Source organism: Myotis yumanensis, unplaced genomic scaffold (genome assembly GCF_028538775.1).
Source record: "Myotis yumanensis isolate MYYU_CA2020_CCGP unplaced genomic scaffold, mMyoYum1.0.hap1 SCAF_20, whole genome shotgun sequence".
NCBI classification, from domain to species: Eukaryota; Metazoa; Chordata; class Mammalia; order Chiroptera; family Vespertilionidae; genus Myotis; species Myotis yumanensis.
Window position 1 is genome coordinate 7,316,664 of NW_027223771.1, and position 245,837 is coordinate 7,562,500.

At 53.7% G+C, this 245,837-nt stretch overlaps 7 protein-coding genes across 10 annotated transcripts; 3 read left to right on the forward strand and 4 right to left on the reverse strand.

The window, feature by feature from the left end:
• Positions 1-7,154: 7,154 nt before the first annotated feature.
• Positions 7,155-15,107, reverse strand: MRPL46 (mitochondrial ribosomal protein L46). The gene is made up of 4 exons (XM_070400768.1): positions 14,884-15,107; positions 13,010-13,196; positions 11,442-11,615; positions 7,155-7,537 (listed from the first exon to the last, which is right to left on the reverse strand). The coding sequence occupies exons 1-4, from the start codon at positions 15,103-15,105 to the stop codon at positions 7,287-7,289; spliced, it is 834 nt and encodes a 277-aa protein (XP_070256869.1). The 5' UTR covers positions 15,106-15,107; the 3' UTR covers positions 7,155-7,286.
• A 215-nt stretch (positions 15,108-15,322) lies between these two features.
• Positions 15,323-24,055, forward strand: MRPS11 (mitochondrial ribosomal protein S11). Its single transcript, XM_070400503.1, has 6 exons — positions 15,323-15,501; positions 15,628-15,771; positions 21,033-21,131; positions 21,877-22,006; positions 22,935-23,000; positions 23,687-24,055. The coding sequence occupies exons 1-6, from the start codon at positions 15,437-15,439 to the stop codon at positions 23,792-23,794; spliced, it is 612 nt and encodes a 203-aa protein (XP_070256604.1). The 5' UTR covers positions 15,323-15,436; the 3' UTR covers positions 23,795-24,055.
• Positions 24,056-39,104: 15,049 nt separating this feature from the next.
• On the reverse strand, positions 39,105-76,648 carry DET1 (DET1 partner of COP1 E3 ubiquitin ligase). 3 transcript variants are annotated; one of them, XM_070400766.1, is made up of 5 exons: positions 76,577-76,648; positions 47,747-48,839; positions 44,286-44,473; positions 42,751-42,942; positions 39,105-39,736 (listed from the first exon to the last, which is right to left on the reverse strand). In XM_070400766.1, exons 2-5 carry the CDS (start codon positions 48,827-48,829, stop codon positions 39,547-39,549), a joined length of 1,653 nt encoding a protein of 550 aa, XP_070256867.1. In that variant the 5' UTR covers positions 48,830-48,839; positions 76,577-76,648; the 3' UTR covers positions 39,105-39,546. The 3 variants fall into 3 exon arrangements, with proteins under 3 accessions (XP_070256867.1, XP_070256865.1, XP_070256864.1); XM_070400764.1 differs by lacking the exon at positions 76,577-76,648 and adding an exon at positions 50,405-50,515; XM_070400763.1 differs by lacking the exon at positions 76,577-76,648 and adding an exon at positions 49,358-49,408.
• Positions 74,115-79,053, forward strand: AEN (apoptosis enhancing nuclease). The gene is made up of 4 exons (XM_070400767.1): positions 74,115-74,169; positions 75,565-76,168; positions 77,038-77,238; positions 77,656-79,053. The coding sequence occupies exons 2-4, from the start codon at positions 75,629-75,631 to the stop codon at positions 77,887-77,889; spliced, it is 975 nt and encodes a 324-aa protein (XP_070256868.1). The 5' UTR covers positions 74,115-74,169; positions 75,565-75,628; the 3' UTR covers positions 77,890-79,053.
• A 4,300-nt stretch (positions 79,054-83,353) lies between these two features.
• LOC138998553 (protein FAM169B-like) lies at positions 83,354-106,655 on the reverse strand. Its single transcript, XM_070400704.1, has 7 exons — positions 106,628-106,655; positions 97,992-98,122; positions 96,824-96,923; positions 90,013-90,098; positions 88,151-88,328; positions 85,487-85,669; positions 83,354-84,055 (listed from the first exon to the last, which is right to left on the reverse strand). Exons 1-7 carry the CDS (start codon positions 106,653-106,655, stop codon positions 83,910-83,912), a joined length of 852 nt encoding a protein of 283 aa, XP_070256805.1. The 3' UTR covers positions 83,354-83,909.
• A 4,435-nt stretch (positions 106,656-111,090) lies between these two features.
• On the forward strand, positions 111,091-118,370 carry PGPEP1L (pyroglutamyl-peptidase I like). The gene is made up of 6 exons (XM_070400705.1): positions 111,091-111,124; positions 112,979-113,031; positions 113,712-113,834; positions 115,189-115,415; positions 116,207-116,355; positions 118,186-118,370. Exons 1-6 carry the CDS (start codon positions 111,091-111,093, stop codon positions 118,233-118,235), a joined length of 636 nt encoding a protein of 211 aa, XP_070256806.1. The 3' UTR covers positions 118,236-118,370.
• Positions 118,371-119,400: 1,030 nt separating this feature from the next.
• Positions 119,401-242,524, reverse strand: IGF1R (insulin like growth factor 1 receptor). 2 transcript variants are annotated; one of them, XM_070400601.1, is made up of 23 exons: positions 241,486-242,524; positions 218,734-219,279; positions 148,752-149,064; positions 147,761-147,909; positions 146,907-147,051; positions 145,467-145,681; positions 144,757-144,883; positions 144,009-144,247; positions 143,163-143,330; positions 142,816-143,020; positions 141,957-142,240; positions 140,732-140,868; positions 139,836-139,995; positions 138,720-138,822; positions 137,378-137,442; positions 136,439-136,668; positions 135,996-136,106; positions 133,783-133,923; positions 132,007-132,166; positions 130,077-130,206; positions 129,495-129,629; positions 126,654-127,192; positions 119,401-126,118 (listed from the first exon to the last, which is right to left on the reverse strand). In XM_070400601.1, the coding sequence occupies exons 1-22, from the start codon at positions 241,577-241,579 to the stop codon at positions 126,655-126,657; spliced, it is 4,395 nt and encodes a 1,464-aa protein (XP_070256702.1). In that variant the 5' UTR covers positions 241,580-242,524; the 3' UTR covers positions 119,401-126,118; position 126,654. The 2 variants fall into 2 exon arrangements, with proteins under 2 accessions (XP_070256702.1, XP_070256703.1); XM_070400602.1 differs by lacking the exon at positions 133,783-133,923.
• Between the last annotated feature and the right edge of the window lie 3,313 nt (positions 242,525-245,837).

Genomic DNA, 245,837 nt, shown 5'->3' on the forward strand with positions numbered 1-245,837 from the left:
CCTCTCCCTTGTTCAGGCGACTTCTCCAGGGGGCGGGAGACCTTTGCATCTGATCTTGAGACAAACCTCCCTCCCACCTCCCCACCCCAGCACTGTGCCTAATGATGCCTTCTAAAATGCAAGGCTGCATTTTCATTCCAAAGCCAGACGGACCATCCTATCGGTAATGAATGGGTTTCCACCTCCCTGCTCAGGCTGCAGCTGCCCAGCCTTGCCCTGCCTTTCCCTCTGGGGCCCTGGGGGCAGAAACCCCTCGAGGCCCCTTGGAAAATCCTGGCCTGGCAGGAGCCACAAAGAGCACGGCCAGCCCTGGCCCCAGCCCTGCTCGGGGGCAGAGGCCTCTGGGGGGTCCTGGCTACAGCGCCAAGAGCAGATGGCCAGGGAGGGACCAGGGAGGGACCGCAAGGCGATTTCCACATAATCCATAAACTTGGATGAGCTGACGTTCCTTCACATGCCTTACCTTGTAATCCGGGAAAGCCGTGCTGAGCAGAGCTGGCTCTCCCGGCCCCACACGCCCCCGTGAGCTGGGTTGGGAGGGCCAAGCAGAGGCTGTCAGCAGGGCCGTGCCGGCTCTGATATTAGTGAGCAGGAAGGAAGGCCCGTAAGATCCCAGAGACTTCCAGAAAGCACCAGTTCTCACCAGGCGAACTGCATGTGGCAAAAGCCAGTGGCTGGGAGTCAGGACTCCCAGGGTCTCCTGCCTTTGCCTCTGGTTCCGTGTGAGGCCTGAGACTAGAGACCTCCTCTCTGGGCCTCTTTGCCCCAGATGCAGAGGACGTGCAAGCACCGGGGACTTGAGGAGCCCACCTGCTTGCCTGGCACGTGTCCGGTGCTGCTCGCCAGATAAGATCACCCAAGGCCACCCTGCGGCAGGTGCCCGCCCTGCTGACAGTTTCCGGTACGCAGGCGTGTCCTTCCTGGCTCATTAGGCCTGGACTGAAGTCCCAGCTCTGCCGCTTACGAGGTGTGTGACCAGGACGAGGCCACTTCACTCCCCCAGCTCTTGGCTCCCCTTGTCTGTCCATTAGGGACACTGCCGCCACCCTGCTTTCCTCGGGCACGTTAGAAAGATCACATCAATTCAAGACCCTGGACTACGGGAGACTCTAGCATCACCGGTCTGCTCAAAGTAAATAGATTAAATTGGATCAAATATGTGTGAAAATCCTTGGATGTTGGTGTTATCACTTTTTTCCTGGCCTTGTCTTCCCCGCCAAATTGCACGTCTCCTGAGCTCCCACAACCTCTTCATGACGCTGCGTAACCCTGGGAGCTCCAGCTCATGTGCTAATGACTCGGTTAGTGACTGGGGCCGCCATGCACGGCACACAGGGAGGCTCTGGGGTCAGGAACCTGGGCTTTCTGACTCCTGGGGCAGCACAGCTTCTGGCCGGCAGTTCCCGGGCGGGAATGCATGTGTGTGGTGCCTCCCTGGGACCCACCCTGATCACAGACCCACCGCAGCCCTCACTGGCACTGCTGAGGAAACCGAGGCCCACGTGGGACACACTACTTGTCCAGAACAAACAGCTCCTTAGACAAACAGAAATAAATGGCGGGTGACAGTCCCCCATGACTCTATAAGCACGAACACTGAGACAAAGAACAGCATGTCCAAGTCCATTTCAGAGCTAGATGTGGGGGCCGGTGTTCAGACCACAGGTGCCCCCGAATCTTTAGGGAAAGAGAGACCCCCATTCTTTCCTGTTAATCTCGGGCTCTGCGAGTCTCCTTGCTTCTGAAACCACTTCTGGCTACTGAGGCTCCGTGACAGTCTCCCCGACTCCGGGGAGGCCGCTCACTCTCCACTGCCCAGTGGCTCTGGCAGGGTGACCTGGCCCTCCCCAAGGCTGGGCTCACTGTTGTCATTGTGACCCATCCAGAGGGGGCGGGAGATGCCCCCCGAGCCACCCAGCTCAGGGATACAGCAAGCTCTGCCCCAGGAAAATCCCGGAACAGCGAGGGGGGGCACTGTCATCATTCATTCCACAAACACTGAACGAACAGCTACTCTGCGCCAGGACTGGAGCCAGCGGAGATGCCAGCAGCTGGAGGGAAGCGCCGGTCTGGGAGGAGAATATTCCGAGCAGCAGCCAGGGTCCAGTTAGGGAAAAGTCCCCGTGCCAGGCAGTTCAGAAGAGGGAGCTTAGACACAGGGAACTGGCTGCAAAAAGTATTGAAAAGACCGAAACACAAAAACAGGGGGTGGGGAAGCCACCCCGAGATTAGCAGGGGTAGGAGCTACCACCACCCCTGGAGCTGAAGGGGCAGAGGGAGGAGGCGGTGCTGCCAGGAGCCTGACCACTGGTGGGAACTGGCATCATGAAGAAGCCTGGCAGCGGGGGGGGGGGGGGGGGGGGTGCAACAGGACCACAGAAAGGGGTGCTGGGAATGCCACCAAAGCCAAGAAGGAGGAGAAATACCCCGCTTCTCCCTTCGTCCTCCCCTCTCTCACCAGTACCTCCTACTGACCAAACCCAAGTGGAATCCAGTGGCAAGAAAGCTTGGGAAAAGGTAATTTTCAGGGCTCAGCACCCCCCTCAACACACGTGCGCACGCAGGCACACACACACTGCAGAGCTGAGCGGGGAGGGGAGGGTGCGGATCTGAGAGCAACAGGCAAATGACCTGAACCGTGCGTGAGGGGAATATTCAAGCTTCTGTGTGACGTGAATGCTCAAGGATGTTCGGTGTGGCAGGGCATCAGTGTCGAAGGGTGTGTGTGTGTGTGTGTGTGTGTGTGTAGAATGTGCAGGTGTGTGTGTTAGCGTACGTATGTATCAGATGCATTTCCAGGGCCTGTATAAATGTGTGGAAGGAGCAAGCACTCAAGGGTGTGCGTGTATGTGATGAGAATATCTGCAGTTCTTAGTGTGTGATGTGAATATTCAAAGCCATGTGACAAGATGTTCAAGGATGTCGGGGGAGGCTGTGCGTGTGGCTGAGCGCTGGAGATCGGGGAGAAACGGGGATGGGGGTAAGGGAGCGTCCAGGGGTGCTCTCCACGGGCGTGGTGGAAAACGTAGCCGTGGGTCTGTGCTGGAGGACAGAGCCGTATAAAACACTTCTCATTCTCACACATGCACCACACGGGCTGAGAGGATGCTGTGCAGAAGGGGTGTGCATCAGGTCTGACTACATTATATTTTGAACACACATGCTTTCCCATCCCGATGAATGCCATTTGCTTCAAAGGAGTCATCTTAAAAAGTCGAACTCTTATTTTATTGAGGGTGAACGGAGTTTGTGGGCCTGCTTTCAGTCGATTTACATGCCACCCACGACAGCCACCGCCCTTACTACCAGCATCATATATTCTTAGTGGCGAAGGCCAGCATTACCCAACTTACTCACTTCATCGCTGGCTTGACTTAAGAACTTTGCCAACACCCGGCTCTCTCCCCTTTTAAAAGAAATGCTAATTTGTCACCTGTGAGGCCCAGCCGCCTTTGGGTAGATGGGTTAAAGCACCAGCTTTACTGCTTTGAGGATTAGCTGCTGCGGGTGGGAGGGTGCAGGGAGCTACGGAAACAACCGGGAACCACACAGATACCACAGTCACACCACGTGCTCACTGGACTTGGAGGAATTCCAAGTGTTATCCTGGGATTTCTACAGGTGAGACTAAGAAACTATAGGCGGGCTTTCCCTTCCACTGGGGACAAGCTCGCTGCCCCCAGGCTTCGGTGGGTACTTCCCCCAGGCAGTACACTCCGGCCCCACAGGACTACTTTCAGGCCTCTGGGGCACACGCTCCTCCCCCGGCTCACTCCCCTATTCCTCAGGCCTCAGCTCAGCCCTGACCAGCCCTCCCTGACCCCCGACCCGGGTTGGGTGCACAGCACATGTCCCTATGGCATAGTTCGCCTTTGCTGATTGGTGGGTCTGTTGTCTTGCCCCGCCATCATGAGGACTTTGGCAGGAGTATTTATTATCTTTTTTTTTTTAATTCTCTCTCAAGGTTATTTTTTCCATTGCTCTTTAGAGAGAGTGGAAGGGAAGGAGGGAGGGGGAGAGAGAGAAACATCGATGTGAGAGAGACACATCGATGGGTTGCCTCCCACACGCGCCCCCGACTGAAGCCGGGAATTGAACCTGCAACCCAGGTACATGTCCTTGACCAGGAGCCTCCGACCCTTCAGTCTGAGGGACGACACTCTAACCACTGAGCAAACTGGCCAGGGCTGGCCAGGAGTATTTTGATCACCATTTTTCCACAAATTCTTGTTGCATGGCAACTGCAACGTTTTAGAACTTCACTTTAATGCTGAATAGTCCTAAATGTCAAAGAATTCCTCCCATGTGGCAATGTCCCAGGGTTCCTCCTACTGCATTTCAAGCTATTGCCCGTCACTGACAGGAGACTGGCCAGCATGCCCTGTGTAAGATACACATTGAAGACTCCGTCTCTCGTCATTCCCGTCTCCAAATTCAGTAACTTCAGTCTCTTCGGTCTCATTGCTATCTCCTCCAAATCCTCTTCATATTCTCCCAAAATGCTCCAGCTCGGGCCTTCCTAGGGGTCCGTGACCTGCAGTAGGTTACCTGGAGGACAGGTGTACAAACTCTATGATGCAAAGGTGATCGTCCAAACAGTAGGGGGCAGTGGGTGGCTTTAGCATCACATAGCTGAGTCCAAGCCCAGGAGTCTAAATCCAGGGTCCCTTCACCTCCCTGGTCAGCACATGGCAAGAGGAAGTCTCCGCACTCCGCTGACTTGAGCATCACGGGAGGCAGAGTAAGTGGACGCGCCCCACATCTGTCCTGGCTAGTTACACATCAGCTTTGGGCTGCCCCTCCAGCCCACAGAGCAGGGCACTGGGGGCTCTTCTCCAAGGCAGTGACCTCAGGCCAGGGGCAGCGAGGCTGCGAGGGACCTGGTTGTCAGGCAGATCCTGCCACCTTGTGGCGCTCGTGCATATGAGCCCAGCCCAGCAGCCCTGAAGCCCTGCCTAACCCGCTCCACCTCCACCGGGCTTCTTAGTCCCGGGTGTCCTCTCAGAGCCCTGAAAACCCCAAGGCTCCCTAGCCGGGAGGTGTCCTCCCGAACCCCGTTCTCAAGATGTCCCCAATTTTGTCTTCCCTAATAGCGCTGGGGCTATTTTTCCAATGGAGAACCTGGAGGTCTCTCCCTCCCCTGTCCCTTCTCAGGCGCTCAGCAGCGACCTGGGGCCTGGGTAGCCAGGTTTTCAGGAATCAGTGGTGTTCCCGCACTGCCAAACCCTCCACAAGCCTGCTGCCGGCTTCTCCGGCCCATTTGAGGATGGCTTGGGGCAGAGTGGCTGCTGTGCACATGTGTGCGCACACACGCACACATGCACCTATACCTGGCTGTCCCCACCCAGGACTGGCAGGGGACCGCCCAGGGCCAGCCCCTCAGCTGCAGCGTGCCGGCTGTCTGGGCCTATCCCTGCACCTTTATAGCCACACCTGCTCTAGGCCCCTCTCCTGGGAGCAGGGGCCAGAGCAGATTCCTCCTTCGCTTCCTGTGGTGTTGGACTTTGGAGGCAAGTGGAAGGTGACTGACAGCCGAAATGACTGGCTCCAACCCAGGCTTCCAGGGAATAAAGCTGAGGAGGCGGGGGGGGGGGGGGGGGGGGGGGGGGGGGGGGGGGCGGGGGGGGGCGCTGCTGTACGGCTTCCGGCACACGGGTTTCACCGTGCTGTGTGTGCCTGTAGCTTAGCGCTCTTAGTAACTGAATTGGCAGCCTTTCTGCTGTGTCCTTTTCCCCTGCTTGTGTAACAGAATGGGTTGGCGGGTCTATTCTGGCTTCAGTGCCCCATAAGCCTGTGTTAACAGTGGCTCCGGATTTCCTGGCCCGGGGTGGGGCGGGGCTAACATGCCCAGCCCCTTGGCTGTGATGATGGGACTGCCACACAAGCATTTTGAGATTGGCTGTGGAATGAACACACTAATGTCCAAATGACCCATGTCCCTTATCAGACAAGTCAGACAGAAACTCTTGGTTAACATAAAACCTGGAAAAGGAAAGAATGGGAGATGTAAAAGCTAAAGACGATACAGCGGAATTCAGGATGTAGGAGTCTAAAGCCTCTGGATGGAGGAACCACTTAGTGTGTATAACAAGCTGTGCACAGCGCGAAGTACTTTCACATAAATTCCCACGTCCGCTGAGAAAGAGTCCCATCGTGTCTTCCAGATGAGAGGGGAAGCTAAGAATGGCTAAGAACTAGCTTTGCACACAGATCGGAGTTCATTCTGGCCCCGCTACTTGCTAGCGAGTTACCCTAAGCAAGTTAGCTAATCTCTCCGAGTCTAAGTTCTCGTCGGTGACACAGGGATGACGACGTGACGATGCCGGCCCCGCTGGTTTGAACGGAAATGTGTGGTGCCGGTATGGGCCTAGCACTCAGCGTCAGGCCACTGTTGCTAACAGTGAGAGTAGCCGTAACGGAAATGTGTGGTGCAGGTATGGGCCAAGCACTCAGCGTCAGGCCACTGTTGCTAACAGTGAGAGTAGCCGTGACCTGCTGAAGGTCCTAATTCAAACGCAGGCTTTCTGACTCCCAAGCTTCGTACTCATGGGGAAAGAAGCCAATTCAGACCCGGCTGGCGTAGCTCAGTAGTCAAGTGTCGACCCATGAATCAGGAGGTCATGAGGTCATGGTTTCCCACTCAGGGCACATGCCCGGGTTGCCGGCTCCATCCCCATTGGGGGACGTGCAGGAGGCAGCCGATCAATGATTCTCTCTCATCACTGATGTTTCTTTCTTCCTCTCCCTTTCCTTTCCTCTCTGAAATCAATAAAAAAAAAAAAACTGATAAAAAAATAAAGAGAATGAATAAAACAAGAGAAATAGAAAGTGAGAAGGAATTATTCCTTAGGCTAGATTGATACTTCCATCTATCAAGTAGAAAGGGAGGGAATAACAAAAGGGAAAATGGTTAAAAGGAAAAAAACTATACAGATTACACACACACACACACACACACACACACACGCGCGCGCGCGCGCGCGCGCCTAGAAGCTTTCACAAAACCCAAGGCTTTCACACTCATTTCCTTGTTTTCTCCCTGGCCCAGAAAGCCAGCCAATTCCCTACAGCAATGTGACACCCTCGGAGCTGGCCCTCCATTCGCAGGGGGAGAAGCCAGTCCTCCTCAAAGGACACACCAGCCAAGACCACACAACGATCAACTCATTTATTTCTCAGAACTGTTTGCTTCTTGAGATTCCCTGCGAAGATGGGGCGACCACAACACGTCCTTGGGGCCCCAGTCGCAGGCTTGTCCGAGCACCGTCCTCAGGCAGCCGAGTCCATCAGAGGTCCAGCAGGAATCTCCGCACCTGGGCCAGGTATTTGGGTTGCAAATAGTCGCCCAGCTCCTCTTTGCTGACCCACACGTGCCGGCCCTTCTCCTCGGCCTGGGAAAAGTCTCCAGTGAGGAGTAGTGCTTTGAAGAAGAAGACTTTGGCCCCGAGGCTACTTTCTGTCCGCACTGCCTGGGGGAACTTGAACTTGTAGTGGCCACAGGGTGCGTTTCCCAGGAACTTGGCTTCCATGTTGTGTTCTGAGGGAGGGGGAGAAACAGAATTGCAAGATGAGGACACACCCACCTGTGGAGTCCGGCCAAGGTCAGAGAAATCCCGGGCAGTGAGGAATCCCCGCGGTCACTCCTGAAGAGCCGATGCACGGGGTCCACTCCGTGTGCCAAGCGACTGCTTTCAGACTGAAGCCGGCAACGCAGCTCCAACACCACTGCTGCGAGCCGCGGCACTGAGCTTAGACTCAGCCCTGTCACCGCCTGCTGGTGAAGGGCCAAGTCACTCGGTATCTGGAAAGCAAAACTCGTCTGCCCTTCAAAGGAGTGTCTCACGGAAAGCATGAAAGCACCTGATTTGACTTCTGTAGGGTGGACGCACCAGAACCAGAGTTAAAAGACAAAGGTAGGAAGGTAAGTCCTGCAATGTATAACAAAGGGCTTCATAACCCCAGCCCGGTATTTCAAAGGATGGGGACATGATGGATTACTGAAAGGCATGTGGAGAACTGGCGAGCTAAACAAGAAAAATAAGGCTGGAACTCAGCCCTCAAGTCAAAAATGATACCGCACAGATAAAAGATTTAACAACAGAGACTTAAATTTTTCATCAGAATTTTATTCATTTTTGATGGTTTCATGGATATTTAATAATATTTTCTAAATGTTAACATAATTCTTAGTTTTTCATTTTAAAAAAAAGAGACCATAGAGTACTTTACTTTCTGCATCATTTTTAAGAGAGGAAGGTCTAAATAAAACACAAAATTAAAAGACATTTACATAAAAATTAAACCTTTCTTCAAGGAAAAATAAAACCATAAAAAAAAGTCAATGCCAAATGACAAACTAGAAAAAATATTTCAACACATTCAACAGAGAAATACCTGAAGGTATAAGACGTACTTAGAAATCAACGAGGAAAACAAAACAAATCTAAAAGAAAAACGAACAAAGCATATGAACAGGAAGTTCACATGGAAGTCAATTATCAAACTCATTAAAATAGGCTCAACCGCCCTAACTGGTTTGGCTCAGTGGATAAAGCGTTGGCCTGCGGACTCAAGAGTCCCAGGTTCGATTCCGGTCAAGGGCATGTACCTTGGTTGCGAACACAACCCCGGTGGGGAGTGTGCAGGAGGCGGCTGATCGATGTTTCTCTCTCATCGATGTTTCTGACTCTCTATCCCTTTCCCTTCCTCTCTGTAAAATATCAATAAAATATATTCCAAAAAAAAGTAGGCTCAATCCTATTATTAAAGAAATAGAAATTAAAACAACAACCTATTATTACTAAAGTTCAAACACTGAGCGGCACACTGCTTGTCGAGGTTAAGAAAACATGGGTACTCAGCAATGGACGTGAATGAGAACGACGGCTGTGATTGGCAAGGTATCAACTTTACTCATACAGACCCTGTGATCCAGCGGCTCTGCCTGCCCGCGTGACAAAGGGGAGTGCACAGGATGGCCACTGCCCCTTTATTTGTAAAAGCGACAGACCGGTTAAACAAACGCAGAACACGCACACGGACACAGCACGCTGGTGCTAAGTGCGAGCGATGTCTTCGTGTGCTGATACAGATGACTAAAGGCTCTACATAGGAGGAGAAAAAAGGTATGTAACTGTATAAATACGCTCTGTGTGGGTAAAAGAAGCAGATACCATATGTGCCAATGCTAAAAACAGACCAAAACTGCTGATGCCACGTGACTGCCTGAGGAGGGAAAACTACTTCTTACCCTGGGATACGTTTACTAGATGCTGTTTGATCAATTTTTCACCATCTACAGTGAACTGACATTCTCCATATTAAAAAACAACAACACTATATACAAAATGTCAACAGTGGGTGTATCTGTGAGTGGTGAGATTATCTCTGTATGTTTCTTTGTACCTTTCTGAAACGTCCACTTAATTTCTATAACCTGGTAAAATGGATTAAAAAATAATAAAATCAAGAAAATAAAAAAGAAACCGTTCATTACAAACATGAGCAAAGAATCTGAATAGGTAGCTCACGGAAGAAGAAATACAAACAGCCAATAAACATGACAGGATGGTCAATCTCACCAGCAATTTGGAAAATGCCCAACCAAAAGCAATCCTTTTTACCGACTGGAGAGGCAAAAATTGAAAAGGGATGATTGCATGTTGGTGAGCCCTGGCAAACAGGCACTGTTCACACCACTCCTGAAAATGTCCAATCTAGCTTCATTCTGCAGGACCCCTGGGCACAGCGAGGCCCCACCATCCTATCTGCCCTGCTCCCTCCCTCAGGCCACACAGGCCCCTCGAGGGAAAGGGCACTTGAGATGGGGGCAGGGCCAGTAAAGTGGTCGTGCACATATTCTGCCAAGTCCACTTTCTCAAAAACACTCGGGAGATACCTCCTCGGGCCAGATACTCGCTAAAAGCTGGGGTCATGGAGAGGAACAGACACTGCATGTACCTTCAAGGTCAGAACTCTGGCTGCGGAGGGAAACATGTCACTAAACCATCACAGGGCAATGGGAAGTGAAACAGCATCCTCCACCAGAACAGAGGCTCCAGGGAGCAGGAATGTCCTGTGAGGTCATCACAGTGACCCCCTGCCAGAACAGTGCCGGCAGATGGAAGGCGGGGTGTTTGCTATAGACACTGAGTAAGGCACATGCAGTGCTACGGAGCCACAGGGAGGAGCTCTCTCTACCCGCAGGCCTGGAGAAACTCCCACCACAGTATGTTAACCAACGAGCTGAGACTTAAACACTGAGCAGTCAGACCAGCAGGAGTAAAAGCATCCAATCGGGGACCAGCATGCGTCAAAGCAGAGGTGCATGGAAGACCACATTATTCACGGAATGCAGAAGGTGTGCTGGGTTAGAACGCAGACGGCACATTAATGAGGCGAGACAGAAGACTGATGAGCTCGCGATCAGAACAGAAAGGATTTGCAGGCCATGCTTGAAGGTCCGGACTTTTATGGGAAACCTTGTAAGGATTCTAGGGAGAGAAGCCACAGGGATGTTTGAGCAAGCCCATTCTGTCAGCACTGAAGCTGTGACACGAAAGGGGGAACGCATTCAGAATCTACTTCACCCGTCCAGTGTCGTGGTTCTCACGCATTGTGACTTCGCTCCCCAGCTATTACCTGGCAACATCTAGACGGTTTTGGCTGTCATTTTGGTTGTCGCACTACAGGGGGTGGCAATGGGTCAGTGCCGCTGGCATCTAATGCGTACAGGCCACAGGGCACATAATGTGCCCACAAAGAATACTCTGGGCCCAACACCAATGGTGCAAGGCTGAGAGACCCTGGGGGGAAGTCAAGCGTCAAAGCCAGAGCTGTGGAATGAGGAGGTACTTAGAGCAGACCGGGTAGGACTCAAGAATTGATGGACGTCGGGATGCGCTCAAGAATAGCTCTGAGGCTTCCAGTGGGTGAACAGGGAAGTGGCGGTGCCGAAGAGCACGGCTACGAAGAGACGCAGGCTGAGAGAATGGTAGGAACAGTGCTGAATGTACAGTTGATCCTTGAACAAAGTGGCACCCCCTCCAGGCAGCCAGTCTACATGTAACTTTGACTCCTCCAAAATTTAATTACAGAAGCCTTACCAATAACAGTCAATTAACACATATTCCGTGTGTGTGTATTATATACTGCATTTTTACAATGAAGTAGACTAGAGAAAACGTTATTAAGAAAACAATAATACACTTACAGTACTGTACGTACTTATTCCAGAAAATCAGCATATAAGTGAACCCGCACAGTTCAAACCCATGTTGTTCAAGAATCAATGTACTAAGTTTAAAAATCTCAGTGGGAGAAAGGAACTCCCACTTGATCTAAGGGAAATCCTTACCTTTAAACCGTGCTCAGTCGGCCTTTAAATCCTCTGGCTGAGTCCAAAGACACCTCATGGGGTTTAGAGGGTAAGGAGCACTTACCTGACAGCGTGGCCAGGGTTCGCTCAGCTGTTGCTCGGAGGGTCTCCCCCGGCTGCCACTCTGCCTGGGGCAGCACCCACACATCCTGGTCTCCAAACTTCTCTTTGACCAAGAGAACGAGGTTCTTGTCCAGCTTCCGGTGCAGTGAGGTCCGGTCGTTCTTCTCATCGGCTTCTGCAAAGAAATGGGGGTCAGAGGGGACGAGGTCACGTGATCTGCCAGAACCAAGGAGATTGGAGCTTTACAGTCTTCCTTTAAGGTAGAGCCACATGCTTGCTCTCAACAAAACCGACAGAGTCCCTCTCCACCTGTGGTTGTGCTTTCTGCCGTGACAGTTACCCGCAATCAGATCATAAATGGAAAATTCCAGAAATAAACTAGTCAAAAGCTTTACATTGCACTGCATTCTGAACAGCATGATGAAATGGGGTGCCATCTTGCTCCATCCCCCAGGACTCTGAACCACCCCTTTGTTCAGCGTCTCCAGGCTGTATACACTCCTGGCCCGCCAGTCACTCAGCCATTCCAGTTATCAGATCAACTGTCACAGTGGCTGTGTTTAAATAACCTTTATTTTACTTCATCATGACCCCAAAGTGCAAGAGTAGTAATGCTAGCCATTCAGATATGCCCAAGAGAAGCCATAAAGTGCTTCCTATACGTGAAATGGTGAGTACAACACAATAAGGTATTTTGAGAAAGACACACCACATTCACAACTTCTATTACAGTATATTGCTATAATTATCCTATTGTATTACTAGCTGTTGTTAATCCCCTACTGTGCCTAATTTATAAACTAAATTTGCCCATAGGTGTATATGTATAGGGAAAAACACAGCATATACAGGATTTGGTACTATCCGGTTTCAGGCACCCACTGGGGGGGAGGGTCCCCGAAATGTATTCCCTGAGGATAAGGGGGGATTACTCTAATTAAATTACAACCCTGACCCATCTCTCTAACTCTGGCCTCGTCCAAGGTAAAACCTCACAATCTCGAGGAAACTAAAATATAAGAAGAGGAACCCAAAAGCTGAACTTCTCCTTTGACGAGCGAACCATGAAGTACTTTCAGCCTCTGAAAGAGAGGCAATGCCCACAGTAACTCAGACCCCACACCTTCCCTGGTGTGGACCCTGTTTCTGACGTGACCAGCCCCCTTTCTCTGTGGCATTCCTCTGTGAAACAGGACAGGACTCACTCTGTGCTTTAGGGGGGTTTTCAGATAAAGCGCCAGGAGCTAGTGGAAAAGGCTTAATTTCCCCCCCTCTCAGTCCAAACTAGGAGGTAAATTCAGAAAACACTTCTAAAGTTTAACTGAGAAAGAAGGCTATCCCAACCTCCTTATCTTCTATTTAAAAATACTATAGGCCTTAAATTATATTAGGGGCAGATGTGAGGAACGGGGGGAAATTATTTTCCTCCCACCTGACAGACAGATGATTTGTCATTTGCAATTATTTGTTACTTAAAACACTGAGCAGGGTTAAGCGATTGTCTTTCGTTTGGGAACCAGGATACTCTTCTCCCCCTCTTTCCCTTTTCTCCTGAAAAAGACCACACACCTGTTATTCGAGCTCCCGGTTTGAACTGTAGGAATTTCTGCTCCCAAATTTCTTCCAAATCCTGGACCAGCAATATATTCTGTTCATCTTCATCGTCATCGAGGTCAGCTTTCCTCTTTGCCAGGCGCTGGGCTTCGTCCAAAGCACGGAGCTCGTGGTCTGAATACCGGCTTCTCTCGATCTCGATCTGGGGAAATTAAGAGGCAGAATAAAACAGAGTTACAGCACACTTGACAGACTCAGAAGTTTACCACCCAACACAACCAGACATACAATCAGACCACCACAGGGGGAAAAAAACAACAGAGAAAGAAAAAGATCACCTGCACCTGCACTGTGGGCTTGAGTTACATTTGCTAAAATGTGAGAATGTGATTGGAGGTCAAGATGGTGAACAACAGCCCGGCCAGTGTGGCTCAGTGGTTGAGTGTTGAGGTCACAGTTCGATTCCCGGTCAGGGCACAGGCCCGGGTTTCGGGCTGGATCCCCAGTGTGGGGCGTGCAGGAGGCAGCCGATCCATGGTTCTCTCTCATCATTGATGCTTCTATCTCTCTCCCTCTCCATTCCTCTCTGAATCAATAATACAGTTAAAAAAAAAAGATGGCAAGTAACAGAGGCCACGCTGCAGTCACATCATCTTGATGGGAACCTTACTCACCAGGGACTTTCAATGTTTCTCTTGAAGTTATCGTGTTTTCTTTGATTACAAAATCCGCATTGTTAACCGGTTGAGTCAATCTGCACTATAAACGTGTTAACACTTAACCTGCACTATCAGCCGGTACACCGAGCACACAGCTGTCTGACTGACTACCTGGCTCCTGCCCGCCCCCCACCAGCATGAGCGCAGGGCATTTCAGCAGCACGGTGTCTGTGCAGTGTCTGTGTGCAGTGTCTGTGCAGGGTGTGTGCGCAGTGTCTGTGTGCAGTGTCTGTGCACGGTGTCTGTGCGCAGTGTCTGTGCACCATGTCTGTGCGCAGTGAGTGTCTGTGCACAGTGTCTGTCTGTGCATGGTGTCTATGCACAGTGTCTGTGCGCAGTGTCTGTGTCTGTGCACAGTGTCTGTGCACGGTGTCTGTGCGCAGTGAGTGTCTGTGCACAGTGTCTGTCTGTGCATGGTGTCTATGCACAGTGTCTGTGCACAGTGTCTGTGTCTGTGCACAGTGTCTGTGCACGGTGTCTGTGCATGGTGTCTGTGCACAGTGTCTGTGCACAGTGTCCGTGCACAGTGTCCGTGCACAGTGAGGGCTCAGGTCTCATCTGTGACTCACGAACACCTGAGAGGGGAGGCGCACACCGAGTACAGGCTCTGAACCGGAGCCTTAGCTCCCAGCAGCGAAGACAGGGAACGTCTCCGGTTCTGGAGACACAGGCCGCCCCTCGGTCGCCATCTGCGGGCGCTGAGACCCTCGCCGCCACCACCCCGTTCCTGCCCGTCCCCTCCCCGGCCTCACACACACACGCAGCCCCGGAGGACCACGGCCGGCTCTCACGGGCACCCCACAGGCGGGCGGCCGCCTCCCCCTCACCTTCCCCACAGAGACACTCTCCGCTCCGGGCCGCCCACCATGAGAGCGACCGAGGCCGCCTCGTTTACCGCCGCTCCCGTCGGGCGCTGACCGCGAACAAAAAGGAGCGTCTCGGAAGAGCTGCCTAAGGAGACGATAAAAAGGCCGCGGGGAACACACTACCGGACGCCTACTGTGCACCAAGCCAACCACAGAGGCGGGTGCCATTTTGCGGGGTAAATGCCCTGAAGTTCCGAGTGGGGACGTAGCCGGTCCAAGGTCACACGGACTCACTGGTGCCGGAGTCGGGGCCGAACCCGAGCCCGCGCGCCTCTCTGGGTTCCCTGAGGCGCCTCAAGTCTACCTGCTGGAGCAGAGCCGCCATCTCCTCCTGCAGAGGGCTCAGCGCCTTGGAGACCACCGGCGGCCGCTGCAGGCACAGCGCGCCCCACAGGCGCCACGGGGACCCGCCGCTCGAGGGGGCGGCCGCCAGGGCCAGGCCGCGAGAACCCGGGCCGCCGGGCCAGAGCGGGCGCCGCCAGCCCCTCGCCAGCCCCAGCAGCGCGCGCGCTCCAGGCGCCGCCATCCCCGCTCTCCCGCGATGCACCGCGGCCGCGGCCCGGCCAATCCCGTGTTCCCACAAGGCAGCGCGGGGGCGGTGCGTCCGGAAGGCCCAGGATGAACCATTCCCATGCGGAGGGGGGGGCGACGGGGGGCTCCTGTTAGAATTTAGGGGAGAGGAGAGAAATCCCCAGCTGGAAACCACAGCGACGGCTACTATGGAGCACGTACACGGGGGTGAGAGGCTTTAACGGACCCGGCGAAGAGGAGTCAGGTGACTCTCCCTCGGGGCTCCCCCCACGGGCGCTCATGGTACTGGCGCCGCGGACGGGAACTCGTTGGGGTCAATTCAAGTCATGCAGGCGGTGAGGAACGCGGGGTCTCGGCTCCTGTGGTCGTGGGCTTGGCCGCCCACGAGCAGGTAAGAGTGATCGCCCCTCCGAACCCACGGCCACCTCCAGGGCACGCTCCTTCCCTGTCCCGTGAGCCATGGGGACTCCGGTGGGCGGCAGGCCGGGGGACCTCAGCGACCTGTCCGTCCCCGCAGGATAGTGGCCCGGGTGCCGGCCGCCACCATCCACACGGGCGCCCAGCAGCTGCAGGGCGCGGCGGCCAAGCAGAAGGTGGAGGAGAAGGCGGCCCCGGCTCCGGCTCCGGCGGCGACCCCGGCTCCGAGCAGCAGCAGTTCCAGGTGAGAGCGCTGCGGTCCAGCCCTCCCGAGCCCGGCACCACCCTCCAGAGCCTGGGAACCAGTGAATTCCCAACTCTGTCACTTGCCATCTGTGCCACTTTGTGAAAACTAACCTCTAAGCCTCCGTTCTCTCGACTGAAAATGGATAAAGTGCCGAGAGAGATTGTGGGAATCAGAGCAGATGAGACTTAGCACAAAGTGGATGCTTGGTGAGCCTTTGATGAGTGAGTAGATGTCAGAGGCGCCCAGGAAGATCAGTTCTCCCCCCTCAGAGGGAGCGCAGGTCGCACCGACTACGCAGACGCACAATGGGAAGAGAGGGGGCGCTACACTATGGTGTTGATTATCCTACTCTTCAGAGTTGGTCTAAGATCTGGGGAGATTCTGTGTTCGGCCCTGGGGACTGGCATCTTGCTTCCCACCACTGCCACCACCTCTGCGTGCTAGGTGTACATCACATCCATTTAGCAAACATTTACCGAGACCTACTATGTGCCACGCACCCATACAAATACAAAACATCGCTCCTACGCACAGTAGGGAGGACAAACCTGCAAACATCTTCACCAGAGTCTGATGAGTAATAGACTGGAGGTCAGAGCTGGCTGCTGGGAAGTGTGAGAGGATGCGCGTCTAACTCCTGAGTTAATCAGGTGAGACTGTAGAGAAGGGAGCGTGGGGCTGACAACTGCACCCGAATGGGAGTTCAGCTGGACAAGATGAAAGGGGTTGTTCTAGGCAAAGCTAACAGTGCATGCGTGTAAAGGCATGTGGTATGAAAGAACGTGGGATATTCAGGTGTGTGTGCGATGGCAGATGAGGTCAGCGAGACGAGGAGGAATCAGAATGCCAAGGGTGTTGTCTGTAATGGGGGCTTTTACACTGTCCCCACTGCAGACGGTGGGGGGACTCTAAAGGAGTTTTAAGTCAGGATTCTGTTCTGGTCATTCAACATTGCCAGACACTGTTCAAGGTGTTAGGGACACATTGGGGACCAAACACAGAAATCCCTGTCCCCACAGAACTTAAATTATAGTGGCTAGGGGACAGCAAATAGAAGACAAGTAAAACATGGGAGTATGACAGACGGCAGGAGTGTCTCTAGGGTTCATAAGCAGTTAAGGCCAACATGGAGTGAGGAGTAAAAATAGGAGGTGGGAGCAGAGAGGCCAGCAGTGTAGCGGGCACACAGGGCTACATGAGGTCATAGTCCGGACTTCAGCTTTTACTCTGATGAGATGGGAAGCCAGTGGAGAGAGTTGACACAATCATGCTTACAGTTTTTAAAAGAGTCCCTTCGGCTGCACATAGTAGGATCTCTGCATTTTGACAGTGCACACAGTAGGATCAAAATGCACATAGTAGGACCTCTGCATTTTGACACTGAACTGCAGGGAAGCAAGAAGTCTTCTAAGCAGTTAGACTATTGAAATAATCCAGGCAAGAGATGATGGTGACTTGGACCAGAGTGACAGCTGTGGAGGTTGTATGAATGGTTGGACTGATACATTTAGAAAGTAGAACCAATATGATCTATTAATGTAAGGTGTGAAAAAGGAGAGGAATGGAGGAACACTCTCAAATTTGGGACTTACACAACTAGAAAGATGGCGTTGTTGTTAAGATGGGGAAGACTGCAGGAGCTTGGGATTGGGTGGCTAAGTTGGAGATGCTTAATGCACATCCAGGTGGAGATACGATGTTGGCTATTAGACATGGAGTTGGGGGACAGCTCTGGGCCACACATGCATGTGGCACACGCACCAGAGACGATGATGAGACAACAAGATGATGAGACATCAAGAGAGGAAGAGAAGCTCAAGAGAAGTCCAAGGACTGAACCCTCGAGCCCTTTGACATTTAGAGATTTGGCCGATGAGGAAGAATCAGCAAGAGAGACAGAAGAGAGGTAGTGGAGGCAGCCGATCAATGATTCTCATCACTGCTGTTTCTATCTCTCTCCTCCCTTCCTCTCTGAAATCTATAAAAATATATTTAAAGAGAGAGAGGCAGTGGGGGGGGAAACCTGGAGAGATTTTATGTGTGTGTGGCTCAAGGGCAAAGGTCAGTTATGACAGGTTGATAGGCTGAAGACCGACTTGCTCCTGGCATTGTAAGTTGGTCAGTGACCTTGACTAGAGCATTTTGGTGGGGTGATGGGGCTGAGGTCTGATTCGAGTGGGTTCAAGGAGAACAGAAGATGGGAAGAAACAGGCACAGCCAGTTCCTGAAGGGGGATCTGCTGTCAGGGTCACAGAAATGGCAGTAGCTCAAGGAGGCTTGGGGATCGAGGAGTTTTTGTTTGCTTTTGGGTTGGGGGAAGGCAGCCTCTCGCTGATGGGCGTGATGCGGCCGGAGCGGAACACTGCCGGAGAGATGTCCTTGAGAGGCGAACACACAGGCGGAGCATCACAACAGGAGAGAATGCAAAGCTCGCGGGCACAGCTGTTTGGTCGGGGGAGCTGGAGGGAACTCTGATTGCTTCTATTTCTCCGTGAAGGCCATCAGCTGTCGGTGAGGAAGCAGGTTTGAGGAGACAAAAGAAGGTATAAAACCGTCCTCAGGGAGACTGGAGGGACAGTGGAGGGAGAATGTGCTGTATGATGGCCACGCAGGGCTGAGGGCCCACTTGATGTTAGAAGTCATTAAAATAAAGAATGGCTCCCGACCTGGGGCGATTTTGCCCCCGAGGGGACTTTTAGCAAGGTCTGCAGACATTTTTGATTGTCACCACTTGGGGGACATTAGGTAGTGGGGAGAGGTCACGGTATGGAGGGCAGCCCTCCACAACAATGAATTATCTTCTTCAAAATGTCAGTAGTGCTGAGGCTAAGAAACCAGTTAGCATTGCTATTTTTTTTCCAGCCAGCTGTGCACGCACAGGCTCAGAGTGGCTGGAGGATGAACCAGGGTTAGGGGTTTGCCAGGAGAGTGCCATGAACTGGGTAGGGGTCAGGGGGTGGGGATTGAGGGTGTGTGCAAGCGAGTGATTATAATGACTGGCCATACAATTGACTTGAGGTCAGGGCAGAACGGAAGGCGCCAGGGGTGTAAAGGAAAGTGAAAAGCTGGTAGGATGAGTGGAATTGAAGAGTTCCCAGTAGAGGAAGCCAGTGGGTGCGCCAGGAGGTGGTGGCCAGCGTGTGATGCTAGGAACCGAGGTTGGGATGGGGTTGCAGGTATGGTCATGACAAGGGCTAGTACCACGGGAGGAAGTAGCCAGGGTCGGATAGAGGACACAGGATCACTGGAGAAAAGGAAGTCAAGAAACAGAAGCCAAGGGTTGGAAGGCTCTTACTGAAAACATATGTAATTGTGACAGGAGTAGTGGGCCATGAGCTAGGATCTCTGCGTTTTTCTACATTTCTCTTCATTTCTAACATGTCTGTAGCCACAGTTAGAAAACAGGTTCAAGACCCTGAGGCGGGGCCTCCGCCTTTGGAGTGCAGAGCTGCAGCGTGCCCAGCGGGAGATTTCAGCGTCTGCCACGTGTGTCAGGGCCACGGGGGCTGGATTGGCCCAGGGATCAGCAAGTTCTCGTGCCTGAGGGACAGCAGCAGGAGTCAGCCAGCCTAGCGGACGCTCAGTGGGGAAAGGCGGCTGATGCCCGTCCACAGCGTGCAGAAGCGATGCCACATGTGCTGGCCCGGTCTGTGTCCATCTCAGGGTGGCTATGAAGAGAAGAGGCGGCAGTCCCGTTCCTGCTTCCGTGGGGTGAACCACTAGTTCATTTGTACATCGGTCCTGGGAGGTTTAAAGGCCGATCTTATCCATGCCTTCAATTCAATGGCTCAATTTCCAAGTCCTTCCTCCTTCACAAACCTGTCTTTCTATATAAGGCATTGCACTGGTACATTCAGACTTTAGTCAGCTTCATTTTCTTAATTTTTTCACTCCCAAGTCCATAGGGGAAACGATCAATTGGGAAGCGGTGATGTTTTAAACATTAATGTCATCTCAGCCTCATCCATGTGCACAGGCTGATAAGCCAGGAACCTGCTGAGGTGCTCAATCATCCCTTAAGATCAGGCCTAGCAGGAAAGAATACACTTGTAACTCCTGTATCACTGTGTTGTTTTGTTTTTTAAAAATATCTCTAGGGAAGGAGGTAGGGCTGAGGGGAGGACTGTTCTCAGATAAGCATGTATTTTCTAAACCTAAGTCTGTTGAATTTCATGACGGGAGCGGGTACAGACACAGACCTGATTTGCACGTACAGGCAGGGGGCAGCAGCGGGTTTACTCACATCTCAAGGGCTGAGTGACAGCTGCGTGTGTGTGAATAAAAGAGAGCACAGCGTGATGAGCAACGCTCTGAACAGAGGCCGGTCTCCCAGGCCCAAGGCCTGGCTTCCCAGCGAACCCTGTGTCCCTGTTCCTACCTCAGTTTCTCCATCTGAAAATGAAGAGTACTGACCTAGGATAGCCAGAGAACAGGCTGGGCTGAGACAGCAAAAGATCTTGAACTCCTTGCAGTGCCTGCGCCAGTGTTCCCAGCCCTGGGTTCACCTGGGATTGGCCTGGGGCCTTGTAGAGAGAGGATTCCCAGGCCTGCCCATCACAGTAACAGGTGCTTCTGCTGTTCAGAGAGAGAACCATTGGGCTAGGGTAGGGGTTGCAAACTACATTCCATGGGCCAGATCTGGCCAGTTGCAATAAAGTTTTGTTGGGACAGCCACGCCCGTTGATATACTGTTGTCTACGGCCAGCTGATTTTGCACTACAGTGCCAGCATGGCAACAGAAACCTCATGGCCAGCAAAGCCTAAAATATTTACTCTCTGGTCCTTTACAGAAAACGTCTGCTGACCTCTATTCTAAGGGATACTGGATTTTTTATAGTAATGATAAGTATTATTAAAGTTTTGTTGCCCTTTTTTTATAGAGCCAAGATGCCATCCGCAGGTGATAAAATAAGAAATAGATTTTTAACCATATTTTTAAGTTGCAGAAAGCGGATCCTACAAAGGATTGAAGTGCTGATCGGGTTACACTAGGAGGGACAGGACGGGTGGGAGGATGGGTGGCATCTCTTCTCTTCTAGCGGATCGAGTAGCTCCTGTGCCTAGTCAGAGAGGCGCTCACACAGGGCGGAGCACCAGGACTGAGAGGGGATGTCGGGGCAGCCACCTCAGGGGCCGGTTGTGGGGCTCTGTTTTCATCGAGTTTGTCTGTACTGTTGGGTTATTTTTAACTCTTGGATGGATTTCTTTGATTTTAGAAAAATATAAGGACAACTTCACATTAAATGTTCTCATTGCAGCATCTACCCTCCAGTTCCAGGCCAGGAGAGCCCCCTGAGGTGGGCAGGAAAGAAATTTGAGGAGATCCCCATCGCACACATCAAGGCGTCCTACAACAAGTGAGTGGGGAGGGGGCACCTGGGCAGGTCGAGGTGGGTTCCTTTCCCCTCCACAGGGAGGGCACGGTGGCCCTGGGCACCTGCGTGGGTGGAAGCCCCTTCCGCTTGGTGGTGCCCGTGCACGTGTTCTCCAGGCCCCACCCTCCTCTTTCTGGGAAACCAACTTCTGTCTTTACGACGTTCACTCAGATTTCATGACAATGTGGAGTGGGTTGGGCATATCCTATCGCTGAGATTTGCTTTCCTACAAAGGGGCCAGGTCTGGGTGCCAACATGGTGGGTTCTGGGGAGGGCTCTCTTCAGGGTGGCAGATGGCCGGCTTCTCGCTGTGCCCTCACAGTGGGAGGGGCGAGGGAGCACTCTGGAGTCCCTTGTATAAGGGCACTAATCCCATTCATGAGGGCACCACCCTTATGACCTAATCACCTCCTATAGGCCCCACCTCCAAACACCTTACTATTCAGGGTTAGGAATTCAACATGAATTTGGGGGACACAGACATTCAGTCCATAACAGAGCTCTCTTTAGATTAGATGACCAGTCAGTTTTCAGTGAGGTTTAGGGGATTGATTCTGACCCTCCCTGGCGCCTCCTGTAAGAGTTCAAAAAGCATTTTACTGTTTAAGTTCAGAGGAAAAGCAGCTGACTTTAGCTTTCTCGCTGGGGCTTGTAAGGACATAGACTAGCGCTCTCTAAAGTCCCTGAATAGTCCACTTTCCCTCCCGTGCCTCCCCTGCTCTCCTAGCACACAGATCCAGGTGGTCTCTGCCGCCAACCAGCCCCTTGCCCGCACCTCCTGCGGCACCGAGGGGTTCAAGAACGCCAAGAAGGGCACGGGCATCGCGGCACAGACAGCTGGCATAGCTGCCGCAGCGGTAAGTGTGTGTGGGTGGGGATGGGTGATAGTAGCCCCTGGGAAGACGTGGTGTGGTGAAAACCTCACACAGGACGCATCTGAGTGTGAACGTGGCAGACCTTCCTAGACGCAGATTGGCCGTGTGCCGCTGCTGGCATGTTTATTGAGCATCTACTATATGCCAGACACTTGACACTCATTATCTGAAGTCTTCAAAAGACGCCGGCACTGTCCATGCTTTGAGCCAGTTCACATAGAGTATGACGTGGTCGCTTTAGCTCCCTGGTGTGGTCTGGGACCACAGCTTGTGCCCTGGCTGCTGTGGCACAGGCCTCCAGAGGTTCACAGGAGTTTCCTGAAGGAAAACCCTGGCCTTCACAGCCTGCTCAGTGCCCCAGACCATTGACTGCTCTGCATTAATGATCCTCGACGTGTGCTACTGTCCACCAAGGGGCAGGTCACACCCGTGAAAGACACGTGTCAGTGGCTTCTGCTGGGCGGGTTCAGTGACATCTGCGTGTTTCCCGGGCTTTCCATCATGATGCCTTTGTAATCAGTGAGGAAAAGTGTACCTTTCACTAAAGATGTCAGATGGTAAGAGGACACTTGCTTAGTGGGTATTGAAGCTCTGCCTGCAGCCCCCGGCTCCTCATGGTCTGAGGCTCTGTGTTCACCCACCTGAGGCACATCGGAGCGATGGTTAGACACTCCACTAGGTGGCAGTGCTGTCCTGGGCGAAAAGAGTGCAGCTGACTGGCAGTCTGTGACTTGAGTGCTGTGCTTGCTGATGTGTGGCCCGCACCGAGGCATCTGTCCTGTCTTCGGCCTGTTTCCACATGGGGGTGCCTTCTCCCTGGAGCTCTCACCCTGCGGCCCCGGGGGCAGGAGCTGGAGGCGTGGACGTAGCAGCTTCCTCTGGGCACTAACCACTTGTCGCTCCTTTCCAGAAGGCCACAGCGAAGGGCGTGACCCACATCCGCGTGGTGGTGAAGGGCCTGGGGCCGGGGCGCTTGGTGAGTGAGTGATTCTCCGCACGAGTGCACGTGCTTCCGTAGACAACGGGGCTGGAGAGCAGGGGGGAGAGTGGAGGGGCCTTGTAGTGGGTTCCCATGAGGGCTGGAGATTTCTGTTGTTGTTATAACCTCCTGAGCTTCTGACACAAGCCCAGGCCTCTCAGCTGAGTTCTCAGACATTCACGGAGCGCCTGCTGTGTGCCAGGCCCGGGGACAGAAAGGTGGTCCCTGGGGACCATCGAAATGGGACGCTCAGCACAGACGAGTGGGGGCACTGGTCGAGCTTGTGCCCCAGGTGCTGGGAGCCCGTCGGGGATGATCAGGGAAGCCCCCCAAAGAGGTGACAACTCTGACTTTTCAAGAATCGCGTGGCATTGTCCAGGTGAGGGGGGCCATTCCAGGCAGAAGTGTGAGCCTAAGGTCGGAGGGTGTACAGGCAGCCTTTGTCCCGAGGGGGTGGAGCGCAGGTGGAAGCGACAGGTGTGACTCCAGTGGGCAGCACTGAACACCTGGTTAAGGGGCTTGGTTGGAGGCCTTTGTGAGCAGGTGTCAAAGCCAGGGAACCTCTCCACTCTCCCCCGCTCCCTCCCTCACCCCCACCCTCCACCTCCCTGTCCGAGCCCTGCCTGGACACTAGGCCACCACTTCCGGCACTGAGCCATCCTCCTGTTCTCTGCTCCTCCCAGTCTGCCATCCAGGGCCTGACCATGGGGGGCCTGGAAGTGATCTCCATCACAGACAACACCCCCATCCCGCACAACGGCTGCCGCCCCAGGAAGGCTCGCAGGCTCTGAGGGAAGGAACCTGGCCCTGAACCTGACCGCAAGGCCCCCTGCGGGCCTCAGCCAGCGCCCATCGGAGCTCCCCGCAGGGGCCGCTGGAGGGCTCAGCAGGAAGGGACGGCTCTGCCTCCTCGCGTGGGGCCCACTTCTGACCGGAGACCCGCGTGCCCAGAAGTGAGGCCATCTTCTCTTGGACACGAGGGGAGCTGTGGCCCAGACCCCAACAGTCAATGCTGCCCTGCCTAAAGCAATAAAAGATCTCTACCATCTGCAGTGACTGTGAGGCTTTTGCTTTCAGATTGGCAAACAGTAACCCCCACGTACTCCTGAAAGAGATTGAGATGAAACCCTCGTTTGGAGGGCTGAAATATAAACCAGACAGCACTCGGGGAGACTGGCCCCGCCACGCAAGGCTGGCCACTAAAGCGGTTCCTGTTTACCTGAAAGCCAGCTGCCGCCCCGCTGCCTCTGCCCTTCTCAGCAGCAGCCTGGGTCCCGAGAACACAGGTGGGCCATGTGCTCGCACTTCCCGCAGGCGGAGAAGAGGCAGAGCCTAGCTTCGGGCCCAAACGTTGGCACGAGCCAAGTGTTGGCACAGCTTGTGTGGCACGCTTCCTTGTTTCCTGGCAGCGGGTCTGGATTACTCCTCAGTGCATCTGCAGTTTTGCTTCTGGCGGCTCAAAGCTGGTGGCACAGGCCTGGCTGCATAAGGGGAGCCTCGCCTCCCCTCCCCTCCCCTCCCCTCCCCTCCCCTCCCCTCCACAGGCAAAAAGACAAATACAATGTCTTCCCTTTCAGCCAAGACATCACCTGACACCAGGTGCCAAAACAAGCCTGTTGAACACTGAAGTACCTGGATGCGGGCAGAATGTCCCTCGGCTTGTCAAGAGAAACCATTTCCAATCGCCCCTGCTGACACCCTGGCTGACATGTCCATTGCTCAATGGTTGAGTGTCAGCCTATGAACCAGGAGGTCACAGTTCGATTCCCCGTCAGGGCACATGTCTGGGTTACGGGCTTGATCCCCAGTAGGGGGCGTGCAGGAGGCAGCCGATCCATGATTCTCTCTCATCATTGATGTTTCTCTCCCTCTCCCTTCCTCTCTGAAATCAATAAAAATATATTTAAGAAAGAAAAAAAGCATGGATCCCTTCCCCTGGGCTCCCTTATTCTTTTCCTCTCTTCATTTTTCCTCTATTCTGGATACACACATTGCTTTTGAAGCCTGAGTGTTATCAGCCTAAGGAGATAGAGCGGTCACGGCCACAGCAGAAATTGCCCGTTCGACCAGACTGAGCAAACATGGGGGACTGAGCAAACAGGCCGGGCTCCAGGAACAAACAGCTGTGACTGTCACTACTCCCCTCAGGCCCCCGGTCGAAGGAACGAACACAAATGTGGCCGAGTCAGTGAGAGACGGTCCATGAAGGAGGCATGAGTGCTACAGGTGTTAGAGCAGTGGTTCCCAAACTTATTTGGCCTACCGCCCCCTTTCCAGAAAAAATATTACTCAGCCCCTGGAAATTAATTTTTTAAAAATTTTAATAGCAGTTACTCATCGCCCCCAAATGCACCTGTGGCCATCACCGCCCCCCTGGATCGCTGCAGCGCCCACCGGGGGGCAGTAGCGCCCACTTTGGGAATCACTGTGTTAGAGTAAAACATGCTCCCCGCGGTGGAAGGGCGAGACAACCAAATGGAACAAGGGTGTCCTTAGGGTTGGAAATGCAAACCATGCAGATGCCCGATCTTATTAGGGAATTAAAATGCATGACCATCATTCCCCAAACGATGCTAACGAAGCGAAGCCAGGGTGGGGGTGAGCTTGCTCAGGAAAAAAGCAGACAGTGAAGAAAAGAGGACCGAGTTGTAAACGCTGCAAGGACGAGACGGCCAAGGACACGGGGTGGGGCGATTACAGACTGCAGGTGCGGGGCCTCGGAAGCCAGAGGGACAAGCACTTCAAGAAGGAGGGGGCGGCCCTAGCCAGTGTGGCTCAGTGGATACAGCATCCGCCTGCGGCCTGATGGGTCTCAGGTTCGATTCCACTCAGGGCACATGCCCGGGTTGCGGGCTCAATCCCCAGTAGGGGGTGTGCAGGAGGCAGCTGATCCATGATCTTCTCTCATTGCTGTTTCTCTCTCTCCCTCTCCCTTCCTCTTTGAAATCAATAAGAATAGATTTTAAAAAAGAAGGGAGGAAGGGGCACAGTGCAGACTGCACCACGATGAGGACGAGGCAGTGCCCGCGGGATCCGGCAACATGGACGTCACTATTCACCAAAGGGAGGGGAGGTGGAGGGTGGGAAGTGAGGAGATGGAGACTGGCTGTGTCGCGGTGACAGGGAACGCAGGAGACGGCACTCTCCCCTGACAGGGCCCCCTGACAGGGTGGGCATGAGCCAGGGCGCAGAGGGCCCTGGACCTGGGGGAGGAGAGGGACGAGGCTGTGAACAAGTGGGGGAGAAGCAACTGCAGCGGCAGGGAGGTGGCGGGGGGTGGGGGCGGGGGGCAGGCCTCAGACAGACACAGCGGTGCGGGGCTCCCCGAGACAGGTGTGCCCCTTGTCCGCTGAGAACAGCGGTGTCCGCAGTGTGGGCAGCGACCACAGAAACACAACGTCCCTGCATCAGTACTCGGGGACCGCTTCTCCCCCCCCTCACCGCCCCCCCCCCCTTCCTGCCACATTCCATGTAATTGTCCTGGATTGAAAGTGCTCTCCCTGTCTGAGCTCTGCCTGGGGGACATAAACAGTGAGGGCCTCTTCACAGGGAAACCTGGCAGCTGTCCACACTCAGGACGCGCAGGCCTCTGGCTCCTGGTTCCCTCCTGGGAACGCACCCTGCAGAGCAGCGCGTCCAGCAGAACCCTGCCCCAGGGAAGCGCTCAGTCCCTGACCCCCGCACTTGAGATGAGGAACTGGACTTGCAGTTTCATTCATTCAAGTTCATTGAGACGGAAACAGCAACATGTGGCTGGCAGCTGGCAGCCTAGCTATTCTCTCCCGTGTGCAGCAAGTATGCAAAGGTGCGTATTCACTGAGAACTACGGTCAACAACTGGAACCTACATGTCCCTCAGCGGGCCTGGTTAAAGAAATTACGTCCCAACCATATAATGGAATGTTCGCCCGGACACAAGTCAGGATGTACTGCTAAGTAAAAACAGAAGGGGGGGCGGGGGGAGGGGCCTTGACTGGGTGGCTCAGTTGGTTGGCGCATCGTCCCACACACCAAAAGGTTGTGCATCCAGGAAGCGAGCGATCAATGTTTTCTCCCTCTCCCTCTGCCCCCTCCTCTCTCTCTAAAAATCAAAAGGGAAAGAAAAGATCCTTAAGTGAGGATTAAAAAAGGGAAGGGAAAAAATAAAAATGAAAAAAGGGAGGGAGGACAATGTGCGTAGGACAGTCACTAGTTTTTGCAGAAAGGACAGGATATATGTGCCTAAATGTACCTGCATGGCCCTGACCGGTTTGGCTCAGTGGATAGAGCGTCGGCCTGCGGACTGAAGGGTCCCGGGTTCGATTCCGGTCAAGGGCATGTACCTTGGTTGCAGGCACATCCCCAGTAGGGAGTGTGCAGGAGGCGGCTGATCAATGTTTCTCTCTCATCCATGTTTCTAACTCTCTATCCCTCTCCTTCCTCTCTGTAAAAAATCAATAAAATATATTAAAAAAATAAAAAATAAAAAAAAAATAAATGTACCTGCATGAAGAATCCTGAAAGACATACCCCACGTGGGAGCATTCTCTCCAGGCAGAGAAAACGAACGGGTGGGAAACAGGCAGAAAGAAGAGGTAACTTGAGCCTTTTTAACCTTCAGGGGAGGGTGCTGTGTACATGGTTGCTTAGTCAGATTATTAATGAACCACTGAAATACAATAAAAATAGAAAAAAAAAGAGCTGGCTTATAAAACTACGGAAGCTGCCGCCAGGCGTTATGTAAATTACTGAAGCGTGCACCAAGCATTGTAATAGCCATCGGACCACACGGGCCCTGTGGCATGTCCCCACCCCCCGCTGGTGGTCCACTGTTGGGGGGCAGACTCCGATTTGGCTCGGAAATTGGTCCTGGTAGTTCATCTGGCTTCTCTCCTCGCCCACCCAGGTTAAAATTAAATTGTGCACATGCTCTGCGGGTTCGCACAGCTAGTCTCGCCAGGAGAGCCAGCCTCGGTGTCACGACTGCTAGCTGGAGGAGGGGCAGACAGCGCGGGGCTGTTTCCATAGAGCCCGGTGGCGGCTTAGCCACCTTGGATTTGGGTAATCCCCCTGAACCGAAGGAAATGTCAACGGAGGGTCAGCGTGGTGGCCCGGGCCTGGCCGGCAGGACACCTGCTGTCTAGACCCAGCTGCACAGACCCGGCTCGCAGGCTGTCTCGGCCACAGTCCCCTTCCCAAACTAGACTCGATCTCCCCTCAGGACAAGGAGGTGGTTGGGTGGGATGGGGCTCTGGCACTCAGGAATGAGGGGCATACAGCTCATTCACGGCTGGGAGGACAGTCCAGGTCCTCACGTACTAGGGACTGCAGCAGGGGAGACCCTCGGGGGTGGCACAGAGGTCTGAGTGGGTGCCCTGGAAATGCAATCAGCTCTCCTCTGTGCCCTTGCCAGGCTCCCCGGCCTCCCATTCCTTCCAGTCTGCTTGGGGGTGAGGGGTGGGGTAGAGACACGGCCTGGGTTGGTACGCAGCTCTGCATCAACCTGAACTTCAACCACTTCCACTTCCACGGCCGTTGGTCATTCGTTAAGATAACTGTGTTCTCTGCTGTATACAGCTGGTGCTCATCCAGGGTGCCTCTCACACTGCTCCCTCGGGCCCCCTGTGGGATGCACACCCATCCTGCTGCTATTGTTATTGTTACTACTATTAAAAGCTCATTTTCCCTGTGATTTTAACCAGAAAATGTGATGTAGGAGCCAATCACCCATCCTCCTACATGGATTGGCCAGCCAACTGTAGATTAAGCCAGATGGTGAAAATTTGCAGCCAAAAATTAAGTTAAAAAGCCAAATGACTCAAGAATCATTCCTCGGGAGTCTTTCTCGCCTTCCTCCTTCCTCAAAAATCTATTGACACTCAAATAAAATATGTCTGAAACCTGGTAACTGCCCTGAGCATCTTCGAGGCGAATGGGGAGAGAAATTTTTTTTAAACTCCATTGGAATACCACCAGTGCTAACACAGAACAAAGGTGTGTGTGTGTGTGTGTGTGTGTGTGTGTGTGTAAGAAAAAGAGAGGGAAGGTGGTGAGAAGAGGTATCAAGGAGCACTTCCCAGAGGAGGTGACACCTGAGCTCAAAATAAGAGTAAGTGTTGAAGCAACTGTGAGGCGCAGGGCCCTGGGGGACGTTCCCAGCGAGGGGGTGGCGTGGACAAAGGGCCGATGCAGAAGCGGCACAGACGGTGCAGTGACGTGCAAACGGCACCACGTGAAGCGAGGCGGCTGTACAGGCAGGACAATGGCCCCGCAGATGTCAGACCCGAACCTGGAACCTGGACACGCCGCCATCCGTGCAGACGGGGTCTCTGCAGACGTGACAGTCAGGTCCTGAAAATGGGGGGATTATCCTGATCACCGGGGGGGACCCTAAAAGAGGTCACACTCATCCTTATGAACAGAGGCAGCAGGTCTGACCCGCTGGCAGGGGAAGGCCGTGTGAGCACCTGGGCAGAGACGAAGCGATGGAGCCACAAGCCCAGGGCGGCCCGCAGCCGCCAGAAGCTGCAGAGACATGAATAGTCCCTTCGAGATGCAGAGACGAGGGCTGAGGGGCAGGCGGAGACCAGCAGCAGCGGGACTGTGGGCAGGGCCGGTCCAAGAGAGGGTTAGGAGGCGAAACTGCTCTCTTATTTTGTTGTTGTTGTTTTTGGTTGAAACTGCTTTTCGGTTGAAGCACCGAGGCCGCCACGGGGACGTCTAACAGAAGGGACGTCACCGGCGCCCTGGCTGGGTGCGCCCTGCCTCTGGGGGCAGATGGGCCCCTTCCCGGGCTTGGCATCCGGGCCCTCAGCCGTCGCAAGGACCCACCCCGGCCATGAGGCTGTGGAGCTGAGCACAGACTGCGTCCGGGAAAGGACACACGGGATCCGGACCGCACGCCCCGGGAGCAGGCAGAAGGCGTTTTGTCCCGGTTGGGGCTGGGATAACTGGGGCGCTAACGAGAGCGCATTTCTCACCATTTTCTGTCTGATGAAAAAGGACTCGGCGGCGATTTGGAGCCCTCACACCCCCTGTCATCAGGGCTCAGACAGAGGCGGGGAACTAACTGGGTCACCACTCGGGCTCACAGCTCCCGAGACACGACGAGCAGAGGGCAGGCCGCGGCCTCCTGCGCCCCCCTGTCCGCGCAGGGCATGGGCGGCTCTGGGCGCCCCTCGGTGAGGGACAAGTTCAGGAAACACGCTGCACTGGAGCACTAACGGCATCCGACTGTATTTTTCTCCTGTCACTGCCTCGGATCAGCTGTCAGATCACCCTCTCTATCCCCCGAACCTCCATCTCAGGAAGTGTCCATGGCAGGAAACAGACGGAATGAGATGACGCCCAGAGCCCCAGATGCAGGGGGTACAGAAGCCCTGAGAGGGAAGCGCCAGGAGAACATCCAGCTGCAGGCGCGGTGCCCAGCACCCTCGTCTCACACCTTCCTTTCCAGAAGGCGGAGGTTCTCACAGCATCTGGACGGAGCTCCTGGGCCATGGGAGGTGGGAGATTCCAGAGCCTGGGGTGGCCCCGTCACCGCCCGGCCGCTGCCATGGGGACGGAGATTAACAAGCGCCAAGCTCCCAGGGCCTGGAGGCGCGAGGGGGGCCGTCAGAAGGGCGCACTGTGTGTCTCCACCCAACGGCCACTGAGGTTGCTAAGTACACCTAATCCAGCTGTCACCCGGCACCCACCTCCTCTGCAAACAACAGCTGGTCAGGCTGGCCCACGGCTGCCCATCTGCCGCCAGCCCTCCCTGGCCAGAGCTGCGCTGTCTCTGACGGCCCTTATCCCACGGACCATCTCCCCCGTTCCCGCTGGTGAGGCTCACATGGGGATTTTCCCTCCCGCCCACGTGGCCACTGCTGGCACTGAGTCCCAGATAGGCCATCTGTCCTGCTCTGTCCTGGGTCCTTCCCCGGGGCCCTCACCAGGCTGAGCGACAGGCTCTGAAGTCCGACCTGAATTCTGGCACCGGTTTGTGACCCCTGGCAGGTGAGTCTCTCTGTGCCTGAGCTCCTGCTCATGTGTCGTGTAGAAAATGGAGACAACACGGGCCGGTGACTTCCAACCTTTTTCTTCTCATGGCACACTAAATGACTAAAATTCTGCAGCAATCAAAAATATGTTTTTTTGCTGATCTGACCAAAAAAAGGGTATGATTTTGATTCACCACTGGATGCCTATTGTTTCGTTGGCCACTGTCACTTTTTATTTCACAATCTAAGGGAAAAGAGCTGTGTCCCTGATTACAGGCACGTGTTGCATGTTTCAGCCATGCTGTGGCACGCCAGGGGAAATCGCTGATCTAGGCACGGCAGAGTGGGAGAGGGTTCAGCTAGGCCACAGGCACAGAGCATGTTACAGGGTCTGGCTCACGGGCCCAAGCAACACAAGCTTTCTCGCCACCCTGCAGGCCCTCAGACCCTCCGGAGGTACCCCAGCGGCAGACCTCCCGTAACTCAAACAGGGCCTTCCCCTCTACCTGTTTGCACTCTGATAAGGAGACCAAGAAGCAGTTTTATTACGCTCTTCAGAAAGTGTCCTGTAAACTACCAACGGATCTAAGAATCTAGTGGAGCCTGGCTCGTGTGGCTCAGTGGTCGAACCAGGAGGTCACAGTTCGATTCCCAGGGTGTGTGGGAGGCAGCCAATCCATGATTCTCTCTCATCACTGATGTTTCTATCTCCCTCTCCCTTCCTCTCTGAAATCGATAAAAATATATTAAAAAAACAAACAATGCCGAAACCGGTTTGGCTCAGTGGATAGAGCGTCGGCTTGCGGACTGAAAGGTCCCAGGTTCGATTCCGGTCGAGGGCATGTACCTGGGTTGCGGGCACATCCCCAGTAGGAGATGTGCAGGAGGCGGCTGATCGATGTTTCTCTCTCATCGATGTTTCTAACTATCTCTCTCCCTTCCTCTCTGTAAAAAATCAATAAAATATATTTAAAAAAAACAAAAACAAACAAAAAAAAAAAAAACAAATAAAAAACCTCACAAAATGTAGAAACCACAAACCCAGAAAGAGGTTCGAATGCTGGGAGACTAAACAAATGACAGTGTCACTGAAGGGGATGAAAAGGAGAAGTCGGGGGTGAGCCCACGGTCACTGTTTAGGGGGACAAAGGAGTGAACTTGACACTGCGGGGAGCCTCTGACGTGGGTGGCCTCGCTGTGGTGGTGCTGCCCTGTGAGACGCCCTCGGTCCCGGCCCCCGGCCGCACCAAGTGGCCCGAGCACAGCCACACGCTGTGTTTCCGAGAGACAGTGTGGGCAGGACACGGCCTCCCCCTGCACGGGCTCGCTGTGGCCTGGTTCACACGGTGTGAAACGCACACCTAGGAGGTAGGTGTCTGCGGGCTGAGGCAGGCGGCCTCTGCCTGCACAGCGGGGACCTGAGAGGTGGTGGCTTCCCATTTTCACCTCATCGATAAGCAGCAGCTGGAAGGGGAGCCCGAGCGGGGTCTGCATACCCCATGGCCTGGCTAGAAATGGGAAAGGCAGTCCCTTCTCACCACGGAGACAGGAGATGGGCTTGAAAATGCCAGGTTAACCCTTCAAACACTCACTTGCACCTGCCCAGACCCAGGGCGAAGCCGTGTGGCCCTGAGAGAACAGATGCCGGGCCAACTGACCAGCACTTTCTACCCATGTGTCAGTCAGGGGCCAGACGTATGTGTGTGTGTGTGTGTGTGTGTGTGTGTGAGTGACATGCAGCCTGTGTGTTGTCTGTGTGTGACATGCAGCCTGTATGTGTGTTGTCTGTGTCTGTGACGTGCAGCCTGTGTGTGTGTGTGTGTGTGTGTGTGTGTGTGTGTGTACACACACACGGAGGGGAAGAGAGATAGAAACATCAACGATGAGAGAGAATCTCTGCCAGAAGCCTTCCTGGGCCCCACCGTCGGGGCAGGCGCCCTGGGCCTCTTGTGTACCGCCCGGCACCGGCTCAGTGCCTCCCAGCCTGCCTCCGTGTCCACTGCCCCATCTGGTCCATAACTGGGGACTTGCAAAGACACACCTTTCCGAAGCTCAGCCTCTGATGCTCAGAAGCACCTCAGGAGATGCCTGTGGACCGAACGAATGAGCAAATACCAGGGGCCCCTCACTCACCACTGCGGATGGACAGGGCGCAGGGGCCACACCTGAGACAGGCCGCTGGATGGGTGATGGGTGCGCAAGCCGGAGGCTCACATGCTCAGTCCAAAGGGGCCCCACGGGGGACTGGCCTCCAGACGCAACATGAAAAAGCAAGCTGTCCTACAGATCTTCAAAACTAAAACCACCACGTATGCCGAACGCAGCATGTCACTGAGCAGCCCCTCCTCTCAAACACTCCGGCCGCAGCCTCTGCAGAAACATCTGGGAAGTGGGGGGTCTGAAGTCTGGTTCCTGAGCAGCCATCGCTCAGATGCCCTGAGGATGGGCAGGTCCAGGGTAGGGCCACTGCTGACAATGCCCTTCCCTCTCCCTCTTTCCAAAGCCCTTGGAAACCCAAAGCAGTTGGCGGGCCTCTTGAAATAAGGCTTTCCTTTCCCCTGGCCCAAGCCAGAGTGGCCCAGCGGCCCCCCCACACCCTCGTTCTGAGGGGCAGGCTCTGCCTCCTGCAGGGTGAGACTCTTCCCTAGCTGCACCCCACCCCAGCGCACTTTCCTGGGCCAGGCTGCTGTCTGTGCTGCAGCTGGTGGCGTTCCTTCTGCCTGCTCTAATCATGAACTTGAAGGAGAGGGGTGGGCAAGGGCGTTCAAGGCTCCAGAGCAGTGGTTCTCAACCTTCCTAATGCCGGGACCCTTTAATACAGTTCCTCATGTTGTGGTGACCCCCAACCATAAAATTATTTCCGTTGCTACTTCATAGCTGTCATTTTGCTACTGTTATGAATCGTCATATAAATATCTGATATGCAGGATGTATTTTCATTGTTACCAATTGAACATAATTAAAGCATAGTGATTCATCACAAAAACAGTATGTAATTATATGTGTTTTCCGATGGTCTGAGGCGACCCCTGTGAAAGGGTTGTTCGACCCCCAAAGGGGTCGCGACCCACAGGTTGAGAACCGCTGCTCTAGAGGCTTCAGCACCGTGTCTGGCTTTGCAGGAGTAACCGGTTGAGATCACTCACTTCCTCTGGAAAATCAGCCCTAGACCCAGGGTCCCACACACACACACACACACACACACTCCACCCCCGAAGCTGTGACAGCAGGTGGGCCAGGCACCCCCCTTGCCTGGAGAAGCAATCAGATGTGAGTGCTGCATGTTGCTAGGAAGCAACTGGCAACAGCTGGCTGAGAAATAAGTCGTGTCCCTGGGAAAGCATGTTCCTGGCCGCTAATTAAATGTTGCCGAAGCGTCTCTTCCTTAGGGGAGCGATAGAAATGTGCCGAATTAATGCAGGCAGGAGCAGGCAGGGCGCAGCGGGTTCACCCGCCTGCTCAGGCCCCTCCTGCCTGAGCCAGGCAAGACTCGGGGGGCCGGGCTGCCATTGCTAAGCCCCCGGGAGGCTGGTAAAGTCAAAACCGTGACCTCAGACTAGTCAACTGAACGGGCCCGCAGTGTCTGCCTGCACCACCTCTACGGCTGCGGGTGAGTGCACTGGGTAACTACCTTTTAAAGCTCATTAAGGCCCACTTCTGGGTACATTTCCAAAAGCACTGAGAGGATCTCTAAGAAATATTTGCACACTCGTGTTTATAGAAACACTCGTCACAATGGTCAAGGAGTGGAAGCAACCCAGATGTCCTCTGATGAATGGAAGGGTAAACCAATGCGGTCCTACACGCAATGAAATGTGATTCTGCCTAAAAAGGAAGGGAATTCTGACACATGCGCCAACAGGGAGGACCCTGAGGGCCTTATGCTCAGTGGAATAAACTAGACAAAGAAGTCAAACGCTGTGTGACTCCACTTGTGTGAGGTACCAGGTACCCAACGTAGTCAAAGGCACGGAAACGGAAGGCAGAATGGTGGTTACCAGGGGCTGGGCGGGGAGGCAAATGGGGAATTGTTGTTTCCCGGGTATAGTTTCAGTTTTGCAGGATGAAAACGTTGCGGAGATTGCTTGCATAACAATGAGAATATACTGAACACGACTGCATGGTCATCATTGATGTTTCTCTCTCTCTCTCTCTCTCCCTCTCTGAAATCAATTAAATAAATAAATAAATAAACAAAATAAAAATGCACAGCTTCCGGGCCATCGTGAGCTCTTAATAAACGTTCACAATCAACGACGACAAGCTCTCAGCAGAGCAAGCTCCTGCCGGCCAATGCATCTGGCTATGAAAGGGTCAGGGCTGCTCAGGTTTTCTCACGCCTGGGTGTGCGGGTGGCAGAACGGCACCACCTCAGAGGCCGCCAGTCTCGGGTGGGTGAGCAGGGACTGCGCCTGGAGAGGCGCCGAGCTTATGGTGCTGGGTCACCAGGGGATGGAGAGCTGCTACGAGGGTCGTGCGCACCCTCTGTGACACTAAAGAGGCCAAGAGATCTAGAGAGAAGGAGAAGGCAGCTCGCCTTCCTCACTGTCTGGAGTCCTCGCTGTATAAAGAGCTTCCATTCATACTCACTCAATGCCCACATCAACCCTGCAAAGTAGGAGCTGTCCCTGTTTTACGAGGAGAAACTGAGTCTCAGGGAAGTCCTGAGGACACGGCTGGCAGGTGAGGGAGCCTGGGGGTGCACCAGGCTCATTGCGAGCCTGAGACGTTCCCGTAATTCCACCAGGACACCCTGGGCGAGGAACCCGCGGCCTGCTCTGCCACCTGCATCGTGTCTGCCTCAGAATCAAATGCTGCGCGATGGAGGCTTCAGAGTTTTGTTTTTGTTTTTGTTTTTTAAAATATATTTTATTGATTTTTTACAGAGAGGAAGAGAGAGGGATAGAGAGTTAGAAACATCGATGAGAGAGAAACATCGATTAGCTGCCTCCTGCACACCCCCTACTGGGGATGTGCCTGCAACCCAGGTACATGCCCTTGACCGGAATCGAACCTGGGACCTTTCAGTCCACAGGCCGACGCTCTATCCACTGAGCCAAACCGGTCAGGGCAGAGTTTTGTTTTTTTAAAAACAACAGAGAGTTATAGCTATAAAGGGTAACCACCGAGCAGATTAATGTTGTAAACAAAATTGCCCCCTGGAACATCCAAATCGCTTAATGTGCTCCGCTGCTTTCAGAGCACGCATTGCAGAGAAGCCGTTATGCTGATTAGCAATAATTATCATCTACTCATTAAGGAACATCCCAAAGGGCTTCTACAAAGGCACACTCGTGGCTGAGATGGAGTGACTCTGTGTACTTGAAAATAATGAAGCCGCCGTTCTTTTAAAAATTATCTAATTTAGGGTTTTCACTGATTTATGCCGTGCTTCTCTGCGAGGGCTCTGAATGGAAGGGCTTCTGCTAAATTTAAAGGGAACCTTTCTCTTCTCAAAGGTCCCGAGCAGCTTTGCACAGATCACTGACAAGTCAGCTCCCGGAAGAGCAGGGATGAGCGGAGAGAGGTCCAGGGAAGAATTTGCATCTGGAAGGTATAGGCCCCCAAACTTACTGCTTTTCTTAAACATTTTGGTTCCTGCCCTAACTGGTGTGGTTCAGTGGATAGAGCACTGGCCTACGGACTGAAGGGTCCCGGGTTCGATCCCAATCAAGGGCACATGCCCAGGTTGCGGGCTCAATCCCCAGTCAGGGGCCTGCAGGGGGCAGCCGATCCATGATTCTCTCTCATCATTGATGTTTCTATCTCTCTCCTTCTCCCTTCCTCTCTGAAATCAGTAAAAATATTTTTAAAAAAAACAAAAAAAACATTTTTGTTTCAAAGATCTTTTTCTCCAAAGATCCTTGAGATCCACTGGACATTTGTGGAGAGAAGACACCAGACTGACTGAGAGCAGCCTTGAATCCTTTAGAAACAACATTAATATAAGCAAACACGTAGGAGTTGAGAAGTTAACGTGGGTCAAGTACTCAATAGGCCGAGTGCTTTATCTCCCATTTTAGAGAAGCCCTTTCAGCTACAAGAAAGCTCCAGGCCAGCTCCGGTGTGGCTCCAGGGACCGTGGGAGAGGCAGGCATCTTACAGAAACCCCAGCACAGGAATCCAGCACAGGGTCTCCTGACAACTGGAACTGAACTGGTGCCGAGCCAGCAGGGACTCAGGACTGAGATTCTCCCCTGGGGGCCCTGCCTTTCTCTCTGCACCTACTGATCTGCTTTCACTGCCGGGAGCAGAAAGCCCGATTCACAATGCCTGCAACGGCAGGAAACGAAGGCAGGAAACCTACTGCTCACAGACCTGGAAATCCAGATGGCAGCCGGGCTCCCAGGTCGTGAGCTCGACACCCTTGCCATCGGTGGTCCGGGTTCTTCCCTTCATTCTGCCATCCAGAGGGTCAGCTTCACCCTAAGGCTTCCCGAGTATGATCGTAGGGTGCGGGATAGTGGAAATGGGGGGCTGTGTGCTCAGAGAAATGTTGCCCCAAAAGTCCCAGGAACCTTTACCTCGTGGTAGCACTGACCTGAATTAAGTCACGTGATTGCTAACCTAACCTCTCATGCCGGCTGGCTTTGGCCTGGCTCTAATTCTCATCACTAGCAAAGAGTACAGGACGATCATAATTGGTTTAGAGCAGTGGTTCTCAACCTTCCTAATGCCGCGACCCTTTAATACAGTTCCTCACGTTGTGGTGACCCCCAACCATAAAATTATTTTCGTGGCTACTTCATAACTGTAATGTTGCTACTGTTATGAATCGTAATGTAAGTATCTGATATGCAGGATATATTTTCATTGTTACAAATTGAACATCATTAAAGCATAGTGATTCATCACAAAAATAGTATAATTATATATGTGTTTTCCGATGGTCTTAGGCGACCCCTGTGAAAGGGTTGTTCGACCCCCAAAGGGGTCGCGACCCACAGGTTGAGAACCGCTGCTTTAGACTCTCCTCCCTCCAAGCCATCTTCCTAGACTGGCGAGTTGCCTCTGTGAAACTCCTACCCTGCCCTCCGCTGCGGAAAGCCCGAGCACGTGCACAGGCCTCTCTTCAGGCTTCAGTCCCATTCCCCTGCCCCCCACCCCAGCCCGTGCTGCAGCCGCATTCCCACCGCTTGCCACTCCACAATCTTGTCAGCCCTCTGCAGGCTTCCACGCCCTTGAACATGCTGGATCTCCTTGCAATGTCCTCCGCCCTGGCTCACACGCTGCACTCCCGTTCACCCAGGGCCGGCACCCCATCCCAGCACAGCTTTCCTCCTCGCCTCGTCCTCATCCCTCCACTGTTCCTACAGACAGTACTGGAGCTTTCACTGCTCTGCATCGTAATTCCCTTCATCCGCCTATTTCTCTCCTCAACATCTTGCCACAGCACCTACCTGACTCCTCGCAGGTGAACACAGGTGGTCAGATCCTGTGTTGAGTACTAACTAAATGACAATGATGAAATCGGCCAAAATGTTTTGATGGGGCTTAGCACCTCCTCTCCCATTCCTGTCCCCAGGGAAGTCGCTGTGGCTGCTGAAGGGCACAGGGCCAGCTGTCTGCAGCCATGGCTCCTTCCAAAGCTACTGTCACCCGGGGAGTTTGCTACATGAACAATGGGCACGTTATGGAGATGGAACGTAACAGCCTGACAAGCCCTCTGGAGGAGACAGCTGAGAATGTGACAGCCTGGGGGCCGGCAGGTGTTTGCCGGGCAGCTGTGATGGCTCAACCGTCCAGGAACAACCAGTCTGATCCCTCAAGGGACAACTGGCGCTTGCCAGCTCCCACTAGCCCAACTGCAGTACGTGCTAAACAGCGCTTGCCTCTGCTGTGGCCACAGAGCTGCTAACTCTCCCACCTGCACGGCACAGACGGCCCAGATGGGCGCGTGCTTCCACGCGAGAACATGCAATTAGGCCCAGCCCCTCCAGCTGCAGCAGCTCCCCGGGGAAACCCGAGGGAGGGAGACAGTCGTGGCAGGTGACTACCTTCCATGCTGGCACACACTTCCCTCTCCCAAGAGCAGCTGCTGGATCCGCGGCCTCTGGCGCCTTCCACAGCCCTTCCTGGAACCCGTGTATTTGAAAAGCATTTGGTGAGATCAGAACATAAGGCGGTCATCAAACAGGATATATTTCAGTAAGAAAATACCAAGGCTTTATTCTGTTTTCTTATAAAGACAGCCCTGCTTGTTGGCTAAGTAGAAAGGGTGTACACAGTTCTCGTGAGTAAACATGAGTTACCTGCTACAGGATGCAGACATAATGCCAAGGAAGGGGCCCGAAGGGGGTAATGCTCTCATCTTCATAGCAATAAAATGCAAATTAAAACAGAAATAACTGAAGCTAATTAGTGCTGGACATTCCCACAGGGAAAAAGCAAGAGGGCTCTAAAACAATCAGTAGTTTTTTGTTACACAATAAAGACTTCCGTCAGGCTGAGCCGCCCGCACTCCCCCCTCAGCCCTCCCCATCTGGGGTACACGGGCCCGTCGGGAACCCAGAGCTGCTGGTCAGGAGCGTGTGCTTTAGTCCGTGAGACAGGAAGGCCAGAGAGCCGGCTGTGGGGGGGCCCCTACGTGCAGCAGTGCCGCATGTGGAAGTTGACGACATACTCAGCATTAGTCCTCTGCACAGAAATAGCAAAGGGCTCAAAGGGGTGAAACGTAAAGGCAACAAGGCGTCGCACTGTGTGGTTGATGGGGCGGCCCAGTAAGCCTGCCTGGATCTCAAACTTGAGCAGACCAGAGTCCCGAGCATAGAACCTAAACAGAACGAGAGAGAGAGAGAGACAGAGAGGACGGTGTAGATACTCACCACCACCATGAAATGTGCACAGCAGGGAAGTCCCCTTACACCAGCCCCAGCTCATCACAAGTGCAGAATCACCCGCATCTGGTCGCTCATTTTAGGGGCAGGGAGATTACGAATCTTACTGTGTTGTCCTAAGCCAAGGGGTCACTTCTCTTTCCCAAGACAGCCCTTAGCTACAACCTTAATTACAGCCTCCCCCTTTCCCAAAGCTGTCTACCCCAAAACTGTCTAGGCGAGGGCTAGAAATGAAAGGTGAACCATGTACTAGTATGCAATTTGAAATTTCGGGTAGCCACATTAAAAAATGTTTAAGGTGAAATTAAGTTTAATAATGTATTTTATTTAATCCAATATTGACATCCAAAATATCATTTCAATCTACCGTCAATATAAAATATATTAATGAGATATTATACATTCTTTTTTGGACTAAACCTTTGAAATTTGATATGCATTTGACACTTAAGCAAACCTCCCCTGGGACTGGCCACATTTTAAGTGCTCAATAGCCACGTGTGGCTAGTGGCTACCACAGAGGACAATGCAGATCTACACTCATATTTGAATTTTTCATTTTTAAGAATAAATTCTTTTATTAAATTTACGGAGAATAGACTCTACGGGAGACTCTTCTTTTCACACACAAAAACAAAATACTAAATAGTTTTTAATTTTTTATCTAATATAGTAAGACTCAAGATACTCCCTCCATCCCAGCTCTTAAATACCCATAATGCAAAGTAAGTGCCCTGTGGTAGTGAGAACTACAGATGGTCAGCGGGGTTGAGGGTTAATTGAGGGGAGGTCTAGAAAATGAAGAGCCTGAATTAAATAACTCTATTTCCCCCTTTGGGAAGCAAATATGTAATAGACATGAATATATTCATATCCTTTGACTCAATAATTCCATTTCCAAGAATTTATGACCTCAGAATTTAAATGAAGTAAATAGTGACATGAATAGAGATGGCTACTACAGCATTAGCTCTACCGGGGAAAAAGCAAAAAGACAATAAATGCTCAGTAACAGGGGAACAGTGGAATTAAGTACGGTACATCTACCCGATGGAATAATAGGCCGTCATTACATGCCTCATGTAACTGTGAGGACCATGTAACAACATGGAAACCCATTTATAAGATAAAAGCCGACTACAAAGTATCATGCTGACCACCATTACAGCTGTGAAATACAGACATGCACGCTGGCAAAGGCTAGAACGGAATGCCCAATAAAGGTGTCCTGGCGTTACCTCTTCCTGGGCTTTTAGTATCCTCACAGTTCCCATTTTAAATTACAGGTAAATAAGAATTACAAGAAAAAACCCTTCAGTCAGGAGCAGTGGCATTTCCAGGTGTGTCTATGAGGTTAACTTTCCCAGTTGGAAAGGCGAGGCGGTCAGAAAGGAGAGGACTGTAGCTCATGCCATGTGACCACATCGAATGAGACCCACCACGTGCGTTTAGTGTGTGAGAGCACATTCCCCTCACCCACAGCGTCCCCACACACAACGGCTTATAATTTAAAGGGAGCTGTCTGAGCTTCTAAATCTAGCCATCAGTTCACAGGGAATATGGCGGAATGAGGAAGATAGTAACTACTACTCCCGGATGCAATGAGCAAAATCTAGGACGTGTGGGACATTACCGGAGGAGCAACCTGGTTTCCCCAACACTTTCGCTGCCAGGAAAATGAGAGGGAAACAGAATGTACAGAATAAAAAAGACAAAAAAATAGTGGCCACAGGCAATGTAGGCACCTTGTGTAGATCCTTATTTGGAGGAAACAAACTGTAAAAAGAATGCTCACGAGACAACAGGCTACTGTGAAATCTGATTCGATATTTGGGGTCGTCAATAAAGTGTTGCTCACTTTCTCCAGATGAAATAATGGTAATGAGGTTGTGTTTTAAGTCCCTATCTTTTAAAGATTCATACTGAAATATTTAAGAGGAAAGTGTGATGACACCTGGGGGTTATGTCAGAATCATCCAGGGTGGCAAGTCGCGAGGGGAGAAAGTAGGTGGGGGCAGGACAATGAAACAACTCTAACCACGAGCTGATAACTGCTGAATCGGGGTGATGGGTGTATGGAGGCTTATTAAACTCTTCTATTTTTTATATGTTTAAATTTTTCCATAATAAAAAAGTTTCAACTGGGCTGTGGAACTGGACTGCAACTGGGGTGATGAACTGTACAGAATTATTGTATACAAACCTCGTTTATACACATTGAATCTGCATTATGAAATACTAACTACACTGTTTCTACGTGAAAAAGGCTCACGCTCCATCTCTGGGCTCCAGGCACACACCAGCTGCCCTGAAATAGCCCCAGTGACAATGGTGACAACTCCCCCCAGCACCCTTTACAGCCCACAGAGCAACACAGGCTCCCGACGTGGAGACAGGTGGGTCTGTGAACTGGGCATCTATGCGGGAAGGGACTGGCTGTCAGAGGCGAGCTGCACCCTTCCGGCAATAATACTGAAATACTTTTACAAGTACATTTCAAATCTACATCCCCAAACTCCCAAAATGAGGACGCCTGAGTTTCTCTAAAACCTCCTGTTCCCCATATTGTCCCTGCGATCATTTCCAGTAGGTGACTGGGGGGATGCAATCACTCGAGCTGGATAAAACTTCAAAGGCTGAGCCATAAACATCATTATGAAATGGTATTAGATTACTAAATGGAAAAGTATGGTTTCCTGCCCTGGATACCTTTGAAAGGAAACACGTACCTGAAGTGGGTGCTTGGGTGAGCAGCAGAGAAGAAGGTGTTCATTATGAGACTACTGCCTATGTGATCAGAGCGCCCACCACATCACAGAAACTGCCCCCCTTCCAATTCAACCCACGAGTAGGAAGGACACATCACATGGAACGATGCCCAAGAAGAAGAGAGAGAGAAAGCGGGCAGGCCCGGCCCTGGACCACGAGCTGATAACTGCAGACGCTGTACCTGATAGGGTGGTCGCCACACGTCTTGGGCCGCTCCATGACGGACACCCACTTGTCATCGTAGCTGAAGAGCGACAGATCGAGGTAGGGGCTGCCACTGTAAGACTGGGCGCTGATGGGGAGCTGGCCGAGCAGCCGGCGCACGGCCTCGGTGTGCCCTCCGTACTTGGCGTTCACAATAGTGTCTTTAAACCTGAAAGAAAGCACCGGTGATGAAGGCTGTGTTTGCGGACACACGTTTTTTCTTAAAATGACCAACCTATGTCTAAAAACAATTCATTCTGTCAATAAAAGTCCGGATATTGACCGAAGTCAGAACTCACATATAGCACAAGCCTGGCTAGCTCCCAATACGCTCAAGAAGCAGAAAACGGAATTAGAAATGGGGAACATTACTTTAGAAAAGTTAAAAAAAAAAAAAAAGACTCTACAAACAAGTTTAAAATGCGTGTAACTGCCCGGTCGGTGTGGTTGGTGTCTGGCTGCTGGCCTGGCACCCGGGAACTTCCCTTTCCCGTCATCCTTGGCATTCTCTCTGCTGCTCTCCAGTCAAACTGTACCATTCTTTTGTGTTTATTGGTAAAATGCATTTCCAGATGCTTCCTTAGAAAAGAGGCATGGGAGGTAATTATTTGAGAGAGCATGTCTGAGTATGTCTTTGCTCCATTGATTATTGGAATTCTAAATTAGGAGTCATTTTTTTGCAGAAGTCTGAGGGCAGGATTTTCATGGCTTCAAGCTTTCAATGTTGTGACTGGTGTGTCCAATGCTATTCTGATGACTTATTTTTTTATATGTGAGATGTTTTTTTTCTGAAAATTTTTACAATTTTCTCTTTATCCCCAGGGCTTCGAAGTTTCATGATGACATGCCCTTCACTTTCCGGATTAATCCTTCTGGAATTAGCCAGATAGTGGGTCGCCTGGGCAAATCCTCTAACTTCTTTTCCATCTTTTCTCTCCCATTTTTATTCTCTTATCTTTTTACATTACTTTCTTGGAGAGTTCTTCAACTATATCTAAGAAATTTTAAATTTGTCAAGTGTCACTGTTCTAGGAATGTTCCTGTCCTTATGGCTTGAATTATTTCAGTCGCCACATGTTGTTTCTTTATTCCGTTTGTTTTAGTTTGGTCTCTATACCTTTCAAGACAAAGCTTTTTTAAATGACTCATGATCCTTGATAACTTATTTTCTCTGTAACATTTCTTCTAACCGATAATGGATCCATTTTCATTTACCTCCACCAAAAGATTTTTGAAGACTATAAAATTGAGCATTTAGAGCCATGTGTTCCCAAGAAAAAAAAAAGTTTTAATTTATATATACATTATATTTTTGATGCAGCAAAGTAGGATAAGATGATACATAAAATATTACATTAGGAGAGAATTCTATAGGGGAGATGACATAGATATAAGGAATGGAGGATAAGATTGTCGCATGGTTTTCTGAAGTAAATGACTATTGATGTCACAGCAACCAATTAAGAAAATTTAAGAGAAATTAGGCCTGTTAAGCCCGGTGGAACAGCTTACCGGCGTTGGATCTGCCTTGCAAAATTGTTGCTGGAAGCTGAGCAGGGAAACTGGACTTCGCTGTGCAGGGTAGCGTTCCGGAAGAGGTCGCAGAAGTTCTCAAAGAGCTCTAGGAGCTCGTCGGACGTGTTCTCAAACACCGCGATCACCTCTGTTGTCACCATATTGTACACCACAAAGAAAGACGCCTGCAGGGGAACAGAGAACGCTAAGGGACGGCTGAGTATAACGCCATGCCTGGCCAACATCCCTTGGCTGAGAATGCAGGCTACCCCAGGGAAACATGAACCGCCTCCGCTCCAGCACCACGGCTCCAGCATGGCTCCCCGTGTTTCTGGGAAAAGGGGGGGGCGGCCTTGGAGGGCTTTCTTAGTCAAGGCCTCGTGTGGCCAGATGTCCCACTGAATCTGCGCTGCTGAAATGATTGAATTGGCCAGCATCTAGGTATGAAAAGGCTTTCCATCTTCCATTTCCAACTGTGCAAATTCAGTATTTTTCCTTCCAAGTGTTTACTCCCTACTTGCTCCCAGCCCACCCTGAGATAGATAAAAAATGCTTTCTTAAAATGCCAGATTTCATTTCCTTCCTGCTGAGAAAGTGATTTGTGGCCTGGGGTTGCCTGTTGACAGATTATGTTCTCTTGTATACATACATCCAGCGGAAAGTTCAATTTCGGGGCATTTACTTTCCCTCTTACTATTTCCAGCATGCAGAGAGCCGCCTTAAGTGCGTTTTGCCCTAAAGCTGCCCAGGCAAGTTGAAACCAAGCAGGGCACTGCTGCTGAACAAATGAAAACTCAGAGAGGATTTTCCATTTCTGTCCTAAATGTTCTTCCAGCCCCGGCATTTGCAGATACATTTGCGATTTATAGCGAATCTTAGAGGAGGGAGCTGACAAACTCTCAAATGCCATGGGGGCAGAGCTACCGCTTTTCCTGCAGGACCCCTGGGTGAGGAGCCTCTTCCTTTAAACCTGCAGTGCTCTGCTCAGCCGACCAGGGCAGCACCGAAACCCACAGTTTTCGTCAGCGAGTGTAACAGGGCCATCCGTCCGCAAGCTTCCAATAGGCCTCCAGACGTTTCCAGAACACTGAGATTAGTAGTCCCCCTCCGATGATTAAGTTTAAATCTCCATTAACAATTTCTGGTGCCATTCGGCCCACCTGTTTGACTAGTCATTAGTCCTTCCCAGAGCTTATGTTACATGCCTTTTGTGAACCCCTGGAAATTAAATTTGGCTGCAAATGAAAGAGGCTGGGGGGTAACCTGAGACTAATGCCCCTAATATTAGCCAGGCTTTGTTTTGGATGCACTTTTTACTCATTAACCTTATTGGAACCTATCAAATTAAACTGAGGCGGAAAAGACAGCTAGGGCAGAGAGATCGGGTTTAAAGTTACAACCTCTGGGAAGCAAAGCACAGAGCCCTAGCGATGTTTCTGGCTCCAGCTTGCAGAAAGAAATAGGTCATGGTTTAGCAAAGAAAAAGTGGATACTCTCAAATGCAGCCATTACAGACATCGTATTCCCTCCAAAACAAAAAGGTCATCATAGCTCAGACCTAAACACACGTGGACTCGTGTCCTTTCTGCAGAAGGGACCACACTTCGGTCCTATCAGGGCTTCGCCAAGATCTACCGTCATTACGTGGCCGGAGAATTACACCAGCATCTCCTAAGCCTCCCTCCGGGACACTGGGAAACACGGGCAGGAGGCTGCAGAAGCCGGGGTCTCACCGCCCACCTCCCAGGACAGTAAGACCAACTGGATGCTCCCCCACGGTGGCTCCGCGGGTGCCTTCCTCACTGACGCGGAGAAAAGGAGTCCAGAACAAAACCATCTCTAACCCACAGCACTCGCCGTTTTGTAAAGAATTCCTGAACTACGACTCAGAAGAAACATGTCGGAGACATTTCACCACAGATGGCTGGTCAGGCCTTAGGGGAGAGGGCCCCGTCCAGTCTCTCTTAATGGCAGAATCAGCCGCGGGTCAAGGAGCGATACCGACGTCAGGTTTGCCCTCTGTACAGAATTTGCAAACTAGCATCTAAGGAGACAATCTGGAAACAGGAGCGTGGGGCAAAGGTACGGAACGGTGGTCTCTTACTCCGTCTACACTGACAATGGAGAGTTCTTAAAGGGAAATGCCCTTGCCCTGGCCAGTGCTGCGCACTGGTCAGTGTCGGCCCGTGCACTATAGGGTCGCAGGTTCGATTCCCGGTCAAGGGCATGTACCTGGGAGGCAGGTTCAACCTCCAGCCCTGGGTGGGGCGTGTGCAGGAGGCAACTAACCGGTGTGTCTCTCTCACATCGATGTTTCTCTCTCTCTCCCACTTCTCCTTTCCTCTCTCTCTAAAAAAAATCAACAGAAAAAATATCCTTGGGAGAAGATTAACAAAAAAAAAAAAGAGAGAGAGAGAAATGTTAAGATTACCCTGAATTTCAACACGATGTTTCAATCCAAGAATCTTAAAGGTTTCGGTGCTCTTACCAACATCTTATTCCCAGTGAGAAGTGCCTCTCTCCCCTACCAACATCTTTCACTCAAACTGAAAAAGACCTCAGGACCTGGAGTGCTGATGAATCACTTGGGGGATGGAAAATGTGGGATCCTTTTGCTCTTTTACTGCTCTACAACCCGTATCTTTCAGCGCATGGCAAGGTCAAGGTCAAGTCATAAAACTTAACTCTGTGAAATGAACGTGCCTAGCAGTTACCTTTGGAAGAAGACTTGTGAAGAAGTATACTGGCATTAACCATTTAAGCAGGAAAGAGCGGCTAGATTTTCAGAGGGTTTCCTGTCTGTGTGTGTTGGGCTCATTCTTACTGCCAGAACTAAAACAGTCAGACTAACAAGGACAGTCTTACAAAATCAAGGCAGGATTATCCACAGGCAGTCCACACGTTAACCTCGTAGCGTTCGGGCTTCCACCTCAAGGGTCCTAAAAATGCTCTGCCGTCCGGCCGGCGTGGCTCAGCGATTGAGCATCAACCTATGAACCACAGGTCACAGTTCGATTCTGGTCAGGGCACATGCCTGGGTTGCAGGCTCCATCCCCAATAGGGGATGTGCAGGAGGCAGCCAATCAATGATTCTCTCTCATCACTGATGTTTCTATCTCTCTATCCCTCTAAAATCAAGAAAAATATTTTTAAAAATAAAACAAAATAAAAATTAAAATGTTCTGCAGAAGGTAGAGGGCAATAATCACAGAGGTGACGATCTACATGTCAATGGCTTGAGACTTAACTTCCATCTATCCGAAGAATTACACGCGGGCAGAGAAAAACAGAGCGGTTTTAAGTTGGACTGAGGCCTGGGATAGCAAGTATTTAAGATTACACAGAACGTGTATTTCTGAGAGGTTGGCTATGCACAAAGAGAAAAGCCGTCACATTCTGCCAAGCAGACCGGGGCGGGGGTGGGGGCGAGCGGTCACAGGCAGGAGAGCGCCGCCTACCTGTGACGGGTCTGTGACCCGCAGGGTGACCACGTCCTCGCTCGTGTACTTGATAAACAGGTGGTTCTCGTCCAGAAGCTGCATCTTCCACATGCGCAGCTGCCGCAGCTGGTCAAAATACTGGAAGAAGCGCCGCTTGGCCATGGCGCTCCCATCCTGCTCTGCGCGGCGCCACAGGTAGACGAGCAGCCGGTGCTTGAGGGAGTTGATGAAGGGGTCCCGGAAGGGGTTGGCCATGCCCGTCTGGCTGTCCCGCTGGACCTCGGGGAAGATGGCGGAGACGGTGAGCAGGTCGTCCTCATAGCAGAAGCGGCCGATGGTCCGCACGTCGATGAACCTGCCTTCGGGCGTCACCTGGAAGACGTGGATGGTCTGCTGCTGCACCGACAGGATGGCCAGGATGTTTTTGTACAGGTACAGGCCCTGGTTGTGAGACAGGACCACTTTATCGCACTTGAAGGTGCGCGTGTCACACAGGCGGCCAGTGTGGAGGTCAATGATGTGGAGGGAGTAGTCCTCCAGGGGGGACCGCGGGTTGGGGGTCACGGACTCGCTGTTCCGGTAGACCTCATAGAAAGGGGGGTGCGGCTCGTCCGGGAGGTAGGCGGCCGAGCCCACGATGACACAGCGGCAGTCGTCGGTGAACAGGCTGCACTCCCGGTTCAGGTGCTCCCCGTTGGCCGCCACGTTGGTAATGTGCAGCAGGACAAAAAACCGCTCGAAGAGCCGCCCGCGGATGTTGACCGACCGCTGGTCATTGCCATTGGACAGGATCGCCCCCTCGTAGCCCTGCAGCAGGTCCTCGGCCGCCTGGCAGCCCTGGTACTCGTAGATCTCGAGAGACGTCTGGTCTGAGGAGAAGGCGATAAAGTAGCGCCCGTCGGGCGAGAATTTACGCAAGAAACAGGGCGGCTTTTCCACGTTGACCACGGTGAAGTTGGGGAAGACGTTCTGGTGGAACACGCGGACCTGGTGCCAGTGGGTGCCTGCCTTGCCCGAGCTGATGCGCCGGCGCTCCAAGCGGTGGATGACATTCTGGTTCTGGATTCTGCGAGGTTTGATGGTGGAAACATGATGATCCATTGTCACATCTCTACATGGAAACGTCAAGCAGAAGAAAACCAAACGGAAGTTACCAAAACCCATACAAGTCGAACAGATTCTTCCCTCCTTATACCCTGCACCCGGGAGCTCCCAAGATGCGAGGGATGAGCATTTCTCCTTCTCAGATTATAATCAGGAAGTGGTCCTGACATTTCTGAGTCTGAGAAACAGATTTGAGAGGAGGACCTAATTCAACGGGAATATCTTCAAAGCATGCTTAGCTGTTGGGAACAATCAACAGGGGGGGAAAAAACCTACATCTGCATGAAATTTGTTCAATGTAAGAGTCACATTCAATGTACATTTATTTTAAAATCTTTATTTATGTATTTATTTACATATGTAGTATTGGGCTCTTAAGATGTCCATACTACCCAATGCAATCAACAAACTCACAGAACATATCACAGAGCTAAGGTCATCAAAAAGTGTGGCACTGCCCTAACTGGTGTGGCTCAGTGGATAGAGTGAAGGGTCCCAGGTTCGATTCCAGTCAAGGGCATGTACCTTGGTTGTGGGCACATCCCCAGTGGGGGGTGTGCAGGAGGCAGCTGATGGGTGTTTCTACCTCTCTATCCCTCTCCCTTCCTCTCTGTAAAAAAAAAAAATCAATAAAATATATATATATTTTTTTAAAGTGTGTCACTGACAATAACATACCAATGGAACAGACGAGAGCCCAGAAATACAGCTTTGCAAATGTCAGCCTGAGACGTGCGAAGTTCAGAGAACCCTACACGTAGGTAACATACTAATATCCTCCCCTTCATGGCACCTGCCCTGCCTGCAACCTTCTCTCTGCACCTGACTTAAGTCTGGGGCATAGGAGAGGCGTGCGCGCCTGCGCTGTCCATGCAGATGTTGCGTCCTGTCTGCCCTGAAGGCTGGACCTGCCTCATGGCCTCAAGCCCTTTGCCAACTCAGGGCCCCTCCGCCTGGGGCTGTGCCCTCTGCCTAGGCTGTATTTCCTCCGGCCCCTGCAGCTCACGGGTCACCACCCTCAGGAAGCCCTCCCTGACCACCGACCTACACCTGGCCTCCCCTTAGATCTGTGTCTGTGTCCCCCAAAGGGACGGTCCCGGTTTGAATCTGTGCATTCGCGTGCATGGCTGTGCTTGCTGCTGGACGCCCCAGGCAGGCAACAATCGGGTCCACTTAAGTCCCCTCCGCTCTCTCGGGGCCCAGCCCTGGGGCCGGCCCCCACCGTGCCTCCCGCAGGTTGTCCACGGAACGCACGCCAGGCCGGCCGGAGCGCGCCACTGGCTCGCTCTGAGCTCCTCGGCACTCCTCCTGCCTGGGCTGGTCTCAGTTTCCCCCTGGGGGCGGGTGCACACATCCCTCAACGGCTAGTGACGGCTTCCACACCTGCCAGGATCGAGGGGCGGGCACACCCCCCACCCCAGGGGGCGCCCCCCGGAAAGAAAAGCGAGGGGCGGGGCCTCCAGGGGAAGGGCCAGCTGAGGGAAGGCGGGGGCCGCAGGGCCTCCCCGTCGGGCGGCCTCGGGGAGGGCTGGACGGGCTGGGAGGCCGGGCTGGGGAAGGAGAGGTCCTCACCTGTGGGTCCCGGCTCAGAGGGCCGGGGTTAGGGACCCCCGGCCGGCTCTGCGCGCGCCGCCCCCGGCCCCGCCCCCGCCATGCTTCGGGGACCCGGCTCCGCGACTTCAGGCCCCCGCTTCCGGTATCCACCGGAAGTGTGGGGTAGCGAGAAGCCACGTGGGGCTAGCGCGCCGTCCAGCCGGGCCTGGGAAGCGCTACAGCGCACCCTGGTGTCCGGAGGCGGGTAGAGGCCAAAGTAGCCCAGTGATGGCCAAGGAAAAAATTCACTCAGAGCTCCTAGCAGGGCACCCATGGCCATGTCTCCGCGCCTTCTGGGCACCTTTGCAAAAAACAGATATAAACGCCGGTGTGGCTAAGTGGTTGGTGTCGGCCACGCACCAAAGGGTCTCGGGTCTGATTCCCACTCAAGGGCACATTCCTGGGTTGCAGGTTTGACCCCTGGCCGTGGTCGGGGCACATGCTAGAGGCAACCAATTGACTTGTCTCTCTCACATCGATGTTTCTCTCTCTCTCTTTCTCTCTCTCTCTCTCTCTCTCTCAAAAATAAAAATTATTTTTTCGCCTTTTGATTAAATGCACCATTTCATTGGCTGAGGAACCTAAGTGACTGTGAATGCTTTTGCTCAAAAAGCAATCGAATATTTGGATTGGGCTACGCCTGAAGTCATCGCCACAAAGACAGGGACCACTTCTGTATTGCAAACTACTGATCCCAGAGGGTTGACACGGTGCCAGGCACGCGGGCACTCCAGAAGGATTTGCTGGATGCTGAGAACAGTCTTTTGTACGCACAGGGCAGAGCCTCGGTGGTGGGGTCACCTTCAAGCACCCCAGACATTCCCTTGTGTTTCCCCGGCTCCTCAGCCTGCCTCTCTCAGATGTTCCCGCGTCCAATTCCCTCCCAAAGTCCTCTCACCCTGGGAAGAACACTGCGTGCCCAACTGCCACTGCACCCCCGGCTGCTGCCTCCTTTGTCCCCCTCAGGAGTCCCCGAGTGGGATGATGGGGGACAGGGAGGGAGCTGAAGGACTTGAGAGCTTTCTCGCCACTCACTCCAGTCCTCCTGCGGCTCGTCTGCCTGGGCTTTTAACCACTCTGCCTGCGATCTGCATTAGCCATGGGGGGAGGGGGGGGCGGGGGGGGGAGCGCGGCATGAGAGGCTCTTGTTCTGTCTCCCTCTCTAGGAGAGGCTGGCAGCGCGCTCTTCACCTCTACGCGGTGGCAGGCATGTCTTGCCCTAAGTATTACACCACCCCACCCCCATCACCACCATCACCACCACCACCACCACCACCATCACCACCACCAATCCTTCAATCCAAACAATGGCACCACTGGGTACATATGGACTGTCTGCCAGACCCTATGCCAATTATTTCACCTGCATCCTCTCAGTTACTCCCTGCGCTGACGCTGTAAGTGAGGTATTATTATCCCCACTTTACAGATGCAGAAATTGAGGCTCGGTTCCACTTGATGCTACCCCCCCTCCCTTCCCCCCCCCCCCCCCCCGCGCCAATCCTATATTTGCTTTACAAGACTCACTTCATCATCATAAGCTACTTGCAGGAAACGCCCGGTTTCTGCTTGCAGTTCTTCATTCTTCAGATTTCACTCGTATCGACTGTCTGCCTTCCCTCCACGCTCTTGGCTAAATGCTCCCTGCCCAGGTCCATGTATTTCTTTCTTTTTTTTTTAATAATGTTTTCAAATATGTTTTTTTATTGAATTTAGAGAGAGAGGAAGGGAGAAGGATACAGAGATAGAAATATCAATGAGACGTGGATTGGCTGCCTCTTGCACGCCCCCTACTGGGGATCGAGCCCACAACCCGGGCATGTGCCCCGACTGGGAATCAATCCATGATCTCCTGGTTCATGGGTCGATGTTCAACCACTGAGCCAAGGCAGCTGCGCAAAACAAGTCCTTTTTGATTGTCTAGGGCAGTGGTTCTCAACCTTCCTAATGCCGTGACCCTTTAATACAGTTCCTCATGTTGTGGTGACCCCCAATTTCATTGTTACAAATTGAACACAATTAAAGCATAGTGATTCATCACAAAAACAGGATGTAATTATCTATGTGTTTTCCGATGGTCTTAGACGACCCCTGTGAAAGGGCCGTTCAACCCCCAAAGGGGTCGTGACCCACAGGTTGAGAACCGCTGGTCTAGAGCCTAGCACATATTAGAGGCCGCCTAATATGTATTTGCTGAATGAATGAATGAATGAATGGTGTCTGGTGCTCTCCTCTTTCTAGATGTGCCTGGGATGCGGGGTAGGAGGGGCGGGAGGAAGGAGCGGCAGGGAACACCCCAGCATCGTCCCTCCTGTAGCCGTAGCTGAGCCGGGTGGAGCACGTCCCGTGAGCCAGGGGTCCCAGGGCACCTCAGGGCACCACTGGTCCACCTTCCACTCTCAGGGGCAGGGTGGAGGAGAACGGCTGGAAATAGAAGGAAGAGGCTGCGGGCCGAGGAGCCCAAGCCCAGGGAACATGAAGAATCTTCGCTTCAGGGACAAGCGCTCTTCTTCCCATAAAAGCAATGAAATTAGAGGTAATTGTGAGACACCGAGATTTGATCAAACCAGGGAGGCGCTCAGGTGAGGGGGGCCGGGTCCCCCCGGCCAGCGCCTGCAATCACCCTCTGTCTCGGTGACTGAACAAACAGTCCCTCCGGGCCCCGTCCCCACACTGCCCTGCAATGGGTGGGGGGGGGGGGGGCGGCTGGAGGAGCTGGGGAGGCCTGGTCCCCTCAAGGCACGGGCCTCCGCCCAACCCCTGTCCCCGCCAGGACCTGCTCAGAGGGCAGGAGGCTAACGGGTGGCTAAGCTGGGTTCGCCGTCCTGTCTACCTTAGGCCACGGGCACCAGAGGGCCAGGGAGGAGCCGGAGGGCCATGGGGGGGGGGGGGGAGAGACCCCTTCCTCTGCTCCCCTCCACCCTCCATTTTTTAAAAATATTTTTTTATTGATTTCAGAGAGGAAGAGAGAGGGACAGAGACCTAGAAACATCAATGATGAGAGAGAACCATTGACTGGCTGCCTCCTGCCCTCCCCGCACTGGGGATCGAGCCCAGAACCCAGGCATGTGCCCTGACCGGGAATCGAACCTGGGACCCTTCAGCCTGCAGGCGGACGCTCTATCCACTGAGCCACACCGGCCAGGGCCACTTTCCCTGCTTTGCTCTTCTTTTTACCCGCTGAGAATCCAGCGGTGAGAACGCACACCGTGAAACAGAGAATGGGGTGCAGGAAGTGCTGCTTAGGGAGGCACGGGGCCGGTGGGTCCACACAGCAGGGGAAGGCCAGCCCGGGCGATCCTTAGCAGCAAGTGCTCATTGCTCCCCCGTGTGCATGGCAGCATTAGCCACATTAGCCAAGACATGGAAGCAACCAAGCCGGCGGTTCTCAACCTGTGGGCCGCGACCCCTTTGGGGGTCGAACGACCCTTTCACAGGGGTCGCCTCAGACCATCGGAAAACACATATATAATTACATATTGTTTTTGTGATGAATCACTATGCTTTAACTATGTTCAATTTGTCACAATGAAAATACATCCTCCATATCAGATATTTACATGACGATTCATAACAGTAGCAAAATGACAGTGATGAAGTAGCAACGAAAATAATTTTATGGTTGGGGGTCACCACAACATGAGGAACTGTATTAAAGGGTCCCGGCATGAGGAAGGTTGAGAACCAATGAACTCAGCGTCCATCAGTGGATGAATGGACAGAGAAGACGTGGTACACATACTAGTGTGCACAATGGAGTATTATTCAGTCATGAACAAGAATGAAACCCTGCCACGGGTGGACCGGGAGGGCATTATGCTCAGCGAAGTGAGTCAGACAGACACAGACAGATACCGTGTGATCTCACGTACATGTGCAACAGAAACAAAGAAAAGAGACCAAGTCATAGCTACAGAGAACAGATTGGTGATCGCCAGAGGGAGGGGGGGAGGAGGCAAAATAGGTGAAGGAAGTCAAAAGGTACAAACTTCCAGTTATAAAATAAACATGTCTGGGGGACGTAATGGACAGCACGGTGACTATCGCGTACAACACTGCTGCATATTTGGAAGTTGCTAAGAGAGCTTGGCCGGCGTGGCTCGGTGGCTGAGCGTCAACCTAAGAACCAGGAGGTCATGGTTCGATTCCTGATCAGGGCACACGCCTGGGTTTTGAGCTCAATCCACATTAGGGGGCGTGCAGGAGGCAGCCGATCCATGATTCTCTCTCATCATTGATATTTCTCTCTCTCTCTCTCCCTCTCCCTTCCTCTCTGAAACCAATAAAAAATAACGTTTTTTAAAAAGTGGGACCTTGTCTTCATTTCATTGGAATATAAGACGGAGGGAGGAAATTCGCTTAGAAAGAAAAGCGTGGGGCCCTTTGGGGGGACAGGGGGACAGTCAGCAGCTAAGCACCTGGGATGTCTCTCTGACCCACATGGGGCAGGGTGAAGAGCCGGGAGGCGGGCAGAGAGGAGGGGGGACGCCTCCCCCCGCCACCTTCACAGAACATGACCGTCCGCCGGGGGCTGGGCCCCTCGGGCATCTGATAAGGTTGTTCAGTCGCTGGAACACCTGCCCCGCCATCTGGCACTTTTGTCCTCTGGACGGGGCCACCCAGGCCTCCGTGCCCACCTCCTGGGAGCCAGTGGGCCGCAGGGGTCGCTAACACTGGCCAGCAAGCATGACACCCCACCCCCTCCCCCCAAGTACCAAGGGCTGTAGGGTAGATTTCCGTGTTCAAAGGCCACTTTGTGAAGAGATGGCCTCTACAATGACGTGGGCGGGGCCTCTCTAAGGCTCCTGGGACTTTAAATTCACTGAGATAAGAGAGCGGGGTTGTTGGGGCTGGAACAGGGAGGGTTCGACAGGCTGCCCTCTCTCCTGTCAGCGGCCCAGGGACCATCAATCATCCCAAATGCTGAGCTTCAGGAGCTTATCTGCTGGGCAATCAGCCCCCAACCCCTCCCGCTCTTCTGGGCTCTGGAAACCATAGCATTTGGGGAGAAAGCACAACACCTTTGTCAGCAAATCCTGTTGGGCTCTGTGGAGCGGCAGGTGACCCATGAATATATGTATTTAACTGTTCCAGTGGTGTATGAAGGGAAACACAGTGGGGGCGGCGGGAGGCGGTGCTGCCCGCCAGAACCGGCCCAAACCCTCCTCTGCATTTCCCAGCCTCCAAATATTTAAAGACAGACATGTGTCCGGCTGGCGTGGCTCAGTGGTTGAGCGTTGACCTATGAACCAGGAGGTCACAGTTCCATTCCTGGTCGGGGCACATGCCCGGGGTGTGGGCTCCATCCCCAGTAGGGGGCGAGCAAGATGTAGCCAGTCAATGATTCTTTCTCATCATGGATGTTTCTATCTCCCTCTCCCTCTCCCTTCCTCTCTGACATCAATAAAAATGTTTTTTAAAAAATAATAATCAGCTCTGACCAGTTTGGCTCAGTGGATAGGGCATCGGCCTGCGGACTGAAGGGTCCCAGGTTCGATTCCGGCCAAGGGCATATACCTTGGTTGCGGGCACATCCCCAATAGGAGGTGTTGCAGGAGGCAGCTGATCAATGTTTCTCTCTCATCGATGCTTCTAACTCTCTATCCCTCTTCCTTCCTCTCTGTAAAAAATCAATAAAATATATATTTTTAAAAATAATAATAATCAATAAATAAAGACAGCGATGTCTCCATCCTCAAAAGGGGCCTTCTCCGGGCGAACAATCCCCTGTCCCTTCAACAGTGGCTCAGACAGGAGCCTGGAAAGTTCAGTCCTGGCTTCGCCCTTCCCCGGGGCCCTTCCTGCAGGCAGGAAGGGGTAAAACGAAGCTATGACAGTGATCTGCACAGGGGCCCCGGAGCGCCCGCCACCCCGCACCCCCGCTCCTGCACCCCCGTGATTGATTCCCGGTTCACACTAATTAGGCCTCGCCTGGCTGGGGACAGGAACAGCGCTTCGCCATTTTCTTGAAGGAAACCGAGTGACAGGCCGACCTGCTGGTGGTTGCCAGGCAACCTTGATGATCCTGCAGGAAAGGCAAACTCGAGAGAGGCCGGGGCCAGAGCCTAGTTAGCAGCTATTGAATGGGAGCCGCTGCTCCGCGGAGAGGTGCGAGGAGGGCCTGGCTGGCGTGGGCTCCCGTGGCTCCAGCTGTCTTTTAGATGGCGTGTGTGTGCGTGTGTGTGTGTGTGTGCGTGTGTGTGTGTGTCCGGGGGTGCCTATGCAAAGTGAGCTGGGAAAGAAAAAAGTAATGTTTTTCTATGAAGTGAAATCAGGCGTGGCTCTGGTTGATCGTTGACCTATGAACCAGAAAGTCATGGTTTGATTCCCAACAGGGCGCATGCCTGGGTTGCGAGCTCGATCCCCAGCAGGGGGCGTGCAGGAGGCAGCCGGCCCATGATTACCTCTCATCATTGAGGTTTTTTATCTCTTCCTCTCCCTTCCTCTCTCTGACATCAAATATCCTATATAATAAAACCCTAATATGCAAATTTGACCGAACGGCGGAACAACCGGTTGCTATGACGTGCGTTGACCACCAGGGAGCAGACGCTTAACGCAGAAGCTGTCCCCTGGTGGTCAGTGCGCTCCCACAGGGGCAGCACCGCTCAGCCAGAAGCCAGGCTCATGGCTGGCGAGTGCAGCGGCGGTGGCAGGAGCCTCTCCCGCCTCCGCTGCAGGTGGGCGGTAAGGAGCGAGGGGTCCTGGACTGTGAGAGGGATGTCTGACTGCCAGCTTAGGCCTGATCCCCCCCAGAGCCTGGAGCAACAAGACATTTTTTTTTACCAAGAGGAAACGTTATTTTAGAATGAAATCCCGGGGATCGGGCCTAAGCCAGCAGGCGCACATCCTCCGAGGGGTCCCAGACTGCGAGAGGGCGCAGGCTGGGCTGAGGGACCCCCTAAGTGCATGATTTTCATGCACCAGGCTTCTAATATATATTATATCCACACAAAAACCTGCACGCAAATGGTGATAGCTTTATTCACAATTGCCCAAACGTGGAAGAAAGCAGATGTCCTTCAGTAAGTGAATGGATGAATAAGCTGTGGTCCATCCAGAACATGGACTGTTATTCAGCATATTACTAAGCAAAAGAAGACAATCTGAAAGACCTACATACTACATGATTCCAACTGTATGATATTTAGAAAAGGCAAAATGGAGACAGGAAACAAAATTAGTGTTTGCCCCGTGTTGTGAGGAGGGGGGGATGAACAGGCAGAGCAGGGAGAATTTTCAGGGAGGTGAAACTATTCTTGGCGATATTATAATGGCGGATTCATGTCATTATACATCTGTCAAAACCCATGGGAGGTACAACCTAATGCAAACTGTGCACCTTGGATGATAACAATGTGTCAGTGTGGGTTCATTGATTTTATTTTATTTTTTAATATATTTTCTTGATTTTTTACAGAGAGGAAGGGAGAGGGATAGAGAGCTAGAAACATCAACGAGAGAGAAACATCGATCAGCCACCTCCCGCACACTCCCCACTGGAGATGCGCCCACAACCAAGGCACATGCCCTTGACCGGAATCGAACCCGGGACCCCGAGTCCACAGGCCGACGCTTTATCCACTGAGCCAAACCGGTCAGGGCGGGTTCATTGATTTTAACAAATCAATAAACTCTGGTGGGGGATGTTGAGAGTGGGGGAGGCCATGAGGATGAGGGTGTGGAAGCAGAGGGGTATGGGAAATCTCTGATCAAGTTTGCTGGGCACCTAACACTGCTCTAAAATATAAAATCTAGCCCAGCCCCCAAGTTTGAATGTTGACCTATGAACCAGGAGGTCAAGGTTGGATTCTCGGTCAGGCCACACGCCCAGGCTGTGGGCTCGATCCCCAGTAGGGGGCGTGCAGGAGGCAGGCAATCAATGATCCTCTCTCATCCTTGATGTTTCTATCTCCCGCTCCCTTCCTCTCTGAAATCAATAAAAATGTGTATTTTTAAAAAGTTTTTAAATAAGAAATAAAACATAAAAATCGAAGCGATTATATGTGTGTGGACTGGCTATAAACTGCAGACCTCCGGTTCACCCCTGAGTGTCCTCGAGCCAAAAACTCATGAAGGTCATTGAGCCCCAGAGCCTGGAGCAACAAGACATTTTTTCTTTTCTTTTTTTACCAAGAGGAAATGTTATTTTAGAATGAAACCCCAGCCAAGGCCGCCGTGAGCTGTGGAACACAATTCCATAAAACCAAGGCCCTCAGAGCGCTTAACAAGATTTCCACCTGATGATGGGCAAACAATGACTTTATCCAGATCCCCCCAAGGAAACAGGAGTCTCCCAATCGGGCTGAAAGGCTGAGCTCACGGCAGTAATAACCGAGCTGATCCTAAGCCATCCCTCAGCCAGGGCTGTGTCCCCCGCCTGTTAATTAACTCTCAATTTCCTCCCCAAGGGCAGGACCGGAAGAGCTGCTGGGAGGAAAGTCTGGCAGTCCCTCTCGTCCCGGGAATGCCACCATCTCACCTGTAATCTCTCTCCAATGACGGGCCTCGGTGACAGAATAACCGATGGCTTCTGCAAGCCGTCTTCAGTGGCCGCCTCTGCCATTCTCCACTGAGGGCTCCTCTGATGGATGGCCTGGTAGGCTGCCAACGGGGGGATGATGAATGCTCGGCCCTTGAGGCAGGGACCTTCTCACTCACCTCCCTGGGCAAGCGGCCTTTATCTGCAAGGCCTAGAGCACCCTGGGGACACATGAAGGGGAAATGGAATGCCTTCTCTTTATCTCTAACCCAATTCAAAATTAGCCTGAGCTCTCCTTGTAAATCTCAGGTTGAGCCATTCCAAGTTCATGATGTTTCTGCATTTTCATTTTGTGTGACAGCAGTGGCATCAGCGTGAGGGAGGATTTACAGTTTGCAACATGCTCTCCGGGTGTGTGAGCGGGTCTGAGGCTCACCAAAACGCTCGCAGGTAGGAAAGGAAGGTCCGCCACCCTCGCTGAGTAAAGAGAAGCTGGGGCACAGAAGAGCTCCCCAAAGCCAAACATCAGTTTCTTTCAGCAAACAACTTGGTGGTGGCGATTTTTAAAAATACGCTTTTATTGATTTTTAGAGAGGGGGACCTCAATGATGAGAGAGAATCTCCCTAAAAAGAAACCCGGCACCCGTTAGCAGTCTCTCCCCATAATCCCCTCCCCTAATTAGGGACACACCCCCGACCCCTCATCTGTTCTTTGTATGGATTTTCCTATTCTGGGAATAATTTCATATAAATGGAATCATAGCCGAAACCGGTTTGGCTCAGTGGATAGAGCGTCGGCCTGCCGACTGGGAGGTCCCGGGTTCGATTCCGGTCAAGGGCATGTACCTGAGTTGTGGGCACATCCCCAGTGGGGGATGTGCAAGAGGCGACTGATCGATGTTTCTCTCTCATCGATGTTTCTAACTCTCTGTCTCTCTCCCTTCCTCTCTGTGGAAAATCAATAAAATATATTTTAAAAAAATAAATAAATAAATAAATAAATAAATGGAATCATAAAGTATGTGGCCTTTTGCAAATGATTTCTTTCACTTAGCACAATGTTTTCAAGCTCCATCCATGTGGCAGCATGTCTCAATTCTTTAGTCCTTTTTAAAAATATTTTTATATGTTTTTATTGATTTCAGAGAGAGGAAGGGAGAGATAGAAACATCAATGATGAGAGAGAATCATGGATCAGCTGCCTCCTGCATGCCCCCTACTGAGGGTCAAGCCCCCAACCCAGGCATGTGCCCTGACCAGGAATCCAACCATGACCTCTTGCTCAACCACTGAGTGGTTGCACAATGCTCAACCACTGAGCCACACTGGCCGGGCTGGTCCTTTTTTTATGACTGAGTAATATTCCATTATATGGATATACCCCCTTTGCCTACTCATCTATCAGCTGAGGGGCATTTGGTTGTTTCCACATTGTGGCTGTTCTGAATGATGCTGCTATGAACATCTGTGTACCAAGTGCTTTGTGTGAACGTATGTTTTTTGTTTTTTTTAAATATATATTTTATTGATTTTTCACAGAGAGGAAGGGAGAGGGATAGAGAGTTAGAAACATTGATGAGGGAGAAACATCGATCAGCTGCCTCCTGCACACCTCCCACCGGGGATGTGCCCGCAATCAACGTACATGCCCTTGGCTGGAGTCGAACCTGGGACCTTTCAGTCCGCAGGCCGACGCTCTATCCATTGAGCCAAACCAGTTAGGGCTTGAATGTATGTTTTTAAATAGGTTGGACATATACCTAAGCATGGAATTGTCGGGTCCTGAGGTAACTCTAGGAACAGCCAAACTGTTTTCCAAAGTGGCTGCAACGTTTCACATTCCTACTGGCAATGGATGAGTATAGCCACCCTGGCTGTATCTCACTGTGGCTTTCATTTACAATCCCTAATGAGTAAGCACACAGTCTTCTCATGTGCTTGCTGGCTCTCTGCAAACCTTCCTTGGAGAACTGTATATTCAAACCCTCTGCCTATTTTTATTTATTCTTTTGTTGTTAATCCACACCCGAGGATTAGTTTTTCCATTGGTTTTTTGGAGAGAGTGGAAGGGAGTGGGGAGAGGACAGGGAGAGAAAGAGAGAGAGAGAGAGAGAGAGAGAGAGAGAGAGAGAGAGAGAGAGAGAGAGAGAAACATTGATGTGAGAGGGACACATCGATGGGTTGCCTCCTGAACACTCCCCTACCAGGGCCAGGGATCAAACCTGCAACCCAGGTACCTGACCTTGACCAGGAATTGAACCCAAGACCCTTTGGTAATGAGTTGTAAAAGTTCTTTAAGGATTCTAGGCCCTTATCAGATACATGTTTTGCAAATATTTTCTCCCATTCTGCGGGCTGTCTCTTCCATTTTCTTAGTAGTGTCCTTTGAAACACAAAAGTTTTACATGTTGATTAAGTCCAATGTATATTTTTCTTTGGTGGCTTGTGCCCTAAGGGTCAGTTTGGAAATCTTTGCCCAAACACTTACACAAACACTTACACCTACGTTTGCTTTTAAGAGGCCTGCAGTCTCAGCTCTTACATTTGGGTCTTTGTTCCATCGGGAGTACGTGTTTGGATGTGGTGTAAGGTAGAGATTTCTCTCTCTCCTGCCCCAGGATGGGCAGGGTCCCTGTGGGGAGAAAGGTTCCTGCCTGCTCACCCTCTGGGAGCCTCCTCCCCAGCGACGCTGCGCCTGGCAGGGGCCAGACAGAGCGATGGGGCCCGGGCCAGCTCCAGTGCCTCCTCCCGGAGGGCAGGTCTGGCTGCAGCACTGAGGCCGAATTTACTCCAGCTTCTGCCCCGGGGAGCCCGGCTCCCGGCTCCCGGAGAGAGAAAAGGCGGCTAGCAGCCAGCCCGCTTACCTCCCAGAGCGGTTGCCATGGCCACAGAGGACTTTTGCGGTGAAGCGCGCTGACAGCCCCCCCCTCCCCCCCACTTCCCTTCTCCACTCGCCTCCTGGGTGACGTCATGGACGTCCCTGGCCCTGACAGGCCACCTGTGGGTTGGTCTCGGCTTTAAAGCAGCTGTTCTCCCAGGCCTGGCGACAGTGCCCGCGCCGGGAGGACCACGCTGGACTCAGGACCTGCCTCCTGCCCCGGCAGCGCCGCCGCCGCTTGGGACAGATGGAGAGGCGAGTATTCAAGGGGTGCTGCTCAAAATATCTTCTCAACCCCAACCCACCCCCCTGTCCCCGCCCCTACTCTGCAGCCCGGCGGGCGGCGGGGTGGTGAGGTGCTTTCTTTCAGAAAGGCGTGGAGAGCAGCCGTCTTGCTTCTGGGCGGTGGCGACCGCAGCCAGGTAAAAAGTCAGGACCTGGGATCCCCGTCCAACCCTCCCCGCCCGGGTCAAGGGCTCGGGATCGGGGGCGCAGCCGACGGGGGCTGGGATTCGCGAGCTGAGCCCGGGGAAGAAGGGGAAGCGGGACTTGGCATCTGCCTGAGGTGCCCGTGCCCACCGCCCAAGTCACCACGAGGAGGGAAGGCGGGAAGGGCGCCTGGGAAGAGGGAGCGCGCTCCGCAGCCCGACGGCTGGCGCTCCTAGGGGTCCTCGGCCAGCTCGAGTTGCAGGGCATTTAGGCCTCGTGCCCACCCACACGGCGATGCTAAACCCCTAAAACCCGCCTGCCGTTTGTGGGGCTCGGTCGGGCTCCCCCTCGGAGATGCGCGGCTCCACAGCCTCAGGGACGCGCGCGCGCGGTCCGGACCCAGGCTCCCCGAGCCCACCGCCGCCTCGTCTCCCGCGCTGCTCGCTCCTCAGACCCAGATGCCGAAGACCTGTGGTTGCACGCAGAAAAGCGGCGGGTTGGGGGTTCCAGGGCTCCCCTCCCTTCCTTACCCGCCACGAGATCTGAGCGCGGGGAGTCCCCGACTAAGCCTGCTGACGCGGGAGAGCCGGGCGCAGGAGAAGCGTGGGAAGTGCCGGGAGGCAGCTGGGTATTCACCGCGCGAAGGGCTTTTCCCACCTTCTGCTGTTGCGGCCAAGACTTCCAATAACCCGGGGAAGGGCGAGGGGGAACGCGCGGGGTGCGCCCTGGAGGGAGCCCGTTTTGCAGGGGGGTGGGCGCATCTGGTGCAAACACGTCTAGCCTCGCCTTGTCCCCCAGGCGGACCGAGCGTCGACCCTGAGGGTCCCGACAGCCAAGTTCAGACTCGGCTGCGGAAGGTCCCCCGAGGCCCTCGGAGAGGAATCGGAGCCTCCAGCTTCAGCACCAGGGGCTGGACAGCGCCACGCCGCCGAGCGCACAGGCTGTGTGTTCCGCGCGCCTATACGCCGCCCAGCTCCGCGCGGTACCGTACGGGCTCGCGGTCCCCCAGTCCCTACGCGGAGGAGGCCACGAGGTGAGGACGGGGAGGGGGAGTCATCCTCCCTATTTCTCCAGGGGGTTAGGTGTCGGGTCCTCGGAGGGCATCCTCACGCCCCTTCGCTAAGAACAGTTGGAATAACTTGGTGCCCAAGAGCAAAGAGGCGCGTGTCTGTGAGTGGTGAGTGTAGGGGCCAAGCGGGAACCCCAGGGCCTGTGTGCTGTGAAAGATCGCCGCCTCCGAGTCGTGTTCTCCGCACCCCCGCCCCCACTCCTCCTCCTCCCCTTCTCCCCACAATCTCCAAACGCCTTCGCGGAGGAAGGAAGGAAAAAGCGTGGGATGGAGGGTAGAGGATCATTGAGGCATGGAGCCCAAAGTAAGCAGCATATTTCATCTGGGTGTAGATGCATTCTGTCCAAAATGAACACCAAGGTCCGCATTTTTAGCCAAAGGAGGCCAAGTTGCCCTTTGCAGGAGGAACAGAATTGACTGCTTTGCCGGGGAGGAAACGGCCACGGAGGAGGGGGGAGACCTTATCACAAAAGGGCTAAGGGAAGTGGGGAGGAGGAGAGCGGACAGCGCCAGAGTGTGGTTGCCAGGCAACCATCCTCAGCTTCCTGTTGCCTGGGTTACAGCGAATGCAGGGGCTTGGGCCACTAATTATACACGAGCACCTTGATTCTGCAAAATATCTGCCGGGGTGAATTTTTCCTTTGGAGTCAAGGTGCTTGGGGAGGCAGCTACCCCCCTGACCGTCCCTCCCCACACCCCGCTTCCCTTCAGAGAGGTAATCAAGTCCTACCCTGCCATTTGGGATTTACAATTAGGGTTTTATTGGTCCTTTGGCCCAGCGGTTCTCAGCCTGTGGGTCGCGACCCCTTTGGCGGTCGAACGACCCTTTCACAGGGGTCGCCTAAGACCATCCTGCATAGCAGATATTTACATGACGATTCATCACAGTAGCAACATTACAGTGATGAAGTAGCAATGAAAATAATTTTATGGTTGGGTCACAACAGGAGGAACTGTATTTAAAGGGCCAGAAGGTTGAGAACCACTGGCTTAGTCTTTTCTTTAGATGGTGGGGTTGATCCCCACCCCTTCCCCCCCCTTTAAATGAGAAAGACACATTTGCTCTTCGCGGGTGAACGGGAGGGAGACCAGGAAATTGTCCCCAAGGTGTCTCTGGTAGAGGGAGGCCTCCTGGGTTTGGCTCTGGTTCCCATTAGGGGAAGGAGGGTCCGGGTACTAGCTCACCGGCACCTTCATAATGAGCAAACCCAACACTTCCAAGCTTCCCATCCTCTGGTCTGTTCCTTTCCCCTTTGATTGACAAACACCGATTCCACTTTCCACCTGTCCGCCTTGCCTCTCTGTGTTCATGTGCAATCCTGGGGTGGGAAATCATTTTACTCATAACTCTCCTACGGCAGCGGTACTACTCAGCATGATTTAAGGGGCGATCACCAAGAAGTTAATAGCACAGCCCGTGTTCTGTGTACTCTTCCATCTAGAATACTTCTTCAATTTCTCTTTCCCCAACAAAACCTTGTTTGAAGCGGGGCTATGACTTGACGACACAGGACTAGAGAAAAGAAATGTTCCCAGCGGTAACTAGCCGGTCTTTAGCTGGGATTCCCTGTGTCAGTAAACACACACCTCGTTCCTTTCCTCTTCTTCACCCTTTCGCTCACCTATCGCTAATATAAAAAATATTAAATCATTATAATTTCAATCTAAGTTGAAGGCTAAGGAAAAAAAAAAACCTCCAGTAATTGGCTAGGTATCATGTTGGGGAATATTTACATTAAAATACTTTTTTTCCCCCTCTCGTGTTATATAGAAACTTCTTTTTAATCCAGACCAGACGGCTGGTGTGCTTTTTGTATTTTTTTCTTCCCAAAGAAGTGCCTGCCTTTATGAATTCTCTATCATTGATCACATCAATAACGTCCCATAGCAACAGTGGCTTTTAAAAAATATATATTATTATTCCCTTTCTGCTCATTTTCTTTATAGACAAAGGGTCTACTTTCCTTTCAAGAGGAGAACTGAGATCTTATTGGCCAGGAAGGGAGAAGCATTCTTTCATTGGTCGGTGTGTATTCCCTGGTCAGCCAATTAGAGGATGCCATTTACCCCTCTGTGACTAGCAGAGTGAGCTGGGTAGCCACAATGATTGCATCTGCCTTAGTTCCGTCCAGTAGCAGCAGGTGGAACTCAGAGTTCTGGGAGCCAGGATCTGGGATTAGCTTTAGCTAGTCTGGGCTACATCTGATTTGCAAGAATACGTTTTGCTACCTTGTCATTTGAAGCTTCCTTGAACACACCTGAGTAATACCTTGTTCTATGGGTTATTTTTATCATTTTAAAATACACCGGGACGACCTTCCCAAGTCAGTGCAAGGGACTGGTATCGGCCACTGAGGACCCAGGACTTGTGTCCTCTCCTCTGGAATTGGTCCCCGCCCCCGGGGGGTTTGGTAAACACTGGGGATGAGGATGGGAAGCTGGGAGAAGGAAGAGCTGTGCTCTCTCTCTGTGACAAAGAGGCATCTCAGCTTTTGACTTCACTCCGCCCAACTCTGGGGGCCCCGGGGTGTTTTATTGGTTGGTTTCTCCACTCTCATTCTTCACAGCCACCCTTCTGATCTGCATTTTCAGGGACAAGTAGGAAACCTGGATGGATGGAGACAAGGACCCTCTAAGTCAGTGTAAGCGCAGACCCGTCACTCCCCGGGGAGGAGACCACAGGAACTGGAGAGTATGCCGTCCCTTAAGGCGCTGGAGGTGGGCAGGGCGGGTTTGTTGTTGTTAATCCTTTCACCCGAGAATATTTTTCCATTTATGTATTTATTATTATTATTTTTTTAGAGAGAGTGGAAGAAAGGGGGAGAGACAGAAACATTGATGTGCAAGAGACGCATTGATTGTCTGCCTCCTGCACATGCCCTGACCGGGACCGGGGATTGAGCCTGCAACCGAGGTACGTGCCCTCGACAGGAATTGAATCCAGGACCCTTGGGTCCGTGGGCTGATGCTCTATCCACTGAGCCACACCGGCCAGGGCCAGGTGCTTTCTCCCTACCTGCGCCAAAGAGCCCTACGGGGGGCTGCAGGCATTCATCTCCACATCCCTAAAGGGAAGGCGCGTCCAGGCCCCCTCTCTTCCAAGATGGAAGCTCCCTGACGAGGCCCCGGAGAAGCCCTGATGTGAGTATAGACGCCCGTGGTCCATCTTTTCTTGGTTCTTGGCTGCAGGGGATGCTGGGAGTGGACAGCTGCTTCACCATGATGGTGCTATCAAGAGCCACCTGCCATCGGTGCCAGCGTATCAGCGGGACCAGGAGCCCCGCTGCTAGACTCTAAGTCTAAGCCCTTCCATATCGGGGGTTATGTCTGGTACACCTTGGGTTCTCTAGAGCTTAGGCTTAAAGGAGGGGCTCAACAAGTGTTGGAACTGAATCTTACTGATGAGTATTAGAAGTCTCTCTCTCTCTCTCTCTCTCTCTCTCCTTCCCCCCCTAAATATCTTTATTGATTTCAGAGAGGAAGGGAGAGAGATAGAAACATCCATGATGAGAGAGAATCATGGATCGGCTGCCTCCAGTGCGCCCCCTACTGGGGATCAAGCCCACAACCCGGGCATGTGCCCTGCTAAGAATCGAACCGTGACCTCCTGATGGACACTCAACCACTGAGCCATGCTGGCAGGGCTAGAAGTCTCGTAACTTCCTCTTCATGACAATGGCAGCTCTAGCCCTGGACCCTCCCACCCCCGCCCTACCTCTCCCTTCCAAATGCTTCCTATGCCCCCCCCTCCACGAAAGATAAATGAAGGCTGGGTTCCTTGTTACCATGGTTACGTGGAGTGGCCGCACAGAGGATCCCTCTCACCCATTACTGTCAGGAAGAAAAAGAGAGGAGGGGCGCGGGGATCCCCGTCAGGAAGGAAACCATGGCAACGAGCGTTGCTAAGGGGATGGCTCTAAATTCAGAGGCAAGAAATGACAAGTGGGGAAAGGGAGTTGGGGGGCTCGAGGGCAGATCTCAGCAGCCTCTTTCGACACCTGCATCTTCCCCCAACGCAGACAGAAGAGCCCAGAGTTAAAGAATGCTAGAGAGCTGGGCCCACTGTCAGGTTCCAGTGCATCTCCCTTGGTGCTGCAAGGAGAAGGCCACCGGGAATGCATTTACTGCACTCACACCCCATGGCCCTTCTTGACCCCTTGACTCCGTCTCCTGGCCGGGCTCCTTGCTCCTTATTGGCTCGTAACAATAAGCAAAGAGTCCCGACTCTCCTGGTGAGCTTGCAGCAGGCTTCTGTGCAAACTCTCTCTGTCACACTTTTTAGCTCATCCATCACCACCTGGAAGTTGAACCCGGAGCTCCCGGTAAAAGGCCTGTTTTCCTAGGCGCACCCCCAGGGCCCTAGCTCCTCTGCTTCCCACCTGGTACCTCAGCGAGCCCTGTTCTCTAACATTAGCCCTCAGGTCTTTGTCTCTGAGACCTCACACCCGAGGTGGCTCTTTCTCAACGGTGCCAGAGATCAGCATTTATTTTTCTAAATATATATATATATATATATATATATATATATATATATATTTTATTGATTTCAGACAGGAAGAGAGAGAAACATCAGTGATGAGAGGGAATCATGGATCGGCTGCCTCCTGCGCGCCCCCTACTGGGGATCGAGCCTGCACCCTGGGCATGTGCCCTGACTGGGAATTGAACTGTGACCTCCTGGTTCATAGGTCGATGCTCAACCACTGAGCCACGCCAGCGGGCAGCATTTATCTTAAAAGAAATTAAAGACAAATTCCTCTCCATCCCTTGGTTAGACAGGGTGGGGGTGGGGGTGGGCGCGGGGGGTCCTCCGCTCCCTGCAGCTTGGAGTTGGAGAGCTAGCACCCCACCTGGGGTGGCGAGAAGGGGTCTTGGCCTCCTGGGGAGCGCCTTTCCCAAACAGCCCCCACAGGAGAACCCCTCGGGCTTTCTCGGGCCCACCTGTCTAGGGCGGCCCGCCGAAAGGGCTGGGCACTGCCAGTCGCCTCCCGGGGCCCCTTCCTTCCGCTCTGGATGGAGAGCACAGACAAGAGGGTGGAGGGCTGGGCCACAGAGGGAGAGTTTTCAATTAAAAGCAGAAAAAAAATTAAAAGCGGCACCAAGAGGGGAGGGTAATTATCCTTCAGCTGCTGCAGAAACACAATTAGGGCCCTGCTCTCCCAGCCACCAGGACACTGTGGCTTTTGCTAATTAAGAAGCGGATACGCCCGCTAGTGCAATTAGAGGCTGGCTCTGGCTGAGGGGCCTGGCCTCTCCCCCATCCGCCCCTGGGCTGGGGAAATTAGCCCCGGCCTGGGGGTGGGGGGTGGGGGTGGGGAGGGGAGGGGGCTGAGGGTGTAGGGACAGGATTCCACCCTCCCCCGACCCACAGCCCTTCCCCCATTGCCTCTCCCTTCTGTTCTGCACCCCCTCTCCATTCTGAGCCCGGGCTCAATGGGCACTGGGAGGGTTTCCCCCCGGGCCATGACTGTAGCCCTGCAGGTGGGGGGGCCTGAGAGAGTAGGGGGGTCACCATCACCTGGAGCTCCTCCTTCCTTCCCTTCCCCATGATAGTAGGTTCTTTATGATTAATGAAGAAAGGTAGGAAAATGAGTCACGCACCTGCCTCCTTTCAAAAATAAGATCTTATTAAAGGAAGTGAGCGTGGACCTAGGAACCAGGAGGTCACCTTTCGATTCCCACTCAGGGCACATGCCCAGGTTTCAGGCTCGATGCCCAGGGTGGGGCGTGCAGGAGGCAGCCGATCCATGATTCTCTCTCATCATTGATGTTTCTCTCTCTCTCTCCCCCTCTCCCTTCTTCTCTGAAACCAATTTTTTAAAAAAAAGTATGTTAAACTCTGGAAAAAATCAAAATAAGAACACCCTGCCCACAGTTCTGAGCAGAGGCTGTAGAGACAGCTGAGGTGGGGGGAAGGTGGGCCGGGCGGTGGGGGCGCTGGGCGGCTGACCTGGGGGACGGGGCGGGCCCCGGGTCCCCAGCGCCTCTGGGAAGCAGCGGGGCGCCCTGGACGGCCAGCCCCATCTGGAAGACTAGTGATTTTGTTGTTGTCTCGCTGCATCAGCAACAAGTCCCAGTCTGCCGCATGGTGTGGGCCCTGGCGGCGGGGCAGCGGTGGCCCGCGGGTCCTGGCTGGTTCCCCCTCCCTCCTCTGTCTCCTAGAAAGCACCTCTGGAGACCGCCCTGGACGCCCCTGGGCAGTGCACCCGGGGGACATCTTCCTGAAACAGGACAAAGGGGAGCCTGGGACGGGGTGGGGGGAGCCTGGGCTGCTACCACAACACCCACCGAGGACAGCGTTCCCCTCAATGGCTCACTGATGTGCCCAGCAGCCGGCTGGGGCTGGGCACCCGCAGTGGGAGCGCCCTGTAGCCCACACCCAGGGGCTCGCGCTCCCGTCGTGTTTGGCAGGAGAGACTCATAACGGACACACGAGGATGCTGGGTGCCCTGGCAGCCACATGGCGGACACAGGCGGCCTGGAGCTGGTCTGGTGCCTCCGGGGCGGAGAGGGGCCTGGGCATAGGGAACTTCTTGGCTCCAGAATCTGCCTCGAGCCCGGAGGTGTCACCAAGGGAAAAACTGGGGGGTGGGGGACGTGGGGGGGAGCCTTGTCCCCTAACCTGTATGGAGCCGCTCCCCACGGCAGCAGAAGCAGTGATCATAAACCCCACCTCCCGGCCTGTTTGCGCGCAACCCCTTCGGGGTCCTAAGCTGGTCCCCAAGTCCCAGGGAGGAGGCCCTTCAGAGACACAGTTTTCAAGCAACAAACTCAAATGCCCTCTCCGCCCCTTTGCAAGTGTATTTCCTCCTCCACCCACATGCCAGGCACACGGCACCCAGGGGCCCTGAGGCCAGAGGAGGGAAGGGCTGATCACAGCATCCAGAGGCAAAGAAGTCGAGGAGTCTTTGCTTTAGAACACGAATGCTTCCATCGATCAATCAATAAAAAAAAAATGTTAAAAGATGGAAAAAAAAAAAAAGAACACGAAAGCTTTTATAAATCTAGCTCTGGTTGGGAGCTGTATTCCTTTAGGGAACCCTAAAACTGCAGCCGTGAGCTGAGCTCCGCCACCTGGACCACTTGCTCGCTGTGTGACCTCTGGCCAGGCACTCAACCTCTCTGAGTCAAATCAGCCCCTCACTTCTGCTGTTGCTACCGGGTGGCTCCTTCAGCTCCAACAAACTGCTCTCTTCTTCCCCCTTCCTGCCTCTTAGTGTCCTCTTCACTCCTAGCCCTGCCTGAAGCCAGAAGGCAGCTGGTCCCATTAGAAATCTCATTCGCACTTGAGAAGACTGCAAATTGGTGCGAGTCAGCGGGTGTCTGCCTTTCGCTGGAGAAGAGGGGCCTGCAGGAGCAGGAGGGGAACAGGAGGGAAGGGCCATTTCTCCCAGGCAGCCCTCAGCATCCAGAGCTGCTGTGGAGACAAAAGGGGGAGAGATCCTGCCTCAGAGACACATCTGGGAAGGAAACTGGGGTGCACGCCTGACTGGAGAGATGGATAAGAGAGCCCCTGTTGATATGAACCAGGGTGTAAAACAGGGAGCTGGTCACTTCCTGGGGGGCCAAGTTGGGGAACTCAGACACACCTGGGTTCCAGACCTGGCTCGCGCTGTGTGACTTTGGGCCAGTCACTTAACCTCTCTGAGCCTCAGATTCCTCACATGTAAAGTGGACTTCGTCACATCAATCATGCTAGTTGCTATGGTAATCAAGAGGAGAGCCATGATATGTAATGGCATATGTACATGCTCAATAGTAGTCTGCCTCCTCTTCTGTGACTTTCAGAAACTCGGCGGGTGGGCCCAGAAATGGGACTGAGCTGATTGACAGCTTCCTGAGGCATGCTCAAGGCACTCACAGGCCCCCTCCATGAAGTAGGAATGAATGAAAACCACTATCTCTCTATCCGTCTCCCCTATCATGGCGGAGTCTTATCCCATGTGAAGGCCTATCCTTTCCATACCCAGATCAGCACCTTGTCCATGTCACAAGACTCAATGTATACTGAAAGAATGAACATAGGCCAAGCCCGTCTCTCCCCCCCCCCCCCCCCCCCGCCCGGTTTTAAAAATGCAGAAATCAAGGCTTAGAGAGGTTGTGTTGCTTGCTTCTAGGTCAATCGGCAAAACAGACATTCTCAGAACACGAAAGGGTTGGTAAGCCAGGGGTCGGGGCACCTGGTAACCCCTTACCTTAACTGCATGGACCAGGTCTAGCGGTCATCTTTCCAGGCTCGCATCTGCCTCCCGGAATGAGCAGGCAAGCAGCTCCCTCTAGTGGACTCTGTAGGTAACTGCGCCCTCGTGGCGATTCCCGACCTTGGCAGCAAACTGGATCACCCAGTCCAGTGAGCTTTGACAATCGCTGAGCTCAGGGCCCACCCCAGACCAGTTAAGTCAGAATCTCGGGGTGTGGCCCAAGCGTCAGTATTCTTCAAAGCGCCTCTAGCGATTCCAGTGTTCAGCCAGCCAAGACTGAGCCACAGATTTCGTGTGTCAAGAAACTGGAATGGAACGAGTATCAGTAGAAAATAGGGGGATAGGTTGGGTCACGGGTGCAGATAGAGAAACTGCTCGAATGGAATGAATGAATGATTTGCATTTGGCTCCCAGAGTTTTGTCAGCTTCATACTCTTGACAACAAATCTTACACGTGAGCATGCGTCAGGAAGCTGTCAATCAGAAGGGTCAGATTTCTGGGCCCACCCCCTGAGTTTCCGAGTCAACAGGCCCACGCGATTCCCAGGTGATGCCCAGGCTGCTGGTTGAGAAACCCTGCTCTGAAAAATGGCCAGATCGACACCCCCTTCACGTCTGCACCTGTGCCAGCAGCATCCCCAACAGTCCTCAAAACAGATACACAAGATGGGCAGGATGGCGGTCGGACTGGGGCAACCATGGTTTGTAAGCCCAACATATAGATCAAGTCCTTCGTCTCGAATGCTTCTGGGTTGATAAGGTAGGGGAGGAAAGGGTGGGTTCATAGGGCCAGGGCTTGGGTTCTGGGCTTTCTCCCACCAAGTCCCAGCTCAAAGGGGGTTCTGTTATCTAGGAGCCCCTGTCTTTGTGGGAGCAGGAGAGACTTCCACCCCCAGGAACAAAAGGCTGAGGTCCCTACTGGCGGGGTTGGGGGTACTGCCACCCACAGTCATGATGCCAGTATTGGGCCATCCCTATTGTATGCCTGGGGACTTCTAACTTTTTGGCTTTCTAATATTTTTTATCATAAGTCTAAGTAGTTACAAAGGATATATCATCAATATTGCCGTCTTTTTGAAAAAGTGTCCTTAAATGAATGCGATGAAGTCTGAATACCACAGCAATTTGATACCAACGTTATCTATTTTAAAAGTGCAAGAGAAGGATCTGAGGTATAAGGAGAAAGCCACATGACAAAGTAGCGTGTTTAGGAACTGAGATGGATCCCAAACTGACCGTCTGCAGAATAGGGGCCCAGTCCTACAACTGCAAGGAAGTGAATTCAGCCAATAGCATGACTGAGCATGGAGGAAGGCCCCAAGTTTCAGGAAAAAAAGGCTGGCCATGGGAGATTTTTTTTTTTTTAAGAGGAAAGGAAGGAGGCAGAGAGAGAGACAGAGAGAGAGAGAGAGAGAGAGAGAGAGATTGATTTGTTGTTCTACTTATTTATTCATTCACTGGTTGATTCTTGTATGTGTCCTGACCGGGATCAAACCCGAAACCTCGGTGTATCAGGATGATGTCTAACCAACTGAGCTACGGGGCCAGGGCAGGACACGGGATATCTTGATCTCAGTGTTGAGAAACCTGAGCACAGAACCTGGACTTCTGACCCACACAAACACCTCTAATAATTTTAGTAAGTTCCACTTCCTGTCCAGAGAGGAGATGACCCACCACAGGAATTCGGCGGATGCGGAAGGATTCAACATACTGACACCAAGATCTTTGTGGTAACCAGCAAGAACACTGCCTACCCCCGCCCCCCCCACACACACACATACACACTTTCCTTCCCTCTCCTTAGAAAGGCCCACAACCCAGGCATGTGCCCTGACCAGGAATGGAACTGGCAACCTTTCAGTGCATGGGACTGCGCCCAACCGACTGAGCCACACCGGCCAGGGCTCTCCTTAACTTCAAGTGTCAATTTCCTTAGCTGTAAAGCGGAAATAACAACGGTAGCATCTCACATATTGCCTGGCACACAGGCTCACCATAAATGTGAACTGTTTATGATTGTTCTCGTTATTTTGGGGGTTGCACCGGATCATCTGTTAACCACGCTGTCATCGCCCGGATCTGAGCAACTAGTCAGGCACTGTGAATCCTATTCTGTGTATCCCAGCGTTCAGCCACAGTAAGAATTTATGAGTAAAGTATTGCAAAAGGATAAACTTAAAAAAAATTGCGCCGAAAGAGCAAACCTGATGAAAAATGTTTCTTTAGTGCCCATCCGGTATATTATTTCACGGAATGCCCACGACGACCGAGGAGGTAGCGCTGTGAACTCTGCCAGCCATCCTGCCTTTGGGGGCACAATGCTCACGGGAGGCCACGTCCCGACCCAGGGAGCGGGGTGCACTGGAGTCGGGGGACAGAGACGGGAGAGGGTCACGGGCAAGGAGGCCACCCTCCACTCCGGCCTTTTTAAAATTTCCCGCGGGCGCGTCCGACTGGAGGCACAAACCACGCCCCTCCAGGAATCCCGCCCCTTTTGCTGTCGCGCGCCAATCCGCAGAGAGCCAGGCTCTCCGAGAGAGCCAATCAAAAGGGGACTTAGGCGGGCGCTGCAGTCCAGCGAACCAATCGGAGGAGAGGCGGAGCGGGGCTTGTCCGGGCAAGTGGGACCTGCCGGCAGCCGGGACGCCACGTGCGGGCGGGAGGGGAGCGCCCGGCCTTCAGGTGATCGCGGGACCCTCAGGGACGGCGGGGCCGGGGGCGAGGCGAGTCCCCGCGTGGGGCCCCGCGCGTGTGTCCACCCCAGGTCTGCGGCGGGGGACTGGCCGACCGGCTCTCCGGGTCCGCGGGTGGGTAGGCCGGGCCTGGGCGCCGCCTGTCCCGAGTCCCCGCCCCGCTCGGGGGCCGGAGCCTAAGGGGTCGGCGGGGGGCGGGGGGCCTCGGCCTGGCGGGGCCGGACCGCCGCGGCCCGGGAGTGACCAACGCCCCAGCCCTTCCCTGGGTGCGGCCCGGCCTCCCGCGCGTCATCCCGGGGGTGTGTGTGGGGGGGGGGCGGGGGGGACGGCGGCTGCGGGCGCTCCGGGCACTGCCTGGTCCCGCGGACCTTTAGGAGCTGGGCGTCCCTCCGGCCGGGTTCTCCACATCCGGGCGGTGGTGGGACCCGGCTGGGGGCGGGGTCGCGCGCTCTGAGACACCCGGTACTCAGCCCCGTCCCCAAAAGGACGGTTAGGTCTGGGCTGGCGTTTTAAACCGGCGTCTTGTTTCCGGCCACCAAGCCGCCTTGGGAAGGTGCCCAACCAGCCACCTCGCGGTTCCCGAAGCCCCGGCCGAGGGTGAGGACCCGCTGTCAGTGGGGGGCCTAGCGCCGCCCACCGTCTCCCGGATCCGCCCGCAGGCGGTGGCCCTGATGCCCTGGGCGGTTCTGACCCGGAGCCGAGCCGGGCCGGGCCGGGGCTGGAGAGATTGGCGTTGCCCGCCCCGGAGGCCGTGCTGTGGAGCAAAGCCGCTCCCCGGCCTGGCCGCGCTCATCATCATCATCATCGTCGTCATCGGCCCGGGACGGGAGCTGAGCCTCGATTACCCACTTGGTTCTGGCTTTGAAACTTGCGCAGGGTCAGGGAGGCCAGGGACCCGCTTCCGCCTCAGCTCCTGACCTGCGGGCCCGCCGCCCTCCCGGCCACAGAGGTCAGCCTCGGTCTGGGCCTTGTTGGCCACCGGGCTGGGTTTGTCCGCCCAGCCTGTGCCTTGTCAGCAGGAGGAAGGTGGTTGTAGGGAGGCGCCCCCAGCCTCCCAGGTCCCCGCCCCCCGCTGGCCCACCCGGTCAGCCCCGATTGGGGAGGGCCGGTCAGACCCCACGTGTGCGTGAATTCGGGCACCGGCCTCTAGTGGGGATGATCATACTCTGTTGAGGTTGTGGGGAAGGTGGAGTGATTCCACGGAAAGGCTTGTGTGTGGTATTGACTGTACAAGGGCAATTATTAATAACATAGGTCCTCGCTCAGTCCAGGAGCCTGAGACACAGTCCAGCTCTAGGGCAGGGGCCTGGCCACTGCAGGAGGGAGGGAGCCAGGTGGCCGGCCCATCCTCACCCGGGCCCTCTGCCCTGTGGTCTCTCTCCAGGGAGCTGCCCCGCTGGAAGATTACCTCCCAGGCCTCCTGTGCCCTGAGCGGTGAGCAGGTTGGGATGGTATCCAGGGAAGCCCCTGAGCCTGCCCAGTGCCTGTGCCCTTTGCTGCCCGGCCCGAGTGCCAAGGATGTGCTTCGGAGAAAGCACAAGCGGAAGAGCCGGCAGCACCAGCGGTTCATGGCCCGGAAGGCCCTGCTGCAGGAGCAGGGCCTGCAGAGCTCGCCCCCGGAGCCAGCATCCTCCCCACCGCCCGTGCCATCGGAGGCACCGCCAGGCACCGAGGCCGCCAGCCGTGGGAGGCAGGGTCCCAGGGCTGACTCTGGAGGTGCCCCATGCGACAGAAAGCCCTCCCCCCGGGAATCGGCAGGGCCCTTGCCTAGCAGATGCGTGGCTATCGACTGTGAGATGGTGGGCACGGGACCCTGCGGGCGGGTGAGCGAGCTGGCCCGCTGCTCCGTGGTGAGTTACCATGGCGACGTCCTCTACGACAAGTACATCCGGCCTGAGATGCCCATCGTGGACTACCGCACTCGCTGGAGCGGCATCACCCGGCAGCACATGCGCAAGGCCATCCCCTTCCAGGTGGCCCAGAAAGAGGTGAGGCGGGTGGGGACTGTGGGTCAGTGATGGGGTGGGAAGGGCGGCCCTGGGGCTGAGTCACCACTTGGAATCCCCAGACGTGCGTAAGCGTATGAAACACCTCAAGCCTTGCTGATCTCGGCTCTTAGCCCCAGATCGCTCTGGGATTCCGATTCCTTCGGTCTCTAGGCCTGCGGAGGCTCTGGTGTGTGGGCCTAAAGCTCATCATGCTGTGGAAACGGGCACACTAAAACCTCCGAGCTTATGGGGAAACAACACTCAAAACATGTCATAGCGACACAGCAAAAACAAAAAGGCCTGGCCTCCACACCCGGACACGGTCCCCCAGTTTGGCGATGGTAGATGGTTAAGAAATGCAGACATACACCCAGTAACAACACGCACCCAATAGCGGCGGCACTTTACCTGGAAGGAGACCTGGAGCTTCCTCCTGGAGGCGGGTGTCAGGAGGGCTGAGCTTGGGTCCGGTGAAGTGACCCAGGAAGTTACCTGAAATCACATGGGAGGTGGGGGCACCAGGTGAGGTGGCTGTGGCCTCACGCAGGTGAATGGAGCTCCCAGGGGGTGTCTGAGGCGTGTGCCTTCCCCAAGTGTGGCTTCCTGCATTCACTTAGTGTTTCTCAGGGCAAGATCACACCTCCTCAAATGAGGCTCTAATATAACGATCATGTTGGAACATTTTACATTTTTAAAAAAATATATTTTAATTGATTTCAGAGAGGAAGGGTGAGTGAGAGAGAAACATCAATGATGAGAGAGAATCATGGATCGGCTCATGGATCAGCTGCCTCTGAGCAGAGGGATCTTCACCCCCTGGGCTGGGCCACCAACAGTGGGGCCTTCCTGACTCCTCTCTCCGCTCACAGATCCTCAAGCTCCTGAAGGGCAAGGTGGTGGTGGGCCACGCCCTGCACAACGACTTCAGGGCCCTCAAGTACGTGCACCCTCGGAGCCAGACCCGGGACACCACTTACGTCCCCAACCTCCTCAGCCAGCCCGGCCTGCACACCCGGGCCCGGGTCTCGCTGAAGGAACTCGCCCTGCAGCTGCTGCACAAGAAAATCCAGGTGTGTGTGCGTGTGGGGGGCGGGGGGCAAGCAGGCTGCGCCTGCAGCTCCCCATTATTTCTAACCAGTCCAGGCCCCGGGTCTGCATGCACACGCAGCCCTGGGCGTCCCTGTGCAGCCCCCTTCTTCCCGGGGTACACCTCTTCCAGGCTCCTCTTTCTGGGTCTGTACCCCAGCTCCAGGCTCGGTGCCTGCCTTTGCAACCAGAGATGGAGCCTCAGTTAGGGCAGCTCCTAACTCCTGCTCCTACTGTCCGTCACCTCCTCATCCCCCTGCTCTTCAAGCCCAGGGCGGCTTTGATCTCGTTTATATTTGAGGGAACAGGCTAGAAGCTGGCTTTGCCATGGCTGAGGCTCTGTTCTGACCGTCTCGGGCCTGTGCACAGCACCTGGAGTGACCGTGGGCTCTCGTCCGCAGGTGGGCCAGCACGGACACTCGTCCGTGGAAGACGCCGTGACGGCCATGGAGCTGTACCGGCTGGTGGAGGTGCAGTGGGAGCAGGAGGCCAGCCGCCTCTGGACCCGCCCCGAGGACAGGGAGCCTGACAGCAGCGTGGACGTGGAGCAGTACATGCAGGACCAGTACTGGCCCGAGGACCTGGGCCCGGGCTCCAGTGGGGGGCAGGGGGAGACGCAGGACAGGAGGGCGTGAGGGAGGAGAGGCGTGGGGTGGCCTCCAGTCAGGAGGGGGGCCAGGAGGGCACTGGTCTGAGGAGTGGGGATCGTCTGTCCTGACTCCCTGTCCCCACAGCACAGCCCTCTTTCCAGGCTGTAGTCACCCCTCAGCCCCCTGGTTTTGCTGATGGCACTTTATAGACGCCATGAATGTCAGGTGGACCAGCTACAGGCCCCGTGGGAGCAGGGTCTGTGCCAAGGGACTGTCCCAGGCTGTCACTTCCCGTCCCCGGGAGGAGTGGGGTGCATGTCCGCTGGGGCTGGGGCTCCGGCAGTGGTGAGTGAGCCCGCCCTCCTTCAGGCATTTTGGTTGATGATCACCGTGGTGACTGGGTTTTCTCCAAATTTCACCCCCCACCCATTTCCTTGTTCACTAAGGGGCGATTTGGGGGACTGGGGTCACTGAAAGCTCAGGTCATACAGACCTTTGAGCCCCTTCATTGCTTGTCCCTGTCACTTCGTAGCTTTGAGACCTTAGGCAGCTGTGTGGCTTCACTCTGGAGCCGGTAACATGGGGACAATGGTACGACCTACCTGAGGGTTATGAGGACAGAATGCCCGCAGGCAGCACGGTGCCCGGCACACGCAGGCCCTGGTCCACGTGAGCTGCTGTTTCCTCTAAAGGATCAGTTTCAGCCTCTTCAGGGTGACGCCCCCAGTGGCAGGACTTTGGCCTCGCTTGGCTGCTCCAGCAGGTGGGGCAGGGCCCGCCCGTGGTGAGGGCATCACGTGGAGGTTCAGGGTTCTCGCCGCTGTCACAGCTGGGTGACCCACGTGTCATCTGTGTCCCTCTGCTGTGTGCGGAGGTGACGGTGGTTGCTCGTGTGGGTCTGAGCAGAGCCGCAGGGCCAGGAAGGGAGACCCACAGCCACACCACCGTGACCCGGGCTGCAGGACGATCCGTCACCATCTCCTTTCCCGTCTGCAGCGCAGGGAGCGGCTGAGTCACAGACCCGGCTGGCCCGGCTCCAGGACTGTGTTCTGGATTCCTCAAAAGTCTAGACGCCCAGCTGGGCGGTAGCTTCTGTTCCTTTGCCTGTGGGTGGAGGGAGAGGAAGCTGTTACTGGTGTTCTAGAAATGGACTGGGTTCTGAGTCAGCATTGCTGCAACACTGCTCTGGAATAAACCTCAACTGGAAAAGCGGGTGAAGTTGCCTTTTTGTGACTCCTCAAGTGGGGGGAAGGGAGGGCGGCTTATGGAGGGATGGGGGGCGGTGCTGGGACGCCCAGTCTTGCTGGGAGCCTTGGCCTTTCCGGTGGGCGGCTTTCACGACAATGCTTTGGGAGGTGGCAAGAACATGAGAGCTATGGAATGTATACCGTATACATACCTGAAGCATTTTATAACTGCCCCATTAAAGAGCACAAGTTTTACTTATAAAATACACAACATACAATGTATTGTGAACCATCTCTCAGTGTCCAGTTCAGCAGCATTAAGTGCATTCACACTCACTTCCAGAACTTTCATCCCGCAGAACTGAAACTACCCGCATTGAACTCTAACTCCCCATTCCTCCCTCCCTCCAGCCCCTGGCAACCACCTCCTACTTCCTGTTTCTATGAATTTGACTAGATACCTCATGTGAGTAGAATCCTACAAGAGTTGCTTTTTGTGTGGCTGGCTTATTTCACTTCGCATAATGTCCTTAAAGTAAATCCATGTTGTGTCAATTTCCTTCCTTCCCTTCATATCTATATACAGTGGGGCCTTGACTTACGAGTGTCCCGACTAATGAGTTTTTTGAGATACCAGCTGTCTCCGCCGATTTTTTGCACTGAGTTGACAGTAATTTGAGTTAATGAGCTCAGCCTCGGAACGAATTAAACTCGTAAGTCAAGGCCCCAATGTATCTATATGTATATTGATTTCAGAGAGGAAAAAAGGAAGAAACATCAATGATGAGAGAATCATTGACAGGCTGCCTCCTACATGTCCCCCTACTGGGGATTGAGCCTGCAACCTGGGCATGTGCCCTGACTGGGAATTCAACCGTGACCTGGTTCACAGGTCGACGCTCAACCGCTGAGCCACTCGGCCGGGCCTCTGAGTTTTTATGTGATGCAGTAGGAGTTGCCCGTGTAATTTTCTTCACAAAAGCATGAGCTCATCAATGAGTTCAGAGACTGCCCGCCTTACTCACTCTGCATCCCTATCACCGCAGACAACGCCTGGTGTCGGAAGATGCTCCAGTAACAGCAATCAATGGAACGAATGAGCAAATATATGAGTGAATGAAGGAGATAATCTATTATCATTTTTCTACCTTTCCTGATGTATGAAATTTTTAAAAAAATATATATTTTATTGATTTTTTACAGAGAGGAAGGGAGAGAAATAGAGAGTTAGAAACATCAATCAGCTGCCTCCCACACACCCCCTATTGGGGATGTGCCCGCAACCAAGGTACATGCCCTTGACTGGAATCGAACCTGGGACCCTTGAGTCCGAAGGCCAGCGCTCTATCCACTGAGCAAAACTGGTCAGGGCAACTCACGTGTATTTTATTCCTAACCAGTGACAGTTCAATAAGTTTTGTTTTTTTAAAAAAACGAATGCACAAATTGGAACTCAAGGTTAAGAATCTTGAGAAGCAAACAGGTCCAGGACGCAGTAGGCTACAATGGCCACTAGGGGGAGACAGACCCTTTCAAAGAGCAGCCTGAGACAGGAAAATCCATCAGCATGGAGGTTCTGCTCCCCGCACTGCCAGCAGAGCTCGCTGCCATTACATCGCTATTGCCGCTGCACTGTAACAGCCAGCTCCCAGGGACAAGCTGGGACAAGATCAAGAAAATGCCCCCACCCCCCAGCTCAGGCAATTCACGTGTCCTTTATACACTCCCCCCAGCTTTAAAAATTTCACATAAATGGAAGAAAAATATTTCCCCTGTGGATGACAATCGAATCTATTAAAAATTCACCTGGAAAAAAAGCAAAACTGTAAGCTCAAGAATGAAAACATTAATTTTTAAAGCTGTGTGCAATTATCTTCTGCCTCCAGCAACGTTTCTGTAAAAGAACTGTTGACATATTCGATTTCATCTCCCCGAGTAAAGAAGCCTCAGGCATGTGCCAGCTAGCCGGGGAGTCCCAGCCGGGAGAGTTATGGTCCTATTGGTCCAGTTTCAAAGGCTTCGTATGCAACCGAGCGCAGTGAGAACAACAGTTCCCACAAACTCCTCTCGAAAGATCAGAATGACCCCATCCATGTTTCTAGGGCCATGATAAGCCCCAGATGTTATCACAGGCGGGAGCGTGCAAACTTTCAAAGCCCCAGTCCACCAGTGACGCTGCTTCAGAAACAGAGTTTAGACCAGGGGTGGGCAAACTTTTTGACCCGAGGGCCACAATGGGTTCTTAAACTGGACCAGAGGGCCGGAACAAAAGCATGGATGGAGTGTTTGTGTGAACTAATATAAATTCAAAGTAAACATCATTACATAAAAGGGTACGGTCTTTTTTTTTTTTAGTTTTATTCATTTCAAACAGGCCGGATCCGGCCCGAGGGCCGTAGTTTGCCCATGGCTGGTTTAGAGCGTTTGGAGAGAAGACAGTTTCCTGCTGGAACACTGAGGCATGGCCATGCCTCACTTCCATAGACAAGCTATAGGCCCTGGCTGGTGTGTCTCAGTGGTTACACCATCGGCCCACGGACCAAAGGGTCTCGGGTTTGATTCCGGGCACATACCTGGGTTGCAGGCTCGATCCCCGGCACCGGTTGGGGCGTGTGGGTCAAGGGCATGTGTGGGAGGCAACCAATTGATGTCTGTCTCCCGCATTGATGCTTCTCTCCTCCCTCCCCTCCGCGCTCTCAAAAATAAAATAAAATAAAAAATAAAAGAAAATAAAAAATAAAATGAAATAAAATAAAATAAAATAAAAAGCTATTGGCTCCACTGGTTTCCTACTTATTTCTAAGGCACAGGAAACCTCCAAAATCAAGCTCAGGAATAAAGGGACAAAGGATAGAGCCCAAAGACCAGAACAAGACAAGAGGGCAACCCTAAGAATAAGTGGCTGATTAAAAACTAAAACCACATTAGGTGGCCTATTGGTTCCGGGAGACAGAGCTGGGGGGGAGGAGGGGAGGCTGGGAACCAGCGCTGACTTCACAGGCAGTGAAAGACCATAACTTACAAAATTTTTTAATGAGAGCGCTTCCATAATCTAATTACACCCTAATTATAATGACACCCCTTCTTTCTTCAAGGGGCTCACGCGTGCTTCTGGAACATTCTCCGTCAGAGTCCCTTCATTTGCGGATTTAAAGAGAGAGTTGGCGAATCTCAGCCTGAGTTAAAGCGGCAGCTCTGGCGGCTGACTTCAGCTAGGTTTGCCCTGACCAGACCGGGCCAACTCTCAGCTCCTGAAATAACAGCACCCCCCCCACCCCCCAGTGCAATTCTCCTGAGAGAACGCCATCTCCCCAATTATGCAGACACGTCCTCGTCCTGTGCACCCCTCCGGCCTGCGGGGTCCACGCTGCTTCTGCATCCTGACGTGCGCGCCATTAGTCACTTCCATCCCCAGCCCAGGAACTGCAACCTCCAAGGCACACGGCCGGGCAGGGCTGCGGGCTCATTTGTGAAACCGCCCACAAGCCCGCAGGCGGCCAGCTCGGCACAGGGGCTCCAGGAGGCTCGCCTGCCTGCATGTCTAACGCCCGAGGCCACAGGGCCAGTCACTTAGCCGCCTCATTAGGATCACAGCCACGGCCCTGCCATGGCCTCCTTCCCAGGTGCCTGGTTACCCCATTCATGTCTGTAAAGATCCATTAAGCCTTTGCGCTGAAAGGCACCGTAAAAGCCAAAATGATCACTATTATCGCCAATAAACTCCAGGGCACTCTCCCTGTCACCGGCTGAGGACAATCAGCTGCCCACGGCCCTCTAATGAGCTCCCCGTAGCCTCGGGGGGTGGCTTTGACGCTGACACCAAGAGGGAAGGAGTGCCATTGCTTTCACGTGGCCAGTGGATTTCATCAGCACCTCCCGAGTCTCCTGGCACCCCCACACCTGCAGCGCGGGGCAGGGCGGGGGGCGCGGGCGCGTCCGCACCCCTCCAGCCCTGCCCCAGGCCCGCCCTTCAGGGCTGAGATGGTAGCAGCCTGCAAGGTGGCGAAAAGCAACGTGGAGACCCACAGACGGCGTGTCCGCTGCCCTGCACTGCCCTCTGGCTACATAAAGGTCTTCCCATCCCCACCCGCCTCCCCGTGGGACCCACCAGGCGAATATCCGCCATTGAAACCCCACCAGCAAACTCCATGGTAACACCCCAAACTGAAGGCAGTGCGCGAGTGTGTAACGGGGCTGCCCAAGTAGACAAGGACATCTCCCTAGGACATCACACCACGCCGCTGCCGATTGAAAGACCCAGCTACTCATTTGCAGCATGTTTACGGGATGAAACCCCCCCTTTATTTTAAATATATATTTTTATTGATTTCAGAGAGGAAGGGAGAGGGAGAGAGAGAGAGAAACATCAATGATAAGAGAGAATCATGGATCAGCTGCCTCCTGCAAGCCCCCTACTGGGGGTGGAGCCCACAACCTGGGCATGTGCCCTGACCGGAATCGAACCGTGACCCTCTGGTTCATAGGTCGAAGCTCAACCAGTGCCGGCGGGGCCAACCCCTTTTTCTTCTTCTCCCCAAGGACAAGGGCCAGCTCTTCACAGGAAACCCTGTGTGTCTTTTGAAATAATATGTTTCCAACTGATCTCCTGCTGGACAGGGAAATCCACCGTCTTCCTGGTTGCACTGATCCGCTCAATTGCTTTAAGGGGGCCTTGGTCACAGGGAGATTCGGAGCCAGCTGAGCCGGGGCGCTCCGCTCTTCTTGGGCAGGGGGTGGGCCGCTGTGGTTCGCTCACGAAGGGAAGGTGGAGGGAGGACGAGATGCCAGCACCGGGTGCTGCTGCAGTGCCTGCGTCCCCCGCGGGCCTGACTCCATCTGTGCCGCTGACGTGAGGATGAGGAGATCCAAGTGCACGCTTCACGCCGACTCTGGGGCCGGGAGCCCCGCCTGTTGGAGCTGAACCTTCAGCCAGATGCTGCCTCGCTGCCCCCAGGCTCCGGGGGGCTCCACCTCCCACAGACGCGCCCGCTCCTCCGGATGGGCCAGCAGGAACTTCCTACAGACTGAGGAAAGGGGCCCTCGTGAGGGGGGGGGGGGGCAGGGGGGGCGCCTGCCCTGCACACAGCCAGCCCAGCCTGGAGTCCGCGGGAATGGCCCCTTCCAGTCCTTCCTGCAGCCCAGCCTGCTCGGCGCTCTGCTCCGCCCCATGCTCCACGCAGCCCTGTCACCATCCCCCCGTACCCGTCCTGGCCCTTCGTCCATCCCGCCTGCATCAGCTCAGGAAGCCACAGCACAACGCCACGGACGGACAGGACTTAACCAGGACACTTATGTGCTCAGTTCTGGAGCCTGCAAGCCCAAGATCAAGGTGTCGCAGGGCTGCCTCTCTCCTCGGCGGGCAGCCCCCTCCTCACCGGCCCTCACCGGGCCTTCCCATCTGTGTCGTCCTTATGGGACCCCTTCTCACCAGTCCTACTGGATCAGGGCCCTTCATTACCCCTTTAAAGATCCCATCGTCACATACAACCATTGGGGGTAGGGCTTCAACATGAGAACTGGGGGTACCAAATTCACCCCCTAGCCTCACCCACCTCAGCACTGTCCCTCCTCCCGCCCGGGCCTCCCGGGCCTCCTCTTCTCAGCATCTTCCAGCTCATCCTCTGTGGACGCCTCGAGTCCCAGTGCCCTCAGGCTGGGCTTGTATGCCCACGCTCCCAGGTGAGCACTGTCACCTGCCATGTCCCACATGCAGCCGAAGGGGAACCTGCTCCTGGTGCCCCCGGGACCCGGGAGCCTCCACCGGGCCCTCTCCTGGCATTGCCGGCCGGCCAATCAGAAGCACAGATGGAAACCTGGGCCCGAGGCCCCTTGTCCAGCCCAAGGGCAGCCGGCCTGGCCTCCGCCTGCAGCCGCTTCTCTCCCCGCAGGCTGCCTGCCCCCACGTACCGGGCTCGGCCTCTGCCCGCCAGCCGCTGCCTCCCCTCCAGTAAGGTGAGGAGCTTCACACTCCGAGCGCAGGGGCAAAGGCAGGCGGGGCCAGAAGCAGATCGCTGGGTTCTGCGGCTCTCTGACCTGGTGTGGATTTGTTTTTTGTTTTGTTTTGTTTTTTGAGATATGTTTTTTTATTGAGTCCAGAGAGGAAGGGAGAGGGAGAGAGAGATAGAAACATCCATGATGAGAGAGAATCATAGATCGGCTGCCTCCTGCACTTATTTCCCTTACTGGGGTCGAGCCTACAATCCGGGAATTGAACCGTGACCTCCCGGGTCATAGGTCAACACTCAACCACTGAGCACACTGGTGGGGCTGTTTTATTACATCTAAACCCAATGATTTCCCAGGCTGGGCAAGGTCTGGCCCTTGTGATAAAGGCTCGTTTGTGCTCAAGCCATGAGAGGTTTCTCAGAAGAAAGAGGTCCCCCATATGTGTCATCTGGATGCACGGGTATCCCTCCCCCTGACCAAACGCTCCTCCCTGACACAGGTGGGGTTACCTTGGTACATGGCGGGAGAAATCGGCCAGCTGACCCCTAGGGCCTCCTCGTCGGGGAATGTCTCGCAGAAGTCCCGCAGCATGGCCACGCCCAGGCCCTGGCCGCGGTGTCGCCTCCGGACAAACACGGTGTCCAAGACGGGCAGCAGGTAGCACGTGCCGGTGCCATCGCCACACAGGCTGCCTGCAGGGGAAGTCAAGAGACACACTGTCCCCTGGGCCTGTACCAACCTGCCAAGACGCCGCGGGCACCGTCTTCACACACTAGCCACCAAAGTCAAAACGACATCTCTCCCCCGTCAGCCAGTTCTCCTGCCGACTGACTGGTCAGCCATGTTGTTTTATTTTTTGTTAATCCTCACCTGAGGTTGTTTTTTCCATTGATTCTTAGAAAGAGTGGAAGGGAAGGGGAGACCCAAAGAGAGAGAAGCATCGATGAGAGAGACACATTGATTGGTCAACCTGGGCCGGGGATCGAACCTGCAACTCAGGTACCTGCCCTTGACCTGGAATCAAACCCAAGACCCTTTGGTGTGCGGGCTGACGATCTAACCATTTAGCAACACTGGCCAGGGCTATAGACAGTATTTTAAAAATGGCATTGGACCCTTACCTCACACCATATAAAAAAATTAATTGAAGATGGATTCAGACATAAATGTAAAGGTTAAAACCACAAAGTTTTAGGAAAAAAAAACTTCACAACCTAGCCTAGGGTTAGGCAAACAGCTCTTAGATTCAACACCAAAACCACAAACAATGGGTCAATCGGACTTCACCAAAATAAAAAACCATGTACTTCAGAAAACAGCACTAAGAAAATGAAAAGACTAGCCAATAAGAAAATGTTTGCAAGTCAAAGTCCTGATAAAAAGACATATCCAGAATATATATAGAACTCTTACAATTCAATAAAATGAAAACAAGCAATCAATAAAAAAAAATGGACAGGTGATCTGAACAAACAGTTTTAATACAATTCATTGTATCAATCAATGGAAACATACTCAATATCCTTAGTCACTAGGAAAATGCAAATTAAAACCACAGTGAGCCTGGTCGGTGTGGCTCAGTGGTTGAACACTGACTTATGAACCAGGAGGTCACCGTTCGATTCCCGGTCGGGGCACATGCCCGGGTTCCTGGCTTGATCCCTAGTGGGGGGCGTGCAGGAGGCAGCTGATCAGTGATTCTCTCTCATCATTGATGTCTCTCTCTCCCCCTCTCCCTTCCTCTCTGAAATCAATAAAAATATATTTTTAAAAACACATAGTGAAACAGAACTTTTCACCTACTAGAATGGCCATAATCAAAAAGACATGCAGTCCTTAGTGTTGACAGGATGTGGAGAAATGAACCCTCATATACTGCTGCTGGGAATGTATAATGTTACAGCCACTGTGTCAAAAAATTCGGCAGTTTCTTAAAAAGTTAAACTTAGGCTTAGCAAACGCCCCAGCCCTTCCACTTCCAGGAATCCATCCAAAAGAAATGAAAGCCCACACCCACGCAAAGGCAGGTACGTGCACGCTTCCAGCAGCTTATTCATCACGGCCCCAACCTGGAAACCCTTCCGGTGAACGCACAAACAAAACGGGGCACACTCACAGCACGGAACGTTACTCAGCAATAAAAAGGAATGAAATACTCATCTCTGCTACCGTCTGGATAAGCCTCAAAACACCACGCTAAGTGAGAGGAGCCAGATGTCAGAACAGAAGCCGCAGAGCGCACCCGTCCCTTTCGGCGAAACGTCCAGGAACGTCACAGTGATGGGGACAGAGCAGGTCAGTGGGTGCCTAGAGCTGGGTGGAAGCAGCCACTGACCCACACAGGCACTTTGTGGGGTGCTGGGCTCGATCCCCAGTAGAGGGTGTGCAGGAGGCAGCCAATCCATAATTCTCTCTTATCACTGATGTTTCTCTCTCTCTCCCTCTCCCTTCCTCTCTGAAATCAATAAAAAACCTTTTATTTTTTTTTTTTTTTGAAGAAAGCACATGAACAGATGGGTACCAGACTTATTGGGGTGATCACTTCGTGAGGTATATAAATGCCTGCTCCCTATGTTGTGCACCTGAAATTAATATTATCTATCAACTATAATTTAAAAATAAATTTCAAAAAGTTAAAAACTTTTTTAGAAAACAACTCTAAAGAGACCGATCCCTTTGGCAAATGGCACTTGCCCCGGAAACTGAGCCCCGGCCTCCCCCCGACCCCGCTGTGGTGGCGGCCTCCCCTGCTTCCGAGGTCCCGTCCACGAATCTCAGCACGCAGTGTGCTCCGCACGCGTGAGCCACCAGCAATGGCACTGTCCTGGCAGCTAATGGTAACATTCCAGAGAAGAAATGAAAAGCATTGTGCTTGCAAAGTCAGTTTACACCATTAACTGCGACGTGGCCCAGGCTGGGAACCAAAGGGACAGGTTTCAGCCCTTCTCCGGCACGAGGAGAAGCAGGTGAGAATGAGGGCTGTGCCTTGGATTCGTTTACATGACAGCTGAGTTAGTGGTACCTGCTGTACCCGGAGATTCTCCCCCAGCAAGGCCTGTGCTGGGGGCCCCGCGGGGGCAGGAAGCCACCCAGAGCAGCGGTCGCCAACCTTTCGGACCTCACGGCTGCTGGCCCCGAGGGCCCGGATGGCCGTGGCCCAGCCGGCCACTCACCTTTCGCTTTGGTTGTGTAAAATCCGACCGCGGCTCCGTCCCTCCACAGGATTTTAGCCTCCTCCTTCCCAGAGTGAGGCAAGAAGAACATGGCGTCGTCATCCAAGTTCCTCTCCAACCTTCCAAAAATGACGACGTTGAGGACGAAGAGCACAATCCTTTCCCCGAATGACTGGACCTTTGAAGGAAAGCAGAGCGGGCCAGTGAGGCGGAGGGGGAAAGCAGAGGCGGTGGATCCTGCGCTCGGCATCCGCCCACCCGTGGTCCTTCTCATGCACGAGGCCAAGATGTGCATCGTTTCTCACGGAGGTTTCACACCCGTGACCTTCACACCAGTCGGCCCCGCCTGCTGCCATCCGGTCCTCACCACCTGCCGGGTGGTCCCGCTTTGCAGGTGAGGAACTTGCAGCTCGGAGAGGGTAGGTGACGCATTCACTGATTTCCTGCCTCATTGCGAAGAGGGCTGATGGCAGCCGGATAAGGACTCTGCAGGGACAGGCCGGGCCGGTGCACCTGCTGAGCCGGCCAGCGGCTACCTCCTGCCCGTCACCCATTAGAACTGAGGCTCTGGGGAAGGGGGAGCTTCATACAAATGGTAACGTTGGTTTTTTTGTTTTAAATATATGTTTTTATTGATCTCAGAGAGGAAGGGAGAGGGGGAGAGAGATAGACACATTGATGATGAGAGAGAATCATCGATAGGCTGCCCCTGCAATGCAGGCATGGGCCCTGACCGGGAATCAAACCGTCATCTCCTGGTTCGTCAGTTGATGGTCAAGCCCTGAACCACGCTGGCAGGGCTGCATTCTATATTTAATACTTGACCCTTACATTTTCTTCACCATCATGATCATGATCATCATCTGTGGTTGTGGCTTCTTGGTCCACATTTGCAACTTCAACCTCTCTGAGCCTCCGTTTCCTCAGCCGGTCTACGGAAAAGACCACCTAAGTGGCGTCTGAAACATTAGTCTGCTTTTCAACGGCTCTGCTAATAAAAAGAAGGCAGCTTGCAGCTTCCCAGCAAATGGTACACAGCGTGCAGAGCCAGTAAACTTATTAATTGGCCCAGAATGTGAAATATTTCACCTTTATCTAGAGCCAAATCTTCGATGAGAAAAAGATTTGTGAAAACCTCACCAGCTAATTCTTTTTTTAAAATATGTTTTTTAAAATTGATTTTGAGAGAGAGAAGAAGGGAGAAGGACGGAGAGATAGAAACACTGATCAGAAGAGCATCGTGGATCGGCTGCCTCCTGCAGGCTCCCTACTGGGGATCGAGCCTGCAACCTGGGCAGGTGCCCTGACCGGGAATCGAACCGGCGACCTCCTGGTTCCTGGGTCGGTGCTCAACCACTGAGCCACACCGGCCGGGCCACACCAGCTGATTCTGAGAAGCCACCCCAATTCGGTGTCTCAGACAGCGACAGCCAAATCGAGTTCAGAGTTAAGCAAACGACCCAGTCACAACACCTGGTCGGTGTGATGTGGGAGGTTATAACTGTCAACTTAAGGGAAACACCCAGTCAAAAGCTGGCAGCAGAAGAGGAGAGAAAGAAAATGCACTTAATCTGTGCAGGTTCATGACGGGGGCGGGGGCGGGGGGGGGATAATGTGGGGAATGAGATGCTGATTTAGAAACGTTTCTGGAAACACAAAAATAAGACCCGTTCTAATCCCTAAATTAGGACCACTATGTATGTTAACAGAAAGAACATTAAGCAAGCTTTTCTTTGGTAACTAGTGAAGAAGAGCTCGCTCAGAAACAAAATGTAATTAAAGGGAAGGGGTATTTCACAGGGTAACAGCACGATGACTCTTAAAACCTTCTGCGATGTCCATTCTAAGTGGCAGCACCTCACCTTCACCAGGCCTTCTCTTGCAGGGTCGGAGGTCCTCAGGACGTCTTCGGTGGCCCACCAGGAGTCTTTTAGGTAAACAGCCACGACTGGAGAGAAAGCCAAAAGGAGGTGATGACACGCACCCAGCCAGCCGGTCACCAGAGGCGGTGTCGGCAGCATGCAGCCGCCGTTGCCATGCAAGGGAAAGGTTATGCCTGGTAGCAGCTATGGTTCCTCCGTGTCTTTTCACAGCTGGATTCTCAACATTCTTTTTTAGCGCTGAATCCTATGCCATTGAATGGATGTACCACCATTTCTTTCTCCTGTGGTATTTTCTCTGTACCCCTTATACTGCCATTTTTATTTTCTTAAATATATTTTTATTGATTTCAGAGAGGAAGGAAGATGGAGAGAGACAGAAACATCAATGATGAGAATTATCGATCAGCTGCCGCCTGCACGCCCACTACTGGGGGATCGAGCCCGCAACCTGGGCATGTGCCCTGACTGGGAATCGAACTGTGACCTCCAGGTTCATAGGTCAACACTCAACCACTGAGCCACGCCGACCGGGCTGACTGCCATTCATACCTGCTTCTCAAGCCAGGTGTCTGAGCCCAGGGGGTCCAGAAGCCACAAAATAAAAAGATACATCTTCCCAGTCAAACTCTGTCCGCTGAAGACTGGGAGAAAAATGGCAGCACGGAGGAGAAAACAAAAGCCTTCACCATTCAATACCAAGCTCACGACCTGGAAGCAAATGTGGTGGGCCATCCGGGTAAGCCGCCGCCACGGTCTTCCCTGTTTCTCTCTGCCCTTTGAGGAAGTGTGGTGGGAAGCTCGGTGAAGACCAGGCCACAGTGGCATTAGCCAGTTATTAACCATAACTCCGCCCAGCCAGCCCCTCCTCTCCGAAGACCCTCGGCATCCAATCCACACGTCAGTGGCATGTCATCGGCGAATTATATCAGCCCCAACCATAGTCCCCAGGTTGACGGAGCCGGCTGGGAGCGAAGGGCCAATTAAATGCTTGACATCTGCCTTATTAATTCAACGAAATTCATGTTCAAAATGGCACCTACCGGAAGGCACAGGAGCCTTATAAAGCCCCCAGGATTATTCTTCTTGCTTAACAAGATGAATCAATAAGAGACGTCCGATTCACTGACAGTGTGTCGCTGGCACACAGATGTTGGATGTGCTAAGACGGTCTCAAACAGGAAAGCTGTTAGGTCTCGGTGTCTGGGTGATGCCTGGGAAGCTTCACAGCGGGGGGCAGGGCATTCATTAGTCACACAAGTTGTCACCAAAGAGACGGAACTGCTTTTTTCAAAATGAATCTTAAGCTGCTACGTAACAATGAGGAACAGGCCTAAAATAAACTGTCCTCAAAACTGGCGTGGCTCAGTGGCTGAGTGTCAACCTATGAACCAGGAGATCAAGTTCGATTCCCTGTCAGGGCACATGCCCGGGTTGCGGGCTCCATCTCCACTAGGGGGTGTGCAGGAGGCAGCTGATCCATGATTCTCTCTCATCATGGATGTTTCTATCTCTCTCTCCCTTCTTCTCTGAAATCAATAAGAATTTATTAAAAAAAGGAAAGAAAGAAAGAAAAGACGGCTCTTGGAAAATTGAATCAGCCCTCTGGAGAGTGGCAGCATCTGGTCAGAAAGGCATGACACCAGTTGAGAGGGGACAGGAAGCAGGAATGCGGCGCAGCCCTGGGAGAGAGGCTGTGCCCGCTGGGCAAGGATGGGAGCAGATCTGGGCTGACACACTGCATACCCCGCCCAGGGCAGCTGGGTCCCGGGGCCAGCGAGATCGGAGAGTCAGAAAATGGTTTTGAAGGGAAAATGCGATTCTGATCAGCGTCCCCTGGCTCCGGACCCCAGGCACCTGCAGCCGGCGGCGTGTGCAGTGGTGACGGCCGTCCACGGGGCATGCCTCGTCAGGGAGGTCAGCCTTGCTGAACTAATGTAATTTCCTTCTCCCTCCGGGTGACAGGTGATGCGGGCCAGAGCAGATGTCAGGAATGGATTTCATTCTGTGACACTCCAAGGTTTCCCGAACGAGTCAAGACAGCGAGATCCCTCAGGCTAACTCCCCGGGCGGGCTGCCCGGAGGCGGCACGAGCCACGGAGTTCAACCCCTGAATGCCTGCGCGGCGCTGCCCCCGGCGCCTGTCCTCGCCCCTGGGAGCTGGCAGCCGGGACAGGAAGAGACCTAACCAGCCCTCCAATAGGGGGCAGGGCAGGGGAGGTGCGGGATCGAGCTGGGAGCCCAAGTGTCATGAGGACCCAGAGGGGGAGTCAGTGCTGCTGAGGGGTGTTGGGGGAGCGTCCCTGGGAGGCCCCCAGCTTGGGCTCTGGCGTCACTGGGTGAGGGAGGCCACAGGCAGCTGATACACAGCCTGGAGCTGAGCAGAGACAGAGAGGGCCCATGCCCCATCCCAGCCTAGGAACCAAGGAGGGGGGAGTCCTCTCTCTCTCTCTCTCTCTCTCTCTCTCTCTCACACACACACACACACACGGATAAACACACATGCACGAACACGTGCACCTGCACAAACACACATGCACGAGCACAGTGAGTGCACACACAAGCATGCACACACATGAATATGCATGCACACACGTGCACAGGTCTTATCTCCCTGCACTACCTGCGAGTGGCCCGTGCACTGGCCCAGGATCAAAACTTCCTCAGTCACAACAAAGGGGCTTCAAGTCCCCCTGCTGCCTCCCCAGGTCCCCCCCCACCCGGTCCCCCTCCTCACCATCACTCCCCTGGAGTCCAAGCCACCACTGCCCCATTACAAATCTAAGAAATATGTGGTCCTCCCCCCAAACCCAGCACAGTTAAACCACAGTGACGGCCATCTTCGCCAAAGCAAAACACACGTCCGTCCCAAGGGCTGTGGGGCTTCACGCCACACGGGCCCGGCCCGTCAATCGTCTCAGGGGAGGGGAAACACACGCGTTGACATAGCAACTGTCACATCGCATTACGCGCTACCATTTCCACGCAGATGTCTTCCTTAAAGGGAAGCCCTTCCCCAGATGCCCGAGCACTCGGCGCCTCTCTGCCACGGAGAAGGGAACATCTGGCTCGCAGTGTGCTCGCAGCGTCAACCTCCCCATGGCTCTCCAGCAGGAAGCAATGTGGCCGCCATGAGCCTAGGTTTGAACTCAAGGAAGATGGCTCAGGATGGGGTGCCTGGATCCGGAGGTACAGCTCCACTACAAGATGTGGGGACGGAGAGAAACCCACACCAAAGCTAGTCTCGCTAGGAAGGGAGTCCTCACCTCGTCGGGCTGGGCCAGGGCACCGCACAGCGAGCGTCTCAGGGCTGGGGGAGCAGGCAGAGCTGCAGACAGCCCGGCTGCAGGGCCAAAACCCCAGAAGCCTCGAGACGCCTCCAACCCCCAGACTCCAGCTCCATCCTCTTTTTAAAAAAATATATATATTTTTATTAATTTCTGAGAGGAAGGGAGAGGGAGAGAAACATTAATAAGAGAGAATCATGGATCGGCTGCCTCCTGCACACAACACACTGGCACGTGCCCCGACCAGGAATCAAACTATTGACCTGTGGGTTCATAGGCCGACACTCAACCACTGAGCCACTTGCATAAACACACGCACAGACCGCACACACACACAGGGGAGGGTGGCCAGCAGGCAGCTGGATACAACGTCAACTCGGAATCCGTCCCTGACACTCGGAATATTTTCCTTGGACCTTCCCTCTTTTCCAAATCCCACTAGTCCCCTGGAAAGGAGGACATGCCTTTGTTTGTGGGAGCCTGTTTCCCTACGTTTAAATCCACTCGGTGCCATAAAGTAACGGGGAATAAAGAAGAGGAGCCCCAACAAGAGCCAACAAGTGTCCCTAAAGGACAGAGCTGTCCCGGCGAACAGCCCTCCATCGGGGCCCCTCTCAGCCCCCGGGAAACAGAATTGTTTCCAGCAGGAACACCCTTTTGCTTCTATGAGCTGCAGTGAGGGGCGTCACAGAAAGGGCCCCCAAGTTCTGAGGTTCCCTGGGCACCCCAGGGGCGCCCCTCACTTTCCACCCTCCCACCTGCCCCAAACGCAGCCCCGAGGAGGGCTGGCCCCAGGCCCTGGGTGTCGCAATCCCGCCAGGCCCGGGACAGCTCCTCTGAATGTTTGCCTTGGCTCTGCCGCCGCTGCAGGCCTATAACGGGAACGCTTTTCCAGGAAAAAGTCATCATTTTTCGACTCCCTGCTTGTTTTTCTCAGGGTGCAGATGACACGCAATCACCAGACACGGAAAAAACGTAGCAGCCATGTGAAGGACGAGTGCTATGCTCGGGCACAAAGCGTCCTGGAGGCGGGCTGGGGGCGAGACGGTCTAATCGAGGGCCTGGGGTGGGGTGGGGGGCGCTGCATGTGGCAACACCTGCCCAAGAGCCCCCCTCAGCCCCCCTTCTCCGGGAGGCCTGCGTCCTTTCTGCCCCACAGCCCCCACCTCCCCTGCCCACGACTGTCTCCCCTGTGAGCGAGCTGAGGAGGAACCCCGAACACCCTCTGGGAAGAGCCCAGAAGATGTAGGCGACCCGATCCCTCCTGACGAGCCAGAAGCAATGGTGCCATTAGGAGCCTGGAACTTTCCATCCGTCCCCTGGCCTCTGAGGAGGGAAGAGGGGTCTGGTCGGTGGTGACACGAGGCAGCCTCTGGTCACAGAAACAGGCAAGAGTGAGACTCACAGGGGGCCCAGGGCGTGTGCCTCAGGCCACCTGTTTGGGAAGTGCCTGCCCAGCTTCCTAAGGGGGCTGGGAGCTGCAGTACCGCATGCTACCAGCAGTCGGCGCTGAGCCGGGACTGCCTGCAGCCAGGAAACTCGCAGCCCATGGCTTTTCCTTTGCTCTTTGCCCACCGGGTTATGGAAGTCCCTGGGATGGACTCCACCAGCTTATCAGCAGCTAATGCACACCGAGGGCTTCTCCATCAGCTCTGCTGCTTTCACTTCCATCGAACCACGAACACACTCACTCACACACACACACACACACTCACACTCACGCTCACAGCCTTTACAAATACAACGGCTGCAGGAAATTCACAGAGCAACCGGCGACGGCGACCTCCACGGTCACGGCTAAGCACGCGTGAAAAGACACGTGTTGAAAGCTGTGCGAGGAGCTATGCCACCGCCGGCCCCTTCCAGGTCCACCTGCTTCAGGCCACAGAGGCACGTTCACACATCGTGTCTGAGTCACAAGGGGTGGGGGACACCCGAGATGCTTTTCGGGAACCTCGCAAAGATCGCAGCCACCACGGCAGAGCCCCTGCAGTCTGGGGATCAGGGGGGAACTTTATTTAAAGCGCGATCACACATATAAGGACAGGTCAGAGTGAGCCTTCTTGGAGCATATGGACATTTACTACATTCTTGAAAATAACCAACAAATTGTGTAATTAATAGGAAACAGATTCACAAGAGTCGGTCATATGTTAACATTATGCAAACTGTAGCTGAAGACCTACACCCAGAATATTATTAAATGCTGAAGAAAGGCGGGGGTGGGGGGGCTTGCTGGAATTTGGATGTGTTCTTCAAGTCGGCAAATGACATTTTGGGCGTGTTTGACAATCTGTTCACGGAGGGGTTCCTGTGGGCACCCCGTGTTACTAACTTGTTCCTTGTCTCTAGCCTGGAGCTGGAGTCCAAGTTCAAGGCCATGGTGAAGGCCTCGTGTTATCACAGACCCTCTGTTCATGGAGACCAGGTTTTACCAGAGGGAAATGGATGTCCTCACCTTGATGGGGAAGCCTTCACACACAGCTCAGCCACCCCAGGCTCCCGGTCAACACGCCTGCAACCCCCAGCCAGCCAGCTGAGCACTTGAGTCTTGGATCGGCAACAAGAGACACCTCTCCCTGGTCAAGGATATCACCAGACAGCAAACCCCAGACTAACACGAAGGCGAAAGGCAAGCTTCTATGGGGAGGGGGGTGTGTGTGTGTGGAGAGCTGATGAGACCCCGTTTGCAAATTGCAGTTAAAGACCTAAACCCCACACTTTCACCAGATATGTCATTCAAGGAAGGATGACTAATTAAGGGCTGGTTTGGGTTTTTTAATTCCTTATTAAAAAGACCATACATGCCTGGCCAGTATGGCTCAGTGGTTGAGCGCCGACCTATGAACCAGGAGGTCACGGTTCGATTCCCGGTCAGGGCACATGCCCAGGTTTCGGGCTCGATCCCCAGTAGGGGGCGTGCAGGAGGCAGCTGATCACTGATTCTCTCTCATCATGGATGTTTCTCTCTCTCCCTCCCTCTCCCTTCCTCTCTGAAATCAATAAAAATATATCTTTAAAAAAATCAGGCCTGAACACCACCACTGTGGGCAAGAGTGAATCTAGTGTCTTTAATGCGAGTCATCAGGACATGTCGTGAATAGAAATAATGCACTGTTTCCTCTCTAAAAGCTGAAAATGTACCACTTCTGCTTGACATTGTAAGTCCAGCCCCAGCGTGCCACTGCCGCCTCTTAGGTCCGTGGTTGGCAAACTGCAGCTCGCGAGCCACATGTGGCTCTTTGGCCCCTTGAACGTGGCTCTTCCACAAAATACCACGTGCGGGCGCACATGTACAGTGCGATTGAAACTTCATGGCCTACGCGCAGAAGTCGGTATTTTGTGGAAGAGCTGGTATTTTGTGGAAGAGCCACACTCAAGGGGTCAAAGAGCCACATGTGGCTCCCGAGCCACGGTTTGCCGACCACTGTCCTAGGTGTCTGGTTCCATCCGTCATCAGCGGTGAGCCTGAATCCGAGGTTTTAAGTCCGGGAGTAACTACCCACCTGACTTTGTGTCCTGGGGATTGACCAAGACCAAGAGCTGATGCTGCGGCTCGTCCCGGTGCACCGTGCAGAAGCAAACGGACGACGCTTCAAGTTTAACCTGAAAGAGAAGATAACATGGCCGTGTGTTCTCTCATCGTAGGAGGCGAGGCAGTCACTCATCAATCAGCACGGTATTCGCTGAAAGGTCACTGTTACGCGGAGGTTAATCTGACAGGATGCAGGCAACACCTAAATGGAAAACTGACCCGCTCTGCGCTGAATGCCAAGGGTAGCAGGGTAACACGACAGAGGCCCTGGGCTGCCAACTCTTTCCTGGGTCACCTGCCCACCCACTCGGCATGGACTCAGCAGCCACTCAGCAGAGGCCCTTCCAGTCTCCCCTCCACACGCTTCCCCGGCCTCAGCCTAGGAGAGCAGAGGGCCTCCTGTCCTCCTGGGGCCTCTCTATGGACAAGCCCGGTGTCCACCCACAATGCCACTCAGGCTGCCAGCTGCCCTGGCTCAGGTCGCTGCAAGCAGCCTCGAGAGATCCGGGGCCCCCGGTACCTGGAACAGAGCCTCAGTATGGGGCGCCTGCTTGCTTCTGAATGAGAGGAACAGCCGGCGGCATTCGGGGTCTCTGACTCACGCTGGGACTGCCCACATGCCAAGCCTTCTCTCTGTGGCCCACGGCCCCCAGCGCCCTGAGCACAAGCCAACACATTCCATGGCAAAGTCCGTTTTGAAAACGGAGGAGGGTACAACAAACTAAGGAAAGAGTGAGGCAGGCAGGTTGCTTGCACAAGTTTGCGGCAGGTCTCACAGTATCTCATTTAACTCTCCTAACCACAGCGCAAAGCAAGTTTCCTCACTGTCCCAGTGTTAGAGCTGCGAATACCAAGATCAGAGAGGTTAAGACACTTGCTCAAGGTCACACAGCTAGTAAGTGGTAGACAAGGCATTCACAACAGGCTGTGGGGCTCCCTGCCTCGCAGAACTGGCTTTATACCCGGGCCTCCAGAGTCCCAATCCAGGAACCCTTCTGCTTCTCAAGGTGGAATTACACAGTATTCGCTCCAGAAGGCTTTTCTTTTAACTCTGTAACACATGTTCACTAACATTTCACCTTCTAATAAATACAGGAGAGTTTTCAGAGCTCTCTGCCAACAAGGAGGACCCGACATACCTGCTCCCCGGTGGGCAGAGAGAAGACGTCTGCGCCGGGCCGCGCCCCTCCCCTTAGCACGGCATAGTAAGCCAGAGCGGCTTCCCGATGACCTTCGGGGTCATCCTCCAAACCATCCACCGGGTAAACACCTGCGAGGGGGACAAGGAGGCAAGAAAAGAAAGGACATCAGTTTGACTCTTTTGTTAAAGGGAACATCACTTACTTCTTGAAGAGTAAAAAAAAGCCCCGGCTGGTTTGGCTCAGTGGATAGAGCGTCAACCTGCGGACTGAAGGGTCCCAGGTTCGATTCCGGTCAAGGGCACATGCCTGGGTTGCAGGCTTCGATCAATGATTCTCTCTCATCATGGATGTTTCTCTCTCTCTCTCCCTCTCCCTTCTTCTCTAAAATCAATAAAAAATATATATTGTTAAAAAAATCACCCAAAAGAACCCTATACAAACGATTCTCACTGCCCTGGCCAGGTGGCTCAGTGGGTTGGAGTGTCACCCCCATCCTGTACACCAGAAGGTGGCGGGTTTGATTCCGGGTCAGGGCACACACTTAGGTTGTGGATTTGACCCTCAGTCGGGGCGTGTACAGAGGCACCCAATCGATGTTTCTTTCTCACATCAATGTTTCTCTCTCTCTCTCCCCCGCCCTTCCTCTCTCTGAAGTCAATTAATTAAAAAAAAAATGTCCACCTATTTTGTAATGAAAAAAAGGCATTGCTGATGGCAGGGTTGGCGCCGACCCCAAGGAGATGTGAGGTTCAAGGGCACACCTGGCCAGTGTGAGGGGCCTGAGGAAGTAAGGAGTCTGGGTGTCCTTCGCACGCGCTGGAGGCCGAGTCAGCTGGCCACACTCACGTTGGTGGTGACGGAAGGCAGACCCGGGCAGGGGCTTCACTCCAGATGTGAAATGCTAACAGGCTTTAATGGCTTCCACGGAACGGGAAATCTTTTTCCAAAGCCAAAAGAATGTAATCTTTTCAATACAATGTAAGATGCTTTTAGGAAAAAAGGCCCACAGTTGCAATGATAATTCGTTGCAGACTGTAAAGAAATGGAAATCCCCAAATGAGCCCCAAATTGAAGAACTCACTTTAAGCATATGTTTGCCGTAGTCATCCAAAAAGCAAAACACTTAAATGTTTGTATTCCGGGGAAAATACTTAAATCATTCGGGATCTTTGGGCCAAGCTTGCGTGCCCAGGGTTGCTTGAAAGGCAGGCCACACACACACCCCTGAGCCACGGCCTGCCCCCCACTGGGGACCAGCCAGCCACTGCTGGGTAAGCCACTGCTGGTGAGTCAGGTAAGGCCTGATGCTCAAAAGCTTTCCCAGCACTTTTTGGTCCTCCCTATGTAAATAGCAATGCCAATAAATGAACACCTTCACGGGGCTTGTTGCTTTGCACTTAATCATTGATTCAGTACAACTTGCTGAATATTCTCCCCAAATACCACTTCACTACAATGATTAGGAAAATTCTTTCATTTTAAGCAAAGTGTTTCTCATATGAGAAACATTAGTAAAGAAATTTTCAGAAATTTACTGAAAGCTTCTACCCATAGGTCACTGCACAGCATTACGTCATTGGAAAAGCTGGCTGTAGTCACTTGTGTTTTTCAGTAATGGGGCTTGTCATTTTAAAATTACAAAAACAACAGTTCTTGCTGATGATGTGAAAAAATTGTACCAGTAAAACAGCATTTGTCTTTTGTTTTTTAAAAATGGTTAAGAGTAGATATCACTTGTTCAGAATTTTTTTGTTTTGTTAAAAAATATATTTTTATTGATTTCAGAGAAGAAGGGAAAGGGAGAGAGAGAGAAACGTCAATGATGAGAGAATCATGGATAGGCTGCCCCCTGCACGCCCCCTTACTGGGAATCGAGCCTGCAAACAGGGCATGTGCCCTGACCAGGAATGGAACCGTGACCTCCTGGTTCATATGTCGATGCCCAACCACTGAGCCACACTGACCTGGCCTGAGAACTAACTACTTTTAAGTGACTTAAAGCGTGATTATGTTAATTTATATTGTAACAGGACTGTTGCATACAGCGGGAAATACGCAAATATCTGCAGTTGTGCGAGGCGGTGCCTGGCATGTATATAGTACTGTGGAGTCCAAGGTGTGTGCACCTTTCACATACCAGCATTTCTTTTCCCCAGGTCTACCCTGAGGAGCACAGCTCCACCAGCTGTGCCGTGGAGGGAGCGCTTCTGAAGCCAGAACATTCCGAAAGGGGCCTGCGGTGGCGCTCAGCTCCGAGACGGGGGCGGGGGGGCGGGGGGGCCCCCGCGTGCCTGTCAGCAATCAGGACATTGAGCAATTCTGCAGCAGTGGAATTTGCTTAACCCAGCACTTCCTCCCCAAACTTTTTTAACCAGGGACCCCTTGTTCTGGAACACTGACTGACAGATGACGAGACACGCCTGCCAGGGGAGCGCTGTGACATAATGTCAGCGACCGACAGCAAACATGCACCCGCCTGGCGCTAGGGGCCCCACCCGGAGAGGGGGCCGGGGTGTCGGAGCGTTCCCCACCGGGGAGAGAACAGAAGGGAGGCAAAGACACTTGGATATTTCCGTTGGTTCTTGATGATGAGCATCTGATTGCCAAACTATTCTTAGCCAAGAACTGACAAAAGGGAGAGTTGGAAGACAGGATGTGGGATATGTCAGAGGGTCTGAGCAGCTGAGGAAGCTCTGGGAAGGGTCTGCGAGGCGGGGGAGGCTGCCTTCCAGGTGATTGACAGGAAGCCTGTTGCTCCGTTCTCACATACTTAGTATTGGCCAATTCGCAGCTTGTCATTGACTTGGCTGAGAATAAAGCCCTCTTCCCGAAGCTGAGATGGTAAAGAGTGCAGATGACTTTCTGTGCCACCCACACCAAGGTTTATGGCACTGTAATTGCTTTTAATATGAAAGTCCCCTCGTCTGAACTTCGGGGAGTCTGATTATTCCCACCCGCCCGCCCCCCCCCCACATCATGCAAAAGGGTATGAGGTGGGACTGAAACATACTGTTTGTTCTGCATGCAGAGGTGTCACACTTGGGGACACACGTGGAGCCCTGTTCGGGGCAGGCGGGAGGAAACAGCACCTCACCCAGCTGCTTCCTGTCACACCTCCCCACCAACAGGCAGCGAGGTTTGGCTATCGGGGCAAGGGCACTAGCTTTCCGACCTGATTTAAAAAACCTCTGAACTTATGAAAAATAGACCGCCATGACATGCCAGCATAAACCACAGAATCAGACACCCAACCAACACAAAGACGGACACTGTCCAACACAGAAGATATGGATATTAAATGTGTGAAAGAAGTTCAGCCCTGGCTGGTTTGGCTCAGTGGCTAGAACACTGGCCAGTGGACTGAAGGGCCCAGGGTTTGATTCCAGTCAAGGGCATGTACCTCGGTTACAGGGTAGATCCCCACCCAGGTCGGGGCTTGGGGAAAAGACAACCAATCAATGCATCTGTCTCACATCGATGTTTCTCTCTCTCTCTCTCTCTCTCTCTCTCTCTCTCTCTCTCTCTCTCCTCTTTCCCCCTCCCTCCCACTATCTTTAATAATAAATGGGAAAATATCCTCGGGTGAGGATTAACAAGAATAACAACAAAAAAAGAAGTTTAAATAGCCAAGTTTTTTTCATTTGCCCAATAAGATTCTAGGGGAAAAGAGAGTAGATCTAGAAATGAATGTCCTAAATAGCCAATGAACTGAAAAAAAACAACACAAATGTATGAAGAAATTACCCAGAATGCAGCATAGGAGCAAAACATGAAAAGCAGGTTAAGAGACGTGGAGAGTAGATTGATTAGCTCCAGGAAGAATATAAATGAAGCTCCAGAAGAAGAAAAAGAATAATAAAGAGTCAAGATTTGAAGAAATAAGGAATTTTTTTTTCAGAATTAATGAAAGACACCGATCCTCAGATTCTGTAATCCCAACCAAGCCAAACCTGCTAAAGCCCTCATACAATTCCAGAGCAAGTTTAGAAGTGACTAACTTCAGAATTAATTGGAGCTAATACATACACTACAATTTCCAAGTTCCCCCCTGAAAGAATAGACACATAGATATTACATCTCAAAACAGGAGAGAGAGAAAATGGAATCAAGGCAAGAATGGGGGGAGGGAGAATCTCAGTTTAAAAGAAGGCAAGAAATGAAAACAGGACGACCTGTGCTCAGCTAAATTCATACTTAATCGTTATTTAATTAAATTCATTTTTAATTCTGTATTTATTGGTTATGATCAAAAACAGATATTTACCAACAAGTAACTAGGCTATGCTTTTGCAGGACAGATGTTGTTTTATTAGTGTTTTTACCCCAAGTATTTTTTAAAGCCTTTAATGAGATGTTTATTCAATATTCCTGTATTATGAAAAACATTAAGCAGTACCTTTCCTTCTGCATAGCTTAAAAATACCCCCCCCCCCATGCTCTACTAGCACAAACATGGGCAGCACACGTGCACCATGCAAATCACTTACTGGAAACATAAAGGTCAAAACGAACAACTGACTGTAATTCACTGGGTGTTTTACCCCTCTACCCACATACATACGCATCAAAAACAGTGCACGAAGCAGCAGGTAGCGGACAAGGGGGCAGGGAGCGGCACCGCTAGGGGAGGGCTCACACAGTGCGGACTCCACAACACGGACTTCTCAAGCACTTACACGGAATGAAACATCCGGGAACTTTGATGAGGGTTTATTTCAGCAAAATGCAAGAAAGTGAACAGGGCTTTCTCTCGTGTTAATGGAATTTATGAGTAGTGGGTAGAGACTTGGTTTCCAAGAAGAACACATTGATCTTGATTCCTGCAAGTCAAGGAAACCCAGCGGTCTAGGAGCGTGGGGCCTGGGGAGCCCGCACCACGCCTGCATGTGGACAGGTGCTCTCCCTTGGCCCTCCCGGAGGGCCCCCCCACCCGGCCCTCAGCCTCAGGTGGTGCCCAGCGGCGCCCAGGCTGCACTGCTTTGAAGGAGCGAAGAAGCATCAAGAGGTTTCTAGCCTGGCCAGCGTGGCTCAGTGGTTGAGCTTCAAAATATGAACCAGGAGGTCATGGTTCGATTCCTGGTCAGGGCACATGCCCGGGTTATAGGCTGGATCCCCAGTAGGGGTCGTGCAGGAGGCAGCCGATCCATGATTCTCGTTCATAATTGATGTCTGTCTGTCTGTCTGTCTCTCTCTCTCTCCCTTCCTCTCTCTGAAATCAATATACCAACTGACAACAGGCATTGGTTTAAGCAGGAAATGAGGGCACTGACCGGGCACTGGAAAATGACAAGGCTCCAGGGGGCCAGAGAAGGGGGTGGGGAAAGACAAGCCTGGATTTCAACAGACAGTGGCCTTCAGAGTCACACATGCTGTGTGTGCACCCCCACCCAAGCCTGCTGATTGCTGGCCTTGGAGCGGAAATGCCACAGCTGAGGTTGGGGTGCACTCAAAAGCACGGAGTTTGCAAATCACAGCTGTTACATCATCATCATCATCATCATCACCATAAGCGTGAGTTACTCAAAGGCCCCAGACCAATGAAACCGGTTTGGCTCAGTGGATAGAGCGTCAGCCTGCGGACTGAGGGGTCCCAGGTTCGATTCCGGTTGAGGGCATGTACCTGGGTTGTAGGCACATCTCCAGTGGGGTGTGTGCAGGAGGCAGCTGGTCGATGTTTCTCTCTCATCGATGTTTTTAACTCTCTATCGCTCTCCCTTCCCCTCTGTAAAAAATCAATAAAATATTTTAAAAAAAAAAGGCTCCAGACCTTCAGTGGTGACTGACAGTCACCTAACTGCACTGCCCCACCCCCAGGAACCCTGATTTTAAGAGTCACATGGCCTCTAGGCAGCTAACAGCAATCGTGATTGAGTTTTGCCCTGAAGTAGGTTCCTAAAGGACACAGCACAGCAGAAGGCACAGGCTCTTCTGTGACCCTGTCGGGAAGTCCCCGAGCTGAGCCACAGGAAGGATGTCAGCAGAGGAGCAGGGAGCCAGCTGCCCGCAGGAGTCCAGTGCAGGCCAGTCAGCCGGTCAGCAGACAAGGGTTTCAAAGGTCGAAAAACAACACCTCAGTGCCCACTGCCCTCCACTGCCCAGCCCGAGTCCTGACCACCAGGTCATTCACTCTGTCCAGCCAGGACAGGGTCAGGAACCAGTAGAGATCCGAGGAAACAATACAGCCCTTGCTGTCTAAACGTGGGGGCGGCCCGGCCGGCATAGCTCAGTGGTTGAGCATCGACCTATGAACCAGGAGGTCCCTATTCGATTCCTGGTCAGGGCACATGCCCGGGTTGTGGGCTCCATCCCCAGTAGGGGGTGTGCAGGAGGCAGTCGATTCATGATTCTCTCATCATTGATGTTTCTCTCTCTCTCCCTCCCTTCCTCTCTGAAATCAATAATAATATATTTTTAAAAAATAAAGAAAAGCACAATTGTTAGATTAACGCTTCCCTGCTGGAGAAAAAAGGATTCTCCGGAAACGTGATCTGCTCAAGCCCCTTTTGGAAATGGACTATGCAAGCTCAGGCAGCGGGTCAGCTGTGCAGAACTCCTCTCCATTAGGATCTAGCACGTGGGGACATGATCGCGGGCGACTGCTGTGTGTCATCTGGGCCATCAGCAACTATGAAGGCCACAGGGAACGCTGAATAAACACAGGAAAATCCTTACACCGTTTTGGCCGACTACACTTTTTCAGAAGACGAAATGAACCATTACTTTTCCTGAAACAAGGAAGTAGGCCTGGGTGGAGCCACACAGCAGGGGCAGAGGCTGGGAGGAAGTCTCTGACTCGGGGTACCACTGGGCAGAGGGGAGGGAGGAAGCTTGGTCTAGACCAGGGGTGGGCAAACTTTCTGACTCGAGGGCCACAATGGGTTCTTAAACTGGACCGGAGGGCCGGAACAAAAGCATGGATGGAGTGTTTGTGTGAACTAGTATAAATTCAAAGTAAACATCATTACATAAAAGGGTACAGTCTTTTTTTTTTTTAGTTTTATTCATTTCAAACGGGCCGTAGTTTACCCACGGCTGGTCTAGAACCTGTGCAGTCGGACTGGCTAAGTGTTAAAATGTGCGATATTCCTGCAAGTCTCGAAGTGGGCAAAATCCCCATTCTGCACACAAGGACGATGAGATCAAAAGAGAAAGTCACTGCCCTGGCTGGTGTGGCTCAATGGATAGAGTGTCGGTCCAGGACCGAAGGGTCCCAGGTTCCATTCCGGTCAAGGGCATGTACCTGGGTTGCAGGATCTTCCCCAGCCGGGGCCTCGATGTGCAGGAGGCAACCAATGGATCTTGCTCTCTGTCTTTCCCTCTCTCTTCCACTCTCTCTAAAAATCAATGGAAAAATATCTTTGGGTGGGGATTAAAAAAAAAGAGTAAGTCACTTTTTCTCTTGCCACAGTTTTCAAACATATCCACAGCCATGACAAAGGACATTCTAGAAAGCATTAAAAAAAAAAAAGGAAAAAAGGAAACAGTATCTCTAAAGATAGAGACAAATCCCTTGTCAGCCTCTAGACCAGTGGTTCTCAACCTTCCTAATGCCGCGACCCTTTAATACAGTTCCTCATGTTGTGGTGACTCCCAATTTCATTGTTACAAATTGAACATCATTAAAACATAGTGATTAATCACAAAAACAATGTAATTACATATATGTTTTCCGATGGTCTTAGGCGACCCCTGTGAAAGGGCCCTTCGACCCCCAGGTTGAGAACGGCTGCTCTAGACCCATGAAAACTTCCCGGAGGAATGTAGCTCAAGCAAACAAGTAGCTAGAGGCCACCTTCCCTCCTTAACTGCCCTGAATCAGGGGAAAGCGCGCAGAGGCACAGCTCTCAGGTGCAGGTCATAAACACAAGGACTTCCTCTAGGGTCAGGAGCAGGTCTAGGCTTTACGCAACACGCTGCAATCAAACCAGTTTTGCCGCCGGCCACCTGATATAAACGAGAGTTAGGTTCCTCCCGCATCTCATCAACATTCGGATAAAACTATGTGGTTTCTAATGGAGGGCCACTTGGGGAGGGGGTGTGTGCTGAGGAAGTGTCCTCAGGCCATTCACGGTGGCCCGACCTAGAGACCTCCCCGTTGTCAGTGCGCCACGCCCCCTACGCCTGCTCCCCTGCAAACACTCCCTCCCCGGCGGGACTGGCTGAAAGCCCTCTGCCCGGGTTTCATGTGCTTTTTCTCTGACGCTCTATCCGCACAGGCCCCGGGGCCCCGGGACACCTGCCCCGCCTGCCTGCGCGCCCAGGGCGGACCTGGCAGTCCCCATGGACAGGGGCGCCAGCGGTAACCCGAGGTGCTGCGCTGACTTCTCCCCCACTGTGCGCTTCCCTTCGCGCTCACCAAGCCCAGGTCAGCAGTCCCTACGCCGCGTGGCCCCTGGGCGGCCGGAGCGGCGGGGTCTGCTCCTGGGGGGTGAGCGCCAGCACCCGCCAGCCCTTCCGGCTCCCTGGAGGCGACAGGTGCAGGGTCAGGAGCCCTTCCCTGGCCGGGCGCGCTGTTTACCGTCCGTTTTGCAGCGCCTGTCGGCCAGCCCAGCACTGAAACCCAACACGAGGGGACGGCCAGCGGGCGGACAGAAAAAGGCAGGCTCGGGGCTGGCCGGCCGGCCCCTCCTTACCTGTGGCTCCCCAGGCCGCAGCCTCCATGCTCCTGCTCCGCGGTGATGCGTCCGCCCCCTGCCTGCCCGACTTCACCTGCGCTGCTCCCGCCCCCGCCCCCGCCCCCGCCCCCGGGGCTGCCCCAGTCCCCTTCCCAGGGGTCCCCCTCTCCCCTGTCCCTGCGCTGGAGCCGACACCATGCAGTCTTCACCGCTAGCGACACCCGGCTCCCAAGTTCTGCAAAGCTAGTTCGCCACCTCTGAGAGCTATTTAATTCCCCTTAATTCTTTAGAAAAGGAAACCGTTCGTGCCCCCACCCCTCGCCAGGGTTCCGGGGCACCCCCTCTCCGTGCCCCTTCCCACTTCCTCCTATTTTTATAGACAAGAAACCTTTGCATTCTCCCTTTTCAAAAATTTACACACTTGAAAAATGAAAATTTACACACTTGAAAAATGAATGGCACACACAATACAGGGCACTCCGTCACATCACCGCCCACTCCGAAGTCTTTCGATCCTGACAACCGTAGAGTTGCTGCTTTTATTGACAGCCACTCTTTTATTTAAGCTTATTCTCACTCGAAATAGAAAAATTCAACAAGGGGCCATTGTTTCTCCAGTGTTTCGTCCTGGCCTGTTTCAAGGTGCTTTTCCCCAGGGGAGGCGGGGAGCAGGCGGGGTTTTAAAATGCCACCAGCCTTGGAACCCACGGGCCTGTGGCCAGTCAGCTGGTGGTGTCTCCCCTCTGTGGTTGGCAGCTCTGAAGTTTGTGCTCCTGGAGAAATGCATCCTAAGCCCTTTGGGGCCTCTGTCCCACATGGATCCCGAACTCATCTGCCTGCCTTGTCCCTCCGCCCCAGCGAATAGTGGCTGGGGGTGGGGGGCTCCCAGCTGCTCCCCCGTCTTGGGAGCCACCTATGTAAGGAAGGCCAGGCACCCCCACGCACAGGAGGAAAATGGCCCCAGTTCTGCTCCCATCGCACAGGCTGCAGATGCGCTCACGCATCCCAGCGCCAGAAGGCCTCCTCGCAGCGTCCTGGAGTCACCTCTTCCAAGTCTGAGGTTTCATGTCTCTCGATGGGAACAGAGCCACCTGGGCCATAGCACTCAGGACACAGCTCCTCCCTCAACGTTGATTAGGCTCCGCTCTGTGCCCCAAAGACCGTGGGGGCACCAAGCATGTGGGAAGGGGAATGGCCAGGGCTGCGGCCAGTGCAGAGGCCGGGAGGTGCGAAGAGAAATGTCTGGCTCCTCACCCATCGTGAAGCCCCTAATCATCACGGGTGTTACTCAAGCTCCTGGCACGTAGGGAGAAAGGCTTATTAATCTCTGCTTTAAAACGTACTTCTTCAAGGACTTGTTACTGTTTTTAAAAAGTTTTTTAAAAGTATGTTTTTATTGATTTTTTTAGAGAGAAAAAGACCAAGTTTAATCCATGCCTAAGTATGGGAACCCTGTAGACATGAGAGGTTCACAGACCCACATACATGAGAGGTTTAAAGACAGAAAAGGGGGCCCAGCCGGCGTGGCTCAGTGGTTGAGTGTCGACCTATGAACCAGGAGGTCGCTGTTCAATTCCAGGTCGGGGCACATGCCTGGGTTGCGGGCTCCATCCCCAGTGTGGGACATGCAGGAGGCAGCCGATCCATGATTCTCTCTCATCATCGAGGTTTCTATCTCCCTCTCCCTCTCTCTCTTCCCCTCTGAAATAAAAATACATTAAAAAAAAAAGGCAGGGGACAATGAGATATATATGGAATTCTGAGCTAAGGGTCACCTTGGGACTTCAGAGAGGAGGACGGTCATTGCGGACAGTAAGAGAAACAGGTGTTCAGTAATTAGAAGTTTGCCCTGCCATATAGATAAGTCAGAAAATTGGCTCTGATAATCTCTTATTGCGGACAAGGCCCCTAATTTAAATTCTTCTAGGTGGACGTTTCTCTTGAGCCTGCAGGGTCTTGGTTGCCTTCAGCTCAAAACAATTTGCAGGCCACAGAGGCACATCTTGGGGTGACTGGCTTGGAGCCCCTACACCACAAAGCCCTATCTTGCTTCCCAGAGGAGGAAAATTGTATTCTGGTGCCGGGTTTGGCAAACTACAGCCCACTGCCTATATTGGTACAGCCTGTGAGCTAAGAATAGTGTTTACATTTGTAAATAGCTGGGGGAGGGGGGGTCAGAAGAGGCATAAAAAAATAAAAGACATCTGTGACACCCGGGCATTATATGAAGTTCAAAATTCAGCATACTGGAACCAAGCCCCGCCCATCATTTGCATGTACGGACTAGCTTCAGGCCACAACAGTAGAGATGAATAGTTGCAACAGAAACCACCTGGCCCAGGAAGCCTGAAACACTCAGGATCTGGGCCCTGACAGAAACTGGGTGCTGCCCCTGGAGCATTAAGCTGAAAAGGCAAAGGAAGAAGGGAGGGTGCGCCCAAAGGCTACCTTGGGGGTGGAGGGGGCATTTTTTGAAAACCTGTTAGTGCTTCAACAAGAAGCAGGTTGGCTTGAGTTCTGTGTTATAAGTAACTGATCTGGAAGCAGTGATGTTGGACACAGGGAAGAGCTATTGCTATTGTTTTATTTATTTACTTTAAAAAATATGCTTTTATTGATTTTTAGAGAGGAAGGGAAAGGGAGAGAGGCCTCCTGGACACCCCACACTAGGCATCGAGCCCGCAACCCGGGCATGCACCCCGACCGGGAATGGAACTGTGACCTCCTGGTTCCTAGGTCGACGCTCAACCACTGAGCCATGTCGGCGGGGCCTCTTGGGGTGTGGTAAGTTAACGCTAGGAAATACCAGTTACCACAGCAGACCTCATTAGCTGGTGCTGCTATCAGAATCTGACCCTAAGGCAGCCAACTTCACAAATGCGGGCATTGCTAGTGGCCTAATCTTGCTTATAACTGTGACAGGCAGGTCAAGAACGCTGACAGAACCAGGTACGAGTCGTGAACTTGGGGAGCCATCGTTCATTAGAAGGGGGTTCAGATACCATCAAGAATGCCAGAGGGAGTATGAGCAACTGGGTAACTGCTATCCAACTTGAATGTGGGTCCTGTATACTTTCCTCTCCAGCTGAGGTGCCGGGCACAGACCTCTGCACCCCTCGCAGGACAAGGTGGCCCAGCCTCTCTGAGCAGGCCGGGGAGGCCACAGGAGTTAAACGCCACTTCCCATCCCTTCTCTGCAAATAGCCTGCAACCCACACCAGGGGCCAATGAAAGGGAACGGCTGTGGGTTCTGCGTCCCAGGAAGGCACCAGGTGGAGCCTAGCCCTTGGCAAAGACCCCAATTCAGGGTGGGGGACTGTTTTTACCAAGGGGGACAATTAAGAGGGGACCACGTGGTCACGCCCTCTAATACAGGGCCCTCTGAACTTGGGGAAGCTCCCTGGTCCTGGGGGAGCCACGGGGCTACACCCAGACAGGGAAAAAGAATTGTTTTTTGTAGCTCATATCAATCAGCTTTTTAAAAAAATATATATTTTATTGATTTTTTTACAGAGAGGAAGGGAGAGGGATAGAGAGTTAGAAACATCGATGACAGAGAAACATAGATCAGCTGCCTCCTGCACATCCCCCACCGGGGATATGCCTGCAACCCAGATTATTGCCCTTAACCAGAATCGAACCTGGGACCCTTCAGTCCACAGGCCGACGCTCCATCCACTGAGCCAAACTGGTTTCGGCTCAATCAGCTTTTTAAAAAAAAGGTATTTTTAGTTTTATACAAGGTGCTTTTGTGCTCATTTTTTGTTAAACCTAATGGTTTGCTAACGTGCCTTAGGACCCACAGCTTACAGGCAATGGGGCTTCAGCCAACACTATTAATCATAACCATCATCTGGGGTTTGGTTTTCTTTTTCTTTCATTTATTGTTTTCTTTCTTTTTCTTTTCTTTTTTTTTTTTAACATATTTTGCAGAATTAGTTTCAAGAGCAACCTCATCAAGTCATCATGGCCAAAAACGAGAACTCGGGGGCAGATGGGGGGATGCCTGAAGCGGAGAAAACGTAACCGAACAACTTGTAGGGTCACCCACTTCCTGGTTTGCCCAGGACTGTACCCATTTCAGCCCATTTAGCGCCCCGCCCCCCCATAATCCCAGAAACCCCTCAGACCCAGGCAAAGCAGGACAGACAGTTGCCAACCTCTCCTTCCAATCATACCAAGCAGCAAACTGGCCCAGACCCAGTGGCCAGCAAGTCCCAGATGGCTCCGCCTCTGCGCCCGGAGCTGGCTTTCTGCTTTTAAGGGCATCGTCTTACCACCCTCCCCCACCCCGGAGTCTTCAGGCTGTAGGGGCCCCGGAATGCTGAGGGACCCTGTGGCTAGATCCCCCTATAGGAGCAGGAGGTGGGCACCCCCATCAGAGGAGGTCGGTGGCCCTGTGGGAGGGGCACCCCGTGTCCGGGCTGCGCCACGGCCATCTGACCCGGGAGGCACAGAGGCAGGCGCCCCACTCCGGTGTCATGGAGCCCCAGCCCGGCTGCGTGGTGGTGACCGGTAAGCCTGTTTGTCTGCTTTCCCGCTGCCTTTAGCCTGGCCCTGATTCGGGTCATAACCGGTTCCCGGCGGAGAAGACAGAGCAGCCAACAGTGGTGCCAGTCACTCCAGAAGGAAGCTAACTCCCAGCTCTGCCTGTTCAGAGCCGGCAGCGGACACAGAGGCGTTTCCCTCCGTCCTGCCATTCGCTACCAACAGCTCCTGAATGGCAGGCATGGAAGCGCCCACCTGTGGCTGAGGCCCAGCCCTTGACCTTCAGCCCATCAGGGAGGAAGCCAGGGGGCCCAGGTGGCCCCTGCCGGGGTGCAGTTTCATAGCCAGGAAGGAGGAGCCGGGGGTCCCAGAAAGGACAGGGCCTCAAAAAGCTGGGGCAGTCCATCTGCAGTGCCCACCCCCACCCGCAGACCAGAGAGCTCTGGGCCCCTCAGAAAACCACGAGGCACCCTGAGAGCCACCAGTTGGAGACTCTGAACCCAAAAGGCCACCTGGGGAGGAATGGTGGCTGCCCAGTCCTGCCCAAGCCCACCCCAGCCCCCCAAGCCACTGTCACAGCTGGGCTTCTGGAGGGTTTGTTTTGTTTTTTGTTAATCTCACCCAAAGATATCTTCCCATTGATGTTTGTTTTTATTTTGGTGGTGGTGTTGTTAATCCTCACCCAAGGATATTTTTCCATTGGTTTTTAGAGCGAGTAGAAGGTAGGGAGGGCAAGAGAGAGAGAGAAACATTGAGGAGAGAGGCAACACTGATTGGCTGCCTCCTGCATGTGCCCCAATCAAGGCTGGGGGTCGAGCCTGCAACCCACGTGCGTGCCCCTGACCAGAATCGAACCCGGGAACCCGCAGTCCGCAGGCTGCCGCTCTATCTACTGAGCCAGACTGGTTAGGGCGAGGGTTTGATTTCTCTACAAAGCTCTTTCTTTTTACTTAGACGTAACTGGCACATTTTCAGTTTTGGGGATTGTGTTGGACGAAGGCAACAGAGGCAAGACAAGGATTCCTCTGTGTGTGGCCAATCACAAGTTACCTATCTTAACATTTTCAGCCTATAATCAAACTCCTCTTAACCTTCTGCGGAAAAGAACGCTCCTCTGAAAACCTTTCATTAACCCTGCTCTCACTGGTATTCTGGGTGTGGAGACTGAGTGGTTCCAATTCCTAAGGAAACGATACCTCTGGTAAACGAACGCTTGTCACCCATCAACTATGAATCCTGAAGCGCCAGGGCCGGTCTTAGGCTCACGCGGACCCATTTGCTGGCCAACCTGAGACTGTTGCTGAAGCACCTGTCCATCAGTTGTGGCTTCCAGAGGGCGGCCCGCCATTATTAAAAATGCTGCGCTGCCAGGGGCAGTCTTTCCCTTTAATTGGATTTGCTTCATGTGTGAATCTGGCCGAGACAACCAGCATGGAGACAGACGATGGGAAAACAAGGGCTCAAGATCAAGGTGTCCTTGCCCAGCTGGTGTGGCTCAGTGGCTGAGCATCGACCTAGGAGCCAGGGGGTCACAGTTCGATTCCCGGTCAGGGCACAGGCCCGGGTTGCGGACTCCATCCCCAGTGAGGGGTGTGCAGGAGGCAGCCGATCCATGATTCTCTCTTGTCACAGAGGTTTCTCACTCTCTTCCTCTCCCTTCCTCTCTGAAATCAATAAAAATATATATTAGGAGAGCAATGCCTCACATTCTGTGATGCTCCCAGACTGGGGAGGTTGCAGGCCTCCAAGGAAGGGATGTGGCGGTTCCCGGGGACCCACAATGGCTCCGGGGGCAGCCCAGGAGGAGAAACACCCTAACCCGCCCCCCCGCCCCCCTCGCCAAGGCCTGGCCTGAGCAAACCAGAATCTCCCTGATTTCAGGTTTCGGGCCCTTCCGGCAGCACCTGGTGAATTCCAGCTGGGAAGCGGTGAAGGTAAACACGGGCCAGGCCAGTTCCTTTGGGGGCCAGCTCCATGAGGGAGGGGCCCTGGGGAAGGGCTGGCCTCTGGGCCTTGGGTGGGTCCTCGCCTGCCCCAGGCGGCCCTTTTGGCTGTGTGGTAAAACTACAACAAGGCTAGCCCAGCCGGTGTGGCTCAGTGGTTGAGCACTGACCTATGAACCAGGAGGTCACTGTTTGATTATCAGTCAGGGCATATGCCAGGGTTGTAGACTTGGTCCCCATTGGGGTGGAGGGGCATGCAGGAGGCAGCCAATCAACCATTCTCTCTCATCATTGATGTTTCTCTCTCTTTCTCCCTCTCTGTCCTCTCTGGAATCAATGAAAATGTGTTGTTGTTTTTTTTAAGTGGTTGCCAGGAAAGCTGGTTGCTACAGTAGGTGAGGTCCCTGTAGACAACAGGAAGCAGTGGGGGGTGTGTCTCATTTTATCCTCATGCTGGTTATCATCATCTCAGGCCTTCTCATATTAACAAGAACACAAAACAAAAAATCCACCGTGGGCTTACTTACTAGACCCGACCATCGATCGAACCCGAAACCTAGGTATATGCCCTTGACCAGGAATCGAACCCACCACCTTTTGGTTTTGGTGTATGGGACGATGCTGCAACCAACGGAGCCACACGGGCCAGGGCTGCCTGCCTCTTTCAACAGGAGCTCTCCAAGCTGGGCCTGGGGAGGGACGCCGAGGTGGAGCTGCGGACACTTCAGCTGCCCGTGGATTACAGGGAGGTGAAGCGGAGAGTCACCAGAATCTGGGAAGATCTGCAACCGCAAGTAAATGACGGCTGGGGAGCCAGTTGGGGGGGGGGGGGGCGGGTTGCTGATGATGAGATGGAGCCCCAGAGCCTGGGAACCCCTGGACCATGTTTTAGAGTTGCTGGCTTAAGTGCACCCCCGGCCCTGCATCTCACCAGCACAATCCCAGTGGGGTTTATAAGGTTCTGGGCCTGTTTCTCAAAGTTTCAGCTGTAATAAATGCAGCGCATATGGTGTGGCCCAGCGGTTGACAGGCGACCTAGGAACCAGGAGGTCACGGTTGGATTCCCGGTCAGGGCACATGCCTGGATTGTGGGCTCCGTCCCCAGTAGGGGGTGTGCAGGAGGCAGCTGAGCCATGATTCTCTCTCATAATGGATGTTTCTCTCTCTCTCTCCTTCTCCTTCCTCTCTCAAATCAGTATCTATGTGGGTTTTTTTGTTTGTTCGTTTTAATGGAAGCTTTATTCCCAGCCAGGACTCCAAAGATAAGTTTCCTCCTAACAGACAGGCCTCGGGTTAGTTCCCAGCCACGCCCATGCAGGGAAGGTCGCTGTGAAGTGGGACCTCGTGGGCCCTGGGGAGGGCCACCTGCCTTACGCCCAGCCCAGTGGTTCTCAACCTTCTGGCCCTTTAAATACAGTTCCTCATGTTGTGACCCAACCATAAAATTATTTTCGTTGCTACTTCACAACTGGAATGTTGCTACTGTTATGAATGGTCATGTAAATATCTTATATGCAGGATGGTCTTAGGCGACCCCTGGGAAAGGGTCCTTCGACCGCCAAAGGGGTCGCGACCCACAGGTTGAGAACCGCTGACCCAGCCCATCTTATCCCAACAGCTACTTATATACAAAACGGGTTCAAATATCCCGCAAATACTACAGAGCCCAGGCGACGAGAGGAGCAAAACAGACACCTCCACCCCATTGAGACAACGCCCCAAGGGCCTCGACGAAACGCTTAGCTGTGTTTCCAAGAGGAAAAACAACCCCTTCAAGACATTCTGAGACCGACTTCCTGCCTCAGCGTTGCCAAGGCAACGCCAGGCGTCCCCTGTGGTCTCAGAGAGCAGCGGGGACCCCCGGAAGGCGGGGGGGGGGGGGGGGGGGCGACACAGAGGGATATTCCACCCTGTGTGCGGGTATTTTTAAATATAAAAGCATTTAAACAGACGACGCCTCATGGTTTTCTATCCGGGGCTTTTCCACGGGGCCTACGAATGAGGGGAAGGAGGGAGGAGGCCCGAAAGCGTAGTCGCGGTTTGAGAGGTTTTCCCCGCCTCGCACTCGCCCCCGGCTGGGCCCTCGGGATAGATGGTGACAGACAGGCCTCAGTTTCCCTAAATTCCCCGCCGCCCCTGTTCCCACAGCTCACCGTTCACGTGGGCGTGGACGCCGCCGCCAAGGCCGTGGTTCTCGAGCAGCGCAGCCGGAACCGCGGGTATCGCGAGACCGACGTCCGTGGCTTCCTGCCCGAGCACGGCGTGTGCGTCCCGCATGGCCCGGAAGTGATTGAGTCGCTGGTCAACATGAAGGCGGTCAGCAGGCGCGTGGCTGTGGAGGGCGTGGAGGTGATGTTCTCCCGTGATGCGGGCAGGTGCGTTTTTTCGCGTCACTGAGCAGGAAGGAGAGGATGACCCTCCTTTCTTTTTCTTTCTTTTTTTTTTTTTTAATAAATATATTTTTATTGATTTCAGAGAGGAAGGGAGAGGGAGAGCATCATGGATCCGCTGCCTCCTGCAGGCCGCCTCCTGGAGATCCAGCCCGCAACCTGGGGCGTGTGCCCTGACCGGAAATGACTTCCTGGCTCACAGGTTGAGGCTCAACCACTGGGCCACACTGGCCGGCCTGACCCATCTTTCTTCTAGGATGTCTCCCTTCAAAGAGGCCCCCGTGTGCCCTTCCACTGGGCACTTGGGCACCCAGTGCCCCCCCCCCCAGGGTGGTCCTTGCAGACTAGCCCGTTGTCCCCCCACACTGCATCCTAGGGTCCATAGTTTGGGGGTGCTTTATTTTTATTGATTGCAGCCAATGTGGTGGTTGAACTATTCTTTTTTAAAAAATATATTTTATTGGTATTTTACAGAGAGGAAGGGAGAGGGATAGAGAGCTAGAAACATTGATGAGAGAGAAACATCGATCAGCTGCCTCCTGCACACCCCCTACTGGGGATGTGCCCGCAACCAAGGCACATGCCCTTGACTGGAATCGAACCTGGGACCTTTCAGTCCGCAGGCCAACACTCTATCCACTGAGCCAAACCGGTTAGGGCAACATCTCCTTTCTGAGGCAGAAGGACAAGACCTCCGTCTCTCTGGGTGGCAGTCCCCCTACCGCTGCTGACCTCTCTCTGGTCCAAGGAGTCACCTGGGTTTCCTGCGGTTGCAGATACGTCTGCGATTACACCTACTACCTGTCTTTGCATCTCGGAAACGGGCGTGCGGCGCTCATCCACGTGCCCCCGTTGTCTCCGGGGCTCCCCGCCAGCCTGCTGGGAAAAGCCCTGCAAGTCGTCATCCAGGAGATGCTGGCAGAGGGTGAGAATGCCCAAGGTCAAAGCCTGGTGCCCACAAAACAAACCTCGGTGGTTCCAGCCAGGGAGAACCACCTCATGCACACAGTAGGTCGCGGTGTGCAGGCTGGAGCGGGCAGGGCTGTGGTCCCCCAGCCCCCTGGGCCCGTGTCTGAATGACACAGCTTTGGAGAAAAGGGAATGTGTCAGTCCTGTGTGGAGAGTTCAGCTGTGCTTGGCGAGGCGTTTTAAAAAATCGCTTGTCACACAGTCTACACGGAGGGACAAGTTCTGAATTAGCCCCATGAAGTCACAGAGTTATTTTATAGTCAGGAGGCAGGACAACACTCTGAAAGGCAGACATTTCACCAGGAATTAACTAGCTCCGGTTATGGTTTTCATGACAGTGAAATGAAATCCTAGTCATCTTTTTTTCCTTCCTCTTAGACAAGATGATGCAGCGGTGGGCTGATCCATGACCACCTGGCCGTGGGGACATACAGGCGTGGTCACCGCTTGGTGCCCCATCCCTGACCTCTGACATCCAGGCGCTGTGGGCACCTCTGAGCCACCGAGTCTCAATTGTTTCTTTTTTTCTTGTCCTTTTTCAACTTAAAAAAAAAATGGTGGTAACATCATACTGTTTTCTATGGCAGCCTCACCATTTTTCTATTCCTTCCTGCAGTGTTTGGTCTTAAAGCAAAGGTTAATAGCTAGGTTTGCTTCTCTCCTCTTTTCATCTTTCATGACACTGCCCTGGCTCACGGTCAGGTTTTATTTGCCCAGTGTTTTCTTGTAAGCAAATTTCCACTGGGAGCCCCGTTAGCAACAGGTTTGGAGGAAAGGACTCAAGGTGGCTAAGCTCTGGGAAATTTCTTACTATCTCGGTGTGCTCGCAGCCATTACTTTTCACTTCATTATGTTTCCAAAAAAATGCTCACTTAGTGCTCAGATTCATTCCCTCTAAGAAACAGTATCTGCAACTTCATAACCAGGGGACTGGGCAGGCCTTGCTTGTTTTAGCATCAGCCCTCTAGTGCGCTTGTGCATGTGGGAGAGACCTTAGAGGACCTCTTTTTTTTTTTTTTTTTTTTTTTTTTTTTTTAAATATATTTTATTGATTTTTCACAGAGAAGAAGGGAGAGGAATAGAGAGTTAGAAACATAGATGAGAGAGATCGATCAGCTGCCTCCTGCACGCCCCCTACTGGGGATGTGCTCGCAACCAAGGTACATGCCCTTGACCGGGAATCGAACCTGGGACCTTTCAGTCCGCAGGCCGACGCTCTATCCACTGAGCCAAACCGGTTCGGCCTTAGAGGACCTCTTTTGCAAATGAATGTGGTCTCTGGACATACCACAGACCCAAGTCGAGGTGTGTCCTAGCAAAGCCAGCAAGTGGGGGTGGGATGGTCTGGCCAGCACAGTTGTTCGTGCGCAGATCCTGCCGTGTTTGTAGGCAAACGCTGCTCCCCAGAGCCCTTGATGCCCCCGCCCCTCCCTGTTCTAGTTCCCGTCTCAGGACAGTGGCAAGCAGGGGGCCTCCGGTCCCGGCTCCTGTGTGACTTCACATGGCTTGGCACCAAGCCATACACACGTCACGAACTTTTAGACGTGATTCTGTGGGGAGGCCCAGAGCGCCCTCTTGATGAACCCCCCCTCACTGACACACACCGGGGCCTGGTTAGTTAGGAATGTGTGGCAGTTCTGAGTCGGTCTGAAAACCACAGCGGAAAGACCCAGCCTTGGATTGGTCATTTACTGGCTGGGGGGTGGGGGGGGTGGGGGGGAAGGGGTCTTGGGCATGGCCGCCCGTTGGCTCATCTCTGAAACTAATAAAATTGCCTCCTCCGCAGAGTTGTTACAGAGATGCAGTGAGAGAATGGAGGCGAAGGCCCCTCAGTGATGGGAGGCCACCAGGCTGCTGGGGGACCCGTGAGGAGGAAGAGGAACGGCCCTGCTGGACCTGAGGTCTCAGGAAGTGGCACGGTGGGGACAGGTCCTCCTAACACTTCTGAAGACCTAGCGCCTTCACGCTTCTGAGGACAGGTGCAGGGCGCACCGCAGCAGCCCGGGAGGCAGCGTGAACCCGCCTGGGGACGAGGGAGAGGCAGCGGGCCTCCTGTGTTCACCCTGCCTGCAGCCCAGACACCCCGGAACCTGGGAAATGAGCCTCCTTTAGTCATTGGTCGTCTAGTGACGGCCCCCTGAGGGCCAAGCACTTCCTGCCAACGGTGAGCAAATCCCAGGGTGAACACCAAGCTTGAGAATTTATTTTTTTGTTACTCCTCACCCACAGATATTTTTCCATTCATTTTTAGAGAGAATGGAAGGGAGGGGAGAGACAGAGAAACATCGATGTGAAAAAGACACACTGATGGGCTGCTTCCCGCAAGGCCCCAACGGTGGGTCGAGCCCGCCAAACGGGCATGCGCCCTGACGGGAAATGGAACCGTGACCTCCCGGTTCATAGGTCGACGCTCAACCACGGAGCCACGTCAGCCGGGCACAGCTTGTGTCCTTTAAACGTGTATTCACATTTCCCACCGTGACCATTTCCCTGGCAAAGATCATGGGGCCTGGGCTGGAGAATCCTCAGGGCAGCCCGAGACCATGAACTTGTGAGGAGCGAACACTTGTGAACACCTCCAGCGAGCCACATCCTAGGCGTGCTGGCTGTGAGGTACCAACAACGACACGGAAATGTGGAGGTCAAGTCCTCTGCCCCGGGGTCCCCCAGATCAAGCTGCCCCCCTTGGCCTGACTTTTGTCTGCGGAAGGTGTAGGAAAAATCTACAGATCAGTGGAAACAGAAGTACAGATTTCTGTATTTTAGGTATTCAGGTTTTCTTGTAGCTGATTTAATAGAGTGAGAAACAGAATGCTCCCGTCTTCACCAGCAATTTGCATGCTGTGAGGGTTCAGCTGTCTGTCAGAAATAAAGCAGAACCATCACGCTGAACACCTCCGAGCGACACGTGTGAACACGCATGCCACACGCAGTCAGCGCCCCTGCCTCAGAAGCCTGGTGAGTCTTGCACGGAGGCGCAAACAAAATTGGAGGCCAGAAGTGCATACTGAATTCCTTTATTGAACGTAAACCATGTAATACTTGAACTACTAGAAAAAAGCAGAGTAAGATAAACTAAAGTCGCATTAGCTTCAGCCATTCAAAATAGACAAAGTTTCTTTTTTCCCCCCAAAATGTAAAGAATCCAGAGTATATCGCGAGAACAGGGATAAATTCTTACAATGGAGTATACAAAACCATTTTGAAATTTTTTTTTTTAGCTACTGATTTTTTTTTGTATATAAACAGAGGAAGTTTTTAGGAATAATTTGTACACAGAAAGTCATTTTACGTAACAAATTGGCTGTGTCAATTACCGGTTCTTAAAAACTTTTTAAAAAACTTTTTTTTTTTTTTTAAACAAGAAAACTCAGAAAATAAATGATCTGCAATACATCCATTCTATCGCGCCTTCTGGTTTGATTTTGTTTGTTTTTCTAAAAATTTTTCCCCAGAGGACAAACTCTGGCAAACCTCTCGTGTCAACCCCACTGGCTTACAAAGCATACAGGTGTTCTTGCCAAACATCTATTCCACCTGTGGACGCGTCTACGCAACACCAAACATCCGAATGCCAAGTTGCAAACAGAAAATACTGTATCTGGACCTTTCTCCCGTGTTGTGCAAAACACCCCGTTAGCAATGGCGGGGCTTTTGTGGCATTGTGTAGACGTGGCCCATTAACCCACTGGGCGCAAGAGGAAATGGAGTCAGACTTTAAAAAAATTGTGTGTGTGTGTGTAGTTTTTATTCAACTTTGTTTTGTACTGGAAAAAATGTATCTTCGGTGTTGTGCCTTAAAAAATAAGAGTCTCTGGTTACATAACAAAGCATCAATCATAATATGAGGCATGTAAGCGAACAGTCTGCCGGCACCAGAATTACCGTCTTGCGTGATAAGTCTGCGTGCGGCCAGCGCCGTGACGCCGCGGAGCTGTGCTGTCAGCCGCTCCATCGCGAGGCGTCCCGCAACCATGGCAACGGCCGCACCAGATGCCGAGTGCCGGGCGCACCGCCGGGCACCGCTGGGCGGCAGCACCCCCGCTGGTTCCTCTGCCAGTGAGGTTCCTTCAGTCTCTTAAAGTAGCTACACTCCAAAGATAAATGACCAGCAAATGATGATCCCCTTCCCAACCAGAAGGTTCGGGAAGACCAAGATACTGAAGATACAGAACTACTGGAATCGCCATCCTTCCTTTGCTATAAACTAGGGCCTGAAGCGTGGGTGGGGGTGGGGGGATGTAAAAAGGGTTATGCAGGGCTTGGGGGCAGGGAAAATGCATTTTTGGCATCTCGTAAAGCTAGCTAGTAAACAGGTGTCCTATAAAAAAAAAAATAAATGGATCATGAGCATACATTTGCACGGAGAACCCAAGTGTCTTTAAATTATTTCGGCGATTACGGACTACAAACGTTGTATAAAATTATTCTATGTCCTTACAAAAATGCAATGAAACGTTGAATTAGTTCTTGTAAACCAGATCTTCGTCGACTGACTACCCGTATCTACTGGACATGAGAGCCCTACTGAAAATGCTAATGTGTGAGTAATTAAAACGATGCTGACCAGAAAAATGAGGACACACACCAACGTGGTCATACGGATGAGTAATCAAAAAAACAACAACAACAACAAAATAGATGAGTAATCAAAAAAAAAACAACAAAATTATAGATGAGTAATCAAAAAACCAACAAAAAAGTATAGCTGAGTAATCAAAAAAACCAAAAAAATATAGATGAGTAATCAAAAAAACCAACAAAAAAGTATAGATGAGTAATCAAAAAAACCAACAAAAAAGTATAGATGAGTAATCAAAAAACTCAAAAAAATATAGATGAGTAATCAAAAAAAACCAACAAAAAAATATAGATGAGTAATCATATTCTTGCTTAAACGACAAAAAGAAAACCCTAAAGTCATGCCCCAGAACCGACCACTGACGGGCGTGATGTGGAGTTCGTGTCCTCCGACGATTGGACTGAACTCCGAAGTCACAGTCCCCCACGCAGGGCGCCGGGGTGTCCGCTGAAGACAAATGCCCATGGATGACTCCCGCGCCGGGACCTGGTCTGACGCCTTCAGGAAACCGTCCATCTCAGAGCGCGGCCCGCACTTTTTCCTGGCCCTGGCGCTCGCCATTCTTCTCTCTGCGACGGAGGCATCCTCCCGCCGGCTCGACTCTTCCCACCATCAAGGAGTGTCCATCCGCTTTTTCTCCACAGGACCGGCGCTGTCATCCGAGCTGGGGGCCAGGCGTGACCCCCTCTGGCCTGTCCTCTGCATCTTCGGCGTCTCCGGCCACAGAGGGGTTCGGTCCAAAGCGTCATCCTTTCTCGTTCTCATTTGCAGCGACTGTGTCCCGCCTGGAGCCAGGACGTGGGCCTTTCATCGCCGCTTCTTTCGAAGAGCGGGTCTCCGGTCCGGATCTCCCGGCGCTGCGGGGCCCAGGAGACAGTGCGACAGCCGCCGCCGCCGCCGCCGCTGCCGCGCACAGAGGCAACATGGACCGGAGGACGGGCCCCAGGCTGTGCGTGCGCCCCCGGGAGGGGCCCAGGCAGGGCGCGGAGGGCTGCTGCCCCTGGGAGGGGCCTCTGACTTGGGAAGGAGCTGCCTTCCATCCTCTGGCCGCTCGGGGACGACCTTCTCGCCCGGGAGCTCGTGTGGCCTGTGCCACGCGCCCACCCGCCAATGGAGGTGGGCTGCCGAGAAAGGCGTCGGTGGGACCCACTGGCCTGGGATTTGGCACCGGATTGGCTCGTGGATGCGTGGCGCCCGCCAGAACACACCAACCAGTTCCTGCCAAGCATCTTGCTGGTCGGCAGTTCCACCAGAACCGCTCTTCTCTTTTCCCCACGCCGCTTCTGACCTTGGACACCTCGTTCGCGCCACGAAACGGGCTGGAAGGGGAGGCCAGCGTTGGCCGTGAACCCCGTCTTCTCGCCTCCTCCTCCTCCAAGGAAGCTCATCTCAACTGTGTGTCCAAGGTCACGACACCACGTAAAGGAGACGTGGGTGGCCGGGGCCTCGCCCCGCGGGGCCTGGACAGCGCCTCCAGGACAGGCCGGCTTCGCTCCCGCTGCGCCCGGGGAGGGCCGCGCGCGCCATGGCGAAGGCGGACGCTCACATCGGCTCCATGATGCGGCTTCGAGCAGCGGGAGCTGCTGGCGGGAGGAGGCCGCGTGGGAAATGCCCCAGTTCGGCTCGAGTGAATGATTCGGAGCGTACGAAAGAGAAAAAAAAAAAAATCAAGGGGAGGCGGGGACCCCGGCCTCGCGGGCGGGTCCCGGGGTGGCTTGGTCCAGTAGGATCACCGCACCCTCACGCAAGCAAGCGTTTCTCTAACTGCAGCGCCGCGGAAGCCTTGGTTACGATGCGCACTACGACTGGTTAGTGTTTGCTTTCTACTCAAAGAAAAACCACCGACGTCAAACGATAACATGACCACACCAACAGCTCGGACGCGTGGAACGAGAGAGACCCTTGGGACCGCCTGGATGGACTGGACGGGTCCAGTCGTGGGAACCGGAAGGTATGTGCAAAAGAGGGGAGGCCACCAACCCGGGGGGTTCCCCGGCAGCGTGGGTGAGGGGAACCCCCATCAGATAGCATTTCTCGGTGACCTCGAGGTCCCAAGGGCTTGGGGAGAGGGGAGGGGTGTCCCTGCGGGAGGGAGGCTTCCTCCCGAGTCGTGTCGCCCAGATCACATCACCAGGGCCTGAGAGCAGCTGTTGGAACCGGGTAACGCCATCCACCCCCGTGAGCAGCGGGACAGAGGGACAGAGGCAAGGCCTGGTGGGAGCTGCGACACCCCGACACCCCAGAAGGCGGCTTGGCGCCTAGCACCGCCCCCCTCCAGCCCGAAGGCTTGGTACATCTTCGTCTCCCCCTGAAAGGGAGGAGGAAAGGAGGGGGGAATTCAGAGAACATTCTGGAGACGGGGGGATAGGGACTTTTCTCCACAGAACATTCTGGAAGGGATTGGCTGGGAGGTAGGAACCTCCTATTCTCGACAGGAGGCCTGGCGGACGGGGCTCTCCGCGTGCCTGGCGCACAGGGACCGTCTGGCCGCCTGGCACAGGCCCCGTCCAGGGCAGCCAGCATGGCGCCCGATGGAGCCGGCCCCCACCTGTGCCTAGCAGGTGGGAGCTAACAGAGACGGCCGCCCCTGGCCGCCTCCGGCCCCTAAATCCCGAAACCACTGCTCCAGGGACGGAATGGGCTCGCCATTCCGTCTGCACAAAGCAACGGGGTTCAAGGACAACCGGCGGGGACAGCCGAGGGGCCTTCCTTCCCACTGAGCTGCTGGGGGGTGGGGGTGGGGGTTCCCTCACCTCCCTGCTGAGTGGGGGACACTGGGCCAAGAGGGGGGAATCCTGACACCTCACAACCTCGTAGGGAACCGAGTCAGAAGAAGAAGAGAGCAAGGCCAGAGGAGACAGCGCAGGGAGAGGCAAGCCGTTGGGACAGGAGCGGAGAGGCGGGGAAGCGCAGCTGCGGCCCCGGAATGCAGCCTGGCCTGGCCCCGGTCACGGGCGTGCGAGGCCTGTGCGTGGATGAGGTACCGGTACCCATGGCGTATTGTCAGGTGCTGAGAAATGTGAGATGTATTCCTTGTTGTATATACACATATAAAAAAGAAGTGTGAGGTAGATACATGTTTGAAAAAAAAAAAATAAAAACCCCAAAAAATAAAAACTGTCCCTTCTTACGCACACGGAAACCCTCGCGTCAGTATCGAAATCCATCAGGGGGCTGAGCTGCTCTCACGGCGACTGAAACCGGAATCAGAAATCAAACGGGAGCTCCTACATACACCTTCTCAACGAACCTTTCTCTTTGACGCAGTGTCTTAAGGGGAAAAAAACTGGGGACAGGGGCTAGAGACAATCCTGGGGCTGAAACGACTCCCAATTTTCCTTCTCGTGTTTCATCTCCAATCCCGACTAGCCATCACCCTACTTGAGCTTTGTTCTCACTCATCACTTAAACGTCTCCATCCCAGAAGCAACTCTGTGCGGTCATACGTCAATCGCTCTGGTGAGAGGCGCTAAAAAAACCAACAAAACAAAACAAAAAACAAAAAACCGAAACAAAAGACGCCGGGGCCCTGAGGACTTGTTTCCCGGCCCAGGGCAAGCGTGTCAGGGCCCTGGTCCCCTGGGGTGAGCATGGGGCTCCTGGGTCACTGGGGGCGCTGCCCCAGCCTGGCCCTCTCCCAGCAGCCCCTGGCGCCCCGTGCGGAGGGGGGGGTCCCTGGGGGTTTCCTGGTTCTCAGGACAGACAGGTAGGTCGGTCTGGAGGGTGGCGGCGGCGGCACGCCACTGACCACACTCCACGGCACCCTTAGATTTAGCAGCTGTTTTTCGTAGGATGGAAGGATTAAATATCCACTAAAAAAAAAAAAAAAAAAAAAAGAAATGTAATTCAAATGACTAGTATCTGCAGTTCAAACTGCTGTTGTACCCGAGAATTAAAACATAAAAATTACAAAAAGTGTGTCACATCCAAAAGGAAGGGGCCAGGGAAAGAGAAGGGGGGGAGGGGGGCTCCTTCCCACGGCGACGACGAGGAACACTGAACAGGTGTGGGAAGTACTTGACCTTTGTGTTTGGACCTGAGGTTGTCTACGGTTGGCACAGTAACAGACTCCAATGCCGGGCGAGGGCGGGCGGGCGGGGGAAGGGACCCCCTTTCCACCCGCCTCCCTCGCCAGCCAGACTGGTGCCCACAGAGCCTACAGGTTGTAACAGATCTAGCAGGGGGCCAGGGCGGGGGAAGCAGAGAGCGGGGGGGGCAGAGTTATGAAAAGGCATCACAGGCAGTTCATGGCAAACGCCGATCTACGAGAGCCCATTCCTGGGGAGAGAGGAAGAGATGCATCTAGTCGAAAGCAGAAGCTTAGAGAGAGAGAGCAGAGAGGGAAAGAGGGAGACCTGAAAGTTTTCATAGAATAGATCCACAAAGATAACTGAAAACTACAAAATAAAAATAGCAGCCGTCTTTTTTTTTTTTTCTGTACAGACGTATAGATGAGGATCTGAACCGTAAAAAAGTTATCAAAGTGATGACGTGAAAGACGAAATGCGTACGCAAATGTTTCGAGTCTGACCTGGAACCGCAGGACCCGCCGAGTCCTGGGAACGAACATGTCAAAGGCTCGGGCAGCTTGCATCCCGCACTGCCCTCCCCGAGATGGGGCTGGGGTGGGAGGGGTGTCTGCATTGCTTTGCTCGCAAACCTGCGTGAACCGCTGGGCTCTGTCCCGGGGAACCCCTGCTCCTCTGCGTCCTCGGGGGCCGGGAGGGGCTCTGGCTCTGGCGAGGCGGGCAGGAGACTAGCATGTGAGCCACCTTTGCTCCCTCAAAGGGCCTGTCTGCGGCAGAGTCCCTGGGGCTAGGAGGTGGGGGTGGGGAGGTGGCCCAGGGAAGCCCGGCCCCGTCTGTCCAGTTCCCCCAGAGAATAACCTAGTCAAAGGCAAACTGACCTGCGTGGACGTGAGACTTGCCAAGAATCCCCGGGGACGACGGGATGGAGGGCACCGCCCGCGTGGCTGTCACAGGAGTGACCCGAGACCGCACACGCCCGCCACCAGGAAATGGGGGTGGGGAGGGGGGCAGGTGCGAGGGACGGAGTCCCGGGTTTTGGCAGAATTTGGCAGCGTTACAACGGCAACAGCCTGGGATGAACGATGGCCCTTGGTCAATGCCGTCTGTCCCTAAAAAGGTTGAAGTTACAGTTTTTAAAAAGGAAAATGCCGTTGCAACGTGTGTTAGGGAAGGACCCACGGGGACAGGCAGGTGTGCATGGGAGCCAGAGGGGGCCACGGGGGCGGCCAGCCCTCTCCTCCATCGGCTGGGCTTGTGGCAAATGTTCGTTCCATTATGAAGCAGAGAGAGAGAGAGAGAGATAGAGATCAGAGAGAGATCAGAGAGAGGCAGAGAAGGAGTGAGGAGACTCGATTCTCTAGTGTTCTGTTGCTGTAAGTGTCATTAAGGTTCTTAAAGGCCCGTGTCAGTTAAGGGTTTGGGCAGGGCAATAATCTGCTTGCATATTGAAAAAAAGGAACATCCCCTGTGTGTGTGTGTGTGTGTGTGTACGGCAGAGAGGCCTGTGGGCAGCAGGGCGGTGCTGCAGACCTCGGGGGCGCAGGAGGCCGTGACCAGATGGTGAGGGCCCGCCCCCCGCCCGCCGAGCACACGCACACGCACACGCACACACACGGGGCCCTGCTCCGCGGGACCGGGTCCCACCTCAGCAGGTGGAGGACTGCGGCAGAGGCACGGGCCTCTCGTTCTTGCGCCCCCCATTCATGTGCGCGTACGCCTGCCTCTCGTCGAAGCTGGCCCGGTGGTAGACCAGCACGCGGTGGCCAATGCCGTTCTCGGGGCGGTGCGGGCAGGGGCGCTCGCGCTCGCGGCCGCTCTCGGGGCGGTGGTGCGGGCAGTGGCGCTCGCGGCCCTCGTGGTGGTGGCGGCAGTAGCGCTCGCGGCCCTCGTGGTGGTGGCGGCAGTAGCGCTCGCGGCCCTCGTGGTGGTGGTGGTGGTGCGGGCAGTGGCGCTCGGGCAGCGGCAGGGAGGAGCAGGAGGCCGAGGGGTCCAGGGGCACGCACTCCAGGTGTTCGGCATCCAGGTCCAGCTCCTCGGTGTCGGGCGGCTTGTTCTCGTCGCTGTAGTAGAAGGACACCTCGATGAAGCCGGGCTCCAGCTCGTCCTTGATGCTGCCGATGATGTCCAGGAACGAAGGCCTCATCTTGGGGTTGAAGTGCCAGCACACCTGCATGAGCTCGAACCTGCAGGGGGGGGGGCAGACGGTCGAGATGGGCCCCACCGGCCGCAGCTCCGGGGCCCCCGCTCGCTCTGCCCACCTCCGCGGCCACAACGGGCACGTAGGTCCCGGTTCTGTGCCCTCTCCGAGCCTCTGGCTTTCCCTCTTTTCTTTTTTTTTTCTTTTTTTTTTTAAATATATTTTATTGATTTTTACAGAGAGGAAGGGAGAGAGATAGTTAGAAACATCGACGGGAGAGAAACATCGATCAGCTGCCTCCTGCACATCTCCCACTGGGGATGTGCCAGCAACCCAGGTACATGCCCTTGACCGGAATCGAACCTGGGACCCCTCAGTCCGCAGGCCGACGCTCTATCCACCGAGCCAAACCGGTTTTGGCCCCTCTTTTCTTTTTTTAAAAAAATTTTTTTATTGATTTCAAAGAGGAAGGGAGAGGGAGAGAGAAACATCCATGGTGAGAGAGAATCATGGATCGGCTGCCTCCTACACGCCCTCTACTGGGGGTGGAGCCGGCAACCGGGGCATGTGCCCTGACCGGAAGTCGAACCGTGACCTCCTGGTTCACAGGTCAACTGTCACCCACTGAGCCACACCAGCCGGGCACGTGGTCCACTGTTGACTCCTGTCTGCAAGGCTACACGTGCAGATGTTGAGAGGAAGATTTTAAAAATTCATGTTTAGGCCAGCTAGTGAGGCTCAATGGTTGAGCATCGACCTATGGACCAGGAGGTCACGGTTCGATTCCCGGTCAGGGCACAGGCCTGGGTTGCAGGCTCCATCCCCAGTAGGGGGCGTGCAAGGAGGCAGCCCATCCATGATTCTCTCTCATCACTGATGTTTCTCTCTCTCCCTCTCCCTTCCTTTCTGAAATCAATAAAATATCTATTTTTAAAAAGGCCAACTGGAGCTCCTCACATCTAGGAAGATCAAAGCACCCCGAAATGGCTTCCTGCCATCTGTTGGGGTGACACTTGACCAACAGACCACCCTGTGGCCCCAGGGAGAGAAGCGGTGGGGCACAGACCGCAGGCTGCAAAGAGACAGCTCCCAGGCCGGCTGCCTTGAAAGGCGTGGGGAGAAAGGGGTCAGGAAGGTCAGACGGACGTGACCCCGAGGGAGGGGGGTGTGGGAGCCAGGCCTGCCGCCCGCTCTAATAAATACAGTTTAGTGGCAACAGGAACAGGCTCATTTGTTTACAGTGTCTGCGGCTGCTCTCGAGCTCCTACGGGGAGTAGAGGAGTCGGAACAGAGACCATCTGGCCTGTGGGCCCGAAACATGGGCCGTTGTGGCCAGCTGGTGAGCCCCGGGTGCCGCACTGACCAGGGCCAGGGATCGAGCCCGCAACCAAGGTACGTGCCCTTGACCGGAATCGAACCTGGGACCCTTCCGTCCGCCGACCGATGCTCTATCCACTGAGCGACAGCGGCCAGGGCCTGATGCCTCCTTCAGACCATCCCAGCGTCCCAGCCCGCCCAGCACAGCGCTATCCCTAAAGGAAGTCTGTCGGACGCTGCGGGATTCCAGACCTGTTCACACCCTCTCCACAAGCAAAGTCTGCAGCAGATCCTAGGAGGATTTATGAGCCGATGGAACTCGTCTTTAGAAAAAGCACATGTTCTACAGCCGGTCAGCTCTGGTGCGTCGGAGCGTCCTTCACTGAACTCCCCGCTGCTGGGGGCGGGGGAGGGCGTACACAGCCCTGCACCCGGGTAGGGACGAGACTACACGGAGCTGCTGCCTGGAGATAAGCTGTCTCATTCAGACACGGGCCCAGGGGGCTGGGGGACCACAGCCCTGCCCGCTCCGGCCTGCACACCGCGTACCTACTGCGTGCGTGAGGTGGTGACCACAGCCAAGGCACGCCGTGCAGCCCTGGCTGGTTTGGCTCAGTGGATAGAGCGTCGGCCTGCGGACCGAAGGGTTCCGGGTTCGATTCCCGGTCAGGGCACATGCCCGGGTTGTGGGCTCCATCCCCAGTAGGGGGAGTGCAGGAGGCAGCTGATCCATGATTCTCTCTCATCATGGATGTTTCTATCGCTCCCTCACCCTTCCACTCTGAAATCAATAAAAATATATTTAAAAAGAAACAGTAACCGATGTCGAGTTGCCTTATTAAAAAAAAACAACCAACTCCTCGCGGAGAAGGTGAGCATGGGTGGCACCCGTGAAACATTTCACAGAGACGTCAGCCTGAGCAGCCGCAGTGCGCCCTGCCAAGGCAGGGCGGGAGGGAGGCGCCACCGAGGTGCAGATCCTCGCGCAGGACCCTGCCCCCCCCCCAGCGCCGCGGGCCCGGGACACGTACAGCATGTCGGGGCAGTTGTCGGGCTTGTCCAGAAGGCCGCCCTCCATGACGAAGCGCAGGACCTGCTCGTTGGACAGGCCCTGGTAGGGCTGCTCGGCCAGCGTGGCGATCTCCCAGAGCACAACGCCGAAGGACCTGCAGAGAGGAGAGGGGCAGACGTGAGGCCTTGACGAGTGCACAGAACCATGTGCCCGCTGCTTCCCAACATCTTCCCCCCCCCACCCCCCCCCCCGACCCCCTCGCCCCTCGCCCTGGGGACGGCCCGCTGGGCGGCCAGCGAGCCAGGCTCCGCGCCACGCGTGCAACATCGGTCCTCGTTGGCTGCCACCACGTCTCCTGCAGATCAGTGCAGACCTGGTCACTGAGTCAGTGCAGAGCGCAGGACACTGAAGGGCAGGGAGGTTCAGGGGCCCTTGAACTTGGACCCCAGGCAAGTGCACTGGGGACAATCAAGCCGCTTGACAACTCCCAGCTGGGGACCCTCCGCCCCTGGCTCTCTCTGCTGAGCCAAAGGGGGGGGGGTGTGGGGCGGGGGGTCGTGGAGGCCAGTGGGGCGCGAATTCCGGGGACAGTCTCGCCTACCAGACATCAGAGTGGGTGGTGAACACGCCGTCCTTGAGGGACTCGGGGGACATCCAGCGCACGGGCAGCAGCCCCTTCCCGCCCTTCCGGTAATAGTCGGTCTCGTAGATGTCGCGAGTCATGCCGAAGTCTGCGGGGCGGGGAGGAGGCAGGAGGGTGACTCTCAGGGGACAAGCACGGACGGGACATCCCTGCTGCGAGGTGGCCCCGCCTCCAATCCCATCGACAGAACCCGAAAGGCACGAGCGATGAGCCACGTGCCAAGCAAACACCAGGAAAGCTCTGCTGCTAAATACACGTTCACCTTGATTCTTCAGAAAGGTTAACCCCTTATTGCACTTCAATGAGAGGCAGCGCCCGGCCGGGGGGGGGCTCAGTGGTTGAGCATCAACCTATGAGCCAGGAGGTCACAGGTTCGATTCCCCGTCAGGGCACAGGCCCGGGTTGCAGGCTCCATCCCCAGTAGGGGGCGTGCAGGAGGCAGCCAATCCGTGATTCTCTCTCATCAGTGTTGTTTCTCTCTCTCCTTCTCTGAAATCAATAAAAATATATTTTTTTAAAAGGAAGTATGTCCTGTGTAGATTCAAGGTCATTCTCACGTGTTTTTGTTTGTGTGTGTGTGTGTGTGTTTATTGATTTTCAGAGAGAGGAAGGAACAGAGAGAGAGATGGAAACATCGATGAGAGAGGAACATGACTGATCAGCTGCCTCCTGCACGCCCCCTACTGGAGATCGAGCTCACAACCTCAGCATATGCCCTGACTGGGAATGGAACCAATGGACCTCCTGGTTCCTGGATCGATGCTCAACCACTGAGCCACACCAGCCGGGCTCAGGTGGTTTTGAACTTGATGGAAAGCAGGAGCACGGCGTTGCCCCACAGGAAGGAACTCGGTTTCACCGTCTAATCGGGGGAATACTGAGCGCCGATTCACGATGAAAAAAAGCACCCAGCGAGAATCCCAAGAGATGCTACCGACCAGGCCCCTCACGCGATTACTCACTAATGTTGCTCAACATGATACGCCACCTCGTTTTCGAAAATTTCTCCCATCTCCCCTGCCTCTAGATGTCACGTAATTACGTTTGATGGCAGGCTGGCTTTATAACCCTACGTGATCGCTTCTTTGTCAGACTGATTTCCCACTCGGTGACGCAGCCCTCCTGACAGGGACTCTCTCTCCCCGGCTCCTCCCAGGAGAAAGGGCTGCTCTCTCTTGGCAAACGTTCATTCGCCCCGGCCGGTGTGGCTCAGTGGTTGAGTGTCGACCTCTGAACCAGGAGGTCAGGGTTCGATTCCCGGTCACGAGTTTCTGTAGCTCGTCTCTGTGCTTAATCTTTTGTCTTAAAAAAAATAATTTTTTTAAAAAAAGAAAACTGGAGGGAAATTATTGGTACTTTGTATATATTAATTGATTTCGGGGAGGAAGGGAGAGAGACTGAGCCCAAAACACAGGCATGTGGCCTGGCCTGGGAATCAAACCGTGACCTGGTGGTTCAGAGGTCAGTGCCCAACCACTGACCCACACTGGCCGGGCAAAATTGGCACTTTGGATGGCAACTATTATTCCCTAAGTCCCCGTCGCCCGAGAACGCTGTCTCAATGATTTCCATAACCGATGCTTAGAACTGTCCTGCCAAGAAAGGCCCCAAATCCCAGGAGAGGCAACCTGAGGGGCCTTGGCCTCAGCCCAGCCCAGCCCAGCCCACGACCTGGACCGCGTGCCCACTGCGCCGTCAGGATCAAAACCAGCCAGGCCGGGCCTGTGATTGGCTGTCACCTGGAGACGATGACGTTACTCCCAAGAGCAAGCCTCTGCGCCCACGAGATGCACGGGAAAACCTCCCCACAGGGCGGCCCACCCCGACGTGCCCCCTAAAACACGCGTGCGTCGAGGCCCTGCTCAGATCTTGGCAGCCAAGGACTCACCTCCGATCTTGACGGTCAAATCTTCAGCCACCATGCAGTTCCGGGCAGCAAGGTCTCTGTGGACGAACTTGTTGGCGTTGAGGTACGCCATGCCGTCCGCGATCTCCCCGGCCATCTGGATCATCTTGCTGAGGGTCGGCGGTGAGAGGACGGGGTGATTCTGTTGGAGACGCAAAAAAACCAACAATTCACGTGAGAATCTAGGCGTTTTTCGAGGTTTGCAAACCCATCTTCGCTCAGTCTGAGCCGCACGGGGTATTCCGCTCAGGAATGGGGCCTTGTTCAGAAGGAACGTGTTCGCCCGGCCGGCGTGGCTCAGTGGTTGAGCGTCAACCAATGAACCAGGAGGTCACGGTTCGATTCCCAGTCAGGGCACAGGCCCGGGTTTCGGGGCCCATCCCCAGTAGGGGACGTGCAAGAGGCAGCCGATCCATGAGTCTCTCTGATCATTGATGTTTCTATCTCTCCCTCTCCTTCCCCCTTCTTCTCTGAAATCAATAAAAATACTTTTTTTAAAAAAAATAAAAAGGAAAAGAAGGACTGTGTTATTGCGGAGACCACAGCATCTGCTTCGCGATCAAGTCGCGCGCTGCCGGCCAGCCGACCACATCACGCAGGGCTGCAGAGAGAAACACCCACAGGCACAAGTGGGGACTGGCCTTTGCTATTTCGGGTGGAGCAGGGGGTGGGCGCCAGTGGCCTCTGCCCACACTCGTGGCCCTCCCAGAACCACCAAGCGCATTCGGCCCAGCCGAAGGATGCACAGAACTTCATTTCAGTTCTGAGCGTCTGTGCCCACGTGGCTTCCTCTATCTGCTGTGACTGAAGAGGCCACATGGGCACAGATACTCAGAACTGAAATGAAGGAACTGCTACCTGGAAGATGATTAAACTGCGCATTCAAAGAAAACAAAAGATTCAGCACCAAGAGAGACGGGGAGACAGAGACTCCGACAGGGAGGGGTGGGGGAGGGGGGGGCACGGGGAGTGTTTTGGGAACACCAGCAGTCCCATCAGAGCTCTTGGGCACGTCGCGAAGTCAGGGTCGCAGTGAGCACTCGGTCCCACTGAGGTCGCCAAAGGACGGACAGATGTTCCGGCTGTTGCTTCTAAGTATTCATCTACCGGTCTGTTCTCAGAATCACTCACTTACAAGTCACACCTCGCCCTGACCGGTGTGGCTCAGTGGATAGAGCGTCGGCCTGCGGACTGAAGGGTCCCAGGTTCGATTCCGGTCAAGGGCATGTACCTTGGGTGCGGGCAACATCCCCAGTAGGAGATGTGCAGGAGGCGGCTGATCGATGTTTCTCTCTCATCGATGTTTCTAGCTCTCTATCCCTCTCCCTTCCTCTCTGTAAAAAAAAAATCAATAAAATATATTTAAAAAAAGAAAAAAGTCACGCCTCCGTGTGTTAACAAGTGAGCTCGTGGGTTCGCACAACAGGAGGGGGGGTGCACCAGGGTGACTTATGAGAACGGCACAGACTTCAGCCCATTTAGAATTTAAAGCTCACGCCCGGCTGGTGTGGCTCAGTGGTTGAGCATCGACCCAGGAACAATGAGGTCACCGGTTCGAGCCCCGATCAGGGCACATGCCCTGGTTGCGGGCTCTCCCAGTAGGGGGGCGTGCAGGAGGGCAGCCAATCAGGAGTCAGCCTGTCGCAAACGTTTCCCTCCACCTCCCACGCGGTTCAGGGTTTAGTATCTGCAAGAGGAGCTGCACACAAATGAAAGAGAAAAGACAAGAGAAAAGGCTTCCTCCTGAGTTGGACTTACCTGCCGGTTCCCCAAATATTTCCAAATTATCTCGTGTCTTTTCTCTTTCATTTGTGTGCGGCTCCTCTTCCAGATCCTGAACCCTGAGCCACGCGGGACGTGGAGGGAAACATTTACGACTTCCGGCGACCGACGGGAACTCTGGAAGTGAAGGTTTCGCGAGAGCGGGGGGGAAAAAAAACGAAGTTTCACCGGCAAAGTGAGGAACAAAGAATTCACCCGGACGGTAGGCACCGTAAAGGTGGGGGGTTATCTCACCCCACACAAACGCCCACAATCGGCTACAGAAGTCCGGATCTGTAGGCGGGGTGGGGACCTTTTCTTAACCAGGCTAAAGGGGTAGGGTTCGGCTTTTAAAAAGTAAGGAACTTTATTACAGACTTTTGATTTGCATGCTTAAGGAGTTAAAATTTTAGAAGGTAATCTCTTTTTTTTAAAAAAAAATGTATTTTTATTGATTTTTTTTTTTTTTTTACCAGAGAGGAAGGGAGAGGGACAGAGAGTTAGAAACATCCATGAGAGAGGAACATCCACCAGCTGCCTCCTGCACACCTCCCACCGGGGATGTGCCCGCAACCCAGGTACATGCCCTTGACCGGAATCGAACCCGGGACCCTTCAGTCCGCAGGCCGACGCTCTATCCACCGAGCCAAACCAGTCCTGGCTAGAAGGTAATCTCTTATAGTCTTTGCATGTTATTATAGAACATAACCCTTGTTTTGTTGAAAAAGGTACATGAGATCTAGGATGTTTGCCAAAAAGTTAGAACTTGAAAGAAAAAAAAAAAAGGCCAGCAGCAGGGAAAAAAACTTGCCTCCAAATTGTTTCCCCTTGTGGAACACAGTATTTTATTTGCTAGAGCCTTTAGGAGAGGCCAAGAAGGATAAATCGCCTCCCCTTGCACCCTCCACTCCTAAAGAGGAGCAGAAAGAGAAAAAAAATTGGAAGAAATGGCCTTCATGGCCCCCTCCCTGTCCTAACCCTGAAATGTTTAGTTCTCCGTTAAGAGAATCACCTGTGCAAAAAAGCCAAATTATAAAGAAATTGGAATATTAAAAGGTACCCTCTTAAATCAGGCTGAAAAAAAAAAAAAAGAGTGCCATGGTCACCTCAATGTGGTTTCTTGTCCAAATTAAAATCTTAATTTGTATCTGGAATCTAAAACCTGTAATAAGAAATGAAACCCCGCTGCCGAATCCGCCTCTGGTGCGGAGAGATTCAAAGGTGGCAGGAGAGGGCAGGGCTGTAAGCTCTCCCGCAATGAGATTACTTAATGTTTTATTTAAAAATTACCGGAGAACATCTTATGATAACCAAATTTTGGCTAAGATAACCTTGGGTGCCAGCCATTGCTTCGGAAAGCCAAATAGGAAAAAGCTTAAAATGTCTTTTCCGATTAAGCATGATTTTGGGAAACATTTACCAACAGCAGCCAATTGATGATGTTTCTATCTCTCTCTCTCTAAAAAAGTCAAAAAATGTATTTTTTTTATAAAAAGGATGTGAAGCTCAAAACAGAGGTTGATGTTTTCTTTTTCGGATGGCGCTAAAATCCTGCAAGGTTATCATCCCAAAGCATAGGACGGAGCCTGAACTTCAGGCACAGGGTTTGACAAGTTCAGCTTCCTGGTCTCAAGGGCACAGACTGCTGTCAGGGCAGGGAGGGGGCGTGTGTGTGTGTGTGTGTGTGTGTGTGTGTGTGTGTAGGGGGGAGGCTGAGGCGGGGGGTTGGGGGGAGGGGGCGGGTGCACGAAGTTGGGACAGGCCAGGCTTCAGGGAGGGCTCAGTGCTGACGTGGGTCTCTGGGTGGAGTCAGGGGGAGGTGTCAGTGCGGGAGGGAACTGGCCCCAGAAAGGATCTACGACCAAGCGTTCAATGTAGACAGATTCAAAGACATGGAAAGGAGAACGTATCACATGTGACGTCAATCAAAACCCAAACCCCACCCCAGCCGGTTTGGCTCAGTGGATAGAGCGTCACACTGCAGACGAAAGGGTCCTGGGTTCGATTCCCGTCAAGGGCACATACCTAGGTTGCCGGCTCCCAGCCCTGGTTGGGGGCATGGGGAGGCAACCAACTGGTGTTTCTCTCTGTCCCTCCCTCCCCCTTCACTCTCTCTACAAATCAATGGAATAAAATATGCATGGGTGAGGGTTAAACAACAAAAACCCATATATGTTAAAAACAAACAAACAAACAAAACCAAAACCCACCTCGATTTCCGGTCTCAGAGACCTGAGGTAACTCTTGAGGTCTCCGCGGGGCATGAGCTCCATGATGACCAGGGTCGGCTGGCCCTGGGACACCACACCCAGCAAACGCACCTGGGAGCGAGGGAGGGAGGGAGACAGAGAGGAGGACTCAGAGGAGCACCCATGTGGGGTGGGTGCGCCTCCACCGCCCGGATGCACGGGCCAACCCTCCACGTGTCAGGGGTGGGGAACCTTTCTCCTGCCAAGGGCCACCTGGGTATTTACATCATTCACAGCCACAGCCGTGCACACCCAGAGCGTAAGTGTGCACAGGTGTCTGGGGGCAGCCGTGAGGCGGTGAGGGCGGGGAGGGCTCTGGACACAGGAGGGGGGCGAGTCGCCAAACCCACAGCCGTGGCCTCTCTTGCCGTGGTCCTCCCGTGCCGGGATTCGCCGGCTCTTACCACGTGGTGACAGTTGAACTCCTTCATCACCGAAGCCTCGTTGAGGAACTCGATCCGCTCCCGCATGCTGGCCGACTCGTTGACGGTCTTGATGGCCACCCGGGTTTCCGGCTCGTCCTTGACCACGCCCTTGGCCACGCCCTCGTACACCATGCCGAAGGAGCCCTGGCCCAGCTCCCGGTTCATGGTGATCTTCTCCCGGGCCACCTCCCACTCGTCGGGCACGTACACTGCGGAGGGAGAAAAGGGAGCTGAAGGGGGTGTAGCCACGGGCACCAGGGCAGCACGTGATTTGGGGGGGAACCTCTGGGGGGAAGAATGCGCCATGCCGCTTCCCGAAGCCAGCCTAGGAGGACATGGGGGGCAGCGACTGGGCTTGTCTCGCAATGTCCCAGGTGCTGTGGATTCCAGGAGGCAACCATGCCCTCAAATTCTGGCATTTCAAATCCTCAAGGAGCCCCAGAAAATTCGAGGACACTGACAGCACATAAGAAGAGCTCCGGGTGCGGAATGGAGGTGGTTGGGCGGGGGGTCAATGGGAAAAAAAAAAAACACCCAAAAAACCAAAGGGAACATCATTCATACTTTCCACAATAAAGATATGCTTAAAAAAATAATGAGAAATAAGACCCAGAAAGCAGTCCACCTGGAGACATGCTGTGAGTCTAAGATTCACCCTGGATTTCAAAGACAAAGCGCAAGAAAGAATGTGAAGGTTTCACGGGCTGACGCGCAACCACTGAGCCACACCGGCTGGGCAGTGCGGGATTTTTGAGATACTCAGCAAACTGCTAAGAACTTTGATTTTTTTTTTTTTATATAAAGAAGTGTTACCGAAGACGGAGTACCTCCAAATCATGCAGACCCCTCCCTCCCCTAGGTGAGCCACCCTCCCACAAGCGGTCGGACCGGCGCCCCCGCGCAGGGAGCTGAGCTTACCGTCGGCCGCGCTGAAATACTCCGGGTTCACAGAGGCGTACAGCACTCCATTGCCCATCCGATTACTGCGCCAGCCAAAAGGGGGACACGTTAGGCCAAGAGAAAACCCCACCCACCCCCACGCGTTTCTGTAGAGGCTCGCATCTCTCCTGTCGCCATTTTATTCATTCTGTTTCATTCGGCTCCCGGAGAAAGAGTGAGCGGAGCTTGGGGCCCTCGGGTGAGAGCCTTATTTATTTATTTATTTTGTTAATCCTCACGCGAGGATTTTTCCATTGATTTTGTTTTTCTTGAGGGAGTGGAAGGGAGGGGGAGGGACGGAGAGAGAGAAACATCGATGTGAGAGAGACACATGGATTGGTTGCCTTCTGGGGTGGGGATCGAGCCTGCAACTCAGGTACGTGCCCTTGACAGGAATCGAACCCGGGATCCTTCAGTCCCTGAGCTGATGCTCTACCCACTGAGCCAAACCGGCTAGGGCAGATTAGAGCCTTTATTGATTAATTTTTAAGATATATTTTTTATTAATTTCAAAGAGGAAGGGAGAGGGAGAGAGACATAGAAACATCGATGATGAGAGAGAATCATGGATCGGCTGCCTCCTGCACGCCCCACACTGGGGATCGAGCCCACAATGCGGGCACGTGCCCTGACCCGGACTCAAACCATGACCTCCTGGTTCATAGGTCGATGCGCAAACTCTGAGCCATGCCAGCCAGGCCAGACTAGAGTTTTGAAAGAAACATTCATCTCTGAACTTCATTGGAAATGAACAGAAAGGGTTACTGGGTCGACAGGGCTAACAGATCAGGCATGGGGAAGCTTAGCAGGGCAGCAGTGTCTGTGTGATTGAGTGGCCAGTGAGGGGACGACGTCACCATCAGAAAAATGGTGTCGCTGTTGAATCATAAGAAAACATTCTCACCCTGGCCGGTCTGGCTCAGTGGACAGAGCGCCGGCCCCCCAACCGAGGGGTCTGAGTTCAATTCCTGGTCGAAGGCACGTACCTGGGTTGCAAACCTGATCCTGGCCCGGGTCGGGGCATGTGCAGGAGGCAACCCATGAACGTGTCTCTCTCACATCAATGTTCCTCTCTCTCTCCCCCCACCCCCATCCACTGTCCCTAAGAATCGATGGAAAAATATCCTCGAATGAAGATTCACCAAAAATAAACAAACAAACAAACAAATAAAACATTCTCTGTTCCCAGGAAGCACATCGGATTGGAAAACCAGCTTTTCCGAGCCCCAAACTGTTCCCTCCAAAAGTTGACCTGAACTCACACCCCGTCGGCCCCGAGCACCCGACACCCACCCGGGCGTCTTCTCCCCGCGCCACTCACCGCTTCCGGTGGATGATGTACAGCGTGAGGGCCAGCCCCAAGACGGTCAGCACGATGGCGATGGGCAGCGCGATGACCAGGTGGGCGTGGCTGTCAAACGCCGCTGCGGGAGCGCAAGGGGCAAGGGTCAAAGGTCACGAGGTGAACAGGCTATTCGTTTCACTTCATTTCATTCATTCATTCACTCACTCATTCATTTTTTTTGTTCATCCTCATCCGAGGATATTTTTCCATTGATTTTTAGAGAGAGAGAGGGAAAGGCAGAGAGAAACATCAATGATGAGAGAGAGTGGAGGATCGGCTGCCTCCCGCACGCCCCCCTACTGGGGATGGAGCCCACAGCCTGGGCATGTGCCCTGATCAGGAATGGAACTGTGACCTCCTGGGTCAAAGGTCAACGCTCAACCACTGAGCCACGCCCGCTGGGGCCCGTTTTTCTTTTTAAAGTACAGGGTACTCTGCAATCATAGTTCACATGATGGGCTCCAGCAAAACAGCCTTTGTCTGCAGCTTAACGACTGTAAAGGGAAATGCATGCATTTGCTGACATAAAATGCAGAGAGATTCTCACTTATCCAGTGCTCGAGCCGTACTGGCCCTCTCATCTGTCTGAAGACAGCGCCACAGACAATTAAAACACACGCACACACATAGCCCGGCCGGTGTGGCTCAGTGGTTGAGTGTTGACTTATGAACCGAACCAGGAGGTCACAGTTCGAGTCCCGGTCAGGGCACGTGCCTGGGTTGCAGGCTCCATCCCCAGTAGGGGGCGTGCAGGAGGCAGCTGATCCATGATTCTCTCTCATCACTGATGTTTCTCTCTCTCTTTCCCTCTCTGAAATCAGTTAAAATATAAACACACACACACACACACACACACACACACACACACACACAGAATAGCAGCATGGCACCCCTGGCCCAAGTAGCTCTGAATTCTCCCCGGACATCACAGTCCAGTTAGGAGTCCGAGAGCCCTGAGCTCCCTGCAGCCCCGGCTCGGCCCTGTCACCAGCACTCCCAGGACAGAGACGCGAAGGGCCAGCACGACCCCGGCCTCCCCAGTCCCGGCCGGCGTCTCTCCCGCCTCCCAGCGGCTCCCTCCCCCGGCCTCACCTTTGTCCTGGACGTAGAAGAACACGGGCTCTGTCCAGGACCCGTTCCCCGACAGAGAGGTGGCCTGGACACGGGCCGTGTAGTTCCCCGGGCTGAGCTTCTGCAGCTTGGCCCCGCCGTGCTTCCGGTAGTCCTGCCGCGACACGCACTCCCGCTGGTCCTGGGGGGAGGGGGACAGATCCGTGTCGACCTCCCACAGACACGCGAGAAACAACGGGTGGGCGGCTCGCACGGCCCAGCCTCTCCCTCCCACCTGCTCGCGATCCTGACTTGCAATAGAAGGGAAGAAAGGGAAGAAAGCAAGCTTTCAAAGCAGCGGTTCTCAACCTGTGGGTCGCGACCCCTTTTGGCGGTCGAACGACCCTTTCCCAGGGGTCGCCTAAGACCATCCTGCCTATCAGATATTTACATGACGATTCATCACAGGAGCAACATGACAGTGGTGAAGTAGCAAATGAAAATAATTTTATGGTTGGGGGTCACAACATGGGGAACTGTATTTAAAGGGCCAGAAGGTTGAGAACCACTGCTTAAAAGGCACCCAAGTTTTTTGTTTTTTAAAAAAATATATATTTCTATTGATTTCAGAGAGGAAGGGAGAGGGGAAGAGAGAGAGAGAGAAACATTAATGATGAGAGAGAATCATGGATCGGCTGCCTCCTGCACGCCCCACACTGGGGATGGGGCCCACAACCCAGGCACGTGCCCTGACCGGGAATCGAACCGGGACCTCCTGGTTCACAGGTCGACGCTCAACCACTGAGCCACGCCGGCCGGGCTCAGCCTTTATTTTATTATTTAAAGTCAAGCTAAGCGGGAAGGGTCTGTGCCGTACTGGAACCCCTGGCCTCCTGGGAAGGAGACAGACGCGGACACGGTCCCCGGCCCCGTCTTACCTCGACCTGCGATCCGTACTTTATCTCGTACATGAGAATCAGTCCGTTGGGATTCTCCGGTTCGGGCCACTTTAAGAAGATGGTGTTGTCAGGCTTCACCTCCCAGGTTATCGGCCCGGGAATGTCATCCGCTCCGTCTGTGTAACCATTAGACACAAGCAACGAAGTGGGATTCGGTCCCCCCGGGAGGGATGCCAACGTCGGGCTCACCCACGCACGCCCTCCTCCAACCCAGGACTGAGGGCGGCGACCACACAGTCCCCGTGAGCTGGACGCCCGCACCCAGCACCGGTCTGGGAGGCGGAGGCACCTGATGGCCTGTGAGTCACGTGATGCCAGCCTCGGCCACCCCCTGCCGCCTCCGGGACAGGGAACCGGGCACCGCACCCATCCTTTTAATTTTTTTAAAAATTTTTTATTTCTATTGATTTCAGAGAGGAAGAGAGAGAGAGAGAAACATCCATGAGAGAAAGACTCATGGATCGGCTGCCTCCTGCACGCCCCCCTACTGGGGATCGAACCCGGGACCCTTCAGTCTGCAGGCTGACACAATGTCCACTGAGCCAAACCGGCTAGGCCTGCATCCATCCTTACAGATGGCTGGGCGCCTGTCTGAGCGACAGGCAGCTTCTGACCTACAAGGGGATGGAGAAGACCCAACAAGGAGGACCAAGGGCGGCTCCAGGGATGACCTTGGGGAGTGAAGGTCACTCGGAGTCAAGGCAGCGACCTGGCACTTCGCTGAAGCTGTGAGGACTCAGGAGGGACCTGGCACAGATGGGGAAAGGCCATGGAAATGCGCGCCCTGAACCCAGCCGGGGGAGCAGCGGTGACCTTGAGTGAGCTCCATGCTCTTTTGTACTTTGTGCGGAGATTCTGGGGATGGGAGTGATGTCACCAGGAGGGGTCTACCAGGCCGCCCCCAGATGAGCACTCACTCTTTTTTATTTACTTTTTATTTCTATAAATATATTTTTATTTATTTTAGAGAGGAAGGGAAAGTGAAACGGAAACCTCAGTGACGAGAATCACTGATCGGCTGCCTCCTGCTCGCCCCCTACTGGGGATCAATCCCGCAACCCGGGCACCTGCCCTGACCGGGAATCGAACCCTGACCTTCTGGTTCCTAGGTTGACGCTCAACCACGGAGCCACGCCGGCTCGGCAGCCCCCGTTCTGTAACAAGCAGGGAGTCTGGGGGAGGGTGCAGCTGGATCGAGCCCTACCTGCAGGCATGGTTCGCGCAAAGACGAAGTTGGAGGCGCTGCAGCCCAGCTTCTCGGCCTCGTGGTTGCAGCTGTGGATGTCGATGCGGTAGAGGGTGAAGGGCTTCAGGTTGGAGATGACGGTCCTCTCCTTCTTGTCCACCCTGCTCTCGAAGAAAGGGTAGTCCGTCTCCCTGTCGTCCGAGTCCGTGCTGTTGAAGGGGTCCGTCACCGTGCTGTTCCTGCTCCGGCCGGAAAGGGTGGTGTTGGAGATCTGCCCCACGTCCCTGCGCTTCCTGTCGGGCCTGCAAAGGAGAGACACACACACACACCAGGCTCGCAGGGGCCTCCTTAGGCTCGCAGGGGCCTCCACCGCTTTTGTCTTGTCTCTGCCTCGAGTTGGAGTCGCAGAGAGAAAAGCAAACTTGTCACCCGGGAATGAAAGGAGCAGTGCAGCCCTCTTGGCTAAGAACCAACCAATAGTACAGGGATTTCCTTCCTATTTTTTCATTTTTATTTTTTTAAATATATATTTGTATTGATCTGAGAGGATGGCAGAGGGAGAGAGAGAGAGAGAGAGGAACAACCATGATGAGAGAGAATCATGGATCAGCTGCCTTCTGTACGCCCCCTGTTGGGGATCGAGCCTGCAACCCGGGCATGTGCCCTTGACCGGGAATCGAACCGTGACCTCCTGGTTCAGAGGTCAAGGCGCAACCACTGAGCCACGCCGGCCGCCGGGTGCTTGTCCCTCCTTGATGGCGACTTGGTGCCACCCTGAAGTCACGGATCCACCCACTACCAGGGGGGAGGGTAGGCGACGGGACCGCCCGGGGAGCCCCCCCTGGCGGCCGGGACCGACTCTCTGCTCGGACGGCACCTGGGCACAAAGATGGAGTTGTGCAGGAAGTTCTCGAAGACTTTGCGGTACTCGGCCTCCTCCTTCTCTGCCTGCTTCTCGGCCTCGGTTTTGGGACACGCGCAGCAGGGCCCCTTGGGGGTGTTGCACGACTCGGTCTTGGGGTTCTCCGTCACCTCCTCGATGTCGAAGGTGCCGTCCGTGTACTTGCGGACGGGGAGCTTGTCTGCTTGGGGGAGAGAGGCGCCGGAGGGCCAGGTCACCCCGCTGGGTGGTCACGGCCCCCTGACCTGACCCGTGTCCCCTGGGGGCTGGGACACAGGCTCCTGGGGCGCCCCCTCCCTTCGCCTCCCGCCGCAGCCGCGTGCCTTTGGAGCAGTAGTTGTGCTGGTACAGGTAGGCGTCCTGCGGCTGCTGCTGCCAGCGCACGATGTAGTAGCTCAGGTTGCCGTTGGGCAGGGAGGGCGGGTTCCACTTGACGATCAGCTGGGAGGACGAGTTGGAGGCTGAGATGACATCCAGGGGGATGGAAGGCACTGGAGGGAGAACAGAGGCGTTTCGGGAGCCAGAAGGGACCCGAGATCCAGGCCCTCACACTCTATGCAAACCATGTCCGGCCATGAGAGGAGGGCCCCGCGCGGACAGGCTCAGCGAGGGCCGAGAACGCAGGCCAGTGCTGGCATCTCCCTCTGGGCATCCATGACCGGTCACCTCGGGGAGACCACACGTGGCTGAGTGGCGGCCGGACAAGGTGCTGGGGGACCCGGGGCGGGAGGATGCCCGGGAGCCCCCAGCAGGTCCACACGTGGAGTCTGCACACGTGTTGCAGGCGGCGAACACGAGCAGAACGCGTCTCATCTGAGATTTTGGAATCACTGGTTCACACGGCAAGAACCCAGATGAAAAGGGGACATAAAAGGGACTGGAAGGAGGGAGAGAGGAGGAGAGAGAGGGAGAGGGAGGGGAGGGAGGGAGAGGGAATGAAAAGGAGAGAAGGAGGGAAGAAAAGAGGGAGTGGAAGAGAGAGGGAGGGAGGAAGGGAGGGAGGGAGGGAGTGGAAGAGAGGGAGGGAGAGGGAGAGAGAGAGAGGGAGGGAAGAAAAGAGGGAGTGAGGGAGGGAGGAAGAGAGTGAAGAAGAGAGGGAGAGAGAGAGGGAGGGAGGGAGGGAGAGGAGAGAGCGCCTGGGGAGGACCGAGGCGGCGGCCACGCGGTACCTGAGGCGTTGGTGCGGAGGTAGAGGATGTCGCTCTTGGCCCCGCGGATGTGGTCGTTGTCCACCATGGTCAGCGTCACGGCCTTCACGTAGATGGCGTACTGCGTCCAGGGCTTCAGGCCGTGCAGCAGGATGCCGGGCTCCATGTCCTTGTTGGCCGGCAGGTCCACGTCCACCATGTTCCAGCTGTTGGAGCCGCAGGCATCCTGGCCGTCGTACTCGGTGACGTTCTTGTAGGGCCTGGGGGACGGGCGAGCGGGAGGCTCAGGGCCGCCCTGGGCTCCCCACCAACCCAGCCTCTCAGAAACCCTCCCTGCTCTATTTTTATTTTATGTTTATCTACCTACTTATCTTATTTTATTATTATTATTTAAAACCCCTTTCTTTTTAAAAAAAATACATTGGTATTGATTTCAGAGAGGAAGGGAGAGGGAGAAAGAGAGAAACGTCCATGATGAGAGGGAATCACGGATCGGCTGCCTCCTGCACGCCCCCTACTGGGGATGGAGCCTGCAACCCGGGCATGTGCCCTGACCGGGAATGGAACTATGACCTCCTGGTTCCTAACTTGATGCTCAAACCCTGGGCCACGCGGGCCGGGTTCCTTTGCATTTATTTTATTCAAACGCCTCCACCCCCTGAAGCCAGTGCCTTCCCACGTGTGGCTGCCACTGACAGCGAGGGATGTCACGTGGCAGCGGAGGAAGCAGGGACCCCCGCCCCCAGGACGGGAGGCCGGCAGGACTCACGCTTCCTTGTAGTAGACGGTGAAGCTGATGAGGTCCCTGTAGTCTGGGGGCCGGTACCGGTGCCACGTGACGATGATGCGGTTCTTCCAGGTGTTGGTGGAGGTGAAGTGCAGCATGTCGCTCTCACCTGGGGCGCGGAGCACACCCGTGAGGCGCGGGCACCCACCACCTCCTCCTCCCCGTGCCTGCGGGGTCCCCTGCCCCGCGCCGCTTCCCTCGTCTCTCAGGCTGCTGCTCCCTGACTGCGGTCACAGGCAGCGACGGATGTCATGTGACAGCGGGGGAGGGCCCGAGGAGGCAGCATGGACCCCCCCTCCTCCCACCTCTGCCACACACACACACACACACAGCTCCTCTCTGGACGCCTCAGTGGCTCTCTTATTTCTACTAAGAAATAACCCAAATATGGATTTCACCCCACGGAGCTCCCAAGGGCTCCTGAAGGAGGCCCCGTGTCCCCCCACCCTCCCCCCACTGTGGGATGAGGAGGGACACACACACTCGATCGGAAGAAGGATCCCTTCATTACCCAGCGAGGCCCACAGGGTTTGTATTAGAGGAGAATGAAGAGACAGTAAAGGCAGAGATTCATCTGCATATCGTCAACACACGTACACATGTGTGCATCCTGTGCACACATGCACACACATGTGCACACACAAGCACAGATGCACACGCACACACACGTGCGCACACAGGCACCCACTCACAGGAGGCCCGCTCCCCGTTGTTCCTGGTGTTGATGTCGCCTTTGCCCTGGCGCCCCTTGGCCCCGGTCATCTCCTCCATGCGGTAGATCTCGGACACGCACAGCTTGGGGTTGAAGGCGAAGTACATCTTCCCGGACTTGATGGTCAGGTTGTGGTGGTCCCAGTCCCACAGCTGCTGCAGGTTCTGGTTGTCCAGGACGTAGAAGGAGTAATTCCTGCCAACACAGCGGCCGGCGTGAGCCCCCGGCCGCCCCGGCCCCACACCTCCCCTTGGCCGCGTGGCTCCGGAGGGCACGGCCTCGGCCGTGAGAAACGGAGCCGTCGGTGGTCTATGCAAACAGTTACCGTTAACAATGGGGATCATGGGATTTTAGGGCTGCGTATTCACGTCGATACGGAGCCCTGGCCGGGATTGCTATGTGGTTAGGGTGTCGGCGCGCAGACCGAAGGGTCTCAGGCCCCGTTCCCAGTCACGGGGACATACCTGGGGTACAGGTTCCACCCCCAGCCCGGGTTCTGGGCGGGTGTGGAGGCAACCAGTCGATACATCTCTCTCATCATTGATCTCTCTCTCTCTCTCTCTCTCTCTGTCTCTCTCTCCCTCCTCCCCCCTTTCCCTTCCTGTCTGAAATCAGTAAAAATAAATTTAAAAAGCATCTGGAACCGGCACGCGGGAAGGCTGTGTGTGGGGTGACCCTCTCCGAGAAGCAAGGTGATCTGTTCGCCGCGCACACAAAGGCTGTTTACAGCACTGAGAAGGTGGGGGACCGGATCCCAGGAGCCACAAAACCCAGGCATACGGCGCCGGCGTAAGGGGAAGAAAAACGCCGAAACCCCTGCCACCTCATCATCGGCCTCTCTTAAGCTGCCTGGCAATACTGCTCGTTTCTCAGCCCGGGCGTGGGGCCTGGCTTCCCCCCAACCCCTCCCACGAGAGGAGAATTCAGAGACAGTAAAGGCAGAGACTTGCCTGCACATCTTTAACACACGTGTGCACGCGCACACGCACACATGCACGCACACATGCCCATGCACACACACATGCACGCACACAGGTGTTTTTTTTCATTGTTTCCTGGAGGAAGTGGCTATCCAGTCAGTTACTCAGTAAGTGCGATTTCCTCATTGTTTCAAGGCTCACTGCCTTTACATCCAAAGACTATATTAAAAAAAAAATTTTTTTTTATTGATTTCAGACAGGAAGGGAGAGGGAGAGAGAAAACATCAACGATGAGAGAGAATCACGGACTGGCTGCCTCCTGCATGCCCCCTACTGGGGATTGAGCCACAGTGCAACCTGGGCATGTGCCCTGACCGGGAATCGAACCGTGACCTCCTGGTTCATAGGCTGACGCTCTAACCGTTGAGCTACACGGGAACGCAGAACCCTCCAAGCGCACAGCCGACCCTGGGCCGCGCATTCGCTCGCGCAGCACTCACCCCTCCAGCTGGTCCTCGCCGAGGATCTGGCGGAGGCTCTTGAAGAAGGACAGGGAGACCAGCGCGTGGGAGTGGCGGATCTTGATGTAGCCCGTGACCACCTCGATGAGCCCCATGAAGTTCTCCAGTTCCGAGGCGATGTTATCTGCGGGAAGGGGGCGCCGCGTCACCCAGCTCTCGCTCAGCGCAAGCGGGGAGCACCCGGGTTCCCACTCACACGCGAGCGACGCCGTGGCAGGGCCTGCTCTGGGGGTGACTCTGAGATGCTCAGGCTGCTGGTGAGGGAGCCCCCCTCCCTTGTCCAAAACAACCCCCTTTCCCAGAACAGGACCCCCCCCACCCCCGGGGCAGTGGAAGGTGTGTTTGTAGGAGCTGGACATGGTAGCTCCCAGGCGGAGAAAAAGAAAGTAAAATAAAAAATGCCACCCAATTAGCTAAGGCCACGGCGTCTGGAGAGCAGCTTTTGTTTTGTTTTGTTTTTCTTAAAAAACAAAACAAAACAAATATCTTTATTGATTTCAGACAGGAAGGAAGAGGGAGAGAGAGAGAAACATCCATGATGAGAGAGAATCATGGACCGGCTGCCTCCCGCACGCCCCCTAGTGGGGATGGAGTGCACAACAGGGCATGCGCCCTGATGGTGAATGGAACCGCGACCTGCTGGTTCATGGGTCCATGCTCAACCACTGAGCCAGCCGGCTGGGCGCCGCGCTGTTTTTCTAGGCCTGTATTTTAGTTGTGAGTCGGAGACAGGTAGAAAAGGCACCAACCCAAGAAAACCAAGAGATCCTGCAGGATGCAGGGGGAGGAGGGGGCAGGGGGGAAGGGAGGGGAAGGGAGGGAGGTATACTTACTGCCCCTGCGGATGTTAATGAGCAGGTTGCCCTTGAAGATGGTGCAGCCTTGGAGCATCTGAGCCGAGGTCACCGAGTCGATGGTCTTCGTCCCCTTGTCTTCCTCACAGATTTTGGGGCACGGCCCTTCGCAGGGGATGCAGTACATGCTGTGGGAGAGAAAGGAGCCCCCCCCAAATGTGAGGTCAGTGTCTCCTCGCCCCGAAGAGAGCCCACACGGATCCGTGTTCATTCTAGCCGGCCACGCGATCAACACCGCTGTGTGGTGGTGGTTGTTGTTTAAAATACTGGGTGTCCCAAAATTCACGCAAGAAGTAATTTTGATAGAAAACACAGGTTTGTAATTAAAAATTGTACATTTTTTATTGATTCATAAAGTATACAGGATAGGGTTATGTAGGGAATAGCACATCGGGTAAACTGGATTATCATGTCACGATAGCGAGCACCATTAACTGTTATTGCCCGAGCAGCCGCATTTTTGAAGAACAATGGTCCGATGATGCCTCCAGCCCAACACCCGCACCAAACAGAGACACGTGGTGGATGCATTTGTTTCTCAACAATCACCCGCGGATTTTCTGAACCCCAAATGCGACAATTTTGTCGATGAACCAAGCCATCAAGATGAAAATGAGCCTCATCGAAATTGAGCCACATGTACGCAAAAACGGTCATGGGAAATTTCAACAAAAGACTGCGTCTGTGCCAGCAGAGCCGTGGAGGCCATTTACCCGATGTGCTATTCCATACCTAACCCTAGACTGTATACTTTTACGAACCAATAAAAAATTTACAATTTTTCATTATAAACCTGTGTTTTCTATCAAAATTACTTCTTGCGTGAATTTTGGGACACCCTTTCTATTTTTAAAAATGTAACGTAGGCCCGCTCTCTCAGGTGGACCCACCCCCGTCACCTCCCCCAGGGTCCCCCCCAAAGACGGGACAAAGGCTGGGGGCCAGGGGACCCCCGGGCCGGGAGACTGACCTCAGGCTGTCGTTGCGGATGAAGCCGGAGGGGCACTCCTGCATGCACTCGCCGTCATGGATCACGAAGCCCTCCAGCTCGAAGCTGTCAGCGTTGGGGATGGTGGCGCAGAAGTCGCGGTCCACGCAGCGCCAGCCCTCGAAGCGGTAGGTGTTGGGGGGGCAGTCGGTCACGCAGACGCCCTCGTGGTAGTAGTGCTTGCAGGCCACGCAGGCCGCCTCGTCGTCGGGGGCCGTGCAGCCGCCCAGGCACTCGGGGTGGCAGCATTCGTTGTTCTCCGTGCACGCCCGCTTCCCGCACGCGCTCGGGCAGGCTGTGGGGCGGAAGGGCATGGGGTGAGCATGTTGCTTTCCTCTTTTTTAAAATACATTATCGATTTCAGAGAGGAAGGGAGAGGGAGAGAGAGACAGAAATGTCAAGGATGAGAGAGAATCACGGATCTGCTGCCTCCTGCACGCCCCCTACTGGGGATCGAGCCCGCAACCTGGACATGTGCCCTTGACCAGGAATCGAACCCGGGACCCTTCAGTCCACAGGCTGATGCTCTATCCACTGAGCCAAACCAGCTAGGGTGGGGTTTCCGCTTTTAAATATTAATAAAAGGGGGGCCCTACCTGGTTTGCCTCACTGGAGCACAGGTGTGCACCTACGCCCTCTTTATTCACTGAGCTACTGCACACAGCCTCCCAGGACATTCTCCAGCACCAATGACAAGGCCCCGTGTGTCAGCCAGGGTCCCCGCTAGGTTCCAACATTGTAGCCGCAGCTCGCTCCATAGACCCAACTATGTATAAGGAAATGGCTGCGCTACCAGGCGGCCGGAGCAACTAAACCAGCGGTTCTCAACCTGTGGGTCGCCACCCCTTTGGTGGTCGAACGACCCTTTCACAGGGGTCGCCTAAGACCATCCTGCATATCAGGCATTGACATGACGATTCACCACAGTAGCAACATGACAGTGACGAAGTAGCCACGAAAATAATGTTATGGTTGGGTCACAACATGAGGAACTGTATTTAAAGGGCCAGAAGGTTGAGAACCACTGAGTTACTAGACGGAGCAACTGGACGCAGGGAGACTCCAAGGCCCCCGGAACCGGCTCCCCAAACAAGTCTGATTCCCGAGACCAAGTCTGATTCACACTCGTCACCGATTCCTAGGCTCAGCCAGAGGGAGAAACAGCCTGTGCCCCCCGCCCCCTGCCCCAGCCCCAGCCCCAGGGACCTTGTCCCTGCCCGGCCGGTACAGAGGGGAGGCCGAGGGGTGCAGGGAAACGGTCATGATGGCTCCTGAATGCCTCTGCGAACGTTTCATTAGCCAACAAAGGCAACAGTCACCTCCAGACAATACCGGTTGCGTGGCTTCCGTCACTCCCGGACCCGACAGGCGGTGCTGGGCGGACTACGGAGAGGACGGGGAAGAAAGAAGGGCCCCCCCAGGAAAGCAGAGGAGGGGGGGAGCAAGTTACAATGGCAACAGTATCAAGTAAAAATTTCAAGAGCTCATTAGTGAGAGGGGAGAAAAGGCTGCCACCGGCGCAAAGATACAAAGCAGGCTCGCCACCCGCGGGGAACATAGGGCCGGTCGGAATCCTCCGGCGGGGCTGTGGGTTATGACTTTTTTAATCCATTTTATTTTATTATAAAAATGTTTTTATTATCAGAGAGGAAGGGAGAGGGTGAGAGAGAGAGAGAAACATCAATGAGGAGAGAGAATCATGGATCAGCCTCCTGCACGCACCACACTGGTGATCGAGCTCGCAACCCGGGCATGTGCCCCGAAGAGGAATGGAACCCGTGACCTCCTGGTTCCTAGGTCGACGCTCAACCACTGAGCCATGCGGGCCGGGCTAGACAAGATTTAATGGGAGAAAAAAAATGTCAAGAAAAAGGAGGGGAGACAGGTCCCCGGACCAGGCAGGACCCGCCTGCTCTAGTGAAGTGCGATGAGGGCGGCCTGTGTCCAGTTCTTCACCAGGGACGCACAGGTGTCTCCCACACAACTCACACCCCCTCATCCTGCTTTTAAAATTTTATTATTACTGCCGAAACCGGTTTGGCTCAGTGGATAGAGCGTCGGCTTGCGGACTGGAGGGTCCCAGGTTCGATTCCAGTCAAGGGCATGTACCTGGGTTGTGGGCACATCCCCAGTAGGAGGTGTGCAGGAGGCAGCTGATCGATGTTTCTCTCTCATCGATGTTTCTAACTCTCTATCAGTCTCCCTTCTGTAAAAAATCAATAAAATATATTTTTTTAAACAATTTTATTATTATTATCTTGTAGTATTTCTCAAGAAGAAGGCGGGGGGGGGGGGGGGGGGGGAGAGAAAGGAGAAAGATCCCCATAGATTCTGCTGCACCTTCCCCAGCGTTGCGACCGCCAGGCACGGCCACATAAAGATGCCCGTCGCCTGTCACAGATGCTTACATGGCCAGGGCGGAGGGGAAAAAAAAAATATCCTTTTCACACACTTCAAAATTACTCCAAGTTATTTTAGATCGAGAACTGTTTGTATATTCCTTATAAGTTTATGAAACGCTCACTGTCCCTCCATGACTAAGGGCAGAGGAATTGGGAGAGGAGTCTATATTTATCGCTTGTCTGAGGCTCCGAGCTCGCGGCCCTGGTTCCACTCTCTGTTATTGTACACGGAGCTATGCGAGGCCCCGCGGGCTCCGCGGCGGCGTCGTCGCCGATTTCCTAACAAGGCAGGCCCGGGCCCCGCAGGGACACACACACACCAGGGGGCTCGCGTTCAAGTGCAAGCTGGGCTCAGAGGGCGAGAGAGGCCCCTGGCTTTGTGGTTGCGGCTGCATCTCAACACCGGTGCTGGGGCCCCTTTCTGGACAGTGACACGCCTTCCTGGTATCGACCCAGGTATCCACGCTGCTGATAGATGCCTACTGTATACATCCGGGCTATCCAGTGGGAGCCGCAAAGAACACTCCTCCTTCTTATCTTTTTAAATATATTTTTATTGATGTCAGAGAGGAAGGGAGAGGGAGAGAGAGCGATAGGAACATCAATGATGAGAGAGAATCATGGACCGGCTGCCTCCTGCACGCCCCCTACTGGGGATCGAGCCTGCAACCCGGGCGTGTGCCCGGACCGGGAATCGAACTGTGACCTCCTGGTTCATAGGTCGACGCTCAACCACGGAGCCACACCGGTAGGGCCATGGTGCGCTCTTTGCTACAGCCTTGAGCTTAGCCTTGAGAGTGGCACATCTTTGTGAAAAGAAGGAAAAAGTGGCCAGTAGCCCCATTTCTCTCTTCTCTAACATCAGAAGGGGAAATAGAGAGCTCGTCTCAATTCTGTGACTAATAGTGAGGCTGGGGGTCCCCACCACCCATATTTTTTTTAAAAAAATCACTTGAGGTCCCTTTACATGTCTCTTAGTGTCTTTGGTCCATTTTCTTCTTGGGAGCTTAAGTTTTTACTGCATGTTTAGATTTTTTTTAAAGCCCTTAAAGATGAACATGCTTTTCAGAAACAGCATCTAGTATGTGCCTTGAAAGTATTTGTCTTGTCCGACTCAGTGGTGGAGCGTCAACCTATGAACCAGGAGGTCACGGTTTGATTCCCGGTCAGGGCACATGCCAGGGTTGCGGGCTCGATCCCCAGTGTGGGGCATGCAGGAGGCAGCCGGTCCATGCTTCTCTCTCATCATTGATGTTTCTCTCTCTCTCCCTCTCCCTTCCTCTCTGAAATCAATAAGGTAAATAAATAAAAGTGTCTGTCTTAGGTGGCCTGAGAGAAAGAATACACACCTCCTCCCCGTTCCTGTGACGAAGGAGAGGCGTGGACAACAGCGCGCACACACCAGGAAACTCATTTACTGCCCTCCCGGCCTCCCTGCTTTGATCGTGTTCCTTCCTGATGGCACACGTCCGGGCGTGGAAACACGTACTTCAGAGCATAAAGTCACCGAGCGCCTTTCCGTTACCTAATCTGATGGCGGGCCCTGCTTCCTGAGGTTGGAGCCTCTGTGCGGCTGTGGGGAAACCGCAAAAGACCCGCCGGGCGTTTGTGTGCAGGGCGAGTCAGCTCTGTCCTCGGGGCACGGCGGGGAGCAGGGTGTCTTGGGCGGCCACAGAATGGTGGCCACGCCAAGCCCAGGAGAAGCAGGTTTGGGGGAGCTGGGCCCTGGCGCGCCTGCCCCCACAAAAATGCAACCGAGTTCATCTGTCTGATGAGTCACAAGGGCCCAGGGAAAACCATACACGTGCGGGAGGTGAACTAGCTGTCCTTGCAAAGATGAGTGTGAAAACAAAAAACAGCCCTGACCTGTTTGGCTCAGTGGATAGAGCCGTCGGCCTGCGGACTGAAGGGTCCCAGGTTCGATTCCGGTCAAGGGCATGTACCTGGGTTGCAGGCACATCCCCTGTAGGGAGTGTGCAGGAGGCAGCTGATCGATGTTTCTAACTCTCTATCTCTCTCCCTTCCTCTCTGTAAAGAATCAATAAAAAATCTATTTTTTAAAAAAACATCAAGAAACAAAAAACAAAATCTGCCATTCCCATGGAAGCCTGTTGCTTCGTATTTCGTTTTTGTGCGTGATGGAGGCATTGCGTTGGATAAGCATGTTATTGATCCTTTTTTAAAAAAAAAATATTTTTATTAATTTCAGAGAGGAAGGGAGAGGGAGAGAGACAGAAACATCAGTGCTGAGAGAGAATCATGGATCAGCTGCCCCCTGCACGGCCCCTACTGGGGATGGAACCCACAATCTGGGCATGTGCCCTGACTGGGAATCGAACTGTGACCTCCTGAGGATATTTTTTTCATTTTATTTCTTTAAGAGAGAATGGAATGGAGGGGGTGAGACACACAGAAACATTGATGTGAAAGAGACACATCGATTGGTTGCCTCCCACACGTGCCCCTGAAACCGAGGTACGAGCTCTTGACCCGACTCAAACCTGCAGGCCCTTCAGTCCACCGGCTGACACTCTAACCACTGAGCCAAACCGGCTAGGGCCTAAGGCTAACTTCTTAGCCCTTTCTGTAAACACTGTCAAACCCCAAACTAGCCAAGTCACTTAAAAATAAAAAAATAAAAATTTAAAAGGGGGGGGGGGGGCTCTCCAGCATCAATCTCTTCTTCAAACATCTTACCCAAAATCCTGGACTTGCAGACACTGAAAAGAAGAATCTGGAAATGTCTGAGGCAGCGGTTCTCAACCTGTGGGTCGCGACCCCTTTGGGGGCCGAAGGACCCTTTCACAGGGGTCGCCTAAGACCATCGGAAAACACATAGATAATTACATATTGTTTTTGTGATTCATCACTATGCTTTAATTATGTTCAATTTGTAACAATGAAAATACATCCTGCGTATCAGATATGTACATGACGATTCATAACAGTAGCAAAATTAGTTATGAAGTAGCAACGAAAATAATTTTATGGTTGGGGGTCACCACATGAGGAACTGTATGAAAGGGTCGCGGCATTAGGAAGGTTGAGAACCACTGGTCTAAGGAGTCCTCTCTCTTAGCAAAACCTCCTTGAATATCATGGCCAAGCCGCTGCTGTCCCGAGTTGCAGCGCATCCTCGTGGCCAGCAGAGGGCGCACGAGACCGGGGCGCGGGCCCCCGCTTTGCACATCATCCCTTTGGACGCGTCTGCGTTTTACTCACAGAGAGAGAACAAGTACTGGCAAGTGACAAAAAAAAAAAGAACATGTTTTGCAAACAATCGGAGTGACCTGAAAGCCCGGGTAAAGGCTGAAGTCAGCGTTTGTTCATCGCAGCAGCTCGGGCCAGACTCTGTGCAAGCGCTTGTTAAGTGGGGCGCGCTGAAGGGAGGGCTGTGTGTGTGTGTGTGTGTGTGTGTGTACCTGTGCTTCTCGGTTTCCGTTCACCTAGGAGGACTTCTCACCTAAGGCCCCCGCCCCGCCCCCCGGTCTGGGCTGCGTGAGGCTTTGTTTTGCTGGAGTCTGGAGCATCTTTGAAAGGGAGACGGATGCCCAAAGCAAGGAGTCATCGTTTTTTCTGGGGCTGAAAGCAACCCCGAGAATTTGGCATGCGGGCGAGTGTGTCTTGTCTTCGTCTGGCAGAAGAAGAAAGGGGAGGGCCGGGGGAGCCCAGGCTGAGAAAGTCACCCCACGCACAGCACGAGTGGGGGTGGAGCTGGGCCCAGGCCCCTGTCACAGGACAAGGTGATGTTCCCCCCCTAGAGCAGCGAACAAACACCCACAAATCCATTCCCTGCTAACTGTTGCAAATTGCAAAACGGACCCCCTCCCCCATTTTCCAATTCTGAACGGGTCTCCCCACCGCACTGGTCCCCCACGCCACCCAGTCTAAGGTAAAGCCTATTAAATGCATCTGCACCCCAAATGCACGCCCTCACCCCTATCCACATAATCATGCCTCAGCCCCCCTCCCGCCCCCCCGAGCCCACTTGCTCCTGCCCCACGTGTGGGAAGCACTTGTCTTCCTAGATCCTCATTCTCAGCCCACCCGGGGCTCTGCGAGAGGCGTTTTGAACCTGTTGCTTCCATCTTCTCCCTCCCTCGGCATTGCACGCCCACAGTTCCTCCCTCCCTCCCTCCCTCCCTCACCCCCATCCTTTGCAACGTCTGAACCCCAGTAGAGGAAGCGCCTGGGGCTCCTAATAAGCTTGGTCATGCTCGAAATATCCGGTTCACCCACGAGGTCCCCGGAGACAGCGATTCCGACTGGAGAATGCGTCCACGGAGAAGAGGCTCGGTTCTCTGGAAGTCCTAAAAAGGCCATCCTCGCTAACGTCCACCAAGGTACCTGTGCGTGTCCCACAGTCCGGCCGGCAGTTGCAAGGCCGCCGCCTCCCACAGGCGGTAACAACAGAAGGTGAAGCCATGGGCCTTCGTGCCTCCGACCACAGAGGGTACGTACCTATTGCGACTGGGCCTGCCCGGGAGCTTGCAAAACTTACAGGAAATCCTCCACCACCTACATAGAAAATCCCTTGCCAGCAAGATGAAGTGTAAACACTTTATATGAAATCAGCCAGGTGTTTAACACACACACACACACACACACACACACACACACATATACACACACCATTATCCCAATCCAATATTTTACAAATCCTGGCCGGCTGTCAAGTCTCCCGGTGCGTCTGCGAGCGGAGGTACGGCGGCCACGTGCCTCTGTCTCTTTGGAAAGGGGCAGGATTGGCTTTTTTTTTTTTTTTTTTAATGAATACAAACAATCTGCAAATTAGTCCACATCCAACATGCAGCCAGGAGAAAGGCAGCCAGAAACCCTACTGCCTTGATCTGGGGTTTCCTTCCACTGTCTTTACGCTGGACTCCGACACGGAGAGCAACCATGCGAATCTATGTATCCACAGAGCAACCCGTTAACTCGGCCCTGAAGTTACTGACGATGGTAAGAGACGTATTGATTTAAAAAAAAAAAAAAAATGGAGCCCTAGCCGGTTTGGCTCAGTGGATAGAGCGTCGGCCTGTGGACGGAAGGGTCCCAGGTTCGATCCCGGTCAAGGGCATGTACCTTGGTTGTGGGCACATCCCCAGTAGGGAGTGTGCAGGAGGCAGCTGGTCAATGTTTCTCACTCATCGATGTTTCTAACTCTCTATCCTTCTCCCTTCCTCTCGTGTAAAAAATCAATAAAGAAATATATTTTAAAAGATGGAGAAAGAGAAAGAACGGGGGGGAAAGTGGGCAACATCGATGGGTCTCAGCTTACAGATTTTTTAAAAAAATCCTCACCCGAGAATATGTTTCCATTGATTTCTAGAGAGAGTGGAAGAGAAAGGGAAAGACACAGAGAAATATCAGTATGAGAGAAACACATCGATGGGTTGCCTCCTGCACGCGCCCTGACCAGGGCCAGGGCCGGGGAGGAGCCTGAAACCAAGGTACGTGCCCGTGACTGGAATCGAACCTGGGGCCCTTCGGTCCACCGGCCGATGGTCTACCCACTGAGCCACACCGGCCAGGGCTCAGCTTACAGAATAACACAGGTCGACGCATGTTGAAGAGATTGTCCACGTAAAAAAAAAAAAAAAATCAGGCTGTCATCTACCCCAATGGCTCCCGCCGGGCGGTGTGGCTTTCCGGGGGCACGTCCCCTGGTGTGGGCCCGGGGCACCCTGGGTGTGGCCTCAGGCAGGAGGAGCGATGGCGGCATTCCTCCGAGCACACACAGTTGTCCAAAATATATGAAAAAGCAAACAAAGCGAGCAGCCCAGGAGCTGCGCCGGCGAGTTGTAAGGCGACAATTTAGAAACAGCCCACGCCCCGTGGCGTGCCGGCTGGGCCACATTTTGAAGGGCCCCAGTCACATCGGTTTGTCTACTTTTTTTTAAAAAAATTGGTTTTAGGGAGCGCCGGTGTTTATCATTTCGAGATGCTTACGTTCACGCTCTGAGAGCAGGCTGTGGTCAGCTCGCAGGGAACCCGGGCTGTAGGTTCACACCCCAGCTCTGTCACTCATTTCATTTTTAAAATATATTTTGATTGATGTTAGAGAGCAGGGGAGAGGGAGAGAGAGATGAGACATCCACGATGAGAGAGAATCATGGACTGGCTGCCTCCTGCACGCCCCACACTGGGATTGAGCCCACAACCCAGGCATGTGCCCTGACCGGGAATCCAACTATTGAAATCTAGGTTCATAGGTCGACGCTCAACCCTTGAGCCATCCCGGCTGGGGAAAAAGAAACAATTTCATGTTTTATGTTCTGTTTCTCCTTCTTCCACGCGTGTTCTCTGCACAGGGCAGGAAGCGTGGTCTTTTCATCCTGGAGTTCCCAAGGGCCGGGCCCAAACCTGGCCGGTGGCCGCGGTGTATTAGTTCGGTGACTCACGCCACGTGCTTTGTCCTCCGGGGCAGGGACACCAGTTGGTTCTCACTTTCCTTGGTCTCCCAGTGGCTCCCGGAGGATCTGAGAGAGAAGCAGTCGGGGCTGATGGGAGCCTGGCTCCCTCCTGATGCAACCTTTCTGGGGAAAGCGACGCCTTTGCACTTTGTAGCAATCGCCCTTGCAAGGGAAGGTGTGTGCGCATATGCAGATGGGGTTGCCTGGCAGTTTTCACCTTGGCTGCCAGGATTCCAGGAATCGGCCTGCTGGGTCCCGGTGCTTATCTCGCTGACTCTGCCACGGGGCTGGCTCCCTGTCACCCGCCTTTGGCTTTTTTTTTTTTTAAACAAATGAAAATGTGCCTCATACTCTGTTAGGCGTCAGACGCTGTGTAAACACCCGAAGCAAGTAAGTCCTCCGGGATGAGTACCTTTCTAGGTTTTGATGGCGAACTGTTACGAAATAAATAACGAGGAGGAGGAGGAGAGGAATATGGAAAAGGATTCTCCTCCTGCCGGGAAGAAGGGCAACAGGCAGAGAAGCCACGGCGGCGACGAGATGAGGAATAAGATAAACCGTGGTCCACTGGCTCCACTCCTGGGCTGCTTTCCCCGAGAAGAAGCAAAAAATAAAATAATCATTTGACCTAAGAGCAAGCCCCACCGGCTGAGCAAAAAAAATAAAACAAAACAAAAATAAAACAATTTTTTTTTTTTTTTTTTGCTTTTGGGCAGACAAAAACTTCCTAATGAAAATGACTCCCTCTCTCTTCCGAGGGCTGGCTAGAAATAAAAGCTGAAGGTGCCGAACGGCTGGAAAAGCACAAAATGGATGTTTGCTATCATTAGCAGGAAGGCGCTTGACACTTAGGGGGCACTTACTGCTCCCCGCGCTAAGAGCTGGGCCTGCAAGGCCCGATTTCATCACTGTGACTCGGAGACAAGCAGCCTGACCTTTCCCCAAATGGAGGCCGGGGGCCCAGAGAGTGGCTGCCCCGAGCCCCCGGGCGTGGAGGCGGCAGAGGCCGGCATTCCCACCCCAGCCATCTGCTCCCGGGTCCCCGCTTGCAGCCGGAGGTCCCAGGGCCCCTACCGTGGCCACAGGTTTCCAGCGCAATTCCCACATCCCACCCTCATACCTCACAGAAGGGGGTCCGCATGTCTCCACCGACCTGAGGGGCTGGGGGGCGAGAGGGGCTGGGACTTGCCGGGGACACAGAGCTGACCAGCGGGATGCAAATCCTGATAGTCAGCAGCTAAGATGGCAGGAGGCTCAATCCCGTGTCTTAGGGATCTCTCCTCGGCCGTTGGGAGCCACCAGAACGCGGTGGGTTGGGCTCGATAAAAAGCTGGGGACTTTAGGGCAGAGCGTAACCCAACTTCAAAATAGTCCTTAGCTGTTTTTTTCCTGGAAATGTCCGGATTCACACCGAGGGAGAGAGCACAGATAGCATTAGGGCCACCCCCAGCGCGGTGTTTAATAGCAAGGACTTTAAAAAACAGCCCCCCTTCCCCCCCCCAAAAACCCCACCCCCCAAAAAGCAAAGGTCTCTCCTTTGGGTGAGTTTTTGCAGGTTCGGTATTTGTTCATTGAACCCGAGGGTGCATATGTCCGGGAGACACGCGGAGGCTGGGAGGGAATCGTAGAAATAAATGCCCAACGCCCGCCAGCTGCGGCCAGGTCAGCGGGAGAGATGGACACACCGATAGCGATCGCAGGTAAAGACTCCGGACCCGAAAAGATACACATCGCATCGGGGCAAGGATACTTCCGGCCCCGAGGACCGCGGAATGGGGAGGTGTTTGCAGGACGCAGCGCCTGAGGAGTAAGGGACCCACATTCGGGAGGCTGGGAGGGGTCGCGTGGGGACTTTGCACCACTTTCCGCACAAAGTTATAAATTGCATCTTTATTTATCGGCGACTTAAACTGCTTCGAAACAACCTCCGTGCATTTTTTTTTTTTAACTTTAAAGTTGCAATGAGAGGAGGAGAATGTGTTGAAAATATCCCAAGGGTATGCAGAAAGGGACTTCGGCGAGCGCGCGCGCGCGCGGGTCTATGGCTAAAGTTGTTTAGAAAGGGCTAATTATGCCTTTTTTTCTTCTTCTTCTTCTCCCCTTTCTGTCCGGGCACGAGGGAATTTTAAACCATCCACAATCCCTCCATTAAATTAAAAAAATAAACAAAACAAACCTCCATTGTGCAAGGCGCCATTGGTGTGCGCCTCCTTATCTTGCGTCACAAAAGGAGAGAGGGTAAGGAACCCTGGCTGGTCAGTATTTTCATGCTCTTAAGAAAAAAAAAAAAAAAGTGTAGCCATTCTGCTTGGCCAGACAGAGCGAGAAAAAAAAAACAAAAACCTCAGTCATTTGTTTAAACAAACTTCACTAACACAAAACCACTTCCTCCCCAGACCCCGTGAATTCGAAAACGCGTCGCACGTTTTAATGGGATTTAAAAAAAAAACAAAAAAACCACACACACAACACAAAAAACACATTTCCGCAAATTAAAAACAGGACGAGGGGACCAAACAAAAGGACGTCACCCCCTTGCTCCTGTGGATCTCAATTCTGGTTTCGCTCAGGTGCCAACATCGCCGACAGCACTTCCGAGAAAAAGTCATGGCTCCCGAAGCTCTGGGTCGGACCAGAAAAAGCTCATGAATATTCTGATTTTTTAATTAATTTATTTTTTTGTTGCCGAGGCTAGGAAATCACTATTCATTAATGACCAGACACAAGATTCCCTACCGAACGCCCGGGCCCCGTAAACTACGCCCGTGAAACAAAGTATCAAAAGCGTGGCGTGGCATTTTCCAAAAGTTACTAAAGAACGCAAAGAGCGCGTCTCCGATTCTCAAGATGGAATCTTTCGGGACTTTTTTCTCTAGAATTTCCAATAAACCTGCCTCCGCACAGTGGGATCGCGCTTTGAAATATAAACTCCTTGGCTCGATTGCATTTTAATGAAAGTGAAGAGAAAGTAAACCGAAGCGCGCCCTTCCCTTCCTACGCGCAACGGGAAAGAAAATGAGTGCGCTGAAACCAAAAGCAAAAAAAAAAAAAAAAAAAAAAAAAGCAGATCGAAATTCGGGTTTGCATTTACGGGGCGCGTGGAAATTGGGAGGGTGGCAGTGCCTGCGTGGCAGTGGCGGCGGCGGCGGTGGGGGCCGCGACACGCGTGGCTCCCCGTGGATGGCGGTGGCGCCCCGGTTGCTCCATGGCGCGCGGGTGGAACAGTTGGGGAGTGAGTCATGGGGTGAGCTCAGCTCGGAACAATAGGCTCAGTCCGATGGGGGAACGCACGCCCTTCTTCCATGTTACATTGTGTCTTTTGCAAAAAAAAAACAACACACACACACACTCCCATATTTTTACTTTCATTTTTACACCGCGAACGGCCCGCCCGCAAGCGCATTCGCGGCAGACGCGGGCGAGTTATTTATTGATTGCGTGGGCCGCCACCACGGCGCCACCGGGCTCGGGGGCTGGGGCGCATTCCTCCCCCTTCAGACTTTAGGACAACTGGTGGGTTGTTTCTTTTTTTTTTTTCCTTTCCCAACTTTGTTTGCGCAGGACTCCAAGGACCCGTCAAAAAGAGACGAGAGTTTCTTCAACAGTTGAGAATGCAGAACTTTCCACCGTGAAACGGATTACCGACATTCCGGAAACCCAAGCCCTCCACGTCCAGTCCCCAGGGAGGCCGCGTGGCTGCTGGCGCCGTGGGATCGCCCCCTCCCCCCGCCCCCGTCCCTTCCCCCCCCGCCCGCCCGCGCCCCCGCCTCCCACCTCCCGCCCCTGCCAGGGCTGAAACCATGTTTGCGCAGCGCAACTTGCACCGCCGAGTGGTCTCAATGCCACGATCGCCATGATCGGGCGGCACCGGGGGAACCACGGATGCGTTTTTTGGGGGGGATGGGGTGCGCGATCGGGATGGAGGCATTCAAGAAGGGAGAAGAAGGAAAACAAGGGCTCATGTTTTTCCAAAAAAAAAAAAACAAAAAACCAACCCAGACCGCCACACCCGGGCCTGGGCCGCTCCCTTTTCCGTCCACTCCAGAGCACGTGGCGCCCAGGGACCACGTGACGTGACGGCGGCGGCGGGGCGGGGCCACGCGCGGGGTGTGGTCACGTGGCCAGCCCTCCCCACCGAGCCCCAGGCGCGGGCGCGCGCACGGCCTGGGTCCGCCCCCCGCACCCCCCCCCCGTACCCCCCCCCCCCCCCCCCCCCGCCAGCCCGGGCCCCGCCCCGCCAGCCTGGCCGGCGCTAGTGCTGGCGGCGCTGGGCTGGGAGCGGCGGCCGCGTGGCAGTCCCGGGAGGGGAGTCGCTGTGCAAGCGGAACGCATACGCATACATCCGGACCGCGTCCAAGCTCGGGCTTGGGGTCTGGACCAGGCACTCGAATAAGTACATGTTACGTGGCTCGCGGTGCTTTGCGGCCAACTTTTCAAAAAAAAAACCACGAAAAAAATTAAAAAAAAAAAAAAAGAAACCTTCGCCGAGAGATGGAAAACGCGGAGAGAACTTTCGGGACACGTAGCCCGCGAAGTCGGCGCAGCCACACAAGGGAGCGCCCTCGGCACGTAGCAGCCACGCTCATTCAAAAAGCATCCATCCCGGCGAGGGTGACCTGGCAGCGTGTCCCTCGGGTTTCCATCCCCCACTCCCACCCCCGCCACTGGTCTTTTTTTTTTCTTTTTCTTTTTGAGCTCCTTTTTCTTTCTTTCTTTCTTGTCCTTACATAACAGTTACATTTCAAACTCCTCTAAAATTCAATTTATGGAGCTCCAACGTGTCAGGGAGGACAGATGAGGGCCACGGGAAGCGCGATCTTGTCTGAATGTGATTTTTTTTTTTTTTTTTTTTAAAGAAAACTGCAACCGGGGACGGATCGCAGGTTATTAAAAAAATGTGGCCGTTCACAGGGCGACTTTGGTGGAGAAAACCGTATTACGGTCGAGGAATAGCAATACTTTTTTTTTGCGTTCTTTGAAGGGATAAGTCAAAAGAAGACAAAAGATCGCCGAGGTAGGATTGAAAGAGACGAAAGGAAATCGCCTACTTTTCAAGAACCACCTCTGGGGGGGGGGGGGGGGGGAAGTCAACAATAAAATTTTGTATTTTTTTTATTTTACTCTTTTAAAATAAGTGACGGGGAATTCAAACGAATAAGATTTCCCCCTCGCGGATCTGATTTTTTTTTTTTTTTTTTTTTTGGCGGCCGAAATGCCATGAATTAGGGCTGGGCTTCAGCGGGCGCCCCCCAATCGGGTCCCCTCTTTGTGTCCTCATAGGCGAGCTATGCGAGCAGCTCCGACCAAAACTAATGGGGTTGTTTTTCAGTAACTGCCATCTCCGCCCTCCTCCCTACCTCCCTCCTCGCCAGCAAAACATGGCGATTCTGCAGATTTTTCTGGCCACGTGTCACTCATAATTGTCCTCCCTGAAAAAAAAAAAAAAAAAAAAAGTGGAGCTGCTCCTACGGTTATTTTAAAAAGTTTGAAGTCCCTCCTTTTAAAAAATACAGAAAGTCCCTCCGAGTAGAATTCTCATGACGAAGGGTCCGAGAAACAAATAGAAGAAAGTCACCATTTGGCACACACGGCGGTAAAAGGGCGTTAAAATCGGTCGGTAAAGGAGGGTAATGAGGGACAGTGTGAACGGGGCGGCCTCAAGGATCAATCCCCCCCCAAAAGATGCTACCGCACTACAAAGGGGAAAACAGCCACGTTGATGGAGGGGAAAGGCAGAGGCCGCCTTAGCCAAGCAATTAAAGTTGCGCCCAAAATGAAGGCGATTGCAAACCCGGTCACGCGTCTCTGGGAGAGCAACAGTGGCCCTTCTGTGAGCTGCTTCCCGAAACCGTATAACCCCGTGGTCGGCAAACTGCGGCTCGCGAGCCACACGCGGCTCTTTGGCCCCTTGAGTGCGGCTCTTCCTAAGCCTTAGGAGCACCCTAATTAAATTAATAACAATGTACCTACCTATATAGTTTAAGTTTAAAAAATTTGGCTCTCAAAAGAAATTTCAATCGTTGTCCTGTTGATGTTTGGCTCTGTGGACTAATGAGTTTGCCGACCACTGGTACAACCAATACAACGGGCCGGATGGCTAAGTGGGTTGGAGCATCGCTCCCTTCTGCCAAAAGGTTGTGGGTTCAAGTCCCCAGGAGGGCATATGCCTAGGTTGCGGGTTCAAGTCCCCAGGAGGGGCAGATACAGGAGGCAACCGATCAATGTTTCTCTGTCTCTCTCTGCTCCCGCCCCTTCCTCTCTCTCTCTCAAATCAATAAACAGACCTAGCCAGTTTGGCTCAGTAGATAGAGCGTCAGCCTGCAAACTGAAGGGTCCTGGGTTCGATTCTGGTCAAGGGCACATGCCCTGGTTGCGGGCTCGATCCCCAGGAGGAGGCATGTAGGAGGCATCATTGATGTTTCTCTCTTTCCCTCCCTCTCCCTCTGAAATCTAGACTCTATGATACTATGTTGCTTCCCCAATTAAAGTTTGCTTGCAAAGGCTACATCAGCTGAGAGGTTTGTCAAGAACCAGTTCCCACGTCCAAGGCCTGCGTTGCCTGCACAATAATATGCCCATAATGGACCCATACCAAGCTGATGAGGAAAAGTGCCCTCAGGTATGTTGACCTGAAAGTGAGGCGCCAGGGGACCTTTCTAGAACACTGTGTCAGGACGCGAGGTGCTGAGGGCTGGGCTAGGATACGGCAGTAGGGATCGCTGCATCCATTTTGAAAATGATTCTGACCACTGCTTGGGTTTCACTGTGGATAAATGTGTTCCATTCGGTGTAATGATTCCAGCAACTATCATATTATGAGAGAGATAGAGAGGAGGAGAGAGAGAGAAGGAGGGGGGGGGGGGGAGAGATGGATGGAGGGCCAGAGAGAAGTAAAAGAAAAACATTACGTGAGAGAGAAACAGACCGATACCAGAATTCAACTACCCAGCCACAGATGTTTCTGGGGTAGGTAGCCGAGGACCGGAGAGAAGTCAGATCTCATTCACACACACAATTCTTTTCTTCTTCTTTTTTTAAATCCTCACCCCAGAATATTTTTCCATTGATTTCCAGAGAGAGTGGAAGGGAGGAGGAGAGACAGAGAGAAACATCGATGTGAGAGAGAGACACACCGATTGGTCGCCTTCTGCATGTGCCCCGACCAGGGCCAGGGATGGAGCCTGCAACCCAGGTAGGTGCCCTTGACCGGAATGGAACCTGGGACCCTTCGGTCCACAGGCCAACGCTCTATCCACTGAGCCAGACCGGCCAGGGCTCACCAGCACCCGATTCTCACAAACTTGGAGATCTGTCTTCGACATCCCCACAGCGGAGAGGAAGCCGGGACTCGTCACCTACAGAGGAGCTGAGAGAGACGGCCTCTTCGTCTCACTGCCGTGAAGTCTATTAAACAGGAACGGAGGCATAAAAATGATAAAGCCAGCCCATCAGAGCACAGGAAGCGTGAGAGCGCTCCAGTCCCGGGCGCACCGCTTCCCACCAGGCCCCCGGGCGATGGCCGTATTCTGCGCAATACAACAATTTATGCCCCTGATGTCCCCGCTCGGCCGGCAGTGATTAAATTATCTTCACTAGAGTAAGAAGCAGAGAAGTACATAATCTGCGTTGCAGAGATTGCCGGCGCGATAGCTACAGAAACAGGTGCCCGGGCCGCAGCCACCCCCAGGGCGTCCCTGTACTTCTTCGGTTCGTTTTCTCATCTGGCCAGTTTGTCCTGAGCAACCTGGAGAGACGCTGAGAGAGGCGAGGCTCTGTCCTCACGCAGTTTACAATCTAGAGCAGTGATGGCGAACCTATGACACGCGTGCCGGAGGTGACACGCGGACTCATTTTTCTGGCTGATTTTTCCTTGTTAAATGGCATTTAAATATATAAAGTAAATATCAAAAATATGTGTCTCTGTTTTGCTATGGTGGCAAAGATCAAAAAATTTCTAGATGGGACACGGCACCAGAGTTAAGTGAGGGTTTTTCAAAATGCTGACACGCCGAGCTCAAAAGGTTCGCCATCACTGAGAGCATCTGGGACACGCAGGGCCCCAATTTCTATCAGGATGCAAATGTGCCTGGATTAAAAAATATAATTAAAAAAATATATTTATATTTATATTGATTTCAGAGAGAGGGGGAGAGAGGGAGACATCCATGATGAGAGAGAATCATCCATCGGCTGCCTCCTGCACGCCCCCTACTGGGGATGGAGCCCGCAAATGGGCATGTGCCCCGACCGGGAATGGAACCGTGACCTCCTGGTTCCTAGGTGGATGCTCAACCCACTGGGCCACACTGGCCAGACCGGTGTCTGGACTTTTGTCCTCAGTGCTATCGCTGGAGTCTGAGGGAAGTTCTGATTTATTTTTGAGTGAAGCTGGCGGCTGTGACTGTACGGTGAGCAGTCAAATACGTCACCAAGCCGCGCCCACGTCCAAGGCACGCCGCTCTGCCTGCACAAAAAAAATGTAAGGATAGGCGAGGCCAACAGAACCAGGATTCCCGAATCTGCCAGCGTTTTCCGCTCGCGGGGGAAGTGAGTTCTGACACCCATACCACCTCACCTTTAGGCTGAAGCATCTGATAACCGGATCGCCGTACATTTAATCAATGCGTTTCAGAATGTGACATGTTTAAGGGGGTGACTCATTTTTATTTTTTTTATTTTTTCTTACGAGGGAAAAATCCTAGACATCGTGATAGGGGGTGAGTCATTCACAAGGTGGCAAAAACCAGACCCTGATCAGAAAGCACAGCCGCGCCGCAATGACTTCTCGCTTTTCTGATCGTTTTCGAAAACCCACGCGTCTCTAGTCCCCCTGGAGGGAGAGGCTTTCCGAACTGGAGATGTTCACCTTCACGGGCTCTGCCTTGGGGGGTAAACACGCCACAGAACACTATCTCCACCATCGGAGTGTCAAGGTTACAGTGTAAATAAAAGCATACATTTGGGCCCGGCCGGCGTGGCTCAGTGGGTGAGCATCGACCTATGAGCCAGGAGGTCAAGTTGGATTCCTGATCAGGGCACATGCCCGGGTTGCGGGCTCGATCCCCAGTAGGGGGCATGCAGGAGGCAGCCGATCCATGATTCTCTCTCATCATGGATGTTTCTCTCCCTCTCCCTCTCTGTTCCTTGCTGAAATCAATAAAAACATTTTTTTTTTTTAAAAAAAAAAAGAGCCCACCATTCTCCGGGCCTTTCTATCCCCATTAAAGGGCTGTGTCTGTCCTTGTGCCCTGGGCGGACGGGTGTTATTTCGAGAGGCGAGCCTGCAGTTCATTTCAAGGGGTTGGGGGGGGTGGGGGGATGATGGGGGGATGACATTGGAAGTATTTTTTTCTATTGAGAAAGGAAAATCAAATCTAAGTGGAAGTAATGTTTTCCCATTTCAGCATTTCCCCGGAGCACTCTGATCTCGCTACATCACAGGACTGTGCTAGATGAGAAAGAATGAAGACAAAATGAATTTAAATAAAATTGAAACTGACCAGGCGGACTTTATGCTCCTGACCTGATAAAACAGCAAAGCAGGGAGGGGAAGAAAAAACACAGATGAACTGAAAAGGAGAAATACAAATAAACTCCAGGAAAATTGTAAACTCAAATGAGAGTTTCCATTGGGTTTCAAATTGTTTAAAATCCAGCTTATGCTCACAGCCAGAAAATGCTTCTGAATGTCCACGAATCAGTGGTGGACACAATGACCTTTCTCGGTTGTTTTGCTATCGCTGTAGAAGATGACTTGTTCATTTCACAATTCGTAGGTCATTAGGAGGATTTAGTTAGGAGTTGCTAATTATTAACATTAACAACAGCCCAGAAAAATGCGTGCAATTCGACCGCTGGTCTCATCGATCGTCTTGGTAATTTTTTAAAATTTGGACCCGCCCTTGTTGAACCCTAAATAGGACAAGAAAAATGAAAGGCACAAGTCTTCATGGCCCTTATCAACAGAAACACAGATTTGAGGAGGAAAGCATTGGGCTGGCTAATCTACTGTTGCGTGGTGGCCACAAGGCAAATGTGGAGGGTCCGATTTCAATTATTCTAGATTTCACCTCTCGGTCCCACTGCCCGTATTTCAAGTGCTCCGATGTCACACGTGGCTAGTGGCTACCGTGTTGTACAGGCCGGATACAGAACACTTCCACGCTCACAGAGAGCTCTATCAGACAGGCCTGGTCTAGTAGATGAAAGAACAGAGCTGTGAGCATTGGGTGTTTACACATTTATTTTAAAAGATGTACACAGAATGGCCCGGCCGGCGTGGCTCAGTGGTTGAGCACCAACCTGTGAACCAGGAGGTCACGGTTCGATTCGGGTCAGGGCACATGCCCTGGTTGTGGGCTCCATCCCCAGTACGGGGTGTGCAGGAGGCAGCCAATCGATGATTCTCTTATCACTGATGTTCCATCTCTCTCTCCCTTCCTCTCTGAAATCAATAAAAATATATTAAAAAAAACATAAAGGGCAAATGGAGATTTCCTGACTAGCTCTTTTTTTTTTAATTTTTTTAAAAAATATATTTTATTGATTTTTTACAGAGAGGAAGGGAGAGAGATAGTTAGAAACATCGATGAGAGAGAAACATCGATCAGTTGCCTCCTGCACATCTCCTACTGGGGATGTGCCCGCAACCCAGGTACATGCCCTTGACCGGAATCGAACCTGGGACCTTTCAGTCCGCAGGCCGACGCTCTATCCACTGAGCCACACCGGTTTTGGCTCCTGACTAGCTCTTAAAAAAAAAAAAAAGGAAAGAAAGAAAGAAAAGAGAGATGTACACAAAATAGTCTACCTGAATTTTGCGGTTACGTTGGGATAGCTTTCCACTTGCATACAACTCTTTTCCCTAATGCACAAGCCAAGAAAAAAAAATAATACAAAATATACTCTCCCTGCATCACCCCTAGTTTACTTTCAATGATAAAGCCCCTCTATTCCCAATCAACAGCACCTCTCACCCAAAACGTGAACAAGGATGCCTCCCGCCTACAGAGAAGGGCGTTATGGTTGCGGGCCAAAGGGCGAGTCATGGTGTTGAGAGAGAAAGGCCTTCCCGAGATACACTTAAACACTAGAACACACACAGCAGGTGTGAAACAGGCGAAGGCAGAGCAGGCGTGCCGCGCCCCCCCCCCCCCCCCCCACCTCGGTGGGCCACCATTGCACGTCTATTTGTCTATTTATTGAGCGTCTGCATTCCCTGCCCAACTGTCAGGAGGGCGGCGAGGGCAGCGCGCAAGTGTTCCGCTGGCGGTTGGACACCCATGGCAAGCCCAGCCCCGGGGACCCAACAGATGCTCAGATTTTTGTGGCGTGATCGAATGCAACGTAAGAGGAGTGGTATTCTGTGAGAACAACAGCAAGCATCCTCTCGGGGCCTGGATCCAATTCTTTCCTATTCTGATTGCCAGGCACCCTTTCGGGCCGGGTGCAAACTGACAAGGACGTGGCGGGCGGATCCCGGCGCTCGGGCCTGCGCCTCAAGTTCACGGTCTCCCATGCTCAGCAGGGGCGTAGCCCCAATGCCTCCCTTCACACACGTGCTGTCTCACCTGCCCCTCCCCCCCCCCCCCCCCCCCCCCACACACACACACTGGTTACTGTCTCTGTCCCACGGAAGAGGAGAGCAAGGCGCAGGGAAACTGCTTTGCGACCTCCCCTGCCCTGCTCAAGGTCACAGAGCAATGGCCATAGAGTGGGAGACCCTTCCCTGGGGAGGAACACGGCCCCTTCCTGTCTGTACGATGCCAATGGCCTGGCTCGGCATCTTGGTACCCCCGGAGTTTAGCAGGCCCCCCACAAATGCCCTCGTAGCATCTCTATTCAACTGTCCTCATGGCTCAGGGCTCCTTAGCATCCGGGAAGGTGCCTACTGGGGTCCCAGATGTGGGCAGACCTCAGCACAGCCCGCCTCTCTCCAACAGCGACATGGGGACACGCAGCGACCTTGCCACCTGTCCCCTGGGTGGCAGCCTCATGCTGTGGCCGCCGTGGCCCTCCGCACCAGGGGGCCATCCGCTTCTGTACACTGACCACTGCCTGGCGCTGGGGAGAGCTGGCTGCCGCTCAAGTGGTAGCTGCCATTTTCCTCCTGACACTGAACTTGTCCCGAACAACCCCAATATTTTATTTTTTTAAAATATATTTTTATTGATTTCAGAGAGGAAGGGAGAGGGAGAGAGAGAGACATCCATGATGAGAGAGAATCATGGATCAGCTGCCTCCTGCACGCCCCCCACTGGGGATCGAGCCTGCAACCTGGGCATGTGCCCTGAGTGGGAATTGAACCGTGACCTCCTGGTTCCTAGGCTGATGCTCAACCACTGAACCCGCCTGCTGGGCCCACCCCATTTTAAAAACACATGTGCGGGTGGTGTGGTACGGGCCTGCTGAGCCCTGCAAACAGCTACGACAAGGGGCTCCGGATTTCCTGTTCGGCCCAGTTCAGATGAGGGCTTTTAGAAGCCTGACCTTATGAAGCACTCGTTTTCATGAAAAAGCCACTATGCATAAAGCAACAGGTTCGAAGCTGATCCATATGAAGAGCTAATACTTGGTTTAATGTTTTATCAAGAGCTTGCCAAGTGGGACGCGAAAGGGTGTTGAGTATCATACAGGGCACCTCTCATGGAGGAAGGAGAAACGAGCATGAATCGGATTCCCTCGTGAGTGAGACGCCATCCTCCGCTCCTGCTCTCGGGGGTCCCCCACCCGTGGTGCTCACAGCAGCCCACACTCACCCAGGGCCGACGAGCCCCAGCCCAGCGCCAAGCACAGTAAATCCCCAGGGCTCCCGGGGGAGAGATATTATCTCCCCTTTCTCCAGGCGAGGAGCCGGGCTCAGGGGGACAGTCACGTGTCGGAGGTGCTGGCGTGTCTGTGAGCCTGCCTTCGCCCACACCGGAAACTGCCAGGAAATAAACACGGAGCTCAAGGCCATGAGGACACAGCCTGTGTTCCGCGAGTGGTGAGGATGAGACTCACACGAGGCCGGCCGGTGTGGCTCAGTGGTTGAGCATCAACCTAGGAACCAGGAGGTCAAGGTTTGATGGCCGACATCTGGTGGCTGGCGGAGTCACAGGCACGTGCTGGGAGTTTGGGGGTCGGAAAGGGGGGCGGTAAGGAGCAAACATAGGCTACAGTCAGATCAGGAAGAGCTCAAAGCCCAGTCATGTGGGGAAGAACGGGGGAACCGACCCTGGGCAGGGATGAAGGGCCTGATTTTTGGCCCTGGCCGGTGTGGCTCAGTGGATAGAGCGTCGGCCTGCAGCCCAAAGGGTCCCAGGTTCGATTCCAGTCAACGGCACGTGCCTGGGTTGTGGGCTTGATCCCCAGTGGGGGGCGTGCAGGGGGCAGCCGATCCCTGGTTCTCTCTCATCATTGATGTTTCTAGCTCTCTCCCCCTCTCCCTTCCTCTCTGAAATCGATAAAATATATATTTAAAACAAACAAATGAACAAAAACTTGCCTCCACTCACCAAGGAGCGGAGCAGCCAGGGCCCTGCCGCGTCCCTGGTCCTTGCCCAGGAGAGAGCCACTTGGCTCCCCGGCTGGCCCCCTGGCACTGTCCGGCAGGGAAACATGCTTGGCTTATTCAGACGTGACTTACTGGCACTTCGAGGCCGTTGGCGCGGCAGAATGAACAGGCTGACCTGGCCAGGAAGGAGCGGGTGACGCAGACAGCCAGCACCAGGTGGGCGCAGCGGGCCACCCTGAGCGGGTCGGGGGGCTCACAAGGAAAGTCCCAGAGGGCGCTGGCTGGTGTGGCTCAGCGGATAGAGCATCAGCCCTCAGACTGAAGGGACCCGGGTTCGATTCCGGTCAAGGGCACATATGGGTTGCAGGCTCTGGACGGGGCACGTGCAGGAGGCAACCAATCGCTGTGTCTCTCTCACATTGATGTTTCTCTCTGTCTCCCCACCCCTTCCGCTCTCTCTAAAAATCAATGGGAAAATATCCTGGAGTGAGGACTAACAACAACAAAAGGGTCCCAGAGAGAAGATGGGGGGAGATGATTTACCCCCTGGGGGGGTAGAGGGGCACCAGGTCCTTGGGCACCTCCAGGCCACAGAGGACACAGCAAATGGATAAGTGGTGAAGGCAAGACTCACACGAGCCTGGCCGGTGTGGCTCAGTGGTTGAACATTGACCTATGAACCAGGGGGTCACGGTTCGATTCCCGGCCAGGGCCTGAGCCCAGGCACACCCTGTAACGCGTTTCCTTCAGTCCTAACAATACTGCACACACAGGTCTCTCCCATTCCAGGCAGGGGGCGCGGAGGCTCGGAGGTGAAATGAACTGGCCCGGATGAACTCACTCATCTGGGCCAGCAGCTGGGCACACAGCCCCTAGTGCACTTCCTTAGTCTCTCTCTCTGCCTTCAAGTCAGTGGCCTAGTTTGTCACTTCACAAGGTGGTGCGATGATTCGGTGATTGAACGGGCCTCTCCTTCACCTGCTATCAGCTCGCTCCTGTGGGCAAGAACGGCTTCTCTCAAGCCCTAACCTGGAAGCTGAACCTGTTCTAACAGTAACACAGTAACATCCATGAAACTAATCAGCTTGGGGGAGGTATTCCTAGCAGCAGGGGAGAGAGTACCAACAGACTGGAAGATGCCCCACCAGCGAGGCTCAGTGGCTGAGGGTGGACCTATGACCCAGGAGGTCAAGGTTCAATTCCGCTCAGGGCACATGCCCGGGTTGCAGGCTCCACCCCCAGTAGGCGGGGGGGGGGGGGGGGGGGGGGGGGTGGCGTGCAGGAGGCAGCCTATCCATGATGCTCTCTCATCATGGATATTTCTCTCTCTCTCTCTCCCTTCCTCTCTGAAATCATTTTTTTTTAAATCACTCATCTATTAAAAAAGATAAAATAAAAAGGTTCAATTGGCCTAGACGGCATCTGGAACCGCATCTCCTGAAAACGGGCATTTTGGAAGCAAGTGCCGCACGCTGCATTTTGCCATTTTGCCTGCGCTTCCTGCTCGGAGCCCTGGGAGCGTCACAGAGAGAAGCCACAGACACTGGCGCTGCTCCGGGCCACGCACACTCCGCTCCGCATCTTCCGGGCAGCCCTGCCCCGAATAATTCACGTCCACTACGCCCCTATCGCACTGAATACAAGCACATTGTGCAGCTGGGAATGGGAAACCTGATTCAGATCACGGGAGAAGGTACAAAAACATCGAGTCCGACACAATGCTGTCTTTTTTTTTTTTTTTTAAGGGGTGCATCTTGCAAACCTAGCAGGAGAGCGTGAGGGGAAAGGAGTCCAGCGAGACCCGTTTGGGAAGAAAAACGCAGAATGCAAATAGCCTCCCTGGCGTCCCAACCCAGCAACCGCCACCCAAACCCACCCAGGCCTCCCCGAGCTACGCTACGCCCCGTCTCTGCTGCAGCACCCCTAACCCAAATCCCTGCGGCCGGTGCACGCACTTGGATTCTAAAAGGAAGCCCGTTCCCCCAGGGAACGGGACAGGGACTGGGGGTGCAGGTTGGCACCACCGCAGGGCTCGTCCCACATGGGCGGGAATGAAGGGAAAACGAGGCTGAGCCCAAGACACCCTCCTCCTTTCCCCTGCAGACGCGAGAAAGGAAAAGCGGCAAAAGGCTTCTAGAATGAGGGCGTGGAGGTGCGGGCCGTGGAGGTGCGGGGGGTGGCGGGCTGGACCGGGAGCACGGTTCTAACCGAGGATTTTGGTAACTGTCACCTGCAATGGCCACTGGTGGCGAGAAAAAAGGGGAAACAGACATGGAGGGCCCCGTGTTTACAACTGCGGCAGTGGCACCAGCAGAAGCACCAGCTCTGCACCAGCCGCAGGCGGGCGGGAGGCGGAGAGAGGGAGGGCGGGCGGGCGGGAGAGGAGGAGGGAGGGATTCCCCGACTTTGCACTCAGCCCACTGCGCTCTGCTGGGGCCCCAGGGCTGGGCTGTGCAGCGGAGCCCCCCTTCCCCATCCCCCTCCCTTTATTGGGGGAGCCCCCACATCTCGTCGATGGGGAAGGTTCCTCCTCCTCCACTCTGCTGATCGCGTCCCCTAATACTCGCCGCTGCATCCTTGCGGGATGCCCGCTTGACTGACAGCCGCCGCAGCCAATCGCCGCCGGGCCTCCGGAAAGGTAGACTTTCCCAACGCGCCGATTGGACGGCGGGGAAGGAGGGCCCTCGTTGATTGGCGTGCTTCTCGGAGTAGAAAGTAGTAAACAACCTTGGTCCACGGCTGAGCTCGGAGGCTGGGCTCGGAGGGCGCGGGATGCCAGCTCGCCCATCCTCGCCCCCCAGGGGTGGAGGCGGGTGGCTGGGCGCACTCGAGACAAAGGGAGCCCACAGCGGGGAGACCGCGAAGGGTCTCCCCGAAAAAGCAAACACGAGTGGGCGTCCCTTAGAGCCCCTCCCTGGGCGAGAACTGCTGACTCGCAGCTTCATATCATTTTTTGTTCTGGGGAAAACCACAAAGGTTTTTTTCCCCTCGTACATTTTTTTTTTTTTTTACTCCTCTTAGGGGTTAAAAACCATCAGAAGGGAGCCAGGGCCCTTTTGGTGGACTCTCCCTCCTCCTCCCATCACCTTTAATTCTCAGCGGTGTCTTTTCGGGCGTTAAGTCCCTGCACTGAAAATCGTTACCTTCCACCACACGCCCTGGGAGACCTTTTGCATCGCAAGTTCCTGGAGCTGTGATTGCGCGGGAAAGGGGCCCTGGGTCGGAAACACATATAAAAAGAGACGGAGATGATGGCATTAAGGGCACTTGACACATGAGCAGGTCATTTGCATTTTCCGTGCAGGGTGTAATTCACCCCGATCCCGTGCTGGGTGGCCATCCAAGGTCTGGTTTGACTTGAATCACAATCAAGCCTTCTTCCTGCCCTCCTCCTCCTCCTGTATAGCACCTTAGCCCAGAAACCCTGCTGTTCCCCCAAAGCAGGTGGCCCCCAGGAGGTCTGCACAGACCACCTTCCTAAGCCGGCTTCCAGAGGGACCCCTCCCTGGGGGGAGGAGGCACCCAGGAGGGACCCCCAGGACTTTACACTCTGGTGATAAGTCACACTGTCACCTTCGGCCGCCGGCGGGTCCAAGCTTTCCACATAAAGAGAGGTACAAAGGACTCTTAATAATAATAATAATAATAATAATAATATATGTTTTTTAAATTTATTTCAGAGGAAGGGAGAGGGAGCAAGAGATAGAAACATCAATGATGAGAGAGAATCATTGATTGGCAGCCTCCTGCACACCCCACACTGGGGATCGAGCCTGCAACCCAAGGCATGTGCCCTGACCAGGAATTGAACTGTGACCTCCTGGTTTGTAGTTCAACGCTCAACCACTCAGCCACGCCAGCCAGGCCTGAGTATATTTTCCTCCCCACTGATTTCTAGAGAGAGTAGAAGGGAGGGAGGGAGGGAGGGGGGAGAGAGAGAGAAACATTGATGTGAGAGACACACATTGAATAGCTGCCTCTCACACGCACCCTGACCGGGATGAGGGATCAGACCTACAACTCAGGCAGGTGCCCTTGACCAGGAATCAAACCCTTCTGTGAGTGGGTCAATGCTCTAACCACTGAGACACCGGTCAGGGTGAATTTGTGTATTCTTAAAGGTCCACATCTTTAAAACATATGCCTACGGGAGAGGAACCTATTTCTTGACTTGTCCACCAGCAGTGGAGCCTGCAGGGAGCAGTCCCCTCATGGGACACAGAGCCCAGCACTTTCCCCCCGCCCCCATTCACTCGTTCACACTAACGCTCCCGTGGAAAGCTCTGGGGGTCAGCGTGGTGTGCAGAGAGGGTCGCCAGGGTGCCGGATGGTGTCTTGGAGCTTTTGCGGCTACACTCCTCGGCTGGCTCAGAGGTCAGGCTGTTGGCATGACTGATCACCAGTGTGTTAAACGATGCAAATGTGATTACAGTTGGAACACGTCCTCTAACAGAAGGAAGAGAAGACGGGCATCCAGCAGCTTCCTTACACTCGCGGCCCTTTCAAGGCTGCAGGGATCGCAGGGAAGAAAGCAAAGGCTCCCATTGGCTCACTGGGAAGCGATGTCGCGCAGAGAACGGATCTAGGCAAAGGGGCTCCTTGGTCATAATGTCAAGAGCTGCTCACTTTCTCTGGATGCTTCCAGTAAGAGAATGTGTACCTCTCTCCATAGAGACTATAGGTGGCTGCTCCGCAAAACCCACATTTCAGTTTTCTAATGCCAAGAACATGGCGGTTACATATGCACAAACATGACGAGCTCAAGCAACTTACAGGTAAACATGCCAGCTAGAAGATTAGGGAAGACATATTTGTCTGTATGTCATCACATGCCCCCCACCCCAACCCCCCAATCTATATTGATATAGAGAGATAGGTAAGTATAGATAGATATAGAGCTATAGCTATAGCTATAGACATAGGTATAGGTAGGTATAGATATAGACATAGGTATAAGTATATAGATATATAGATATAGATATAGACACAGGTATAGGTATGTAGATAGATAGATATAGATATTGATATAGATATATAAATATAGATATAGACAGGTAGATATAGATATAGATAATAGATATAGATATTGATATAGACTTAGGTATAGGTAGGTATATAGATATAGATAGATATAGATACAGACATAGATATATAGATATAGATAGATATAGACATAGGTAAGGTATAGGTAGGTATATAAAGACACAGGTATAGCTAGATATAGAGATATAGATAGTTAGATATATAGATGTAAATATATAGAGATAGACATAGGTAAGGTATAGGTAGGTATATAGATACAGACACAGGTATAGGTAGATATATAGATATAGATATAGATATAGATATAGATATAGATATAGATATAGACATATGTGAACAGAAAAGTTCTAAGAGCATCTTCGGCTTACACTAAAATGTTCAGTACTTAGAATGGTCCTTTTGCCACGGTTCATACCCCAGCATATAATGTGGGATGCTGTGCTAAAAAGATACCACTCAAATCTCACAGTCTCCTCATCCCCCAAATTCATTCCGACCTGCTACCCTGTCCTTCCCCCGGAATCCGCCCGCGCTGCCTCCGGTTGGCGCCCTCTCCTCCAGTGCGCCCCACAGCGTTCCAGTATGAAACGCACAGCCATATGCCCGGCCACGTGGACTTGTGTCTCGCCGCCGCCCGGACTTATCTAACGTGAACAAATAGGCATTATTTACTGTAGTGAGAACGAGAATGATCCACTGCCACTTACACAGCCATGAATTGATTTTTGATTAATGGTTAAGCAAAAAGCAAACAAGCCCATCTGCTCGAAAAACAAACAAACAAAGGGAATTAGCGGCGCACACGGTCCGCAGGAATGTCTCCAGTGCTGGTGCGTTTCAGCTGCTGGCGAGATGGCATGATGTGTATTTTTTTTTCACTGCAGTTCTGAGAACGGACTGCCGACAAGAATAGGATTCTGTATGCAGGTATCGTTTCTCCTCTGGCAATGGTTATTTCTATATAGACCACGGTGTAGGGTGAAATAAAATGAAAAACCAACGATCCCACTACCTCGCAAGCCCAGGAGACTCCGTCTATCTCTACCTCGGTCTAGACTTCCTTCTGGACCTGCTCGCTGACAGCCCAGGAAATGGTACGTGGCTTGGTCCTCCTTTAAGGGCTACTCTCTGTGGCCAAGGCAACAATGAGGAAGGCAAGGGATCCTGTCTACCCCGGGAGGCGAGTGCTGAAAAATGTTCAGTATCTTTGAAGGCATCAAAGAAAATTTAAAAATGTATTTTTGCCCTAGCTGGTGTTGCTCAATGGATAGAGCATCGGCCTGTGGACCAAAGGGTCCCAGGTTCAATTCTGGTCAAGGGCATGTGACCTCGGTTGCAGGCTCGTCCCAGGCCCGGACGCTGCTCAGGGCACGTGCAGGAGGCAACCCATCAACGTGTTTCTCTGACATTGATATTTCTCTCTGTCTCTGACTCTCTCTAAAAATCAATGGAAACATATCCTCAGGTGAGGATTAAAAACACACACACACAATAAAATATATTTTCATTGATTTCAAAGAGGGGAAGGGAGAGGGAGAGAGAGCCAGACACATCAGTGATGAGAGAGAATCATGGACTGGCTGCCTCCTGCACACCCCCTACTGGGGATGGAGCCCACAACCCCGGGCATGTGCCCTGACCAGGAATTGAACCTGTGACCTCCTGGTTCTTGGGTTGACGCTCAACCGAGGAGCCACAGTGGCCGGGCTAAGAGGGTTTGCGTGAGGAAACGGCATTCAGAGAGTCCTCAGAATAGACATCTGGTCATAATCAATAAGTCCTGACCTCAGGGTCCGAATGGTTACTCAACAGGGATAATTCAAGCGATTACGAGAGCTATCATGATCCAACATGTGAGTTCACTTGAGGACCCCAACTATGGAGGCATGGGTGTTTTTTGGGCTGCCTCCAGCTAGCTCGTTTATGAAAAACAGGTTAAGTGACTGGCTCCAAATTACTCTTTAATAAATAAATTTAAAAAAACAAAAACAAACAAAAAAGCTTAAGTGTTTAATATTTGCTTTAAAAAAAAAAAAACAAACAAAACTGGAACATCACCTCCCTGTCAAGAGCCTGCATGATTAATGGCTTATGTGATAGAAGCTTACGTATCTGTGTTACTATTACATGATACTTCCTAAAAGCCTATAATTGCCCTAAAGATTCTTCTGGAACCAAGGAGCCCCCTTCCCGCTCCTCTCTCCCTTAAAACAACAACCAAAAAAAAAAAAAAAAGCCCTTGTGCAATTTCTGGAAAATTTTTCATCTACGACTATCAATAGGCCATTCAGCAATTCGAACTGTTGTCAAGGTATTCACATGAGATTCTGAAAGCATTGCCATCGACAGAGAATCACTCACCTCCACAAAACAGCCAATGCAAATACTATGCTCTCCACCTACTTAGGTAGAACACAAACATTCTAAAGCTGCCTAGCCCAGCCAGTGTGGCTCAGGGGTTGAGCGTTGACCGATGAACCAGGAGGTCACGGTTCAATTCCCAGTCAGGGCACATGCCTGGGTTGTGGGCTCGATCCCCAGTAGAAGGCAGGAGGCAGCCGATCCAATGATTCTCATCATGGGTATTTCTCTATCTCCCTCTCCCTTCCTCTCTGAAATCAACAACAACAACAATATATATATGTATGTATGTGTGTGTGTGTGTGTGTGTGTGTGTGTATATATGTATATATATATACATATATATATATATATATATTTTTAAAGAAATCTACCCCTAGCCAGTTTGGCTCAGTGGATAGAGCCTCAGCCTGAGGACTGAAGAGTCCCGGGTTCAATTCCGGTTAAGGCCAGATGCCGGGGTTGCAGGCTCAATCCCCAGTGTGTGTGTGTGTGGGGGGGGGGGGGGGGCGGGCGTGCAGGAGGCAGCTGATCAATGAGTCTCTCTCATCATTGATGTTTCTATCTCTCTCTCCCTCTCCCTTCCTCTCTGAAATCAGTAAAAAAATAAAACAAAACAGATCTCCCTATTAAAAAAAAAAAAGTAACCTGTCTACCTGGAAACCCATTCTGAGACTGGGCTGACCAGGTTGACAAGAAGACCGAATCAATCAGTTGCCTTGACATCACACTAAGAACTGACATTTACATCACTTTGTAGGACAGACCGGATTCCCCTGAGGGGTGAGGCGGGGCCGAGCTCAGAGGGTGTTTCGGCTGAAGGGAGGGGAGAGGGCATTCCAGGCCTGGACGCAGCAAGACCTCAAAGGACAGGGCCACCCCACCCTCGCTGTCTCCATCTTAGAAAAGCGTATTGAGCCTAGTCCTGGTGGACATCTGATCAGCGGGCCGTTCGTGACGGCTCCCAGGAACCAGCCCTCCGATTCACCTCTGCTTTGCTTTTCACACTCGGTCAATCCCATAAATAAAGGCTTTTCCGATCAAAAACAAGGCGTCGGGAGAAGGGCGAGGGCGTCAGTTTTCACCAAAACACAGCGACGCAAACACTGCAGCAGCGGCCGAGGCTGGGCGATCCGGTCTCTGCCACTGATGCATTAAACAAACAAAAAAAAGTTCGAGGCAACAGACGTCAATATGAGAGTCGCCCCGGGTTTTTCAAGGTCGTAACTGCTGCCTATGAAAAGCTGTCGAGTCACAGACTGTCCCCAAGCAGCGGGAGCCCTTGTGGCCTGCCTCTCCCGGGATCCAAGAGCTACAGTGTCCTCCAGCTCCTTACAGCACCATGAATACTCAACAGAAATGTTAAAAATTATCCCACAACGCCTGGCGCAGTGCTTGAGCGTCGCCCTACGAACCAGGAGGTCACGGTTCGATTCCCGGTCAGGACACGTGCCCGGTTGCGGGCTCCATCCCCAGGGTGGGGCGTGCAGGAGGCAGCCGATCCATGATTCTCTCTCATCGTTGAGGTTTCTCTCTCCCTCTCCCTCTCCCTTCCTCTCTGAAGTCAATTAAAAAATATATATATATATTAAATGACAGGTCAATACTTCAGTTACTTAGCATCCTGTTATCTCAGACGTGGCTGATGCTATCGGCGTGGAGGGAACGGAGTGTGGGGACTGAGGGCCGCAACCACGCAGAAATTCTCTCTCTACGCACCGAATGTGGTCAAATGGCGCTGGGCGCGTGGCAAAATGACTTGTTTGCATAAAAGTCTGAATTGGGGATTATTTTTAAATGTATGAAGTGTTTCTCCGGGGAAGGGCCTGCACAATAACTAGAAGCGGGATCCTAAGCAGCCCTGGGGACCTGTTTCACCGAATAAGAATAATGCGCCATTAGGCCAGCGGTTGTAACTAAGTGTTTCCCAGGGCTGGGAGTCATTGTTCTCAAGTAGTTAAAGCATCAAGTTCCTATAAAAGAAAGGGTTCTACGGGGCATTGAACCTAATTGGTTACTTTCTATAGCATTTCACGGAATCGGTTACTTTGTCATGTATGGGAAGGTCAAGATGCAGATGCAATACACAGTAACATCAGGCATGTCCTGGCTTTAAGAGGGACCCCGACTGACTCTGCAGAGGGCTTGGGGCACCCATCAATTGGTTGCCTCCTGCATGAGGCCTGACCGGGGCCAGGGATTGAACCTGCAAGCCAGGTACATGCGCTTGACCGGGAATCGAACCTGAGACCCTTTGCTCTGCTGGTCACCCCTGAGCCTAACCGGCCAGGGAAACAACAGAAAATTTCAGAGAGACACAAACGGCCTCCTGGCACCTGCCACCTCCCTCCCCCGGAGGCCTAAGAACCTGCAATCTCCCGTTAGGTACAGGGCAGAGCAGGAGGAGAGCGAACCCCACAGGAAGCCTACAGATTTGCAGCCTGAGTCTGTCCTCCCCCGGAATATGGAACGCAGTGAGCCTTAGCCACTCTCTCCGCTCTTAGGCAATGGTCCTCGCCAGTAACTCACAGTAGCGGCATCGTTCACGGCGGCTCACAGACATGCCATCTTGCTTCCAGGAAACCCATTACGGAGGAGAATAGTAAATGGTTTCTCCGCGGCTTTCCCGACATCTTTCATTTCAGCGGCAACGTGGACGGGCATCGCGCGGAAAAGGCGGCTTACACATTCCATCCTCCGCTCTCCCACAGCCACGAGTCCTATCCACGAGGAGGTGCTACCGTTGGGCGGCGTTTGTAACACAGGTGGGCGCTTTCCGTGTGCGCACACAAGTATCAGATGCAATAAATATCGATCAAACTTTGGCGTCTGGCAGGGTTCAGACGTGGGGGAGGGATTTGGGGATTTTCATGATTTTGAGGAGTCGGCCACGGCCACCATGACCGGCTGCTTTATGGGCACGGATGACACGCCAGGCCCTGCCCTACGCCCTCTACACGCACAACATTCCTGAGAGGGGCAGATGCCCAACCCATTCTGAACTAGGGAGAGCGATGCCTGGCCGGTGTCACTCAGTGGTTGAGCGTCAACCTATGAACCAGGAGGTCAGGGTTCGATTCCCGGTCAGGGCACAGGCCCGGGTTGCGGGCTTGATCCCCAGTAAGGGGCGTGCAGGAGGCAGCCGATCAGTGATTCTCTTTCATCATGGATGTTTCGCTCTCTCTCTCTCCCCCTCTCCCTTCCTCTCTAGAATGAAATCAATAAGAACATATTAAAAAATAAATAAAAAGTGAACAGGTTTTACAAACCCACACCAGTGAGAAACCCAGTGACTCACCACCAGGAGGTTATACCAACTCCCAGTACCAATGGGCTCAAATGCAATTTCTTTCTTTTTTTAAAACAGTATTTTCTTTTAAATATTTTTTTATTGATTTTTTTTAGAGAGGAAGCGAGAGGGAGAGAGAGAGAGAGAGAAACATCAATGATGAGAGAGAATCATGGACCGGCTGCCTCCTGCATGCTGCACCCTGGGGATCGAGCCCGGGCATGTGCCCTGACCGGGAATCGAATCGGCGGCCTCTGGGTTCCTGGGTCGACGCTCAACGGCTGAGCTGCACTGGCCGGGCCCCAATGCAATGGCAATTCTTCAGTGGGGCCCGTCATTCTCATCTCGCGGAAGTCAGGAACTCCCACCCCCACCACTTGATGGTCCCGTGATGCGTGCAGTGACATCAACGAAGCCTGCACAGCCACCCCGGTCCTGTCCTCACTTGCTCCCTGCCACACGCGTCACCAGGAGGGAGCGAGCTGAGCAGCGCTCTGTCCCGGCCTGCAGGCCGGGGGCAGGACTGGGCACCACCCGGGATGCCTGCCCGGCCCCCCCCCCCCCCCCCCCCCGCAAGCACTCGAGAAGGGGCTCTGCCCCGGGGCTGCCTGCCCTGGGGCCAAGCGGGGCAACTACCCGAGGGTGGCGGGGAGGCTGGCGGCGTCAGCACGGTCCTTGCTGTCCAACAGGGAGGGATGTTCCCACCTTTCGGAAAGCCTGGCATCTCCCTTCTTACAGTCTCCCTGAGCTGCTCTGCCCGGGCTTGCCTGGTAATTGTTATTTATCGTTCATAGAGGAGCTCGCATGTGCAACAGGCTCTGCCAAGGCTTTTGTACTTTGGACACCCTTGGTGACTTCATCGGCACCGACGTGTGGCGGGGAAGGAACCCAGGCCGGCCTGGCGTTGGAATATATGGCAATATATGAGAAAATGCATGTATGTAACATGCATGTGTTTCCATGGGGTGAGCTAGTAAATTCCCTCCCACCCTTTAAAAAAATGTACATATATATTTTATTGATTTAAGAAAGGAAGGGGGGGGAGAGGAAGAGAGGGAGAGAAACATCAATGATGAGAGAGGACCATGGATCGGCTGCCTCCTGCACGCCCCCTACTGGGGATGGAGCCTGCAACCCGGGCATGTGCCCTTGACCGGGAATGGAAGCATGACCTCCTGGTTCATAGGTGGATGCTTAACCCCTGAGCCACAACGGTCAGGCCCTCCCATCCTCTGACACTTCAGGTCCTGGCCCCTTGGCGCCAGGCAATCCCATGACAGGAGTTTCGGACGCCGCTGTCCCAGGAATGGCCTAGGGGTCAGAGGCCAGTTCCACGATGACATCAGTCCCCCTCTCACCACGAGCTAAGGCCAGAGAAGAGCACCCCAGTCCTCCACCCGGAGATTCATCGTCTGTGGGAGAGACGTCATCCTGGAGGCAAAAGTCATGACGCATCTTAGAGCACGAGGCACGTCTCACCCCTCTCTTACTCACCCCTCAGCGAACACGCTACCCTTTCAAAAACGGTTACCAAAAATAAACAAACAAGTAAATACAAAAGGTAATAATAAAAGAAAAAAAAAGAAAAGAAAAGAAAAAAAGACACAGAAATGGTTACAGACCCAACATCTAGTACAGTAACAAGGCGGCCACAGTGGCTACGTATTCATGATTATGTGTCACTCATCTAAATCCATGGCCCGCTACATTTATATTCGCTCGCATATACACTCTTAGCAGGATGAAATGTCTCACTCCCAAGCCCAGAGTAGACCCGAAGCAGCCAATTCCAGGGAGAAGGCCTAGACATAGTGATGCTAAAAGCAGTAAACACTAAAACGAAATGTGAGGCATGCAAACGGGGCCACGAGCCCAAGCCCAACACGGGGTCTCAAACACCGGGCATGTGCCGGCCAGTTACCGTGTACTGCTTCCCACACCAGGAGCTATTCTGCCCGTTCTTGGGGGGCTCGAGAGCTCCCCTTACTATCTCCTGTCTGTGGTTCACTTTAAGTATGATCTACTTTTCTATCTTCCAGTTAATCTATTTACCCTTCTTAAGAACTTCGGGCTGCCAAAGTGAGTTTAGCACCCACATTTACCTAGAAAACTCACTGGAAGGAAAGTGGGTTATTCCAGTGGCTGCAACCGCAAAATGTAGAGGGGAAAATAGTACATTTAACATACGGACATGTGTTTACGTGGCATGTCATGGTGCTATGGAGGCTCTACAACCCTTAGAGCGAACAGCCAACTGAAGCGCCAGCGAGAGGCTCCCTGTAACTCGCAGGGACTCATGCCTTCGAGGTTAGTAGCTTAGTCACAGTTTCAGTGCTGACTCAGTGGCAGTAAAACGTCGCCCAGGTATGTCCTGCAATTCCTGTTGGGGTTGGATTTTTGTTTGCTTGTTTCCTCTGCATTGAATGTGCACATTGATTTAATGTATAGTTGTGAAAAGATCTAGACCCCTAGAAAGTTTACACTTAGTTCTATATAACTGCATTAGGTATTTAAGTATACTTATTTATTTATTATTTTTTACTGCTTTCAGAGAGGAAGGGAGAGGGGAGGGAGAGAGAGAGAGGGGGAGAGAGAGATGCATCAATAAGGAGAGAGAATCATGGATCGGCTGCCTCCTGCACGCCCAACACTGGGATCAAGCCCGCAACCGGGGCACGTGCCCCTAACCAGAATCGAACCTGGGACCCTTCAGTCCCCAGGCCCACGCTCTATCCACTGAGCTCTATCCACTAAGGCTTTAAGAACCTTTCTACTCAAGTCATTTATAAGGACCCTGGGGGGCAGTGGACGTCTTTTAACCTCTGAAAGGGGCCTTCGTTATTATAGATGAAAAAACACTGCCCAGCCCAAGGGGACTACCACATTGCTATCAGAAAACAAAACTACTTTCACAGTGTGGACCCGAAGTTCTGAGAAAACGTGAGATTATCATCCAGTCATTAGATCCTCTTGAATGCAAGCAACGCAAAATGTCCTTTAGAAATACTTCCTTTAAAAAATAACTAATTGAAGTGCGTTGCCTAAAGAAAAAGACTCTTTTACCTGCCGGGTAACTCAGCTGTCATTTGCATAATTCAAGCTATTCCTTGTCTTCTGTTCTTGGGATGTCCTGCTGGCCAGGAGGTATTTCTGTGACATGGAAGTGCCTGTGCATACGTCTTTTCTTTTTTAATAAAATATTTGTAACTGGCCCTGGCCGGTTTGGCTCAGTGGATAGAGCATTGGCGGAGGACTGAAGGGTCCCAGGTTCGATTCCCGGTCAGGACACATGCCCCTGCTGTGGGCTCGATCCCCAGTAGGGGGCGTGCAGGAGGCAGCCGATCCATGATTCTCTCTCATTATGGATGTTTCTATCTTTCTCTCCCTCTCCCTTCCTCTCTGAAATCAATAAAGAAATATATTTTTAAAATATTTATAACTGATTTTTAGAGAGGGAGGAAAGGAAATGGGGGGGGAGGGAGAGAGAGAGAGAGAGAGAGAGAGAGAGAGAGAGAGAAATGTGAGAATGGATCATCAATCAGCTGCTTCCTGCACGCCCCCTACTGGGAATCCAGCCCTGACGGGGAATCGAACCAGCAACCTTTCGGTTCCCGAGAAGATGGCCAAGCCACTGGGCCACATGGGCCAGGGCGATGTCTGTGTCTTCCAAGGAGCAGAGAGAAAAGCTGGAAAGATCCGTAGATGAAAGTGGCTTCGGCAAGTCCCTAGTGAAACAGGGCCAATCTCTGGAGTATCCACGAGGAGGCATGGAACTCATTAAAACTCAAGAGCAAGAACGGACGGACGGACATCCAAGCCTAGCAGTGAACATGGGGGTGGGGGGGCCCGGAGGGAGTGTGGGCCACGGTGCAAGGAAAGCATCCAAACAAAAGAGGGGCTCGAAGGCCGCCTCCCCTCGCCCATCCTGCCTCTTGCTCCTTCCTGGGCCCGAAGCCGGGGATGCCCTCATTTCTCTGGCCCCCCAATACCCCCCCACACACACACCCATGGACAGATCTGGCGTGGACGGGGCCAAAGGTGAGCGTCCTTCCTTCCCTCCCTCCCGCATTCCCCCCTCCACCCAAACTCTTCCAAAAACATCACCGATTCTCTTCCATAAATAATTGCGATAGGATGCTGTCGCTTTCCCCAAACAAACAAGAGCCGGATTGTGCCCCGGGTGCCACGGGCCCAGCCCAGCGCACACAAAGGCCTGCTTTCACGGGCGGCCCCCTCTCCTGCAGCGGCAGGGTGGCTCGGACCCCCCCCCCCCCCCCGCCCCCGCCCATCTCTCCAACAAGTTCACTGCTGTGGTTCCCTTAGACAGGGAGCAGCAGGAAGCGGCTGCTACCACACGGGAAAGGGACGAAGCCTTTAAAGACAACAGCCATTGTTCCACACACTTTCCGGTGCCCTTGACCTCGGCCAAGCCCAGAAAGTGCTGCTTTCTCCAGCGCAGGCAGGGCTGTGGGCCCCCAGGTCCAAAGGACACAATGGTTACTCGGGCTCAATGCCCAGTAGGGGGCGTGTGGGAGGCAACCAGCCAATGTGCCGCTCTCACATCAATGTTTCTCTCTCTCCCCCCCCCCCCCCTTCTCCCTCTGTGAAACTCTTCCTGACACGTCCGCCATGATCTGAAATTGGGATACGCTGCAACTTGCATGTTCTACCGATAGTTTCAGAACTGAATAGTCGGAGGGACTAATATTTTTGCACGCCTCGCTTTTCCTGGTTAAAACCAAAAGGAAGGTGTGGGCTGCAGAATAAAAACACATCCTCTGTGTCCAAAAATGTAAAGCATTATGTCTCCTTTCAGAATTTAACTTTAAAAAATATATTTGTATGTATATTTTAAAAGATATCTTTATTGATGTCAGAGAGGCAGGGAGAGGGAGAGAGAGAAACATCCATGATGAGAGAGAATCTCGGATCGGCTGCCTCCTGCACGCCCCACACTGGGGACCGAGCCTGCAACCCGGGCATGTGCCCTGACCGGGAATCGAACCATGATGTCCTGGTTCATAGGTTGACACTCAACCACTGAGCTATGATGGCTGGGCTAAAATATATATATATATATATATATATATTTATTGATTTCAGAGAGGAAGGGAGAGGGAGAGAGAGAGGGAAGCATTGATGTGAGAGACACACATCAACTAGTTGCCTCTCACATGGTCCGTGACCAGGGGTGGGGAGCGAACCGGCAACCGAGGTCCGTGCCCTTGACAGGGAGTTGAACCCGGGACCCGTCAGTGACACTCTAACCACTGAACAACATTGGCTAGGGTGCTCATCTGCTTTCTAAGTCCCCTGTGTTGGTGACACAGGAATCCCAGGGAACTAAACAGTCCTTCTTACACCCACTGTGCTTTTAATGCAAAAACTGGGGCATTGGCGATATTAAAAATCAAAGTGAAATGATTACTCCCGACGTATCCCACATTTTGGAGGGAGTTTTAACGTAACTAAAAAGGAAAATGGAACTCTCTCCACTTCAATTTTCAGAATTAATGGAACGCTATGTAGTTGGGATTATCTAATTATCACTGATACTGATACCTTATTATTTTTCTAAAAATTATCTTTATTATTAATAGATCTTAACCAACAAATGCGGCCTTACCTTGGGTTGGTCGGCGCTCCTCACGGGAACATCCCAACCTCCATGTTTCTGGTGCCACTCTTTCCCAAACCACCTATACTTCATGTCTTTAAACGCCCATCCCCCCCCCCCCCCCACCAAAAAAATAAGACCTCAAACATTACAAAAAATAACATCTGCCCAGCCGGTGTGGCTCAGTGGTTGAGTGTCGGCCCATGAACCAGGAGGTCACGGTTTGATTCCCAGTCAGGGCACAAGCCCGGGTTGCGGGCTCCATCCCCAGTAGGGGGCGTGGGGAAGGCAGCCAATGGATGTGTCTCTCTCACGTCGATGTTTCTCTCTCTGTCCTCCTCCTCCTTCCCTTACACTCTCTCTGATCACATCCCATGAGACGTTATAAAAACTTCCACTTGGGTGATGTTCACTATCATGTCAGGTAGCGAGTCATCTGTGTCCTACAACTCTTGTCCGTGCTTAGTGGGGCCGCAGGCCGGTCAACACGCCCCGTGGGCCGTGTCCTACGAATGGCAGAGGATGGATTTTCTGGCCGCAGTGGCCTCGCTCTCTGCTCTCAGCGCATGTCCACGACCAGGACCAGATACGAGATACCCGTGGGAGCCGGCTAATCTCTATGCAACGCCCAAACCCGCGAGGGAGTTCCCCCGGGGAGTTCAGGGACCGCCTCTCCGAAGCTGTTTATTTCATCCTTATTCCCACACGTGCCAGTGAGAGAGAGAGGCTCCGGTCACTCAACCGTAACGTTTCCCCCCCATTGATTTCAGAGAGGACGGGAGAGGGAGAGAGAGAGAAACATCAATGATGAGAGGGAATCATCGATCGGCTGCCTCCTGCACACCCCACTACTGGGGATGGAGCCTGCAACCTGGGCATGTGCCCTGACCGGGAATCGAAGGTGACCTCCTAGTTCATAGATCAATGCTCAATCACTGAGCCACCCCGGCCGGGCTCAGGTATCTTAAAGCACCGAGATGCAGCTAGCAATGGGGGTGGGGGGTGCTGGTTTGCGGTTTGCTTTACGGCGGGGGTGGACTGCTGTCTGCCCACAGGATGGTCCCCCCAGAAAGGCCCTGTCCAGGCCCTGAGGGTTCTTTGTGAGGAACGAGGCCGCCTGGCCGCCCGGGCTCACGCAGGCAGCTGGCACCAGGCCGCCCCCTCGCTGGGCGTTTGTTTTGATAGAGGGTCATCGATGCCAAGACAATGCCTGGCCTCTTCCTTCACCCCCGGCAGGAAGCAGAGGCAGGGACGAGGGGGGCCGGGGTGGTCACTCGGCTTCCAATACAGGTTCCAGTGGCCACAACAATGGCTTTCTGGGGCCACCAACAGGAAGCTGCCCACGGGAGACAGGACAGGGGACCAGGGCCGGGATGCTGACCCCAGGTAGAAGTCACCCTTCCCCACCCCCATCAGCACTCCACCTCGAGGCTCCGGCTCTGGGCAGAGGGACCCCGCCTGCCTCCTCTCGGGGGGCATCGGGACAGAGAAATGACTTAGGCCCCCATGGGTGACAGCCTTCTCTCACCCCCTTCCACGTCACCTCTCCTGCTATCTCCCCCAAAGAAGAGAACACACACCCAAACAAATATATCCATGCGCACACTGGCTCAGGGGCCCTGTGTCACTGGCAGTTGGAAAAAAGTCTAATCCGGCCCGGCCGGCGTGGCTCAGTGGTTGAGCATCGACCTAGGAACCAGGAGGTCACGGTTCGATTCCTGGTCAGGGCACATGCCCGGGTTGTGGGCTTGATCCCCAATAGGGGGAGTGCGGGAGGCAGCCGATCCATGATTCTCTCTCATCATGGATGTTACTCTCTCTCTCTCTCTCCCTCTTCCTTCCTCTCTGAAATCAATAAAAATATATTTTAAAAAAAAAAGTCTAAGCCCAGCTCCATGGCTGGGCGTGAATGAAACATGTTACCCAATGGCTGGTGTAAGGCAAGCCCTCGCCGCCCTCGCCGCCCCCCGCCTCCCCCTCCCCCTCCCGAGCCTCATTCATAAAAAGCCCGCTCTGCCCAGTAGCTGCAGGAACCCGCCCGGTCTGTGTCCTGTTCTCCGAGGCAGATGGCAAACAATGGAAACAAAGAGATGCCCTCGCACGCCCCCACCCGGGTGCCTCCTGCAGGGACCGCAGCCGCCCGCCCAGAGCCTCTCGGGGTCCCCCGGGGTCTGTCACCCCAACACGGAGGGCAGTGTGCAGCGCTGTGTGCTGGGAGCAGCTGGAGGGCTCACATGCCCGGCCTGTTATTCAAACAATTCCCGTCTGCTGAGTCACACGCCACCGCCCCACCTCCCCGTCATTTAAAGACAGAAGAAGAAATGAAAAATCCAAGTCCTCTCCTGGCAGGTAAGATGGGGATTGTCCGTCTACCTACTGGTGGCCAAATGGGGGGACACCCATATTGGGGTGACCGTGGCAACACAGCTCCAGGAGAGACAGAATTGTTCTAATTGTCCACTTTCAAAAAAAAAACCACACTATTATTTTTTATTGGTTTCAGAGAGGAAGGGAGAGGGAGAGAGAGCGAGAAACATCCATGATGAGAGAGAATCATGGGCCTGCTGCCTCCTGCATGCCCCACACTGGGGATGGAGCCCACAACCCGGGCACGTGCCCCGACCGGGAATCGAACCGTGAGCTCCTGGAAGACCAGAGTGAAGCCATTCTCGTTGCCCTGATACCAGAACCGACTTTGGGATCATTAAGAATAAATTCCCTCCCAGCCCTGGCCAGTTTGCTCAGTGGACAGAGCGTCGGCCTGGGGATCAAAGGGTCCCGGGTTCGATTCCGGTCAAGGGCATGTACCTCAGTTGCAAGCTCCTCCCAGGCCCGGGCCCTGGTCAGGGCTCGTGCAGGAGGCAACCCATCGAGGTATCTCTCTCACATGGATGTTTCTCTCTGTCTCTCCCTTCCTCCTCCACTCTCCCTAAGAATTCAACGAGAAGACATCCTCAGGGGAGGACTCACAACACCAACAATTCTCCCCCAGAGCTACTCACTGGTCTGCTCTCCACTCTTGCAAAACCCAGACGGGTCTTCAGCATCTCACAGGTGTGGAGGGAGAGAGAGCAGGCTGCTCCATTTCCAGAAAACACCGGCTCTAACCCCACCACCCCCGTCGTCCCACTTGGCGCATCGGGGCTGCGAACAGGGGTTCCAGTTCCCACACGCTCCTGCCAGGTGCTCCCCCCCCCCCCGCCCCCGCCATGGCAGCAGCAAACGTGCATCCACCCATTCCCCCGTGTGCTCGCCCCCCGGGGCAGTCCCGCCGCCTGTGCCTGTGCCCAGGGACCCACAGCCGGAGAGACAAGAACCCGATTTGGAGACGGCGGACGGGGCTTGTGAAACCCCCTGCTCTGTGGTTAAATCACAACAGCGCCAGAACCTCTTCAAAGGCAGCCAGTGTCAGGAACACAAGCCGAGGGCGAGAGGAACAAGTCTTGGGGAAAGGATGCCAAACCCTGGAGAGGTTCCCCCCACACCTTCCGGGGGCTGCACCCGGACTCCCAGCCAATCAAAAAAATAAGTAAAATACAATGAAAAACTTGTTCTGCCCGGCCGGCGTGGCTCAGTGGTTGAGCGTCGACCTATGAACCTGGAGGTCACGGTTCGATTCCCGGTCAAGGGCACAGGCCCGGGTTGCGGGCTCCATCCCCAGTAGGGGGCGTGCAGGAGGCAGCCGATCCATGATTCTCTCTCATCATGGATGTTTCTCTCTCTCCCTCCCTCTCCCTTCCTCTCTGACATCAAATAAAAATATATATATTTAAAAAGTAAATAAACATGCCAAAACCGGTTTGGCTCAGTGGATAGAGCGTCGGCCTGTGGACTGAAAGGTCCCAGGTTCGATTCCGGTCAAGGGCATGTACCTGGGTTGCGGGCACATCCCCAGTGGGAGATGTGCAAGAGGCAGCTGGTCGATGTTTCTCTCTCATCGATGTTTCTAACTCTCTATCTCTCTCCCTTCCTCTCTGTAAAAAATCAATAAAATATATTTAAAAAAATAAATAAATAAATAAATAAATAAAAAGTAAATAAACAAACAAAAGAAATAAAAACCTTGTCTCAGACCGCTGACCCTGGGGGAGTGCTTTTATGTAGAGAGCTACAGGCCTGTGGGTCTCTGTGGGTTTCCCATGACCCTGAACACGCTTTACACATGAGGGAAAGGCACCCAGGGTCCGTGTTTGAGGGGCCCGTGGAAGGAGGGGGTGTGAGTCATGGGATGGATAGGGACCTAGTGACATTTTAAGAGCTCAATTGTCCCTGGTCCCACTCCCAAACATCTTCTGTTAACCATCCAATTGTTTCTTTTTAAAAAAAATATATTGTTATTAATTTCAGAGGAAGGGAGAGGGAGAGAGAGAGGATAGAAACATCAATGATGAAAGAGAATCATGGATCAGCTGCCTCCTGCACGCCCACCAACTGGGGATCGAGCCTGCAACCCGGGCATGTGCCCTGACCGGGAATCGAACCGTGACCTCCTGGTTCATAGGCCGGTGCCAACCACTGAGCCACACCGGCCGGGCTGACCTGTCTGCCTCTGCCTCCCGGTGTCTCTTTCTGGGTAAGGGTCTCGCTTCACCCATCCCACTGCATCAGAGCGCTTGCTCCACGTTTCCCGAATGAACGGCGGTGCATATGCTACTTTAAAAACCAGAAGCACAGACCCAGGGGAGGGGCCGGGAGGCTGTCTGCCCCAGGGACACACCCTCCGAGGGTGCGCTTTGAATGAAGCCCCCAGGGCCCCCCGCCCCCGAAAGCGCCTCGCTTGCTGGATCAGCGCTCCGAGGAAGCTGGCGGGGGCACCGGGGTCGAGAGGTGGCCTGTGCGCAAAGGAAAACAAGTTGCGTTACTAAGTAACAGCCCAACATCTGCCACCCCCGCACACCCGGCGCTCCCTGTGCAAACACCGGGCCTCAGAGTCCCTTCCCCCTGAGTGGGCTTCACGGCGCTCGTCACGGCTGCCCGGGCGACGGCCACTGAAGGGCAGGGCTCTGACCACAGCCCGGGGCCAGCACCGAGCTCCTGGAGCTGGCAGAGACAACGGGTGACATCCCTGAAGAGGGAAAGTCACCCCTCCAGGCCACTGAGGAAGCAGGAGCCACATTGAATGGCACTGCTCTGTGACCGTGGCTCTGTGGTCGCAGCGTTTTGCCCCTATACAGGCAGGGGAGAGAGAGCGGTGAAAATGTGGGGATCGTGCCCGGCTGGTGTGGTTCAGTGGGTGACGGTTGGCCTAGGAACCAGGAGGCCACAGTTCAATTCCCCATCAGGGCCCATGCCCGGGTTGTGGGCTCCATCCCCAGTGGGGGGCGTGCAGGAGGCAGCCGGTCCATGATTCTCTCTCATCATTCATGTGTCTATCTCTCTCTCCCTCTCCCTTCTTCTCTGACATCAATAACAGTATATTTCTTAAAAATTCCAAAATAAATAGGGATTGCAAATTCCTAGGAAGAACACATGGTCAGACGGAAGAAGCTACCCCAAACGTTAGGCACGTTCCATCTAGAAGTCATGGGTCTCAGGGCATCGCGTCTATAACACGTGCTGGTCGGAGTCCGAGCGTGTCTTCCAGAAGCAGGTAATTCGAACAGAATCATCGGTGGATGGTTAACTTTTTAACTTACGAACACATGGGGATATGTTTTGTAAGACGTAAACTCCGTGACTCTTTAACCGTGCCGAGAGAACAAAGTTAAAATAATAAGGCATTGCCCTAGCCCGTTAGGCTCAGTGCATAGAGCATCGGCTTGCGGCCTGGAGGCTCCCGGGTTCAATTCCGGCCAAGGGCATGTACCTCAACTGCAGGCTCCATCTCCATCCCTGGTCAGGGAGCGTGAGGGAGGCAACCAGTCGATGAGTCTCTCTCACATCGATGCTTCTCTCTCTCTGTCTTTCCCTCTCCTCTCCCTTCCACTCCCTCTAAAAATCGACGGGAAAATATCCTCTGGTGAGGATTTACCAAAATAAAAAAATTAAAAAAAAAGAAGCATGGGAAGGGTCTCCAGTCTCTTGAAAGAAAAACGCATTGTGGCGGCCGCTAGAACTGGAATTGATGAGTCTTTTTAGTGACTTCAGGGGCAGGACTGAGCCCCATTGCTCAGTGATTACAGGGACGGGGCATCTGACCACACTCCCCCCCCCCCCCCACACACACACTGACTCCCCATAAGCCCGGAGACATTCAGAGGCCTCCATCCTCATGCCAAATGCCCAAACACGCTTTTCACATGGGTCCTGTTAGGGACCGGAGCAGATTTTATTCTCCCTCCCCCCGCCCCCCAAAATACTTGGATTCCTTTCCTAACAGAGCGACTTGGGGCTGTTTGGTAATTCTCACATCTGTCCACGACCGACAAGTGGTTCTGTCGAGTCAACATTTATTCTTTTGGACAAAGACGCTTCTTGTGACATTGAACTTTTTAAAAAATATATATATTTTTTGATGATTTCAGAGAGGAAGGGAGAGGGAGAGAGAGAAACATCAACGGCGAGAAAGACTCATCATCATGGATCGGCTGCCTCCTGCACGCCCCCCACTGGGGATCGAGCCCACAACCCAGGGATGTACCCTTGATGGGAATCAAACCCGGGACCCTTCAGCCTGCAGGCTGACGCTCTATCCACCGAGCCACACCAGCCAGGGCAGGACACTGAACTCTGAATGGAATTTGGGGATCAACTGCGAAGGAATTTGGAGGGACGTGGCGGACAGGAATATCTGAGAAGGTGCCATGTCCCAGAGGTTCCCCCAAGGGGCCCTGGGGAACAGGCCGGGCTTTGTGTCCACACAGAAGGGACAGGCTGGGCTTCTCAGGAGGACAGAGCAATCAATACAGCAGCAGACAATGGCCCACAAAGCCACACGTGTTTACCCAGCCCCAGCTCACAGCCACATCCGGGCCAGCAGCCTGGGGAACGTCCACCTGCAGTTGACCAAGCTATCAACGCTTACTGAACCCCCGATTCTTCTGTTGCTGAGGCACAGAATATCGGTAGACAATACCCCCACAAAAAGTCAAAGCGAAAGCAAACTTTTTTTTTTAAATCCTCACCCAAGGATATTCTTTTTATTGATCTTGATAGAGTGGAAAGGAGGGAGGAGGTGAGAAGGAGGGAGAGGGAGGGGGAGGGAGGGAGGGAGAGAGAGAGAGAGAGAGAGAGAGAGAGAGGGAGGGAGAGAGAGAGAGAGATACATTGATGTGAGACACATCTACTGGTTGCCTCTTGCATGTGCTCCCATTAAAAAGAAAAGACCCCCAATGGTATAGCTTGAAAGGCCCACGTTAGCAGTCACGCTGGCATATAATTACCATTAAGAAGTGGCGTGTCTCCTTCTTTGCAAAGAACAGAATTCTCGATTTGCAAAGGAGGGACACCGTCTCCTTCAAGCAGGGGAGCAGGGGTCAGGGGCTGGGAGGTGGGGAGGTCAGGGAGGTGAACACCACACCTTCACCCCAGAAACGGGAACGGTGACATCTGACTTGCTGAGCAGTACGCTCCATACATGATGGAGGTTACTATGCTCTGCATTACGGTTGTGAGGTTCTGCCTTTAAAACAACAACAACAACAAAGAAGCAGCCAGCCAGCCTGGCTCCGTGGTTGAGCGTCAACCTAGGAACCAGGAGGTCACGGTTCGATTCCCGGTCAGGGCACATGCCCGGGTTGCGGGCTCGATCCCCAGTAGGGGGTGTGCAGGAGGCAGCCAATCCATGATTCTCTCTCATCATGGATGTTTCTCTCTCTCTGTCTCTCTCTCTCCCTCTCCCTTCCTCCTTGAAATCAATAAAAATATATTTAAAATAAACAATACACACACACACAAAAAAACAGGCTAGCCAGCTAAACACCAACCTTATCACCCCCCTCCCCCCCATGGCTCCACATGAAAAAAAAACAAAACAAAAAAAAGTCACGGACGCCATTGCACAGAACAAGGCGTTCTTGCAAACACTGGGAGGTGTTCTTTTTTTTCTTTCAAAGATAAATACAGAAGGCATAACCTCCAAATAATGTAAGACCTTACGCACAAAGGAAAAAGTTGGCGATGGCGGCGCGAGAGGCTTAAAGGCTCGCCTGTTTGTCTTTCCGTTCTAGACAAAGGCAAAGGAACAGGGAAGTGAGCTGTAAAAGGTTAGCTGTGGGCCCAGGTCCTCTGTCTTGAGAAACTTTAAAAAAAAAGACTAAAGAGCCCTGGCACGTGTGGCTCAGTGGTTGAGCGTTGACCTATGAACCAGGAGGTCAGGGTTCGATTCCCGGTCGGGGCACATGGCCAGGTTGCGGGCTCCATCCCCAGTGGGGGGGGCGTGCAGGAGGCAGCCGAGCCGTGATTCTCTCTCATCACTGATGTTTCTCTCTCTCTCCCCCACTGCCTTCCTCTCTCTCTGAAAATCAATAAAAATATATTTTTAAAAAGAAAGAAAAGAAAAGCTATGTAGGAAAGTCAGGTTGACAGGGAGTGGCCTGGGTGGTGGCAGACAGATCTGGGAAAGAACCCCGGATGGAAAGCCGGCAACGCGGCGCAGGGGGAGTCCATATGTTGAGCCTCGTCCCAGGAGCCGGGCCGGGGAGCCCTCCCCATCCCGTCCGGGTCCCATGACCCGCCGCTCCGGGCGCTGATGGATCCGGGCACCCGGGTGCGTATCCAAATGGCACGGCAGGCTTAGGGGATGTCATCACGCCCAGAAATAGTCCCATTTCAACCCGGAACCCAGGCCTGGAGCCGCCCTGCCAGTGGCGTGCGGGGAAGGGGAGGGTCGGCTGGCTAAGGGCGCACGGAGAGCGTTCACGTGGCCCCGGGGGGCTCGCCGCCCGCCCGCCCGGCGCTCCGTCCGCCCCGGGTCCCGGCACCTGCTGGGTGTGTGAGTGATTGGTCACCGGCCAGAGAACAATGTCCTCCCCCGAACCGTTCGGAACGAGCCCTGGGAGTGAAATCCACACCCCGGCCTGGACGGCTTCCCCGGCACAAGCCAGGGAGGGCATTTCTCACGATGCCACGGCGTCAACAGGTTCCACACGCGGGCAGGGCCCTCTCCTGCCGCGAGCAGCTTTCTCTCGTTTATTTTATTATGACGCGTATTATTATTGATTTCAGAGAGGAAAGCGGGGAGGGGGAGGGAGGGAGAGAGAGAGAGAAACATCAATGATGAGCATCATGGATCGGCGGCCTCCTGCACGCCCCACTCTGGGGATCGAGCCCACAACCCAGGCATGTGCCCTTGACCGGAATCGAACCGTGACCTCCTGGTTCATAGGCCGATGCTCAACCACCGAGCCACCCCGGTTGGGCTTGAGCCGCTTTCTTCCAAGTAGGTGCTCTGTTCAAGAAAGTCCATACGTTTCTGTCCTTGCTCATTAAAAAAAAAAAAAATGTTTTGAGCGCCCACTTAATGATCAAACCAAGGAGGAAGGGCTACCTGCAACAAGGATCATTATTCTGAGTCCGATTAGGTGAGCCAAGTAAACCGCAAGGAGATCTTGTTCCATATCGATCAGAAAAACTAAAAAAAAAAAAAAAAAAAAATTGCCTGGCTGGTGTGGGTCAGTGGTTGAGCATTGGCCTAGGAACACCGTCTTCCCACAGTGGCCTGCTCCTATGCAATCGCTGTGTTTTCACAGTCCCATGCTACTGTTAGCACTCAGTCTTCCCATCTGTAAAGTGGGCATAACAGCATTAACCTGGAGAGGTTAAAGGTCAATCAGTATTTGTAAAGCGCGACAATGCTCTATAACTATTTCTTTTGTTTGGTAGGTTTTTTTGTGAACCCTCACCCGAGGGTATTTTTCCATTGATTCGTAGAGTAGAAGGGAGAGGGAGAGACAGAGAGAAACACCAACGTGAGAGAGACACATCGAGTGGCTGCCTCCTGCACACACCCCAACCAGGGCCAGGGAACTTGCAACAGAGGTACGTGCCCTTGACCGGAACTAAACCTGGGACCCCCTCAGTCTGCAGGTCTGTGCTCTATCCACTGAGCAACCCTGCTAGGACTATCACCATCTCTTTTTTTAAAAAAAAAAAGTGTTTTTATCAATTCTTTAGAGAGAGAAAGAAAGGAGAGGGGGAGAGTGAGAAACATCCATATGAGAGCGAAACGCTGACCAGCTGCCTCCTGCGGGACCCCCCACCGGGCATGTGCCCTGACTGGGAATCGAACCGGCGACTTCTCAGTGCACGGGAGGATGCTCAACCAACTGAGCCACACCGGCCAGGGCTCTGTCACTGTGTCTCGAGTAAAGGAAGTAAAATAAGCTAGAAGTCTACCTTCAATCATCGGAGGAATATTTTTTCCCACCGTCTAAATACTGAAAAGCTGCGTTTGAGAACCCACTGCCTTTGCAAAGCCATGACTATACATGAGGGCTAACGTGCCCATTCATTTGTGCTGGGTTACATAACAGACAAAAAAAAAAATCACAAAAAACACACAACTTCTTCTCCTGGGAATTTCCAGAACCCTGTCGCACAGCCAAGAAACACTGACCTTGAAGGCATTGTTCTCGAACGGAGTGGACGTACTGAACGCCGGGCGGATGTTACCGCTCCGGGCCTAGCGCCCCGCGCTGAAGCCTGCCCTGGCGCCTGCGCCCAGTGAGCTGACGCCCCTGCCAGCGTGTGAGGCTCATACCTAATTCTCCGTCTTATTTAAAACGGGTTGTGTCCTCCCGGAGCACTGACACCCAACGGCTCCCCTGCTCCCCAGGGGTCGCTGTCTATTCATCAGCAGGAAGACAGCTGGTCGGGGGCCGGGGGTGGGCTTTTGCAATGTTTTTAAGAGACGGAGTCCTACCCACGTGCCACCTTCCAGAGCCTCGGCAGCCATCAGTCTCGGGAAAAGGCACAGAGACGAAGGTCACCGCCAGGGATGCCACACGTGGCTCTCCCTCCAAGGCCACGGCCAGCCTGTGGGCAGGCCACGACGAAGGTGGCTCAGCCCTGGCCGGTTTGGCTCAGTGGGTAGAGTGTCAGCCTACGGACTGAAGGGTGCCAGGTTTGATTCCCGGTCAGGGCACAGGCCCGGGTTGCAGGCTCGATCCCCAATGTGGGGCGTGCAGGAGGCAGCCGATCCACGATTCTCTCTCATCGTTGATGTTTCTCTCTCTCTCTCCTCCCCTCTCCCTTCCTCTCTGAAATCAATAAAAGAGAAAGAAAGAAACAAACAAAACACTTTGAGCAGCTCAAAGGAATCATTCCATCTGGGGCAACTGTGAAATTTAAATGCAGGCTACGATGAGGAACTAAGTGTGACTCAGCACGAGCGTGCACACACACACACACACACACACACACTCGTGGGGACGCCTGAGGCCTGACCCAGTGCCCAGCACACCCCGGGACCCAGGCGGCACCCTCCCCGGCGCCCCGGGATTCCAGGGCAAGGCTGACGGCAGCACCGAGGCCCGACAAACAAAGCCTCCTGTGAAACCAGAAACCGCACAAGGTCACGACCAAGCGGCGAGAACTTGCAAATCCCCAAAGCCCTTCGGGAAGGAATTTTCCGAAAGCACCTGTGCGCGCAGGGCTGCAGCCAGGCCGGCCTGACACATACCTGAGACCACTGGAGCCGCTGCGGCCGCCCCGCCCGGAGAGACCATTCAAGGTCACAGGCGTGGAAGGCGCGGCCGGCCTCTTTCAGGCTTATCTGTAGGATAACCTTCAGGCACAGACCAAACAACCGCGCTGGAAAGAAACACACACACACACACACACACACACACACACACACACACACACACACACACGGCTGGGACCGGAGACCACGCATGCCCTTGCTCGGTGACGTGGCCTCAGGTGAGCTGAGAGGTGAAGGCGGATTGGCAGGGATGACAGGGGTCACCTCAGCTACTCGGGGTCCCTCACTCAAACCCGGAGTTGGTCGGAGAAGCTTTGCAACATGACGCTTAATGAAATCAAGTACTTAGGAGGCAACTCTGCTAACAACTAATGTCTTTTTTTTAAAAAAAAAAAAGAAAGAGAGACCTGGCCGGTTTGGCTCCATGGATAGAGTGTCGGCCTGCAGACTGAAGAGTCCCGGGTTCGATTCCGGTCCAGGGCACGTACCTCGGTTGAAGGCTCCATCCGAGGGTGCGGGAGGCCACCCTTGGATGTGTCTCTCTCACATTGCTGTTTCTCTCTCTCGGTCTCTCCCCCTCCCTTCCATTCTCTCTCTAAAAAAATAAAAATAAATCAATGAAGAAAATATCCTCGGGTGAGGATTTACAAAAAAACAGCAACAAAAACACATAGAAAAAAAACCCCCGCCAGATATCAAACGGGCTCACATTTCACACTGTATGAATGTATTCATATGTAAGCTCAGCTCAGAGGGACCGGCACTGTCCACTTTTACTTGAAAATCCGATGGCTCTGCAAAATGCCCCCGTGTGTAGAGAGGGTATCTGATGTATATTTTCCTTGGAGGCTACATAGCAATTAAGATCAAAATTATTTAAAAAAAAAAAAACACAAAAAAACCCCAAAAATATATCTCAGTGCATAGGAAGGTACCAGGAGACTTGAGCCCAGTTTCCGGAACACGTGAGGTCATCCAAGGTACCTGGCTGGCGTGGCTCAGTGGTTGAGCGTCGGCCTATGAACCAGGAGGTCACGGTTCTATTCCTGGTCAGGGAACCTGCCCGGGTTGCGGGCTCCATCCCCAGTGTGGGGCGTGCAGGAGGCAGCCAATCCATGATGCTCTCTCCTCATTGATGTTTCTCTCTCACTCTCACTCTCCCTCTCCCTTCTTCTCTGAAATCAGTAAAAATATGTGTGTATTTTTTAAAACACATAAACTCATCCCCGGTCCTGAAGGGTAGCGCGTATGAGCAGAGAAACTATGTCTTTCCACCTGACAGCCCGCGGCCCAAGCGTCCACCATTGCCTCTGTCTCGTTTCCCCACCCACCCTCCCATCCACCTGAAACTTCCCTCCTTGCAAGGAGGAAGGCGAGGGACTCTTCCAAACAGAGCCATGGCGAGAAGGCAGACGGAGGTACTCGGGGGGAATGTCTATTCTTCAGCCGCATTCTCAGGAAAACATCCTCCCCCCCCCCCCCGCCCCCGCGACACACACACACAAATATGCAAAAAATGCGAAGGATCTGACCTGAGAGATAAGAGGGCAGAGCCACTCCCCACCCCTTCCCTGTCATAACAGCGCCGGCGGGAGGTGGCGCTCCCACCAGCCCAGGATGCTGGCAGCCCAGACAATACAAAGGGGTCCAAGGGGAAAGCTGTGCCCAAGCCCACTGTCCCTTTTCCTCCTATTTTAACTATGAGTCATATACTTTATTATGTACTAGAAGCCCAGTGCACGAATTCGTGCATGGATGGGGGCTGGCCAGCTCGCCCTGATTGAGGCTGATCAGGCGGGCCGGCAGGGGGGAGGGGCCACAGGCGGTTGGCGGGCCGGCCCCCCTGGTCGAACTCCCAGTCAAGGGGACAATTTGCATATTAGCCTTTTATAATATAGGATATTACTGATTTCAGAGAGGAAGGGAGAGGGAGAGAAACATCCATGATGAGAGAGAATCATGGATGGGCTGCCTCCTGCACTCCCCTCCTGGGGATGGAGCCCACAACCCGGGCGTGTGCCCTGACCTGGAATCGAACCGTGACCTCCTGGTTCATCGGTTGACGCCCAACCACTGAGCCACGCCCTGGCCAGCCTCCCATGCAGGACTCTACAGCGCCTTCCTCTCTCCCCTCGTGGCTCTGGGTCGTGTTCTTCCTCTACGTCTGTCCCCGAAATGCACGTGGAATCCAGCAGAATCTGGACAGCGATGTATTGACAGCACCCACCGCTGGGTGCCAACACCCTGTCTCCGTGAGCCCTCAAGCCATCCAGGCCCATGACACCCCAGCACGCCCCTGCAGCCTGGCAGCTGCCCCCACGAACGCGCAAGGGTCACCAGACGCCGCCCACACAAGGGCCACCAGACCCGGACCCGCCGCGCACGACAGGGCGGCTCACCACTCGAGGACACGCGGTGCCGTGGCCCGGGCTCTCCCAGGAGGTCCCGCTCCTCGCACGCCCCGCGCTACACCCGCCGCCGCCGGTCTGTCTGACGTCTGGCACGAGGCGGCTTTTCGGAATCTGTCACTCCGAGAACGTTTTAATAAAGGAGCCATCCGCAAGCAGGGGATGGCGGCCAAGAGGAGAGTTGAGCAACTGCTCCCTCCCCACCCCCCCACCCGTACGTTTTCAACACTCCCGCCTTTGCTTGGTCTGTTACAAACGATACAGAAAACAGAAGACGTGTGGCGTCTTACGTAACACTACTCCGAACCCGGCAGTGGGCTGGGGTTCCCAAACAGGAATCTCCATGTTGTCAAAAACAAAACAAAACAAAAAAACAGCCCGGCCAGTGTGGCTCAGTGGTTGAGCGTCCACCTAGGAACCAGGAGGTCACGGTTCGATTCCCGGTCAGGGCACGTGTCCGGGTTGCGGCTCCATCCTCAGTAGGGGGCGTGCAGGAGGCAGCTGATCAATGATTCTTTCTTACCATTGATGTTTCTATCTCCCCCTCACCCTTCCTCTCTGACATCAATAAAAGTATTTAAAATAGATAAATAAACAAACAAATAAATACTGGCTCTTGAGTTGGAGCCATCGCTATGGAGACCGGCAGCCCTTCAAGACACCAGGGCCGGGCGATCAGAAAGATTTTGCACTCCGTCTCCCGGAGGATTTAGGCAGAAAGCCATGGCTGCGGTAATGGCTGTATCTATCGCCATGTAAATGGCCCTTAATGCCTCATTAAGAAGGGGAGGCATGAGGGTGCCCTCCTGCAATGGGCAAGCGAGGGTGGCGGCCCAGGCCGTGGCCCGGCTGCCGAGACTGGTCAGCGCCCATCAGCATCCCGTCCCAGGGGCTGGGGGACCCGCCGCCAAACCATGTGAGGAATGAAAAGCCGGCAGCCACGTGCAGCCACCGTGCAAGTCCCACGGTGGCTGCGCCTTCAATGGCCAGCTTACAGGCACTTAAACTCCCAGACCTGACACACAGAGATATTTTTCTTTCTTTCTTTTTTTAAATATGTTTTTTATTGATTTCAGAGAGGAAGGGAGAGGGAGAGAGACATAGAAACATCCATGATGAGAGAGAATCATGGATCGGCTGCCTCCTGCAGGCCCCCTACTGGGGATGGAGCCCGCACCCCGGGCCTGTGCCCTGACCGGGAATCGAACCGTGACCTCCTGGTTCCTAGGTGGACGCTCAACCACGGAGCCACGCCGGCCGGGCCACGGAGATGTTTTCAACGGCATCTGCACTCAAGCAACCCCAAAACGCTGTGAAAATATTCATCAACTTTATCTGACTCCTGCACAACTTAAAAAAGAAATGTTTAAAAAGTGTTTTCAAATTCAGGACGCAAGCGGTTAAGAAATCTTCTGACTCGCACGCATAGCAACAATTTCCAGGTTCTTACTTGTGTTGGCAATTGTGCAAGGACATGGAGCTATTTCGATAGCACCTCGCTGCAGTAATACATGTGCTCGTCACACGGGCCTCGCGGGGGGCCCTGCTGGGGCGCCTGCCACGAGGGAGTGATCCACCCACATACTTTCTGGCCTTTACACCCTGAGACACTGACAACGGGAAGACACACGTGAAAATTCCCAAGACAAGATGGTGATTAAGATGAAGAGTAAGGCCCGGCCGGTGTGGCTCAGTGATTGAGCATCATCGACCTAGGAACCAGGAGGTCGCAGTTCGATTCCCGGTCAGGGCACGTGCCGGGGTTGCGGGCTCGATCCCCAGTGGGGGACAGGTGGCAGGCAGCCAATGGATGTTTCTCTCTCATTCATGTTTCCATCTTTCTATCCCTTCCTCTCTCTCTCTACAAAATCAATTAAGAAAACCATATTAAAAGGTTCAGTGTTCAGTTTTTTTTTTAAAGGTACTTTCACGTACTTAATTGACAGTTAAAGTAAACATGAATTTGGAGACTATAACATAATCAATAAGCGTGATTTACTAAATATAGAAAATGAAAGCTCTGTATTTGACAAAGGACATAATTTGAAATGCCCATGAGACAATTAAAGATTGGTCATGGACTTGGACAGAAGGAAACCTTAATGAAGCCCTTAAGAGATTTCAGAGCCACATTCGTAGGTAATATAATATCAAACATTCAGTGGTTGAGCATCGACCTAGGAACCAGGAGGTCACAGTTTGATTCCCAGTCAGGGCATGTGCCCGGATATGCGGGCCTGATCCCCAGTAGGGGGCGTGCAGGAGGCAGCCGGTCCATGATTCTCTCTCATCATTGATATTTCTCTCTCTCTCTCTCTCTCTCTCTCTCCCTTCCTCTCCGAAACCAATAAAGATATACTTCAAATAAATAAATAATAAAACAAAATATTAAATAATACCCCAAAGAAAATTCAGCGACATGCTTCTAAATGATCTCAGTTTCAAAGGACAGGGAAACATTCTCATTACCAACCATTTAGAAAATAACCAAAAGGAGATTAATTCTCCAAAAGCTGTTCCCGAAGAAAACCCATGGAAGCAAATGACCTTTTTAAAGGAGACTAAAAGCAAAAATGAGACAGGCATTCGATTCAATAAAGTTAAACAAAAGGAAGAGCTGAAGCGAGCTAATGAAGAGTACATGCTGAATTAAATCAAACAGTAAGATGAATGTAAAATATACCTCGTTCTTTGAAAAAGAATAAAGGGGAGAAAAAAAAAGAACAAAAGCGAAAATAGGCATTAGTAATGAGGAAGGGGGGGATTACCACGGATATCAAAAGTTTATAATAATATTGTGTGTAACTATGTAATCAACTTACATTGTTTTTCTATTAAATATTTGTATTGATTTCAGAGAGGAAGGGAGAAGGAGAGAGAGAGGGAGAGAAACATCAATGATGAGAGAGAATCATGGGTCGGCTGCCTCCTGCACACCCCACACTGGGGATGGAGCCCACAACCCGGGCATGTGCCCTGACCGGGAATCGAACCGTGACCTCCTGGTTCCTAGGTTGGCACTCAACCGCTGAGCCATGCAGGTGGAGCGCGCTCGCTCTCTCTCTCTCTCTCTCTCTCGCTCTCAAAGCAGGAATCAAAAACCTGAAAATTCTTATGTTTTAAATCGACAATAAGCCCACCATTCTCCCAGGCGGTACAGTGAACATTACGGCAAACGAGTCTGTCCAGGAAAATGAGAAAGGTTACACCACGCTGTCCCCTGCCCGGCCCGGCCCAGCCCAGTAACAGCCAAATCTAATCGCCAGGGCCGAGCCCGGGCGGAGAGGGTTACATAATTAATTTTCCTGCTAGGCATAATTGCAAGTGACTTTGCGTCGCTACAAATGCCGCCGGCCCGGTGGGTGATGGCTATCACATGCTAATTACAAACATACACAAACAATTTGTAACCATTCATTATTAAGTAACAAGCGAGGCCGGGGCGGCCGCCGATGGAAACTCAGGCAGAGTGGGCGCGCGGGGGCTGCAGAAATTAATAAACTCGTCGCGGCCATGGAACGTCTCCGCGGCCGTTACCAGGCATCCGGCGCCCAGATCCACCTGCTGGCTGTATTCTTTTTTCCGAGAGCCTCGCCGCTTGGCCCGATTAAATGTCAGGGTGACCCAAATCACACCATGTCACGGGGAACACACAGAAATACAAATATTTAAGGTACGGTTTAAACTTTCACTTCCGCGCTCAGAGAGAAAGCATTTCCCCACTGGCCACCTACAACAGGGCGAGCGGGAAACACCCAGGTTTGACAAATAGGAGGTCAATGAAGAGGAACTGGTAGGATAAAAGGACAGGTGCTGTGGGGGCTGGGGGCAGGAGGATGCCTTTAGAAAGCCGTCGTGAACAAGGAGGGTGTCAGGAGGTGGAGGGGGTGGCAGGGAGTGGGAGAGACACACACAGAGAGAGAGAAACATCGATGTGAGAGAGACGCATCGCCTGGTTGCCTCCTGCACGCGCCCTGACCGAGGCCGGGGATCGAGCCTGCAACTGAGGTACGCGCCCTTGACCGGAATCGAACCCGGGACCCTTCAGTCCATGGGCAGACGCTCTATCCACGGAGCCCAACGGGCTAGGGCGCTAGCCCCATTTTTGTAACGAATGCACGGCCATGGCTTTGTGACGGCAAGAGTGTCACCAAGTGTGAGTTCACGCCCCTCAGTCAGGAGACAAGCTCAGTGGAGCAAATCACTATACAGGCATGGCTGTTTTTTTGTTTTTTTACTGGAAAAGCGCTCAGCTTCCCCCTCTCTCTCTCCACTAGTTAATATTCGTAAAAAAGGATCGCGTCATCAAAACAGATGCCACCGTGCCCTAAAGCATCAAGTTCATGTTCAACTGGACGGACTGGGGTTGGGGGGTGGGGGGGAGTCATTAGACAGCTCTGCCCAGGCCTCGGGGTCAGAGTCCAAGGCCAGCATTCCACCTGGGCAGGCGTGGACGGGGGGGGGGGGGGGGGGGGGGGGGGTGAGGGGGGGGGTGACTGAGGGACTCTGGACACAGCTCCTAAATCTCTCTCTCGAGTTCAGCGTCCCCGGGTCAAATGAGGAAACATAGTCCCAGCCCACAGTCAATGCCATGTCATCAGGCATAAAGTGGGGAGCAGGCTGCATGACCCTCATCGTGGGGACCGGCTGTCCTTGCTCGTATCCGAAGGGAGTCCATCCATCTGTCATCTACCTGTGCTGGGGGGCCGTCCTGGGGTCTCTGGATCTTATTAAGGCTTCCCCCGCCCCTTTTTTTTTTTTTTTTTTTTTGGTTAATTTTTACCTGGGGATAGTTTTCCATCGATTTTTATTTTTTTAAATATATTTTATTGATTTCTTACAGAGCGGAAGGGAGAGGAATTGAGAGTTAGAAACATCGATGAGAGAGAAACATTGATCAGCTGCCTCCTGCACACTCCCTACTGGGGATGTGCCTGCAACCAAGGCACATGCCCTTGACCGGAACCGAACCTGGGACCCTTCAGTCCGCAGGCCGACGCTCTATCCACTGAGCCAAACCAGTCAGGGCTCCATCGATTTTTAGAGAGAGAGAGTGGAAGGAAGGGATGGGGGGAGAGAGAGAGAGAGAGAGAGAGAGAGAGAGGAGATAGAAACATCCATGTGAGAAAGACACATCGATGGGTTGCCTCCCACATGGGCCCCCGATCAGGGCCGGGGATGGATCGAGCCTGCAACCAAGGTACGTGCCCTTGATCGGAATCGAACCCGCAACCCTTCAGTCCCCGGCCTGACGCTCTATCCACTGAGCCACACCGGCTAGGGTTGGGGCTTCCCCCTTTTCTTTCGCTGACCCATCCTGACCGGGAACGGAACCGTGACCTCCTGGTTCCTAGGTTGACAACACTCAACCACTGAGCCACACCGGCCAGGGCAATATAATAATAATTATTATTTTTTAAAGAGGTCCTGGTCGTTTGGGATTGTTTCTAAATCATGTTATTTGCACTTTTTGTTACCAACATCCACCCGTCTAATATGTGCCTTTCACGGGGTAAGCGCATCCCCATTTCATAGGCCGTAGGTTATTTTTCTATTTTCTCTTTAGCGGCCCCTTCTTTAAGTGGCTCGCACTTGTGTGTCTGCCTTTCCGGAAAGAAATACAAATCAGCCGGCTGTCAACATCCCGGAGGACGACGGGAGTGTGTCTGTGCGACTGGCCGCCGATAAGACGCAGGCCCATCGACGCCCAGAAACAGGGTTTTCCACGACGCAGCTGCGCCCGTGGCCTAGAGCTCACGACGAGCCTCCCGGGTCAACTGGGGCTCCCGTGTCCCCTGGAGCCGGCAGGCTGATGCCTCACTGGTCTCCTCCCTCCCCGGTTCACTCGTGACATAAACACAGGGGAGGCGTCTGCAGGCGTTGGCGACGCCCCGCACGCACTCACGTGGGGAGACCCATTCATCACACCAGCCACAAACAAATTGAACATCGCAGCGGGAGGCCCGGCGCGGTGCCGGGAGACCCCGAGGGGAAGGGAATAATGTGTGAAGCGCCTGCGGTGGGGACGGGGCGGGGGCCAGCCCACCGCAGGGCTGAGGGCTGCATGGTGAGAGTTGCCTGTTTACCATATGAGCAATGGGGAAATCAGTGTCAGATATTAAACAGATGTGTGTGTGTGTATGTGTGTGTGTGTGTGTGTGTGTGAGAGAGAGAGAGAGAGGGAGAAAGAGAAAGAGAGAGAGTGAGAGAGATGATCATGTTTGCATTAAAAAAAAAAAAGTCACCCTGGCTACTGTGTGAAGAATAGATTAGAGCCGGGCCCGTGTGGGTCAGTGGTTGGGCATCGACCTGTGAACCAGGCGGTCACGGTTCGATTCCCGGTCAAGAGCACATGCCCCGGCTGTGGGCTCGGTCCCCAGTAGGGGGCGTGCAGGAGGGATGATTCTCTCTCATCATGGATGTTTCTATCTCCCCCCCCCCTCCCCCCCGCCTCTCTGAAATCAATAAGAAAAATTAAAATCAAAAAAGAAGACCCGCAATGGAGACTGCTCTCATGGAGAGGCAAATGGACAGGTCAACACAAGAGTTTGTGCTAAGAACTCACTCCAGGGAGTTACTCGAAAACAGTGGTCGCCAACCGGTGGCCCGCGCACCACTGGTGGTCCGTGAGGTCCGAAAGGTTGGCGACCGCTGCTCTAGGAGACAGCGTCTACAGTGCCAAGTCATTAGAGAGTGTATGACTTTTTAAAAAAACCCACCACAAAGATGTAAGCACTATGCAATACCATTCTTTGATATTTCTTTTGAGTTTTCTTATAAATTTTTTTTTTTTATTGATTTCAGAGAAGAAAGGAGAGAGAGCAAGATACAGAGAGAGAAACATCAACGATGAGAGAGAATCACTGAGGGGCTGCCTCCTGCACGCAGCATATTAACTCAGTTCTCATTCAAAGCCCGGGGGACGTGCGAAGGTCACCCTAGGAGCCTGCTAGCATCATGACAGCGCAGGTCACGGTCACCGGTGAGTCCAAAACGCGCACCGATTCACCCAGCTCACACCTGGGCCGGAGGTTTCAGTTGCTCTGTGAGCCCCCAACCGACCAGGCCTGCAGTGACCCGGGTCTGCGGTCAGCTGCTCTTCGGCCGCCTTTATGGTCCGTGTGTCTGTGCGCCTGCATCTTATCAGCGGCAAGTTGCACAAACACAGTCCCGTCTCCCTCCGTCAGGTTGACAGCCGGCTGATTTGTACTTATTTTCAAAAGCCAGACACTTAAAGAAGTGGCACTGGCCCTGGCTGGCCTGGCTCAGGGGATAGAGCGTCGGCCTGCGGACTGAAGGGTCCCGATTTTGATTCCGGTCAAGGGCACATGCCGGGGTTTGCGGGCTCGATCCCCAGTTGGGGGTGTGCAGTAGGACGTAATTCAGTTACAAGTGAGGTGGTAACATTCTTTCATTTTTTTTTTTTGTTTGTTTGTATGAAAAGGAAAGTATGAGGGGAAAACACGAAGGTATCAAGTTTGCCATGATTTCTGCTTTGCTAGCTCAATAACTGACTTGAAATTATCTTAGAAAAATGAAAATTGCTATAAATTATCCAAGGGAGAGCAGATCTCCAATACTACTCAAAAATGCTTGTAGGTGGACAATAACATACCATTGGGAACACAGACTCAAATTCTTTAAAATCCTCCCATTCCTCTGGGAATAGCCAATAAGAATCACGTGAGAGCCCAGCCAGCGTGGCTCAGGGGCTGAACGTTGACCTAAGAACCAGGAGGTCACGGTTCGATTCCCGGTCAGGGCACATGCCCGGGTTGTGGGCTCGGTCCCAAGTAGGGGACGTGCGGGAGGCAGCCGATCCGTGATTCTCTCTCATCATGGATGTTTCTACTTCGCTCTCCCTCTCCCTTCCTCTCTGAAATCAATAAAAAAAATATATTTAAAAATAAAATAGAATAAGAAATAGGTAGGACTACCTAAGTAGGAAGAGTGAGCCCTGCGTCCCATAAGATGTGCTTTAGAATTATGTTAATTATATACTTAATTTTGTCCTGCGGTCATGATGTAGATCTCTGTCTTCCTGGGGGTTTGGTTAAAAAAAAAAAATTTGAAAACCACTGATGTGTTCCAACACCTTCATTTCCCAGACACGGGAGGTGACGGGGCCAGGGCAACGCCTGTGAAGCAGGGGTAGACTCGGGCCTGAAAAGCTGATTTTTTTACAGAAAAACATCCTTTCCGTTGTGTAATCTGGCCTCTCACCAGTAAAACCATCCCACACCAGCATCCAGTGGGCTAAGTCACAAAGCCCCGTATTTGAGAAATTTAGGGGAACCACTGGCCCAAATTCTGCTTTGAACTGGGCTGTTAAGACACGGGCCCTTGTGATCCCATAAATTCTTCATTACAAAATCAGGGACCTGTAGAAACTGGTGTTCTTTCCAAGGGTCACGCAGGGAACACCTCAGCCAAGCCTGCCGCATGCACGCACATGCACTCGTGGGCGTGCGCGCACGCACACACACGTACACACACGTATACACACACGTAGACACACGCACACTCGTCCTCCCGAGGGCACTTGTCCTGCCCGGCCTTCAGCTGGGCTCTTCCAGAGTCTGAAGAGGAATCCGTGCCTCTATGCCTGTGTGGCAAAGGCAAGGAGGTCCCCAGCCCACGTCCCTGGGGAGCCGGGGCGTTTGCTAACACCTCACACCCAGCCTGCTCTCGGGGCAGGGCCATCAGATGTAGGAAAACCTACCTTAAAACACACACACACACGGTTGTTGCCTTTTAAATGCCAAGAAGTATAACCAAAAACAAAAATAAATTTTTTTTTTTTAAATGGACCATCACGCTATTGGTCCAGATGGTACCTGATGACCTTTGAGAAGAACAGAAGCAAGAAATCCAACTGAGCGAAAACAGTGCGAGGGTAGCGGCGAGGGTCACCCGGCACCTCCGGTCCCTTCCCGCGCAAAGTAAATGCTTACCACTCTCGGAGAGTCCTCGTGGGAAACAACGTAATGATTGCGCCGGCACTGAGCAGCCCCCGTGCTCTTTTTAAAGGCAGACCCGAGGGGTCACACTACGTACCAACCGTCTCTGTCTTTTCCACTCGATTTCTATGAAGATCCAGCTTTTTCTACAACAGCGGCGGGATCTTCCCAGGAGACACAGACATCCCGCTCCCCCTCCTCTGGCCCGCTGGCCTTGCCAGATGACTTTGGAAAGTTATCCTTCTTAACCAAATAAATAAAAATAAAACAGCTGGGCAGAGAGAATTCTCCCTGTTGGCACACCGTACGAGCCTCGGAAGCGAATTCCAGATGCGCTACCGTTTGTGCCTGCCCTGGAATCAATCCTTTCCTTCTTGGCCAATCGCGCCCACGGGCATGAACGCGCTTCCACAGCACCCAGTGGGACTGCACGCGGAGCTGTCCCACACTGAGCCCCTTCCGTTCCTCCTCACGGCGACGCTTCCCCGGGGACTAGTTATGGAAGAAGAGTCTTAGAAAGGGAAGCTCTTGAACCAAGGCAGGTCTGTCTGAGTCTACCCCCTCCTAGAAGAAGCTTTCTTTTCTCTTTCTTTTCTTTTCTTTACATATATTTTTTATTGACTTCAGACCGGAAGGGAGAGGGAGAGAAAGAGATAGAAACATCAGTGATGAGAGAGAATCATCCATCAGCTGCCTCATGCACGCCCCATGCTGGGGCAGGCGCCCTGGCCGGGGATCGAACCCCGAGGTCCCCGTTCGATTCCCGGTCAGGGCACATGCCTGGGTTGTACTGCAGCTCCATCCCCAGTGTGGGGCGTGCAGGAGGCAGCTGATCCATGATTCTCTCTCATCATGGATGTTTCTCTCCCTCTCCCTTCCTCTCTGAAATAAAAAATAAATATATGTATTTTAAAGGGAATGGCAGCACCCACCCCACAGGCTTGTCACAGCCTGGATGAGAATACTCAAGAGGTGTCCATGTACTCTCCGGGAATGCCACTTGCCATCAGGAACACAGTCGTTTCTAAGACACTAACGGCCACAGGGATCAGGGTGGGGACTGGGGTCATTCACCCACACCGAGGCCTCATGCCTGAGAAGCCACCTCCTGCCTGACCTCTCCGCACCCCGGGATCCACACCCTGGCGTCCGAGAGGGGGTGTGCGTGGCTGGATTAGATCCGCAGGCTCCTTGGAAGTCTGGCTCACAGCTGGGCTTGCAGAAGCTGTGTGTGTGTGTGTGTAGAGAGGGAGGGGGGTTGGGGGGCACTACAGAACCTTGAAATGTAGCAGAACCTTCTAACAGATTCTGAAGAGCTTTAACCGCAGATTAGCAAAAGTGCCTTTTTATCAACATTTGCTAATGCCTGGGATTTAGACGTGGATTTTTTTCCCCTTCCCTGTTCAGAAAGCACGGAGACCACAGGGAAACAAAGACAGCGAACAAGGAGACAAAGATGCCCACCTAACGAGATGCTGGGGCTCTGTTTCTACCAACTGATGAAGGCCTCCTTCTCGAGCCCGGCCGGTGTGGCTCAGTGGTTGAGCATCGACCTAGGAACCAGGAGGTCAGGGTTCGATTCCCGCTCAGGGCACATGCCCGGGGTTGTGAACTCATTCCCCAGTGTGGGGCGTGCAGGAGGCAGCCGATCCATGATTCTCTTCATCACTGATGTCTCTCTCCCTTCCTCTCTGAAATCAATAAAAATATTTAAAAGGAAAAGCAATTTAAGTTGATTGCATAGGATGTTGGCTCAATCCTGGGGCGTGCAGGAGGCAGCCAATCAATGATTCTCTCTCATCATTGATGTTTCTCTCTCTCTCTCCCTTCCTCTCTGAAACCAATAAAAATATTTAAAAAATAAAGTCGAATTAATCCTGCACAACACGTGTCTCTGAAAAAGGAAGTCAGTCTGCTTGCTAAGCTGGCTTCGGCTGTTCTGTCCGTTGCCTGTCCATAGAAATCGCTTTACTGGAGCCCACCCCAGAAGTTCATCGTCCACCTAGTCAGCCGTCTCTGGCTTCCAGCGACTTCTCCTGAGAGGCAATTTTTTTTCCCTCAAACTATAAGAACTGTGTGCTGAGCATTGTGGAGCGAAGGAAGCCATCTCCTGCATGTTCAGGATCCTACTTATCAACTGGTATGATGTCAAGACACTCCCAGCCTGGACGCCCAGAGGGCACCCCAAACCAGAGCCAGCGATGAGGTGGTGTCGAGGAGGGAGGGGTGAGAAACCCAGTGGGTCCCCAAGATGACACCGCGTCACAAAACTAGAAAGATCAGCCCTGGCCGGTATGGCTCAGTGGGTAGGGTGTCGGCCCGCGGACGGAAGGGTCCCGGGTTCGATTCTGGTCCAGGGCACGTGCCTTGGTTGCAGGTTCCCCGTCCCTGGCCAGGGCGTGTGCAGGAGGCAACCCATCGACGTGTCCCTCTCTCTCACATCAATGTTTCTCTCTGCCTCTCCCTCTCCCTTCCACTGTCCCTAAAAAGCAATGGAAAAGATATCCTCGGGTGAGGATTAAAAAAAGAAAAAAAAAAAAGAGAGCTTGAAGACGGGGTGCACCCTGCTGAAGACGGGCCTCTCGGTCTTTCCTCGTGAGCGGAAAAAAAAACACGAGGAGTATTTCCCGTCACCGGCTCACTACCTGCGCACAACCTCCTGGACGGTCATTCAAAAGCTTCCGCCAGAAGGAGCCAGGCGTCACCACACCCCCGATCACTTCAAGCTCGCTGAGGAAAGCCACCGAAACCGTATCCCTGCCGCGTAGCAGAGGACTAGCCTAAGAACCTAATAATATCATCCACTTAGCAACGCGCACAGGGCCGTTTGGGGGTCAAGAAATCGGAACAAAAAAAACATCGTACTGAGTTACAGCCCCAGGAAGAAAGCCGGCCTGTCCGAGGCCTGGGGAACTGACCGGTGTTCCCGTCTCCGGGTCACCACGGTTCAGCCACCTTCAGGGGGTGAAGGGAAATCCCAATTCAAGCACTCCGCCCGCCCAGGCAGTGCTTCTAGTGATATCAGCTTTCATCGTGTCTCTGTGCGTGGGAGGCTCTTGGCTCCCCAATCTTTTTATTATTATTATTATTATTATTATTATTATTATTGATTCCAGAGAGGAAGAGTGAGAGAGAAACATCAATGATGAGAGAGAATCATGGATGGGCTGCCTCCTGCACGCCCCACACTGGGGATCGAGGCCGCAACCCGGGCATGTGCCCTGACTGGGAATCCAGCCGTGGCCTCCTGGTTCATAGGTCGACCGACGCTCAACCCCTGAGCCGCACTGGCCGGGCACCTCCCCATCTTTTATGTTCTTTGCCCCTTTTTATACTAAACCCTGATGCGCTGGTCTCCGCAGCTGCTAAAACCCATGCAAGCTCCTCTGTGCATCGCTCCAGAAACCCAGAGCGGCAGCCTGGACGTAGAGATCCGCAGCCCAGGGCAGAGGTAGCGGCACCCCCTCCCCAGGCGCCCCTCACAGAGGGCGCAGGGCAGCCCGGGCCTTCCTACAGGGGCTCCCCCAACTGCAGCCTCACAGGCTGCACAAACATATACATGCACACATATACACACACAGAGCTAGCGTGACACACACACACAGGAGCAGGTATTACCCAAAGAAGGGCCCGGCCTGCCTCCGAGGGCCGGCTCCCCTGACCACGAGAGAGCGGCAGGCGGCACCGAGAAACATGTACGTTCCTGCTCTCTTCACCCCACACTGTCCCACTCTGCCACCGCCCGACGGCTGCCCCCACAGAAAATGAAGAAGGAAAACGAAAAACGTAAAACCAGATTTTCAAAAGGCACTCTCCACTGTCGGCAGCCAACGAGAATCCCGTTCCCGTTTCTTCCGTGCTCCCCAACACCAAGTTTGGAAGCGGAGTACATACATTCAGGGGGTGGGAGAACCGAACGGACAGAGTTCACATATAACCGTGCGGGCCCCACCGGCTTCCCAAAGAGATGTGCTCATCCCACTGAGAGTTCTTTCAAGATACCGCTTATCTGGACAGAAACAAGAATTTGAACAATTTAGATTAAATTCGCAGGAGCCAGCCTCGCCTCCACGGCGCCACGCTATTTATAATAACGGCATTTTTTTTTTTTTTTTTTTTTTGCAATTTAGAAGAAGCAACAGAGAGAAACCATGGCAGCTACGGCAAGAGACAGACACGGGTCCGCCCAGCTTCACGTGAGGGATTTTTAGATCTTAGATCCTGGAGTTTCGCTGAATTTTTTTTGTTGTTCTTAACCCTCGATGGAGAATATTTCCCCGTTGATTTTTTACAGAGAGTGGAAGGGAGGGGGAGAGACAGAGAGAGAGAGAAACATCCATGTGAGAAAGACATCGATTGGCTGCCTCCCATACGAGCCCCAACCAGGATCTACCTGCCCTTGATCAGAAATCGAACCTGAGACCCTTCAGTCCGCAGACGGACGCTCTATCCACTGACCCACACCGGCCAGGGTTCGCGTAACGTTTTTTAAAAGAGTAGCAGCTGCCACCATTTCCTGAGCACCTACTATGCGCTGTCCGGTCTGTCCGGTGCCTTCTCTGCCCGTCCCTGTGTCACGGACGGAGGATGAGGCCTGGCAGCTTCGACCCCGCGAGGGGGACACGGTGACCCCGCCGCTCTCCAACCTTCGCCACTGGTCCGTACCGGAATGTTCTTTTACTTTTTTTCAGTCCCACTTTGTACAAAAGTGTATGTTCTTGAAAACGTCAATGTTGCCCTATTGGCGTGGCAGACGAAGACCATGTCTCCTGCCACCGGCGATCCCTGGCGACCGTGGCGGCCTCTCATCTGCTCCAAACCAGGCCCCCCCCCCCCCCCAAGGATGGCACTCAGAGGCCCCGCCTCCTAGAGTCTGAGTCCCCGAGTCAGCCACGGGCCAGAAGGAGGCCTGTGTCCCAGTCCTGCTTCCGGCCCCACGCCCCCACCCCCGGCCACCCCATCCACCCCAAACCAAGCCTTTGAACCACCCCATGCCCTCGAATTGAGCGAGGCAGCCCAGGGCAAGCTTAGCCACGGGCAGCCACGGGCCCACACGGGCCCACACAGGCCAGGCCATCCCTGCCCACTGGCGTACACACAAGAGAAGCAGGAGAGAAACAGAAGGCCCTGCCTAGTAGCTCAGTGGGTTAGAGCAGTGGTCGGCAAACTGCGGCTCTCGAGCCACATGCGGCTCTTTGGCCCCTTCAGTGCGGCTCTTCCATAAAATACCGACTTCTGCGCACGGGCCACGAAGTTTCAATCGCGCTGTACGTGCGCGCCCGCACGTGGTATTTTGTGGCAGAGCCACACTCAAGGGGCCAAAGAGCCGCACGTGGCTCACGAGCCTCGGTTTGCCGACCACTGGGTTAGAGCATGGGCCCCGTACGCCAAGGCTGTGGATGCAATCCCTGGTCAGGGCACGTACGAGCCACAACCGATGAATGCGTCAACACGTGGAACAACAAGTCGATGTTTCTCTCTCTCTGCATATGGAAACACAAATAGATTTTTAAAAAAGAGAGAAGAATATTCATGCAACAAAAGAGAGAAGCTTGAAGGCCTGAGATGGGTGGGTGGTGGGTGGTGGGTGGTGGGTAGGCGGCGATGGGCTAAAAGAGGTCTATGGGGGAGCAGAGGGAGGCATGTGTGATACTTTCAATAAAGATTTTTTTTTTTAAAAAAGGAAGAAACTAGAAATAATGTGTCGAGCCGGTCTCCCTGGGGAGATTGAAGGCACCCCAGCCGGTTTCCAAATTCCTAGGATTTCAGCCATCGGCCCAGGGGAGCCATTCTGACGCGCCCCGCGTCCCCGAAGCCGAGAGCCTTATTTAAAAACCAACGCCCGATGTCGGGGAGCCCGGTGGAGCCGCACTTAAGCGGGGTGACACTGAGCCCAGAGCCAAGCTCTCTCTCGGGAGGAAGGAGCCAGGCGGTGGCCCAGGGCCCCGGGGACCCGCGGCCTCACCCTCCCGGTGGCAGGCGTGGGCCGGCCGGGAGGGCACCCTGTGGTCTCCTCGCCTGACTATAAAAGGCAGAGGGATGCGGCCGGGGGCACGTGACCCCTTTCTAAATAAAGCTCCCCCACTCAGGGACAGCTGACCGTTGGGGGGGGTAGGGGGGCGGAGAGACAAGCTCTTACCGATCACACAAAGCCAGGCCCGCCCGGCTGACCCTCTTCGCTTCCCGGAGCCACAGGCCTCTCTGGGCCCCGCCCATACACCTGCAGGTCCCCACCCAGACCCGTGGCATCGGCAGGGCCCCGGACTACGGGAGCTGGTTACATTTCATAAAAAGGAACACCCGTCCCAAGGTGCTTTGAATTTAAAAAAAAGAAGGAGGAGGAGGAGGAGGAGAAATGTTAAGATGAAATAATGGCCCTGGCCGGTGTGGATCAGTGGCTAGAGCGTCAGCCTGTGGGCTGAAGGGTCCCGGGTTCGATTCTGGTCAAGGGCACATGCCCCGGTTTCAGGCTCGATCCCAAGTAGGGGGCGTGCAGGAGGCAGCCGATCCATCATTCTCTCTCACCATTGGTGTTTCTCTCTCTCTCTCCTCCTCTCCCTTCCTCTCTGAAATCAATAAAAATAAAAAAAATTAAAAAAAAACACACAACAGGACTCAGTTTAGCAGCAAGGCACTGGAGTATCCAAGAAAAAATGGGGGAGTCAGGGCCCACACTAGAACCCAGGAGCCAAAAAGCACCTGAGACAAGCAAACAGCAGGCAGCGCTGAGGCGAATCCCCCAGAAAGTGAGAGAACCAGATTCTGCCCGGCCGGTGTGGCTCAGTGGTTGAGTGTCCACCTATGAACCAGGAGGTCAGGGTTCGATTCCTGGTCAGGGCACATGCCCGGGTTGTGGGCTCCATCCCTGGTGTGGGGCGTGCAGGAGGCAGCCGATCCATGATTCTCTCTCATCATTGATGTTTCTCTCTCTCTCTCTCTCCTTCTCTAAAATCAATAAAAATATTTTTTTTAAAAAAAGGAGAGAGAGAGAGAACCAGGTCCTCCAACAGGAGCCACCCGGTCCCTCCCGGCACATGGCAGGCCACCGGCAAATAACTTGCACCGAGTAACGATCGGCGGCCACAGGCCAAGCCTCGGCTTTGAAGACGGTCTCCCTCCGTCTCCCCCATCCCGGGACTCGCATCCTGAGACAAGGAGAGCGGGGAGCTGCCACCCAGGCTCGCCCTCCCTGCCAGCTGGGAACTGGAGGCGGTGGTGGTGACAGGGCCCTGGGTAGCAACGGCCGTGGGAATGACCCCGGGAACCCCGTCTTTCACAATCCCGGGCCCGTTTGGCCGGCTCGGCTCGGGGATTACACACTGTTCTCTGCTCAAGGGGGAACATGTCTCTTCCCCCACCATAAATCTCCCACAAAGTAGGTGCCGCGCCGGCCCCCGGGGTGCCGGCCAAGAGCCGGAGGGCATGCCCAGGATGGACGCAGCGGTGCCAGGGGCCCTGCCATTCTCTGGGTAGGGCAGGCCAGGCCGCCCAAGCAGGCCTCTCGCACACCGTCGGCATCCCCGTGGCTTTCGGGCCTGGAGGACGCCTCCCTTCATACCGCCTTTCATTTTTATTTTATTTCACTTTTTGAATCCTCCCCCGGGGATATTTTCCCATTGATCTTGTAGAGAGAGTGGAAGAGAGAGGGAAAGACAGAGAGAAACATCGACGTCAGAGGAACACATCCGTCGGCTGCCTCCCGCACCTGCCCCAAACCAGGGCCCCGGCCGAGGAGGAGCCTGCAACTGAGGTACGTGCCCTTGACCGGACTCGAACCCGGGACCCTTGGGTCCACAGGCCCACGCTCTGTCCACTGAGCCACACCGGCTAGGGACACGGTGCCTTATTTCTAGCGCAGTGATGGCGAACCTTTTGAGCTCGGCGTGTCGGCATTTTGAAAAACCCTAACTTAACTCTGGTGCCGTGTCACGTATAGAAATTTTTTCATCTTTGCAACCCTAGTAAAACAAAGACTTACATTTTTGATATTTATTTTATAGATTTAAATGCCATTTAACCAAGAAAAATCAACCAAAAAAAAATGAGTTCGCGTGTCACCTCCGACACGCGTGTCACCTCTGACACGCGTGTCATAGGTTCGCCATCACTGTTCTAGCGTGTGATTGACATGGTCTCCATGGCAACCACGCCACGCCCTGCATCCCCTGAGTCCCCGGAAGCTACAGAAAGCCAACCAAGACCCCCCAAATCCCCCCCAAGCCCCCTTCCACGGCGGGTCCTACATGCAAGACAACCCCACCCACCGCCCAGCGCAAGCGAGCCGAGCCGTGCAAGTTGAAGAGGAGGGAGAGCGAGGAGAGAGGGGGCGGGATGCGGGGGGCGGGGGGGGAGCAGAAAGAAAGCCGGCACAGCCCCGCGCGGCCCTTACTTTTCTGGCAGTGGTCCTGGGTCCAGCAGCGGTAATTGTACTCGTTGTTGATGGTGGTCCGGTCGCAGGTGGACTTCCCCTCCAGGGCCCCCGGGCACACGTCGCCGCACTCCTTGGGGGACTTGTTCCCCACCACGTAGTTGTTGGACACGGCGTCGAGGATGAGGGACCAGTCCACGGTGGACAGGTAGCAGAGGTCGGCGTTCTTCTCGATGCGGATGGCGCCGCGGGTGATGTTGCGCAGGTTGCGCAGGCCGATGTCCTTGAGGTTGGTCATCTCGAAGATGACCAGCGCGTAGTTGTAGAAGAGCTTCCAGCCCCGGATGACCGTGAGGTTGGGGAACAGGTCCCCGATGCTCTCCAGGCCGGCCACGCGGAACAGGAGCAGGTACTCGGTGATGACCGTGAGCTTGGGGAAGCGGTAGCTGCGGTAGTCGTCGCCCTTGGAGATGAGCAGGATGTGCAGGTAGCCCTCGATCACCGTGCAGTTCTCCAGGCGCTTCAGCTGCTGGAAGTCGTTGCGGATGTCGATGCCGGGGCCGCAGACTGCAGAGGGGACACAAGGGGGGTGGGGACGCGCGTGAGTGACAGGTCGTTATTTATATTTTGTTGTTGTTGTTGTTGATATTTTCCCCATTGATTTTTTTCAAAAATATGTTTTCAATGATTTCAGAGAAACGAAGAGAGAGAGAGAGAAACATCCATGATGAGAGAGAATCATGGATCGGCTGCCTCCTGCACGCCCCCTACTGGGGATGGAGCCCACAACCCTGGCATGGGCCCTGACCGGGAATGGAACCCGGGACCCTTCAGTCCACAGGCTGATGCTCTGTCCACTGAGCCACACCAGCTAGGGCTTCCCACTGAATTTTAGAGAGAGTGGAAGGGAAGAGAGAGAGAAACATCGATGTGAGAGACACACATCGATTGGTTGCCTTCTCCACGTGCTCCAACCAGGGCCAGGATGGAGCCTGCAATGGAGGTAGGTGCTGCCGTTGGCCAGAATCAGACCTGGGACCCTTCAGTCTGCAGGCCGATGCTCTATCCACTGAGCCAAACCAGCCAGGGCAAAAGGAAGTCACTTTGAAAACCATTTTCCAACCCACGAGGCGGCCCGCTTTCAGGAAACCTAGATTGTCATTAAGAAATAAGACAAGCCTGGCCCGTGTGGCTCAGTGGTTGAGCATCGACCTGTGAACCAGGAGGTCACGGTTCGATTCCCAGTCAGGGCACCATCCCCAGTAGGGGGCGTGCAGGAGGCAGCCGATCCATGATTCTCTCTCATCATGGATGTTTCTCTCTCCCTCCCTCTCCCTTCCTCTCTGAAATCAATAAAAAATAATTTTTAAAAAGTCGTATTTCCACTGTGCTTAATGGGTTAAAAAAAAAAGAAGAAGAAAGAAAAAGGGGTGGAGAGGGAGTGTCCCTAGAGCCCACGGGCAGTCCCCCCCCCCCCCCCCACGTCGTCTGAGATCTGAGCAAACCCTCCACGTGCAGAGGGAAACGGCATCGCTTTCCTCCCACCCACGCCTACTCAGTACACTGCAACTCCCCCCCCCCCCCAAAAAAAAGCACAAGAAAAAGATGGGGCTGGAGATGCTGTTATGATAACAAACACTGATACTGCTATCGTCGAATTTGTTCGAGTGGAATTTTCTGTGTTCAGTGTAAACAGACGCAGTTCATGTTAAGCCTTTTATCTTCACGTGTCAATGGGAACGTGTTTACATTGTATATATACATGCGTCTCTCCCGCAGACAACCGTCCCCGCCACCTGGCACGTTCAGGAACGGGAGGCAGTCGTGAGGATGTAAGCGAGGGATTGCATTTCACGGGGGAACGCCGGGAGCAGGAAATTAAACACGAGGCGTCAGTCACTGTCAACGGGCAAAACCGTTCTCCGGGGCCCCCCACCGCGAGAGCCACCGCTGTCCTAACTGGAACCAGAACCGACCAGTTCAGGCATGTAGAAGAGGGAGGTCGTCCTGGCCCCGGCTGGGTAGCTCAGTTAGTTAGGGCATCATCCTGATACCCCGAGGTGGTGGGTTCAATCCCCGATCAGAGTGTGTACAAGACTCAACCGATGGTCCCAGCCAGCACGGCTCAGTGGTTGGAACGTCAGCCCGCGCACCGGAGGGTCATGGGTTCGATTCCCGGTCAAGGGCCTCATGCCTGGATTTGGGGTTCGATTCCCTGCCCTGATTGGGGCACATGCAGGAGGCAATGAATGGATGCGGCCCTCTCACATCCACGTTTCTCTCTCTCTCCCTCTCTCTCTTCTCCCTCTGTTTCACCTCCTCTCCCCTCCCTTCTATTCTCTCTAAAAAAAAAATCAATGGAAAAAAATACCCTCTGGTGAGAATTAACAAACGAACAAAATAACAACAACGAAAAGGAATCAACCAATGAATGCACATATAGGTAAAACAACATCTCTCTCTCTCCCCCCCCTTCCTCCCCATTCCCCCTCTCAAAACCAATTTTTTAAAAAATGCCTAGAGAAGGTACAGTCTGGGAAGGTGAACGCCCAGTGCTGCCATGTGTGGAAGAACTTACAAAGGTGGGGCAGATATTTACATGCCGCCTCCTCATTGAAGAAGCGGAAACGTTACCCAGAATTCACTCGACGACGGAGGGAGCACAAACCCCCGTGTCCCCACCACCTACAGGACCCGGAGCCAGAAGGAAGCTGGTGTTTGCCGAAACTGAGGGGCGCCAGCTCTTTCCCTGGGTCCCCCCCCCAAAAACCCCACAAAACTCTGCCTGCTCTGACGGCTATTCCAAATTCCGTTCTGATCTTAAACTGCCCAAAGTGCAGTATTCTATAAGTCTCCATATTTTAAAAGCGCCCTCGGATGCTTTCTCGTAACTCCCAGTTCTGATGGCTGGTGACTTTTAAAAATATATATATGTTTCTTATTGATTTCAGAGAGGAAGGGAGAGGGAGAGAGAGAGAAACATCCATGATGAGAGAGAATCATGGATCGGCTGCCTCCTGCACGCCCCCCACTGGGGATCGAGCCCACAACCCCGGGCATGTGCCCTGACCGGGAATCGAACCGTGACCTCCTGGTTCATAGGTCGACGCTCAACCACTGAGCCAGGCCGGCCGGGCTCTGGTGACCTTTGGGGTGAATGAGCACACAGAAGCTAGAATCCCTTGGTTATGCCCTCCCCAGGGAGCCGCACAACCACACCTTCCGGGGGGGACAGCCTCCCACACCACCAGCCAGGTGGGCAGCACCCCGGCTTCCACCAGGTGAATCCGTGCAGCCAGCAGATGGCGCTGCGGGGCCCGGGGTCCTGGGGGCAGCACAGGCGCACCGTGAAGCAGCCCAACCCAGAGAAATCCTTCTGCCCAGGGATGGTCACAGGGCTCTTTCTGCGCCCTGACCTTTCATCATTTTTTTTATCAATCGCTTGAACGAAGGCAGAAGGGAAATGTTTATCTAATCCCAGGAGGACAAGCTCCCAGGAGAGACGGCAAAGGCGCTGCGCGACAGAGGCGAGAGCTAAAAAGATCAACAGATGGGGGTTGCCAGCGAGAGGAAGTTATGTGTTTGGACACTTGGGTGCAAAAAAAAAAAAGAAGAAGAAGAAGAAGAAAGAAAAGAAAGGCACACGTGTAGGAGGTGCGAACAAGACTTGGGAGATTTAATTGGATACAATTTCTGGGTGTGATAACGGGGTGCTGTGACTGCAAAAATGAAAAAATAAAATATCCAGGCGGTCTTGGACCACACTCACGCAGGCTGAGTAGAGCAAGGGGCCAGAGGCGAGCCCCCCAAACTGGGTTGGTGTCCACATTTTATTATTTTTTTAATCTGTTTTTTATTGATTTCAGAGAGGGAGGGGGAGGGGGAGAGAGAGGGAAACATCAATGATGAGGATCGCGGGTCGGCTGCCTCCCGCACGCCCCCTCCTGGGGATGGAGCCCGCAACCCGGGCCTGTGCCCTGAGTGGGAATCGAACCGTGACCTCCTGGTTCCTAGGTCGACAATCAACCGTTGAGCCACGCTGACCGGCCGGGCCGTGTCCACACTTTAAAAGAGAAGAGAGTGAGTGGGACCACATCCAGGGGACAAGCAAGATGGAGCAGGGATTCACCAACCTGTGAGCTAGCCCTGGGTCCCCAGATACAGCGGGGAAGAGGGGGCGGGGGTAGCACCAAGCCTGCGAGGGCGCCCAGGGAGGTGGGCCGGGGAGATTTCTATGGGATCCGGACGCGGGCGAGCAACCCAGGGCGAAGGGATTGGGGCCCGGCTGGCTTGGCTCCGTGTGGAGACTAAATACAGGACCACAGAGATGAGAACTGTACCATCTAAATATAATTAATACCTAATGACTTAGAAATGTTGCCAGTTGAGCCCGGCCGGCGTGGCTCAGCAGTTGAGTGTCCACCTAGGAACCGGGAGGTCATGGTTCGATTCCCAGTCAGGGCACAGGCCCGGGTTTGCAGGCTCAATCCCCAGTGGGGGGCGTGCAGGAGGCAGCCGATCCATGATTCTCTCTCATCATGGATGTTTCTCTCTCTCTCTCTCCCTTCTTCTCTGAAATCAATAACAATATCATCTCTATAAAAAGAATCTCCCTATCACGCAGGGTCTGCTGACTATCCTTGCAGCTCTACGCTGGGCTCTCCCGGCCGAGTGACGGGAATGATGTAACCGACACCCCTGACGGCAGGAGAGTGCGGCGGCGAGGCCCTAACTTGCCTTCTGAGTCACCACCGTTCAGCTGCACTTGGTCTCTTCCTGCAGCTAATCGGTGCTAAAACGTTGGATGAGTCCTTTCTGACTCATCAACCTGTGACCTAGCCATGGATCCCCAAGATCTAAAAGCCTCCTGGGTCATCTGTGTCCATCACTGCTTCTCCTCGAAAGGGACATCACACACACACACACACACACACACACACACACACGCGCGCGCGCGCGCGCACCCACACGCACACACACAGTCCTAGCCAGTGTGGCTCAGTGGATAGAGCGTCGGCCCGTGAACCAAATTCCCCCGGTTTGATTGCAGGAGACAACCCATCGATGTGTTTCTCTCACATCCATGTTTCTCTCTGTCTCTCCCTCTCTCTTCCGCTCTCTGTAAAAATCAGTGGAAAAATATCCTCGGGTGAGGATTAAACAAACACACACACACACACACACACACACACACACACACAGAACGGTAGCGATCTAGAGAGAGGAAACAGCCCCGTAAATATGAAAAACGGCTATTCTGTTCGGCTTTTAAGAGCAAGTGACTTAATTTCACTAACATTGATTTTTTTTTTCCGGGGCGATTTAATTTCGCCAACACCGGCTGAGTTCCTGATGTTCCTCGGCGGTGACATCTGGGCCGGCCGCGGCCACCACGCACAGCGCAGAGGGAGGAAGGCGGCTTTGGGGGGGGGGGGGGGGGCGCCCAGATACGCGTGAAGGAGAGCACCTCTGAGACTATCCTGGCTTCTCCCTTAGGTCCTGGGTCTCTCGGACAATCCGAGAAAGCTGGGCCACTTCTCTAAAAAAACAAAAACAGTGGCCCCAGCCGGTTGGGCTCCGGGGATAGAGCGTCGGCCTGCAGACTAGAGGGTCCTGGGTTCGATTCCCGTCAAGGGCACATGCCCGGGTTGCGGGCTCCATCCCCAGTGGGGGGGCGTGCAGGAGGCAGCCGATCCGTGATTCTCTCTCATCACTGATGTTTCTCTCTCTCTCCCTCTCCCTTCCTCTCTGACATCAATGAAAGTATATCTTAAATAAATACAAACAGTGCCCTGGACGGTGTGGCTCAGTGGATAGAGCCACATTTCTCTCCCTCCCCTTCCCTTCCACTTTCTCTAAAAGTCAGTAGAAAAAAATATCCTTACTCCTTGGGTGAGAATTACATTAAAAAAAAAAGAAAAGGAAAAAACATGAGCTATAGTAAGACACAAGCAGTGCAGGGCGCATCTCGGGATAAACAAGGAGACGGAACACACCTGTCCAGCTGTGATGAGCCTCGGGGGGACCTAGCGGGGAGGCTGCCGGCGTTACCCCGGAAACCCACTAAAATCACAAGCGTGGCCGAGTGTCTTCGATGCTTTTGTTTTGGGGAAGAGGCTGACTCAGTAGGACCTCGTTTCCTGACCTTTTTTTCCCCCCCAAACGGTGGCTTCCTGAGGCTGTCCACACATCCCCAGTGAGTTAACAACTCGCTAGAGCAGTGGTTCTCCACCTTCCTAAGGCCGAGACCCTTTCATACAGTTCCTCGTGTTGTGGGGACTCCCCACCATAAAATTATTTTCGTGGCTACTTCATCACTGTCATGTTGCTACTGTTATGAATCGTCATGTAACTATCTGATAGGCAGGATGTATTTTCATTGTTACAAATGGAACATCATTAAAGCATAGTGATTCGTCACAAAAACAATACGTAATTATATATGTTTTCCGATGGTCTTAGGTGACCCCTGTGAAAGGGCCATTCGACCCCCAAAGGGGTCGCGACCCACAGGTTGAGAACCGCTGGGCTAGAGGGAATGGCATCACCATCTGAGAGCGATCAAAGCGTGTGGCCCTGCGAGGGAGGCCAGGGGGGCCGAGATGCCGCTCAGAGTGGCCTGGGCGGCTTCCTGGACGATCCTGGGGACCCGTTCCGGCCAGGTGGGCACAACAGGCGCATTCCACTGCCTCCCGGTATTTTTTATTGATTGATTGATTTCAGACAGAAAGGGAGAGGGAGAGAGAAACATCCATGATGAGAGAGAATCATGGATCAGCTGCCTCCTGCACGCCCCCTACTGGGGACGGAGCCCGCAACCCGGGCCTGTGCCCTGAGTGGGACTCGAACCCTGACCTCCTGGTTCCTAGGTCGACGCTCAACCACTGAGCCACGCCGGCCGGGCCGTTCCCACTTTCCTGGCATCCACAAAGCACCACTTGTACCTGAGCAAATCCTTTAAAAATCCACCTTAACGTGGGGAGGGAGACCACCGGCCCTGCTGGAAGTGTCCGCTAACCCGCGGTGGCCCGGACCATATTCCCACGCGCACCACGGAGCTAGGAAGGGACTTAAAATGTAGGCCTGCGCGCTTCCGGGCTGATGAAAATGCGTTCTTTTAACGCGTCGCCTTCACCCAGCCCGGCCAGACAAAGAGATGGGAAGGGCGCCTTTGTAAGAGGCCAAGTAAGAGCCTTGACTTGCAAAAAGCTCTTTTTCAGAGCTCAAGTAGGGCCGCAGGAAGTGGGGCTCGCGAGATGGGGATTTTGCTATTTCTTTTTTCTTTCAATGGCTGCTTTTCAAGGAGAAAAAGAGAGAGGGAGGGAGAGGGAGGGAGGAAGGGAGGGAGGGGAGGGGGGGGGAGAGAGAGAGAAAGAGAGAGAGAGAGAGAGAGAGAGAGAGAGAGACTCCAGGCATTACAAATCTTGGGCGCTGGGAAAATGGCTGGAGCCGAAATGGCGGACTCTTCCATGGAGCCAGGCCTCCCAGGCCAGGAATTTCAGAAATCTCAGGCATTCCGCAGTATTTTCTGAATCTTACGAGAGCTGAGACGTGAGACACAGAAAGGCCAGGGAACAGGAACCGGTCAGTAAGCCGCTCGCGCGGGGGCCCCAGCCCCCAGGCCTACCTTGTCCCCTAACCAAAGGCTCTGCCAATGGGGTGTTGTTTCAAGATGTAGCTGAGAAGGGACTGAGAGAGCTCACGCCACCCCCCCCCCCCCCAAGATTACCCTCCTCCGCTCTTCCCAAGGTTGAACGAACGCTCCAATGCGCTTGGGACCCCAAACATTTCACATTTCAAGACAGCTGTCGGGGCACAGGCAGGAGGCAACCAATCCATGTGTCTCTCTCATCCATGTTTCACTCTATCTCTTGCTCTCTCTCTCTCTCTCTGCCTCCTCCTCCGTCCCTTCCATTGTCTCCAAAAATCAATGGAAAAAATATCTCCTGCCCGGCCGGCGTGGCTCAGGGGTTGAGCACCAACCTATGAACCAGGAGGTCACGGTTTGATTCCCGATCAGGCCACAGGCCCGGGGTGCGGGCTCGATCCCCAGTGTGGGGCGTGCAGGAGGCAGCCGATCCATGATTCTGTCTCATCATGGATGTTTCTCTCTCCCCCTCCTTCCTCTCTGAAATCAATAAAAATATTTAAATAAAAAAAAAGAAAAAATAGCCCCAGGTGAGGGCCAACAAAAAAATAAATAAGTAAGAGGAGGTTTCCAGGGTCCATGCTGGTGTGCTGTGCCCGACAGGCTGCCCCGATACCTAACCCTCAACCTCCCCCCACCCCTCAGTGGGTAAGAATCCACAGCCCCACCTGTGGGACCTGCAGGGCAACAGGCTGCCCGAGACAAGAAGGTGGCGAACGGGCCTCCCATAAAAGGGCCATGACTTCTACCATCCACACGCGGAACTTGGGGAGCAAACCCCGCCCAGGCAGCAGGCACCCCCCCTTCACGTCCACGTGCCCCGCGCTCAGGCTCGAGAAACGCCCCCTGCGGGTGTCAGCAGCCCGCACGCGGGGATCCTGGGTGGCAGACGCCCTAAGACGGGCTCATCCGTGTCTAAACTGCTCACGGGATTAACGGGAAGGCTCGATCAATAACCGCTTGTACCGTCCGGGGAGTGACTCACCGGTAAATCCTGCCCGGCTTAGAAGGCAGCCGGGAACAGAGACAAGGCAACATCTAGCAGGGTCAGCTTTACGAGAGCAACTGTGACTCGGACACGCTTAAGGCTGCCGCGCAATGACCACTGGGCTTCCCAGCCTTCTGGGTTTGCCGAGACAGTCCCGCTAAGCATTCTGGGAGGAGCTACACAAGCAGGTCCATCCCCATGGTCGCAGTCCCCCGCCCCACGGATGGTGGCGTTGGGCTTGCAAAACTGAGTTCCCTCCATCCATCCAATAGGTGTGTGCTCACCCAGAAACTAGGCTTCCAGCAGCCTGGCCAGCATGGCCCAGTGGTTGGCGTCAACCTATGACCCAGGAGGTCAGGGCCCATGCCCGAGCTGTGGGTTCGATCCCTGGTTGGGGCACATGCAGGAGGCAACTGATCAATGAATGTTTCTTTCTCACATCAATGTTTCTCTCTTGCTCCCTTTCTCTAAAATCAGTAATTAAAAAAAATAAATCAATAAAATCAGCCCTGACTGGTTTGGCTCAGTGGATAGAGCATCGGCCTGTGGACTGAAGGGTCCCAGGTTCGATCCTGGTCAAGGGCATGTACTTTGGTTGCGGGCACATCCCCAGTGGGGGGTGTGCAGGAGGCAGCTGATCAATGTTTCTCTCTCATCGATGTTTCTAACTTTCAATCCCTCTCCCTTCCTCTCTGTAAAAAAATCAATAAAATATATATATATATTTTTAAAAAATCAATAAAAAGGCAGATGTTTAAAACAAAAAAAGAGAGAGATCAGATCTTCCTCGCAGAGGATGGCCATCTGCACCCCTGATCCGGAGCACCTTGACCTTGCTTGCCCTTGGCCTTTCAGCCTCCTACCTGGGAGCAGGAAGCGCCTGCTGTCTGTTCCTCCAGCCCTGTGCCTGTGAGAGCGCATCGCCGCCCAGGCACGGGCCCACCTCCCTCTTGGCACATGGCCGCGCTGCCTGCCCCGGGAGAGACCAGCCTGGTCCCCGGCTGGCTTCCGAGACACAGGGGGAACGCCAGTCCCACTTCCAGACCCAGGTGAGCTGTTGGCAGCCAGCCTCCTCCCCGGGGGCCCCGACCCACAAAGGCTGCTCCCCCGAGGGGGGCGGAGAGGAGGCCTCGCTGGGCCAGACAGGCTCCGCTACCTCCCAGCCCCGTCGGAATCGAGCAGGTCCAGGCCTGAGCCCTGACTCCTGGCGGAAACCTCCGTGCAAAGAACCAGCCACAGAGAGTGGCGGCGGGAAGGGCGGACGGGCTGACCTGGCCTGCGACTGACTGACAGGCAGGCAGGCAGGCAGGCAGGCAGATGCACAGGCAGCACACTTCCTGGGCTCTCAAGCCTGTTTCCTCTCCTGCCTGAAACCACTCTTGCCCCCGGGGGCCAATCCCTCTCCGCCAAGGCTCCCTCTGGGATGGAGGAGTCCGGCCCCAATAAAAAAAAAAAAAAAAAATGGAGTTGCGCCCTGGCTGGTGTGGCTCAGTGGATAGAGCATCGGCCTGTGGACTTAAGGGTCCCGGGTTTGATTCCCAGTCAGGGCACATGCCTGGGTTGTGGGCTCAACCCCCGGTAGGGGGCGTGCAGGAGGCAGCCGATCCATGATTCTCTCTCATCATGGATGTTTCTCTCTCTCCCCCTCTCCCTTCCTCTCTGAAATCAATAAAAAATAAAAAAATTAAAAAAAGAAATGTTTAGTCTTTTCATTGTAGTGAAATAAACACACATTAAGATTTCCCATTGTAGCTATTTTTAAAAATGTATTTTTAAATTGATTTCAGAGAGGATGGGGGGAGAGAGAGAGAGAAAGAGAGAGAGAGAGAGAGAGAGAAACACTGATGAGAGAGCATCATGGACCGGCTGCCTCCTGCACGCCCCACACTGGGGATCAAGCCCGAAACCCGGGCATGTGCCCTGACTGGGACTCAAACTGTGATGTCCTGGTTTGTAGGTTGACACTCAAGCCACCGAGCCACAAAGGCCGGCTTAACTATTTATTTTTTTAAAGAGGGGTAGGAAGAGAGAGGGAGAGAGAAAGAGAAACACGGATTGATGATCGCTGCCTCCTGCGTGCCCCCTGCCAGGGATGGAGCCCACAACTGAAGCAGGTGCCGCGACCGGGAATCGAACCGGCAGCCTTTCGGTGCACGGGACGCCGCCAACCAACACACGGAGCCACGCCGGCCAGGCCCCACTGTCACCATATCTCAGTGTCCAGTTCAGTGGCATTAAGTTCACACTCTGTCCCCATTAAACAAGTCCCCATGTCCCCTGCCCCAGCCCCTGGCAACCACTATTCTACTCTCTGCTTCTATGAATTCGACGCCTCCAGGATCAAAGCTCATGTAACTAGAATCATACAGTACATGTGTGTCTGTGCGCGTGTGTGTCTGTGCGCGTGTGTCTGTGTGCGTGTGTGTCTGTGTGTCTGTGTGTGTGTGTTTGTCTGTGTGTCTGTGTGCGTGTGTGTCTGTGTGTCTGTGTGTGTGTCTGTGTGTGAGTGTGTCTGTGCGCATGTGTCTGTGAGTGTGTGTGTGTGTGCGCGCATGTGTCTGTGTGTGAGTGTGTGTCTGTGTGTCTGTCTGTGTCTTTGTGTGTCTGTGTGTCTGAGTGTGTATGTGTCTGTGTGCGTGTGTGTCTGTGTGTGAGTGTGTCTGTGTGTCTGTGCGCGCGTGTGTCTGTGTGTGTGTGTGTCTGTGTGCGTGTGTGTCTGTGTGTCTGTGTGTGTGTCTGTGTGTGAGTGTGTCTGTGTGTGTGTCTGTGCGCATGTGTCTGTGAGTGTGTGTGTGTGTGCGCGCATGTGTCTGTGTGTGAGTGTGTGTCTGTGTGTCTGTCTGTGTCTTTGTGTGTCTGTGTGTCTGAGTGTGTATGTGTCTGTGTGCGTGTGTGTCTGTGTGTGTGTCTGTGTCTGAGTGTGTCTGTGTGTGTGTGTCTGTCTGTGTGTGTGTGTGTGTCTGTGTGTGTGTGTCTGTGTGAGTGTGTGTGTGTGTGAGAGAGAGAGAGAGACCAGCTGACCTCACTTGGCACAGGTCCTCCAGGTTCACCCATAGCGACATGTCACACTCCCCTGGCTTCCCCAGGCGGCGTGCTACTCCGTGGTTCCGCACCACGTTTTGTTCGGCCGTCCACCCACGGATGGACCAGTCGGCGTTTGCAAGTCACTCTTCGCTGCCAGGGACCTGGGCTCCGTCCTCAGGAGCGTGTGTCCTCGAAGCAGGACTGCTGGATCCGGCGGCAATTTTAGCTTTTTTTTCTTTTTTTTTTTTTTTTTTTGAGGAACGGCCACACAGGAACTGCAGGGACTTCCCCATCAGCAACGCACGAGGCCCCCGCCTCCTCCCCTCCCCTCCCTGCCAACACCTGGGACTGTCCAGTGCTGATGGCCGCCATCCGAAGGGGCGTGAAGTGGTACCTCCGTGTGGCCTGGAAGTGCGCTTCCCGATGACGAGGGATGGGGAGCATTTCTGCGTGCGCTCGCTGGCCCCCAGGAAGAAGATTTAAGCCAGAGGAACTCCTCCTCCTAAGAGTTTCTTTCCTTTTTTTTTTTTTTTTTTAGAAAAGTGCCGTCACTTACTACGAGCTGTTTCATTCCGTCGGCGGATGAGTAAGTGGTTTGGAGTCAAAACACATCTCCCGTGGCAGTACCTGCTGAGTCGGCGGGACCAAGCCCGAGTCCTGATTCTGAGAACCTGTACCCCGCCCCCCCACTCAGAGCAGCATCTTCCGAGAGGAAGCTCGCCCACAAAAATGTTTACTAAGCAGGTCCGGCAGGGGGTGGCTCCATGGTTGAGCGTCAACCTATGAACCAGGAGGTCACGGTTCGAGTCCCGCTCAGGGCACATGCCCGGGTTGCGGGCTCGATCCCCAGTAGGGGCGTGCAGGAGGCAGCCGATCAGTGATTCTCTCTCATCATGGATGTTTCTCTCTCCCTTTCCCTTCCTCTCTGAAATCAATAAAAAAAAAAAATATTTTTAAAATCTTGCCTGTTTTTCACATGCTCTCCTGGGAACCAAAAGCAGGACCTGTATCCCAATGCTCACCTCCCCCTTGTCCTCAGGTGGGGACATGATGGACCAGCCTGTGAGGGGCCACGGCAGCTGACGTGAGCTCGGGCTTCCTGAGTTCGAATCTTCCCTGTACGGGAGAGAAGGTCTAGCCTTGCAGATGACGATGCTCAGAGCTGGGGGGAGGCCTGCGCCCCCAGAGAGAGAGAGGCCAGCAGGGCCACCGGGGCATGTGGAGGGGACATAGGTCAAAGCGTCCATTCCTCCCATGCTTCCTACCTGTCAGTTCTGGGGGTGCCTCAGGTACATTGTTGCCAACCCCCGATACATTGTTGCAGATCCTGGTTACATTGTCGCCAACGCTAGACACACTGTTGCAGGTCCTGGTTACACTGTTGCCAATTCTAACATCGGCCCTGATACGTGGTATTATCCCAAACTACAGATGGGAACACTGAGGTCTGGAGCTCCCTTTCCCACGTGCCTCCCGGCCAGAGACAGGGAGGCAGCGAGGTGTTGAGGGGACGGGCCTTCAAAGGCGGCGGCGCACGAGCGAACCCCACTGACCCCGGCGGATGAAAGGCAGGCGCCGTCCAGGCCGGTCCGGTGAGTTCCCATCCACCCCGTTGCGCACGCACACGGCCGTTTTTTGTTGTTGTTGTTTTTTTTTACAAGGTTCTCTTTTACAAGCTGAGCTCGAAATGAACATGCCAAGTTCAAATGATTGTGTTTACGTTTTCGGTCAGAAATATCCCGCCTCCCAAGTCTCCCCGGGAGCCCGACGCTTTGAATGATCATTTCGGAGGGTTAACCATGTCCAGGACTCCTCTTCACACCGTCCCAGACAAGCGAACTTCCTGTGGGGGTCGGGGGGCAGGCTTTTCCTTCAATGAGGGCGACAAAGGCCTTGACCTGAATAGAACCTGGGGGTTGGGGGGGGGGGGGACTGGATCCCCCGTGTGGAGCGTGCAGGAGGCGGCCGATCCATGACTCTCTCTCTCATCATTGATGTTTCTCTCTCCCTCTCCCTTCCCCTCTGAAATCAATAAAAAAAAATGTAAGATAAATAAATAAAACTTTCTAAATGTGAACCTGGAGAGCCACCTGAACACCAAGTGTAGCCTCAGCGAAGAAAGTGAGAAAGTGGGTTCTGAAAATACTGAAAAGGCATGAAACCAAATACAAAACACACACACACACACACACACACACAAACTCCCTCACACTAACCGCCAAGGCGAGCCCCACCGGGAAGGTCTGCTGGTCTCTATTCGGATTTCTCGCCAGCGAGCACCCTAACAACATCTACTTGCCCAAGGGGACTCCTGTGAGGATGATAATTAACGTGTACCCACGTGTTTAGACGGAGCAACGGGAAGTAAATACCTCGGTTTCTTTTTCTCAACATGAATCAGGAGGGTGAGGGTGTGTGTGTGTGTGTGTGTATGTGTGTTTGGGGCTTGTTTGTTTTTGTGTGTGTGTTTTTTTCTTTAAACCTCTCACCCCAGAAGAAACAGTGTGGGACTTCTCACGTATTCAAGTCCCGTGACGACATCTTAAATCCCACGTTGTCAAAAGCACACCACATGGCGTAACATCTCCCCAAACTGTTTACATCGCTTAGCAAGAACTTAAGTCCCTCATGCTTAACACCGTCCGATAACCTTAATCCAGGGCCACATGCAGTGGTTGCTGCAGAAGCTTGCAACCTGCAGCTCTTCCTGCAACCGGGTCCCAGGAACGGAGCCAGAAAGCAAAGTCTACAGGGTGGGGGTAGGATGGATGGGGGGGGCGGAGGGGACCAGCTATCTTCATCCTTGGGGAACTAACTGTTAAGTCACCCAAGAGGCTGCAATTCCCTGCTGGCCGCTAGGTGGCGCCTCCGCGTTGGTGCGGTGGGCAAAGTGTGTCCACCGGACATTTCTCAGGCCTCGGGCAGAAATTGACACATGAAAGGATTGAGGGGCAAAGCATAATAAACAGATCTCCCAAATGGAAGGAGAACTCCTGGGGCTGGTCACTGTTTACTGCCTGGGGAGAGGGGGGAGTGTAAAATCACACAGCTGTGTTCCACAAGCAATCTCGTTCAGAAACCTTAAGAAAATTAAGTTGTATTCTTTAGAGCACCTACTACGTGCCTGGCTATCACACTGACATGGCCAGGGCCGTCAAGCATCACGTGTGTCCTGTCCTCCTGGCACTTTGCAAAGAGCACGTCGCATCCATAAGAGCGGTGATGCCCGGCTGGTGTGGCTCAGTGGTTGAGCGTCAACCTATGAACCAGGAGGTCACAGGTTGGGTTCCTTGTCAGGGCACATGCCTGGGGTGCAGGCTCGATCCCTAGTAGGGGGCGTGCAGGAGGCAGCTGATCCATGATTCTCTCTCATCATTGATGTTTCTGTCTCTCCCTCTCTCCCTTCCCCTCTGAAATCAATAAAAAATATATATTTTAAGAAAAAAACAGTAGCAAGTTTAGGTCGGAGGGGCTTAGTATATGCCAGCCTCTATCCTATGCACTTGGTGTATAGATTAACTCATTTAATTTTTAAGTAGGTTCTATTAAAATTACAGTTTCGGCCTAGCCGGTGTTGCTCAGTGGATAGAGCGTCGGCCTGCGGACCTAAGGGTCCCGGGTTCCATTCCGGTCAAGGGCACATGCCCGGGTTGTGGGCTCGACCCCCAGGTAGGGGGCATGCAGGAGGCAGCAGATCAGTGATTCTCTCTCATCACTGATATTTCTGTCTTTCTCTCCCTTCTCCCTTTTTCTCTCTGAAATCAACAAAAAAATACTTTTAAAAAAGTAAGAGCCGCATATAATAGTAAAATATAAATAACATAAAATATAAAAATATATTTTAAAAAAATAAGTTACCGCAACCATAGGCATCGTAAAAGAAATGGCTTTCTGCTGTGTCCCGGTACAATCTGAATAGCAGCCTACACGTCTAATATATCCTCCCAGGCCGGGGCAGAAGAAGAAGGAGAAAATGGAGGCCTTTGGCATTGGTCTCTTTGGCGCTTTATGTAAGCACAGCAAATAATTCCTACGGTTTGACTCAGAGCCTTCAAAACTTATGTAAGGTTAAAAAAAAACATATGTAAGGCATTTTATGGTAGGAGAATGAGTTTTTTTTTAACTTAAGAACTCGGCCCAGCCCTAGCCGGTTTGACTCAGTGGATAGAGCGTCGGCCTGCGGACTGAAGGGTTCCGGGTTCGATTCCGGTCAAGGGCACGTACCTCGGTTGCACGCTCCTCTGTGGTCCGGGCCCTGGTCGGGCTGGTGCACGAGGCAACCCATCGATGTGTCTCTCTCACGTCGATGTTTCTCTCTGTCTTTCCCTCTCCCTTCCACTCTCTCTAGGAAAGCAATGGGAAAATATCCTCGGGGGAGGATAACAAAAGAAGAAGAAAGAGGGAGAGGAGGAGAGGGGGCTCATTCCACTAAGACGAGGAGAAAAAAAAAACTAGTTCTCATCTCGAGTCTAGAAATATCAATATTCCCTTGAGATTGTGAAATTGATTGATTTCCTAAGCCCTAAGTGTAATTGGAATATGTGTGTGTGGGGGGGGGGCGGGGATAGGAAATTCTTCAAAACCAGTATCTGGCCCGCTACAATAGGAGTAAAACTGATGGTGTAAAAACAGCTAACAACATGGCCTTCGAAAGTCTGAAATCAACGCTATTGTTAATATGTTGGGTCAGAGAAGACCACAGCAATTTAACAAAAGAAACTGCCCTGTTGAGGGTCGAGGCATCTAGTGCTCTAACAGCCTCACTTGTTTATTCCCCTTTTTGTACCAAACACGTGTCCCTCCCTCAGAAAGAAATCAGTTTGGTGTTTTTGCTTTAAATATATTTTTATTGATTTCCGAGAGGAAGGGAGAGGGAGAGGGAGAGAGAGAGAAACATCCATAATGAGAGCGAGTCATGGATCGGCTGACTCCTGCACGCCCCCTACTGGGGATGGAGCCTGCAACCCGGGCATGTGCCCTGATTGGGAATAGAACCCTGACCTCCTGGTTCCTAGGTCGACGCTCAACCACTGAGCCACCCTGCCCGGGCTCCCCCTTCCTAGTTTCACTCAAATCCTATTTTTACCAATAACTAGAAAACTCCCTCTCGTTGCCAAACTCCATTTTGAAGGCAGGGTCAGAGCGCTGGGCTCATTATTCACGTGGCTGCCTGGGATCTGCCTGAAGAACATCTCAAGGAAATCAGGAAACTGCCCTGGGAGCGCATGTGCAATTAGCACACGTATTTAGTAAATTGAGAGACGCGCATCCCCTGGCCTCTGCAAGCACCTGTCGGGAGTTGGCGACGAGCGAGCTGGCCCGCAGGCACAAATACTTCCCCTGTGAACTTGGGCTGATTTATTTTATTTTATTTTTTTAAATTGAGTTTTGAAAACAAATCGAAGGAAATCACAACCCGGAGAAACGTGGCTGGTGCGTTTTATGATTAAGACACGCTCCAAGCTCTAATTGCCTCCTCGATTTCATTTTTACCCCCGCACGCCTTTAAAAAGCAGCAAATTAGTGGAAATTAGACAAAGTCTTCAAATTAGAAAAGTGTCCTGATTTCCAGAAGGCTAATTAAGCGATGTGTAAAAGCGGAAAAGGTTTTGTTGTTGTTGCTGTTGTGGTTAATCCTCACCTGAGGATATTTTCCCATTGATTTTTATTTAGAGAGAGAAGGAGAGAGGGAGGGAGGGAGGGAGAGGAGAGGAAAGAGAAACATCCACGTCAGAGAGACCCCTCAAACTGGCTGCCTCCCGCATGAGCCTGGACTGGGGCTGGGATGGACCTGCAACCCTGGCACGCCCTTGATAGGGACTTGAACCCACAAACCTTTGGTGGGTAGGGGGGCGAAGCTCTAACCACTGAGCCACACAACGGCCAGGGCCAATGCAGAAAAGTCGTGACCGAAGTCCCACGGCCCCTGCAGCTCAGAACGTGCCACGTGACAGGCGTGCGCGCACCTGTGGCTCCTGGCGTGTTGGCAAAGGGGAGCTCTGACGCTGCCCATTTTAAATCAAAACTGTCAAAACAACCCCCGTTATCAAGAAGGCAGGGTGGCGGACCGTGACGGGCGGGCGAATGTGTCCTCTAGGTCATGGCCTGCAGCGGGACACCGCACCCCGAGGCCGAGGGTGCACCCAGCACAGGCCTTCAGAAGACCCACGGGTTTAATGTCACTATCTTAAAGTCCACAGCAAGGTTCCAAAAGGGCCTATTTAAAAAAAAAAAAAAATGCTGCATGCAGTCTCCTTGAAAACAATGTATCGTGTAACTGTGTTTGCAGGCAACTCTGTTTCAGGCCGGAGTAGGTAAAATGTCCCCAGGCCAAAAGCAAAATCCTCTCTCGCTTCCGTGGGCTCAGGCATGGCCCGGCACACTGCATACAGCAGGTGCCCACTCGGTGCTGGCTGTGTCCCCCCTGTTGCTTCTTACCCGTATGTACGTTCTTACAAAACCCATGAAAACCCGGATTGAAAAGGAAGCGGCCATCCCTAAGGGATCCCCTGGTCCCCCCCCCCCCCCCCCCCCCGCCCCCCACTGGCACCGCTCTGAAGGCAACAAGTGAAAATGATCCACTTCATTTGCATTTACTGCCCTGCTCTTGCAACAGTAACGAGAGGAAACACATTCTTCTTGGGTGAACTCAGCCAAAACAAAGACCCAAAACAAACGTAAACAGCAATTCTCCGCTACATCCCTTCCCGTTAAAAGGCCAAGGTAAATTTGGAGAAGGGCAGAACAGTGTGGTAACAACACACACACACACACACACACACACACACACATGCCTTTGTTGGACTGTACAAATCTTTTGCTCCGTAAGAAATTTTTTTTCCCCTTAAGGACAGTCTGCCTGCAGAGCTACTGTAGGTTACAAAGATGCTTTTTCCAGCTCAGATGCTAAAGCTGTGCAAGAAATAAAATAAGCAACAAAGGGATAAAAAAAAAAACACAAAAAAACAAAAAAACCACACACACACACACACACAAAAAAAAAAAAACAGAAAAACCACCCCACGACATTCAAATGAACAGCTCATCTTCATTAGTCTTTACCATCCGGGGTGGGTTCTATGGAATATCCGAAAAGAAAGTGAAAATTCCTGACCCGCTGACAACACTCCATTAAGTTCTGTGTTGGAAAACATATGGAAGGAGCTGGAAATATCTATTTTTTTTTTTTTTTTAAAAGCCATCCGAACTCAGCTTCTAAACTCTCATCTTGGAAAGACCAACACTCAGTGAAGAATTTTCCTGCTACAAACCTCACTAGCGTGTGTGTATGTGTGTGTGTGTGTGTGTCTCAATCCAGCCCCTCCATCTTGAATCTCAACTCTATAACCAGCACTCTGTTCTCCTGGCTGTCCATCTCTCCCGGATTCTGTTCACGAAATGGCCACAGTGTGGAAAATGCATGTGATCTAAAAAAAAAAAAAAAAAAAAAAAAAAAGGCCATCCGACGACTTGACTATCACCCACAAACTTCAAGCTTCAAGGATGAGCTGGTGGTATGATTGTAATTATGGCAGAACTCCCTAAATTAAAGAGGGGCAGCCGGACACCAACCTGGTGGCCGGATGCACTTAATCATGTCAACCTAACGCCTATGGAACAGGGCGTTCTTCCCCACCTTCGCCCATTTCTTTAAAAATAATAATAATAATAAAAAGAACGGGTTTGTTGACATAGAAGTCACATGCCATAAAAGTCACTCATTCTCAAATATTCAGAGAGTTGTGCGAGGGGCACCAGGATCTAATTGTAGCGCATTTTCATGTTATCACCCCCCCCCAAAAAGAAACTGGGGACCCCTCCCCTTCACCTCCCCTCCCCCTCATACCCCCCCCCCCCTTTCCTCTCAGCCTTCCAACTCCTGCTCTACTCTCTCTCTCTCTATGGATTGGCTCGCTCTGGGCTTTGCATACGTGGAATCAGACCACACGATACGTGATCCTGAGGGGCTGACCTCTTTTCGCTTTGCGTGTGTTTAAGGTTCTCCCGCTCGACCTGCGCGTATTTCTTAAGGTTTGGGCTCTTCGAATCCTCCCCGCACATCCAACCTAGAGAAATGACCGTGCCCTTGGCTACTTCCCTCTGAGGCGTCGACACACCAGCCTTTGCTATACGTGGGCTCTTCCCCAAACTCCTTCTGCTGGTAATAGAACACCAACTCCTTTCGCCACCGGGTCACATACCTGACCGTCGGCCGTGCCTGTGTCTGGCGCGGAAAGCTGACGGAATCCCTCTTTACGAGATGGCCACGGCACGTTTCAAAGCGCACTACGTTTTTTTAAAAATATTTTTTTTTTTAGAACCATCCGCTTATCTGGCCACCACGCCTGGCCTCCAAACCTCCTTACAGTCTAGGGATAGGAAACCTCCTCTCGCCTGGGCGACTTTCTCTGATTCCAAAACTTCTAAATTGTCTACATTCGAGGGTTGTTTTTTTTTTTTTTTAAGCTCATCCTATTGCTGGCAGCAAGAGGAACCACTGACCCCAAGTAGGCCAGCACAATGGGGGACCGCCCCCCCAATCTTCATGGCTGCCCTCGCCCGCCCAGAGAATCCCAGCCAGACCCTGGTGGGATCCCATGGGTATTCTGTCAGCGTTGTGTCCTAGCACCTCCTGGGCTCCAAACGGAATCCATGCCCACCCTGGGGAGGGCCAGGTCCTGGGTTAGATCTTCAACAAAATCCGGCATTTCCGGCGCCTCCTGGCTTCTCACCGTGTTTCCAGGTGCCCATCATTTCCAGGGCCTCTGGGAGGTAAGCTCTGGCTATGTGGGATTGGGAACACCCGTGAAAACACCCGCTCCCGCCTGTCTTCTCAAGGAAATTTTAAAAAAATATTAAAAAAAAAAAAAACACAATGCCTGCCCAGAAAGAATGTATTTTCATGAAAATCGCTCCAAGCAACAGGACATCTTATTTTAAAATGCCTGACACACTCCTGCTTCCACGACTCCTGGGAAGAGGCGAGGCCACCCCTCCTTTTGTGAATTTCAGAAGTTACTCTCCTGAAATCACCAAACCAGAGACACCGCAGGGGTTCAAAGGAGCGTTCCCTGGATTCAGTCTCAGGCGTGTCTTTCAAACTTTTTACGTAGCTTTTAAAGGCTAGGAGCCCCCCTCCTCCCCCCGCCACTCACACCCCAAAATGCGGTCGGTGAGCCTCCGACAGGAACCCCAAGCCTCTCGCCCAATCCAATGAGCTGAAAGTTGAGAAAACAAAAGACCAGGAGGACTCGGATTTGGGCAAGGTCTGGCGGGCCTCGAGGCGCGTCTTAACTCCACGCAGTCAACACGCTAATTCTCTTAAAAAAAAAAAAAAAAAAACCTGCTCTCCCTCCGTCGGGGGGACTCGCTGCTTACCAGGCATTGAAGGAGAGGGTGTGTTTAGACAAACAGCCTTTGCGAACTGAACTGCTCCCTGGACGGGGCCAGGCAGCCCCTGATGCCTCCGGAGTCTGCCCTGCGCTCCTCGGGGCTCAGGGGTGGTTTTTAATTGGCACCACCTGCATACATACCCTTGGCAACCATGAGCTCACCAGCGCGCCCTCGCCGCTCCCAGCCGCGGTCTGTGCCTGCATTGAAACTTTGTCACCGCCATGGAGTTACCTTACCTTCAACAATGTAGCAGCCGGCCAGCCACCTTTGTCATTCTCTGAGAATTACGGGACCCCCTCCTCGCCTCCCTCCGCAGCCCATGGGTGGTGGTGGGGGGGGGGGGGGGTAAGGAAACTTCTTCCCCCCCTCGCTCCCTCCCCCCACCCCGCTCTTCCCTACCCCTACAGACGCTACCCAAACAAAAGCTATCAGATTGCAAGCGATAGCGCGTGTAGAGCGATATTGCTTATTAACTATGTACAAAGGAAGTGCGCGGGGGTGGGGGGGGTGGGGGGGGTGGGGGGAGAGAGCTCCACACAGTTCTGGCCTCAAAGCCAAGGCCAGGGCTGCGCGCTCAGAACAAAACACGCTCCTCTCTCCTCCTCCTCCTCCTCCGCGGAGCCTCGCGCTCTGGCCGGAGCCCCGGGCATCGACGTGTCCTCGCGCGGCGCGGCCGTGTGTGTGTGTGTGTGTGTGTGGCGGCGGCGACACTCCCACGTCGCAAAACCGCCGTGGAATTGCACGTCGGCTCCGGCCACACACCCACTCGCGCACTCGGGTGCCGCGTAACCACCCCCTCCAGCCGGGCCCGGGGGAGGAGAGCGTCCACGGGATGGGCACGAAGTGGGAGGTCCCAGAGCCCTCGGAACTCGGGCGGGACGCGCGCCCCAGAAGCGCGTAGTTGGCGCAGGGCACCCCCGCCTTCGCACCTTCCCCCCCCCCGGGGGGGGGGGGCTGCACGGCGGGATGCGGAACTCGGCGAGGACCGCTCCCCGCACCTCTGAGCCACACCGCGCGGCCCAGGGAAGCCGGGGGCGGGTCACCCGCGGCGGATCGAGTGAAAGTGACGGGCAAGGCCAAGAATCTAAAGAGCCCGAGGGGTGCCCGGCGCGTCGCGCGACAGGAGGCCGCGCTGAGATGTCTGGGAAGGGGTGCTGGGGCGCGGGTCCTCCCCTCCGCCGGGCAACTCGCCAAGGAGAACTTGCACCCTCCGGGCCAGGGGGCTCCCCGCCGCCAGGCACCGAGTCTGCCCCGCTGCCAGGGCTCGGCGCGCCCGCGGGAGCGCAGTCCCCGCCGTCCGTGCGCCGCGCTGGGGCCGGGGCGGCCGCCGATCCTCTCCGCGCGCCCGGAGGGGGACGAGGTGCGGGTGGCGGGGTCCGGCCGGGAGCAAACTTCCCCGCTCACGTCCCAGCGCCTCGCGGGGCACTGAGCGCTTCGGAGACGCGCTGCCCGCGGGGCGGGGCGCTCGGGACTTGGGTAGAGAAAGCCCCCAGGGCCCTTCCTGCGGGGGGACGCGCTGAGCCAGGGCGCGCGGGGGTGTCAGTCACTAGCCCGGGCCCCCGCGCCGAGCCCCTCTGCGCCCCACCCGCCGCTCCCGCGCGGGGGGGGGGAGGGTAAAGAGGGGGGACGAGAGCCACGACCCCTCGGATTTCGCCAACAGGGCGCAGCCCGTCGATGGAAAAGTTCGCGCGGCGGCTGCGGGCGGCGGGCAGATACTCACTTTCTCCGCTCGTCGGCCAGAAGGCGAGCGCGGCGGCCAGAAGCAGGAGCGCCCACAGCGAGGCCAGGGACCCTCCTCCGAGGGGCGACTTCATCCCTGCGGCTTAGGGCCAAACTCTCCTCTCTCAGCAATAAAAAAGGGGTGGGGAGGGCGAGGGACAGTCACCGGCGCAGTCTTCGCCCCCCTTTCCAAAGGCGAGGGCGACGGAAACAGGACTCCCGAGGCGGAGCGGACGGGGCGGGCGGCGCGGGGGGCCGCTCAGCGGCGGCCGAGGGCTGGGCGCACTGGGGAACCCGGGGCGCACCGGGGCGAGCGCTCAGCGGCCAAGGCCTCCATTTTCAAAGCAGAGAGAGAGGCAGGAGGGGGGGGGGGGCAACTGCACCGAGAGGGGGCCGAGCCCAAATCCGTCCCGGCTACGGCTACACAAACCCGACCCCGACCCCAGGGGGAGGCGGTCCGCTGCCGGAGCCTCGGCGGCGGGAGGGCGCGCTGCAGTTCCCAAGCTTTGCCCGAAGTGCCGGGCGCGGGCGAGGCCGAGATGCGGAGTCAGAAATGAATGAGCGGCTCCGCTCCGGCTGGTCCTGCGGGCTCGCCGCCGCCGCCTCCCTCAGCGCCGCCGCCGCGAGCTCCTGCCCAAATCCAGGGCGCACACAAAGCGGCGGGCCGCCCGCGCCGCGCTCAGCGCTCCCGCGCCCGCCCCGCGTCGGCCCCCGTCTGCCGCCGCCGCCGGCTCCGCGCGTGGGGGCTCCGGCTCAGCTGAAGGTCAAAGCCGAGGCGCGCGGCGCGCCGTGGAGCTCCCCCGGCGCGGGAGGGGCGTGGAGGGCCCGGGGAGCGGGGCCGAGGGTCTGCAGGCACCCGCACGGGCGCGCCGGGGGCAGACGCACGGGCTGCGTCCCCCTGGCTCGCCCGCCTCTCTCGAGCTCGCCCGGTGCGCTCGCGTGTCCGCAGGTTTTTTCCCCCCTTTTTTTTTTTCCTCCGCCGAGCGGAGTTAATGCTGGTAAACAAGAGCCTCAGCCTCGCCGCGCTGCTGCCGCCGCCGCCGCCGCTGCCACACACTGGGGGCTGGCGCGCTCGCGCCTGGGTCCGCGCACCCGCTCCCGCGCGCCCCCGGGAGCCGCCAGCGCCGCAGCCGCCAGCGCCCAGGGCCCGGCCCAGCCCGGCGCGCGCCAAGAGCCGGAGCCCTGGATCCCGGGACGTGCGGAGCGGAGCCGGAGCGCGAGGTGCAAGGCGGACAGGCACCGCCCCCGCCCCCCGCCCGCGCGCACCCACAGGCCCGCTCCTTCGCTCGCTGGCGCGCGCGCCCCCTCCCCGCTCGCGCCCCCACCCGCACTGCGCCGGCCACTCTGCACGCGCCCTCCCCTCCCGCAAGACTCCAAAAACAATGTCCCAGGCGCCAGTCCGGGCTCGGCGGAGGGGGCCGCGCGGGGAGAGGCGGAGGGGAGAGGCGGAGGGGAGGGAGCGGGGTGGGCGGGGAGTGCGGGGCCCGAGAGGTTCATTGAAAAACAACGGCGCGGTTGGAAGGCGCGTTTGCCTCGTTCTTGAAAAGCTTCATTGTTTCTCGCAGCTGTTGCAAAATAAATAAAGCCGTGCGTGCAGGCGGCGTTTTTTCGCAGCCCTGCTGGGAAGCCCGACCGCGGCGGGAGGGGCGCACCTGGGAGAAAGGAGACCCCCAAGGCGGGCACTGCCCCGCAAGGCTGCGGCGGCCGCGGCGTCGCGACCTGCAAGCCCAGAGTTGCGGGGCTCGCGGAGAGCTGACGGGGGAAGGGCGAGGCCCGGGGGGGCTCGGCCTGGGGATGCGAGGGGAGACGGCCCGCAGCTGGGGAAGGGCGGGGGGTGGGGGGGCGCTCAGACAGGAGGCCCCGCGCGCCCAGGGCGCGTCCCTGCGCCGACCGCCAGGGGGCGCAGCGGGCGCCCTGGCAGGCTTGCCCTCGGAGTGTCGCCTCCCTCCCCGAGAGGAAATGTGGGGGCCCGGGTTAGGGGCCCGGCGGGGCTTCGAGGACCCGCGGCCCTCCCTCCCCGAATGCTCCTCGCGCGCCTCGGCGCTCCACCACGTGGACGGCTGCGGGGAGCGGCCGAAGCGCGTGCACGGGGCGGGCTGCGCTGGCCCCGAGGCTGGTGGGGGTGTCCTAGGGGCCCCCAAAGGCAGAGGTGGGGGGGGACGCCTCGGCCGGGGACCCGTCTCCTGGTTGGAGTGGGGACCTTGGAACGCGCCGCACAGGCGCGTGATCGGTGGTCACGGCGGAAACCCTCTCGCACCTGCCCTAGGCCCTGCGGGCACCTCCCTCTCGCCTCCTTGGCTGTGAGAGTGACCAGACACAAGCACCCGGCCCAGGTCTCCTCTGGGGTTGCCTAGAACGTCCCCAAAAGGAGATGGTTCCCCAAAGCCAGAGCGCCCGAGGGCTGCCACCTAACGAATAAAGGCGGCGGAGTCCCCCCGACCGGGTCCTTAAAGGGGGGCCAGCCTCGCCATGGCTGGAGGAAGGGAGTTCGGAAGACGTGGACTTAAAAAAAAAAAAAAAAAGAGAGAGAGGAACCCGCGTCGCCTCCATGTGATCGGGTTTCAGGGCTCAGGCTCCTGGATTGTCAATAATAAATAAAAAGAAGACGGCTAATCAGGGTCCCGAAGCTCTGTCTGGAGAAGGGTTTGTCTCCTAAGCAGCCAGGCTGCCTGGTTAGGGGCTCCTCTGTTCTTAAGAAAAAGGTCGGTTTCTCTTTCCCACTCTGGGATGATAGCAAGAGAGTTCCGAGGTCCATGATGCAGCCCATCGATTGTGAATATTTAAAAAAAAAAAAAAAATTAAGACCTGAACACGAGTCAAAAGCTATCCTCATGGAAACCTACCCCTCACCCCCACCCCCACCCCCACCCCTACTCTTTACCCTCTAGACCACTTTTCTCCTTGGAAATGTTTAGCTCAAGGCGGTGAGTCAGTTGTATAGAAGGAAAGTCCATCTTTTTTTCTTCTTTTTCTTAAAGAGTTATGCATATGGGATTGTTTTTGCTCGACTGAAATTCAGCTTAATTTTTTTTTCCCCAATAAAATGTTCCCGTTTTCGATGATCTGGACATTCACAAAGGAACAAGTCTATTGGAATCTTTAAAAAAGAAACTTGCATTTTTAGCATGTATCATTTTTTTAAAAAAGTGGGGGGACGAGGTGGGAATGATTAACATTCGAGTCGACTGATTTTTACACGTTTCTTCAGAGGGCTCCCCCCGTGAGTGTGGCTGGTCTGGATGCGTACCGAGCCATCGGGCACTTAAATGAAAAGGAAAATCGATATTATTATATTCTCGCCTCCTCTGGTGTTGAGGGTTTTTTAAGCACGTCCTTGTAAATTCAGGCAGAAGTTCAGAGCTGACTTTTCAAAGACGGATGCTGGTATAAAAATCTTTAAATGCTACACAATGTATTTTTAGTATTAGTAATAAAAACTCCCATTCAGTGGTCCCGAAGGACATGAGATACATAAATAAGGAGAAAAATGCTTAGTTATTTCCATGGGAGGGGGGGTGTGTGTTTGTTTAACCAAAATACCTTTCCCTTTTGCATATATTTTTTAATGTCTGTTTTCCTAAAGGGCTAGGAAATCAGGAAGATGAAGCTATTGTAGACGGTGAAGTGAGACACTCATTATATAGCTTAATGTTTACGGGGGGGGGGCGGGGGGGGAGACTCAAAATGGAGTCTGTCTTTCAGCTTTAACTCGATCACATGGACACAGGAGGCGATTTTCCCCCCCAATGATTACACTCTACCCTACCGAAGTCAAACTTAAGTTTTTCAGCCTCAGGAATGAAATCCTGCAGCAAGACCAGGGAGTGGAGTCTCTGCTTCACCACCCTATGGACAATGCATCGCAATGTGCTGTTCCCAACGACTCTCCCCAGCCATCCGTGCTGTGGGGTTTTTCTAGATATTTCCTTGCTTTGGCAGCAGGCAACTGGCCCCTCATCTTCATTTGTTACCGACTGTTTGCGGGAAAGCAGCTCTATGTGAAATCATTCTGCGAAGTGGACCCGACCCCCTCCCACCCCCGCAAATGTCATCCATAAGAAGGGAAATTATGAGGCACCGCAGGACCGACGATCGACAAGTATTAGTGGAAACACAATCCGTTGTATCCTATTCCCAGAAGGCAACGCTATTCAGCGGCAAAACTGAGCACACTACAGCCACACATACATAGCAGGAGGAGACCTTTGAAACACAATGATAAGAAAAAAGAAAAGAAAAGAAAACAATTTAAAAATAAATAAGTAAAAAAGCAAGTTCTGAAAAACTGCCCAAATGACACCATTTTGATAAAGCTCTTAAAAGCAAGGACAACAGCCCGGCTGGCCGGTGTGG

What these genes read in the sequence shown, in the direction of transcription:
- MRPL46 (XM_070400768.1), bottom strand. Translation starts at nt 15,105, where the DNA reads ATGGCGGCGCCTGGAGCGCGCGCGCTGCTGGGGCTGGCGAGGGGCTGG. An exon ending in TGGCGGCTCTGCTCCAGCAG is followed by an intron (nt 13,197 to 14,883) that starts GTAGACTTGAGG and finishes TAATTTCCCCAG; the next exon opens with ATCGAGATCGAGAGAAGCCG. An exon ending in ACCGGGAGCTCGAATAACAG is followed by an intron (nt 11,616 to 13,009) that starts GTGTGTGGTCTT and finishes ATTTCTTTGCAG; the next exon opens with AAGCCGATGAGAAGAACGAC.
- MRPS11 (XM_070400503.1), top strand. Translation starts at nt 15,437, where the DNA reads ATGCAGGCGGTGAGGAACGCGGGGTCTCGGCTCCTGTGGTCGTGGGCT. An exon ending in CCGAGCAGCAGCAGTTCCAG is followed by an intron (nt 15,772 to 21,032) that starts GTGAGAGCGCTG and finishes TTCTCATTGCAG; the next exon opens with CATCTACCCTCCAGTTCCAG. An exon ending in ATCAAGGCGTCCTACAACAA is followed by an intron (nt 21,132 to 21,876) that starts GTGAGTGGGGAG and finishes CTGCTCTCCTAG; the next exon opens with CACACAGATCCAGGTGGTCT.
- DET1 (XM_070400763.1), bottom strand. An exon ending in GGGTCACAGACCCGTCACAG is followed by an intron (nt 44,474 to 47,746) that starts GTAGGCGGCGCT and finishes GTTCCCCTGCAG; the next exon opens with GCGTCTTTCTTTGTGGTGTA. An exon ending in GCAAGGCAGATCCAACGCCG is followed by an intron (nt 42,943 to 44,285) that starts GTAAGCTGTTCC and finishes GCTTTCTTTCAG; the next exon opens with GTTTAAAGACACTATTGTGA.
- AEN (XM_070400767.1), top strand. Translation starts at nt 75,629, where the DNA reads ATGGTATCCAGGGAAGCCCCTGAGCCTGCCCAGTGCCTGTGCCCTTTG. An exon ending in TCCAGGTGGCCCAGAAAGAG is followed by an intron (nt 76,169 to 77,037) that starts GTGAGGCGGGTG and finishes CTCCGCTCACAG; the next exon opens with ATCCTCAAGCTCCTGAAGGG. An exon ending in TGCTGCACAAGAAAATCCAG is followed by an intron (nt 77,239 to 77,655) that starts GTGTGTGTGCGT and finishes TCTCGTCCGCAG; the next exon opens with GTGGGCCAGCACGGACACTC.
- LOC138998553 (XM_070400704.1), bottom strand. Translation starts at nt 106,655, where the DNA reads ATGGAGGCTGCGGCCTGGGGAGCCACAG. An exon ending in TTACACAACCAAAGCGAAAG is followed by an intron (nt 85,670 to 88,150) that starts GTGAGTGGCCGG and finishes CTTCCCCTGCAG; the next exon opens with GCAGCCTGTGTGGCGATGGC. An exon ending in TTCTCCCGCCATGTACCAAG is followed by an intron (nt 84,056 to 85,486) that starts GTAACCCCACCT and finishes CCCTTTCCTCAG; the next exon opens with TCTGTAGGAAGTTCCTGCTG.
- PGPEP1L (XM_070400705.1), top strand. Translation starts at nt 111,091, where the DNA reads ATGGAGCCCCAGCCCGGCTGCGTGGTGGTGACCG. An exon ending in TTCTCCCGTGATGCGGGCAG is followed by an intron (nt 115,416 to 116,206) that starts GTGCGTTTTTTC and finishes CTGCGGTTGCAG; the next exon opens with ATACGTCTGCGATTACACCT. An exon ending in CCAGGAGATGCTGGCAGAGG is followed by an intron (nt 116,356 to 118,185) that starts GTGAGAATGCCC and finishes CCTCCTCCGCAG; the next exon opens with AGTTGTTACAGAGATGCAGT.
- IGF1R (XM_070400601.1), bottom strand. Translation starts at nt 241,579, where the DNA reads ATGAAGTCGCCCCTCGGAGGAGGGTCCCTGGCCTCGCTGTGGGCGCTC. An exon ending in ACCGTCTACTACAAGGAAGC is followed by an intron (nt 144,248 to 144,756) that starts GTGAGTCCTGCC and finishes CCCGTCCCCCAG; the next exon opens with GCCCTACAAGAACGTCACCG. An exon ending in CCTCCGCACCAACGCCTCAG is followed by an intron (nt 143,331 to 144,008) that starts GTACCGCGTGGC and finishes TTCTCCCTCCAG; the next exon opens with TGCCTTCCATCCCCCTGGAT.